Source organism: Thamnophis elegans, chromosome Z (assembly GCF_009769535.1).
Source record: "Thamnophis elegans isolate rThaEle1 chromosome Z, rThaEle1.pri, whole genome shotgun sequence".
Lineage (NCBI taxonomy): Eukaryota > Metazoa > Chordata > Lepidosauria > Squamata > Colubridae > Thamnophis > Thamnophis elegans.
The window spans coordinates 8,180,664-8,469,021 of NC_045558.1; the positions used below are offsets into that span (position 1 = coordinate 8,180,664).

Sequence of the window (288,358 nt, forward strand, 5' to 3'; positions counted from 1 at the left end):
CAAAATTGAAATTATAATGAAAATTGGGGCACTGAAAAGAAATTTAATTAAGTAAGCAACTGCAAATCAAACAGAAATGTATTCATTATTTAATCAAGTAGTGAAGTGCAAAATTTCTTCTAATCAGGAAAAGTCTCCGAGAGCAGATAAAGGACCTGGGAAATCAAGGAACAATTTCAAAGCCGAAGGAAAATACCACCTATACCCCCACACAAAGGAACATTTGTCTGAAAAACAAAAGGTTCGCAAAGGAAGCGTTTCTTGCTATTTTTTTCTTTTCAACCCAAACATCAAGACAATGTGATTAGCTGAGCTTGATCAGAGTCTGGGCAATTTTCAAAATATAGAATGCATAATGCAGGTGAATGAAGCTGACCCTTGTTACCTAGATGACTCAAAAATACAACCCTTGTGCCATAACCCCCCCCCCCCATTAGGATTGTCTTTATTTTTTTAAAGACCAGTTTTGCTTCTGTGTCTTTCATATAGCAACTGGGTAGGCCTGCTGGGGATGGCCAACGTTGGCACCTTTTAAGAACTGTGGACTTCAACTCCCAGAATTCCCCAACCAGCATGGATGGGGAATTCTGGGAGTTGGAATTGGTCTTAAAGCTGCCAAGGTTGGACACCCCTTGAGTAGACAAATTCTGCCGAAGGACCAGCATCAATGTTGCTGTCTTGACAGCAACCAGATCTCATCTGTTCGGAACTAGGAAGGTCTGCAAGTGGAGCAAAAAACAAACAAACAAACCCAACAACCCTCCCCCAAAGATTACATCTGTGACTGAAGCCCTGCCCTCTTTTTTTTTTAATAAAATTTATATGGCTACTACTTCACCCATGGTGACTCCAGGACACTTACAAGAATAAAACCCCAATACTAAGCTCAATAAATCCCAGCCATCCTCCTGATGACAACTATTAATCCAACCACTTGATGGGCTCTCCAAATCATGCTGGGGTCCTCAGGCCCACTGGCCAGACCATGTCCCTAGGGTCCTATGGAAGACTACCAAGATGGGAGCCAGTTTTATCTCTGCAAGGATGATGTTCCACAGGGAGGAAGCCAGCACAGAGAAGGTCCTTCTTCTTGGTTTCATTAGATGGACTTCCTTAAGGGAGGAGACCAGTAACATTTCCTGCCTCCCCATTCTGGTGAGTCAAGTAGATGTGACCGGGAAAAGGCGGTCCTTCAAATAACCTTCAAATAACATGGTCCTTCAATTGACAAGCCAGGTAGGGCTTTAAAGGTGATAACCAACCCCTTGAATTTGACCCAGAAGCAAATTGGCAATCAATGCAGCTCCCACAAGAGAGGTGACACAAGTGCAAATCTAGACTTGCACAAAGCTATGAGAACTGAAGCTATTTTAAGCTTCCAGATGCTTCTACATGGAACAAGCATGTTTGTGGACATTAGAAATAATCAGAATCAGAACAGAGCTGGAAGGGATACTGGAGGTCTTCTACACCTGCTCAAGCAGGAGATCCTATGCCATTTCAGACAAGTGATTATCCAGTCTCTTCTTAAAACCTGCAGTGATGAAGCATCCACATGTCTGAAGGCAAGCTGTTCCATTGGTTAATTGTCCTCCACACTGTTAGGAAATTAGAAAGGGGGCAGGTCTTTGGCCACATATTGTGACCACTATGTTGACTTTCTTCACAACCATGCTCAGATGCCTCCACTTGGATGAAACTTCAGGGAATGAAGTGAGTGAGATTCCTGGTTGACACTGGGACTTAGGCTTAGCATTCTTAACTAGATTGGTTAAAGTTTAAAGATTAGTTTTGAATTTGATTTATTTATTGGGGGGGGGGCTCTTGGTTACCAAACTCCTCTTACGAGATTAGTTTATGATTCAATGTGTAACCCCATTTAACACAGCTGTTATCTCAGAAATCCAGGCTGTCTTATTTTGGATGAAATCTGTGTTTTTGAAAAGATTTGTACCAAAGTGTGCATCTGTTACACTTTGGTACATATTATTAGCATACTATTATATGGATTTTCTCTCAAACAGGGCATTTCCCACAAAAATGTAGCTTGAGAAACTCCTTTAAGCCAAGAGTAGTATTTAAATATTGAAAAGTTGAATATTGAATATTGTTTAAATAGTTATAAGAAGTAATGTTACAAGAAGCAATGGATGGAAACTAATCAGGGAGAGAAGCCACCTAAAACTAAGGAGAAATTTCCTAAGGATTAGAGCAATCCACCAATGGAACTGCTTGAATCCAGAGGTTGTGGGTGCTTCATCACTGAAGATTTTCAAGAAGAGACTGGCCAGCCATCTATCTGAGATAGCATAGGGTCTCCTGCTTGAGAAGGGGGTTAGATTAGAAAACCTCCATGGTCCTTTCCAACCTGTGATTCTGTTAAAAAAGTAAAACCAGATTGCTGTGTCAAAGTCTCATGTCACATGGAGATCTTTGTGTATCATCAATATAGAATTGTTCAGGAAATTTTAAGAGAAACAACTTCATGATAAACCATTGTTGGAAGAAATGTCCATCTGGGTTCAGTTCCAAGTGGGGAGAAAGACAGTGAAAACATGGAGGCTGTTTGGAAAGATAGTTTAATGGTGGACAGGAATACATGGATTTTTTGGGTTTGGGGCAATCAAGTACATGGGGGAGGAGGGAGGGAGGGAGGGAGAGGGAGAGAGAGAGAGCGAGAGAGAGAGAGAGAGAGAGAGAGAGAGAGAGAGAGAGAGAGAGATCCTCTCTAGGGCCCCACCTTGGTACTTCCTGTTCCTGTGTAAAATCAGGTATCTTGATTGGTTGTCAGACTCCCATGGGACCATGGAGAAATAATTTTGTAGGTTGTCTTGAGTCCCAGGCTTGGCTGAATCTTGCTGGAAGCTAATCCTATCATGTCCTCAGGGTGAAGGTCTTAATCTCATCACCCTGGAGATGAAGGTGGGCAGCAGGAAGCTGCCGGGAGCTTTTTTTTTCCTTTTTTCATCCAGGGAAATATAATATTCTGCTTTTTTAATATTTCCTAGAATATTCCATTCTTCTGGGAGATGTGTGGGTGCCATGTAATATTAAGGCCACTACTCTGCATAGAATCTATGTTGATGCAAATTCTGAAGTAATTACTCTCACATAAATAGAAATGAAGCACATCTTGTTTTAGGGATGACAACACCTGCTAATTAAGCCGACTGCAAAATGTTAGTGTTTATCTCTTTAAAATGGGGTTTTAAATAAAGTTTAGAAAATTGTTAATACAGTAGAAGGCATCTTTAAGTTCTCTGCAATTGGTCACACCATGTGGAGACAGAAGGAACTCTCCTTTTGCCCGTTTAGATTTAGTACTTTGGTACTAGAGTACTAAAGCTGAGGAATTCTGGGAGTTGAAGTCTTAAAGTTGTCCAATTTGAAAAACACTGCCATGCATGATTTAAGATTTGCCATTGAGGTTCCTATTCTGAGAAATGGGTTTGGGGGTATTCAGGGCTCAGCCTTGAGGGGTTTTGAATATGCTACCATTGATGACCACAGGCAGAATTACAGGCCAATTCAGCTGCCCTTGGAGCAGATGGCAGATATGAGTCCCGATGAAAGGCAGCAAATTCAATTTGCTATCATTTCATTTTCATGATTGAGAATGAGAACAGCTGAAATATTTCATTTCAGCCTTCTCCGGACTGCTGAAATGACTCTGAACTTCAGTTCCTGGAATTTTCCATTCATACCAGGTAGAGATGTCCTACCATGAAGCTTTTATTGTGAGATGTTGCTCGCAGCAACATCCTTTTGACGGTCCTACAGCTCCCTACAGAGGCTGATAGTGGTTGTGTCTTATCTTGCATCTTCCTTCCTGCCTCAATTAAATGCATGTGTGAGGGCCAGCCAACACTTAGAACTAATAGAGCAGCTGCTCCAGGAAGCAAGCAGTAGCAGCTTGAAATATCTTGGTCTAATGCAAGGCCTGATGTTGATTTGAATGGTTTGGAATATTATTGGTTATTAAGAAACACTCAGGAAAATGTCTCAAGACAGACTTATTTGTTGAATCTCTTCTCTTCCCTTTCCTTGCCTTCTCCTTTTGTCTCTCCCCCCTCTCCATTACATTACCTTTTCTCTCTTCCTTCTTTTCTTTCCTTCCACACACTTTTACTCTTTTATTAATTTTCTCATTTTCTTCTCTCTTCCATCCTCCGTTGGAAGGAATTTCTGTTGAAGAATTATGAGAGTTGAAGTACACGCATCTTAAAGATGCTAAGGCTGAGGATCACTAAAGGCAGTCCTCACCTATGACCACAGTTGAGCCCAGCATTTCTGTTGCTAAGTGAGACATTTGTTAAGTGGACTTTATCCCATTTAATGACCTTTCTTGCTACAGTTGTTAAGCGAATCACAGCAGTTATTAAGTCAGTAACACAGTTGCAAATCTGCCTTCCCCATTGATTTTTCTCGTCAGAAGGTCACAAAAGGGGATCACGTGATCTGGGGATGCTGCAACCGTCATAAATATGCCAAGCATCTAAATGTTGATCATGTGCATAGGGGATGCTGCAACAGTCATAATTGTGAAAAATGGTCATAACTCACTTTCTTCAGGGCCCATTGAAACTTCAAATGGTCACTAAACAAATGGTTGTAAGCCAGTGGTCAGCAATCTGCGACTCTGGAGCCGCATGTGGCTCTTCCCTCCCTCTGCTGCGGCTCTGTCACCGGTCGGCACCACAATTTTGAGAGGAGCTTCTGGGGTGGGTGGGGAGAGAGAAGCACAGTGCGCCAGGAGAAGACTCTATGGCAAGGGGAGGGTTTTCCAGTTGTCTCCACAATTGTTAGGGCTTTCGGTTATGACAGGTAGAGGAAAAAGTACGCTGTGCTAGAAGGAGACTCTATGGTGGGGAACTGAACTTCTGGTCAGCACCAGAATTGAACAGGGGGGCTTCTGGTTAGGACCTTTGTGGCTCCCAATGTTTTCTTTTCTGTGGGAAATGGGTCCAAATGGCTCTTTGAGTGATTAAATTTGCCAACCCCTAGAAATGGGCCAAGAAATACCTGTAGCGTGAGACAAGCTGGTTTCTTCCCAACCCAGCACTCTTGTTAAAATTGCCAACAAAATCCCACCCAACAAACTGAATTGGCTTCCCCCTCTTCTGCTTCAGGGCAACTTAGTTTTCGATGGTCATTTTTAAAAATCTATTTTCTCCCACACACAGGAAAAAGGGCAAGTACAGGCTGGCCTTCACTTCAGTCAAATGTAAGGAGGGATTGTATAGAAAGAGTTCCCCACCTATCCTCCCTCCCCCACTTTAGTTGGGAAAAAGTGCAAGCAAAAGTACATACTTGAAGTACATCGCGTCAGAGTCTAAACAAGAGAACCATCAGGTTTAATTAGAAGCTTAATTTAATGTTGTGTGAACAGTGACTCAGTCTGAGTGAGCAAAGGGAGGCTGTGACTAGTCTAGGAGAAAGGAGGCTATCTGGGAGAAAGATGTGACAGTGGGAGAGAAGTGAGGGGAGGGAGAAGAAGAGATTTATGATTTGAGAACAGCTGAAATTGGACATAGGTAGAGTGACTAAGACCTGGCCGAGAAAGATATGTAGAATCAAAGCTATGGTTTTCCCACTAGTAATGTATGGCTGTGAGAAACGGACCATAAGGAAAGCTAGAGGCCCAAGAATTGATATTTTCAAACTGTGGTGCTGCAGAAGACTCTTGAGAACCTCTTGGACTTCAAGGAAACCCAATCAGTCAATGTTAAAGGAAATCAACCCTGACTGTTCTTTGGAAGGATATATACCAAAGCTGAAGCTCAAATACTTTAGTCAAGTTTCCTGACAGTTAGAAACATTAATCAGTGAAAGGACTTGCCTCCAGAAGTTGTGGGTGTTCCAATCGTGGAGGTCTTTAAGAAGAGATTGGACAACCATTTGTCTGAAGAGGTATTGGGTCTCCTGACTGAGCAGGGGATTGGACTAGAACAGGGCTTTCTAACCTTGGCAACTTTAAGACTTGTGGATTTCAACTGTGGAAGTTGCAAAAGGTTGGAGACCCCTGGACTAGAAGACTTCCAAGATCCCTTCCAACTCTTTTATTCTATTTTGTTCTGCACAAGAAGGGGATGAGCTGGTTAGATGGTGTCATTGATTGCAATGAACATGAATTTTGGCAAATTCTGAGACACATGGGAGGACAGGGGAGCCTGGTTGCAATGGTCCATGGGGTGGCAAAGAATCAGAGTCACAGAACTTAGTGACTGAACAATAACAAAGAAGAGTGAAAAATAATTGGTATAGTTTGCAGCTTGAATATACTGCAAACTTATAAACTGAGTGGGCACTAATAGAGGAGCTGATGGACATCTATAGTGACATGTGGGTTCTCTCGCAAGAGAGCAACCCATTTGCAGAACAGTTCTATGGGGAGTGGACCAGTTGCAATACTATTGCTTTATAGTGTAGTGGGACCATGCTTGGAATATTGAATCCAGTGTTGGTCACTATGATACAAAAAAGATGTTGAGACTCTACAAAGAGTTCAGAGAAGAGCAATGAAGATGATTACAGATGAAGCATAAGTTAGGCAAATGATAACAAAACATCAAAGCCCTGGTGCTAAGTTCTTACACCGATAGCAGTTATCAAGCATACTTGCAAAGATCAAACAACAATGTTAAGAACCTCCAAAGATTACTTGGGCATTGAAGGAATTTAGGACAAGTGGAGATTTGCCTAATTTTCATTTGCTTATTAATAAGTAATTGGGGACATTTTCTAATGTACGAATTAACTTTAGCCAGAGTTATTAGTTGTGCCTCTGTCAGCTAGAAGGGTCGGCCACAAAGACTCATTAGGCTGGCCACAAATGTCTATATAGTGAGAGCAATACGAAAAGCACAAAAAATTCTGTTTTTTGACCCCCACTGAATGCAAGAATAAAGAAGAGATTGATTCCTGTATATGTCAGACTGACTGATCCCTTTATTAAGACAAGACCTTTTGAAGAAGTTAGAAGCAACCTTAACCTATGAGACAGACCAAATAATAATGAAGATTGACAAGCATAAATATAGAAAGTTATAACAGCTCTACTGAAAACAAAGAGCCCAGTCCAGCCTTAGAGGAGCTAGGGAAAATAAAAAGATGCCGTGGCAGTCTTTGTGTAGGCTGTTAGACAACCAAGAAAAGGTTAAAAAAAATGTAACTTTAATGAAGATAAAATTGAAAGAAAAATATTCCATTCTATGCTTAAAGCAATATCCAGTTCCGGTAGAAGTCAGGAAAACTGAAGAAGTTTTCAAACTACATGGAAGGAAGCAGGCTACTCTAAAGTTCTGTCTTGGATCCAGAGCTCTTCAACATCTTCATAAACAATCTAGAAGTAGGGATAGAAAAGGAACTCATCAAATGTTCAAATAACACTTAGCTGAGAGGAATTACCAACCCTCTGGAAGATAAACTCAAGATTCAGAAGGGTTTTGGCAGGCTTGAGAATTGGGCCCTATCCCACGAGATGTGGTGACAAAAGTAAAGTCCTGCACTTAGAAAGGAAAAGCCAAACTTTAAAAGCATAGAATAGGTGGTACCTGGCTCAACTGTGAGTGGAATCTAGGTGTCCTAGTGGAGCACAGCTTAAGTATGAGCCAGCTATGTGCTGCAGCTGCCAAAAATGCCAATGCAGTCCTAGGCTGCGTGGACAGAGAGATACTATTCATATCCTGAGAAGTGATAATACCACTTTATACTGCACTAGTGAGGCCACACTTGGATTATTGCACCCTGTTCTGATGGCCATGGGGCAAAAAAGATGCCGAGACTCAAGAAAGTGTGCAGAGAAGAGCAACAAAGATGATCAGGGGTATGAAGGCTAAAGCGTAGGTTGAGTGATTTAGGAGCTAGACATGACTAGCCTAATGAAGAGAAGGACGAAGGGGGGGGGGAAATCATAACTGTCTTTCAGTACTCGAGGGGCTCCCACAAAGAAGAGACAGTTGACTTATTCTCCAAAGCAACAGAAGGCAGGGCAAGAAACAATGAGTGGAAGCTTGTTAAAGAAAAAATGCAATCCAGAACTAAGGAGAAATTTCCTGACAGTGAGAACAATTAACCAGTGGAACAACTTGCCTCCAGAAGTTAGGGATGCTCCATCGCTGTAAGTTTTAAAGAAGAGATTGGACAACCATTTGTCTGAAATGGTGTAGTGTCTCCTGCCATGGACAAGGATTTGGATTAAAATACCTCCAAGGTCTATTCTCTAACTATGTTACTCTATATTCTGTTCTGTTTGCTGAAGTAGTTACATTGTAGAATACTTTTGACCAGCTTCCAATCCCACTTTTAATACTGTAAAGTCCTTAATGGCTGATCTCCTCACTGTAGTTCAATGTCTGGTGTGTGTGGTGGTGAGGACACGACCAGCTTGTTGTGATGGGATGGATCAGCATGGATAGCTTTGAGAAAGCTCTTGCTTCCTCGTAAAATTGTAGAATTTACTGTGCTTGAAGGCTCCTGAGCTTACACAAAGCAACTTGGGGAAGGTGAAGAAAATTTATATTAACTCACTCTCCATGTCTCCAGGTGGCTTACAAGGATAAAAACTCAATTTTTAAAAAAACAGGTAGTCCTGGAAGTTAGACCACTTATTTAGTGACCATTTGAGATTACAACAGCACTGAAAAAAATGACCTATGACCATATTTCATACTTATAACCATTGCAGCATCCTCATGGTCACATAATCAAAATTCAGAGGCTTGGCAACTGGCATTCACTTATGATGGTTGCAGTGCCCTGGTGTCACCTTTTGCAACCACCTGATAAGCAATCTCAATGGGGAAATCAGATTAACTTAACAACTATGTTACTAATTTAACAACTGCTGTCCTTCACTTAACAACAGTGGCAAGAAAGGTCATAAAATGGGGCCAGGCTCATTTAACAACTATCTTGCTTTGCAACAGAAATTTGGGGCTCAATTGTAGGGACAAGTCCAGAACTACCTATACTTCAAAGGATAAATTCCACTGACCCAGATTAAGCCATTTTGCTTTTTTTGGGGGGGGGGGGACTTAAAGATTCTCACTCTGCCCTCCAATTCACAGCCAAATTAAAATTCAAGACAGCGGCTGAGCCTCTTCCTCTTTTCATCAACTTCTCTGCTCACTAACTTTCTAATCTCTTGGCTGCCGTATATTCAGTCAGTGGAGTCATGAATCTCACTGTCCTGTCCTGTTGGGCCCCAGCAATCTGAAACCTATCCAAGCATTTGCTAGAGTGAATGTTATGTCAAATGTATGACAGACAGCACAACAATGTTAATTTTTTTTTAAAGCAGTAGAACAGGGGTCCTCAAACTTTTTAAACAGGGGGCCAATTCACGGTCCCTAAGACTGTTGGGAGGTTGGGCCGGCTGGGCAGCCATGACTAGGTCATGTGACTAGGTAGGTGTGGCCAATTTAATAATTCATTAAACAATGCACACAAATTAAAGTTTAATTTGTTTTGCTCCTGGGGGTGCTATATTTGCTTTTGTTTGCATGTTGCTCTTTTGGTTGACTTTTCTTTTTACTAAATTGTTTTTTCAGCTAAGGAGTCTAATAGTCCATTCAGGAAACCCAGTTTTGCAGCAATTCTTCTCAGCCCCAAGAAGAAATCTCTCTCTGTCTCCCCTCTCTTCTCTCTCTCTCTCTCTTTCTCTCTCTCCCTCTGTCTATCTCTCTTTCTCTGTCTTCTGGAGGCAGGGGAAGTGAAAAACAGACCATTTTTGCCCATTTTGTAGCCTCCTGGGGCAACTGTGCACCCCATTTTCCACAACCTCCACCTCCAGCAGCATTCTGCAGGCTGAAAACAGGCAAAAACTGCCTGTTTTTTGGCCCAAAGTGGATCATTTTTACTCATTTTTTTTACAAAAAATTGGTCATTTTCACCTGTTTTGGGGGCTCCTGGGGTGTCTTTGTGCCCCGTTTTTCACCTCCCCTGCCTCCATAACGTCTCTGCAGGCCAAAATTGTTGGCCTTACCTTTCAGTTCCAGCCCACGGGGCTCACAAAGGTAAGTCCTAAGCTCGAGCCAAAGGGTGGGTGGGATGTGGGCCGGGGCAGACTCATGGTCCTGTGTGGGCCAGATTAATGGCTTTGGCAGGCTGCATGCAGCCCACAGGCACTCATGCAGTAGAGCATTAGCATTGTAAATTTACACAAATTTACAAAACCACACAAAAGTGCATCCAAAGGAAAAGAAACCAAACATAAATTGTTGCCCCTACTTGAATACAATACTGATAAATATATTTTAAATATATTATTGATAAGTTATATAAATAACTTCTTCCCCCCTTGCGAAGCAAGCATAGAATTCATACATTTCACTAAACAATACTGTTAACTATTTATCCAACTCACTGGCCTGAAATCTATCTGCTATATGGAAATAGAATAGAATAATAGAGTTGGAAGGGACTTGGAGGTCTTCTAGTCCAACCCCCTGCCTAGGCAGGAAACCCTACACCACTTCAGATACATGGTTATCCAATCTCTTCTTAAAAACTTCCAGTGTTGGAGCATTCACAACTTCTGGTGGCAAGTTGTTTCATTGATTAATTGTTCTCACTATCAGGACATTTCTCCTTAGTTCTAAGTTGCTTCTCTCCTTGATTAGTTTCCATCCATTTTTCTTGTTCTGCCTTTAGGTGTTTTGGAGGTCTCTTATTCTGACACCATTTCCCAGAATTCAGACACATTTGCAGTAGTGTCATTTTATAACCCAAAAAAGGAGGATTTACTAATCTTCCTGAAAAAGTGTATCATTTCTTTATGCCCAGACAGGCCCTGCATTGGGCAGAAGAAATGAAGTTCGTTAGCTTCTCAACCCTTGTTCCGCCCCTTTGAAATATATTATCACATCTTTTTCTTAAGGCAGCAAGTCTGAAGTGAATAGCCCTGTGGTTTGTACAACCTTCTCCCTCTGTGGGTGCTAAAATCTGTAATGCAAGCAGTAAAAGAAGCACATTGCTAACATAAAGCAATCCTAGAACTGGGAAGCTGGAGGGATTAGTCAAACTCTCCACAGTGTTCAGGAAAACCAATTAGACCATCCTCAAGACATTCAGAATCTCCAAAGAGGGAGAATCCACCATCTCCATAGGTCGATTGTTCCTCTGTGGTGCAAACTGTACTGCCAGGAAATATTGTTTTCTTATACTGAAATGAAATATAAATAGCTGCAACTTATACCCACAATTTCTTAGTTTCTATGTCCAGGGGAAAGAGTTCTTGATCATCTTTCCTGGTCCCTGTACATGTAGTCCTCAACTTACTAGCACATTAGAGACAACAATTTCTATGGCTAAGCGAGGGATTAGTAAGCCTGGTTTTATGACTCTTTTGCCAGGGCTGTTGTGAATCACAGCTATTGTGATTTCTGAAGTCATTAAGTGAGTGTGGCTTCCCCCTTGACTCCGTTTGTTGGAAGCCAGCTGGGAAGGTCACAAATGCTGCAATTGTTGTAAATACCAATAGGATACCAATAGGATACCAAATTTTCAAATATTTATCACATGACTGTGAAGATGGCATGACAGTAGACCTCTTTTCCCCTCCTGGAAATGAGAAACAAAATTCAGCTCAAATCCTGCTGTTTCCAGTTTGCATTTTTTGGGGTTTGGGTATCCCAGGCAAGCCACCATTAGCCAAGAGTTAGATTCCTGTACAAATCTAGTTCCCTGAGGCTTAATGGTTTACCATTCTTGGACAGTCATTTGTCTGGAATGGAATAGGATCCCCTGCTTGAGCAGTGGTTTGGACTAGAACAGTGATGGTGAACCTTTTCAGCACAAAGTGCCAAAAAGGGAGCACTTTGCTCCTCGTCTGGGCCGCGATCAGGAAGAGGAGCTGCCCAGGGGGCATGCACGTGCCAAAAAAAGAACTTCTGATTTCCAGCACTGCCACCAAAGGCCAGATGATCATCACATGTGCATGCATGCCAGAAACACGGAAGAAGAACAGGCGACGCTGCACATGCCAGGCGACATGGCCATCATGCCACTTTGGACACGTGTGCCATTGGTTTGCCATCATGAGACTCAAAGACCTTCAACGTCCCTTCCCACTCTTGTTATCCTGTTATCTATAATTTGGCCCTTCTGATATTTTGAATTTAGCAGTTAGGGATATAATAACACTGATTCATTTTATAGATTATTTTTGTAAGGGGACCAAATTTTAATGCATATGAATTGACTGGAAAAACACTGTATGAAAAGGCTTTCTGTCTATTTAAAGAAAATAGTTAAATAGTTTTTCAGTCTCCCTGGATTTGCTAATGATAGCAGGAAAGAGCCCATCCTCAAGCATGAACATAAGAAAACTCAACCCCCAGAGTCATGTAAAATGCATACAAAACACTTTCAATGGATGCTGGCTAGAGAATTCTGGGAGTTGAAGTTCACACATCTTTAAGTTGCCAAATTTTGGAAATTCTGCTCTAGAGAAACAGAAAAATCTCACATTATTACCATCTAGATTTTTCCAGTCCAGGTCAACTTTAGGCTCAAAAATATCATCTAAACAGCTCAACCACTCTTATTCCATTGATTGAAAGTTCTTCCTATTCTTAGGACTCTTTTTTCTGACACTGATATCTAAAATCCTTTGTAACTGGAGCTGCTGAGAATTGCACATGGAACCTGAGTGTGTTAATGCCTTAGCCTGTTGCTAAATTCCATTTTTCCTATTAATATGTTTATAACGTTCCAACTAATTAATCTCCTATATTTCCTATTCACTGCTAAAGGTCAGATGGAATACTTAGAAAGCATGCATTTTAATTCAGCTAATTAATACAAGACATTCTTAACATTGTTGAGCATTTACAAGATTTAACAGAAAAGATCAACAATTTCTCTCCTTGACTTAGGACACACAATCACACAAGCAAATAAACCTCTTTAAGCAGGGAAACCTTCCCCCATCTCCAAAAATCTTCCTATTAGTTGCATATTACACTGTACATCTGTTTAAGCTACAAAAAGATTCCATTAAATTGTTCCCTGATTGCAGATTCAGAAGTTCAAAGTCAATCTGAGATCAGTTAAACCTGGCCTCAATTCGGAATAACAGGGTTGGAAGGTAGCTTGGTGATCTTCTAGTCCAACCCCCTGCTCAAGCAGGAGACCCTATACTTTTCCAGACAAATGGTTGTCCAATCTCTTCCTAAAAGTCTCCAGTGTTGGAGCAGCCACAACTTTTGAAGGCAAGCCGGTCCACTGATTAATTCTTCAAACTGTCAGGAAATTTCTCCTTAGTTCTAGGTAAGTTCTTTCCTTGATTAGTTTCCATCCATTGTTTCTTGTCTTGCTTCCTGGTGCTTTGGAGAATAGGATCACACACACCCCTTTCTTTGTGGCAGCCTCTTGTATATCAGAACACCACTATTATGTCACAATTCTAGAAAAATGAGTTTCATTTCAGAGGTGAAGCAAGGTTGATTGTTTTTATCTTGAAATAGAGACCATCAGGAAATGCCAAGAATCCAGTATCAACTCAGAATGTACATACAGTCTTTCTCAGGGCTATGTATGATTCAAAGTTCCAACAGCTGACTTCCTTCCCTTGGTTATTTGACCACATTTTGGGCAGTTGAAAACTTAACATGATTTACAGCTGTTTGCATCATTCTATGATCATATGACCAAGTATTGTTATTTTTATTTTTTGCCAGAAACTCGAGTTTACTTCCAATTTCCAGCCAAAAACACCCATTGCAGACAATGGATTTACTAAACAGCTGCCACAAAAAAAGTCAAAAATAAGGAACCATTGTGTGGTAGTCTGCTTAACAACCAGTGCAACTTGCAATTGTAATTCCAGGTTCAATTTACAGTTGTAAGTCAAGGACTCGCTGTAAACAACAAACAAAACAACCCACCATCTTAGGCGAGTGTGCTGGCAAATTACTTCTGTTGCCAAGGAAGCTACGTGTTTACCATAATTCATTAATTCATATGCCACTTTAGCTCTGCAAGATTTTGTAACTGTAACACTATAATAAAACCGTTCAAGTCCCCTCAAAGGGCTGGCATGTCTTGAAACTTTGAATGTGCCTTTCCTCCTGCTCTTTGTTCTAAAATGAACTAGGGAAGGCCACCTCTAAGATGCTTTCTTGAATTATACTCCTGCTTTGGGCTCAGATTTCTCTTATTTAACCTTTGTCTAGGTTGCTGCTCTCCCTCCTCTTCTTCCATGTAATTCTCTCTATTACAATTAGATACTGCTAGACAGGATAGGTGATTTCTTACACTGCCTTAATAGTTAAAAGTTTTCCCCCCACTTCCCACCCTTTACAAACACCACTGAAAGACCCAATCTATTTTATGGATGTAATTCTCCTTTTAATCAGCGCCCCCTATTGGTTCCATCATATAAAATTCAAAGATGAACAAACCAACGACAGCCATTTTGTTAAGGATCCTGCAGTGACCATTTCCCAAAGCACAGTGTCAACTTTTCCGTTCTCACAATAAGCAGAAAAATACTTCTATCACACTTCAGGAAGAGGCTGTTTAAGTAGTGTTACAACCGCCACCCAACAGGCCACTAACCATATCTCTACAGATAAGATAAAACATCAAAGTGATTGATTCCTAACTGTGTATGTCATAGCTCAACATCACCAGTCAACTTCAGCTTATGAAAACTTAGTCCTTGTCAGCGTGAGACTGAAAGCGGAGAACGGGTTGTCAAATTCTCAATGCCTTTTTTTGGTCAACTTTATCTTCCTGCTGTTTGCAGCAATCCCTATGCAAGTCCAATCATCTGTCTTTCTCACTCTCTCTCTCCTTTCTTTCTCTATTTAATCCTCTATCTTTCTCTGTCTTTTCTCTCTCCTTCCTTCTCTCTCTCTTTCTCACTCTTTCTCTTTCTGTCTCTTTCTTTCTCTCTATTTGTTTATTTCTTTCTGTCTTTTTCTATCTTTCTGTCACTCTCTCTTTCTGTTTTTCTACCTCCCCCTGTTTTTTCTTTCTTTCTTACTTATTCTCTCCCTCCCTCTCTCCCTTGCCCCCTCTCTCTTTCCTTCCTTCTTTCTTTTTCTTTCTCACTCTTTTTAAAGTTTAACATGATTTATTAGTTATTTAACAGTCTTGTCTGCATTAATATTTAGGATGTGCCAGATGAGGGCAAAGTTTCATGGGATTAATCCTAGTTTGAATCACTTGCAAAACTTTAGCAAAGCAGAGCCTGTGTGTATTTTGGGGAGAAGAATATTTCCTATGGCTGCTATTTTACAATCGTACAGTATCTAGAACAAGTTTATGCAAGTCCTTTTCAAGTTTGGCTGTTCCTTTGACAAAGACAGAACAATGACAAAATGGTCACCTCAAGCTAAGAAGGCTGCATGTAATTCTGTTTAGTCCTCCAGTCTGCTGCTGCTATGAATAACATATATAAGAAAAATCTAGAGCAGAGTTTATCAATTTTGGCAATTTGAAATTGCCAAAGTTCCATAATTCCATAGCCATTGCTTAAAATTCTGGGAGTAAACGTCCATTCACCTTCAATCTGCCAACGCTGGGAAACACTGATTTACAGCTTCATGATCAAAAAAATCCTTCTTATTCACTTCCATGCTTTCTACATGTTGCTCGTGATACTGAGGGAATTTACTTTGCATTGTATTAATGAAAAATGCTACCAAATTATAAAGCTGTGTTTCTCAATGTTAGCAACTTTTAAGATATGTGCGGAAGTGGCTGGGGATACAAGCTGGCTGGGGAATTCTGAGAGTTGAAGTCCACACAGTTCAAAAATTGCTAAGGTTGAGAAACACAACTTTAAAGGAAACCTGTAGTTCTGCTTCCCAGAAGTTAACAAATTACAGGAGACCAATAGCAAGTTAATACAATTATGTGCAATGAGTACATACAGAGAGACATACACTGCGCAGACTGTGACTCATTCCTGCTATTGTGTTTCAGTAGGGACATGTTCCTGCAGGGATGTTCGCATAGGATCTGATTTTTGTGACTGCTTTTAGCAATCTTGAGCATAAATTTGGAATACATTGCCACACATTCTGTGTTTGACTCAGAATCTTGGGTAGAATTCATAGTGGACAGATTAATTAAGACAAGGCCTTTGATTAGTTATTTATATTATATTTCTGTACGGGTATACAGCAGAGAATATTTGTAGATTAGGGCTGAACTTTGGGTCTTGGTGTTCTCCGAGCTTGATGATTTTCTTGAAACATTTCATTACCAAACTAGGTAATATCATCAGTGCTAGAAAATTGTAGGGTCTGCTCTCATTTTTCTATAGAGTTGCTTGCCCTGCCAGTGTTGATGGGAATGTTCTTGGTGGTTTCTTGATTAGACTGTTGTTTTCTGTTAGCTTGTATGTCTGTGTTGTTAGTTTCTTTATTGGGGTACCTAGTCTGATAATAAAACACCTGCAAGAAAACCACCAAGCTCAGAGAGAACCAAGGACCCCACCTTTTTTAGTGCCTTAGCAACTTTGAAAGATGACTAAACCAATAGTTATAAGCCAAGGATTATCTGTACTGTAACAATGTACTGAAAATTCAGGAAGCTGAGTATTGAAGACTGGCTTCTTTAGCTCAGAACAATCCTGAGTTTTAAGAAGAAATATTGCAGGAAAGGTGGCAAAATGACTAAGCTTGTACAAAAAGTCACCATGACCATTCTGTCATTATCCCCAGGGACACCACAGAGATGGAGAGGGCAGAACACTAATGATAGTGTCAAAGAAGTACTTAGGCATAGCCAATAAGAGTGGGCAAATTTTTAGTGCTAATAGCACAATTCACAATTAGGGAAACATGGCAAGGTCTGCTGTAGATGTGACAATGATGCAAAATCAGCAAGCAATCCTGCAGGTGTACTAAAGATGTTTTTTCAAAACAACTGGACTTTCTTTGTTTTTCCTTGAAGATGTTTTGCTTCCAATCCAAGAAGCTTCCTCAGTTCTGAAGAAGCTTCTTCAGTTCAGTTCGGAACTGAAGAAGCTTCTTGGGTGAGAAGTAAAATGTCTTCAAAGAAAAATAAAAAAAGTCCAGTTGTCTTTTGAAAAAACACTTTTAGGGCAACCATGACTTGGACAATCATGACCTGGATTTGTCCATAAACAAATCCTGCAGATGCACAAGGGGAGAGATCCTGTTCTTATATGAAAGGAGTGTGTGATGGAGTGTAGTCTGGGTTCCCAGGAGAAAGGGCCTGCATTCCAGAGGGCAAAGAGACTGCAAAGATTAGATAGTTTGTCTAGAAGGAAGAGAGTTAAGAAGGCCCCTCCCTACCAATTCTCATGAGGCAAGTTATTGCTTCAGTTTGGGAAGATTTCTGTCCAAGAGTGAGGAACAATAAACAAAATTGCTCAGAAGTAATTCTATGCGTCTTTCTTGTTTCTTGGGGTCTGACAGAGAGGTTGAGAATTTGGGTGAGGGTTATACTGAGTTAATTTAGAGATCATTACAGTTCCTCCCTCAGCATTGCTGCCTCTTTCTTCTCTTTCTTTTCATCTTCCTCTTCCATTTCTTCCTCCTCCTCCCCCACCCCTCCACTTTACAGCTCACTTTTAGGCCAGGAATTCAAAATTGTATTAAATATATAGCTATAATACAGGTAGTCCTTGTCTTACAACTATTTATTTAGTGACCGTTCAAAGTTAGATCAGCACTGAAAAAAAAGGACATATGAACATTTTTCACCCTTAAGACTGTTGCAGTATCCTTATTGTTATGTGATTTACATTTGGATGCTTTACAAGTGATTCATATTTATTGCCATTGCAGTGCCTCAAGGTCCTGTTTTGATCTTCTGACAAGCAAAGTCAATAGGGAATCCAGATTCACTACACAACGACTGTGTTACTAACTTAACAATCACAGTGATTCACTTAACAACTGGGGCAAAAGAAGTAATAAAATGTGGCAAAATACATTTTAAAACTTTCTCATTTAATAACAAAAAAATTGGGGCCCATTGTGGTCGTAAGTTGAGGACTACCTGTAATGGAGGATATCAGATTTGAAGAGCACCACTTTGAACTGTAATTGTTTTGCATGATTCTGTAGTAGGAAAAATGTACTTTTATGGACTTCTGAACAAAGCAGCAAACCAATCAGAAATGTAGACCTGCTATATTACAAAGAGATCTGCTGTGAAAATGGATATAATTTGACATGAAATGTCCTGACTTTGACATAACTTGCTTGTAATCCCAGAAAGAAGACCCCTTTGCCCAAAAAAAGATCCTCTGATATTAGATCCTGTTCCAAGTTTTCTTTTCTTTCCTGAATGGAAGCCAAATTCATGAAGTCTTGTATTTGGCAGAGAAAGAATAAGCCAGTTGTCTCCTGAATTTAACATGGTAGAACTCAAATAGCAGCACCTATTGTCTAATTGAGAAACTGTGATCCTGTTATTCCAGCCCCTTCTGAATGTCCTTTCGCATCTCATTTGGGATGTGCTGTGATTACCCCCTTCACCAGGCCTGCAAGAACAGTGGGGCACCTGGGAACTAGAGCTCCAGGAAATGAGAACATCATAAATCTTAGCCTGGAAAGGGACAGGGAAGGTGGTGACTGGTGGAAGATAGGAGAAGGCATGTTGAAGAAACATAAATGAGATAAGCGTTGTGGAGATAGCCTTCACCTTCCAAAACATTTCAAAACTTTAACATCCATCAGAAGAAGAAATGTAGCACTTTCGTCAGTCCAAAGTAGGACGCAGAAGATGTCTGTCCATGCGCATGATGTACCCATGATTCTAATTCAAACTTCTCATATTTGATGCATGTCAGATATGTTGGTACTAAGATTTCCCAACATGTTCAGCCAGAGTAGGCAGATCTTCAGGTGCTTCCAGGTCATCCTTTCTGTTTTGAAATCCCTCAGTGTTTCTGTATGGAATTATCGGCATTTTGATCCAAGACACCATAAGGCCATCAAGTTGGAGAACGTTAATCAAGAGACACAATCTATATCTAAACTGGACATTTCACGACGTCATGGCGAGGTCAACATTTCCATTCTCCAAGTGCAAGAAACGAAGTTGTACTTTGCAAAGAGCCTGTCAGAAGTGCATTACCACAGTTAGTCCACCACACGGACTGGCAAGATTATCCTTTCTAAGATAGGTTGGCGGGCAAAGTGTCAAGACAGTGCTTGATAAGGCAAATTCCTGAAGTCTTGTTTTCCTCTTCTCTTCAAAACTCTGTATGAGAATGGCGATAGTGCTTGACCCTTCTTTAACAAGCTATGTTCTTTTCCAATGTTTTGGTTCTGTTTGAGGACTTCTGGCAAGAGCTCTAATTGCATCCTTACCCAGCTTCACTCTCAGACCATTTGTGACAAAAAGGCACATCTAGATTAGAGAGGAAGAGTTACTTCATTTGCACTTGAATGCAAATGGACCTGACTTTGTGTTTTTGAACCATGGTGTGAAATGAAATGTAGTATCTTTTAACCTTGCTTCAAAAATTCATTTCTTTGAATAGCTAAGCAACATCCAAATCACTGTTCATCCCGCTGAGATGTCTCCATGGTTCTTGATGGATGAGTGCTAATATGTATCCCACGTTTATGAGCAATTTAAATGCCAATCACTGCAGTATTCCCAGCTCATTTATTATGGCATTGTTTTGAAAACTGGTCCACATTTGAGCCGTGGTGGCACAGTGGTTAGAATGCATTACTGCAGGCTACTTCTGCTGACTGCCGGCTGACTGCAATTTGGCAGTTCGAATATCACTAGGTTTACTCAGCCTTCCATCCTTCTGAGGTTGGTAAAATGGGAACCCAGATTGTGTGGGGGCAATATGCTGATTCTGTAAACGGCTTAGAGATGCCTGTAAAGCACTGTGAAGCAGAAGGTAAGTCTAAGTGCTATTGCTACCAATCCAGAGCTGTTAAAATCTGTCATAAAATCATTACATCAAATGCATTTTCCATAGACTGGAAAAATGGAACTGGGTATCTCTAGACTAGCAAAGAGAATGATTAAGGGTGACATCATAGCAGTTTTTGAATATCTAAAGGCTGTCATAAAGAAGAAGGGATCAATCTATTTTCCGAAGCACCTGAAGGCAGGATAAGAAGTAACAGATGGAAACTTATGAAGAAAAGATCCGATCTGAGTCAGTCACCGGGGCCAGAAGTTTAGTCTTCTTGGCTTTCAGAATCATGCTGGAGCCCATCCTCAGGGAACTTCTCTCTAGCAGAATGGTTTGGGCTATTGTATGTGTATTTACTGTATATAGTGCCTATTGTTTGTGATTTTTTAGTTGTTGACTAATAAAAAGCTGCACACAACAGGCACTGTATAAATATGATACACACAATAGCCCAAAGCATACATTCTGTTACAGAGAGAGAGCTTCCCTGAGGATGGACTCCAACAGGAGTCTGAAAGCTCGGAAGTCTAAACCTCTCGTCCCGGTAGCCAACCTAGATTCTGCAACATTATCCTTGGACACCTATATTCACCTTCATTTGTGAGATCCAATATAGAATTAAGGGAAAATGTCCTAATAATGAGAACAATTAATCAGTGTTAATGAATTAAATAATCAATTAATCAGCCTCCAGAAGTTGTGGGTGATCCATCACTAGAGGTTTTTAAGAAGAGATTGGACAGCCATTTGTCTGAAATGGTACATGTATATCGTGAGGGTGGGGTTGGACTAGAATAACTCCAAGGTCCCTTCTAACTCTGTTAACGTTAGACTAACATTATTCTGTTAGATTTTGCTTTTTCCTATTTCATGCCATGAACAGAGGCTTGTAAAGAGCCCTCAATTACTTAACAACCCAAGCAATTAAATTGATGTAGTTCTCTCCTGTTGGAAAGAGGGAAGGGGAATGTATTGTTGATGAAGTGAAGATCACTTGACTTTTATCATTATGTTATTTATAAGGTCAGGCTGATATGTAGGTGACTTGTTAGCTTTCTGGATACCTTCTCTACCCTCTTACAATGGATAATAGTGGCTGCAGTTCAGATCTTTTGTTCAGAAGCTTTAAGTATTTTGTACCAGAAAAGCCAGTGTTTAAAAGCACCCTTTTCACAAGTTTAGTTTGTTCTATTAAGTACGCTTGAAATTATCATTAGGGCAGGAGCACCCACCCCAAGCTTAGAGAATGGGTTACATTGAGTGACGTGTGTTGATGTCCAGTAGAGAAAGTATCCAGAGATGCATGTATGGTTGTGTGCATATGTTTATGTTTTCTATAAAAGCAATATGGTAGCATTGGCCATTCAAGCAAATTCCCATCCTTATGGGTGTTGTGATTGATAGCCATGATGACACATGAAAGCTCTTTTCAAAGATGTGGAATTTCTAATCATCCCATGTTAAAGAAATTATTGTAGTCTTAGCCAAAATCTAGCAAAACACTTGATCTTGTTATATTAACACTTGAAAGGCATAGGTAGGCATTATTACAAGCACATGATAAAATATCAATAGAAGATAATATTTGCAGCTCAGGGTTGAACAGATGCTCTCTCAGTTTGGTTGTTTTATTAGGACATCTCATTACCAAACTGATAATGTTACCTACTTTGGTTATGAAATATCTTCAAGCAAACCACCAAGTCAGAGAGGACCTCACACACAATAATATATGTTAATTATCAGCTTTATCTTGCGTCGTCTTGCCCTTCCTTCCTTCCTTCCTTCCCATTCTTTTCCATTCTCTCTCTCTCTCCTACCTCCTTCTCTTCCTCCATCCCTCCCCTTTTTTTCTTTTTCTTTTTTTCCTTCTTTCTTTTTCTTTCCGTCTCAGTCAATTACTCTGGAGTGCTTACAATTTCAAAACTATGCACACAATAAATAAATAAATAAAACCAATAAAAATATATGTGTCCAGGGCACTTCTTACTCCAGCCATCTTGGTTTCTCTCATTAGCCACCATATTTAAGTCACAGTCAAAGGTTTTTCATGCCATCTGACCCCAGCACTCTGTGACCATCAAAAATATGAGTCAGTTACCAAGGATCTGAATTTTGATCATGTGTTGCAATACTTGTTTCAATGTCATTGTAACTTTGGTCACTAAACAAAATGTGGTAAGTCGAGGATTACCTATATACATTATACCAGCTATACACAAGACAAAGCATAACCACAGAAAAAAATGCAAACAAATAACATTATCCTGAGCACAATGCATCTTGGAGATATATCTTTGGGGAGAGATTTCTAAAACTCACCTACAGGTCAATCTTCTGCAGATTGGCTTCCCAAATCTTAGTTACTCCCTCAGCACAGTCTGTTGAGGTAGCAGCACCCTTAAATGTGTGCAATTTTAAATGTCTTAAGCACAAGATCTTGTTCCCCTGGGAAAAAAAAAATCCAAGAATTAATTTTAATTGACCTGAATTTCAAATTCTCCTTTGAATTCCAATTTTAGTATTGTGTCCTGTTGGATTGTGTCCCTAATCTCAGTCAGGACTTTTTTCCCTTGCCAAACATACAGCCTGAAATAATATGTAGCATTTGTGTCCCATTTTCACCTTAAAAAAGAAATCCAAGCAAATCTGTGAGTGACAGAGAAAAGCAATAATTAAACTGAATGCTTGGTGGATTTCATTGTGGGTTCATTTTTTCCCAAACATAGGTAAAATATGTCACACTTAATTGTAGCAAGTTATAATTCTTCCTTGATAGCACTTGCATCTTATGAAAAGATTTTTTTAAAAAAAATCATACTATATTCTTTTTTTCTCAGGAAATTAGCAAAAAAAACCCCACTCCCACTCTCAGTTGTTGTGGCCCAGAATATTACTTTACTCTGTTTCCATGTGGGCATCCCAAATAAGCAACACAAATCTTTAAAAAACAGTTTTACCACACTAATTTGGTTATGTATTTCTCCTCCTCCCTCTTCCTGTTTAGCTCCTTCTCATCCCTCCTCCCCTTCTTCATCATCTCCTTTTCTACCTTCTCTTCTCTTCCTTCATTTTCACCTTCTCCTTGTTTATCTCTTTCTTTTCCTTCCCCTTCTCTATCTTCTCCTTCTCCTTTACCCCTCCACCCTTGAAATGATTGTTATGAAACTTCTTCAACTTCCTGTATTAACTTTCTATATTAACTGCACAATCTCCCTCAGAGCCAGGTGAAGTGAAAATAGACCTAATGTAATATTTTTCCATCTCAAAGTTCTATGTTCCAGACAAGTCATTATTTGTATAAATGCATTTAATGTCCTGGTTTATTTTAAAATAAGTGCAACCAGGAGGCAGAATCTGAGTGAACAACTCTCCTTGCCTAAACCTTGGGCAGTTTGAGGGTTTATTTATCTGTGAATTCCAAAATAAATTAAACCAATCCATTTTACTGAACAACCTTTTCAAACATGGAGCCCAAGAGATGGTTTGGACTTCATCTCCTGCCAGGTCATGCTGACATGTTCAGGGATTATAAGACTTTTAGTTCAAAACATCCCAAGAGCACCAGATTGATTAGTCTTGGGCTGATGAATAGATCCGATTTCAGACTTCTCCAAATGTTGATGTGAATTCTCATTTTAAAAGGAAAAAGCACATAAAGTTATGTATGGAGGGATAATATATATTTAGAAATCTGTGCTTCTGAAGCAAATACATTTTGAATTGCCAATTCTGAAAGTTTTGCATGGGTATTTTTAAAATCATAAAACCTCATAAAAAAGGGACAGTGTAAAATTATTAGGGGTATGGGCCAAACACCCAGGTCTAATTCCAACCAGTTGAATCAAATCAATGTGGAAAAAGGCACAGAATAACAGAATAATGGAAGGAACTTGGAGGTCTTCTAGTCCAACTCCCTTCTCAAGCAGGAAACCCTATACCATTTCAGGCAAATAGTTGTCCAATCTTTTCTTTAAAACCTCCAGTGTTGCAGCACCCCAACTTCTGGGGCAAGCTATTCCACTAATTAATTGTTCTATCAGGAAATCTCTAGGTTGCTTCTCTACTTGATTAGTTTCCATCCATTGTTTCTTTTTTGGCCTTCAGGTGCCTTGGAGAATAGCTTGACTCCTTCTTCAATAGCTTGACTCCTGCAGCCGCGCGAGTGATAGTGGGTGCACCTCGGTACGCCCACATAAAACCCATCCTCCGCGAGCTGCGCTGGCTACCTGTTGATCTCCGGGTGCGCTTCAAGGTGCTACTTACCATTCATAAAGCCCTCCATGGTAGTGGATCTGAGTACTTGAGAGACCGCCTTCTGCCGATTACCTCCCTTCGTCCCATCAGATCGCACAGAGTGGGCCTCCTCCGAGTTCCATCTGCCAGTCAGTGCTGACTGGCGACTACGCGGAGGAGAGCCTTCTCAGTAGCAGCTCCGACCCTTTGGAACGATCTCCCCATAGAGATTCGCACCCTCACCACAGTCCAGAGCTTCCGCACAGCCCTTAAGATCTGGCTATCCCGTCAGGCCTGGGGATAAGATCTTCATACACCCCACCCGAATGTTGAATGAATGTTGTGTTTTATTGCTATTTTTATTTGTACCCACATATTATTTTACGTTCTGTCTTGCACTCCCTTCCCATGAGTTGTAAGCCGCCCTGAGTCCCCTCAGGGAAAAGGGCGGCCTATAAGTGACAATAAATACAAATACAAAATACAAATTCTTTGTGGCAGCTATTGGAAGACTGCTATCATGTCACCCCTCATCCTTATCTTCATTAAACTAGACATACCCAGTTCATGCAACCGTTCTTCATATGTTTTAGCCTCCAGTCCCCTAATAATCTTTGTTCTTGTTAGAAGCTGAGAGGGACAGATGAGGCACGGAGTGGCTGAGGTAATTAGAACAGTTTTATTGTTAACAAAACACGAACCAACTTCAAATATATACAGTTCAGCACCTTGCCCTGCTTGACAGCTATTTATACTAGAGCTGTCAAGCAGGGCAACCAATAAGATTGCAGAAACAGCATGCGCTCAGCCAGCCGCGCCTTAGCCAATCAGGCATTGCTCAGCTGTTGCCAGCTGTCAGTTTTATGTCGAGGATTTGCGGACGGTCGTAAGTCAAGGACTTAAGACTGGTCGCAAGTCAAGAGCATAACAGTTCTTCTCTACACTCTTTTTAGAGTCTCCACATCTTTTCTACATCGTGGCGACCAAAACTGAATGCCGTATTCCAAGTGTGGCCTTGCCAAGGCCTTATAAAGTGGTATTAACACTTCACGTGATCTTGATTCTATCCCTCTGTTAATGCAGCCTAGAATTGCTTTGACTTTTTTGGCAACTGCACACTTAAGCATATTGATCAACAATAAAGGAACAAGAAATCAAGAAATGTGTCACAAACTACCACACAGATATAGTATTGAAGGACGGAGAAGGTATTCAAATGCCATGAAGCACAAGATTAACATGGTGAATAGAACACTATTCCCTGTCACAGTCTCTGGGAGTTAAAGTTGGACTTTGAAGAAGCAGGATAAGAAAAGTATTGGCATCTTTAAATTTTGGTGTTGGAAAAGATTCCTGGGAATACAGTGGATAACCAAGGAAACCAATTAATGGATCATTAAAACTATCAGCCCAGAGTTCTCAACACAAATGACCAGCCTTGGAGTACCATATTTTGGATATATTATGTGAATACTATAATCATCAACAACATTATCATCATCACCATCATCATCATCATCATCATCATCTGCATCACCATCTATTAAATCTATATGCTGCCCATCTCTCAGTGAATTATTAGAAGAGAATATTTGTAGCTCAGGATTGGACTGTGGAGTCCTTGGTGCTCTCTGAACTTGGTTGTTTCATTACCTAACTAGGTAACATTATGGATGTGATAATATTAATGATGATGCTACATAGTTGGATGAAACATCTGCAAGAAAACAACCAAGCTCAGAGAGCAATAAGAACCTCCTAGTAAATTAAATTTCTTTGAAACAGCAGCATTTAAAAGGATTTTCAGTAAGAGCTGAAAGATTAATAAATGTTTTAAGGACTCCTATAATTAAGAAAAGCACTTAATCAAATCCTCAAATTCATTTTTTGCTATAGTATCATTTTTTCTAGTATATTACTTGATATACAATATTTTAGAAATCTGAATATGGATGCTTAAAATGTTAGCATTTCTCAGACTACATATTTATTATGTATTTGTTCATTAACTATATTACCATACCCTCCAAGGGATTCCTGGGAGGTGACAACTTAACATCACAAAACAATGTCCAATAAAATATTATACAGCCCTACATAATTAAAAATATCTATAGTTCTTATTAAATGTCTGTCAAACAACAACCTTTAAATGTTCTCCTAAGCAATTCTGTCTTTACTGAATTTCTAAAAAAGGGGAGGGAGAACATTATGTGAATTTCTAGGTAAAGTTGTTTCCTTTCATGCAATTCTCTTGCATGGCAGTGGGGCAGGGTACATCAGCATCTGTACAGGTAGTTCTTGATTTATGACCACAATTGAGACCAAAATTTCTGTTGCTAAGCGAGACAGTTGTTAAGTGAATTTTGACCTGTTTTACTATTTTTCTTGCCACAATTGTTAAGTGAATCATTGCAATTGTTAAGTTAGTAACACATTTGTTAAGTGAATCAGGCTTCCCCACTGACTTTTCTTGTCAGAAGCTTACAAATGGTAATTACGTGACCCTGAGACATTGCAATACTCATAAATATGAATCAGTTGACAAGTGTCTAAATTTTGATCATGTGACCATGAGGATGCTGTAGCAATAATAGTAAGTGTGAAAGATAGTCACAAGTCACTTTTTTCAGTGCTGTTGTTATTCTATTCTATTCTTAATGGTCACTAAATGATTGCCTGTCAAGCATTGGGGAAATCAGGAGATTCAGGCAGTTCAAGTGGCTATAAAGATTTATTGCAAGCTTAAGCTCTCCAGAAGAATCTGAGCTATTAACAGTCAAGGGAAATCAGTGGGAATTAAGAAGGCAATCAAGATGGGCTGGACTTATACTTCTTGCAGTTGTGCAGGGACTCATGACTTATAATGCATTTGACCCTTCCCTTGGGTTCAGCCTGGTTATCTCCATTGTTAACAGAAGACTATTTGTATATCCCCACAGAGACATTAATTTGAAGAGCAGTCCATAGTTTTGGTAGGACATAAATTTTGCTTATTCTCCTCTTCAAGATCTCTGTCTCTGTCCTCATGGCCATTAGTTTAAGACTACTCACTCAGATTGCAAAGATGACTACCAAGCATCTGAGGATCAGCCCCACAAGTTCCAAAACACAACACGATGCCATCGAATGCCACAAAATCACCTCCAAAATTCCCAAAAAGAAAGTAAGGGGGAAATCAAAGGGATTCTCAGAAATTAAGATGGTGTAGATAGAATAACAGTTTTGCAGCCTGCCTGCCTCCTGTTTTGTCTTTAAAATGGATACCAGATTTGAACTTTGAAGATGTTTAATTGCTTTGGTAAAGAACTAGAAGATCAATAAATTCTGTTATTTCAATCCTGAAAGTTTTTGTTTCTTAAGATTGTATCCTTGATGGAACAAAGAAAACAGGAAGTCTTTCAAGAATAATGAGTTCAATCTCAGGATTTTTTATTTTGTTTGTTTGTTTATTAAATTTATTCACCAATTCATAATGGTTCCAAATTCATAACTTTCTTTAGCTTTTCCAAGTAGAGAATAGAGAAACATTTATTTTTCTCTTCCTGAAACCTCAGCTGGATCAGTCCAAAGCTTTCTCCCCATTCCCAGGTGGTCAAATTAATATTTGGATCAAGTTAATTTCCCCATGACTCATGGCTAAGTGATTCAATCTCATTTTGAACAGCTTTGAAATGGAAATGACCTTTCTGTTCAGCTGCAGCAGGCCCAGGTAGAAATTTTTAAGCTGATGGAAGCTATTCACACATGCAGAGGGCAAATACAAAAAAAAAGGTTCATTAGACAGCATGTTGCACACCTAGGAAGAACTACTTGCACAGCCTTGATTGCTCATAATTCCCTTGCTGTCTTTTCAACAATACATTTAAAAGCAGTTTTAGACAAATACATGACAGGTTTCAAAAGGTTAACAATACTCCTGTGGCATGTTTTTGCACCAAACACAACACAGGATTTGCATACAATTATAAAATTGGTTCAGAAAATGCAACCTCCTCCTCCTTTCCCCTTCCCCTCCTCTTCTTCTCCTTCCCCCTCACCTTTTCCTCCTCTTCCTTCTCCTGCTTCTCCTTCTGTTTCTTCTTCACTTCCTCCTCTTTCTCTTCAAAACTTTTATTTCTGTATTGAAGCAGAAGAGGACGTCTGCAACTTTCACACTCAAGGAGCACACCAGACTGTGTTATTTTTATACCATTTACCACAGGAAACAAAAGTAGGTCTAGAGTAAGGTTTTTGTTTTCAATAAGGCTGTTTAGTTTTCCAAGTTTCATGCTAGGGAATCTTCTTTGCTATTTAGTCTCTCTGAAAGGATAAGATTGCATGTAACTTTTTCAAAAGGTCTCATCTTAATAAAGGAATCAGACAATATGGCATGTACAGGAATCAATGTCAATTTATTTTTCTCAACTTTACATTCAATGGGGAAAAAAGAATTTCTTGTGATTTTCTTATTGCTCTCACTATAGAAATATTTGTTTAGATAATGGGTAAATAAATAATGGGGAAAGTAGTTTAGTTATCACCAAACGGATTGTTCCTGAATCTACTAAAAAAGTTTCTACTCCCTCCCCAATTTGTTTTGGGGATTGAAGACTATAACATATGAAGAGTGAAAGAAGAGGGAGTCAATCTACTTTCAAAAGCACTTGAAGGCAAGACAAGAAGAAATGGATGGAAACTAATCATGGAGAGAAGCAACTAAGGAGAAATATCCTGTCACTTAGAACAATGAATCAGTGGAATGATTTGCCTCCAGAAGTTGGGTGCTCCAACTCTGAAAGTTTTAAAGAAGAAATTGGATAATCATTTGCTTGAAATGGTATATGGTTTTCTGCTTGAGCAGTGGGTTGGACTAGAAGACTTTAAATGTCTTTTCCAATTCTGTTATTCTGTTGTTGTTTTTTAGTTAGGGCTCACGGACCAAGGAAATCATGCTTCCTTCCTGCTCCAGACTCCATTAGTCTTCATACAAATTGAAATCACCCATCCTAAGTGCCACAGGACACTCACTTTTCTGATTTTTTCAGACAGCTCACCTGTCTTCCCTCAGACTTCATGATTTTTGTTGTAAACTCCTATTGTAAACACCTGCTCATCAAGAAACCCTATACATGGAGAGATGGCACTCAGAGCCCCCTCTGTGTGCATGTGCACTGTCACTGTCAGGTTTCTCTGTCACGTTTCTCGCTGTTGTTTGCCGGGAAACCAACGTTTGTGGGACTAAAAAAAAAGTTCAGTCAATCAATTCCAACTTCTCGCAAAAGAAAAAGATCTCAAAAGTTGGAATTGATTGACTGAACTTTTTTTTTAGTCCCATAAACATTGGTTTCCCTGCAAACAACAATAAGAAACATGACAGAGAAATGCGACATAGCTGGAAATCAGGTAGGCCAAGAAATTCTTGGAGCGGGTGTCAGCAACCTGCGGCTCCAAAGTTGCATGTAGCTCTTTCATCCCTCTGCTGAAGCTCCCTGTTGCCCTATCATGGCAGAGGGATGAAAGAGCTGTCACCCTGTTGTGGCAGTGGCGATGGCTGGATCCTTAGCGCAAGAGCAAAGCGTTCCTGCACTTGCTAAAACAGCTGTTGCTGTTGCTGCCACCATAGCCTGCCTGCTGTTCTTGCAGTGCCTTGTGCAGCACAGTGGAATTTAGCGTGCTTCACAGTGGGGAAGATAGGGTCCCCTCCTCCTAAATCCCATTATGATGGGGAGCGGCGGTGGCAGCTTGTTCTCACCTCCCAAATATCAGTTGTTTTTCCTACAGAGGTGGCAGTGTTGTGATACCCTGTCTCCTGGCCAGCTGGTCTTTGGCACACTGCTCCTGGGCTCATCACCCTCCAGACATCAGATTCCCCCCACCCACCACCAGTTCAGGGCTTCCTTCCCCTCTGGGGGGGGGGGAAACAGAGACAGAGAAAAAGGGGGGAAGGAGGGAAAAGAGAGAGGGAGTGAGAGATAGAAAGAAAGGGGGGAGAGAGACAGAGAAGGAGAGAGAGGGACGGAAGGAAAGAGAGGGAGGAAGGAAAAGAGAGGGAGAGAGGGAAAGAGAGAAACAGAGAAGCAGAGAGAGAGGGAGTGAAAGAGAGGAGAAGAGAGAGGGAAAGAGAGGGAAAGAGAGAAAGAGAGAGGGGAATAGAGAGAGAAAGGGATGGGGGGAGGGAAAGAAAGAGAGAGAGGGAAAGAGAGTGTGGGGGAGAGAGACAGAGAGAAAGAGAGGGAGGGGGAAAGAGAGGGGGAGGGAAAGAGAAATGCTATTATAAAAGTTTTTCCTTTTTACTGCTACTAAACATAATATTTCAGAAGCAGGAAAAAATGAAGGGGCATAAAAAGACATTTAATACATTTTTCTTAGAACAATTAGCTGAACTTGGCCTTGTTTATCATTATTTTAGGTAGTAAAACCTCAGTATTTAGGTTAAATTGCCATTTTGGCACTTTGCAAGTGGACTTTGGGTTGCAGTTTGGGCAAGGTTTCTAAAAGGTTTGCAATCACTGCCCTATACCATTCCAGATCATTTATGAAGCTATTGAAGAGCATTGGGCCCAAGACTGAATCTTTAAATACCCCACTGCATATTTTCCTCCACAGGTGTAATTCCATTAAAAAGCCATCCACTTTTTCTCAGTTATACCGGAACTGGAAATTGCTTTAAGCATTGATTGGATTTTTTTGTTACACTTTTACTTTTTCTTGGTTGTCTAACAGCCTACACAGAGATTACCATGGCATTTTTAAATTTCTTCTAGCTCCCCTAAACCTGGACCGGCTCTTTGTTATCAATAGGGCTGCGGTAACTTTCTATGCTGCGTGAATCTTCATTATTATTTGGTCTGTCTCATAGATTAAAATTGCTTGTAACTTTTTCAAAAGATCCCATCTTAATAAAGACACCAGTCACTCTGGCATATTTAGGAATTGGTGTCATGCTTTATACTTCGCAACTTTGCATTCAGTGAGAGTCAAAAAACATTTTTTTGTATGCTTTTCCTATTGCTCTTGCTATATAGATATTTGTGGCCAGCCTAATGAGTCTTTGTTGTTGACTCTTCTAGCTGACCCTTCTAGCTGATGGAGGCACAATGAATAACTCTGGCTAAAGTTAATTCTTAGATTACAAAAAGTCCCTAATTACTTATAAATAAGTTAAATAAGTGAAAATTATTAATCTCTACTCATCCTACATTCTCCCTTTCAATGTCCAAATAACCTTTTAAGTTCTTTGATCTTTACAAATGTTCTTGATAATTTCTATCATTGTTTATTTTGTAAGAATTTAGCAACATAATCTTAATGTTTGGTTGTTGCTTTGGGGCCAGATTCTTTATCAGATAGATAAAGAAATATAACAACAAACTATTTTTATAAGAAATAAGAGTGCTTTTAGACTTATGGTAAATGTAAAAAAAATCATGATGAGAGCAAGGCTAAACACAAGTTTGGAGAAGATGCTGTCAAAAGTAAGAAAATAAACATGAAAATGTCTAATGAAATAAAAACCAATTGCCTAAAACTTCACCCTGCGTGAAGTTTTTACTCTTACTCTTTTGGCTCAAGTATGATAAAGCATGTCTTAATACCATTTGCCTTCAGTGAAGTATAGCTCCCAATAAAACGGATACCCATGCAAATATGCCTGATCATGCAACCTAATATAGTACAAAAGCACAAGCAGTGAAAAGGGTAACACCTCTATACATTAAAAACAGAAATCATCAACAGACTATTACACGTGGCAGCACCATAGCACACAAACTAAAGTACTCCAAAACACCCCAGGTAAACAAAAACAAAAAAATAAAAATAAAAAACCCAGAAGCTCCAGAAGAAAAAACAAGAGTCATCAACAACATACAGTGTAAGGACTGTAACAGCCACAATGTGCAACGAACAGGCAGAAGGCTAGCAGAGCGCATCCATGAATCCTATGACATGATGAAAATTACTTAATTTTATAACACATGGACAGACTTCACTACAGACTTAACAGTGAGCATTTTAGACCAACCAAGATCCCAAAATGCTAGAGATTTCCTGCAGGCCTGGTACTCAGACAAATCAGCCATCAGTGGTCACACAGATATAAACAACATATCCATACCATTCAAAAGAGATAAACAAAAAAGGAAACCAAAAGACCAAATAGCAATAGCAGTAGACTTATATACCGCTTCATAGGGCTTTCAGCCCTCTCTAAGCGGTTTACAGAGAGTCAGCATATTGCCCCCAACAATCTGGGTCCTCATTTTACCCACCTCGGAAGGATGGAAGGCTGAGTCAACCCTGAGCCGGTGAGATTTGAACCGCTGAACTGCTGATCTAGCAGTAGCCTGCAGTGCTGCATTTAACCACTGCACCACCTTGGCTCTTCAAAACACCTCCTCATCAGCAATGAACATGAAATGAGCAGAGAGTGACATCAATATTAACACTAAACCAACAATCAGGAAGTAAGCAATAGCCCTATCAAGGAATTACCAACTCGGACAAATAAACTAACAGTAAACAAAAGTCTAATTGAGGAACCATAAGACCACTCCTGCCAACACTGATATGGCAAACCACTTGTATATAAACAGAGAGCAAATTCTACTCCCTTCCAGCACTGATGATCTTACCTAGTTTGGTGATGAAACGTCTGCAAGAAAACAACTAAACTCAGAGAGCACCAAGGACCCTTCAGGATTCTGTTTGAATTTGTTCTGTGTGCGGTGTCCTAGCCACAAATCATTTACCTACTGCAATATAGTACTTGGTACTATCACTTGGGATTTTCCCTTACATCTGTGTTATTAACATGGTATCTGGATCTTCAAACACAGGCTGAAAGGTTTTCTGGTTCTCCTCATTCAGAGGTATAAAACAGAAAGCATCTTTCAAATTTAACACAGTAACTATTCATCTTGATTGGAAAGGATGGCCAACAAAATATAGTGATTGCAACCACTGAATGGAGAGTCTCAGTTATTCTGTTTACTCCACTACTTGACTAGTGGAATTGGGTTCCTTACTAGTAATATTGGGGTGTTAAAAGGAGATTGTCTTCCTTTATCACAATTTTTTACAAATTTATTATTGGCTTTAAACTTAGACATAAACTTAGAATCCTAGGGCAGGGCTGGAAGAGATTGTGGAGGTCTTCTAGTTAAATCCATCCAAAACAGGAGTGCTTATTGCATCCTGGACAAATGTCTGTCCACTTTTTTTTTGAAGATCTCCAGAGATGGAGCACCCACAACTCTGAGGGGCCAGCTGCTCCTTGATTGCTCTCACTGTCAGGAAATTTCTCCTTAGTTCCAGGTTGGATCTCTCTCTAATGAGTTTTCACCCATTGTTTCTTGTTCTGCCTTCAGGTGCCTTGGAGAATAGATCGACACCCCCCTCCCTCTTCTCTATGAGAAGTACAGGAGGACAGCTGTCATGTCACTCCTAATTCTTCTCTTTGTTTGATGAGACATACATAGTTCCTTCAATTATTCATTATATGTTTTAACCTCCAGACCCTTGATCATCTTTGTTGCTCTTCTCTGCATACTTTTTAGGGTCTCAACATCTTTTTTGTAGCATGGTGATCAGAACTGGATGCACTATGGTCTCACTATTGGAGAATAAAGTGTACAGCATTTTTAAAATTTGCTCTAGCTCCCTTAACCCTGGGCTAGGCTCTTGGTTTTTCAATAGAGCTGCTATAACTTCCATCTTTATGCTTGTCAATCATCATTATTATTTAGTCTGTCTTATAGGTTAAGATTGCTTGTAACTTTTTCTTGTGGTTTCTTGCAAATCTTGTGGTTATAAGTCCAAATCCACTCCCCCTCATTAAAAAGCTGGTTATAGGTTGAGGACTATGTGTATTTAAAATATAGCAATGTTTTAATTTTAAATTCAACCAATCTAAATGCATTTGTTATTGTCAATAACAAATGTATTCAAGAATCATCCACTGTTCTTCTACTTATGTCTATACTACGAATATTTTTTTCCATTCTTTCAAATCCAAATGAATGCTAGAAAGAAATGATATAAAGTCACATGGGGCTTTGTACCTATCAGCATGATAACTTTCTGAAAACTGAATGGGACAGAACAAAATCTGGAGCAGGGAAGAAGCTGCCAAAGAAAATCTGAGTTTTAAAATGAGACTGATCCAGCTGGTGGCTGCAGAGGAAAAATATTCAGAAATAATTATCTAGAATAGCGTTTCTAAAACTTGGCAACTTTAAGATGTGTCACGTCAACTCTCAGAATTTCCTAGCCAGCAGACTGGCTAGGGAAATCTGGGAATTGAAGTCCATACATGTCAAAGTTTCCAAATTGAGAGGTGCTGACTTAGAGCATTACTATGATGCTTACTGCTCCATTCCAAGTAACATCTTGTCATATGACCCAAAGCAGAACATATGCAGCCCAGTTTGTGCTTCTCAGTGTGCATAAGTAAACCTTGCTGAACAATTGCCCTGTTTAGCGACCATTCAAAGTTACAAAGGTTCTGAAAAAGTAACCTTGGGACTGGCCCTTGAACTTATGACTATCACAGTGCCCTTGTATACTCTCATGTAATTGCAACCTGTGTGTGCTTATTACCAGCACAGTGTCGCAATGTCACCTGACTCCATCTGCACAGTTGACAGACAGCTTCCCACAAGCAAAATCAATGGAGAAGCTAGAAGCCAAACTACAAGTTGTGGTTATAAATTGTCTCACTTAATGTCTGTGAGTGATTTGTTTAATGGCTATGGTAGAAATGAGGTCATAGGTCTGCCACAGTCACTTAATGCCAGTCCTAGTTATGGTCATTAAGCAAGGACTACCTACACACACACACACACACACACACACACACACACACACACAAATGTGCATACACAGAACATAAAGAGAAAGTAGAAACACATAGAAACCCATGCATATGGAATATATATATTATATTATGACACAAAGTATCACCGATGCCCACTGACATTAAAGGAGGAATGAATTCAGAATGTGACGTTTGGTAAATATAAATAACAGATTTGCAAAAGGTTGTGCAGAAAACTAATTTAAAAACAGGAAATATGTAGATAATTGATACACCATTGTTTCTAAGATATGGTAAGTTAGAAAAATGGTCTAGCTTTGAATTGGGTTTTTTCGTCCTAAAATATAATGTAATATATAATAAGTGTGTCTTTGCATCTCAAGCTATATAGGTCCTTCAAGAAGTTTAGATAAAGCGAGTTTAGATAATTTCCAGGAAAATATGTCTGTGTGTGTTGCAAGAGGTACAAGAAATAGATGAAATAGATTCAAGAGGCTAGACATAAATGTGCAATTGAAAAAATCCTGATGGAAACAGATTGATTTGTGCTAGGCATTGTTGGGCACAGACTGCTTTTTGCCATTCTTAAGCTACGTTGGAATAAAATGTACCTGCCAAGGTTTTCTTTTGAAAGAGGAAAAGTCCACTTAAACCTAGAAAAAGAGCATGGGTGGGTTGCTGATTTATATATTTATTTGTTACAAAGATCTCCAACAGTTGACTCTAAGAGATGGATGGAGGGATGGAGGGAATTTTAATTAAGTCACAATGAGATGCATTACATGTTTTCTGCTGTTTCTATCAACAATCTGTATGGTTGAACTTTTTTAACACGATTGTGGGAGAAAGCAATTCCATCTTGCCAATTCCTTTTTGGCAGGGTATGAGCCATCAATGACTGCCCTGCCTGTGCAGCACAAAACAAGTGCAGAATCCCCTTGTTAGAATGCAGAATAACAGAGTTGGAAGGGGCCTTGGAGGTCTTCTAATCCAACCCTGTTTAAGCAGAAGACCCAATGCCATTCCAGACAAGTGGCTGGCTAGTCTTGCCTGAAAAGCATCCAATGATGGAGCTTCTATATCTTCCAAAAGCAAGTGGGAAACTCTGAGGAAGGAAGGAAGGAAGGAAGGAAAGAGGGAGGGAGGGAGGGAGGGAGGTGAAGGAGGGAGGGAGACAAGGGTGGTGTGCACAAATTGTCGGGATGGCATTATTTAAAAAATAATCCTGTTGCATAATGGGAATAGCATTCCGCTTCTGAATCAGCACAGCTGCTTAAAAAAAATCCAGCTGGGAGAAAAGAACATTAATGCAACATAATGAAAGGTGATGCATTTCCTTCCCTGATCCCTTCTGTTTATTGTCTTAATTGTTTAATGCACTCAAACAACCAGCAGTTCATCTTCAGTGGACTTCAATGTTTTTCACAGACTGGTCTTTCAATCCATACAATTTAGAAAAAGCTTATGGGAATAATAAATATATGTACATTGTGGGAGAAGCGTAAACTTCTGTTTAGTGGTGTCAGTAGAAATGTTTCAGGACATTGGGCAAAATGACATCTTTGCTTTTTCATGAAGTATTTTATTTTTGAATCTGCATTCAAAATGTAGAACATAGTATAGGGAAATGTAATGTTAACATTTTATGAGATGGAAATGCCCTTATATCACATGTGTCATCCACTCCAGTAAAAAAACCTGACAATTTCTGACCTATCAAGGAATTTTTAAATAATAAGACAGAAGACCCCTTAGGTCCCTCTACCTCAATTGAAATTTAGGCTGAAACATTTCCCATTAGAACATTTGCAAATACTAGCAACTCAATCTGTAACCTAAGAAAATCCCCTGTAGATACAAAAATACTTATGGGCTATGAGATCTAATCTAATAAAGAGAAGGATTGATATGACAGTAGTCTTTCAGTATTTGTGGGGCTGACACAAAGAATAGGGGATTGACTTTTTCTGCAAAGCATCTGAGGGCAGGACAAAAATAATGGATGAAAATTTATAAATGAGAGATCCAACCCAGAATTAAGGAGAAATTTCCTGACCATGAGAGCAATTACTCAATAGAATGGCTTGCATTCAGAGGTTCATCATGCCTCCAGTTCATCACTAGAGACTTTCAAGAGGAGATTTGACAGCCATTTGCCTGGAATATATAGGTTTTTCTGCCTAACCAGGGGTTGAACTGGAAAATTTCCAAGATCCCTTTCAATTCTATTATTCTGCATTCTGAAATTCTTTACCTACACAGTGTGACTCTCGATGCCAGATGCATCACCCAAAATTTAACATCTAGACACACAAAGGATCAGAGATTATCATACCACGCACAGTGAGAAAATTACATTTCCTCCTTACCAGACCCTGTCTTTTTAACTCCTGGCCATCTTCAATTGCTAAACTGTTTGTTATGTTGTCAAATAAAGCTTTCCTTTGCTTCAAACAATTGTCCTGTGTCCTCATTGGAATCTGGCTCAGAACGAACCAGAATTTTCTTCTCACAGTTTCCATGGCTTTAGTTAGAAAAATAAATGTATCTATTAGGCTACATATGTCTACCCAGAATTAAGTCTGCTATACACATTTATACAACATCAGGCTAAAATGGGATTGAGCAAATAATACCTTAGAGTCTGACCAACACAGTAAGATCTCCATTTAACTAATCAATTTGGAGAAGAGGCTGTTATTCCAGAATGTCCATTAAATCAGATATACATATCTGCATCACTTAAGTTGCATGGTGACATGGTGTCAATATATGAGTTGTTAGTATTGATTTAGGTCCTTTGTATGAAGTTATCATTACTAACTGAAGTGAACTAACACGCTGATATTTAACAGATAGTTGGGAATAATGGACATTATGCAAATGGAATTTATGCAAATGACCTAAACTAATAGCGGTGACTTAATGATAGTGGATATTTTGTGAAAGCGGCAATTTCTAACATTATAACACAATGCATTATAAATCACCACAAAAATGTATCTTACATTAAAAAAAATCCATTGTATTAAGGTCTATTAAATCAAATTAAAGAGTGCAGTGTGGTTCAGTGGTTAAAGACGCTGAGTTTGTTGGCTGGAAAGTTGACAGCTTAAGTTCAAGATCCAAATCCTATGCAATAGAAAAACTCCTCTGCTCCTGCCCACCTAGCAGTTCAAAACATGTATATGTGATTAGGTAAATAAGTATCACTTCAGTGGGAAGGTAACAATGTTCCATGCACCTCCACATATAGTCATGCTGACCACATGACCATGGAAAATATCTTTGGACAACACTGATTTCCCTGGCTAGGAAATGGAGATCAGCACCACCCCTAGAGTCAGAAACGATTGCATGGGGGAACTTTTACCTTTACCTAAAATCAAGTTTGCACACTGAAGCTGTATTTTGTAAATTCAGGTTTGGGGTGAAGGACATTGTGTGAACCTACAACAGAGGTGGGTTTCTTCCAGTTCACCCGGGATCAGGCGAATGGTAGTGGCTGCGGAGGGAGGCTCCGCCCACCCACCCAGACGCTTCTGCATATTCGCAGAAGTTTCTACGCATGCAAAGAAGCATCATGCGAGTGTGAGTGAACTGGTAATAAAATAAATTGAAACCCACCGCTGACCTACAACCTGAGAATAATCAACCAGAGGTCAAAGTAGACCTTAAATTAAATTAATAAATGAATATAGAATGATTTCTCTTAAATTTTTATCTGGCATAAAAACATAAAATGTTTGGAAGTAGCCAGATTGTCCATGAAAAGATACAAAGGGTCAAGAAAGATATGAAAGAGGAAAAAAATATGTGAAAATTGCTCTCCTCTGTGAAAAGAACAGTGAATGATCTTCTTCAGACATAAATACTTTTGATGTTAATTTCAAACTTTCCTGTTCAATGCTACCTAGCAACTGATATGCCAGTCTGAACAGAATCATTGCTATATTTTTTATTACATTTATATAAAAACTTCACCTTCTGGAAGGTTTTTGTCTTCAGTGAAGATGCTGTGAAATGGAAATAGGTTTTGGAGCCTGTCTAAAGTTCACTGTTTCATTTACACCTAGCCCAGACATTTCCATATATGCAGCTAAGACCCTGTATCTTTATTAAATTTTAAGGATGAAAAGAACCAGTTCCTATGTACCTTCTGTGAGTACACAACATGGTAAGATTTTGAGATGAGTGATATATCTCTACCACTTAGAAAAAAACCCTCTTTTCCCCTCTCTGGAGAAAGCCTAATTATTGCCATCATATTGCAAGTTCCTAAGGACAAAAAACAAAACAAAAATAGTGAAATAAAATGTAAGTAGTCCTCAACTTATTTGTATTTGTTTATTATTTATAGGCCGCCCTTTTCCCTGAGGGGACTCAGGGCGGCTTACAATTTATGGGGAGGGGAATACAAAACAAGACATGAGACAGTACATAAGTAAAAATAGAACACAACATTCATTCATCATTCGGGTGGGGACGGATTAGAATCTTTATCCCCAGGTCTGACGGGATAGCCAGGTCTTGAGGGCTGTGCGAAAGGTCTGGACGGTGGTGAGGGTGCGAATCTCCACGGGGAGATCGTTCCAAAGGGTCGGAGCTACTACTGAAAAGGCTCTCCTCCGCATAGTTGCCAGTCGACACTGACTGGCGGATGGAACTCGGAGGAGGCCTAATCTGTGTGATCTAATAGGTCGTAGGGAGGTAATTGGCAGGAGGTGGTCTCTCAAGTACTCAGATCCACTACCATGGAGGGCTTTATGGGTGGTAAGTAGCACCTTGAAGCGCACCCGGAGATCAACAGGTAGCCAGCGCAGCTCGCGGAGGATAGGTGTTATGTGGGCGAACCGCGGTGCGCCCACAATCACTCGCGCAGCTGCATTCTGGACTAGCTGAAGTCGCCGGATGCTCTTCAAGGGCAGCCCCATGTAGAGCACGTTGCAGTATTCCAGCCTAGAGGTCACAAGGGCCTGAGTGACCGTTGTGAGAGCCTCCCGGTTCAGGTAGGGTCGCCACTGGCGCACCAGGCGAACCTGGGCAAATGCCCCCCTGGTCACAGCCGACAGGTGGTGGTCAAAGGTCAGCTGTGGGTCCAGGAGGACTCCCAAGTTGCGAACCCTGTCTGAGGGGTGTAAAATTTGGCCCCCCAGCCTGAGTGATGGAACACTAGCCAAATTATTGGGAGGGAAACACAACAGCCACTCGGTCTTCTCCGGGTTGAGTACCAGTTTGTTAGCTCTCATCCAGTCCCTAACGGCTTCGAGACCCCGGTTCATCACGTCCACCGCTTCATTGAGTTGGCACGGGGCGGACAGATACAACTGGGTATCGTCCGCGTATTGATGGTATCTTATCCCGTGCCTCCGAATGATCTCGCCCAGCGGTTTCATGTAGATGTTAAATAGTAGGGGGGAACCCTGCGGCACCCCATATGTTAGGGGCCTAGGGGTCGATCTCTGCCCCCCAATTGTATGACTACAATTGAACCCAAAATTTCAGTTGCTAAGAAAAGATAATTGTTAAGTGAGCTTTGCCTCATTTTATAACCTTTCTTGCCACAGTTACTAACCGAATCACTGCAGTTGTAAAGTTAGTTAATATAATTGTTAAGTGAATCTGGCTTCCCTATTGATTTTGCTTGTCAGAAGGTCACAGAAGATTATCATGTGACCTTGGGACACTGCAATAATCAAAAACATGAGCCAATTGCCAGAGGTTTGCATTTAGCTCTCCATGGGAAAGCCACAACAATTGTGTGAAAAACATTCATAAGTGACCTTTTTTCAGTTCTGTTGTAATTTTGAGTAATTGTTTAACAAATGATTGCAAGTCGAAGACTACCTGTAAATGGAATTGTTGGGAGATGATAAACCAAATTTAGGACCATACGCAATCAAGCTATTGATTTTAAATGAGCTTGAAGTAGTCATCTTGGCCTCTAGAAGTCAGCCAGACAGCTCCAAGTTCAAATATAAATTTAACAAATAAATAAATAAATAAGCCTCCTAGAGTTGCTTTGGATAGCAAGCTGAGTGGCGTGTAAATTAAAAAAATAAATAATAAATGTCAACTATCTATCCCAAGGAATCAATATTTCAGCCTCATTGCTTAACCTCAAATCCATAATAACTCAAGACTCGCAACGATTTGGATACAGCCTGGAATCAGCAAAACCTATCAAGGAAGGAGCATCTTCATTGTTAATAATCATTGCTTCTCTTTAGATTCCTTTTCTGCTGGCATCCCCTCGGATGTAAAAGCAAAGTGGCTATTATAATCCTCCTCTTATTTACTCAGAGGACTAGTTGCTGACAAAGAATTCCAATTTAATTTAACCACAACATAAGACAAATGCTGTAGATCATGTCCATTTGGAAATATAGAACTTCACCATTCTTGGCTGAATACAGACAGCCCTTGACTTATGAGCATAACTGAGCCCAAAATTTCTACTGCTAGGCGAGACATTTGTTAAGTGAGTTTTGCCCCGTTTTACGACATTTCTTGCCACGGGTGTTAAGTGAATCACTACAATTGATAAGTTAGTAACCAGTTTGTTAAGTGAATCTGGCTTCCCCATTGACTTTGCTTTTCAGAGGTTTGCAAAACATGATCCATATGACCTCGGGATACTGCAATGGTCATAAGTATGAACCAGTTGCAGAGGATCTGAATTTTGATCTCACAAAAATGGTACTGCTGCAAAGATTATAACGGTGGAAAATGGTCATAAGTCACTTTTTTCAGTGCCGTTTAACTCTGAACCATCATTAAATGACCCACTGTTAAGTTGAGAAATACCTGTATATCAATGAAGACTCGATCATCCAGGCCAAACGTGTCTAAAGGTTGAATCATGGCAAACTGGACCAAGTCTGTGAGTCTGTCATCTGTACCTCTATAACTATCTGATTTGGTTCTGCAACCCAACAAAGAAACAGACTTCAGAGGATAATCAGAACTGCAGAAAAAGCAATTACTACCAACCTGTCTTCTATTGAGGACCTGTACACTGCACAAGTCAAAAGGGGGGCTGTGAAGATATTTACAGACCCCTCGCATCCTGGACATAAATTGTTTCAACTCCTACCCTCAAAATGACTCTATAGCACTGCACACCAAGACAATTAGAGACAAGAACAGTTTTTCCCCAAATGCCATCACTCTGCTAAACAAATAATTCCCTCACCACTGTCAAACTATTCACTAAGGCTGCATATTACTATTACTATTATTCTTCTCATTGTCCCTATCACCCATCATCTCCCACTTATGACTGTATGTTGCTTGTATCCTTACAATTTATATTGATATTGTTTCTTGATTGCTTATTTGTAGCCTTTGACCATCACCTTATGCACCTTATGATTCTTGAGGAATTTATGCTTTTTTATGTACACTGAGACCATATGTACCAAAGACAAATTCCTTGTGTGTCCAATCACACTTGGCCAATAAAGAATTCTATTCTATTCTATTCTAATCTGTGTTAATCATCCAAGCAACTTCATCAGTCAGAGCAAAATCAGTTACGCAGAGAATCAGAAAGTCGTTGGAATGTACCAACTCTTGCCACAACAACTTTAGGGGTTCCCTGGCTATTGCTCCGACTGATGAAATTGCTTGGATGATTAACAAAGATTAACAACGTTTGGTCCATTTTGCACAATTCAACCTTTAGACACCATTGGCCTGGATGATTGCGTCTTCATTGATATATTGCAAGCCATTTGGAGGAGAAACCCCTGAAATTCGTAATGGCAAGAGTTGGTACAATCCAACGGCTTTCTGACTCTCTGATTAACTGATTTTGCTCTGACTGATAAGGTTGCTTGGATGAACAAAAAAACCTCCTCAAGATTAACAAAGTTTGGTCCAGTTGCCATGATTCAACCTTTAGACATCTTGGATGAATAGTTTGCTGCTTTTATGCCATATGTCTGGTTTCTTTTTTTAAAAATGGCATAAGCAGTTTGCCATCTTCCCTTTTTAGTTGCTGGGTCCTTACTAGCCAAACCCTCGAATACACCCTGATTGAATTAGGGAAGCAGCAGAAACACAAACATACAGTTTGTTTCACTTCCTGGGCTCTTCAATAATCTGATTATGATTGAGTAATTAATGCAAGCAGGCCTCCAACCCAATATCAACAGAAAGACAGCATCAAGATCACAAGAAGTGAAAGTGCCACTTTATACTGCTCTGGTGAGTCCACACTTGGAATCATGTGTCCGGTTCTGGATACAAGCAAGATACTGACCATAGAAAAAGCACAGAGAAGAGGAAAAAAAGGTGTTAAAGGGACTGGAGGCTAGATCTCATGAAGAATGCTTGAAGGAGTTAGGTATGTTTAGCCTATTCAAATAGAAGGTTTAGGACTGACATGGTAGCTATCTTCCATAATTTGCAGAAACAGACATTGTGATCTCCAGAACTTTAAAATATATTTCTCACTTAGCTTTCGTTAGCCATTGCTAACATCATCAGAGTGTAAAAGTCATTAGAAAGAATACCTGCCTTTATACAATGTTAATTGATTTGGCCATTGTGCACCTGATAGATCCACCCACCTGCCTCCCAACTGTATTTAGCTTTGTTGTTTTTTACATCAGGCATGTTAATCGATGCCCCTATTCCTTCCTTCCTTATCAAACACTGCTTGGGCTGCTCATTCCCAGGAAACAACACTGAGCTGTCTGATGTTGCCTTAACAGTATTCTCTCTGGCTTCCTCCCACACCTCTTCCCTTTTCTTCTGTCTCGCAGGGACGTCTGATATATTAATCAGCTTCATTTGTTGTTCTGATTTTTCTTGGTGCCTCAATGCTTGGTAAGCGGGTAGTAGGTCGATGTGCCTATTGATGGAGTTGTTATTGGAAAACCAGGCTTCTTTCAGTAGGCGTCTCCCTTTTTGTTATATCATGGGCAACAACTTCTGCCTCTTGAAGACTGAATATGTGATTGTGTTCTTTCATATGTATCCAGATACGAGAGCACTGTTTTTTGCACCGGACAGCCAGTTCATGTTCATGCATTCTAGTCTATATCCACTTAGCTGTTTCTCCTATAGTTACTTGCACAGTTGCTGCAGTTAATACGGTAAACCACTAAGGATGCCCCCTCTTTGGGTAAGGCTTCTTTTGGGCACATCACTCTCATTCTCAGTGTTTGATCTGGTTTATGTGCCACCTTGACTCTGTGCATTGAAAAGATGCGTGCAGCAGTTTCAGATACCACCCCCCCCCCCCGTATATCTGGGAACACCCTCCACGTTGATGTTCCACTTTTACCCTCAAAGGGGTGTGGGCCTTGGATGTGATACAGCATCGCATAAAATCTGTGGAGTAACCATTGAGCATGCAGATCTGATAAAGATGTGCACGCTTCTTTGCTTGGGCCGTCTGTGTGCTGCAGTGGGTGTCTTATCATATTGAATAATGCTTGGATGCAGCTGACTTTATGTGTTGTGGGATGGTTACTCTAGTTGTTTCAGATGTGTTCTGTGCTTGTGATTTTTCGGTATACACCTGTGTCAAGGCTCCCATCAGAGGTGTCACTGACTAGCATATCTAGAAAGGCCAACGTGTTGTTAGCCTCCTCCTCCATCGTAAATTGAATATCTGGGTATATGGAATTGAGGATTTTCATGAATATGGTCTTGTCTTGTTTTTTAATAATGGTAAACGTGTCATCAACATAACATGCCCAAAACATGGGCTTATAGATTTTCATTGCCTCATATTCCAACCTCTGGAGGACCGCTTCCGCGATCACTCCCGAAATTGGGGATCCCTTGGGTGTACTCTTTATCTATTCATATGTTTGGCCCACAAATGTAAAATAGGCAGAAATTCAACAAGTGGAGGAGATAGTCTGTTTTAGGGGATTTGGGGTTTCATGGTTCATTTCCCAATAGTAGCTCCTTTATAGTTAGGATCGCAAACTCCTGGGGGATAGACATAAATAATGACACAACATCAAATGAAACCATCATCTTATCCTTCCCAACTTCCACTCCCTCTAAACATTGTAGAAGGTCAAAATTGACGGCCAAATCGATTAACATTGTATAAAGGCAGGTATTTCTCTAATGACTTTTACACTCTGATGATGTTAGCAGAGCCTAAGGAAAGCTAAGTGAGAAATATATTTTAAAGTTCCTGGAGATCACAATGTCTGTTTCTTTTATAACTACACCTGGAACTCACAGTTTTAGGACAATTCGCTCTATCTATCTATCTATCTATCTATCTATCTATCTATCTATCTATCTATCTATCTATCTATCTATCTACAGTATATTCTGTTTAGTTATCTCTTCCCAATATTTTCTTGCTTTACTGCACGTCCACCACATGTGGTAGTATGTGCAAAGGTGCTTTTTCAAAAGATAGCTGGGCTTATCTCTCCATGAGGAAGATGATGTGTCATTTCTCTTCCAAGAAGCTTCATCAGTTCTGGTGGACATCAGTGGAACAGCTTGTCACCAGAATTATCAGTGCTGCATTATTGGAGGTTTTAAAAAATACATTTGACCGGGATGATATAGGGTCTCCTACTTTGAGCAGAGGGTTGGTCTAGAAGACCTCTAAGGTCCCTTCTAGCCCTATGATTTTATGTTCTGTTGTCCTTCTAGTATATTGGGTTTCAATTTGTAGACCAAAAATAGGCTTCTATTTATGTTGATTGTAAGAATGTAATCTTAACTTCTCAGTCTCTGTCTGTGTTTGTGTGTGTGTGTGTGTGTGTGTATCTTCATAAGCAAATAATTGTTAATGTTCTGTTCCAAGCCTACATTACCCCCCCCACCCCTTTTCAATTTCATTATAGCAACTTGCCTTATAATCCATTGGAAATTGGAAATAATTGTGAATAAAAAAAATAGTAGCATAATTTTATAGGGTGGAAACAGAGTTGCAGATGGGATTATTAACTGAGCTTCTCCCCACCTCTATCTTGTAATATATTGCTGAAAGCTGAATTTTTCCTGATTTGCTTGTCCTGCAGTATTTTCAAAGCAAAAAGATGTTTTGTCTAAGAATTAAAGGCATGACAACCCCCCCCACACACAATTTTTAACAATTTGCATTCAAAAATTCAAAAGTGTGGGCTGTCTATGGTACTTGAAACCTTACTTACCATGTACATAATTTATGTGCCTATGTTTTCCTAATTGTATTTATTTTCTCAATTAATTAGACTTGTTTCTTGAAAATTCACTGTAAATTGAAAGGGAAACAAAAATATGTATGATTTTGTACCTGGGGAAGAAATTAAATGATTTATAATTTTTTAAAACCCACTATTTTTAACTGGAAAAGTCCAAATGTCAAAATAAGGGGCTGGGAGGGCCACAACTTTGAACCAATTGCAAATTGCTTCATTCAGTGCCATTATAACTTCGAACAGTTACTGGTACATGCAAAGTGTGGGCTACCTATATCTCTTAAATAGTTTATATATAGGGTATATCTCTATGTATCTGTTAATGGCTGATTTGTCAGATTTTCTGCTATTTAATAAATTGCATCTAGCCAGTTTTAAGAGACATATCAAGATGCAAATATAGAACACAGAACATGGAAAAATAGGGTTGGAAGGGACTTTTGAGATCTTCTAGTTTAACTCCGAGCTCAAGCAGGAGATCCTTTACTATTTCAGGCAAATTGTTGCCCAATCTCTTCTTTAAAATTCTAGCGATGAAGCACCCACAACTTCTGAAGGCAAACCATTCCACTGTTTAATTGTTCTCACTGTCGGGAAATTTATCCTTATTTCTAAGTTAGATTTCCACCTATCTTCCACCTATTATTTTTTGTCTGCCCTCCCATGCTTTGGAGAATAGCCCGACCCCCTCTTCTGCATGATAGCCACTCAAATACTGGAAGACTGCTACCATATCACTCATAGCCTTCTGTTTGTTAGATTAGACATACCTAGTTCCCTCAGTTGTTCATCGTAGGGTTTAGCCTCCAGACACCTTGTCATCTTTGTTCTCTTCTCTGCACTTCTTCAATGGTCTCGGCATCCCCTTTTTATTGAAGTTACCAAAACTGGATACAGTATTCAAAGAGTGGCCTTACCAGGATATTATAAAATGGTACTAACACTTTATGTAATCTTGATATCTTGATATATATCAGGCTGGATTTGGGGCTTAAAGTATGATCGGAGCTGCCATCTTTCTATAAATCTTGGTGGGGTGTGTGTGTGTGTGGAGTGCTGGCTTTGTTTCAGTAAGTGGAATGATTAGTTGTGCGGTTGTATCATGATTGGTAAATTGGTGCTGATTGGTGCTGGCTGTGTGCCTATTGTTGTTTCATGTTGTAATGGCCTGGGTGGTGGGTGGGGCTCATTTGTTGACTAGGGCTGGTTTCCAGATGTCTGGTAGGCAGGAGGTATCGTCACATTTATTCATGTTGTGGGTGTGTTTCTCTATTTCAATAGTTTCCATAATTATTCTCTTGTTGAAGTGTTCTGTTTTGGAGATTAACCTGGTTCCTTCAAAATTAATTTCATGTCCTGTAGCTTTAAGATGCTGGAAAAAGGAGGAAGTTTTTTTCCTTTTTTTCTTACTGCGTTCTTGTGTTCTGTAATGCGTGCATTAATTCTCCTGTTCGTTTGTCCTATGTATGTTACAGGGCAGATTTTGCATGGTATTTCGTAGACTCCTTGGTTTTCCAGCTAGATTTTGTCTTTGGGGTTTCTTAAGATGTTGGGTATTTTTTGGTCAGTTTTGAAGGCTGTCTTGATATTGTGTTTGTGGATCACCCATCACCACCCTGCACAGATCAACTCTGTAGCCAAGACCTTTATTTCCAGAACCAAACGCCTAGCTGACAAAGACCACCTGAAAACTGAATTACACACTCTCACAAACGTATTAATCTCCAACGGATTCCAAAGAAAAACAATTACCAACCTAATCCTAAGGGAGACTTCCCCCCAAAACCAAGACACAGAACAGGACAACGGCATCACCCTCCTCCCTTACATCACAGGCACTACAGATAAAATCAGCAAAATTCTCCACACACACACATACATATACATACATACATACATACATACATACATACATACATACATACATACATATATATATATATATATATATATATATATATATATATATACAAACACATACTGTGGGTGCAGTAAATTCCAGGGCAGGATGTCTTGCAATCACTTTCTGCCCAAAGCTAAATTTATCCAAGAATTAGAAACCCATTAGTAAGTGTGGCGGTTGGTGGTTATTGATATTTTTTGGTACTTTTATAAAATGGGTGTCATACAATGGATCCTTAAAGAGTAAAATTATTGCGCTTTCTTAAAAACAAATGTGCACAAATCACTGTGACCTGTACAATTTATCCCACCCCCATATATAAGAATTGCAGAGGATGTGAACATCCTTGTTCAGACATTTCTTAAGTCGGTTCTGCGAAAGGAGAATTAGCAGCTGTTTGTGTATTGATTGAAAGGCTTGGCTGGCTGAGCAGAAATCTAGTATGGGGAAAGGAAATATTGCAGCCAGTTATCTTGGCCTGGAGTGCCCTAGACTCCTGTCTCCATTTGAAGTAAAAATTTATAGGGGATCTCACCAGCAGCTGCTGGCCAGCTTCCCCCTCTTAAAAGGCTTGGCAAGTTCAATGTAGGAGTTTTAGGGCAGTGCATAGTTTAAAAATGATTTTAAAATCTTGTGCAAGTGTACCCACTCTCTATTCTTCAAAGCTGACCCTTTTTAGCTTGGGGAGTTTGAGTATTGTTCCAATATTGCTACAGGAAGAATGGGTCAACGTATTCTCCAGAGTAACTGAAGGCAGGACAAGAAGTAAAGGATGGAAGCTTATCAAAGATAGATCCAACCTAGAAATAAGGAGAAATTTCCTGTCAGTGAGAACCATTAATCAGTGAAACAGCTTGCCTTCAAAAATTGTGGGTGCTCCATCACTGGAGGTTTTGGACAGTCAGTTTTCTGAAATGATATAAGGTTGGATTAGAAGACCTCCAACTCTTATTCTGTAACTCTTTTTTTCTATAGGTTTGAAAAGGGATGGAATATAGCTGCGGAAAATGCAGAGAAGCAAAACATTTGAGGGAGTTGAAACAAGTCTATTATGAGGAAAGGTTAGCATTTTGGAACCTTTCTAACTTAGATTTTAAAAAAAACTAAGCGGGTAATGTGATCCTGATTTATAAAACTGTAAATGATATCAGGAAGAGCTTTTCTCCTCTCAGCATTAAGACCAGGGGTTCTCCAGTGAAACTGATTGGAAGGAGATTTGGAAGAGACAAATGAAATAATTTTCCCATGTAATTTGTGCATAATTAACCTATGAAATTTGTTATTGCAAGATGTGATGATAGCCATTGATTTGAGTGTCTTTAACAGAAAAGTGGATAAATTTGTGGAGGGCAGATCTATTAAGTCTTGTGATTCAATGGCACCTTACTGCTATAGGAACTAGAATGAGAGAGGGGTAGATCCCCATCTCCTATTTCGGAAAATCCTAAAATATCTGACCCACACTGTGAGAAACAAAATGCTAGATGACTGTAGAAAAGGTTGGGACCTGGCCCTGCAGGATGTTCTTATTTTCTAACTAACTAAAGTTCTGATATATCTGCCATCTCCAACCTTCTTCTAAGGAGTTCCTCTGTGTGTGTGTGTGTGTGTGTGTGTGTGTGTGTGTGTGTGTGTGTTTTATTTCTTTATATTTTATTTCTTTTATTTATGTTACGTGTATCCTGTCTTTATTATTATTTTTATAAACAACTCAAGGCAGCAAAGCAGCAAACATATCTAACTCTCCTTCCTCCTCCTGTTTTCCCCACAATAAACATCCGATGGCATGGGCTTGGCTGAGAGAGGGGTGGTCCAAAGTCACCCAGCTGGCTTTCATGCTTAAGGCAGGACTAGAATTCACTGTCTCCTGGTGATTGGCCCAATATCACCCCAACCAGCTTTCTTGGCTAAGTTGGGCTGAAACTTGTAGTCTCCCAAGTTCTAGCCTTTTAGTGTCTTAGCAATAGACTTATATAGTCTTATATAGCACTTATATAGTGCTTTTACAGCCCTCTCTAAGCAGTTTACAGAGTCAGCATATTACTCCCAACAATCTAGGTCCTCATTTTACCAACCTCGGAAGGATGGAAGACTGAGTCAACCTTGAGCCAGTGAGACTCGAACTGCTGAACCTGCTGGCTGTGGGGAGTCAGCAGAATTAGCCTGCAATGCTGCATTCTAACCACTGTGCCACCACGGCTCTTAACTATCAAACCAAACTGGCTAAATCAAACTTTAACCACTATGTAAATCTGATTAATTTTCCATAGAATGAATGTCTAGGAGCCGGAACAGTGCTACTGGTACCAGTCATTAGCAATTAAACCACCTGAGTTTACTGGTTGTTTTGTAGAATCATCAGGTGAATTTCACCATCTCAAGAGCAGGCTTTCCTCTGTTAGTACATTTCTATGTGACGTACAAATTTTAAGAAGAAAAGCAACTTAATTTCTGAACTGATACAGACTATATAGGTAATCTTTGTCTTTCAACCATCTGTTTAGCAACTATTCAGAGTTATGATGGTACTGAAAAGAAAATGACTTGCAATTGGTCCTCTCACTTAGGACAGTAGTAGCATTCCCTCAATCACAGGGTTAAAATTTGGGCACTTGGCAACCAGCATGTACAGCAGGGGTGGGTTCCTGCCAGTTCTAGCCTCTTCTATAGAAGAGGTTCCACAAATCTACAGTGCTGTTTAGAACTGGTTCCAGCTCCCTCCCCCGGCCTGTCCGCACATCATCAAGATTAAGAGCAAGAGGAGGAATTCTGGGAGTTAAAGTCCACAAGTCTTAAAGCAGTCAAGTTTGAACACCCCTGGGGTTTTTTTCTAAAGGGTTAGGGGTGCAAAAGGGTCTTGTAACTTGACAGCTTTAAGACTTGCGTGCTTCAAATGCCAGAGTTCCTGAGCCAACACTTCAATGCACACTTCAATGCCAGAGTTCCTGAGCCAACATGATTGGAGGAGGAATTCCGGGAGTTGAAGTCCACAAGTCTTAAAGCTGTCAAGTTTGAACACCCCTGGGGGTTTTGTTCTAAAGGGTTAGGGGTGCAAGGATCTTGTAACTTGACAGCTTTAAGACTTGCGTGCTTCAAATGCCAGAGTTCCTGAGCCAACATGACTGGAGAGGAATTCTGGGAGTTGAAGTCCACAAGTCTTAAATCTGTCAAGTTTGAACACCCCTGGGGGTTTTTTTTCTAAAGGGTTAGGGGTGCAAGGGTCTTATAACTTGACAGCTTTAAGGCTTGCATGCTTCAAATGCCAGAGTTTCTGAGCCAACATTTTTGTTGCGAAGCAAGAGCATTGTTAAGTGAGTTTCACCACATTTTACAAGTTGGCCACGCCCACCCAGTCACATGACTGCCAAGCCACCCCACAGTCACATGGCTGGCAAGCTACTCCCACCTGGTCACATGGCCGGCAAGCCACTCCCACAAAGCAGGCCACACCTACAGGTTCTAAAAAATTTTGAAACCCACCACTGATGTACAGTATTTACAATAGATGCAGCAAACTGGGGTGATGTGATCACCATTTGTGACATTCCCAGCTATCTTCCCACAAAAAAGTCAATGGAGAAAGCCTGATTTTGCTTGATGACTGCATTTAACAACTGCACCAATTCACCTAATAAGCCTAAAAAAAGATAATAAAATTGGGCAAAATGTATTTAACAGCCTTTCTGAGCAATGGAAATTCTGATCCCAATTGTGTCATATGTCGAGAATTACCTGTAGCAAGAACTTGATTTGATCTGGAATTTTGCTTTCCTAGGTGTGTGAACATTGGGTATTCTGATTTTCTACAAAGCTCTAACTGCACATCTAGTAAAAGATAAATTAAAAAAAATAGACTGGAACCATAAACTTTATATATCTTATCACTCCTACATTACCGATAATCTTCAACTTATGACCATAACTGAAGTTTATAATAACACAGTATGTGCTGGTTGTTAATTGACCATGACTACCATGAACAATTTTACAACCATTTTTGTGGTGGATGTTAAGTGTATCCATTGTCCTCAATGGGTATTTGTTTTGCCAGAAACTAGAACTAAATGCCACATTCTGGCAAAAAGTGTCATAAATCATGATCACATGACTGCGGGATACTGCAAATGGCCATAAATTCGAGTTGGTTGCCAAGCAGCCAAAGTGCAATCACGTAACTGTGGAGCGAGGAATCTGATGTCACAACTTGGAATCCAGAGGAAGCCCTGGGATGATCTCTTGTAAATTAGAACAATCATTAAGTGACCTGTCATAAGTCAAGGACTACCTATTCATGTTGATGAGGAACCATTTAAATAAGTGACAGAAAATTGGCTCATTCAGAAGGACTGAAGGGTAACTTAGATCAGCTAATATAAAGGCTGGCTTTCTTTATTTGTGTTTGTCCACTGTAGGACAGAAAATCATGTACAGGCAGTCCTCGATTTTATGACCACAATTGAGCCCAAAATTTCTGTTGCTAAGCAAGACAGTTGTTAAGTGAAATTTGCTCCATTTTACAACCTTTATTGCCACAGTTGTTAAGTGAATCACTGTAGTTGTTGAGTTAGCAATACAGTTGTGATGTGACACTGGCTTCCCCATTGCTTGTCAGAAAATTGCAAAAGGGGATCACATGGGACACAGCAACCATCATAAATATGAGTCAGTTGCCAAGCGTCTGAATTTTATATCACGTGACCATGGGCATGTTGCAATAGTCATAAATGTCAAAAATGATCATGTTATAATTTCAAATGGTCACTAAATGAACTGTTGTAAGTTGAGGACTACCTGTATAAGAAAAATATGTAAAGAAAAATCTGTTTGGAGGTTGTGAGTTCTGCACTGCTGCAGTTTTTAAGAAGAGGCTGAAATGGATAGCCACCTCTAATGGGCTGGTTTTCCTACATGTTGAAGAGGGTTGGACCAGATGATCTCTGCAAATCCATTGTTTTGTGCTGCAGACTCTGTTCTAATTAAGATACCTGCCTTTCTCTCTAGGCTGTAGCCCTTCACTCTGTTTTGCATTAAAATCAACAGATTGAAGGTCATTCATAAGAAGTTGTGTCTCTTCTTCCTGGAAGCCAGAGAATGCCACAGAATCCCCACACAACTCAATTAAAGTAACACAAAAGTGGTGATGTATATGTTCAATGTTTACCCAATGTCAAGCAGCTATAGCAAGACTACCACGCAGCTTGAAAATAGCTACCAGCAATAACCAAGCTATTGATTTCCATCCGGAGAATTTACACAATTCATCTGCATTAGTCATCTACTTGATGTCCTCCAGAAAAGAGAATAATAGAATAATATATTTGATAGGGACCTTGGAAGTCTTCTAGGCCAATCCTCTGCTCAGGCAGGAAGCCCTATACTATTTCAAACAAATGTTGGTCCAATCTCTTCTAAAAATCCTCCATTGATGGAGGATCACAACTTCTGGAAGCAAGTGGAACCACTGATTAATTGTTCTCTCAGGAAATTTCTCTTTAGTTGAGTTATTATTTCCATTTCCCCTCTAATGGCTAATAAGACATTCTTCTCCTCTCTGAAAGACTCCCAACAATGCTGAAGTTTTTTCTGAGGTAGCCAATTTAGCCCTTTAGAAGAGAATGCTTAGCATCTTCATGCAATTCCATCTCCCTAGTATTTTTAAGGAATTCATGATACCCTTGTGTAATAAAAAAAGAGACATACAAGTGGATTCCAACACCAGAGACCAAATTTCAGTTCCTAAACAATGCGGTCATTAGCAAATCGTCAAATGACTAGACCCAATTTTACATGTGGGAGTTAAGCAAGTCATGCAATTTTTAAGTGAACCAAACATTGTTTAAGTGAATCTGGTTTCCCCAATTGATTTTGCTTGTCAGTAGCTGGCTAGGAAGTTGCAAGTTAATGTTCACATACCCGCAAAATGCTGCAACCAATGTAATTACAAGCTGGTTGCCAAGTGCTCAAATAGCAATCACAGACTATGGGGTGGTATGATGGCCATAACTTCAAGGACAGATAGTAAGCCACTTTTTTCGCTCTGTCATACCTGAACCATCATTAAATGAATGGTTATAACTTGAGGACTAGCTGTAAATTCCTAGGTAGATTGCTATCAAAAGGCTATAAGCTGTGGCTATATTTTTTATAGCAGTGGAACTGCTTGCCTCCTGAAGTTGTGGATACTCCATCACTGGAGAAAATATTGGACAGCCATTTCTCCAGGGTGGTGATGATGACTGATTGATTGATTGGTTGATTGATTGATATCCCACCTTTCCTATTTTTTATGATTATCTCAAGGTGGTGAGGGAATATTCCTCCTCCTTTTTCACACAACAAACTGTCTGACTAGAAGTCCTCTAACCCAATCTATGATCTTAAGAATCCACTAATTGTGATCTTCAGAATTGTGGTTGTAAGTCGAGGATTCATCTACTTAATTGTAAGGTTACAGTGGCAGAGCCTTGCAAGTCAGGAAGCACCAGTATGCATTGATCCCTTCAGTTTTACAGCCAAGGAAACTAGGGAGGATCCTTAGATGTGAGATGTTTGCCATGCCCCAATTCCTTCTGTTCGCTCAGCTGCCTCTTATCTGATTGTTACCTAGTTTGTGGTTCTTCCTCCTGTCTCCCAAGGTCAATTGCTATGTTGCCATTATAGCATACATATAGATAGCTTCCACTCTAGAACTAGGTTGTAGGCAGGGAGATGGAGGGTTAAGAGAGTCAACATGGTGGCCACAACCATGCAATTGGAGTTGCAGCCCTTTTTTGCATGTAAAAAGTGGTGGACTTTACCTTTTGATGATGATGATTGCATGATTGTAATTGCTACCTTGACTTGTTTCATTCTTCAGCAATGTCATTGCTGCTGGGAAGTGTATATGAGGTCCTATGTCCTCTGCATTCTGAGCAACCTTTGCTGCAAATTACCAGCTCATACTTTAACTGCTCTGCCCATTACATGTCCCAGCTCCTGTCTGTTTTCTCTCTTTTTCTTTTCTCTTTTTCTTTCTTTCTTTCGTATGGGATATGTATGTGGTATGTATGTGATGTATATGTAATGCTTGTGCCCACTTTTATCCTTTATTGTCATTGTATTTTATAATTATTAATTGACTCGTGGGGCTTGGATGAGTGAGTGACTGTGTATGCATGAGGGGACTGGGGGAGCAACCTGGTGCCTCCTCCACTGAGTGCCATTGCAGAAGTGGTAGGGGGCCCAGGCCTATCTCCCGTCCTAGAATGTTTGAAATAAATGGCCTGCTGGAGAGAGCGGAGGCTACGGGGGGGGGGGGGGGACAGGGTCTACGAGTACGGGAGTGGGCTGGAACATTCCGGTCACGATGGGGAGGGGCAGATATGGTGGGAACTTCAGGGCTAGCCATTACCGGGGAAGGAGGGTTCGCTACGTCACAGAGATCCCTCCTTCCGGCCCTGCTAGTTCCACTCCAGGGCCAGATGGCAAGAACTGTTAGGGCCCTGGTCTCTGGCTGTTGTTGCTAAATGCCAGGTCTGTGGTTCACAAAGCTCCCCTCGTCCGGGACCTAATTTTAGACGAGGGGGCAGACCTGGCATGTATTACTGAAACCTGGCTGGGCCCGGAGGGAGGAGTCCTCCTCACTGAAATGTGCCCAGAAGGATTTCAGGTGCTTCATCAGCTGCGACCCCAGAGAAGGGGTGGGGGAGTGGCCGTCATCGTCCGAGGGTCTTTAGTTCCTCGTAGGATCCCTGCTCCAGAGCTTGTCAGGTGTGAGTCCCTGCTGATGAAGTTGGACCTTGGAGGTCAAGTGGGTTTGTTGCTAACGTACCTACTCCCAACAGCATTGCAACAGCCCTCCCTTCGCTCCTTGAGTCAGTAGCTGAGTTGGTGGTAGAGTTCCCCAGGCTTATGGTTCTGGGGGATTTCAACCTGCTTACACTTGGTGAATGCTCTGACGGGGCGCAGGAGTTCATGGCTTCCATGACAGCCATGGACTTGACCCAAGTAATTGGGGGTTCAACTCATTCAGCGGGTCACACGCTTGACCTCGTATTCCTCTCGGAGCAGTGGAGATGTGATCTAGAGTTGAAGGGCATTAAGACCTTGCCCTTGTCCTGGTCTGATCACTTCCTACTGAGACTTGACTTTCGGAAACCAATCCCCCACTGTAGGGAGGGGAAATCGATTAGGTGGTTCCGCCCCAGGCGCCTGATGGACCCTATGGGATTTCAGATGGCGCTTGGAGAAATACCTGACACTCTCGTCCACAATCCGGTGGAGTCCTTAGTCGCGGCCTGGAATACAGCGGCGGCGGGGGCTCTAAACCGGATTGCGCCTTTGCGACCTCTCCGAGGCTGAGGATCCAGCAGGGCCCCTTGGTTCACCGAGGAACTCCGGGAGATGGAGCGCCAAAAGAGACGCCTAGAGCGCCGCCAGAGGGCCAGTAAATCTGAGTCAGACCAAGCACTGATGAGAGCCTTTATCAGAGCCTATCTCGTGGCAATACGGGCGGCGAAATGTTCGCATTTTGCCGCCCTTATTGCATCCGCTGAATTGCACCCAGCCGCCTTGTTTAGAATAACCCGCTCCCTCTTGAAAGGGAGGGATGCAGATGACCCTTTACAATGTAGAGCTGAGGAATTTGTTCAGTATTTAATGGATAAAGTCGCTCAGATTCAGACAGAGCTGGACTCCAATTGCACGGTACCAGCTGAGGTACCGGGGGAAGGTCTTGAACATACTTTATGGATTGAGTTTCAACTTGTTTCTCCTGAGGAAGTGGACAAGGCCATGGGAGCGGTGAGTGCCGCCACTTGTATACTGGACCCGTGCCCCTCCTGGCTGGTCTCGACCAGCAGGGAGGTGACACGCGGCTGGATCCGGCCAATAGTTAACACCTCTCTCTGGGAGGGAATTTTTCTGCTCCTCCTAAAGGATGCGGTGGTGAGACCCCTCCTGAAGAAACCATCTCTGGACCCAGCCATTTTGAGCAACTATCGTCCAGTCTCCAACCTGCCCTTTGTTGGGAAGGTTGTTATCTGGATTCCTTTCAGTTGGATTTCAGGCCTGGTTACAGCACGGAAATTGCTTTGGTCGCGCTGATCGATGATCTCTGGCGAGCCAAGGATAGGGGTCACTCTATCCTTGTGCTCCTTGACCTCTCAGCGGCCTTCGATACCATCGACCATGGTTTCTTTCTACGGCGGTTGCAAGAGGTGGGAGTGGGAGGTTCTCCTCCTACCTCTCGGATAGGTCGCAGTCGGTGATGGTCGGAGGGCAGAGGTCGACCCCAAGGCCCCTCAATTATGGGGTGCCGCAGGGTTCGGTCCTGTCCCCCCTCCTATTTAACATCTACATGAACCCGCTGGGTGAGATCATATGCCGGCACGGGATTAAGTACCACCAATATGCGGACGATACGCAGTTGTACCTGTCCACCCCGTGCCAACTCAGCGAAGCAGTAGAAGTGATGTGCCAGTGCCTGGAGGCTGTTAGGGTCTGGATGGGAGTAAACAAGTTGGCACTCAATCCAGACAAGACCGAGTGGCTACTGATGTTCCCTCCCAAAGATTGGCCAAGTATTCCATCTCTCAGGCTGGGGGGTGCAATTATACGCCCCTCAGAGAGGGTTCGCAATTTGGGAGTCCTCCTGGATCCCCAGCTGACTTTAGAACACCATTTGTCAGCTGTGACCAGGGAGACCTTTGCCCAGGTTCGCCTGGTGCACCAATTGCGACCCTACCTGGTTCGGGAGGCCCTTCAGACAGTCACTCATGCCCTTGTGACCTCAAGACTGGATTACTGTAACACGCTCTACATGGGGCTGCCCTTGAAGAGTGTTCGAAGACTTCAGCTAGTCCAGAACGCAGCCGCGTGAGTGATTGTGGGTGCACCTAGGTACACCCAGTCACACCTATCCTCCGCAAGCTGCACTGGCTACCCATTAGTCTCAGGACCCGCTTCAAGGTGCTGGTCGTTACCTATAAAGCCCTACATGGCATCGGACATGGGTACCTGAGAGACCGCCTCCTGCCGATTACCCCCCTAGACCGATTAGATCTCACAGGTTAGGTCTTCTCTGGATTCCATCTGCCAGCCAATGTTGGCTGGCGACTCCCCGGGGGAGAGCCTTCTCTGTTGCAGCTCCAGCCCTTTGGAACGACCTCCCCGTGGAGATCCGGACCCTTACTACCCTCCCGGCCTTCCACAAAGCCGTTAAGTCCTGGCTGCTCCAGCAGGTCGGGGGGCTTTCGAAATATCCAGCCCCACGGTAACTGTGAATGTTGTGTATTTTTAAAGTGTTGTTTTGTTTATTTATCCCCTCCCTTGTTTATTGTAAGCTGCCCGGAGTCCTTCGGGAGTGGGCGACATACAAGACCAATAAACATCAACATCAACATCAACATCCACCTAGTAGTTTTAAAGCATGCAAATCAGTGGTGGATAGCAGCAGGCAGTACACCCCAATATAGGCGTACAGGATCTTGCCGGAGCACTGGATAGTGTTCCGGTATGGTGCTCCAGAGGGCCCACCTGCCCACCTGTGCTCCTTACCGGTGCTTTATGCTGTTGGCACCTGCGCACGTGCATGGTGCATATGCTGCCTGCGCAACACTCCGCAGAGCAGCTGGAGTGTTGCAGAGGCTTGCGGAAGCATCATTTGACATTCGAATGCATGGGCACACCGTGTGTGTGTGTGTGTGCACAAGGTGCATGTGTGTGCGCACATGCTGTGTGGGTGCATGTGGGTAACTCTGGGGCTGTTCCAATGGTTGGAACCGAATCCAGAACCCACCACTGATGCAAATGCAAGTAGATAAATAGGTACCCTTTCAGTGGAAAAGTAACATTGTTTTGTGTGCCTTGGCATGCAAAACCTTCTGGCTGCATACCACGGAAGCATCTTCGGACAATGCTGGTACCCTTGGCTAAGAAATGGAGATAAGCACTGCCCGCTAGAATCAGACATGAATTGACAAGGGAAACCTTTATCTTTATCTTTACCGTATACCTAAACTTGGTTTTCAGAAAATTTCTCCCCAGATTCTTTGCCATTTGGTATTTCTCTTGCCATTGAGATCAGGATTTAATCAGGTTCTTTGTTTGTTGGGTTTTAAGCCAAGTCATGCTATTGTTACACATTTAGATAGATACCACACTTGCTCAAACTTATTCCGAGACTTGGTATAACAGGTAGTCCTCAACATATAATAGTTCATTTAGTGACCATCTAAAGTTACAACAGTACTTTAAAAAGTGACAAGTTTTTCACATTACAACCATTGCAATATTTCCATGGTCACGTGATCAAAATTTGGATGCTTGGCAAATGACTCATACTGACTCATGGTTGCAGTGCGTGGGGTTCATGTGATCACCTTTTGCAATCTTCTTTCAAGCAAAGTCAATGGGGAAATCAGATTTACTTAATAATTGTGTTAGTAACTTAACAACTGCAGTGATGCACTCAACAAGTGGCAAGAAAGGTTGTAAAATGGGGCAAACTTCATATTTGATTGATTGATTGAATTTATATTGCCACCTATTTGTCTATGGTGACTCAAGGCGGCTTACAGAATATAAAACCACATTTAAAATAACAAAAACTAACAAAAAGAATCAAATAAATTAATATAGTACAATATAACAAAATCACCCCCACCTCCCACCCCCTGCCCCAGTAATAGCAGATCACAGGAGCCATTTAAATGGGCTCTATCCCACTCTGGGTTCCCCAGGCTGGCTGAGAGAACCAGGTCTTCAGCGTCTTCCAGAAGAGCGTCAGAGTGGATATTAGACTATTTAACAACAATCTCACTTGGCAACAGAAATATTGGGTTCAATTTTGTTTGAGGCCTACCTGTATTGTTCTAATTTTGCCCTCCTCAGGTGGAAAACCACAATGGAATTGTGCATCAAAAATGATTCCAGGAAGCAGAGACTAGCATGATTTTAAAAATATTTTCTTGTTTGATCTAATCCATGGAGGTGGGTTTTCCCAGTATTTTTAGGTAAAGACCTCAGGCTGTTATGGAACACATTTCCATGATTTATAGCGAAACCAGGTCTTCCCTTAATTATGGCTGTAGATAGCTATTAGGAAATAGCACCACGAAATCTGTGTGTAGGTGGGTTGATTAGGCAGACCTGCAACTAAAGAAAGCACATTTTTCCAAACCTGCTGATTGCCACCCCTTTTTGAGTAAGCAAGGGAAAGATCCTTCTGGCATTTGCAGGAGAAGCCAATTCAAAAATAACAGGGCAAAAGAGCATCTCCCAAGCAGAGTCAACCTCTTTGCTGAGCCCTTCACATTCACATCTTTCCCTATAGCCTCATTGCTAGGCAACTAAATTTGCCGGAGATTGATCAAGGCAACATGCTTAATTCCTCATTTGGCTGATGAAGGGGTCATAGTTGGCAGTCTCTAACTTTGGATTCAGCTGGCTGGACTTCAGTTCCCACAATTCCCAGCCAGCATGGGAACATATGATGAGGACACTTGTTCCAGGAAGACTACCACTCAACAATTTGCCATCACCATGAGGATCAAGTGTCATTAGGAATTTCTCATAAGCCAACAATCCATGCAAAGATTTGAGAAATAGGCTATGCCACAGAGATACATTTCCATCTGCTTCAGACCCGATACAAATGTCTCCCACTTCCCATTAATAGCAGTAGCAATATAGCAATAGCAGTAGACTTATATACCGCTTCATAGGCCTTTCAGGCCTCTCTAAGCGGTTTACAGAGAGTCAGCATATTAGCCAATTCTCTTTTTGCAAGCATGTTTCATCAGCCAAAATAAGTCCTGAAGCGTAACAGATGGCATACAGAATATCTCTCCTGACTTGACCTTCTGGATGGTGGCCCATCTCTTCAAACTTTGTTTCACCTAAGCCCTCTGCCCGTTGCATTTAGGGCTGCTGGCAAGCTATCTGCCAAAACTCCATGGAGAGAGAAGGAGCAGAAATTCTTTCTGGGCTCAAAGGGAAGCAACTGAGATGGAAGTCACAGATTGTCCATCAGCATCATATCAGAGGTGGTGGACTTCAAAATGTGTACAAAAGGAAAAAGATGAGGTGGTGCCAGCTTAACACTCTTTCTACCAGGGCGGACCTTTGCACCTTTCACAGCAACAAGGTTGTGCTTAGACTCGATCCAGCCTTCATGCCCAAGGTCAATTCTCCCTTCCATAGGGGCCAGGAGGTAATCCTCCCGGATTTCTGTCCTTCCCCCGCAACAGAGATAGAGAGGTCCTGGCACTGCCTGGACGTGAGAAGGGCTCTGCGCATCTACCTCAAGCGCACAGCCCCCTTCAGATGTTCAGAAGCTTTCTTCGTTTCTTTCCATTCCTCAGCTCAGGGTGCTAAGGACTCCTCAACCACCATCAGCAGATGGATCAGGTTAGCCATCTCCAAGGCTACGAGGCTCAAGGGCTACCAGTGCCGCAGGGCATCACAGCTCATTCCACTAGGAGCGCTGCCACCTCGGCGGCCTGTGCCACCCAGGCTCCCATTGAGGACATCTGCAGGGCTGCCGTCTGGTCCTCACCTTCACCCTTCATCAGACACTACTGGCTAGATATGTATGCCTCGGCCAAGGCAACATTCGGGAGGGGGTCCTTCAGGATGTTCTGGACACTCAGGAGACTCAGGCCCAATGATCCTTCCCATGGGCATCTAGCTTTGGTATGTCCCTATCAGTGACTCCTCCCATGCCCCACCTCAGAGACTGTCAGTTGGTCTTACCTGAACTGCATGTCTCAAGGGTGGCGTGGGAGCAGTCACTTCCCACCCCAGGCACACCCACGCCGGGCCTGAGTAGATAGCTATAGGTCAGTCAGAGACCGGGGAGGAAGTTGGGGGAGGTCTCTGTCCCTTCCTTCCCAGGTTCTTCTTCATCTGGACCATCAGTTAATCTGGGGAGTCAGAAGGAGGAGCAGAGGGAGTGTGAAATATTTTCTATCACAAAAAGAATCATCTACAAGCTCCAGGTAATTGCTACCAAAAAGTGAGTACATCTGGCAGAGAATTTGATAAGCAGAATTTTTAGGGAAAAATGTGTATGATTTTTAACAGTTTAGATAGGAATGAATTTTTTCCATCCTGTTTGCTTACCCCGTTTCCAAATTAATATTATAATATAGTTCTCCCCCAAAAGGTACTTCAGATGTGTTTCTGATGATCACACACACAAACACACACACACACACACACACACACACACTTGTGTGACTGTCTTTTGGGTGCTCAGCAACCAGCTCACCTTTATGGCAGTTTGCACCATCCTGTGGTCACATGATCATGATTTTTTTAAACCAAAAAAACATTTACTTCTGGTTGTTGGCAAAAACTGCCCAGAGCAAACAATGGGTTCTCTTAATAGTACAAAAAAGATTGTCAAATTGAGTTGGTCATGTGGGTGACAACTATCATGACTTACAGCCTAATGGGCAAACTCTATTATGGTTGTAAATCAAGGACTTTGTGTAATGTTATTTGCTTTTACATACCTTTTTAACTATCCATGCTGTCTTCCGCACTGGATCCCCGTAAAAGAGGTTTATTAATCCTTATAAGGCCTCGTGAGTAACTGAAAAAAAAGTTAAATTTGAAAAACAATCTTTCTTGATTTATATCTTAGATTCTTATCAGTGATTCTACTATCCTTGTCTCTAAACTTTTATTATTTTTATCCTTCTTTTGTTTTTGTTTTCCTTGCTAAAATGTTCCAAATCTCTGAAAAATCATTTGCTAGGAAAAGGAGGAGAAATAAGTAGAATCGTGCAGAATATAAACTTAGAAAATGTGGCAGCATGATAGCTGAAAATGGCAATAGGAGTTTCTAACATTTTGAAATAGAAACTTGCTCAGTTTCAGTCTCTAGTTTATACAGGAATCCCAGGTTGAGTAATCAACATTTAGTGACCAACCTGAAAAAAATTAGCAATGTGTTTTAGAATTAAAAAAAAGAAAAATGATTGCATTAAACTTCTTCCAACCAATAGTTTTGTAGAACAGAGAAGTAGTTCTTGCCTCCACTCTTTGAAAAACTTCTGTGATTTTATAATTAAACAAACAGGAAACCTAGTTTTGTTTCAAGTGCTCATTGCTCCTTTTGGAAACCTTAGAAATGAAATTTCCCATTTAGTCCAAAACTCTAGATCAATGACAGGAAGGGCAGGGAATGCTTTGTTCTGAAATGGCCTTCAAGCCAAGAACATTTTGCCCAATTATGCTACTTTGTTCTCCCATAAAATTTGGAGAAGCTTCTTCTGACCTGGAAAATCTACCCAATTAGATATTGGAAGAGATTGAATGAGGCTTCTGAAAAGAAAAAGTTAAGATAGGATGTAAGTCTTCAACTCATCTATGCGTTCCATCTGCTGTCTTGACTTTTCTTTCTTGTCTGATTTCTGGTCAGAACCTTAACAGTTCCAATGATCACATTGTCACCATCAGTTAAAAAAAGATTCAATCAATAGGGGATCTTCCTGAGTGTGTTCCCTTCATCTCAGGAGCAAGTGGTTAGTCCTTCAATTTGCTGCTTGAAAGAATACTGTTATATCAATGCTTGTTGTGTTCCATTGTGTTTTGTGGAGAACCAATTTCTCAAATATCACAAGCCCTGCTTGATTCAGATCCTCAATGAAATCTCATGCATCAAAGACAAGAAAACAAAAACCAAGTGCTTTAGTTATTTGAGTATAGAGAAGGGGAAGCAATTTAGAGATACTATGAAAATCCATTTCCTCGCTCATCCTTTACTAGCCACGAAGCATATTCATCTTCAATTTGCTATTATTACTGGAACGTTCACAATTTCCCTGAATTATAGTCTTGCTTGCATATTAGTTTCTAACTTGGAAACTCTGTTCTTCTACTTTATCTGTATGGTACCTGCATTCTAGCAACATGCCATATGGATTTAACAGTCCATAAATGTGAATAGGGAACAACTAGCACATGTGCGAGGGGAACCTTTATCTTTACCTTTAGATGTGAGTAACACCAGCCACACAGATTAATTAGGTTGGCAAACTCTCTTTGGTGGTGTTCCCACATTTTACAGAAATCTCCCAAATTTTTTTAGTCATGTGTTTTATTTTCTTATATTGTTTTGAACCACCAGAAGTGACTTAGAATGTGGGCAGTGCAGAAATTTAATAAATGTTGAATGAATGAATGAACTAATGAATATAACAATGAGAAAAATCAGTGGAAAGATTTACCCCTGGAGGCTGTGGGTGCTCCATCACTGTAGGTTTTCAGAAGAGACTCAATAACTATTTTGTCTGAAGTGGTAAAGAACCTCTTATTGCAGAACTTCTGAAATTTTGTAAGAGTTTGGCGAGATAAGCCAACCAATTCTTGCAGCTCTTGAGTGCCCTCTAAAGACCAAGGATTATGATTTTCAGGGAAATTCTTGGCAAGATGGAAAGCCAAATCTCAAAATTATTCTTCTGAATTTGGCACTTGATAGATTGGACTGGAATTCCAAAAACTTCCAATCATCTTGCCAACTTTGGCATTATTCACTGGGAATTTAGTGATCTGGGACCCCAAGAGTGGAGGATATTAGTGTATTGCAACTATTTAGCTCATGGAAAGCTAGCAGGCCAGGATCCATCAATTCCATAGCATGCTAATTTTCAGAAAGAGTGGAAATATTTTACATAGAAAATTTCAGGAAGTATTTTTCTGGATATGAAGCTTGGTAAACTTGAATGTGTTACACTGTAGAACAAATCAATTACTTCCAGTTATCCTTTTTGTTCCTCTGATATTTTTTTTAAGTAACAGAAGCTCTTTAGAAATTCAAGAATATACTTATATTGCTGTTTTACATTTCTGGAGTTTAATTATAAAGCATATATGCAAATGCAACGTAGTCCTAGCAACCTTTTCTATCTTAAATAAAGTGTTGAGTTTTAAATAATCAAACCAGACTCCTGAATATGTCAAAATGAGATGGATTAAAGGTTTCTTAAATTCTATGGGCACAAGAAATGTATAATCCTTTTCCTTTCTTCCTTCATGTCTGAAATGCCAGTTTACACAACCTCTTTTTAATTCTCCATTTGTTTTCTTAAAAAACCAAAATAATAAATCATGGAATCTCTTCCTAAAATCCTATATAGGAAGTCCCCGGTTTTCAACCATTCTTTCAGTGACTGTTCAAAGTTACAACAGCCCAAAAGTGCTTATGACTAGTTCTAACGTTTATGACTGTTGTAGCATCCCCATGGTCACATGATCGAAATTCGGATGCTTGGGGACTGGCATGCATTTATGACAGTTGCAGCATGCCAGGGTCATGTGATCACCATCTGTTACCTCCCCAGCTGGCTTCCAACAAGCCATGTCAATGGTGGTGGTGGTGGGGGAGACGACACACCAGATTCACTTGACAACTTCAGTGATTACTACCAATCCCCCTTTTTTTGTGATGGTTGATCAAATGCCCAATCCTGCTGCCAAATCATTAAAATTGGTTTACAACTCTTTCTGTGGCCATGAAAACCCCATTACAGTCTATACACGTTTCCTTTAGCATATTATTTGCATCTCTAACCCAAACACTATACATTAAAATTGAGGCTCTGGATGTGATGCAGAGTCACTGAAACAGATGTAAACCTTTGCTTTCCCCTAAAAAAAGTGGTCTTCCCTTCTCATTTTGCAGCTTAAAAAGCAATTCATGAGGGAAACTCTGGGGTAAAGATGGAACAATAAAAAGAAAACAACAAAATATACCTTTGTGTGGGCATACACTTGCCTCGAAAAAAGCTAAAGCAGGGTCTCATACCTGATCCTACAATTCTGATAGAAAACAGAAAACAGAATAGAAATCTCGGGAAAATCTTTATTTCAAAACACTTTACTCAAAATCACAAAATATCACTCTCAGAGCATCAACTATCTGCCAAATCAACAACCTGCATAAGGGTGGGGTGGATAAAAGCAGTGTTAAAATAGGATGCATCCGAATTGGCCAATCTAGAGATGAGGTCGCTGTGATGGTAGTAAGAATGCTTAATCTGAAGAATCAAGAAAGATTTAAATTCAGGACAGTAATACTATTAATATATTATAATAATGTATTACTACAAACAAAAAGCAATCAGTTTTCTTTTTTAAAAAAATAATAGCTGGCCATAATAAAAAAAATGAACTGGCCTACTAGAGCAGTAAAGATACTCAAATGACTGGATTCACACACAGAGATATTATATGGTTCGTTTGGTTTTACTTTAGTAAGTTGCCTGACCCAGCCATTGTAAATCCAGTCACTGATGTTTTTGTAATTACATCACAGTTTAACAAACCATGGCAGTATGTGTGAGCTCAATGCGAGATATTATTGTGAGACGTTTAAACAGAGTGTGTGTGTTCTATGCTGTATACCCAGGATTTTAAATTAGAAATGTGGATTTAGTCAAATTCCCATTAAGAAAGCAGCTGAATGGGGAACTGGGGCTGGGGTAAGGGAGGAGGAAGGAAGAAAATAATAGATATTATTCTAAAAACATCAAATTAATATCAGTGATATAATCTTAACAGGAAATAATAAAAAACCTCTAAAGCAAATATATTAAAAAAGCATTGAATAGATAGCAATGAAAAAAATCTTGCTTATATTCCCAGTAGTTTTTTTCTAGTGTTTCATGAAAGAATCCCATACATTTGAATATTTGATGGCGAACTTAGAAAAGCACCCCTATCAACCTCTAGCACAGAGAATGTTTCAATTTCATATGGCAAATTTTATATTTTTATCATAGGAGAAGAACCAAAAAGAATGGTTATGAAAGCTTTTTTAACTGCTACATCTCTGAAAATACAACACCAAACTTTTTAAGTTCAACCAACTTTTCTTTCTCTAACTTCTGCTGTGGTTTGTTCAGCTAATTCTTCTTTCTTCTTGTTATAAACCTTTAAGAGATACTCATCCGGTTCAATTCCTTTTTCACGTAATTCAGACATGATTTTCCCTAGCCTTTCTGGTGTCCTTGCATTCTGTAGTTTCCGAGTTGTGATATACAAAGTAAATTCTTCCAGGGTCATTAGCTTACAAGTATCAACCTCACAGATATTTCTAACATCTTCAGATTTATTCACTTCTGGGAAGAAAACAAGGCCGGACATTTTCTCCAGATCTTCAATGCCAACTTGGAATTCCTGGAGCTGATGGTCAAATCCAATAGGACGATTTGGTACCACAAAGGCTCCAAGTAGCAAAGGATCTTGAAGCATTTCACTTCGCCTGGCGAGAATGACTTTGTAGAGATGAGAAGGCACAGCCACCTCGTCTTTCCCAATTACCTATCAGTAGAAGGGAGAGATTACCGTATATCATTCAAATCCATTTATCTGTGCAGATTCTTAATCATCCAGGCAATGGACATCCCAAAGTTGCTTTTCCAAAAGACAAACTGGAGTTATTTGTTCTTTTTCCTTTGAAAATATTTTACTTCTCACTTAAGAAACTTCTTTGGTTCTAACTTCCTGGTGGAGAATGGAAGGATTTATATTCTTTGTAGTTATCTGGTCATTAGCACTTTCTCTGAGAGTCGTTAAGGGAACTTGAAAATTTACCTGTATCCTCAGGATCACCTGAGTCGGAGTGCAAATGTGTGTTGTTCTTTCTTGGGACTGCTGAAAGGATTGCGTTGTAAACAGGAGACAGGCGGCTTTTGGACTTTGCTGCCTTCAAAAAAAATGCCCCTTGTCTTGCAAATTCAGCAGTCCATCTGCATCCCCACCATCAATTAGAATTGAAGAAGCTTCTTGGATGAGAAGTGAAACATTTTTCAAAGACAAAAATCAAGGAAGTCCAGTTGCCTTTTGGAAAAAAACATCTTGAGGATTCAAATTCATCTTAAATTAGGGGACAATCCAGATCTCATTTGGATGAACATGGAACTGCCAACCCAACAATAAGAAGAGTTATTGAATAACCACAAGCCAATGGTTGACAATGTTTCTACCCATTTTTTAAAAAGCAGTTAAAAGGGAAAGCAATTAAATATCCCCTTAGCTTGATATATTGCAAAAAGATTGAAAAATAGTTGTTAAGTCCTGGAAAGGTAGAGGTAGTCCTCAACTTATGACTACAACTGATGCTAATTGAGTCATGGCCTATTTTACAACCTTCACTGCCATTGCTGTTAAGCAAATAACTGCAGTTTAATTTAATTAATTCATTAATGAGAGCAAATTTCGTTATGATAGGAGGCTAGAAATCAGGAAATTGTGAGTTCTAATCCTGCCTTAGCCATGAAATCTGTCTGGATGAATTTGGACCAGTCACTTTCTCTCAGCCCAATCCACTGTTGGGGGAGAGGAGGGAATGGGAGGACTAAAAAGCATTAACGACGATCACGTCCTTGAGTTACTTATACAGTAATAAAAGTGGGATTAAAAACAGCTAATAAATAAACAAATAAACATCCCTACATGCAGTGGCACGTGGTGGCTCAGTGGCTAAGATGCTGAGCTTGTCAATCAGAAAGGTTGGCAGTTAGGCGGTTCGAATCCCTAACACCACATAACAGAGGGAGTTCCCGTTACTTGTCCCAGCTTCTGCCAACCTAGCAGTTCAAAAGCATGTTAAAATTCAAGTAGAAAAATAGGGACCATTTTGGTGAGAAGATAACAGTGTTCCATGGACTTTTGGTGTTGAGTCATGCCGGCCACATGACCATGGAGACATCTTCGGACGGCGCTGGCTCTTCGGCTTTGAAACGGAGATGAGCACCGCCCCCTAGAGACAGGAACGACTAGTACATATGTGCCATTGGAACCTTTACCTTTTTACATCCCTACACATTAACACATATGTAACAAATATAGGCAAATATATGTAACAGATAGTTGCCCCAAATATGTTATCAAAAGCCACACAAAAGGGAGAGACAGAACATTCAGTATGTTTGACAATTAATTCAAACTTCATTAAATAATATCAAGTTTTAAAAGGGTGGTTCCACATTGCTGGGACTCTAAATCACAAGAACAAAGCAACATACTAGTGCATACTGGCAGATATGTGGAAAATTCTTAAATTCTTTTAACTTTTTTCCTTTGAGAGTGTACTGGAGAACATTAGTAAAGAAAGCTTGGTGGTCCCACTGAAATGATCAAAGTAACATCTGTATATTTTATCTTTTTAAAGGCTAAATCCACTGAGCGCTGTAGATAAGCTTTTCCCGCTTTGTTCTTTATTACAAGAGAGTTTGAAAAAATGAGACATTCAGAACATAGATCTGAAGTGAAAAGTAGATAGTTTCTGCATATTCAAAGCTTCAGCATCCCTGGGGAGGCTAGGAAGAGTATGTTAAAGAGAGCAGGCCCATTGGCAAACTGTGTGAGACTTAACAATCCACAATCCCCTAAAACAAAGGTTGGTGAACTATGGCCCTTTTATGACTTGTGGACTTCAATTCCCAGAATTCTGAGCCAGTTATGGTGGCTCAGGAATTCTGGGAGTTGAAGTTCACAAGTCTTACCAAAGGATCATAGTTGACCACCTCTGCCTTAGAACATCTGGACTGAAGGAATGGTGCCTATGGAATCATTGCTTTTCAATTCTGAGCTCTAATATTCCTTTGTGATTTAGAATGGGTGGTAGAAGCATCTTGCCTAGAAGTAGAATCTAACAATTAACCTCCTGACAAACATAGCAACTAAAATCTTATTTTCACCATACGAACTGCATCTAACAGACCTTTTATGATTATAGGGCGTTCTTCAGAGAAGTAATGCGCATTGTTCCACATGATTGCTCAGCTCAAAGAAACCGGGGGAAAATCAGCATGTTAATTAGCTACGTCTGTATAGATTTAAAAGGATTAGCCTCATCCTGAAATATACCATGAGGAAATCCTGAAGCTTGGTATGTGTGATGCTTTAGCGCCACCCAGTGGATATTTTAGCCAACTTTCATAACTGTAGCATTCTAACTCCTTTATTTAAGGCCAATAGTTCTCTTTAGGACACAGCTGTACCCTTCTAAGGAGAGACCAGAAAATATAATAAGCTAAAGCCAACACAGTCCTAGGTTGCATTAACAAAGAGGTAAAATCAAGATAGGATCAAGATTGGATAGCCATTTGTCTGAAACGATATAAGGTTTCCTGGCTAGGCAGGGGGTTAGAGTAGAAGACCTCCAAGATATTTTCCAATTCTGCTATTGTATTTAAGATCATGTGAAGTGCTAATACCGCTTTATAATGCCTTCGTAAGGCCACACTTGGAATATTGCATCCAGTTCTGGTCACAATTTTTTTAAAAAATGTTAAGACTCTAGAAAGAGTGCAGAGAAGAGTAAGAGTGATGATTAGGTAACTGGAGCCTAAAATATATGAAGAATGGTTGCAGGAACTGGGTATGTCTAGTTCGATGAAAAGGACTAGGGGTGACACGATAGCAGTGTCCCAATATCTTAGATAGTGCTCCAATATCTCAGGGGTTGCCACAAAGAAGAGGGGGTCAACCTCTTCTCCAAAGCACCTGAAGGCAGAACAAGAAGCAATGGGTGGAAACTAATCAAGGAGAGAAGCAACCTAGAACTACGGAGACATTTCCTGACAATGAGACCAATTAATCAGTGGAATGAGCTGCATCCAGAAGTTCTGGGTGCTCCATCACTGGAGGTTTGTAAAAAATTGGACAGCCATTTGTCTGAAATGGTATACGGTCTCCTGCTTGAACAGGGGTTGGATTAGAAGATCTCCAAAATCCCTTCCAACTCTGTTATTCTGTTTTTCTTTGATTTGTGAACATAAAGTGTCACACATAAGAAATTATAAAAGAATCTTTATTTATGGCAGCAGCAGTGAAACATATTAGCTATAGAACCTTCATTTCCTTCCCAGCTTAATAACGATTTGCTATGGTTAAAAGCCAGTACACATTAAACAAAATATAGAATTTTAGAGTGCAATTGCTTGACATCTTATGCTTCAGTACACTTATATATTCATGTTTCTCTTCTGAATGTCATTCCTGTAGTCAAGGCTCAATCTCCCTATTTAACTGAAATTAATATGTATCACCCTAGATTTATATTGTATGGGTGTGTTATTATTTTGGAATTCTAACTCATCTGAACCGACGATGCTTGTGCTCACTTCCCCCATATTTGGCATATCTAAACTTCACATTTGAACCTTATTCAAAAAAATTTTTTACTGTTACTGTTGCCTATTGGGAGATACAAGTCTGTTTTTATTCCTATCTTCTAAACAGAAATAACCAGGAATATTAGGTTATAATAAGCCCCCACAGGGCTCGCACCAGAATTATAAAATGAGTAATAACAGAAGAAAGGATATTGGTTGGGGGCAGATAAGGGGAGGGAAATGGAGTTTAGGGCTGAGATATGTAGAAAAACCTGCAGTGAAACAATCACATTCTCTCTTTAATATCACCTGGTGTGGCTCAGCTCCCATTGATATTTCGTCTTTTGTGTATGATGTGTTAAAAGGAAGGCTGCGTGAACTGTTCTGTTTAACCAGAAGACAGTGATGCCTTTAATGTCCCCTTAGAAAGTAAAACTGTATGAATCCAGCCGTCTCTGCCTGAGAAAATGCCACAATATGGAAGCCTTAGGAAACAGTCCAGGGCTGAAACTGGAAGGCAAGGAGGACATGCAGGTAGTCCTCAACTTATGGCCACGATTGAGCCCAAAATCTATGTTGCTAAGGGAGATGGTTGTTAAATGTGTTTGGCCCCATTTTATCATCTTTCTTGCTACGATTATTATTAAGTGAATCACTGTAGTTGTTAAGTGAATTGGCTTCCCCATTGACTGCCCTTGTCAGAAGGTCACAAAAGGGGAACACATGATCTGTGTCACTGCAACCATCATAACTATGAGTCAGTTGCCAAGCAGCTGAATTTTGATCACACGATCATGGGGATGCTGTAGATGTGAGAATCGGCCATAAGTCACTTTTTTTCAGTGCTGTTGTAACTCTAAATGCTACCTACACTCTCTGCAGTAGATCTCTCCTTAATGAACGAAAGAAATGGATGTAAGTCGAAGACTATCTGTGTGGTTGAGCTAGGCAGGTGTGCATCAGGAAAACTAATCATGGGCCACTAAGTCACATCCAGAGTTCTTGCAATGAAAAGTATTTTCTGCAGCTGAAAAGACTAAAACTCTGCCCCTGGGCAGCAAGTCTGGGTGATTTCCAAAGGAAAGTGGACAGCTCCACGAAGCTATAAACAGCTATTGATGGCTACTCAGTGACCTAGAATGCTGGACTAAACAGGAATTATTCAACATAAGCAATGTAGGAATATATGGTCTCACAATTAGTACGGATCACAGAGATTCTGAAAACACAAAGTATACAACTCACACAACTATTGTACACAGGTAGCTCTCAACTTACGATTACAATTGAGCCCCAAATTTATGTTGTTAAGTGAGAAATTTGTTAAGTGAGTTTTGCCCCATTTAATGACTTTTCTTGCCACAAGTGAATTGCTGCAGTTCTTAAGGTGGTGAGTTGTTATTAACTGATTCTGGCTTCCCCAATGACTTTGCTTGTCAGAAGGTCGCAAAAGGAGATCACGTGACCCTGGGACACTGCAACCGTCATAAATATAAGTCAGTTGTCTGAATGTGTCATGTAACCATGGAGATGCTGACACAGTTATGAGTCTCAAAAGTGGACATAAGTCACTTTTTTCAGTGCCATTTGAACAGTCATTAAATAAACTGTTCTGTCAAAAATTACCAGTTATAAGGTAGTTCTTGACTTAAAACCACAAGTGGGATCAGAATTTCCATTGCTGAGCAAGGTGGTAGTGAAATGATTTGTGCATGACTTTACAACCTTTTTTGGGCATAGTTGTTAAGTAAAATAACTGCAGTTGTTAAATGAATCATGCGGTCATTATGTGAATCAGGCTTCTCCCATTGACTCTGCTTATTGGAAGCTAGCTGGGAGGGTTCAAAATGACCTTGGGATGCTGCAACCATCATATATACGTGCCAGCTGCCAAGTATCCAAATTTTGATCATGTGACTCTGGGTATACTACAATGGTCATTAGTGCAAGGACAGTTGTAACTCACTTAAATTGAGGCAAGAAAAACCAATGTATAAGTACAGACTAGTGACACAGTTTAAGGCCAGTAATTGTGAGAAGGATCTTGGCATCGTCATGGACAATCACTTAAATATAAGCCCTCAGTGTGCTGCAGTAGCCAAAAGAGCCAATGAAATACTAGGCTGCATTAATAGAGGGGCAGAAACATGTTCTAGTATCACTTTACAAAGCCTTAGTAAGGCTTGGAATACTTGCATCCAGTTGTGTTCGCCACAATATAAAGAAGATGCGGAGACTCTAGAAAGAGTGCAGAGAAGAGCAACAAAGAGGATTAGGGGATTGGAGGTTACAACATATGAAAAACAGTTGCAGGAAGTGGGTATGTCTAGTTTAATAGAAAGAAGGACTAGGGGAGACATGACAACACTCTTCCAATATCTCAGGGGCTGCCCCAAAAGAGAGGGAGTAAAGCTATTCTCCAAGGCACCTGAGGGTAGAACAAGAAGCAATGGATGGAAACTAATCGAGGAGAGAAGCAACTTAGAACTGAGGAGAAATTTCCTGACAGTTAGAACAATTAACCAGTGGAAAAACTTGCCTCCAGAAGTTGTGAATGCCCCAACACTGGAAGTCTTTAAGATGTTGGATAACCATTTGTCTGAAGTTATGTAGGGTCTCCTGCCTAAGCAGGGGGTTGGATTGGAAGACCTCCAAGATCCCTTCCAACTCTGCTATTGTATTGTATTGTATAGTCCCATGATGGCTCACAGGGCTCTCTCTCTGTGGGCATGCATTCCAGTTCAGCCGCGCACACGCCTCCTGCCAGTCAGCTTTTTGGGTCTGTCATGCATGCGCAGGGGTAGGGCGCACATGCGGAGGTCACACGTGCATGGCACATGTGGGGGGGGGGTGTCACATGCGCATGCGTGGAGAGGGTGTTGCATGCACATTGCATTATGGGCATGCGCACATGCTTTCAGCACAAAGTGCTGAAAAGATTAGCCATCACTGGTCTACTCTAATGAAAAGAAAGACTAGGGGAGACACAATACAATACAATAACAGAGTTGGAAGGGACCTTGGAGGTCTTCTAGTCCAACCTCCTGCCTAGGCAGGAAACCCTATACCATTTCAGATAAATGGCTATCCAACATCTTCTTAAAGACTTCCAGTCTTGGGGCATTCACAACTTTGGAGGCAAGCTGTTCCACTGATTAATTGTTCTAACTGTCAGGAAATTTCTCCTCAGTTCTAAGTTGCTTCTCTCCTTCATTAGTTTCCACCCATTGCTTCTTGTTCTACCCTCAGGTGCCTTGGAAAATAGTTTGACTCCCTCTTCTTTGTGGCAACCCCTGAGATATTGGAATTGGAAAGTTTATTTATAGGCCGCCCTTTTCCCTGGGGGGACTCAGGGCGGCTTACAATTCATGGGGAAGGGAATACAAACAATGACACAAGAACAATACATAATTAAAATAGAGCACAACATTCATCATTCGGGTGGGGACGGATTACAATCTTAACCCCAGGCCTGACGGGATAGCCAGATTTTAAGGGCTGTGCGGAAGGTCTGGAGGGTGGTGAGGGTACGGATCTCCACGGGGAGATCGTTCCAAAGGGTCGGAGCTACCACCGAGAAGGCTCTCCTCCGTGTAGTTGCCAGTCGACACTGACTGGCAGATGGAACACTGATATCATGTCTCCCTAGTCTTTCTTTTCATTAAACTAGACATACCCAGTTCCGGCAACCGTTCTTCATATGTTTTAGTCTCCAGTCCCCTAATCATCAGTTATAATGGATGGTGTTAGAGATGGAAGGACAATTATTGACAGAGGAGGAGGGATAAGACACCACCTACTCCCAATTTACAATTCAGTCCTTTTGGCTGTTCAAAGAAGATTCTACACCTCTGATTCAGATTACCTTGAGGTCACAGATAAAACCTCAAGTAACCACAACGGCTCTCTTGTATGCATTTGATTGCATACAAAACACAAGCTTTGCATTCCACGCACCACCACCATCCTGTGAGAACTATCATCCCCACCCCACCACAACAAACATATCTCAACTGTCAATAACTGTCCTTCCATCTCCAACATCGTCCATTATCACTGATGAAGCTTTCAGGATAGGAAGTGAAACGTCTTCTTCCTCAAAAAAATCAGTCCAGTTACCTTTTCAAAAATTAAAAAAAAAAACCACTTTTGATATAACTGTGACCTGGATGGCTGAGGATATTCATAGACATAGGTGTAATTAAAAATGTAAACTTCACATACCACACAATGTGAAGAAATTCTACAGCTCTGTGAGAGCTTCTTCAATTCTATGATTCTAATCAGTACTGTACTTTGGGATAAGCTGTTAATATATTCCAAATGGAATCAGAAAAAAAAAGTTACTCGATTTCAAGCCTGCCCCATTTATTGCAATGGAATTTATATGTCCCAGTTTTCTTTGTACCATCATTACAATTTAGCTTATGGTTATGACAAATGAAATAATCTCCGGTAGATTAATCATCACCCTTTCAATATCTCTCTTCCTCTCCCTCTCTCATTTAACAATTAATGCAAATTTCTTATATAATAACAAACCTTTGCTTTTTCTAAAATGTTAAGGCAATTTTAAGATATAATAAGCAAAACATTTTTTATTGTAAGGAAGGGCATTTTAAAAAATGTTTTACATCTCGTTTTATTTTAGAACAATGCTGCAAAAGCAAAGGGTTCTGACTGAGCTGCAAGCTATGAGATTTAGTTTCACCACCTCTCCCATAATTCTAGATAGGCATCTCATTTCTAAACTAAATTATAATGGGATGAAAGAAATAAAAAGAAACTGACAGTCCCACACACTGTGTAGCCCTTGTCCTCTAATGAATGTCTGCCTTAGGCCGAAAATACGCTATTAAAAACTTTGAATGAAGCGGGCCTGAAAATAAATTCTCTTTTGACCATTACTGAAATTTTTCTTCTTTATTTGAAAATAAAAATAGGATTTGTATGAGTGATCAGATATTGGTAGTCCTCGACTTACAACCATTTGTTAGTGACCGTTCGCAGTTACAACGGCACTGAAGAAGTGAGGTTCATTTTTCACACTTATGACCACTGCAACATCTCCATGGTCAAGGGGTCAAAATCCAGACACTTGGGAGAGGAGGATATACCGCCGCGACAATACGATACGGACGTGCGGTCTCGATGCTCCGAGACCGCAGCCGATACTTTTGCCGCTGGGTGGTCCAATCGGATAATAGAGAATAATACTTATTTGTTTAGCATTTTAAAACTGTGTTACTGGCATGTCTGAAAGTATTTGATCAATAAGAAAAATCCTGAAACAAGTTATATTATTATTGTTGTTGTTGTTGTACTGTAGAAATACAAAGATAGGTAGGAGGAGGTTAATGGAACAACAGTGGCATTTTTTCTAATGTAGAAAATATTATGCACATTTTTAAAAAACCCTTTAATTTATTATAAAAGCATAAGATTTGTTTTTGAAACAGAAGGACAGCCAAATGGAAATCTGTTTTCACCTTGTCCCCAAGGATAGCAACCTGAAATGTGACAGTAGCTCTTTCAGCATTTCAGAATCCCTGTGTACAATGTCATGGAACTCTTTTTCTATAAAGGGGAACATTTGGTAGCTCAGGATTGAAATGAGGGGTCCTTGGTGCCCTATGGGCTTCCTGGTTTTCTTTCACTACCCAGAGTAGTAGAGTGTTAGAATTTTGAGTACCTATTTTGCTGCCATCTGGCGGCTGTTTGCAATTTGCAGGCCAACTAACGCAGCCTTAATTAAATAAGAAATATCCTAGTAAGGGCCAACAAAACAACCAAGCTCAGGGAGCACCAAGGACCCCTCAACACTTTTCCTGTTGCACCAAAGAATGTACTGAAGAAATTAATGGTGGTCGACACCTGAAAACAGAGGCTGCTTGTTGTATTGCAAGGAGGAAATGAGAGTGTGAAAAATGAATGCATCATGATCTTACAGGTTCACTTTTCTCTATGCAATGCGACCAGAGTTAACAAAATTAGTGGTAATCCCTGGGCTTTTGTCACCCTGCCTTGTGTCCTGGGGATGGCAATTTGCTTAAGACCTTCTGCAGGTCAATAGACATAAAATTCCATCAAGACCTGACAGAGCTCTGTAATTCTCTCTGTATGAAAGGCAATGTCAACAAAATTCAAAGAGAATTCACAAATATCCTCTTTGTAACCCAGTGATCCTTTCCTTTCCAAAACTTGCTTCTTGGTGTGAAGATCAAGAATAAACAAACAAACTCTACTTTATTCTTAAACAGTGTTACTCAACTAGAACAGAGGCCTCACTAAATCATGATACCGGTTAGCCCTAGACTTACAACACATTAGAAGTTATAACGGCACGGGGGTGGGGGGGTGGGATCAAATTATGGCCGTAAACTTATAACCACTGCAACATCCCCATGGTCATGTGATCAAAATCCAGGTGCTCAGCAACTGGGATGTATTTATGGTGGCTGCACTGTCTTTCTCCCGGGATCCTGTGATCCCCACTGGTGATTCTTCCCAGGTGGTGTCTGACAAGCAAAGTCAATGGGAGAAGCCATTATATTGCTTTATGACAATACAAATCACTTAACAATGGCAGAGATTCGCTTAAATGTGGCAAAAAAAAAGGTTGTAAAATAGGGCGCGACTCATTTCGCAACCGTCTTGCTTAGCGACTGAAATGGGCAATTGTAGTCATAAGTTGAGGACAACCTATAATGTCTGTAAAGGTGATAAATCAAGCTAGGGAGAGTTAAAAGTAAGATATGATGGCTATATCAATATTGCCTTACTTACAAATGAACTACTGTAATCAATTTTAAAGGCTGCTAATGCTAGAGGCCATTAAACTATTTAGTTATAACATAATAATACTACCAATTAATTATATATGGTACAGACATTTATTGATTTTAATTCCAGCCAAAGGCAATAGATTCTACTGTCAAACTGAACTACAAATATTTCTGATGTATCTTGTTTGAAATTAATTTAGCCACAAATTTAAAACCAGAAGTAAGGAAAGATATTGATTAATTCCAGACATCCTAGTTGCAATGGTCTTCTGATACAATTTGGAATCACAATGTCCTTATTTTACACTATCTTTAAGGCTTCTTTTAACTCCAAAGTACTACTGTACTTCATCTGAATTGATACTTGAATGACACTTACCATGAAATATTTTTTCAGATAATGTTATTCCAAGTGATCTCACCTTACAGCCTGGCACCCTTGACTATCTTAAAAGGGTCCTTTCAAGAAATTAATAACAGAGCTGCGTAAAATTCTCTCAATCACTTGTTTCCTTTGTGTTCAGCTAGAATAAGTTAAGGTTAGGATGGTTTGTTGATTTTGTTTGGTAGGAGCCTATTCTCTACCTAAAAATCCACTACTACAGCTTTTTTACAGTGTTTTGAGTCAATATTAAGTAAAATATTCTTCTTTTAATGTGTTTTGGGTCAACAGAAAGTGAAATCTTGATTCCTAGAGGCTTTGAACCCCGTTTCACACATTGTCAGAAATTACGAAAACATGGAAAACATGAAAAACTACTTAAAACACAGTTCTTCAGAAAAGGGTAATAAATATTTTTCACAGCCCCCCATAAAACAGCAACAAATTCTTCATTATTAAAAGATCATCATTCTTAAAAAAAATTATGAGAAAACATTAGCATATGTTTAGAAGGCATTAACTCTTATATTCTGCATTATTGACTTTCTGTGTCCTTTTTCAGACTTCTGTTTCAAAATACTGGTGTAACTCTTTGAAAAGAGGTGCATGATTCTACTTTTTGCCCTAAACTATAGAAGCAGCCCATTTGCAAATATCCATTTGCTTTCTGGTATCATGTGAAAAGAAATTATAACTGTAAAGTTCATTTTTTCAGTACAATTATATATTTTGATTGCCAGTCAATTATAAAGTTTTCTTTTAGCTTCACTGTTTCGTTTGTCAGATTTATAACCCAAATCGTAATTTGGGAATCGTAAGGCAGGAATGCAAAACTGTGTATGTAGCATTCCCTTCTTCAATTTCTCCACTAAGAACTGAGAAACCATTTGGCCCCAAATCCTTCAGCCACCTTTCATGGCCAAGGATGGATTTGAAACTGGATCTTTTTCATAGTGACCCATCATCTTAATTCATATATTGCTGGTGAATGTCTGTGGAGAGTCTCAGTCATAGTATAGTCTTTATTCTCATTGTACAAAATAAATACAATGAAATTGGTCATCCAGGTCTTGTCTCAAAGATACTTTTTTTCTTCAAAAGGGAACTGGACTGTTGTTTATTTTTTCCTATGAGGAAGAAGAAAACATTTTGCTTCTCATCCAAGGAGCTTCTTCAGTTCTAATAGTGGGGGGATGGAAGTTTTCTTTTCCCACCATGAGAACCAATGAAGCTTCTTGGATGAGAAGGGAAATGTTTTTCTTCTTCCTCCTCAAGGAAAAAACAGTCCAGTTGCCTTTTGAAGGGAAAAAAAACCGCTTTGAGATTGCAGCTGAATCTATCATTGACATTATCCTGACTGACTGAAAAATTCATTGTTTTTGACAAAGCAGCTGAAGAAAGGCTTCAAATATTCAGAGGGTACTGCCAGGAGGACAAGAGAAGGGCAGAGCCAAACTGATTATGCATTTTGCAGCCAACGAAACTCTAAGGAATTGTAATTTCTGCATTTATTAAATGAAAGAGATGTGCTCCTAAGAGCTCTCCTGCTGTATATAAATAATGAGCCATTCAGCAAATTATAAGTGTATCTCTGTAACAGGCCAATCAGTTCATGGGAACATGTCCAATTCTGAAGCATTTCCAATTCATTTGATCACAATATCATCTGGCCACCTATCATAGAAACATTGAATGCCAGAGTTGGGATCACCCACTCCAATTCCCTGCAGAAATTCTACAGAAAATCAGGGATGGAGAGGAAGTGTGGGAAGTGGCTGATTAAGTGTGAGTTTGTGAATGTGTATAGGAGAGGGAGGGAGAGAGAGATTCTTCCATGACACTTAAGGCTATATGGCTTACAGTCTAACATGATATCATTTACTTAAATAGAACTGCATTTAATACACTAAATATATCTTTTTTTATCCCTTAATCCGTTTTGAGATTTTTCGACAATTTGTCACAATTCAATAAAACACATGAAAATCCCTTAAACAAGATGATTTCATTGAAGTGTAAAATAAATATGAAGAAAAGCTCAAATCATAGCAAGTGATGCAATGAAGCTCTAAATTATGCATTTAATCTGGGCTTGATCTGAGTGAAGCAGAGGAAGAAAAATTATTGAGAAAAAAAAACCTTATTAAGAAGCAAAAAACTGCCAGAGGACAAAACTCACTATACAGGGGATCTCTGGAGAACAGCATCCCCAAGACTAGAAGCTGTCATTTTTATTTACTCTCTAAAAAAAATGAAACAATACATTTTCCTTGTGGTGACTGAATTTTTCCCATGGGCATTCTTTTACATTTCCACACATATTCTGCAAGTTTATCCTCAAATTCCAAGTGTGGTCATCAGCCTATATTTTCAGCAGACATTTGATTTGGGATATGTCAAATTCAGCTGAAGTGAACATGAGCCAAAAGACAGAAAACTGTTATGGCCGGTGGGCACACTTGGAACTTTGAGAATATTTATGTATTTACTTATATCCTGCTTTTATTATTTTTACAAATAAATCAAGGTGGCAAAGATATCCAATATATGCATATCTTCCTCCCGTTTTCCTCACAACAACCCTGCGAGGTAGGCTTGGATGAGAGAGGGGGAGGGGAGGGGAGGAGAGAGAGAAAATGAGTGGCTCAAAGTCACCCAGATGGTGTCCATGCCTAATGTAGGACTAGAATTCACCATCCCCTGATGATTGACCCAAAGACACATTGCAGCTTTTCATGTTTGAGGTGGGACTCAAACTCACTATCTCCTGTTGATTGGCCCAAAGTCATCCATCCGTCTTTTATGCTTATAGCAGGACTAGAACTCCCAGTTGCCCTGTTTCTGTGCCTTAAACACTAGACCGAACTGGTTCTCATATACTGTATATATTGGACAGAAACTTAGTAATTATCACATATTATCACTTACCTTTTCTTCAGTAATTCAAGCCCCTACACTATTTCTTGCATATATTCCAGGGGTGGGAATTCAGCTGAAAGCGAACCGGTTCTCTCCGATAATCCGTCCGCCTATCCCTGCGCTATACTGATCTATATTTCTTTTGTTTGAAGCCCAGCTGATAGGCGTGGCAGAGCAGATTGCCACGTCTCAACTGTTTTACTCACCGGGCTGCAGTAGAAGGTATGTTTTTGAGCTGTTTTCCTTGTGCATATGCAAAATGTGCACTCAGCAAACTGCTTATTACATCCGTTGAATCCCACCACTGATATATTCTCATATATATATTTCTACACTTATGTGTATGTATATGTGTGTGTGTGCTGTGACTGTATGTATGTATGTATGTATGTATGTATGTATGTATGTATGTATATATGTGTGTTTTTTTTATTTGTGCTGATAAATAAATAAAGGGAGACTAGTATAGATCTATTTCAAGCTATTTAGCTTTCATCAGCTAGCCATACCCTTACTGGGATTTGAATCTGGGCTATATTACATACTAGGCAGACTTCTTAGCCATTAGGCCACAGGCTCTTATCCGTTATCAGCGAAGCCAGGGTGAAAGGTATCTATTAGATTTTTACAACCTCTGGTAAGCCCCAATTATGGGAGGAAGCTAAATGCTTCCATCATCTGTCAATCGTGATGGACTCTTGTGACGAGCCGAAGACAGAGAGTGGAAGTGTGACCTTCCTCCCATATTTGGGCATACCAGGGGTTGTGACTTTAAATATATATATATATATATATATATATATATATGTGTGTGTGTGTGTGTGTGTGTGTGTGTGTGTGTGTGTGTGTGTGTTCGTATATATATATATATATATATATATATATATATATATATATATATATATATATATATATATATATATATTATATATATATAATAGAATATAATCGAATATATATATTCGTAGATTTTCACGTGTAGGTATGCTGGCCTTTGTGTATTCGGGTCTTTTCCCGTGTAAGATTGAGAGTATCTTGGTGACGTTTCGACGAGGTCCCACTCATCATCTTCAGGCTGGTGCCTTCGGCTTTGTGCTTGTGCGAGCAAAGCGTGATCGGAGCTGCCGTCTTTCCATAAATATAAGTGTGGTGTGTGGAATTTTGACTTTGTTGCTTTAAACGGATTGGTTGGCTGTGTTGTCACATCTTGATTGGTTGATGAAATTGATGTTTGGTGAGGGTGGATGGTGATGGTGTCCTGTGTTATTCTGGGTCCTGTGTCCCAGAGGCTTGGCACCTTCAGAATACCCCTAAGTCAATGAGTAGCGCTCTGCCAGGCTGGAGAGGGGAGGTTGCTGTGCGGCTGCTGAGTGTGGTCACCTCATGGCTGCTGTGTTGTGCTGCTGCGACAGCACAACACAACCGTTCACCCCTGAGGCTGTGCCAGGTTCTTTGGGAGCTCGCTTGCAAGAGAGCAGCTACCCGGCAACCCCAAAACAATTAGCCCTCCCCTGATAATAAGGCCTAAGCCATATTTTGGGGGTCGAAAGAAAATAATATCCTGTCTTATTTTCAGGGAAACACGGTAAATACACACACACGCAAACACACACATGTTATAGTTAACAACACAGCAAAGCACTCTTCAACTGTCCAGGCACTTCTATTTCTGCAACACTTTCCTCATGCATGTGAAAACTCAAGACTCCATTCAAGTCCAGACAAAGAAAGTGCAATAAAATGAATAGGCAGCCTTCTCAAAATACATCCTAACCTGATAGATAACCTTCTTCTTCCCATCTTCATCTGTCTGAGGTAACATCAGGGGTCCTGAAACAATCCAGATATCTTCAAATCTTTCAGTCAGCTCCCGGCAATACATTTCCACTCTGTAAATATATCAAACAGACCAGGTAAGCTGATAGGCTGGTTCCTTTAATAAAATATGTCACCTCACTCTCTATAGTAGTGGTGTCCAATCTTGGCAACTTTGATACCTGTGATCTTCTGAAGTCCATGGGTCTCAAAGTTGCCACAAGGTTGGTCACCACTTCTGCATTGCAAAACACCATTATTTGCCTAAGGCTTGAGTTGCACTACTAGGTTTTGCTCTACAGAGCAGACAGTGGGCTTCCAAACATAATAACCCTATTTACTTCTATTTTTCTACTTTATCTTTATTTCAAGGTGAATTGTACATTGTGAGAAGCAAATTTTTGCCATTTTAAACACTTCTACAAGTGCAACTTTAAAACTACAATTTCCCCACCAGGGAAGAGGGAAAAAAAAGTTGGGGTGTGCTTTGCTCTGAAACAAAAACTTCAGATTTCTGCTTGATGAAGCAATTCTGAAGGTTTTTCTTTCCTCAGCATCATAATTTTCCAATGCACAAGTATCTTGGGAGGGGGGAGGGACACAAGGTAATTTATTCAAACTCGTATTCACTGATTTACATTCATTCCTTTCCTTGGGGAAATTATTACTGGTGATATTTTAGTGACATTCAACTCTGCCTCTGAAGAAGTCATCACTTTAGTTGCATTGAAGAGCAGTGGTGGCAGAGTGGTTAGAATGCAATATTGTAGGCTGACTCTACTGACTGCCAGCAGTTTGAATCTCCCCAGGCTCAAGGTTGACTCAGCCTTCCATCCTTCCGAGGTTGGTAAAACAAGGACCCAGATTGTTGGGGGTAATAGGCTGATTCTGTAAACCGCTTATAGAGGGATTGTAAAGCATTGTGAAGCTAAGGGCTAAGTTATATTGCTATTGGATTTGCATGATAGGGAGGAAACAAGGGAGGGAGGGAATTGGACAGTTAAGAAATACAATGAATGAATGAATGAATGAATGAATGAATGAATGAATGAATGAATGAATGAATGAATGAATGAATGAATGAATGAATGGCTTGCACCTTACTGAGGGAATAGAGATAACAGCATCTCTTTACAGGAGGCAAACAGAGGACTGGCCCTTCACGGACTTGCCTGCATCACTGGCTACCAAATTAACAAACAATTTATCAATAAAGGAGAATATTTGTAGGTCAGGGTTGAAATGAGGGGTCCTTGGTGCTCTCTGAGCTTGTTTCCTTGCAGACGTCTTATTTCCCAAACTAGGTAACATTACCAGTGCCAGTGATGGTGATATTACCTAGTTTGGGTAATGAAACATTTGCAAGAAAACAAGCAAAATCAGAGAACACAAAGGACCCCTCAAAAATTATTATCGTGCTGCATGTCCCAAAGATGCTTTCTTTCAACTTTCTTGCTTTTGCTAGAAGACGTTTCGTTTCTCATCCAAGAAGCTTCTTCAGTTCTGGAAGCTTCTTGGAAAAGAAGTGAAACATCTTCTAGCAAAACTAGAAAGTCCAGTTGTATTTTGAAAGAAAACACCTTTGACAACTGTCACCTGGACGGTTGAGAATCCACAAAGACATTTATCATACTGTTTCCCTTGCTTGAAACAAACTAATTCTATTTCTTGGCAGCGTAGATCTAGCACAGATGGTCCTTGACTTAAAACCATTCATTTAGCGACTGCTGAATGTTGCAACGGCAATGAAAAACCGGTCCTCATAATTGTTACCTCATCCCCATGGTCAGGGATTAAAACCTAGACCTAGCCAGAATTTACACCAGTGCAGCATTTCTGGGTCAATCTTGAGAAGGTTGCCCTTTTTAACCTTCTGTTGTGGCCTGCAGTGGAGCTGGCAGCAGATTTGGACAGTGAGGAGGTTGGGGAGGAAGATGGGCCAATCCTGGAGTCTGGGGAAGGCTCTGATGAGGGCTCTGTGTCAGAGGCAGAGAGGGAGCCATGGTCGTCTGACAGTTATCAGCTGCCTTTGGAGTCCGACATCAGTGAGGCAGACGAACAACTGGAGCCTGTTCCCAGTGTGTGCATGCGCAGAGTTGCCAGATGAAGGGAACAGCTAAAGAACAGGGACGTACTTGGGAGTAAGGTGGATGATGAATGGCCCCTCCCAGAGGAAATAAAAGAGGAGCGAAAGGGGAGTGGAGTTTGCAGGGGAAATTAGTTCGCTTCATTGGCTTGTGACTTGCCGAGACTCTTTGCCAAATTTTGCAGGTATTGGCCTGGCAGCTCTCTAAGCCAAATAAGGTCTGTGATGGTAAATCCTCCCTTGAAAAACTTTGCTGGATGTGAATGAGCAGAATTCACAGTCAGTTAATAAAAAGGGATTTTGTCAGGACAAGGAGTTTGCTTCATGCTCTTGGGAATCCTAGGTCAGAACACCTTCCCGGCTAGCTTTCAACAAGCAAAGTCAACAGAAGAAGCCAGATTTGTTTAACGACAAGATTCATTTAACGATCACAGTGATTTGTTTAACTGTGGCAAACTAGTTCATAAAATCAGTTGATATTCACTTAACAACCGTCTTGCTTAGTTACAGAAATTCTGGTTGCAATTGTGGTCGTACGTCAAGGACCATGCTGTCTTTCTCTGAGAACATTTTTTGCTCTTAGATCTTTTCCACCCAACTTGAGGTGTTTCGCTTATTTTGATTATTCTTCCTTCCAATTCTGGTTGAAGTGTGATGATAACATTTAAACAAAACTCATCCTGTTTTTAGTATAGCTGTTATATACACCCACCTATTCCAGAAACCAGCATTATTCTCATAGTTCTGAGGCACAATGTTGGATAGATAAAATGTTTCTGCCATGGCTTCCTATTTAAAAAAAAATAAGAATTAAAATTGAGTTTCTGATGGATGCCTACATTAGTTAAGAACTCAAAATTAAGCATCATATTAACAGAATTAAGTCAGACATCAAAGCAGAGCTTGTGTTTGGTAGAATATGAATAGACTGATCTATAATTCTTATAACAGTCAGCATTACAGAGCAAGGCTGGGTCCTTTGAATTCAATCTGCTTTTTAATTAACTTGCTTCCCTTCCCTAAAAATCTAGGTACAAAATTGCAGAGATTCCATTAAGATTCACATCATTGTTTGGCTGTTCTCTAATGGATTTAGGAATCACAGATTCCAATGTTAAGCATTTTTATTTATTATATCCTGTCTTTATTATTTTTACAAATAACTCAAGGCAGTGAACAATTCCAACACACTTTCCTCCTTCCATTTTTTTTTTACAACCACCACCCTGTGAGGTGAATTGGGATGAGAGAGAGAGAGAGAGAGACTGGCCCAAGGTCACCCAGCTGGTTTTCCTGGCTAAGGCAGGACCAGAATTCACAGTCTCCTGGTGCTTGGCACAAAATCACCCAACTGGCTTTCATGCCTAAGGCGGGACTGAATTTGTTGTCTCCTAGTGCCTGGCCCAAACAGGCTTTCAGAGATAAGGTCGGACTAAAACTCATCATCTCCTAGTAACTGGCTCAAAAAGTCACCCAGGTGGCTTTTAGGGATAAGGCGGGACTAGAACTCATTGTCTCCTGCTTTCTTGCTTGATGCCTTAATTATTAGTCCAAACTGGGTCTCTTTGCATTTCCTTTTTGCAAGAAAAAAAACACATCATTTTTGGATTTTGTATTTTCTCATGCAAAAAAAGACTGCATATTTTTACATGCGACCTTGTTTAATTCAAAATGGCTCAGTGTGAATTGTTTTCAACCTTCCATCCCTTCCCCTTCAAAGAAACAAGGAATCAAACTCAGTCTTACTGGTGAATGCTTGTTGTCCCCTGCTGGTGCCATGTGACCTCGTGACCAGCCGCTGCCGATGTAATCTTCATTCACAGCACTGAACATGGAAGGGATGTTGGGGTCTGCTTTAAATTTACAATGCTTTCTGTCTGCACTGCCTGCGGAACAAAATATCAAACAATTCGATTACATTTCCTTTTCAAAAATCAGTTCTGTGCTGAAAGCAACTTGCACAATTGCATTTTTTTTTAAAAAAAAAAAGATATCTAGAGCAGACTTTAAATAATTGTAACTACGAGCAGAAAATGTGCCTCCAACATTCCCATACAGGTAGTCTTGAGGTAAATTGAATTGAATTTAAGCCTCTTCAAATGCTGAAAAGATTATTCCAAAAGTGTATTCATTAACAATCTAAGCAGATATTCCACGAGACAGATATTTTCTAACGTTGTGACTTCCTTAAATAATACAAGAATTTATAAGATTCCCTTCATGAATTTTTCTTTTTCTTTTAAAGATCCCATAACTCTTGCATGGGAGTAGAGTTAGGGCGACTGAATGGAGCTAAGCTTTTTCTGGCCGGATGCCCTTCCCAACGACTATGCACAGCTCACAATAGATATTTTTCTCTTTGTGCCCAGAGAGAAAAAATATCTGTTGCTACTTAGGATTGAACTCACAGTCTCCTGATTGTGAGGCTAGCGCTCTACCTCTAGGCCACCATACTGCTCAAAAGATTCCCTCCATGAATGTTAGGATAATTCTAATAATAGTAATGACGAGGAGGAGGAAGAGGAGGTGATGAAAGTGGGTAGGTGGCGTAGGATTCCCGGTTTTTTATGGCAATTCAGATAGCTTTCAGTAAGGCTGCAAGAGTTTGGAGGCTTGACCACACAAAGCAGGATAAAGTCAAAAATGCAAGCCAAATCATAAAAGCATAAATATGGAAGCCAAAGTTCACCCTGTTGGCCACTTCACTGTCCTATTACAGCACATTCCTGATCCAACATTTTGGAGCGGCATTGGAAGCCAGTTTCTATCAGCCACAGCTAACAGGATCATACTGAGAACAATGGGAGTTGTAGTCCAACCTAATTAGAAAGCAGGACACAAGGGTCACTCAAGGAGAAACTGACTTCATCAATCTTGGTGTAAAATGATTGGAATATACAATATAGTCCTCGAATTATAAGCCATTTCTTTAGCGACGGATCAAAGTTACAACAGCATTCAAAAAAGTGACTTATGACCAGTCCTCACATTTACAACAGTTGCAATGTCCCCATGTTGAAAATTCGGGTACAGGGCAACCATATTTATGACAAATGCATAAATACATGGGATTTGTGGATCACCATCTGCGATTTTCACGGCTTCTGACAACCAAAATCAATGCCAGACTTGCTTAACAACCATGAGAGTCATTTATTTACCAGGATGATTCACTTAATAACTTTTTAAAAAGTTGCAAAAGTGAGTGCGACTCACTTAACAACCATCTCACCTAGCAAGGATGCTTCATTCCTCTCTGTTTCCAACACACCACTACCACAGTATTGTAGAATGACGCCAGGCCCCTTGATGGGAATCCTGTCCCATCATCCCCAGTGGCCTGGGGATGATGGGACAGGATTCCCTGCACCTGGATGCAAGCTGATTGGCAGGAAAGGAAGAAGCAGCTTGCAGGGCATGGCAATTAGAAGCGAAATTGTGGCGCACCTCTTGCTTGCAAATGTCTCCAAAAAGAAGCAGGAGGGTGAATGAACTTAAAGAGTTCCAAAGCACCTGTAAGTGGAAACTTCGATTCAGAAAGTTAGAAAATAACCCCATGCATACTTCTGTGAAAGTAACCTTCACTATACTTAGCCTTATTTTCAGACGAATTCAGGTAGTCCTCGACTTATATTCATTTTGAAGTTACAATGGCTCTGAAAAAAGTGACTTATGACTGCTTTTAACACTTATGGATGTTGCAGCATCCCCATGGTCACATGATGAAAATTCAGACACTTGGCAACTGACTCCTATTTATGACCTCTGCAGTGTCCTGGGGAAGTCATGTGATCCCCTTTTACGACCTTCTGGAAAGCAAAGTCAATAGGGAAGCTGGTTCACTTAAGAACCAGGCTCCAACTTAACAAATGCAACGATTCACTGGCAAAAAGGTCATAAAATGGGGCAAAACTCACTTAAGTATACATGGAGTTATTTTCTAACATGAATTGAGGTTTACACTTACACATGCTTTGGATAGGTAAATTCTTAAGTCTCTCTTAGCAACAGAAATTTCAGGCTCAGTGGTGGTCATAAGTCAAAGACTACTTGTAAAGATAAGGTTGCAGCCAGGGGAACAACTTTTCTATTGCAATTCTATGATTCATACAAGACTAGTAGTCCCTCTCTTCTTAGAAGGAAATTAATTACCATATTTTTGGAGTACAAGACGCACCGGAGTATAAGATGCAGCAAGGTTTTGAAGAGGCAAATTAAAAAAAAAGGTTTTGCACTCTGCAAACTTCCCAAAAACGGCCTGTTTTTCACGAAAACGGGACCTTTTTTCCCCCTCCAAAAAAAGGGTATGGATAGCCCTTAGGAGGCTTATAGAGTGCTCCTGGGGGCTGAGGAGGGGCAAAATTGAGCAAACAACGGCCCATTTTTTTCTCATTTCTGCCCTCCCCAGCCCCCAGGAGCTCTCTGAAAGCCTCCTAAAGGCTATGCATGGCCATGTTGGTGAAGGGGGCGGGGTTTGGGGAGGCAAAAAATGCTGTACTCAATGTATAAGACGCACACAGATTTTCAGCCTCTTTCTTGAGGGAAAAAAGTGTGTCTTATACTCCGAAAAATACAGTACAATTTCCAGACAGAGGAACTGTTTAAATACCTGAAGTTTTATATTTGGAAATATGTTCAATCACCCATCTGGGTACTCGTTTTGCCTGATCATAAGAGAGAGCATGATTGGTGTAATATCTGATTTGAGTTCCAGCTGCAGGAAATCCATATTTTTCCAATATAGGTGTTGGTCCAGGTTCTAAGAGAGAAAGAAAAACAACTTTTTTTGAAAGAAAGTCATAGAGAAATCACACCATATCTTAAAAATAAGAGCCACCTTTTTACAAATCAGAAAAATAATTATACAGTATCATAATATTTCAAAGATCATATGGCACTGTATAATTGGTTTCAATTTCATATTTTTATAGCAACAGTAATACAAATATGTTTAAGTCACCTCAGTAGTCAAAATAGGCAATTACCAATAATTGTGCCCTACACTGCAGAAACATAAGGCAGAGGAAACTACTTTTCAGTAGCGCTGGGTGATTTTCATTGTATGAAGGGAAAAAAGGAATGTAAGGTGTATTTTTAAAATACATCTGGGTCCTAGGATTTTTTCATTTGCAATTCCTAGGGAGCTTCTGATAAGCAAGGAGACCAGATTCACTCAATGTCCACGTGATTCACTTAACTGTAATGACTCACTTAACAACCATGACAGAAAAAGTCATAACATGGGTCATAATTTATTTAACAACTGCCTTGCTTAGCAATGAAAATTTTGGGCTCAATTGTTGTTGCAAGTTGAGGGCTATTTGTATGACCACTTATTCCACAACTGTTCAAACTTACGATGGCGCTGAAAAACAAGATTTAGGACCGATACTCGATACACCGATACACCCAAAGTTGCAGCATCCCCGTGGTCATATGATCAAAATTCAGAAGCTTGACAACTGACTCATATTTATGACGGTTGCAATATCCTGTGGTCATGTGATCACTTTTTGTGACCTTCTGACAAGCAAAGTCAATGGGGAAACCAGATCTACTTTATAACTGTGTTAGTGCAGTGATTCACTTAAGAACTGGGCCAGAAAGGCTGTAAAATGGGGCAAAACTCCCTTAACAAGTGCCTCACTTAGCAACAGAAACTTAAGGCTCAATTGCGGCCATAAGCCAAGGACTATCTGTACCCCGTGATAAATTGAAGCTGCTATTCCTTCCCATTCGTAGATAGATCTTTGCAAATAATTCTGGGGAACCAAAAATTAAATTCTGACATGATCCTTGGCAGAGTAGGCTAAAAACAAACGCCAGGGAATCATTTGATTAATATGGATTTATATACTTTGCACTAGATTTGGAAACCCACAGATTATGTCAAGAGGCGTGATTGATGGGATGTCACATATTGATGCAAGGACTGTCCTTATACCATCAATTACAGATTACTTCATCTCTTTTCCCCCAGCCCAAATATAACCAGGTCTAACTACCTTCTTTTCTGACTGGGTGTTGCGCCAGGTCTTCAAACTTAGCAACTTTAAGACTGGCTGGAGAATTCTGGGAGTTGAAGTCCACAAGTCTTAAAGTTGCCAAGTTTGGGGACTCCTGCAAACAGACCTTTGTTCCTTCTGCATGGAATAACTGCCGCACCTGCGCACTCGCCCTCTAGCCACTCGCTCAGCCGCGCCCACTCCTCGCGTCATTTCGCCTTCCCCCTGGCGGACCGGTCGCTACGCGCTTGCGCAGTCGCCTCTTTACCTCCCAACGACGGCGGCGGCGGCCACGGTTTTTCCGGCTGGGGCGCGGCGGCGCTCGGTGACCAGTCGGGCTTTCTGAGGAGTTTTTTGGCGAGCAGCCCCGAAACTGTGGCACCCAGGGCCGCTCCGCACACGAAACCGCCCAAGAAGCGGTTTCGAACCAGACGGGCGCCTATTGCCTCTGCCATCGAGTCCGCCCCGTCGGGAGGGCCGCCAAACGGGGAGAGGCTTTCCTCCGCCCCCTGCACAGACTGCGCAGACTCCCCGCTCTGCCGGGGGGGGGAGAGAGAGAAAGAGAAGAAAAAAAGCGCGGGAAAGCTGCTCTTCCCCCAGCCAGGCCTCTTTCTCCCTCGCCCATCATCCCCATGCCCTGTTCGCTTAGTGCCCTTTCAGCGTTACAAGGGCGCTGAGAAAAAATGACTCAAGAACCATTTTTCACACTTAATGACCATTGCGACCTCCCCATGGCTCTCTGGTCAAAATTCAGCTGCTTGCTTAGTGTCACTTAATCTCCTTTTGTGACTTTTTGACCAGCAAACTCAATTGGCCTGGAATGTTGTACCTGACTCAGGGGTTTCTTTCCCAAACCCCCACAAATGTAACCTTAGACTGCCTACTGTGGACCTCACCCCATTCCTAAGAGGTCTGTAAGGGGGCATGCATAAGTGTCCAGCGCGCCTACCATCCCTGTCCTACTGCCCTCATTTGTTCCATTTCATGTAGACATAATCTTGTATATACATGTATCTATTATCCTATACATGATTGACAAAACAAAAGTCAATGGGGAAGCCAGATTCGCTTAACAACCGTTAAACAGTTAACACAGTTAAGTGAATCACTGCAGTGATTCACTTAATTGGTAAGAAAGGTAGTAAAATGGGACAAAATTCCCTTTAAAAAGTCTCGCTTGGCAATAAAAGTTTTAGGTTCAACTGTGGTCATAAACTTGAGGACTACCTCTAGGGCACAGTTCTAAGAGCAGGGGTCATAACCAATTAATGGAATAAGAGTTGGAAGGGGCCTTAGAGGTCTCCTAGTCCAACCTCAAGCAGGAGATCCTATGTCATTGCATGGCTGCAATGGCTGCTTAAAAGCCTCCAGTGATGGAGCAATCACAACTTCTGAAGGCAATCTGTTCCCAATTCATTCTTCTCATCAGAACGTTTCTCCTTAGTTCTAAGTTGGATCTCCCCTTGATAAGATAACATTTACTGTTTACGCTGCCCTCAGGAACTTTGGAGAATAAGTTGACCCCCTCCTCTTTGTGGCAGCCCCCCAAATATTGGAACATTGATACCATGTCACACTTAGTTCTTTTCATTAAACTACCCTATTCCTGAAATTGTTCTTCATGTGTTTTAATGTCCCCTAATCATAGGAACCACCTTTGGTGGGAAGATAACAGTGTGTTTACTCGGTGTTTACTCATGCCGGCCACATGACTACGGAGACGTCTTAGGACAGGGCTGGCTCTTCAGCTTTGAAACGGAGATGAGCACCGCCCCCTAGAGTCAAGAACGACTAGCAAGTATGTGTGAGGGGACTCTATACCTTTTAATCATATTTGTTGGTTTTCTCTGCACTGAGTCTCAACATCTTTTTTATATCATGGTGATTAAAACTGAGTGGATGGGCTGTTATTGTTCTCAAGGGACCATATAAGAAATGAACTGTTATAGAAGGCTGCATCACCACCCCTACTTCTGCTGCTGTGGAAAGCTGGACAAGGACAATCAAAGGATCAAATATAGCCTGCAGACCTTAAAATATCCAGTTCAGCTCAGGAGTGTGCATAATATCCTTTTAACTCCCTGAAATTTGGCCTGGAGGCATGAAAATAAAGCCACAGAGCAGACAGGGAAATCGCTTGGATATAGTCCCACTGGAAAATCCCAGTCTGTAGGCTGGACTGAATTTGTACTGCTATTTCAAACAGACCACCTATATTGTAGTGAAGAAAAAAATCAATGAAATCATCCAGATCTGAGCTGGGTTTAAATAAACCTTTAGTATCAGAAGATAGAGCATCTCATTCAGCTTAGATGTACTCTGAAGCTAAGCAGTTTGGAGTGCTTTTTTTTTGTCAGGAGGGAGACCAACCACCAGGAAATTGTGGCCATAGAAAAGAGGGGGGAAATCCAGGGAAACAAATGCTGCAAACCATTTCTGTTGTTTGCATAAAGTCACCAGGAATCAAGCTCAATTTGAGAGTGTCTTTGCTGTCTTGCATAGCAGAGATAGATTTTCTTCTCTTAATCTTGTGCTATAGTTTGTGGGCAAAGTTGGCTGGATTCCCAAATCTATAATTTGTTGTTTGTAAATCCCAACAGTTCATACCATACATCAAGATAAAATTATACCAGTCCGACATGGTTTAGCGTCATCTGTGTACTCAATACCAATTTAATTTTGCAAGGAAGCCCTTTTTAAGAAGTATGAGGTTCAATTAGTGATATTCATAGGAGGAAGGCATAAAAAAAAAGATAATAGTTGTAACACTAATTCAACACTGTTCTTTTGCATGTGCCACATTGCATGTACAGGTGGTCCTCTAATTAAAACCATTTGTTAGCAACTTTGAAGTGTCAGTGGTACTCAAAAAATGACTTAGGATCAGTCCTCACACTTCGACCATTGCAGCATTCCTCACTGCCGTATGATCAAAATTTGGGCACGTGGCAACCAGCATGTATTTATGATTATTGCAGCTTCTCAGGGTCACTTTGTAACCTTCCCAGTTGGCTTCCGACAAGCAAGATCAATGGAGAAGGCCAGATTCACTTAATCACTGAACAAATGTAGTTTAAATGTTGTTTAACAACTGTGACAAAAAAAGGTCAGGAATTTGGGCAAAAGTAACAAATGTCTTGCTTAGCAACAGAAATCTAGTCTCAACTGGGTCATAAGACAAAGACTACCTTTATGGATAATTATACTAGTTACTACTTCCATCTTGACTTTTGTAAAACTTCATCCCCCACCCGTGGATTCCTGTGGGTTCAGTGCAGAATGTGCATATAGCAAGCAGAATTCATTGTACTAAACATGGTTGGATTTGCACTTAGTTGCTTTTCATGTTTAATTACTCACATCCCCATGGTGAAAATAAATATCAAATAATTGATTGCATGGGTGAGAAGAAAAAATTGCGAACAGCCAGTAAGTGGCAATAAAATGTGAAAGATCTTCAATTAAAGTTGAAATGTAGCAATAGCAACTGCCAAGCACTACTGTCCTAAATGGATAGTCGATACCTTTATGTGTGCATTTCAGTTGTGAAATTTGATTAGTTTTTAATGTTTGAACTTCATCACTTAATTATTTACAACCTTCCTTCATATGTCCAAGTTGACTTTCCCACTTCTGTATTTATCAACTGACATTTTATTCATCTGATGATGGAAATAGAATATAATTCCGATGTTAAAATGTCACATTAAATGTATTGATCTTTGAGTGCCAATGTTGAAGTATACCTGATCAAAATTATCTTTACACTTTATAAGCTTGAGATATCTCCCCTGAAATTAGTAATTGTAGGTGTTGCCAAAAAAGCCATTCAGGCTTGCATAAACTATGTGTGAGAAGAGTGTGCGTATCACAGAGGCAACATGTTCCAGTTTTCTAGTGGCATATAGCTAATGAAAATTATATGCCAACTATTAAATCAGTGTAGAAATAACCACTGAATATAAAAAAGTTTGATTATTCTTGATCTAAACCATGACGTTTTTAAATTCTTCCATCAAACTAGAGATAAAATAAGAAGCTGGGGTACTTACCTAACTCATTATTATAATTATATTAGTAATTTATATGTACTTGAATAATAGTATTATCTAAATGCATTAGATAATTGAATATAGAATTGCAACTATTTACTGCTTAAATGATATATGCTTTTTTGTTGCATTTTCCCACTTTTTTAAAAAACCTTTTCTTTGTTTTCTTTGAGGTATTTATTTTTATCTTGTTTTCTTTTTTGTCATTTAAAAAATACCTGTTTAATTGAGCTTTTATTTCTGTTCTAACCAGACCAGGATTTATTTTGCAATCATTAAGAGAGAAATATTGACTGACCATCCCAGGCAATAATTTCATACAATTCACAGTGTCTTTGTCTAGTGATAACTTCCAATGACCATCTGAGTTTCCAATGGTGATAAAAAAGTAACTTTGCAACAGGTGCTTGCATTTTCCTCTTGCCGTGTCCCTCAGTTCCAGCATCACTATTAGAGTAGTAGTATGCATTATCCTGTGCTGACCTTTTTCTCCCCCTCCCTCGCAAAGGGGAGTGCTCTTTGGGCTTTGTTGTTTTCCTGCAGATGATTTATTATCCAAGCTAGGTAACATCAGCAGTGCTAGTAAGGAGTGTTACCTAGTTTGGGTAATGAAACATCTGCAAGAAAACAGCCATGCTCAGAGAGCACCAAGGACCCCATATGTCAACCCTGAGCTACAAATACTCTCCTTTAGTAGTGGAGAGATTGCATAAGCATGCTATATCTTCCTATTTTTCTCCATGGAGGGGGTAGGTCCTAAAAAGTGCTTACTACAAGTTAACAAGCTCAGTTCTGTGATCTTAATTAGTTGATTAGGATTTTTCACTCAGTGACCGCTTTGCTTAACAACTAGGTTAAGTCCCAACTACAGTTGTTAAATGTGAACCATCTAAAATATGATAATATATAATGTGTGTTATGTTTTAATCACCTGTACAACAGTGTCCTCAATGAAGCCCACTTTAGAAGTTGGAGCTTTCCACATTCAACACAGAATTTCTTTGCAACATTATCAATTTATTCTTACTAATTGTTCTGCCCATCACAAATTTTTCCATTTATTAAATCTCCATTCATATTGTAAAATGCTTGCATTGGAAGTGTATGGTAATATTGATCATTGGTTTTAAGAATGGCTACAGGAATTAGAATAAATGAAAGAGCTACACAAATATGATTAAGTATTGTATAGGTGATTTGCCACAGTGGCATGTTACTGAACTGCAAAATCTGTCTTTGATGAAAAACAATAGAATTAGAATTAAAAATCACAAAACAGATTGATAATTTGCCATTTAATGTTTATTTTCATATAGGAAAAAGATAGACTTTGAAATAGTTTTTTCTACATTTCCACCCCCTATTTGCTGGAGTGGAACTGTTTCACACAAGGCAAAAATACTACATTCATACTGTTTTATTTGGGCACCCTGTACTTAGCTGAAGTAGCGATACCCAAACTGGCAGATCTAATTTTCAAACATGAGACTCATTTCTAAAATACAACAGTAAAAAGAAACAAAGATCTATTGCAAATGCATGAATTAGGATACAATGCTTCAAAACATTTCCATTTAAGAATTGCAATACAGTGAATGTCTTCTTTAGGCCATCTTACATATGCATATCTATATTTATATATAATATAATATAATATATATATATATATATATATAAAAATCAGCACACTTTTTCAGTTCAAAAGGGGTTACAGTTATGAGCTCCTGTTTAATTCTTTCTTTTAAGTGGATACTTATGTTTTGTTAACTCAGTAGTACAAGCTATCTCTGATCTACATTCTTTTTTTTTCTTTTTAGCTACTAGAGTGAAATATAACCCACAACATTTACATTTCACATATCTTGGTATACAAACAGTACATTGGAATATGAGCTAAGGACCGATAATCTTTTGAATTATTTCATCATCTGATAGAGCTTTCTGCATTTAGTATTTCCTAAATTACTTCTTATTTCTGAAGTTTGTTAGGAATCCAAAACTGAAAATTTTATAGAAGCCAGCAAACTCCTGGTTAGGCCAGATAATGGAGTTTATTAATAAAATGAAACTATTTGTCATAAAATTGATTCACATTTTTACCTATGTTAAGGTAATTTTAAGACCTTTATCTGGTTACCTTGAATAAACTTCCCAATTTAGAAACCCTTGAAAAAAAGAATATCAAATATTTGGATTAAATTAGGGGTTTTTGTTTTTCCTTCCAATTTTTGTTCTTCAATTTCGTGTAAATTTCTAATGCTACAAAATAATACAGAAAGCTCTTTCCATAAGAATTGACAAATTGTACTTAGGTTGACTTTACATTAGAAAAGTCATCAAACTTAGGGACAACATATATTGATAGGTGAAAAATTGTAGGGTTCCATTTACATTTTAAAATATGGACAGCAGCAAGATTGAAGGCCCTTGCCATTTTGTAAATGTAGGGCATAGTATTGGAGACCGAGAATAGTAACCACTTTGATGTGTCCAACAATATAAATTAATATGAAAAGTAGCTTTAGTAGAGAGGGTGTTTTCCTCTCACTCATCATCAGAAAAAATATTAATAATTGATGTACTTATATGTTTAAAAAGAAAAATACATCTTTGAAAATTAATCTCTGTTGTACCACCAAACTTGAATTTTGATGGGAAGATTTTATTTCAATATATTGATGACCAGCATTGAAAGTTATGGGAATATATAAATAGATTTTTAAAAAGTGCAGTTCCCCACCAAGTCAAGATCAGTGAAATTAATGCTATGGATTTTTATTCCATAGACAATAGTAATGTTCTATTTTGCTGTAACAAAGGAATGGGGTAGACCAGTCCTTTCTAAAGGGCTCAGTAAACAATTCCTGTGCTCAATCTGTTACACACCCCTTTCCCAAAACAATTATCCTGTCACGATATCCTTTCGGACCTCTTTGCTATTAGAAGTAGAAAGCAAAGTTGTCAAGATAATCAGGAAATTTATCCTAATAGAAAACTGAAGCAGTAGAAATCGAAGTATTATAGAAAAGAAGCATTTTTCTTGCCACTACATAAATACAAGAAACTTGTGTACTTGACAAAGAATCTTTGTGGGAAATAACCACCAGCTTATTTTTACAGGTGTTTCTCCTTGAGGATCCGTTCCATTTCCCTCTCCCTCAAATTTCTTCATTTTTAGAATGATTTCTTGTTGTGAATGCTGCTAGTTTGTTAAGAAGAATCCAGAAAGAAATATTGCATTAATGTGAAATTTGAGGATGATAAATCCTCAAATAGATTGGATGAAAGATCAAACCCAGAAATAAGAAAGTTACAAAAAGCAGTTTCTAACTTCTAAGCCGCACTTTACCTTAACCCTGACTGGAAAAAAAAGTTTAGAAGAGTTTACAGCAGTTGCTTTGCATTAACATAAATGAAGGCACAAATGAAAAGCATTACAATTCATAGCTATCAGACCTGAAATGGTAACTTTCTTGAGGATGTGTCCACTAAAATAGCCAGGTGTGTTAATGACTAAGGGACACTAAACTCAAGTCTCAAGTCTTTAAAAATATTCAGAAAGAGCACATAGACCTAACAGATTTTAGAAAATCCACCTTTTACTAATTAACGGACACTGAAACAATTATTAAATAGTGGACCTATATTCTGTGCCATTGCCTGGCAATAGATTCACCACTAGAAAAAGTAGAAATGCATAAAACAGAATCTACTCAAAAGATTAAGGAGAACACATTCACACTAATACATATGTTTTAAACCATTAAATTGATTTTAAGCTTTTTGCTGAACTGCCTAAGATTTCTATTTCATATAGCTCACAATGCGTACATTATTGATAGATAAAATGGCACCACAATATTGGGTTTATATCACAGAATGCTAGAAGGTAGCAATGGCATCAGTCTTTTTCTGTCTCTTACCAAGTCAGCCAGATATAGTGTAAGAAAGACCCAAGTGATTGCTGTTATAAAACATGGATTCCTACTTAGATTATTGGATTTTACTGTTGCCAAGTTGTTAGGGGCTCTCAAAACAATTATTATCTGGAATTCTCAGTATATATTTAAAACTGTGTTTAATGTAGGAATGTATCCCTGAATCAAAAATTGAGATATCTATAAAAATAAATCACTACCTTGAGATATAAAAAAACAAAACACATCTTCGGGGAATTCTATCTCATGCATATTGCTTTAGCACATCCTGACTTCATTCAATTATCAGAACAGTTTCCAAACATTATCATGGTTAAGAATTTGGGAGAACCAAATTAAAACTTACACCTATATGATTTTCTCCACTTTACATGTTTTGTTGCTAATATATGTTGGTATATCAGTGTATCTGAAGTGGGACGGGGTAAACGTTATTAGCTTTTCCTTTACTAATAAATGTCAAAAACAAGCTTCAAACTATTTTTATCCTGTCACTATTGCTAACGTTGCAAAAAAAGAATCACTTGTACTGAAAAATGAGGAAACCCTGTATGTCATTGACAATTGGATAATCGTGAAAATGTTGCATAAGACCGAGGGCTCTAAATATAATGTGCTTTTAGTTCTTAAAAATATTTTTTCCCTGCTTCTGGATAAGAATTCAAATTTGGCAGTGTCTCTTTGCTATGATCAAAAAAGGGCATAGATAGTTTACTTGCCTGTTGATTTTAATTTAAGTTTCCTTATGCCAAAGAAGGAACAAAACAGCAATGTGGACAGGCTGATCCTAGAGATATAAATTGCAGCTATTTTTAAAAAAAATTGGGACATGGATTGGACAATTTTATGATTCGCACATCACACTAAACACATCCCTCCAATTCCATTGTGACTTAATGTGATGAGTGAATACAATATAAGATTAAGTAAACTGGAACTTTCTACCCTCTCCCTTATCAGGGAGAAAATTCCACTTAACTGTTATGTAAAGGATAGCCTTGTGTTGTTTTTTTAAAGGCCCCTATTTCAGCAAATGAAATATATTCAAATTACCACCACTTATGGTAAATGGCATAGTTATATTTAGACCAAATCTTATTTGGATTTTTTTCTCTCTCTTATGCATAGCTACACTTGTGACTGAGCTCCCTTATTGCTATATCAAGAACTTTCTTAATATTAAATGTACAAGACCAACTGAAGGCCAGGAAGATTAAAAAGATGCGCTGTTTAGGAAAAAATGTGATTACACAACAGGAAAACTGCATCATGAGTAGGTAAATGTGACTGTCAGACACTGGAGATGCTATAAGCTAACCTTTTTCCACCTGGAGTCTGCCAGATGGGTCTGGATTGCAGAGTTTTGAGCCAACAGCTGTTTTGGCCATGCAGTATGAGAATTCTAGGAGATGGGTACCACATTTGGGAAGGCTGAGAATCCAAGAAGCTAACAAAAAAAAAGATATGGACAACATATATTAGCTAAGAAATATGTATATGGTCACATTTGAATCATAGCTAACCACACAACCAAAGCAACTGGCAATGATCTGTAAGCGAGGAAATGTAACTAAGAAGCAATCAATCTGGCTTAAAATTAGGTTTATTTAACTCAACCCGGCTCTATGATCAGACACAGCTTCTCTCTTTATGCAGGAAGGACTAATAACACACTCCTAATGGACAAATCACAAAACAACCTCTATATGGCACTTTCAATAAATACTTTAAAGCTTCTCAAAACTTTTAGTGGAAAAGCAAAGCAACTGCTGTATCAAGCTTATTTTAACCATTATAGGAATAATGCTGCGAGACAGGAAAAAGAACACTTGAAACAACACAGCAATAATAACATTGTGTATCTTCCTCACTGCTAACCATGCACCTTGACTGTCAGATGTCAAGGTTTATTTCATCTTAATGGATCTATTTTCCTTCACTTTGTTTTTCCTGAAGCCTCTGTTGTTAAGGGCAACATTATCATCCATAAAGACATAAATTAGAACTTTGATGAGGCCTCCTAATTGGTAGCCTTCCAAATAAAGCCTGCTACTCCCGTATGTAAAATTATAGTCTCTGCTCAAAAAATTGCTTACACCAAGACTGTAAAAATCAAAGGAGTTGCTAATAACTTGGCAAGTCACAAGACATGGGTAGGTCCCCATGTTGTCTTAGTTTGAGTCTCCACGGTGGCTTGAGGCTTTGCAGAGCAAATGTGCCAACCACTTTCTTGTATATTCTGAATGCATTAAATCACCGACTCTTTTAAGATTGTTTTTTCTTAATAGAGCCAGTGCCAAATCAGGTTTCTGAATCAATCAGATGCTTAATCTTGATATAAATCAGAGTGAAAAACGATAAAAGTCAATTCCGGAAAAAAATGGACAGTCCATGACCAATGAAACTATTATACTATTTCAATCATATGCAAAATTAGTCTTTTAACATACTAGTCACCAACAAATGTTGAATAAATCCCCAAGAAGTTCACGGCGCCTGCAGAAGCTGCAGTGACACCAAAATGACATCTGCACAGTGATGTAATTCTGAAAATGCCACCACTATGTACAAGTTGCAGGACACCTGAGACAAAATATATACATTATGGCATCTGTATGATCACATACATGTCACCACTTGTTCCCTAACAGAAGCCCACTCCTGAAGTTCAGAAAAGGTGTCTGCATTTGCCATCTTCAACCATTTTTGAAGTAATAAATTAACTCATCTTCCTCAATTAATTTTAACTTATGCAAAAGCAAACCTAACGTATTTCAGGGTTGCTCATGGTTACCTTAAATAGTTTAGAGATTCAAGCATTGAGCAAAGAGAAGAAGCATCAGTATTTCTGCTTCCTTATTAGAGAGGCAGCTGTTTCCCAAGAAAAGGATAAAATCACAAATTTCAATTCTTCCCCCCTTGAAACAGATACAAGAATCATGCAGAGTGAAAGTTTTGTTGGGGGTTTTTTACACATTCATAAGCAATCAAAAGCAACTCTCCTCTTGTCTTACAAAGCAAAAAAGGCAGTTTGTTTTGGGCACCTCTGCTTCCACACGCCCACTTGGCAAGATTAGTTTCCTTTTGCTGTTCTTTATTTGTTAGAAAAGCTTCTCTTGATATTCTCCTACAATTAATTAAAATGCTTTGGGAAAAGGAATTGCATTGCAACCTTTGTGTTCTTACTGAATGATAAAATTTGTATTGCGTTAACCGGGTGTCAGTCAACCAATAGCTGAATAACAAATCTAAAGAAAATAATTTGATTAGCATCTCCTGGGGAAAATATTTAATAAAGGAAATGCTGTACTAATAATTCTTTGCTAAAACAACTTGTGCTCCTACTACTCCCACCAATTTATTTTTTTTAAATGGAAACAAGCCTTCACAAGTAATGGTGAATATGTCCAGGAATCTTGTATAGTCAATTCCTCTAAAATTGTTTACATATATTTACAATGGTGCTTTATAGAAAGAAAAAGAAAAGAAGTGGTAGCATTTTCTAAAAGATTGGGGAAATTTTTTCTTTTTTCTTCTTCTTTTTTTAAAACTCCCTTTTCATAAAAGCCAACTTACATTAAAATTTACATACTCCAAGATAACACAACTAACAAAATATATAATAAAACTCATACAAGTAGAAAATTTTGAGGTATTTCTGGTTTGAGGTGGTCTGTGGTCATGAAGGTTTTTTTTTTTTTTAGTTAAACCTCAAAAGCCACTTCATGTGTATGTGTATTCTAAGTTTTTTTTTATAAATCATTGCATGTCTTGCAGGTTAAAAAAATATTTAAATGTTATATTGGCAGCATTAGGAGTATTCACTGACTAGAGCAGATTTTATGGCATAGTAGAATTAAGAGTATTGAAAATATGCACCACTGTTAAGACGAAAAAGTTGGGTGACAGTCTTCAGAGAATGAAGAATCAAGAAAAATCAAAACCCATCAATTTCAACCAGACGTGAGCTGTGTTGAAAGCAAAGGAATTTATGTAAAGTGTGAAAGTATACTTAGAAACAGAACTCTATAAAAGATGTAAGTTGCCAAGGTTGAGAAACATTGGCCTAAACTATACCTATTCTTACTATAAATCAAAGAAAGATAGACAACTGTATTCAACTGTATTCAACCGCCATGACTTTTGCCAAAGGACTATGGAGACATGTCCAGAGAAGGTGTCAAAATACTTAAGATGGCCATGATCACAGCTGCCATCTTGATTTTGTTATATATATATATATATATATCTACACGCACACGTACAATTCCCATGAAGACTCAGTGATGGCATTTCTATGTGTCCTTAATGGGGAATGTTTATCTTCCTTTACAATGTCTGATAGTCATAATGCAGCTAAACAGCCTTGACATTTGCCCTGCAGATATTAAGATCTAAGAGATTGAAGATTGAATTTTATTAGTCCTGGCTACATTTACTTGGAAGTAAGTTTTACTGATTTCAATGAGTCTTCAAACAAAGGTTGTTTCACATCATGAATGACATTGAATACCAAATGCCAATACATAACTGGATACACTGGTCTTTTTAAAGCTCCAGGTTAGATGCTTGTTGTCTTTCATGGTTTTTATTTATTTATTTATTAAAATGGCAGAAAAATTGTTTAGGGCTGTAACTTTGCCCTATTAGACAACTGAGGGAAATCTGCAGTTATGGAATCCTAAGACCTCATTCTCTGAACTTATAAATGTAATAGAAAGGGTTGGTTTCATTTAACATTACCCAAGCCTGAGATATTTTTAAGAATCCATTTGTATCAGTGATTTTGTGACCCAACTTTTTCTGCATGTTGTAGCAGTTTTAATATGCCTCAAAACTTGCCCGTCCTCTCATTAACTGATTTCCTGAGAAGTAACTCTTTAGCCACTGTTTCTCCAAATGCTGCAAATGTCCAACGCCTCTCTTCCCCACCCAGCCCTAACTTCTCATTTTCAATTCTACCATCAGAGTTAATATTCTCGACTCAATCACTCCCCCCCCCCAAAGAACGCAACACCCGTTAGACCCGTAAAAGACACATCTGCTTTTTTCTTTTTAAGCTCACTGTCTAAAATAGAAAAGAAAGGAATAGTAGTAGTAGTAGTAGGGAGGGGGGATCCGTTTTTTGAGAGGTGTTATCTCGTGGAACAGTCTTGATTTTGCAGCATGTATAAGAAGATGAATAGATTGTTTTCTTGTTATCACTGATATTTGGTGTAAAAATTGCAGGTTAGTTAAGAAGAGAAAACAGGTTGAAAAAGAAACGAAGAGAGTTCGCTGAGGTTCTGAGGTACCTGCACTGTAACTGCATTCATTAGTCGGCACCTGGACGCTTTCAAACAGATGTCTTTCTCTTAATTATTATTATTTTTCTCTTTTCAATACAGTAGAGCAATATGCTGGTAAATTGATTCAATCAAAACAACAACAACAACACAACAAATAATAACAATAGCAAGAAAAGTCAAGAAAATAGCAGCTGCATTCATGTATATGTATGCGTGTGTGTGTGTGTTGAATTCTGCAAATTTTTTTTTTTTTTCGGAAAAAAAAAAAATCCACTGCGTCTGAAGAGACCAGTGGGGAAAAAAAAAAAAGGCAAACAAGGATTTAGATACTTGACTCTTTGGGTAGCAAATCTACGTTGGTGACAGAGGTCACGATGGAAACAAGGCAGTCGAGGGTACTACCATTGGCTGATTTGCGAATCTGGGCGATGCGCTCTTCCACACAACCGGCTGACAGTCTGGCCTCCGCATCATGATCCCAGCATTCTTCAATTGTAACACACAGCTGGGCTACGCCCTGCGTGCCCAAAGAGAAAGAAAGAAAGAAAGAAAGAAAGAAAGAAAGAAAGAAAGAAAGAAAGAAAGAAAGAAAGAAAGAAAGAAAGAAAGAAGGGATTAGCCAGAGAAACTGGACAAATGTAGCTTCAGGATGCCAGATGTACAGGTGGCATTTGTGGTACAACTGTAATGCAGTTTCTCCATTAAGGTTGTAAGTCGTTAACAGTCACAAAACAAGCCAGTCATGTGACTGACCAGATTTTACTAATTTCTGTATATGGTGATTGCTAAACAAATAGCATTAGCACTTATAGTTATACAGCCCTCTCTAAGCGGTTTACAAAGTCAGCCTATTGCTCCCAACACTATTAACAGTTCTAACTATCATGAAATTTCTCCTTAATTCTAGGTTGCTTCTCTCCTTGATTAGTTTCCACCCATTCCTTCTTGTCCTGCCCTCAGGTGCTTTGGAGAATAGCTTGACTCCCTCTTCCTTGTGGCATCCCCTGAGATATTGGAGCATTGCTATCATGTCACCCCTAGTCCTTCTTTCCATAAGACTAGATATACCCAATTCCAGCAACCATGCCTCATATGTTTTAGCCTCCAGCCCCCTAAGGAAATAGCAATAGCAGTTAGACTTATATACCGCTTCACAGTGCTTTACCACCCTCTCTACGGGGTTTACAGAGTCAGCCAATTGCTCCCAACTATTTGGGTCCTCGTTTTACCCACCGCAGAAGGATGGAAGGCTGATTCAACCTTGAACCTGGGGAGATATGAACTGCCAAATTGCAGACAGCAGAAGTAGCCTGCAGTACTGCACTCTAACCACTGCACCACTGTGGCTCAAATGTGGTGGAGGTGAGGGCAAATGCCACGATGGTTAAGCAAATGTCATGGTTGTTGAGTAAACCCATTGTTGGCCATGGTAGGGTTTTGCCAAAAAAAACCCCAAAGTGCCAGTAAAACATGCTGAGGCATCTCATTGATGGATCAACCAAGAGAACCAGAAATGGCTTCTAAAAACATGAAGCAGAAGATACTCTGAAACTATAGGTAGTCCTCAAATTACAACCACTCATTTAGTGACCATTCGGTTACAATGGCACTGTTTTTCACACTTAATGATCGTTGCAGCGTCCCCATGGTCACATGATCAAAATCTGACAGCTTGGCAACTGATTCATATTTATGGCGGCTGCAGGGTGACATGATTGACTTTTTGTGACTTTCTGACAAGCAAAAGTCAAGGGGGAAAGCCAGATTCGCTTAACAACCATGTTGCTAACGACTGCAGTGATTCACTTAATGGCTGCAGCAAGAAATGTTGTAAAATTGGGGGAACACTCACTGAACAACTGTCTTGCTTAACAATGGAAATCTGGGTGGTAAGTTGAGGACTGCCTGAATTGAGTTTTACTAAACCACACTGGGCCCAACCAGCCATGGACATTTGGGGGAAAAAATATAAGCATCAAGAAAGGACCTACAGGATGTTTAAACCAATGGTCCTTGAACACAGGACGCATCTTCTTATGGACCACAATCTCCTGCAGCTCCTCAAGAGATGGGTGCTGGCCAATTTCTTCTTCGAAAGGCAGTAAGTACTCATCCACGGGACCTATTTTTGCAAGAAGAGAAGGCATTGCTATCAAATACAGATCACTGGAAGCAACAGGCAGCTCCAACCAGTTGGCATCTCACCCACTGCTGAACTGAGCTGTAGGCTTCACACAAACATGCACTGATTTGTTACGTCCTCGTTTAAGTGGAATTTATTTGAGGTTAATGTTGCAAATCAGCATTGTTAAAGTCATCCACCCAACCCCACAGGGGCAATCAGAGAAGGCTCTCGGTCAGTGGTGGAATTTCTTACTACCCATTCTGTGGGCATGGCTTGGTGGGCGTGGCAGGGGAAGGTTACTGCAAAATCCCCATTCCCTCCCGACTAGCTGGGACTCAGGAGGCAGAGAATAGATGGGGGTGGGGCTAGTCAGAGGCGGTATTTACCAGTTCTCCAAACTACTCAAAATTTCCGCTACCGGTTGTCCAGAACTGGTCAGAACCTGCTGAATATCACCTCTGCTCTCTGTTTCCCTCCCTTCACTATTACAATCTGCCTGTACATCTCTTCCCTTCCTCCTCAAAGCAACAGCTGTGATGTTTGTTTATTTAGTTAAAATGTTTATATCGCTGCCCGTCTTCCAACCAACTCTGGGCAAATGCTTAAAGAACTACTTACTGTATTCTTATTAGTTCTCCAAGAATAAAGATTTACTAAAGACAGGGTGTTTTAAGAAAGGTTCTCTAAAAGACAGAGGTTGAACTGCAAGAGTTTGGTAAAAAGCAGGGGAAGAACAGAATTATTCTATTTCAGATTTGTATCATTTTTAAATATTTTTGTTCTGAGTTGTTTTTTCCCCAATTTTTTTTAAAACTAAGAAATATATTGTGTTGCTAGGCTACAAGTCAATACCCTTGTCAAGATCAAATCAAATTAGTTTAATTCAGATTTATTTTATTTTAGTGCTTTAATTGGAGTTTGCAAAAAGTGAATCCTAGGAAGATCCTTGAGAAATTTTGATAATAATCTCCATCCAAACTCTCAAAAAATTCAAATCTTACTTTTCTTCATAGCAAGATCATGCTCAGAAATACGACTCAGGAATGTCCTGTTTGGAATTTCACTTATTAGTTTATTAATTCTCGAAGACCTTACAGTACTCATTCTAGCTACCCCTTAAAGAAATTACACTTATAAAATTTATATATGCCAAAATCTAATTGTTTAGATTTATAAACATCCAAATAACAAAACTAAACTTAGGCTAAGTTCTCTAATAACTTACCTTGGTCTCAGTAGTCTCATGTTGGTAGATGAAGCAAAGTTTATAAAACCTTTAGCTTTCTCTAAATCTTCTGCTTTGAAAAAAAGTCTGTTACTTTAAAGAAGACATTTTATACCGTAATTTAAATGTCTTGAAACGCTTACAAATTTCAGGTGTTACCATTATATGGGGTTAGATAGTCTATATAGGTAGGGGAATTATCTTGAGTGACTTGGAGTATCTTTTTCCTGGGAAAAAGATCCACCCAGATGCTCTGAATTAAATCTTCATAAACTAACTTCAAATGGGTTGGACGTAGAGTATTTATAATTTTTAAGGAAGCAAAAACAGTATGTAAAAAGGACATTGGAGCTCACCATCAGTTGCTGTGCATCTGGAAAGCAACTCCCACAATACCAGGCCCATGGCATACATATCAATTCTCAGGAAAGAATCTCGTTGGAAATTAATGGCTCCTTCCAGAACCTCAGGAGCCATGTATCTTCTGGTTCCCACCTATAATAGACATAGGAATCAGTTACTGGAACTAAACCCATACTTTCAAACTCTGGTTCTTTTTAAAAAGAGAAAGAGAGACAGAAAAACAGAGACAGAGAGAGATGGACGAACAATGAAAAGGAGACAGACAAACAATGAAAAGGAGGAGAGGAAAAAGCAGAAGTAATAGCAATTGTTGTTGATATTACCTTGGCTACAGGTAGTCCTCGAGTTACCACACCTTGTTCAATGTATATTTAGAATTAAGATGTTGCTGAATGAGGGTACTTACAACTGGTCTGTGAAGTTGCAGCTGTCACAGGGTTCTCACGCTGGGTGGTCGGGTGTCCAGCTCGCAATTATGACGTTGTAGTGAGCCCATGGTCACGATTGCCCTTTGCAACCTCTCCCACTGGCTTCCCATAAGCAGTCAATGGGGAAGCCAGCAGGAAAGGTCAGAGGTTGCTTCCACTGTTTTTTCTCCCAGGGATCTCATACTCTGTGGCACAGACCTTCCTGCCCACCTGTGCTCTGCAGCACCTGCCTGCCCCCATGACCCCATTGGTTAGTAGCACTGATGAAATTACCTAGTAGGGTAATGAAACATCTGCAAGAAAACAACCAAGCTCAGAGAGTAGCAAGCACCCCAGTTCAACCTTGAGCTACAAAGATTGTCTTCTATTGGCAAACATTGAACTGTCTACTAACGCATTCTTCATCATTTTGACAAGATCAATGGACTTGCTAATGCTTTCGAAAGAATACAGGTAGTTCTCACTTCCTGATCGCTCATTCAGCGACTGTTCAGAATTACAATGGTGCTGAGAAAAGCTAAATTGTACGCTATCATGTGCATTCAAATATTTTGGCCACCTGATGAGAAGGAAGGACTCCCTGGAGAAAAGCCTATTGCTGGAAAAGACTGAGGGCAAAAGAAGAAGGGGAAGACGGAGAATGAGGTGACTGGATGGAGTCACCAAAGCAGTCGGCATGAGCTTGAATGGACTCCAGAGGATGGTAGAGGACAAGAAGGCCTGGAGGAACGTTGTCCATGGGGTCGTGATGGGTCGGACACAACTTCTCAACTAATAACAACAAATCATGTGCATACAACAATGGTGACTAGTTTTTAAAAAAATACAGGGCCAAGGCACTATGTGCCAAATAATATAGATTTGTCTTATCTTCATCCGCCTTCCAAATTACATTTGCTAAATGAAGTAGTAAGCTAACCTGCAAGTTTACCTGTCCATGAGTATCTCCTGGAGGCTTCCCGGGTTCAAAGCGTACGGCCAGTCCGAAGTCAGCAAGCACGGCAGTTAAATCATTCTTCAGCAGCACGTTCTTGCTCTTGAAATCCCTGCAAAAAAGAAGAAAAGGATACTTAACGTAGCGCATTATCAACACCCAAGATGATGTGAGATTTCATCTGTGCGGAATTTTTGCCACCAATGCAATCAACGGGTGGATTCAAGCCCAATTTATGAGAAAGACAAAGGGGTGGTGGAATCGGTGAGGATAATATCCAGGCCAACATTGACACAAGTTATGTGCAGTGGCATCCTTCCCTTATGGCTTGTACTCTTAATTCCTCTGCTAGCTTTTTCCTAGAAAGCGGACTTGGCATTTAGCATGTTGCCTGGGCTGTTGATCTCTACCTGGAGTTTCAACTCAGCTGCATAACTTCCTTATCTACCTCTTAAATTAAACCCTTGTGCTTACTAAGCGACTCCTGGAGTTTCCTTCAGTAGGGGTGGGGGAGAACAGGAGGGTAAAAATAAAGAAAGGGGTTGAATATAATTAAATTACAGACTTGAGGCAGCAGATGGTAGACCCACGTGTGCCTGGCATTATAATTCTCTTGCCATCGGTTTAATTGACTGTGGTACCCCAGCCGGTTGGATCACAGGACAAGTGTGGGGCCAAGCAATATAATTAACAAGGGCAGATTCTGTGGTAGGCTTTTTTTTATCCCCCGTGAAATGCTCTGTCAGAATACGTTACGAAGAGAGATGCCACCATGGAAAGAAAGAGCTCCAGGAAGGGTGGAGGGAAAATGCAATGAATTCCCAGGGTGTACAGTATCCCGAAGGAAAATTGTCCCGTCCCCCCCTCCGAACCGACGCACAATTTTTTTCCTCTTGTTTTGTTTTCCAAGGAGGGAAAGAAAGGAGGAGAGATAGTTCCCAGGAACTGGGTGCATGTTAAAGCTGTTAAAAGTTGGCGGAGAAAGTATCAGGGGGACCTTATGCCAGATTAGTCAAACCTCTGACAGCCAAGTACACCCAAAACCAAGATTCTCACAGAGGCTTCCCCATCCAGATTTATTAAGAGAAAGGGGATTAGGCTGCAGAATTCACAACTAAATCCTTTCATTATTCGGACCCCCGTTTGAATTCAGTAAGCCGTAGCTTTGTGTCTCCTAAGCTGCCGAGGAGGGGGCTGTTTTCGAAATAATGAAAGGAAAGGTGCAGATATTTTGGGCTTGCAATGTTTTACAAACCACCTTTCCTTATTTGCAGGGATTGGAAAGACTAACATTATTTCCGCAGACGGATGAAGGTTATCTTAACTGTTTTGTGGTCAGTTGTTTTGTGGCCCTTAAGAGTTGTGAACAGGGCCGCTAATTTTTCCTCCTTCCCTCCTCTCCTCTTTCCTTTTTTCTCCTCCCCTCCCGTCCCCGCTCATTCATTTTTGTCCAGATGAAAGAATAGGAAGAATTTCTCCACTGAAGGAAACGGCAGTTCCAATGCATGGATGATGAATGAAGTACCGTATATACTCGAGTATAGACCGACCCGAATATAAGCCGAGGCACCTAATTTTACCACAAAAAACTGGAAAAGTTATTGACTCGAGTATAAGCCTAGGGTAGGAAATGCAGCAGCTACCGGTAAATTTCAAAAATAAAAATAGATACCAATAATGTTTTTGAATATTTATTTCAAAGAAAAACAGTAAACTAGCGGTGTATTCAATGAAATACTTCACTCACCTCATGATGCTGATGTCCCGCTGTGATGATGATGTCCCGCCTCCTATGACACACGGCACAGTGATTCCTATCATTGGATCACTGTACCAGAGGAGGTGGGACATCGCTATGTGGCTGCTTGCCATAACAAGGAGGAGGTGGGACATCGTTGCAGAGCGGCAGGAGGGGGAGGAAGGGGAATCGTAAGACAGCCCTGCATTACATTAGAACGTGAGGAGGGGGGATGGTGCGGTGCGCGCTGCGCGGCAAACTGACACAGAGGGAGGGGAAACTCACAGGGGCACTGGGCCATTCACGAGTGTCACCCAGCGGCATGGCCCCGCCCCTTTTTCTCCTCCATTTCGGGCAAATTTTTCACTGACTCGAGTATAAGCCGAGGCGGCTTTTTTCAGCCCAAAAAGTGGGCTGAAAAACTAGGCTTATACTCGAGTATATACAGTATGTTTGAAATGGATTTATTGTATCTGAAATTAAGTGCCACTAGGGGGCAGCACAGTACCAAAAAGCTAGGGTTAATAGGTTTCAATTTCTAGCTTCTTAGAACTTTTCCTGCAGGTTCCTATTGGTTAAACAATGCTGGTGCAACTGGCATGGAAGCTCCCAGATGGCTCAGGATGTCCTATTGGATTGCTCTTCCCTTGTCTGTGTTCGTCCCCCTCCCTCACCCACCCCACCCTACCTGTTTAGCCTACTACTTCAAAGGAAAGCCAAGATACGGCTAGCGTTCCCATAAAAAGTCATAATTCCCTTGAGCCGTGTGAGAAATGCACACTGTTTAGCTTGGAAGAAGGAGTGATCAATGCATCTCCTTGAGCTCCATCCCAAGGAGAGCAGGCTGAATCTCAAACAAACTTTGACTTGATGCTAAGACAGACTCAAAAATGGAACCTACCTGTGGGCTATAGCAGGCTTATGTCCTTCCCCCTTGCACCAAGGGATGTCCTCATGCAGATAGGCGAGTCCGCGGGCCATGGTTTCTGCCACGTGGCAGAGCTCATTCCAGTTGATAACGTTCCCCTTCAGGTAGTCAGTCAAGGACCCCTGGGGGAACAAACCTAGGTGATGTCTGCAACTCTTTTGACACCCTCCCAAATGGGATCCGTGACTCTTTATTCCAGCATGTGTGTCTGTGTGTGTGTGTGTGTGTCTCTCTCTCTCTCTCTCTGTGTGTGTGTGTGTGTGTGTGTGTGTGTGTGTGTGTGTGTGTGTCATTTACTGTGAGCCCAGCCAGTATTTTAAAGCAGGAATCTTAAGCATGCTTCTCTGGAAGCCAGCCCAAGGGCCAGTTCTAAAAGCATGACTCTGCATAGAATACACACACAGCGAGTGCCCAGAATTAACGGAGAACTGGAAGGCACTTTGGAAGTCTTCTACTCCCTACACCATTTTAGACTAATGGCTGTCCAGTCTCTTCTTAACCCCCACCCCCCGTGTTGGAGCACCCACAACTTCTGGAGGCAAGTTGTTTCACTGATTAATTGTTCTGTCAGGAAATTCCTCCTTAAGTTGCTTCTCTGCCACTGACATTTGTCTGCAGGAGAGAATTAAAACACAAAATATCCTCCCAATGGGAATCAATGTGATTGAAAATGAATGCTGGGTTTGTTTGGCTGTTACTGAGTTTACATCAACACTTCTACAATAACTGGGCCCACTTACAGCCTCAAGTTATGGCCGGAATGGAGCCTGCCTATCATGGTCGTAACTCATTCATGCCCCATGACTGACCTCTTTGGTCATGAAGTGAATCACTGCAGTCGCTAAGGGAACCAATGGTTCATGATGAGAGGTTTTGCCAAAAACTGAAAGTAAAGGCTGGCTTTTCACAAAAAAACACCATGGAACAACACAGTCAAATGACGGCTGGATACTGCAAACGACTATTCATGTGAGCACGAAGTGTGGTTGTATAACCGCCAGGGACTGACGGAATTTTTGAACCCAGATTCTAAATACCTCCTTCCCTCATGTAAGTATTCAGGAACTTCAAACAGTCATTAAGTGACCAGCTGTAAGTCAAAGACCACCTGTACTTAGCAGTGGTGGGATTCAAACTATTTTACCTACCGGTTTTGTGGGTGTGGCTTGGTGGGCATGGCAGGGGAAGGTTACTGCAAAATCCCCATTCCCTCCCGATCAGCTGGGACTCAGGAGGCAGAGAATAGATGGGGGCGTGGCCAGCCAGAGGTGGTATTTGCCGGTTCTCTGAACTATTCAAAATTTATGCTACTGGTTCTCCAGAACTGGCCAGAACCTGCTGAATACCACCTCTGGTACTTAAATCTGCAGGAGGAGATCTTCTGAAGATGCACCTGTTGGCAGCAGCTTGGTTGTTGCCTCTGAGCTGGAAGAGGGACCTGGGGGGGGGGGATCTTTTCCTGTCTTGTGAAGAGTCTGTGAAATGCTCTCCATTAGGAGATGCATAACTCGGTCCTTCTGACATGCACAAAGCATCAAGCTAGCAGGGCCTTGTTACCTTCTCATGGAAAGCTGTGATGAGCCACAGCTCTGTCTCCAAGTTTGTTCCTCTCTTCTCGGCGGCAATAAATTGCAAAAGGTTTTCGTGCTTCATTCCCGGGGTGTTGAAGATATCCCTCTCGCTTTGCCAAGACTGCTTGTCCTAGAGAGAGAGGGCAGAAGGTTATAAAAAGTGGTGGAAACAGGCAAACCTGTTCGGAGGACAAATGATATCTCTAGACATTTGTGATGTTACAGCCATCAGGATGCTGCTTTTATCTCCATCCATCCCCCCCCCCCCCAAAAAAAAATAGTCCTGGTAATTTGACCATCTTTGCATTTCCTCCCTTTTCCAGAACTCTTGGCATCTCCGTATTTACAAATGAAGCTTGCAATAGAGATGGAATAAACAAATATTTGGAGAAGAGGGAGGGGAGAAGTGCGCCTTGCAATTTTAAACACGTTAAGCTTTGCTCAGAAACAAATATGGTGGACACCGATGATAATCCTGCAAATGATTGGTTAACCTTTCAGACTGCTACCTAGGCCAGATAACACAATCAACTTTGCAGGGAGGGCTTCTCCTCTGCGTTCCCTGAATTTATTTTAATTTTAGAAAACTGGAGAAAAGGCACAGGAACCTGATACTCTCACATCCCTTCCATCCTGCCTTCTTCTGGAACCGTGTTTCTCAACCTCAGTGACTTCAAGGCGTGAGGACCAACTCTGACAATTCCTCAGCCAGCCTATTAAAATCAACTGAGGTTAAGAAATAGTGCTCTGGAAAAAAAGAAAGAAAAAAGAAAAGAGGGCGAAAAAAGCATGAAAAAAATGGGGGGGGAGCGCCTGTCTTGCGTGCATGCGCACTGGGGGTATCGTGCATTGCATTATAGGTGCGGCACGCCCACGCACGACCCACCCCTGCCCTCCCCCCACTTATGGCACGCAAACCAAAAAAGGTTCGCCACCGCTGCTCTGAATGTTATTCAATCAGGAAATAAAAAGCTGCCGTATTTTTCAGAGTATAAGAAACACCAGAGTATAAGATGCACCAAGGTTTTGAAGAGACAAAAAAAAGTTTTTGCCCTCTGCAAATCTCCCCAAAACGGCCCATTTTTTTCATAAAAACAGCTCATTTTTTTTAAAAGGGTGTGAATAGCCCTTAGGAGGCTTGTAGTGTGTTTGGGGGGGGGGGAGCAAAAAACACCCTGTTTTTCACAAAAATGAACCCGTTTTTGGTCAAAAAAAGGGCACTAGGAAATTCATAGACTGCTCCTGGGGCAGAGGGGGGGGCAAAATTGAGCAAGAAATGGCTCATTTTTTGTTCATTTCTCCCTTCTCAGCACCCAGGAGACTCTGAAAACCCCCTAAAGGCTCTGCATGGCCATTTTGGTGAAGGGGGCAGGGTTTCAGGAGACAAAAAAATGCTGTATTCAGTGTATAATATGCACCCGGATTTTCAGCCTCTTTTTTGAGGGGGAAAAGGTGCGTCTAATATGCCAAAAAATACGGCAAGACGTGCCCTCTTCTGATCACGTCCTTTTCTCCAGCAATTCCCACAAAATTGGACACTCTCCAACCCATGTTTTTTCTTTTGGTTCACATGTGGCTCTTTTTAATGCTTCGGTGTTTCTCCTAGCTACTGCCTTGGCTCAAAATCTCCACTGTCAGTTGGGGAAAAGTAGCTAAGCTAGGAAGTTCTCCGAACCTTCAGGGGCAAAGGCTGTGTAGCCCTCTGATTGCTTGTCACATCTCCCACACTGAACTTTGCACTAATGAAGGAGCAGCTATCTGCTTCCTCCTTCGCATTCCGTTTTCTGATTTATCTGTACAGGAGATTGTGGATTTAAAAAAAACAAAACAGGAATCAGAAAATGCGAAATGATGCAAATACAGATAGTCCTCAGCTTACGACCACAAGTGAGCCCAAGACTTCCACGGCTAAGCAAAACAGTTGTTAAGTGTGTTTTGCCCCATTTTATGACCTTTCTTGGCACGGCTGTTACGTGAATCATCGCAGTTGCTTAGTGAGTAATCCAGGCGTTAAGTGAGTCTGGCTTCTCCATTGACTTGGCTTTTTCAAAAGGTCAACACAGACGATCACATGACCCTGAAACACTGAAACTGTCCTAAGTACATGCCAGTTGCCAACCTTTCCAATTTTGATCAGGTGGCCATGGGGATGCTGCAAAGAGTTGCAACTGTGAAAAATGGTCATAAATCATTTTATTCAATGATGTTAAACAGTAAATGAACTGTTGTAGATCGGGGGCTGCCTGTAATAAATAGTTCCAAAGATATTCCCCCCATTTTACATGTTTAACATAGTTTAGGTTTGCATGATGAATGTTTTACAGAAGCTTAAGCTATCAAAAATCTGTTACTTGGTACTGTAAAATTTCTTTTCTTAGATGACCCAGGAAAGAATAATAAAGTTTCTATAATGACTCCTCTCAATTTGAACATAATAGTCTCAGGTTTTTGCAAAACGCATTACTTATGTTTAATTCTAGCAAGGATGGGCAATCTTTTTGAGATTAAAGGCAACGACAAGCCATAGATTTAACGGTTTCCCTCTTCTTGCATTAAAAATTACAATCCTTTTGGCAATTTGTGGAAAGGCCTTAGGATACGGTTCCAAGACTTTGGAATCAACGTGCCTTGAAGTGTGATTTGAAATATTTTATCTCCGCTGTCACGCCTGAAGAAGCTGCCAAGATAAATAACATAAAAACAGCCATATATAAAATGCTTGCAGATTCACGCAGCTGGGAACTTATTGCCATTCACTTGCGCATAGAACACAGGCTGCCTGCACACTTACAGAATAAATAATGGCTTAGCGTGAAATCCAAAACGGACACCCCTCCCCCCCCCAAGCCATTTGGCTAGGCCTTGAATCGTGCAACCGGGGTTTCAATCTATGAAACAAGGGAGATGTAGCTGAGCAAATCAGGGACAAGAGTAGTGAACCTTTAAGGGAGGAGAAATGGTAACTCTGCCCCAGGAGGTGTGAAAATAACCCTTGATTTGTTTTGGTATAAGATTGGGGGCAGAGAGGAACCATCCATCAAGCTTTCAAGATTGAGTTTTCCCTACCTAATAAGTGTTTCTCAATCTTGGCAATACTTAAATGACGTAGACTTCAACTCCCAGAATTCCCCTGCTAATGTGGCTGCCGGGGGAGGGGATTCTGGGAGTTGAAGTCCACCAACTTCAAGGGGTCAAGGCTGGAACAAACTGCTACGGAGTTTACTTACCTTGAAGCCTTAAAACATGGAACCCTTGATAAAATTGCTAGAATTTTGGAATTCTGCAAAACAGTTTTACCTGGCTCCAGGTGTTATTGGAAAGTAAGTCCATTCCTCACCTGTACGGGGAAGATTTTCACTGCCACATGCTCATTCATCAATTGTGCTTTCCAGACACAGCCAAAACGTCCTCTGGCTTTGACCTCTAACAGCTGCAAGGGTTTCAGTCCAACCATCGGAGAAGGAGGTGGGGGGCCAGGGTCCTAGGAGGGAAAGGCAGGGGGTGATAGGAATCAGATAAAATTGAAATATTGTCAAGCTATGGAAGGATGTCTTGCAGGAGTTGTTATGGAGCTGGCAGGTGCCAATGACTGACACAAATTGAGAGGGTGTCTATAGAATATCTTATCTTTTCCTCAACAGAGCAGTTTTTAGACAATTTGATCTGGAGGAGTAGACCAAGAGTAGGAAATCCAGACATTGCAGTTCAGGAATCTTCCCCAGAAAGAATGCGCTTGCATTTTCACCCGCGTTTTGGCTTTGTTTTTACAGGCTATGCAGTGGTGATCTATATAAAAAGCCAAATGTTTCTCTGTCCAGTCCTGTCTAACTCTAGTGCCCATCTCCGTTTCTTGGCCGAAGGAGCCAGCGCTGTCTGAAGACAACTTACGTGTTCATGTAGCCAGCACAGTTATATGCCAAAGGCGCATGGAACACTGCTACCTTGCCAGCAAAGTGGTACCTATTTATCTACTCGCATTTACATTCTTTGGAACTGTTAGATGGGCAGGAGCTGGATCAAGTGACGGTAGTTCGCCCCATTGTGTGGCACTTAGGTCTCGAACCTGGGCTGTCAGAGTCTGTAACCGCTCAGCCATTGCTTCCTGCACTCAAGTTTAAATTCAATTTATTTTACACCACTGGAATGAAGGACATAACTGAATTCCTTGAACAGATACCATATTTTTGGACTATAAGATGCACTGGTGTATAAGACACACCAAGATTTCAAAGAGATTAAGTCAGGAAAAAAAAGTTTTGTCCTTCCCAGCCCCCCAGAAGCACTCTGCAGGCTTCAGCAGAGCTGGGGGAAGGCAAAAATGCCCCCGTTGTTTGCCAAAACGGGGGCATTTTTCCCTTCCCCCAACCCTGCTGAAGCCTGCAAAGTGCTTCTGGGGGATGAGAGGAGGCAAAAACAGCCCCGTTTTGGCAAAAAATGGCCCATTTCCCACAAAAATGGGATGCGGGGGCTGGGCTTCGGGAGGCCAAAAATAGCTGTATTCAGTGTATAAGGCGCACCAATATTTCCACGCTCTTTTAGGGGGTGGGGGAAAGGTGTGTCTTATACTCTGAAAAATACGGTAATTATTTTAACCAGAGAGGTCTCCCATCTTACATACCTCACTGACATCGACGTGCCCATACGGAGGTTTGCGGTGACGGTACATCCAGAAAGCGAGCAAGATGGCAATGGAGAGAGCAGTCATGGGAAACAAGGAATAAACCACAACATGGAGTAGGGAGGCATTTGGCGGCGGTGGCTCATAAACCACTGAAAGAAAGAAAATAGCAATCCTGTTTAGACCAGGTACAAATGTCCGTCTCCAACATCCTGCCATCAAGGCAAGGTAGAAGCAACACAGGTAGTCCTCAACTTACAACCACGATCGAATCCAAAATGTATGTTGCTAAACGAGACACTTACATAAGCTTTGCCCCCAGACTGAGACCTTTGTTGTTGTTAAGCGAAACACTGCGGCTGTTCAGTTAGTTGCCCGGTTGTTAAATGAACCTGGCTTTCCCCATTGACTTCGCTTGTCAGGTCACGTGATCCCTGAATTTTGATCACATGACCATGGGGATGCTGCAAAGGTAAAAAAAACCAGCCGCAAGTCGCTTTTTTTCAGTTGCCGTTGTAACTTTGAATGGTCGCTAAATGAGCTGTTGTAAGTTGAGGGCTACCTGTATCTTAACGTGACCATTTCAACCAATTTGATGTGAATGTTAGTGCTTGCCCATATTAATAATCGCTGAAGCTTTTCTTAAGCATTCATAAGTTCCACAATATCTTTATCTCTCCTTCTTTGCAGAGCCGGGGCGGGGCGGGAAATTCTTCCCCCAAAATGATAGTGCTTAAGAGCCCTACCATATGTTTTTCTCCCAGGAGGAAATCAATTTGAGAGGGAGGTGAGGGGTGTGTGTGCGAAAAACTGAGTTTGTGTAGAAGCCCCCATGCTTCATTGCATAACCAGACAGGTATATGTACCCTAATGGCTGTTATTTTTGGGATCCCAGCATTTAAGCTTTAGCTTCAATTAAATTAAAAGAACAGGAGTTTCTAAAACATTATATTGTGGCTTTTAAAATGTTATTTTAATCAAAACATTTTAGAGAGGCATGCATATATCATTGGAAAAGGCTCCAGAATGTTTTGATTTTGGCTCCTGAAAAATGGTCTATTAGGGACCAATATTTTTCATAATTAGTACATTCAGCTGACAGACTGAAGCAAAATTGCAGCATGGTGTCTTAGCTAGCAATGAACAGTCCATTGGTCCATAATGATCCAGTCATGTCCACCAACTTTCTCTTAAGTGGGTATCATTAACAAACGGCAGTTGTTTTGAAGATGGTTCAACATGTCTCCAGAACAAGAAATTCTGAACAGCAACATCTGCAAGAATCTGCAGTGAAACTGAAATGAAGAAGCATAGATCATGACTCTTATCACACCATCACATGTGACCTGATACTTGTGCTAAGGAATTTGACTCCCGAGTATTAATCCACATTGGGCATCATGGCATTGCTAGGCATCCGTCACCAAATTTCCCTGAAATTTCTTATTTCATCTTTTTTTTTACAATTCCCCTTATATCAAACCATCTTTTGCTTGTTGGTTTATTGAATCAACAGAGTGCAGCAGCTCACTGCTTAATTACTTAAACGATCCCGAGAACTTTGATTCAATTTTTTAAAATCAGCTATTTCTCATCAGGACAAAGAGCAGACGAGTAGGGCTTGGTCTGTAAAAGAAGAACATTGTGTTCTCTTTTTTTTTGGATGGACACTGCATTCCGGATTACTTTATGTCTTCTAGATCACTAATGTCTGACCTCCTGCATGTCCTTAAAAGAATTGTAGGAAGCAGTGTGACCTGACCTACTATTAAAGATGTCCCTAACCTGAGATAAAAAACCAACCGATCAAAATCACATTTTATACAGGAGGAGGAAAAGCAACAAGAGGATCAGATTCATGAAAACGTCAAGCAAACTCTTTCTCTGGTCATAAGACTTTTCAACCCGTAACCTTTTAACTCTAGCCATGGATTTTTAAAAGTCAGCTCTTCCAGCAAACATTCAGCCTGCCAGAATATACCCCGTTATTCTAAGAGGGAAAAGGAATTCTTTTATTTATTTTTTTTATCTTAGAAGATTGCATCGAAATCTATTAATTCAACCAGAATTCAGAGTTGGAAGGGACCTTAGAGGTCTTCTAGTCTGATCCTCGACTCAAGCAGGAAACCCTATATCATTTCAGACTAAAGGATGTCCACTCTCTTCTTAAAAAACCTCCAGGGTTGGATCATTCACAACTTCTGGAGGAAAGTTGTTCCACCGATTTAACTATGAGGAAATTTTCTCCTTAGTTCTATGTTGCTTCTCTCCTTGATTAGTTTCCATCCGTTGCTTCTTGTCCTGCTTTGAAGAATAGCTTTTTTCATTGGGGCAGCCCCACAAATAATGGAAGGCTGCTCTAGTGTCACCCCTAGTCCTTCTTTTCATTAAACTAGACATACCCAATTTCTGCAACCGTTCTTCGTATCTTTTCATAGCCAGCCTCCTTTTTTCAGAACCTGGAAAAAACTACATTTTGTAAAAAAAAAAAAAAAGGGAAAAAGAAAACTTACTGTACTGGGTTCAAAGATTTACACCCTTGACACTCACCTTGTGGGCCATTCGGTTCGGGTAAGTGAGTGAACTTTTCATTGCAGAAATTCCCTTCACAGCAACAGAAATATACTTGTGGATTCTCTTCTGTGGCCACACATTCTTCCCTGTGCATTAAAACAACACAAAAGAAAAGAAGCTAAGCCGGTGAATTCTTGTGTTGTTCTGTGCAATTGGTACCTGCTTCACTGTGCAAGCAAATTCTTTTTGTTTTCTATATTTGCTGATGCGCCATATTTTATAAGAAGTGCCAAAGGAACAAAATTCCTGGTGGGAAATCTTCAAACCTTGAAAGAAACTTGTAGAAGGTTAAATTAGAGGAAGTAAAATATGTATATAGTTATAATGGCCACAGATTGTCCCCAACTTACAACCATTATTGGGACTGGAGCCTCCGATGCTAAACAAGATGGCTGTTAAGTGAATTATCTGCTTTTACAACCTTTTTTTGCCATGGTTAAACAGTCCTTAAATGAAGCACGTGGTAATTAAGCACATCTGACGTTCCCCTGTTGACTTTGATTGTTGGAATCTGGCTGAGAAGGTCAGAAATTGTGATCACAGGATCCTGGGATCTTTACAATGATCATGCCAGTTGCCAAAAATCTGAATTCTGATCACCTGACTGCAGGAATGCTACAATAGTTGTAAGTGTGAGGACCAGCACTATCATAACTTCAAACAGTTGCTGAATGAGTGGTTGCAAACCAAGGACTACCTATATCATATTATTGGATCACGTATGTTATCCAGAGCCACTTTCCTTGATGTGGGAGGCCAATATAAATTTGATTAATAAATAAATAAGCTATAACTACCATAGGTTTGTGTTCTAAGAGAATGCAAACAAACACACAAATATTCTCTCCTTTGGGTTTTGAACAAAGGAGAAAGAAGAGGAAATAATATTTCCAGCAAATCACACAGCTATTCCTTGACTTACGACAATTGAGCCCAAAATTTCTGTTGTTAAGTGTGACATATGTTAAGTGGATTTTGCCCCATTTTAGAGCCTTTCACTTGTTAAGTGAATCACTGCAGTTGTTAAATTAGTAGCACAGTTGTTAAGTAAATCTGGCTTCCCCATTGACTTTGCTTGTCAGATGGTCGCAAAAGGGGATCATGTAATCCCAGGATACTGCAACCGTCGTAAATGTGAGTCAACTGCCAAGCATCTGAATTTTGAGGATGTGACTATGGGGATACTGCAATGGTCATAAGCATGAAAAATGGTCATGTCTCTTTTTCAGGGCTGCTGTAACTTTGAATGGTCACTAAACGAACTGTTGTAAGTCGAGGACTACCTGAATGGTATCACCACCTATGGAATCTTTTATGTTGCAAATCCACACAAAGGGTCCTGATGCTTTTCTCTGCATGGAGGGCAGAGAAATCAAGTGGTCAACGAATAGATGATGGAGCCTTCACAAAAAATGACAGATTGGTATATCACTCAGGATGGTTATCAGCTTGTTACTATGAACTAATTTTCACTAGATTTGTCCCCATTTTCTATTATTGTTAATAAAATCTACAAGCCAATCTCTTAAGAAATGAGTGTGTGTGTGTGTGTGTGTGTGTGTGTAAGTAAATGAAGGGAGACTAGTGTAGATCTGTTTCAAGCTATTTAGCTCTCATCAGCTAGCCATACCCTTACTGGGATTCGAACTTGGGCTGTTTTTACATGTTAGGCAGTTATATTAACCTCTAAGCCACAAGCTCTCCTCCCTTATCAGCTGAGCCAGGGGAATGATTAAGTGTTTTGTCAAATCACTTGGTATGCCCAAATATGGGAGGGAGCATACTGCTTCCCTTTTGTCCTTCTTCTATGGCAGGCTGACCTGCCCTTTGGGCTAGGCCAGAGGGCCAAAGTGATGCAACGCAAAGACACAGTTTGTGGCCAACAACCGTAGTTTCATCCTCTCGAATCTTGTGCTCCAGCTTTATCATGCCGAAAGATCCGGGCCATAGTTTGTAAGCTACACTGAGTGAGCTATTTGCACAAATATTTATGTGAATAGTTAATGCCTCAGGAAGTGCAGAAAAGGGAACTTTGGAGAATGGACGTCCAAGAAGAATTGCTTAGTCTTCAAACCTACCCAAGACTACGTGAGCCTTTATCTCTGTATCCTGCAATTCCACCCTAAATGGATAATATTTCTTTAACTTCAGTTTTGTTACCTTGCTTGTATTTGGCACATCCTTCTCTGAGATGCCACCAAGATCCATGACATGTCCTCATAGTAATATCAACCAGAGCTTCCTCCACCCAGCACATGGGAAAGCCATGTCTCATCGCATGGACCACAGGGAGTCAGAATAGTGTTCAACTGAACAGAGTACAGGTACTCCTCGACTTATGACTGGCCACTTAAGTTCTGATGGACCTACCTGGAAGATGCTTATGACCCAGAGTCAAAGTTCTGTTGGTTGGGGGCCCTCTAGGGTCACGCGAGCACTTTTTGGGCGCTCAGCAACCGATCACAATTTCAAAACTGGGTCATAAGTATCTTTTTGGAGGTCCGTTGTAGCATCGAATGGTCACTAACCAACCAATTGTTAAGCACTACCTGTAATGCAAATAGAGGCTCCATAACTCGTTCCTGATGGAGTGCCTGACCAGTTGAAAGAAATGTTCCTACCATCAGCCCACATGGAATGCAGTTCCAAATAGGGTCAGACCACCCAATGTATTTGTTTTTCTCTCTCTCAGAGCAGTGACCATCATCCCACTTCTTGTTATTAATCTAACTTTTTCTTTCCACCACTATTACTGATGTGGTTGTAAACATTTAATAAACTCCCGGAGCAAAGAGAAAACCAATTAAGTGCATTTAAAAGGAATACAGCTGAGTGATTTAGCTGACGCCATCAATACAAAAACAAAATAGAAGGCAGATGCTTGTGTGGCCATCCTGAAATGGACAATTAATGGACAACGGTAGCTGGAAAAACAGGACCACAGCTCCAGTCATTCTGCCCTTGACCCTAACGTGTTTTTTTCTCTAGATTGCCCGCTCCAAATGATTGATTTTCTCCTTTTTTTCCTCCAGAAAACAAGCAAACGGGAGGAGCACGTGGTCTGCCAGGGACAGGGTATTCTCTTGAATATCAGGCTGGGAAAGGCTTCCATTGTGCGAAAACACCTGGGAGATATTTTTTTTACTTTCCGGGATTCTACAGTTAGATGAAAAGAAGCAGGCAATGGTTGACCTAATGCAGAGACCTGAAATTGAAGTCAGCATGACCGACAGTCTTTCCACTCCTCAAAGCAGCTCTGCGAAAACAGCCCCTTTCAGCATGGAATACCTTCTCAAGGTGGGTGAAAGCAGTGGGTGGGTGGGAGGGAATAGGGGAGTGATGGTTAACTTTTCTCTAAAGGTGTGCCAAAACTGTATGCACACACACTATCACATGTGTGCATGCCTACCCCCCTGCGCATGTATGAGCAATCCCCCCCCCGTGCATGCACGAGCAACCCATGCAGGGGGGGGGGTTTCTCCCGCTCCAGACTCCAAAGTCTTTCCTGAATCCTGGGGAGAGTGAAAACAGCCCTCCCTGCCTCTCTGGAAGGCCGAAAATCAGCTGGCCAGCACGCACATGCGCATTGGAGCTGAGGGCTGCCAGCAAATATGGCTTCGCCTGCCACCTGTGGCATGCGTGCCATAATTTTGCCATCATGGGAATAAGAGAACCACTGCTCCCCAGTGGTTGTTGAACTACGATTGGTAGAAGATCCAGCTAGCTCAGCTACTCCTCAACTTACGACCGCAGCAGAGCCCAAAATTTCTGTTGCTAAGCAAGACATTTGTTAAACGAGTTTTGCCCCATTTTGCAACCTTTCTTGCCACGGTTGTTAAGTGAATCGCCGCAGTTGTTGTGATAGTGACAGGGCTGTTAAGCGAATCTGACTTCTCCATTGACTTTCCTTATCAGGAGAGGCCACAAAAGGAGGATCACATGACCCCCCCGGGGACATTGCAACCGTCATAAATGCGGGCCATTTTCTAAGCATCTCGATTTTGATCCCTTGAAGATGGGGAATGCTGCAAGGGTTGTAAGTGTGAAAAATAGTCGTAAGTCACTTTTTTCAGAGCTGTTGTAACTTCAAATGGTCACTCAATGAGCTGTTGTAATCCAAGGACTTTTTCTGGCCTTTTGTAAAGTCCTGGCTCTGCACCCAGGTCTTGGGTCCTGAGTGTGTGAAGGCACCCATTCATTTAGATATTTATTTATTAATTTTATACTTTTAAAATTATTTTTGTAAATAAGACCGTGAAGTAGCTAAGCCTCCTCCACCTTTCCTCACAATAACCCTGCAAGGTACGTTGGACTGAAAGGGAATGACTGGGCTCATATAGTCAGCCAGCTGGCTTTCATGCCTAAAGTGGGACTAGAATTCACAATCTCCTAGTGATTGGTCTTAAGTCACCCAGCTGGTTTTCCTGGATTAAAGAGCATTCTTGGTGTATGATTTAATGTTGCCTATGTATTTAAATTTTGGTTGGATCAATTTTTTTGGTTGATGGAATTCAAAAATTACTTGATGGCACATAGCCAATCAATCAATCAATCAACTTATTGCATTTGTTTTTATTTTATTTTTAATTTTGTTCACCGCCCAGTCACCCAATCGCTAACTGACTCCATAGCAGTTCTGGTTGGTATACTACATTAAAAGCAATTAACATACTCATTGTTTTAACTTCCATTAAGGCTGCTTTGTAAATCCCTACTTAAGCATCAAGAAGAATGAAAGTCAAATGGGTGGCTTCTACAGTTTGGCTACGGTTAAGACCCTCAACGCCCCACTCACTCTGACCCACTGATAGAATGACATAAATAAAACAGGGGGGGGGGGGTGGTATCAGAGGTGAGTTTCTACCAGTTTGCACTGGTTCGGGCAAACCGGTAGGGGTAATTCGGCCTGGGTCACAGAACCGGCAGGAACCCAGGCTGGCCATGCCCCCGAATCAGTTCCCTGGTCGCTGCTGCCGTTGCCGGCATGTTTTTAAGTAGTTTTTCATGTTCTTTTCGCATGCACAGAATAATTTACAGTGAACAGCGCACACATGCAAAGCGAACCGGTAGCAAGGCCAGTAAGAACCTACCCCTGGATGGTATTATTTAGTGGTTACAGGACAGCAGGCTGTGCTGGAAGGCGGAGTTAAGTGTACCATCAGTTTAGACTCATTGTGTCGCCACAAGAGATCCAGGTCCCTCCCGAATTTAGCCAATTTAATTTTGACCGTTAGTGGGCTAAATTCTTTTTTTAGGTAGCAATAATAAAACTCTTTGTGTTTTGAATTCAAAGAATGCTGGTTATTTGGGCCTGACAGTTTGTTTACATGGAGAATGTGAACTACGGAGCCAAGATTCCATTGCTGACAGCCAATCTGTGACCCTTCCTGGGATGTGAACTACTAAACAGGAATTTAGGACAATGACTCTTATTTCATTTGAAGCTATTTTATACTCTACCTCTTTGTTCTCACCTGTCATAACAATTGAAGTCATCAAGCCAACATCCTTTCTTCACTAGTTCGATGGATCCCGAGTTGTTTCTCCAGGACGCGTAGCAATGTAGGCGCTTGTCTTTTTCACCTTCACAACGCTCCACTCCACTCTGGTTGGTCTTCTCCAGCTCCCAGTTGGCATTGTAGTAAATGCATTCTCTTGTCTCTGCCTCTCCCTGGCCAGATCCTGGAGGGAGATGCAAAAGAATCAACGTTAAGGATCATATTGTGGGGAAGAAAAATAAGGAAGGCTGGTCATTGGTCATGCTGACCAGGGATGATGAGACTTGTAGTCCAGAGCATCTGAAAGACACCAGATTGAGGAAGGTTACTGTCCATGTTTCTTACATTCCCGGAAAGACATGAATAGAATACAAAATGAGACCAAACTCCACTCCCCACTAGCATTGATGACATTGCCTAGTTTGGTAATGAAATGTCTGCAAGAAAAGAACCAAGCTCAGAGCGCATCTAGGACCTCTCAAAAGGTAGACCACTCAAAACCTTCTAGATAAAGCTAAACCCAGTACTTCCAGCACCCTCACTACTGCTACTGGATGACCATGCTTGAAACCCATCTAAAAGATTAGATTGTCTATTCGCAGAGTTTGCACATACAGAAAATCCTCACTTCACGACCAATTTGAAGTTGCAACAGACGTCCCCAGAGCTACTTATAACCAATTTTTCATAGTTGTGATAGCCTTCCTCCAAGGCAAAGGACACTGGAATGTCAGAGCATCAAAAAAAATTGGCAAAATTAGTCAACAATGTGTCTGGGAAACAATAAGGACTGTTGATGTTGCTTGCACAAAACCCAACACGTCCGTCTTGGATTGGCACCAGAGGAAGAGGACAAGGTTTTTGTGGTGAGGGACCACACTCACAACTTCCTTTAGAAGAAAAGACCACAGTGGTAAAATGCATATGGGAGAAGTTTTCTCTAGAATAGAATGAAGCCTCAACATTTGCAACTTAGTGTTCCTGGCCTCAAGTGTTTTTTTTAATTATTTTTATTTTTTGGCCAACTCATTTCTCAAGGCCAGAGAAGGTTGGCATTCCCACATTTATACAACAATTTTTGCCACTAGGTTGGGAAATGAAGATTGTGTAACCCTCAACTGGCAATAATGTCCCACAAAGTCCTAAGGTTCCTCAGATGAAAAAAAAGAAGCAACAAACTCATACAAAGCTAAACAAGAGATTAATTTGCATCTCTGTGTTTGCTTTCTGTGGTTTCTATCTATTTTAAGGTCCTCTTCATCTCATCCTCCAAGGCAATTCTGCTCAATTTCCTTAGATTTCCAAAGCACAATCCAAATGACTAAGAAATAGAATATTCATCTTTCTAGGGTTTATAGACCTCCCAATCTGCTGGCATTTCTAATTATTTAACAAAAGGCTCATATTGAGTGTTCATATTTACATCCACTGATCTAATAAAGGAACTTATCTTTAAATTACAATGTTCAGATTGTTTTAGGCTTCATAATCGTGACACACGTTTATTTTCCTGCAATTAGCAAGTATATATAATTACCATAGCAATGAAATATATTTTGTACTGCTTAAGTTGGACTAGTTAAGCAGCTTTAAAATAAAGGCAATTTCATATTTTATTGATTGATTGGTAAGTATATTCCTATTGGTAGCAGGATTTACTGCATTGTTAACAATTTGCAACTGTACTGAAACAGCCAAATAATTGCAGTTTCAAAATTGGGTCAATAGTTTTGAAGATTAATTGAATTGGTTAGTGCAAATGTTGACAATATCAAACGACTTTAATATTTTTTTTTTGCCTCCTGCCATCTGTAGCAAAACAGGATCAGTTTTATTATGCAAACAGGCATTCTCTCCGCCTTATGTGGAATTTGGGCATGTATAAAGAGGTCTTTTGGAATGAAAGATAAAACATCAAGAAATGATAATTATAACAACAAGCTTCATCTTGGTATCAAAGAAAACATATATGACAAGAAGTTAATCACAGCCATTTCCAAACTTCGGTTTCTATACAGGATAATAGCAATAGCACTTAGCACTGAGCACTTAGACTTATATACCACTTCACAGTGCTTTTACAGCCCTTTCTAAGTGGTTTACAGAGTCAGCCTCTTGCCCCCAACAATCTGGGTCCTCATTTTAGCCACCTTGAAGGATGGAAGGTTGAGTCAACCTTAAATAAATGCATGGTTTAAAATACCGGAGAGGGGGAAAAAAAGTTTTAGATCAACTTAATCTGGTAGAAGATAATCATGGCTATAAGAAAAGTATATAGCATTCTGGAGGAGGAAATCCCCTTCGTCTTTTCATGGATGAAAGCTAGCAATCACTCTTTGTAAAGCAAGGGAAATATATGAACTAAACACAACTGCTGCATTCTGTAAGACTTTGTAACTTTGATGCTGGGAAAATGCTTCAGAAATCAAAGGAATTGTTTTCAAATAACTTTGTTTCTCAACACAACACTCCACTTTTGCTTTGCAGAAAGATTAAAGAAACTTCCACAGATTCCCAATGTAGTGATCAGATGGGCCATGTAAACAGAGAGTAGATTTGCAACAGAAGGCTTTTAAAAACTTGCAGAGATGGGGCAATTCCATGGGGCATGTTTTACAGAATGTGCAGCAAAATCTAAAATTTGCTCACACTAGACTGTTCTTTCTTTTCTTTTCTTTTCTTTCCTTTCTTTTTCCTTCTGCTCCCCCTCCTCCTCTTTTCCACTCTACTTTTCTTCCTTCCCCTCCCTCTTTTCTTCCTTACTTCTTTCCTCCCTTACTCACTCATTCATTCTTTCCCATCCTCTTTTCCTTATTTCCTTCCCCTGCCTCCTCTTTTCCTCCCTCCCTCCTTCAGCCAATATAACCCCGGAGATAAAGGTATAAAGGAGCACTTTATAGTAATGTATTATTTTCAGGAAGAGGTAGGCTGAATTACATTGTCCCACATATGCCTTGTAAACACTGTGTTGAAAAACTTACTGAAATAACACATTAGCTAATAATTTGTCTGCCTTAAATGAAAAGCACGGATTTGTCTGATGACTTCCTGGTGGCTCTGACAATGTATTTTTCAACGCTGACAACTAACTTAAACTACGTGGATTTCAACTCTCAGGATTCCACACAACCAGTAAGCTGCCTGAGGAATTCTGGGATTCGAAGTCCACACCTCTTAAAACTGACGAAAGTTGAAAAATACTGACTAGGGCAACACTGTCCTGCAAACACCTAACAGCCTGTTTAAGAATAACATCCATGAATTCACATATGATAAACAGATGTTTTTATAGCTACCTTGAGCACTCCTGCAGCCAAGTTCTAATCTATTTCTGTGCCTATTATACCCAGTTGAAAAAAACAATTACATTTTTGCAGGAGGAACACAGTATTTCAGTATGCACTCAATCATTACCCTGGAATCTGGCTTACTTTTTTTTTGAGAAGCTTCCCATGTTTCCCTCCTCAATAAACTTATTGTTTTTCTAATTTATGGTCCATGTGTTTAGGTGTTCCTTCCTCATTTTTCTTGGGGTTATTTTGGAATACAGTTGGAATTTGAAAGCGGCTCATCTGCTAATAGAAGGGAGGTACAAAGACCTCTTGGCCAAATCAGGACTAAAGACGCCCCCCCCCCCCCAATATTTCATTCAACAGGATTTGCCAAAATTCCTTCCTCCTTGGAAAGAGATGGCAATCACCCATCAATCCTTCCAGGTTAATCAATCACTCAGCAAACGGAGTGAGAATGAATAGAAAATAAATGTGGGAGGTTTTACCTTTGCATTCTGAATGGAATAAGTCAGAACCTGTAAGCGTGCTTTTCCAGTGGTAGGTTCCAGCCGGTACGGCTGTACTGGTAGTAGCTGGGAGCAGCTGATCGTGTACCGGTACGGTGGCTCGTTTGGCCCACCTGCCCACATTCTATACTGGTTTTTAAAGCAACCAGCCAATTACGCATGCAATGCCTGCGCAAGCTCCAACAAGCAGCTGGGTGTCGCTGGGGCGGTGGAATGGGCATGCATGTGCCGAGTGTGTGCACGACCAGGGCATGCGGCCCCATAAGCAGCATACCAGTAGCGATGGGGAGGAACCCACCACTATGCTTTTCCCACCCCCACTGATCATACCTAAACTGCTTTTTTGGCTAGGTTCAAAATGTCATGAGTGGATGGATGGATAAACAACAAAGTTGTGATACTGGAGTGATAGTTCTTCTTCAATCAACCTTGCGTCTGTTGGATTTCGTTTTACATCGCACTGTGGAGGTTTAAGGATGCCCCATGGAATGTGTCATTTTTACTACAACATCCTGGAGGCAGTTGGGGAGAAAGAGAGCAATTTGGGTTAAAGCCCTGCCATGGCCTTCTACAGTTCAAGTTCGCACTTTTCAGATGGATCCCCTTGTTCCTAATCCCATGCCTGAACCACTCACTGCCATAAATCTCACTTGGGAAAACATCTTTGTATGATCAGATATAAACATTATAAAGCAATTAAACAGGTAAGAGGGAAAAGGTTATAAGCCTCTACTTACAAGGGAGAAATTTCTTCTGAAATCATAAGCCTTCTTTCAAAGCTGAGACTATACAACTGTTTTGTTAAAAACAAGTATTTTTTATCCACAAGAGTGCGGGGGGGGGGGGAAGAGATTACAGATGTACAGCTTTTAAAACCTAAGAATCATTTCAGGTCAGAAGTCACTTACTGATGCTCTAAAGCAGCTTATCAGATGCTCTAAATCTGCTTCAAGGGGTGCTAAGCTGACCAAGATTGCTACTCTACCCTTTCAATATTCCTATTGGTCCTTCTTGACATTTTCAAGCACCATAATTCCAAATCATGTGGCTTGCTAACCAAAGGAGGAGCCGAGACCGAATGCAATACCAAATAAGCAGGCAAGAGAAGGTTAAGTTCATAAGGGCAAAACTTCAGGTAAATCAAGAGCTCCTAAGAACTAAATTAGATTTGTTTTTCACCGGTTGGAGTCTTCTTGCTGCTGAACAATCTTAAGATGTTCATCCGTCTTCTTGGCAGAGTAAGACAGAAAGTGGACCATTTATCTTGGGGCTGTCAAGACAGACTATGTCAAACGCTGTTATGAAGTTTTCTGCACATCCGAATATATTAAAGATGTGTTAAAGATGCCCTATTCTCTTAGTAAATCTTAATTATGACTACTGGCATAACAATGAGAAAGGAAAAGCAAAGTTCCATGCCCCCACCATCCCTGATTTAAACATAAAAATGAACATTTGTCTAATTTTTCAGGGTTAATCTTTTTATGTCAATCCCCTCCCACTAGCTCAAGACCTAAGTCTTTGGAAAAGTCTGCCATGCATGGGAAAATGGCAAGACAAAGGAGAAGACAACCAGAAGCAAGTTGGACAGACTCAGTTATGGTAATGACGAATGCATCTTTGAAGAGTTGAAGGACCAAATTAGAGAGAGAACATCACACAGAAAAATCTGTCTATCTGGTTGCTGAGAGTCAACTTGGCATGTAACCGGTCAATTATATTTGCGAACCTTCCCCACTCTTTTGTACCCTAATTTTTATCCCTTTTTTAATCCTAAAAAAAATTGCATTTAAACCTGAGCATCCATGAATGCTCACCGTATACACAGGGCAGCTATGGAGTGATATCCCTCCACTGAATCAAATGATAAGTCTTTGTCTTGACTTATGGAATCCCCAATGTATTTGCTCTGAGGATCATAATTGCTAACAACACACATATATTTAATGTTTCTATGTTCATGAACACGGTGATAAATGCATCTACAACAGCCCCACATGGGAGCAGAGTTCCCACTGCTCAAAAAAACCAAAACTTCAGGGAACTGTTAATCCACAGATGAAACTGAACTGCAGATACACTAAATAAAGCTGCCAACAAGAGAGGGGGAGAATTAAAGATGACAAGTGACAAATTTTTAACCTGACTAATGACAGAACAGGCCAATCATTCTTGACAAGAGTGACAAGACACTTGTCCAATCGTAATTCCCCTATCAGATAAATGTCTATTCTGTGGCAAACTAAGTTTGGCGTAGTTTAAAAGGCCAGCATTTGAGCTCACAGGACCTTCCAAACTATGCAGAATTAGTTCGTCAGAATAGTAGATTTCATTCTGTTTTAGAAGGGTTTAATTGAGTGTGTATGTGATTGCAAGTTATTTCCCAGCAGGCCTTCAAAACAGGACTGTATGAATAGACTTCTGCTTGGCTGGCTCAAGCAGGCATGCAAAGTTACAGGCCCTCTTCCAGCAAACCTTTTGCAGCTGTGGAAATGACTATTGTTCCAGTTATAACAGGAAAAGTGACCCGAGACTGCTCTTTAACAGGCAAGGCTCCACAATCTATCACATAATCCAGAATAGGGTTGGAAAGGACCTGGGAGGTCTTCTAGGCCAACCCCCTGCTCAAGCAGGACACCCTACGCCATTCCAGAGAAATGACTGTCCAGTCTCTTCTTTTATTACCTAAAGATGTCCAGCCTTTCTTCTGGAATCAACAGCCTTAATGAGAAGAACCAGACGTTCATAGTTGAAACAGAATTACCAAAAGTGGGTAAAAAAGCAGTAAGATCAAGAGTGACGTCCAACTTTCTGCTGATTTCCCCAATGAAACCCTTGGTGGGAATCTGGAAGGGAGAACTAGAAATCTCCCCTTCCCTTCTTCCCTTTCCAGCAGACTGGTAAGTGGCTGGTACTGGGCAGGGAAGGGAGCAAGGGATTGCGTGACTGCCTGGGAAACTGTCATGGAATATTGAAAATGAAGATCATGTGACTTCAACCCTATAGGGACAGCAGCAGTCTATGTAGCACTTCTACAAATTTCATTCCCATGGGGGTCATGAGTCCTGGATTTTGAACATAGTCTATAAGTTAGCTCATTTGAGGTATTTTACATCAAAAACGGTCGCATCTGATGCACCATTTCGCCCACTTAAGGGTCATGACAACTGGAGTTTTTGAGTAAAGGTCAATGAAAATATAACTCTTAAGAGTTATATTTATTTATTTCTAGCCTCTCACTTCAACTAAAACAATGGTTAATATGAACCTGTCACAGCATACAGTGAAAATTAAGTGTGCGGTGGACAGGTGAAATCCAAATAAACACCTTGCCTCTATTTCTATCAAGGCCTTAAAAAATTCAAAGAAGGCTCTACCACTGTTTAAATGCCGAGATACCTAGATGTTCCTCTTTCCTAAACCTAGCAGAAAACTCAAGGAGGGAAGATATGTCCTGTCCTCTCCCCCTCAAGTCAAAACTGGAGAGGAATGCAGATTTTTCTTTCCATGATCTCTGCCAAAAAAACAGTGGAAAACATAAGGCCAAGGGAGTTTTGGAATGCTGTTTACAAAGCATTTTCTCCTTTTCAGCCATACATATTGGTGGGAGTGAGTGACCTTAAATGGGTTCCTTTTAAAGAACAACAGGACCATAAAAACTATGCCTTCTCACTCTCTCTTTAATGTTTCCATAATCTAAACCACTCGGACTTTTTAGGAATCATCTAATAACACGCAGAGGCAAAGAGTGCGCCTTCTCTTATCGAAGCTCATTTCCTACAAAAGGAGAGCAATTCCCAAGCTTCCTCCCCACAACTTGGCTTTGAAGTGAAATTAACCTTCAGCTAACAACAACAAAACAAAGGAGACAAGTTGTTGTGTTTGTCTTTTGAAAAGAATGGGGAAATCAGGAACCACATGCTCCTCAAGGGGCCCACAAGGAAGCCAATAGATTCCTGAAATACTTCAAGAGGGGAAGAAGCCAATACCCATAAAAAGATGACTTGGGTGCCTTTGGTTTTCACATTCCAGGAAAGAATTTTAAAAGCCACCCTCCCCTACCATTATATTTTAGGGGTTAGCTTCCTGTACTCTGCTCGGCATATTCTATTTCAGGGACCACAGAAGTATCTTGAGGCCACTGGAAAATTCCGAGAACCGGGCTCTATTGCTGTAAATAAAAAAATGGAGGAAAAAGTTAGAAAACTTCTAGAAAATTTGGTGATTTTTGCCCAGGTGCCTTTGTGGTGCCCTAATTTCTTTTTTTTTTATTCCTCTGCTCCAAGTTTCCTCCTTGCATTTGGATGCCCAAATGTCTCTGACAACTTAAGTCCTTCCTGGGTATCTCTAATTTGTTTGCCTTACATACTTTTCATTAAGCAATGAATCAGTGGAACGACTTGCTTCCAGAAGTTGTGAATGCTCCAACTTTGGAAATTTTTAAGATGATGTTGGATAACCATTTGTCTGAAACAGTATAGGGTTTCCTGCCTAGGCAGGGGGTTGGACTAGAAGACCTCCAAGGTCCCTTCCAACTCCGTCATTCTATTCTATTCTAGTCTATTCTATTCTAAGCTTTCTTTCCTCTTTGTTATTTCCTATTTTTGAACTTTGTTCTAAAGCTATAAGCCTCTTTAGAACCCAAAAGATCTATGTCAATCTTACCCCACCTTGCCAGAAGGGCTGACATGATGTGTTCCACAATTTCCTCCATGCTGGCGCTAAGGATTCTGGGACCTGCAGGCGTGTGAAAATAGGAAAGCCCATGCTACCCTTTCAAAGGCATTTAGAATAAGTAAACCCAGTTGGGATGTTATAAGATCAAAAATACAGTCACCCATAACAAAGTCTGTCTACTCCAGGGGTGAAATTCAGCAGGTTCTGACAGGTTCTGGAGAACCGGTAGCGGAAATTTTGAGTAGTTCGGACAACTGGAAAATGCCACCTTTGGATGGTCCCTAGAGTGGGGAGGGAATGGAGATTTTGCAATATCCTTCAAGAAAGTCTATAGATTTTGTTTTTAATGGTTATGCATTTGCCTCTTTCCCCCACCCACTTGTCCTTCAGCTCTTATAGCATTAAAAAAAAATGGAAATTTAAGTCCAACTTATCTGGAAAGTGCTAGATTAGGAAAGGCTGTTATGCGGAAATCGTAACAGCCAAAACTCTTGGAAGATACTCATCCATGCAAGGACATCTAAGTTTCCTTCCATCTCTTGACAGGACAGAATTAAATCTTTCTTAATGAAATGCATGTAATTCTTCACGTGCTCATTCTCTTGTTAGACTAGGCAGAGGAAGGAATGAACCTAAATCCCCATTGATTGCCTGGTTTAAAGTAATAAAAGAGGCTCTTTTTATTTCCCATATTCCTCTTTCCCTTCCCCTCCAGGCCAACAGGTAAGTATCTGGGAGTGGGAGCAAGGGATTGCAAGACTGGCTGGGTAACTGTCACAGAAGGTTGAAAATAAAGATCACATGACCACAACAGCAGCTGGTAGCATAGAAGTAGCCACAACTTTCCCTATGTTTTAGATGCATTCTATAAGTTAACCTATTTGAAGTGCTTGGTTTAAAAAACTATTGCCCTATGATGCAACGTGTTGCCCAGTTAAAGGTCTTCAGTAGTATAAAGATTTTAATTCCCTATAAATTTAAAAACCAGCAGGTTGGGGAAGTCTCAAGTGCATCATCTACTTCCTATCTCCACACACTTTCAAATATATACCCTTTCAGTGAAACATCTGGTCCAGATAGGACCATTAAATGCCCCTCTAGATCAGAGGTCTTCAAACTTGGCAACTTTAAGACTTGTGGACTCCAGCTCCCAGAATTCTCCAGCCAGCTATGCTGTGGAAGTGTGTGCTGGCTGGAGAATTCTGGGAGTTGGAGTCCACAAGTCTTAAAGTTGCCAAGTTTGGGGACCTCTGCTCTAGATTTTCTCCTTGAAGATGTCATCGTAAATTCAGGCTATTCTCTCTGGCTATGAATAGTTTGCTGAAAATGAATCAAGGCAAAAAAAGGTATTTCCCCAGATAAGCCTGAGTTAAAGGCAGCCTTTAAACACACTAAACTGTGATTGCAAACTGAGGGGAAAAAAGGATTTTTCTGCCTGTGAAAGCTGGGCTCAGCAATTATTCTCCCTGGGAGGGATATTGTCACTATCACAACTCTGTAATTCATCCTTGTTGCTTTTCCTTCCCTACTAAAAATAATATGCTGCTCAGAACTAGCTGGAACGAAGTCAGGTAGAAATGTGACTCGTAGCTCAATGAATAAGAATGCAAATAGGCAGGACAAATTCAGAGGCCAGGGAATAGATTCCAGGATCAAACCGATTAAAGGTGTATTACTTACGGGAAGAGTGGTAGGTCTGGATAACGTACCCCAAATTCCTTCCCATTTGATGAACCTTTTCTGGAGAATTACTGTCTCTGGCTTCCTAGGTTGGAAAATAGTCTATGGACAGAGATGGACAACAGCTACTGGCCATTGCAGCAAGTTAATTAGCAAAAAATGTAAGAAGGTAAATTAGTCAGTTCCTAGCACTAACAAAGAGGATGAAAAAGCAGCAAAGTGGAAAGAGTCAGTTACAGTGGCAATAAGTGCACTTTTGGCCAAAGTGAAAGAACAAATTAAGGATAATATGGAGAAAATATATGCACAGGTAGTTTTTGACCTACAACCACAATGGGGACCAGAATTTTCACTGATAAACAAGGCAGCCGAGTCAGTCAGCGAAGCCTGATTTCACAACCTCTTTTGCCATAGTTATTAACACATCACTGAAGTTGTTAAGTGAATCAGGTGGTTGGTAAATGAATCCAGCTTCCCTATTGACTCTGCTTGTCAAGAAAGATTGCAATGGTGATCACTCAATCCCAGGATGCTGGAACCATGTTAAATGCCGGTTACCAAGGGCCTGAATTTTGATCATACGACCATAATCACACATATGTGCTAGTCATTCCTGACTCTTGGGGGCGGTGCTCATCTCTTTTTCAAAGCCAAAGAGCCAGCGCTGTCCGAAGGTATCTCTGTGGTCATGTGGCCGGCATGACTAAACACCGAAGGCGCACGGAACGCTGTTACCTTCCCACCAAAGGTGGTTCCTATTTTTCTATTTGCATTTTTTATATGCTTTCGAACTTCTAGGTTGGCAGAAGCTTGTACAAGTAACAGGAGCTCACTCTGTTATGTGGCGCTAGGGATTCAAACCGCCAAACTGCCAACCTTTCTGATCGACAAGCTCAGCATCTTAGCCACTGAGCCACCCTGTTCCTATCACATGACCGTAGGGATGCTGTAATGGTCATAAGTGCAAAAATCAGTAGCAAATCACCTTTTTCAGTGCCGTTGTAAGTTCAAATGGTCGCTAAATGAATGGTTGTAAGTCAAGGGCTACCTGTATAGGTAAAACAGTAAGGACTTTTAAGAGGCTTTTTTTTTTTAATCGAAGAGAAAAAAATGGATTTGGAAGCCCTGCAGGAAAAAAAAAATAACCTCATCTTAGTGATCTTATTTGTCTAGCTAATTTAGCCTATAAGGGCTAGTTTGATACAATAAATTACATCCAAATTAGGATGCAAATGAGGACATTACCAGTAAGGGAAGAAAAGCTATTATGCTACTGAGTATAATTCGTTTCAGAAGACCTAAAGGACCAGGTTAGGAGAAAATCTATCTAGATAGTTGCTAGGAGTTGACACTGATTTGATAGCACCTAATTATAATCAATCATCAGCAAATAGAAGGTACCATAAGGCTGGGTTGCATAATTTGAACCTTCATAGAAGCTGCTCTTCTTTCTTTCTTTCTTTCTTTTTTTTTTGACTCCTCGGTGTGATGGATTTCAGCAGCTATCATTCTTCAGTCAGGAGGGTGAGAATGATGGGAGCTGAAATCAAACACATCAGAAGAAGAGTCTGGAAGCTCAGCATAGTCTATCTTAGTCCAGGGAGCTCTCTAAGAGACAATGTGGGACGTCTGGAAAAGGAATAGAAGAAAGGACAGGTACAAATTGTCAAAAGACAGATGGGGAATCAGGTTGCAGCTTGTGAGAATAACAAAGTTGGACGGGACCTTGGAGGTCTTCTAGTCCAACCCACTCCTCAAACATGAAACCCTATACCATTACAGACAAATGAATGCCCAGTCTCTTCTCGAAAGCCTCCCAAGTACAACTTTTGGAGTTTAGATCCTTAGCTCAGCCTAGGTGGGCAGAAACCTGGAAGAAGCATTTCAAATTAGTCACAATCAGTAATAAACTTGCAATCAACAGAATTGGGAAATTCTTAAATGTATTTGGATTTGCAAGAAACTTATTGAGATCTATGAAAGGAAAAAAGATGTTCTTCCCTTAAGTGAGCAAGAATATCTCATATCCCCCCCCCCCCAAATGCATGCTACTTTTATTGCAGAAATGAGATATTGTCATTTTGCTTGGATTTAGCTTATTTAATTTGCATTTAACTAACTCTTTGTTGCAAGTCTCTAAAAGCAACAACACTGTTGCACTCCCTTTTCCTTTTATTTTTTAATGAGGCTTCTGCTGATGTTTAATGTTCATAACTGTAGCCTCTGGCAAGGAAAGCTTATTTTAAAAAAAAAAACTTATCAAATTGTACGGTTTTTTTTCCTCCTTTGGGAAAAAAAAGGCATCCATACAAGCATGCACACTATTTGGCTGTGAAATCTGTGTTAAGAGAGTTCCCCACCCCCCACAACCATGCCAAAAAGAAAAAAAAGAAAGGATCACACTTCCCTTTTCCCCCTGATGAAAAAAAAAGAAAACTGAAAAGATAAATATCATTATCTTGTAGAGTATGGGAATTTGGGCATTCACTGAAATCTTTTCTCTATCAACCGTGCTTCCCAGATGGCATTCCCACCAAACTTCTGATAAAGAGGAATGCTGGTATGAAACACACACAGAGTAAGCTAGTTTGCAGAGGAAAATGCCACCTGCATTTTCTTAAATCTGTTCCACTGGATTGAGAAGCATTGGTTTTAATGTTGTGTGTCTCCCCCCCCCCCTCTTTTTTTGTTTGGTTTTGGAAGTTGAACGGGTTTCCAGGAGTTAGCAGATGGTCCTCAAGTGAAGAGACATGCCCTCTCTTTCACAGAAGGAACAGCTGTCCAGCCATCTGAAGTTTTTTCCTCTTAAATCCCAGGGGAAGTCCTCAAGAGGAATCCAGTCAACCTCACAGAAATGTCATTTTCTAGTACTTACTTACTAGCTTTCCCGTCCTTTCGTTCAGGGCCGTCGTGATTTCGAATTGTCGCTGAATGGTCGTAATATGAGGGCCACCTGTATTATATTCGCTACTTCTAGAAATAAAAGGCTAAGAGAACCACATTTTATGTAAGGCAAAGGAATATCTGAGACAGTCAAAGGGAAAAAGAAAGGTTGTAGCAGGGGTGAAATTCAGCAGGTTGTGACCGGTTCTGGAGAACCGGTAGCGGAATTTTGAGTAGTTCGGAGAACCGGCAAATGCCACCTGGAATAGAGATTTTGCAGTTTCGTTCCTCCGCCACACCTACCAAGCCTTATTTCTCTTTTTCCTCTTTTTTCCCTTCCTCTCATTTCCTTCCTTTCCCTTGTTGAGTTCCTTCCTTCCTTTCTCTCATTTCCTTCTTTCCTTCCTTCATTTCCTTCCCCACAACTCATTTCCTTCCCTCCTTCCTCTCCTTTCCTTGCTTCCTTCCCTTCTATTTCTTTCTTTCCTTCCTTTCTGCTCCCTCACTTTCTTCCTTTCTCCCTCCCTCCTTTTCCTTTTCTTCCTTCTTTCCTTTCTCTTCCCATTTCCTCCCTTCCCCTCCATTTTCTTCCTTTCCCCCTTGCTTATTTCCTTCCCCCCTTCTTCTTAACTTCCTCCCCTTCTTTCTTCCCTCTCCTTCATTTGTTATTGCTTCCCGGTCCCTTCTCCATCACTCCTTCCTTCCTTTCCTTCTTTCCTTTCTTTCTCCCACTCCACCCTACATTCCCTTCCCTCCTTCCTTGCCTCTCCTTTATTTCATTCCTTCCTCCCTCCCTCTGTCCTCCATTCCTTCTTCCTCTCTCCCTCCAAATTGTCATTTCTCCATTCCAATTGTTTCTCTCTATTAACCTTCCACCATCATCTCTTGCTCACATTTGAACTCCTGTGCTTCAGTTCATTTATCCTTGCCCCCATCTCCCTCTTTGACTTTGCTCTGGGAAGGGCAGGCCACGAGGCCCCTCCTCCAGTTTCCACACCCTCCTTCTGGCAGCCCTGCTCCCCTCTCTAAACTATAGCTAGGGAGCCACAACCTCCACCTCGAAATGAAGGGTCCAGCGCCCTTTCACCCCCCCCCCCGCAGATTGTTGGAGATGGAAGTTTCCATTCCTGAAGCACCTGACCTCAGCCCACTTCCATGCAAGGTCACCTTGGTAGACCCACCACCACAATTCCCTCGAGAAAACAGGGCCCATCTCAGCCTGTTTTCATTGTCTCCAAGGGAAGAGCAGAGTTCCACATGCCCCAAAACACCACTTTTTTTTTACCAGCACAACTGCAAGCATTCTCCCCCTCCCCAATCAAAATATGGATGGATGGACCTGCCCCAGAAATGAAGCAAGAAAATAGAAAGGTGTGGGGTAAAGTGGCTTTCACACCCTGCCTGTTTTATTTTTTTTTAAATTGATGTATTTATTCTTGGCTTGGAGGAAAATACTTGACTGCCCACCAGCAATATCCAAACAGGAAAGCTGAGGGGGGGGGGGGTTCCGCCCTCATTTCCCCCTCCCCAGCATTTCTATTATTGGCAAGATCAAAGGAACTGGCTGAAAAGAACCCTCAAAAGGTTCGAGTTTCACCCATTTTGTACCTAAACTGTCAGAAACCCGTTAATTTCTTTTAAGGGGGGAAAAAAATTAAAATAAGATCCAATGATCAAAGGAAGATTTTGGCAAGGTCTTTATGGACATTAAAAGGTGTTGCAACACTCTACGCATTATTCCTCTATTGCAGGGAACCCAATCTTAATAACTAATTATCCATTGATTACCATATATATTGCCCTGTGTGCTGCCTGCATGAGTAGATCCTCTCAAACTCTGCAACCTGCAAGAAAATTTGAATTAGAGGAGGAGCGGGTCAGGTTTCTCACGCCTCTTAGGAGCCCCCCAAATATGGAAAGGAGAGAGAGAAGCTGTTTTATTGGCTCAGAACTTCACAGAAAGTGGGAATATTTTGGCCAGAGAAAAAAATCCTCCAGTATTGACAGACAGAAGGGCTGTGTTTTTTCTAGATAAATGAGACACACCTTAGAACATAGATTCCCTACCAACAGAAGATAATATTTGTTGGTTTTAACATTATTGGCGTGTTGGGGGAGGGAGGGAAGTGTTAATTGGGGTTTTATTTATTTACTTTTAAAAAAATCTAAATGTAAATAAAATACAGGTTTTATTTCTGCACAAGCTGCCCAGAATCAGCATGAGAGTGTTGGGTAGCCATAAATATTTTTATGAATTAAAATAAAATAAACAACCATACAGCTGCCTTGCTTTCTAAAGTTTCCAGCTACATATGCTGCAAAAAATCTAATCAACACTAGAGGGAAGCAAAGTGATGCAGAAAAGGCACATGTCTTTACTGCCATCTAGTGTCAGCCTGTGTTTTTTGCAGCCCTGAGATAAGCAGCCTTGAAATTTCCTCCCTTCTTCATTTTCCTGGCCACCCGGGTATGCCTAACAAATTGTAGTTCTTATGTTCAAACCTTCATTATAAAAAGAAGGGGAGCAACCAAAACCCCGGGAACCTTTGAAGTTATCTAAGGAACCAAAGGAAGACAGTCTTCCTCCCTCCTTCCCACGCTACCTCCATGCATTCATTTGCAGAGGCAGCTGTCTGTTTGGCAAGCAGCCAGCTGGAAAGTAGAAGGATTTTCCTTTTCTCCCACTTACCCTCGCTCAAAAAACTTCTTTCTCCGTACACAATTCTATTTATAGCAGCTGGCAAGAAACCAGCTTCGGTTCAACCACAAAACCACAGATTTAACTCACGCAGAAACACACTTGTTATTATCGGCCGGCAGTGCAGAGCATAAAGGATGCTTACTTGGGAATCCGGCAGCCCATCGTCCACCGAGGATGCTGCCCATTAAAGAGGGGGGGAGGGAGGGGGGGAAGGGCAGCAGAGATTTGGGCAAGGGAGTTGAAGTCCACCTTCCTTAATGTCGCCAAAGTTGAGAAACACTGTTTCCTGGTTTGGCATTCCTGGCCCAAGAAGACTCCACCAGACATTTGATGGAATGACTATGCATATGGACCAGAGAAAAGTGTCACTTTATGACACTACTAGCCCAAAAAGTCCAGGAAGAAGTCGTGCAGGACAAGGCTTTCTCAGTAGTGGCCCCCTTGTATGACAGGATTATATCCACCCTTAAACCTTGGCAGATCCTGTTTCATAGCCCTGGTTTTTATTTTTGATCAGGCATTAATACTTTATTCTAATTTTGTAAACGTCCAAGTTATTTTTGTAAGATGAACAGCATATGCATGCATTAAATAATCATGAGCAATAAAGATCTTCTACCCCAGTCCCAGAGTGGAAAGGCGATACAAAGATTGAACATATAAATCCATCCAACGGGCCTCTCTGCTTCTTAAGCTGTCAGCTTTATTCAGAATTGCTGATAAAACTGAGGGCTCCCCCTAACATCCGTGAATAAATAAATCTCCCTGAATATCAAAAGTAAAAAGCAAGCGGAAAAAGACTTTCAGGCTTATATCTGAACACGCAGAGTTTAAAATATGTATTTTTTCCCTTTTTTTTCAATCTCCATTGAGACAGGATTACATAATTTCCCAACGTGTAACTTGCTTGTCATAGTACTCTCCAAAAATATTTAACTAAGCTGAAATTGGTTTGTTTCATTTTAGCTTACGTTGTGTGGGGGAATGTATACGGGTAAATCCGCGACTTACAATGGCTCACTTAGTGACCAGGTGAAGCTATGCTCTACCTGAAAGAGGGGACTTACAACTTCAAAGTTCCGACGGTCACTCCCCACTCCCATGGTCGAACGACTGCACCTCATGTGCTCGGCAATATGGCTGAATGTACAGCCGGTGCATCCTATGGTCAGGTGGCCAGGCTTTATGACGGTTTCCCCCCCCCCCAAAAAAACCCACCACTTACTCCCAGTTTTTGGCAAAACCGTGCCATAGTGAACAATGAATACACCTAACAACTGCTGCAAAAAAAAATAGTAGTCACACTGGGCTGCAACCAACTTGTTTTATCACCATTATGGCTTGCGGCCATCACGGGCAGTCTCCAAGACGGCCGTAACTCGAGGACTATCTGCCCCATGAGTTATTATTCAGTTTGCACTTTCAACTAGCCACTGTTTAAATCGTGGTGCAGAAAGCCAGGCTCTCTAATGAATCTTAAACGTGCTGCTTTGTAATTCATGTTAAATTGTTTCTCCTCTATTCCCTAGAAAAAATCATGCAGAATAAGCAGAATTTACTTCCCGTGATTTATAGAGGCCGCAAAGATGCTGCTTTATTTAGCTTAAAAGGTTGGTCTTCCCTGCGTTATCCAGAAACTCTGGCCGTAACTTGTAACGTTGCTTATTCAACGCAGAAAAGTGTCTGCCTGGCAATTCAGCCTCCCTCTCTAAACATTTTCTACAAGGAGTTAGTCCTTCCAAAGGTGATGGTGCATACGAGCTTGTTTCCTATTGTGCGCTGTAATTATTTGTTATAATGGGGAATAAAGGCTTAATTAGCTTCCAAGCTGCAGATATGATTTAATTAGCTCTTGTGCTGTTATGTACAGGCACCTGTCTTAGGTAAAAACCAGCGCTTACTTATTCCGTTTCTGAAAAGGAGAACGGCTGGATGGGCACCTTGCAATTTATCGATTGATTCTTATTCCACCTTTATTATTCTTATAAATAACTCAAGATCACATTTAAGGAGGGATTCGAATTCGCAGTCTCCAGCCTGGGGGCTTTTACACCAAACAGGCCGTGTAATTAAAAGAAAGAACTAAACAAAAAAGGAAATAGGAAGAAACAAACAAACAAACAAACAAAAACCCTGTGCTTATTAGAGCATAGCACACTGTGCTTGGAAGCGTCAAAGGAGCCTGAACTCTTTTAAGCAAGAGGAACACAGATTTATAGTCCTCCTCAAAGTCTTTTTAGATTTATGCACCCACTAAGAAAGTGTTAAGTGATAAGAAGGAGCACTAATTCCTTTTTAAAATGAGATCTGACTTCCTTCCCAGATAAAGGTGAAGGAGTGATTCATGGCTGGTAGTTGTGGGAGGAAAGGAAGGAGAGCTGCAGTATTTAAGTACACATCTCTCAGATGACCTCTCCATCTCTCCTTCTTGTTGGGTGGCCCTATTTAAATTAAAAGTCTTATTTTTAGAACTGTGTTAATTTAGGGTAGGCATGGAAAAGTCACCAGCAAGGTGTAGTAGCCAGAATGAACAAAACCTGTTAAAAGCACCATGCAGGCTTCCCAGCTTTGCTACCAATTGTCAGAGACTTTGCCATGCCTATCCTAAATTAACGCACTTCCAATGCATGTAAAACAACTCATCACAGCGGCCCATGACGGACGGATCTTGTGAACAAGCAGGCACAATGTGGCACACAAATCTACTTGGGATCTAACTGGGATCTGAAGTCTCCCTTTGAGTCCTTTCCAATGCAGCATCTCTACAAGAGAGTGGTTCTCAGCCTTTGAGATCCTCCTTTGAAGTCCTAGAATAATGGGAGAATTTCTGTTCTGCTTAGAAAGGCTTGGGGAGTCCCCACTGAAGGCCCTGCTCAGTCTCCTGTGCCTTCATTTCAAAAGTGGGACTTCCTGTGTTTTTTTTTCCTGGGGAACGTCAAGTAGGAACAGCAAGCCTTGTTGAAGCCCACGTGTCTTGTGCTGGCCTGTCTTGAGACGGCACACAGGGTCAGCATCGAGATCCAGCAGGATCATTATCTGAAAAAGCTACCCTTGGAAGAGAGAGAAGCAAGACAGGAACAGGACACCAGAAGGATCTGGCCAGGTTGCATTAAGTGGGTCTCAGAAGCAGGAGCTCCAAGGCTACCAACCTCTGGCGCCAATTTACACTTCAAACATGACTTGCAGGCTAGGGGGTGGATCCTTGCAGGAGATCTAGATCTTCTCTAAACTGGGCTGCATTGGACGGAATTAAAGGGGAGGGTAGATCACTCTGTCCATCCCAAATAGATCTAATGGGCACATCTAGATGCTTGACTTGGCTTTACTTGTTCAGCTTATGAACAGTACCTATCGATAATGAGCTGCTGCACATCTGCCATATTTGGGGATCAACTGCAGTGAAGGTAGGAAAGACCGTCATTAAGTGAATCTAGTTCCCTCCTTTGACTTGGCTTGGTGGAAGCTGGCTGGGAAGTTTGCAAATGGAGATCACCTGACCAAGGAAACTACAGCTGTCAAAAATACCAGTGGCCAAGCCCTTGACTTTTGGCCAGGTGACCGCAAGGATGCTGCCCATCTGGTCATCAAGTGCAAGAAGTGGTTGTAAGTCACTTTTTTTTCCAGTCTGTTTGAAACTTTGAATGGTCGCTAAAGTAATGTTTGTAAGTCGAGGACTACCTGTATCCTTTCTGCCATTGTTTAAAGGGTGCATCACTTGGTCAGAAGAGGTATTATCTGGAGAGAGAAAAAAACACATCTTTCTAGGTAAGCTTATTAATTTTTATCACAGAAATTCTACCCAACGGTGACAGGTTTAATTCTTCCCATCTTAACAAGCCCTTCCTGATTTCATTCCACATCTTAATATACTTAGTTTGTGGCCTCTTGTGGTTTTTAATCTAGCACTAAAAACCACAAGAGGAGTTCTTTATCAGTTATTGCGTATTTTTCTCCAGATTATCTCCCTGCTCCTCGTTCAAACCTGGCAACTTTAAGAGGGGGGGGGGGGGGAGACTTCTGAACTCTGCAGCCAACTTGACTAGCTGGGGAATTCTGGGAGTTGAAGTCCACCTATCTTCAAGTTGCCAAGTTTGAGAACTAATGCTCTACACCCACATACAAGGCTCTTATATCTTGTTCATTTGAATATAACAATATCCCATCCAAGGTACAGGTCTTCAAAATTAAGAGCGTCAATTTTACCTACTCTAAGATTATAGAAAGGGTTACTTTTGGGAAGCGGAAAAAAACAGAATCTAAAGGTTTTCTGGATTTTACCATACTTCCTCCAAATATTTTCAGGGCCCACCTCTGTTTTCTCCTCCCCCCCCTCCTCGGTCCGGCATATAATAACCAAATGTTTGCAGACCAAATTCCCACATTCAAACCAAAGAGCCAGCTAAACCATTAACCCCATTAAAAAAAAAGGTTAACAACTACATAACATTTTATTCCATTTAAAAAAAATTTAAGCACGGAAGGCAGTTTTCATTAAATGATAACTTTTGGAGAATGCGCCAAATTCTTTCCCCTGGAGGAAAGGAGCAAATTCTAAGAAACGGCGTTGTTAGAAGAGTTTGCTAACTTTCCCTCGACTGACAAGCCGGGTTGTTTTCATTTCGGCAAGCCGCGCAGCCACCAGCAGGCGAGGACACACAAAAGAGGATTCTTATAAGCCCCCTTTCATGGGACGTTTCTATTGACACGGCAGCCCTGAAAACTCCCAAGCCAATTTGAAATTTAAATAGCATTCTTCTGTTCCTCTGTTACTATAGTCCATTGCATGCAAACACGCGCGCTCACACACACACACACACACACACACAGACTCAGCTATTTTCGCTGCACAACTTTCTCCCCTTCCCCACCCCATCAATTCCTCTCCATGCACAAAACTTGCCTTCCTCAAAAGAAGGCAGCAGGGCTGAATGGGTCACAGGGCAATGGATAGCGAGGAGCAAAGAACTGGCATTTAATAGAAAGGCATATTGCCCTGCATTGGAGTGCCAGGTGCTTAGCTACGTTTCCCACACACCCTCACCCTGAACCATGCACCCTTTTTTGTTCTCCTTTTACAAAGGGAGCTAGACAGTCGGTTTGCAAGCTGCAAGCTCCCTCCCCTCCCATCCTCCACCCAGTGTGCACCCTCTTTATAAATCTGGAGGCACCTTAAAAAAAAAAATGAAATAAAAGCAATCCCAAATCTCACTTTTCTAAGTGACAGGGGTGATAAATCCAACCAAAGAATGTCGGTATGATTTCTCACCGTTGTGTAAATGCAACTTTGCAAACATGGGAAGCTGCAGGGCAAAAACTCCCATGTTTGCGGTTGGCCATAAACAAAAATGCAAAGGAAATCTTGCTAGTGAATCCATGCGAAAAGGGACCAGACTTTAGTTTACTTTCTCTTGCACCCCATTCCTCGACTTGTCTACTACTTCCTACAGCTCCCTCCCTCTCTCTCTCTCTATTTCGTACAATCTTTTACAGCTTTACTTCAAAATCGGTCCAAAATCAACAAGAACTCTGTTGGAACAGTCCAAAGGTCATTGGTCTTTAACGCTGTTGAAGGTGTGCTTGCAGACACTTACCAGCAGGGGGACCACGAAGCACTCCCTGAAAACATCAGCCTTCCATGTAATCAATGGGGCTATTAAACAAAGGAAATTAACAATACATCTGTGGATGGAAAGCAATACATTATTCATTAGTGTGTAGCAGCAGTGCCCCCAGGCCGTATTTGGGGCCAGTTTCCACATGACTTTCCCATTCAAAACAGGCATTTACGTACAGCTGGTAGGGTAGCTTCTTTGGCGTTGAGAAGAGAGAACAGGAATATTTGGTAAGACAATCATTTTTCTATGCTGAGAAAGAAAGAAAAAAGCAGTAGGCTAGTGACTTGAGGTCTTCAGGACATGGAAGGAGCCATGGGTTAAAGGTAAAGCATGTACTTCCCATGTCAAAGGTCTCAGGTCTCCCCATAAAGGTGGACATTCTTGGCTGATGCCTGCATGAACTGGGCAGGTAGGAAATCCTAGGAGAAGAGGGCCCTTAAAGTGAGATGATCTCAGGTATCCTCTCCAAACCTTTCTCTGGATGGGGGTGGGGAGAGTGAAGAGCTAAATGCGCTATCCGCTTTGGGAAGGTCGGTTGGGTGGGTGGGTGGGAAATATTTTAAAGCATTACAGAATTCCTAGTTTGCTCCGATTGTGCAACATGACAGCTGGCCAAACACACTGTTCTTGCAACACGAAGGCCTTTATCTAAATACAGATTTTTTTTTTCACTACGGCTTTTGCATTCCCCCCTTTGCATTTCAACTTAAACAAATAGTTGAAAATATGTTCCCACACATAAATTAACACATGAAACTACTTGCCTAAAGTATTATCTTGACCTGCCTCAACAAATGAGGTGCACCGCATTATTGTATTCTGGAAAACGACTAAGACCAGTGTTTTCAATCTCAGCAACTTTAAGATGGGTGGACTTCAACTCCCAGAATTCCATGCCAGCTGGAAAATTCTGGAAGGGAGGAAGGAAGTGAAGAGGGAGGAAGGGGAGACAGAGAGGAAAGAAAGGAGGCTGGAGGAAAGGAGGGAGGAAGAAAGAGGAAGGGAGGGAGGGCAGGAAGGAAGAAGGGGGAGGCGGAAGGACAGTGACAGAGTGAGGGAGGAGAGGAGGAGGAAGAAAGAAGAAAGGAAGAGGAGGGAGCGAGACAGAGTGGAAGGAAGGAAGGGAAGAAGGGGAGAAAGGGAAGAGGAAGGGAAAGGGGGAGGGAAGGACAATGATAGGAAAAAAGGTAGGAAAAAGGAATGGAGGGTGGAAGAGGAAGGAAGAAGAGGGTGAGGGAGAAAGACAGGGAGTGAGAAATGATGAAAGGAAGGGAGTGAAGGGAGAGAGTGAGGAAGAAAGAATGAAAGAGGAAGGAAGAGGGTAATTGGGAAAGAGATGGAGAAAGGAAGGGAAAGGACAGAGAGAAAGTGAAAGAAGAGAGAGGAAGAAAGAAGGAAGGAGAGAGGAAGGAAAGTGGGAAATGAAGGAAGGAAGTGGAGGAGGGAGGGAGACAGAGGAAGAAAAAGAGTTGGGGAAAGGGAGGGAGGGAGGGAGAGAAAAAAGGACAGGAAGGAAAAAGGAAGGAAGGAAGATGAGGTAGAATGAGAGGGGGAGGAAGAATAAGAATGAAGAAAGAAAGGGGGGATGGGGAAGGAAGAGGTAGGTAGGGAGAGAGAATGCAAAAAGTAAGTAGTAAGGAATGGGGAGAGAGGGAGGGTGGAAGAAAGGAGGAAATGAAGTGGACAGGGAAGGAGAAAGGGAGGAGGAAGAAAGGAAGTGGAGGTGTGGTGAGGGAAGTTGGAAGGAAGGGAAGAGGCAATGGGGAGGGAATATGGTAGGAAGGAAGCGAGGCAGTGGAAGGGGTGGGAGGGAGAAGGAAAGAAGAGGAGGAGGATATAGGGAGAGGAAATAGTAAGGAAGTAGAGGGGAAGGATGGGGAGAAGGAAGAGAGAAAGAAGGGGTAGGAGGGAGGGTGGAAGGGAGGGAGGGAGATGAGAGGAGGGCAAGGGAGGGGGGAAGAGGGAAGGGAGGGAAGAAAAGGAAGTTATGAAGGAAGTGAGGGGTAGGTAGGGAGTGAGGAAAGAGGAAGTGAGGAAGTGGAGAGAAAGGCAGGGAACAAGGGAGGAGAGAGGGAGAGGAAGGGAGGAATGTAGGTTGGGAATGAAGAAGGGGGAGGGAGGGAGGGAGGAAAGAGGAAGGAAGTGACAGGGTGGGAAGGGAGGAAGAGAAGGGGATGGCTGGTAGAAACAAGGAAGTGATGGGGTAGGGAGGGAGGATGGATAGAAGAAGAAAGGAAGGAAAAGAAGGGGAGGGTTGGTAGGAACAATGGAAGGTAGGAGAGGAAAAGGGAAGAAGGGAGGAAGTTGGTAATGAATTAAGGAAGGGTGGGAGGAAGAGAGGAAGGGGAGTGGTTGGAAGGGATAGGGGAGGTGGGGAGAGAGAGGAAGAGTGGGAGGGTGGAATGAAGGGAGGAAGATGGGCAGGGAAGGAGGAAGGAAGAAGGGAAGGAGGGAGAGAGGGGGATGAAGGTAGAGGTAATGGGGGTGGAAGAGGAAGCAAGGAAGGAATCTGAAATCATCAGAAGCCGAATGTACCCATTTTATTTAAGGCTGCAAAGATGGACTATACACTTCAAAAAATATGGAAAATTGGAGGAATCCAACCATCTCTACAGGAAATATTCTTTTGTATTACAGAGTTTGCAAGAAGCTGCTGTATCTCCAAAGTTAACATTTGACTCTGATCAGATACTGTAACTTCCCAGAGTAAGGATCAATCATTGCTACCAAAAAGTTTACTCATTAACTGAAGTGAAGGAAGGTTTTTTTTTTTAAAAAAAAGAAAAGCTGACAGTATTACATGTTTCAGATGATTTTGAGGATTCAGGTGACCTTCCCCCCCCCCCCATATTCCAAATAAAAATTTAAAAAATCCCCCTGGTGCCACAAACACCTCTCATATCATTTTATTTAAAGTTTTCAAAGCCCTAAAAATCCAGTGCTTAAATTCTTCATATTAACTTGTTGGTGGGCTCGTTCAACAAGTTAGCGCATGCGGAGACAGCAAGTGGTGCTTTAAATCTAGTACAACTTTAATTGTAATTTAATTTAAAATTAATTAAAGTCGCCCACTTAAATAAGCAAATATATCATTTAGCCTGCCATCTTGACTTTTTTGACCCTAATCTGCAACGCCCCTAAGCAGAAGCAAACCACAATTTCAAACTTGGTGCCTTCCTTGAACTTGCCTGGCTCAGGTGTGGCTGCACCTGGGGGGGGGGGGGGAGAGGGAGACTGTTCGTAGAAGCCTGCATTTCATCACTCGGCTACAACTTTTCCAATTTATTAATCTAACACTTCAACGGTGCTTTCAAATCAGTTGTCTGAGGCTTATTTTGCCCAGAGGGGAAACAGAGGTTGTAAAAGTCGCTTTATCCTACATTACTGCGCAGCAATTCCGTGACTAAGAAGGGATTTAAATCTTAGTTCTGAAAATTCATCTGTAACGCAGGCGACACCATTTATTTCAGCTTCTAACCCAGAAGATATCTTAATGATATCCTGATTTTTAAGATATCAATTAGTATGTTTTAGGTACCCAAAGTTTGCACCAGTTTGGTTTAGTGCAGGGGTCAGGAACCTGCAGCTCTGGAGCCGCATGTGGCTCTTTCATCCCTCTGCTGCGGCTCCCTGTCGCTGGTTTGGCTCCACAATTGATAGGACTTTCGGTTAGAACAGGTAGAAGAAAAAGGATGCCACGCTAGGAGGAGACTCTATGGTGGGGAACCGGACTTCCAGTCGGCAGTGGGGAAAGGTTGCCGGGCTAGGAGGAGACTCTATGGTGAGGGGGACCAGACTTCTAGTCAGCTCCAGAATTGAACGGGGGGCTTCCGGTTAGGACCTTTGTGGCTTTTTGAGTGTTTAAGGTTGCCGACTCCTGGTTTAGTGGTTATAAGGCACCCAGTTAGAAACCAGAAGACTTGTGAGTTCTAGTCTTGCTTTAGGCATTAAAGCCAGCTAGGTGACTTTGGTCCAATCACCTGGAGACAGTGAGTTCTAATCCCGCCTTAAGCATTAAATTTAGTTGAGTGACTTTGGCCAGTTTCTCTCTCCCTCCCTCCCTCCCTCCGTCTTTCTGTCTCTGTGTCTCTCTTTCTCTCTCTTAGGCCAACCTACTTTACAGGGTTATTGTGAAAAATAGGAGGAGGAAATGATTAAATATATCCACCCCCTTGAGTTATCTATAAAAACAATAAGGATGGGATTAAAAGAAAAGTCTAAATATCTAAACAAGCAATAAACGCATTCGACAAATTGGCGTACTGTACCACCCAGTTTTCAGGAAGAAACAGTGAATTAGCCGCAGGCTCAGAGAAGGCACCGCAGCAAACCCCAGTTAAATTTCCAGAAAGCCACAAAGTTGATTGCCAAATATGCATTTCCACATTGCAGAATTCAGTGTGGGGGGGGGGGAGTCATTTCCCAGGGTGAGCTGAGGACAGGAAGAAAACAATTTGTCCTACTTTCCCAGGATAGGTGAGCGAAGGTAACAGGACAGGAACCAACCACACAGCACTCTGTGGCACTTTGTGTGCAATCGGAACTTGTAAAAGATGCAACAATACTCTTGTCTCAAAAGGGATTGATTTATTGAGGGCAGAGAGGTTGGCTTCCTTGTTTTGATCCTGCCAATCAGATTCTAGTCACGGCTGGGCGGGGGGGGGGGGGAAGCAGAGCTGATCTGATGCATTAACTCACCTCAAGCTCCCAAGGCCTCCGCGAGAGAATCTCCCCTTCTCCCCGCTCTACACTGCAGAGTAGATGCGCTACAAAACGCCAGGTTTCTGATCCAGGGAAAAAAAAGTCCTCGTTAAATCCCCCCCCCCCCCCCCCCCCCCCCCGCAGTTTGAGGCCGAAGCCGTTGGGTGTTCGATTACAAAGTGAAATAAGTTGTTCAACCTGATAGGCAGATTTTTTTTTAAAAAAACAACAACGTGTAGCTAGAGATAGGAACTTGCATTCCCACACACAATAAACTTCAGCTGGAAATACTAGAATACTGGGCTTCCTGCATGCACGAGATCGGAAGTGTGGCAGAGACCAAAAGGGTGAGACTAGGATTACACAACACACAACTGTTTCCACACTTGTGGACTGTCGAGGTTATGATGTTGGGCCAGCATCGGGGAGAACCAGAGGTGGTATTTAGCAGGTTCTGACCAATTCTGGAGAACCGGTAGCGGAAATTTTGAGTAGTTCGGAGAAATGGCAAATACCACCTCTGGCTGGCCCCGCCCCCATCTATTCTCTGCCTCCCGAGTCCCAGCTGATTGGGAGGGAATGGGGATTTTGCAGTATCCTTTCCATGCCACGCCCACTACGCCATGTGCACAGAACTGGGAGTAAATAATTTTGAATCTCACCACTGGGGAGAATCTCACCACTGTTCAAGTCCTACCATCAGTCCCAGAAGCTGCCCAGGTGTCTTTGGGACAGCTCCTTGGTCTTCCTTTATCTCCCTCAGCCAGCCTACCTCACAGGGTTGTTGTGCTAGAAGAAACAACCTGCCAGCCAGAGCTGCGGCCCAAAGAGCAGGAAATCCATTTAATAAATCAATGAATAATAAAAGAATGGAAAGGGAAACCTGAAGATATGTCAGTGTTCCTGTCCAATAGGTCTTCTCGGAAGCAAAACAAAAGGCCAGGCAGGTAGTCCTTGGCTTACGACCCACAACTGAGCCCAAAATCTACATTGCTAAGTGAGATAATTTGTTTTGCCCCATTTTATGACTTTAATTGCCGCATTGGTTAACTGAATCCCTGCAACTGAGTTAGTTAACAAGGTTGTTAAGTGGATCTGACTTCCCGCATTGACTTTGCTTGTCCGAAAGTCTCAAAAGGGGGATCACATGACCCCGGGACACAGTGACCGTCATAAATATGAACCAGTAGCTGCCAAGCACCCGGATGTTCTTCGCAAGACCATGGGGATGTTGCAACAGTCACAAGTGTGAAAAATGACCCCAAGTCTCCCTTTGCTGTGGCGTAATTTCAAACAGTCACTAAACAAAGTGTTGTAAGTCGAGGACTACCTGTACTTTTATCTGAACGGGCCTTTTCGGAAGGCAGGACAATTATTTCTAGAGCAATACAGAAATAGTCTGCCAGCCCCCCCCCCCTCCGTGGGTGCACTTCCCATGAAGGATGGGGATAGTGTGGGGTCTTATTTAGATTAAGGGGGGGGGGGTTAGGGAAACTTTAAAGCCCCCCCCCTCATCCCTTGCCCATACTATCTCTTTCCCATCTTCTATGTTAAGCACAGGATAAATCTTGTTTGCTGCCAAATTCCCAGAGACAAAAAGGCATGAGATTTTTTTCTCTCTCTCTTTTGAAATGTGTATTAACCACCTCCCTTTCTTTAACTTAAATAGCCTTTTGCAAAGAGATTCCCAAGAACTACCAGGAGTATCTTCCTCCCCTCACCCCACCCCCACCCGGAAATTCCCAATCAGGCATGCCATACTAACCCTTTGCTTGGTTAGTTAGTTCGTTAGTTAGTTAATTATTATGTTTTTATCAAGCCTTTGTTACTTTATAAGTAACTCAAGGTGATGGACATACATAATGCTTCTTCCCGCTTCTATTTTCCCCAAAACTACTTCAAACATATTATGCCTCACTTGCCTGCCCTGAATTTTGAGGATGAGGTGGAAGTTCACGAAGAAGAGTCAGCTTCTTCTTAAAAAAAGCCAGGCAAATAGTTCTCGACATACAACCACGAATTAAGCACCACATTTCTGTTGCTAAATAGAACATTTGTTAAGTGAGTTTTGCCCCATTTTTTCCCCATGGCTATTAAGTGAATCATAGCAATTGCTATGTTACTAACACAGTTGTTAAGTGAATCTGGCTTCCCCCATTGAGTTTGCTTGTCGGAAGGGGGAATCACGTGCCCACCCACTCCGGGACTCTGCAACTGTCATAACTACATGCCAGTTTCTCAGTGCTTGAATTTTGATCACGTGACTTTATGGGGGGGAAGTGCTGCAATGGTCGTCACACGTTTTTCCAATGCTGTGGTAACTATGAATGGTCGCTAAACAAAGCATTCTAAGTCGAAGGCTGCCTGTATTTGGACCAGGGCTTGAAGGTGGCTTTCACCAACCAAATCTTTCCACAAACCATGTTTAAAACATCCAGAAGACAAGAAGATGGTTGAATCAACAACAGAAGGCATTTGGGGTCTTCGTTTTGAGTATTTTTTTTTAATCATACCCTGCAGACATCCCCGTTTTTGTGCACAGTCCTCCAACATGGGATTCCCAAAGCACTTCCAGGCAATGCTGGTTTGTCACCCATGAAGCTGTTCATGGCACAGGACCTGGTTACTTGAGGGACGATCTCCCTCCGTATGTTTTGGGGATAGGGTTTTTTGTGTTTTTTTTTTACTTTTTAATCCTATCTTCCAGTCAGTTTTATTTTATTTTGGGGTGTACATTGTTTTCTCTTAAATTTTTAATTGTAAGCTGACCAGAGCTTGCTGTGAACTTGGGACAACTTCGAAATAAATAAATAAGTAATGAACTTAATACTGGAGCTTATGGAGCTTACTTGAGTTTTTTCAGCCCAGTGTTTCTTGTTGATTCTAACCCATGCTGGTGTATTGATGATGTTTGGAAAAAGCCTTCCAGTTTAATCATTGGGGACAAAGCAGCTTCCATGCTGGATCAGAAATTGCATCCTTATGACACGGAAACTTGGAAATGTTTCCTTCCTCTTATTTATTTACTTCCTCCCTCCCTCTCTCCTTCCTTCCTTCTTTCTTTCCTTCCTTCCTTCATGTGTCTTGATATCCTGAAATAAACGCTACTGAGGTTCTTTGCCAAATCATAAGGAAGAGAGTTGACGACTTTGCTTCAGATTAACAGAGTTGGAAGGGACCTTGCAGGTCATCTAGTCCAACCCCCTGCCCAAGTAGGAAACCCTATGTCAGACCAATCTCTTCTTAAAAAACCTCCAGAGTTGGCTTATCCCCACAACTTCTGGAGGCAAATTAAAAAGTTCTCCATGTCCATAAAAAACAGGGAGAGAATTTCAGAACTCTATTCTTTTCTCGAGTTGATATATAAATAACTTTTCTCTTGTTGAATTCCTACAACCTCATTCCCTATTTTATTCTGGGTTCATCTGATAACCAGGGCACAACAGGGTGCCTTGAAAATAAATACTGAGTCAATTATAAATACGCTGGAATGCTAGGAAGGACCCCCCATGGAATGCGGTGAAGTGCTAAATGATAAACAGAAAAGGACTTGCTGTATTTAAGACTCGAATCTTCAACTCTAATTTCCCCCCCACCAGGAATATTACAAAACAAGGAAACGATAAGTGAGTTTTCTTTCTTACTCTATCCATTCTTGTTGCTTTCTTTTCCTCACTTTAATTAGGACTCAAGAAACTGCATTTATTTTTTAACCGTTTTTGGTCCTTCCACAAACCTTCATTTAGTGACGGTTTAAAGTTACAACAGCCCTGAAAAAAAGCTATTGATGACCATTTTTTTTCACGCATAAGACCATTGCATAGCATCCCCATGGTCACATGATCAACAGAACAGAAATGTTGCACCCAGTTGTGGTTTAGTCAAGGACTATCTGCATGCAAAATAATTTTTGGGATTTCAATTACTGAAATGAAACATTCATTCATGATAGCCTGATGTACTACTCCATTGAGTTATTAAGTTCTTCCTCTGCAAATTGACTGCACCTTTTCCAAAATAAGCGTAAAATAAATAGGGGGTCCTTTATAGCTCACAGAGTTAACACCGTCAGCTGTCAGCCGTGGGCTCATCCTTTACATGTCGTAAAAGGAAAATGCAATCACCCCAGGACACACACACTAAGCTGGTGCTTTCCTTATTGTGCAAAGGGGCCTGAAGCACAAAAGAATTACACAAACAACAATGAGAAAAACCCCACTCTGTATAATAGAAAGTAGGCTGGGTCTTCCCAAAGCAAGATTATGCTCCTGCTCATGTGCAAACATATAAGTAAACACGAACCAAGAAGAAAAGATGCTATAATCCTATAGATCGAGGCGTGTGTGTGTGTGTGTGTGTGTGTTAAGTTAAACAGAATGGTTGGCTGCAAATGAGCATTCATGAGAACAGATTGTGATTCTCTTCAGCTCCTTGATTGCAAAAAGGGCCCTACTGTTTTCATTCTGCCTCCTTTAAAATAGTAGCTTGAGCATTGAGGAGCCAACGGAAATTTAACAAAATAAATAAATGAAAATAAAAAAAGAGAGATTATTTCTCCGTGACCTTCCAAGGAAAACACTGATGAAAAGCCGGCCTAAAAACTCCCATTCCCCAACCTCACTTGGATGTCAAGTAATGTGCTTGTAAACAAAAGTAATCAAAATAGCCTACAGGCAAGACTCTTAATGACTATATTAAAGACATATAATTAAGCAGCAACATTTGGTAGCAGCAAACATGCTCTCCACCTAAAATGCAGCTGCTGAGTGCTGTCAACTCCTGCCACTAACAGGCAGCCAAGGCATTTGGGAGCAGCGTAGGAGAACCGCTCTTTACAATTTGATGGTATGATCAAAAGCACGCTTGGGCTGGGTGTAAACAGAAGATTTGGTTCCTGTCCCAGCTATTTTGGACTCCACACCAGTGTTTCTCAACCTTGGCAACTTGGAAGAGGAGTGGACTTCAACTCCCAGAATTCCCCAGGCTGCCAATCATGCCTCAAACTGCAACAACACCCTTGCAATGCATTAACAACACCAGTATGGTTTTTGACTAGGAGGGAAATTAAAGCAATGATTAAAAATGCAACCTCTATGCACAACATTCATTCACTTACTTGCTTATTTAGCCGGCTTACAGGACGCTCCATTCAACGACTGACTTTTATAAAAAATAATAAAAGCAAACACATTAGTTAGAAAGCTTTCGTGCCACTGAGGATGGGGTGGGGGGGTGGGGGTTTCCTGGTACTGAGAAGATGAAAAAGGTTACCTTTTTTAAAAAATGGTTTAGATTACAATTTCAATGTGTGTAAGGAAAGTAGACCAAAAGAAAGTTCCCTGTGGATTAAGAAATGACCTGTAAACAGATTGCAACAAGTATTCTTCTACTGCACAGATCTCAGTGCCTGTTAGATTTACCCCACAATTTCAGCTTCCTTAATACCTAGTCAAACTTGGCTCTTCAGGTCAGTGTCAAAGTCACAGAAACCTTCCTAGCTCATCTTATCTACAGCTTTGCAATTTCTATTTGGACCCAAGAGAGCGAATCTACAGAAACCCATAAAACAATGTTGCACCCTGCACAAAAAGGCAAGGTCCAACTCATGAAACCTTGCATTAGCAAGGAATTTAATTTTTTTTTTTCAGCTGGCTGCAATGCTGTGGGATATAATATCAAAGGTCATCTTTGTTCGCAAATGCCAATCTTTGCCTGCAACTTTGAAATCTGTATCTGGATCGTCTCTGGATGGAGGTTTTTTTTTTTTTTTTTGCCTGCAAAAAGTTTTAGCAGGGCTATGATTTCAATACTGTTACACTTTCAAAATAAAATAAAATAAAATAAATGATCCTATGCACCGAAGTGTATAAAAAAACCTATATACTTTGGAAATATTGGGAGGTTTTCATAAGATTATAACGTTAATGGATAGTTTTTCCCTCCGTGGTGGGCAATAAACTGGCTGGTTTGTTTGCAGCTAACTTTCCAACAACGTGTAAACAAGTTTAAGACACCTAACGGAATCTGCTGTCTAATCTGAATCCTTATTGTGGATTCAGATAGAAATAGAAACCTTTAGCATCTCCCGTTCAAAAATGAACGCAGCAAAGTGAGATCAGGTGTGGAAGGCCTGCCCTGCAGTGATGCCATAGCATATGTCCCTCTTTTTTCCTGTCTGTGCTGGCAATGGGCTTTCTGGCAGTAAGAAATCAGTGAAGCATTCTTATTTTGCCACTCTCTGCTTGGACTTTTAAATAAAGATTCTGGGAATCACCTTAGGTCAATTTCCCTGCTTTCTGTCCATCTTTGGCATCCTAGCCCCCATGGTATAGATACTGCTACGATATGTTAATAAAGGTAAAGGTTCCCCTCCCACATTTGTGCTAGTCGCTCCCAACACTAGGGGGCGGTGTTCATCTCCATTTCAAAGCCGAAGAGCCAGCACTGTCCGAAGACGTCTCCGTGGTCATGTGGCCGGCATGACTCAATGCCGAAGGCGCACGGAACGCTGTTACCTTCCCACCAAAGGTGGTGCCTATTTTTCTACTTGCATTTTTACATGCTTTCGAACTACTAGGTTGACAGAAGCTGGGACAAATAACATGAGCTCACTCCGTTACGTGGCGCTAGGGGTTCGAACCGCTGAACTGCCAACCTTTCTGATCAACAAGCTCAGCGTCTTAGCCACTGAGCCACCGTGTCCCTAAGAAATGAATGTTTAGAAAAATATCCAGTCAGGTGGCTAAAAACAGACATGTACTTCCTTTCACTACATAGCTATCAGGTAGCAACAGACATGTTTTGGGGAAAGAGGCTTGAGAACCCAATTCATATAGTCCTAGACTTACGACTACTTTAAGGACAAGAAAATTTGTCATAAAATAAGGCATCATTGACCATACCAGATTTTATAACCCTTTTTGCCATTTAAGCAAATCACTGAGGTCGTTAAGCAAAACATCACATGATTGCAACCGGCAATCTTCCCAGGCGAGACTAGAACTCAAGTCTCCTGGTGATTGGCTCAAAGTCACCTAGATTGTCTTCGTGGGGCTAGAAATTACTTTTGCCTGGTTATTTGCCCAAAGCCAGTTAGTCATTTCTGTGCCTAAGGCAGGACTAGATTTGAGTCTCCTGCTGATTGGCTGGAAGTAACCCAGCAGGTTTTCATAACTAAGTTGGGCTAAAACGCCTGGTTTCTAGGCCAGTACATTAACAACTACATCAAACTTATTTGACTTTTGGCCCAACTTTTGAAGTATTAATGTATACTTAGAACTTCATAATGTTGACTCTTAATTTTGGTTCTATGGTAAGTTTGCCTAATTATTATTAAGGGTAACTGCTTTCATTGCCTTTTAAAATTTGTTTTATGCTGCTGTTTTCACCTGAATTTTATCTTTTGCAAGCTATCTTTGCAGAATACATATCTTGCAACAAGCAAATAAATGAATGAACAGGTTGCATTACTTGTGCTGATATCAGGAATGGGTTTAAGCAAGACCTCCATTTTTTTTTTTTTGCAATCAATTTCACACACCTCAAACTTGCAGGCAGGGAAAAAGAGACAGCAGAGAGCTAAATTTATAGCTACCAAACTTTACACAAGAAACACCAGCTGCATTCAGCAAAAGGAAGTATGGTGAGGAAAAGAGAGAGAGAGAGATAGAGGAAAACAAAATAGGAGTGATAATGCTTTCAAAACAAAGAATATTTTCTTCCTATCCAAGTATCTGTTCTCCGGACAAGCCAGCAGAGTTTTAATTATTCGGACATGTTTTGACATTAGTTTGCAGGAATAGGCGGAGGCAGGGGTTATGTGTGTTTGGGAAAATAAATGTGTCTTCTATTTCTTTTAATTCCTACAACTGGGTTGGGAGCCTGAGAAGCATAGTAAGAATGTGCCCGAGATAAGCATTGGGAAGCGAATAAATTCACCCTTCTACCCTTGAAAGATACGGAAAAATAAGGGAGTTTGTTTACTCAAGACCAGCTATGATGCAGAGAGAGGCAAAAGAACATCTTGCAAGAGAACATCAAGCTTTGAACGGGTATGGCAAGAAATTAAACACCAAGATGGACAACGACCAGGGGCCTGTGCTGGGAAGCAGGGAATTAGGAGTATCAAGGAGTGAAATAAGGCCTTACAGGTTGTCCCCGACTTACGGGCACAGCTTGAGCCCAAGGTTTCCATAGCTAAGGCAAAGCCATGGCGAACTGAATTTTGCTCCAATTTATAACCTTTCTTGCCCCAGTTGTTAAGTGAATCACTGCAGTTATTAAGTTGGCAACATGCTTATTAAGTGAATCTGGTTTCCCCATTGACTATGCATGTCAGAAGATTGCAAAAAGGACTTTGCAACCACCATAAATATGTGCGTCGGTTTCCAAGCATCCTAGCTTTGTTCACATGACCATGGAGGCTTTAAATGTGGAAAAACCCAGTCATAAGTCATTTTTACATTTTGACACCCATAACAAAACTTTCACGGCTAACTACCTCATCATGCCTCCAAGACATTTTTTCTGGAGGATACTGAACTACAGATCCCAGCATTCATCATTACTGTAATGTTTGTGGCTGCTGGGAATTGTGGCTCATCCATACGTGGAGGGCCACGTGTTAAGAGCATCCTTCGGCATTTCAGACCTCTTCATAAAACTTTTTTTTTTATCCTTCCTCTATTACTTTTATAAATAGAGTGGCAAATATACTCTGTTGCTTCCCCCTATTTTCCTTAAACAACAACCCTGCGAGGTGAGTTGGGGTAAGAGAGATTGACTGGCTCAAAGTCACTCAGCCAGCTTTCATGTCTAAGGCGAGACTAGAACTCCCAGTCTCTAGTGATTGGCCTACTGTCTCCTAGCTGGTTTCATGTATAAGGCGGAACTAGAACTCACAACCTCCTGCTGATTGGCCCCAAATCACCCAACTGGTTTTCATGGCTAAGACCATGAAATTCACCACTTCCTGTTTCCTGGCCAGGTGTCCTATGCTGATAAAATCTCATACGAGGTTTTTACAAATTTAGGGGTGCATTAATTTAGTGTCATGCTCTGCATAGCATCAATTCTGCATTGGTTACTGTTGTGATTCTTCCTCCAATTAAAAAGTTCTAGGTTTCTGTTTCTATACCATTATGCAATGTTTCACTTTGACACATAGTCCTCAATTTATGACCAATGGACTATGGTGTTTGCTTAACTGCTGCACTAGCATAACGATCACAGTGGTCACTTAATGCCTAGCACAAAAAAAATTGAAACTCGGGTCCAGTCAGATAATGCCTCGACTTACAACTATGGTTCCAGCTTCAATTATGGTTGTAAGTAGAGGACTACCTGGAATTGGCCACCATTGCCCATGATGTGCCTTTAAGATAAACGCTAAAATAATTCCCCTTCAATTAGCCCAGAAGGTAGTAAAACGTGATCATTTGTGATCCTTATCTTTTCAAGTTCTCCCAAACAGGATCTTCAGCTGCAGTGTTTTTTCCCCGCAAAACTTTGAAAACAGCTGCCTGTTTCAAATAGGATTTATTTGAATGCCATTAACTCTGCCCATGTTATGCTTCTTGTCCTGCTGGTGGCATATGTTTGAGTTTGCTTTTACTACCCTTAAATTGGAACATGATGTAGATTTTTCAAACATTTATCCCAAATATTTTCACCCTACTTTTCTCTTTAAAAAGAAGTTAGGCCCTGTAGCCTCTGCTCGAAAATACAATCTCCTGCCAAGATTCACATTATCTCGGGAAACCACAAAGTGGTTTGCTTAGCTTGGCTTATCACAATGTTTGAATAAAGGTGCCAAGGGCAGCGTGATTTACTTTTCAATTAAGTTTACTTAGGGCTGCAATTTAAACAGTAATCATAAGAAATCTGGAAACCCTACAGGAAAGTTGGGGAGGGAGGGAGAGGGAAGGTAAAAAATAGAATTAAATCAGACAAATCCAAGCAGTTTGGGTTTCCAAAGGACCTACCCTTACTCTTAAATGAAGTTAACGAAGAGTGCTGTCTTGTGTATCTGTTTAGCTGAAAGTAAAACCGCTTAAAATTCAGCAGGATTTAATCCTGGGTGAAGTGTGAACCAAGTTACAGCCCTAAATTAATTGTCTTGCCTTTCAAAAACATGATTTTCAAAGCTTCTAGCATCTAGATTTTTTTTTAAAAACGGACTGCAATCTTCCACACAAGTTGCTGTAAAACAACACTTCTGTTTAATTATTAAGAGCCGGGAAGGCAAGCTGTAGATCTCAACAGGCAAGAGTGCAGCTGTTAGCTCAACAGAAAGTCATTCACATCCCAAAGTTGGAACTCTGAAATTCTATCAACAATAACTGTAAAGTGACTCTACGAATCCTCCCGAGTTTTGAACCAGCTTTCATATTTAGGAGAGCTATTTTCAGCTATCTTGTTTGTCAAACACTACGTTTGAAGAGTTTTACATTCTGGGAACAATCTGCAAGCAAATAAACCAGAAAGGGTAGTAAGATGGTCAAATATGCAATGGGTAAGTTTAGGTGCAGGAGAAAATTAATCACTGATGACCTGGCCTTGAGCATAACCAATTATGAGCGGATTGACACAAGGGCTGTAGACCCTTTCATGTTTCCCCTATGAGTTATGTTCCATCAGACCCCCCCCCCCCAAAAGGTATTTATCACTAAATAAATATTATTCGGTTTGCTTTTGACTTCGTTAAAAGTTAAGACTGGCAAATTGTCTGGCCTCATTGTCAATGGAGGTTTGTCACTCAACCGGATTATTTTTTCCTCCATACTGTATTTTAAGTCATGCACATACATCTGAAGGTGGATAAAACTGTTGAGCATCTGGCATTTGACACTGAAAGTAAATTTAAAAATGCAACCTAATGTTCAAGAGAAATGCTAAATTTGCACTTCATGGCTCTCAAATGCTGGGGTTGATTTTAGACTCTGGTCATAAATGCAGTGCTATGCCTTGATGGTTTGCCATAAATGTCATTGTGATGACCCAACTATCAATGCAAGTAGTCTTCACTTAATGGCTGCCCTGTTTAGTGGCCATTCGAGGTTACAACAGCCCTGGGGGAAAAAAGTTAACTTAATGAGTGGTCCATGAAACGAATGGCCATCACAGCATTAACAGTGATGGATTTGGGGGCATTGGGTAATCAGCATGCATTTATAACGACAACAGTATTCCATGCTCACATGTTCACCAATTGAGTGCTTCGCGGGCAGCTTCAGACCAGCAGAGCCAATGGAGAAAGTGGCACGTGATGTTTTGCTTAATTACTGCACAACCTAGTGAGAGTCCCTGGCTCCAATTGTGTCTGTTAAGTGAGCACTACCTGTAGGAATGTAGAAGACAATCTATGGAAATGCAGAAAGCCAGTATGTTAATGTACTTACCCAACAGGAAGACAATCCTTAATTTAGGAAGACTAGAAAGGAGAAAAGCTTTAAGCACAGGACACACCCCTGAGCAACACCCAATTAGATTTGCCATCTCCAGCTTCAATACACTGACTCTGGACCAACCACCAGGAGATAGTGAGTTCTAGTCTAGCCTTAGGCATGAAAGCCAGCGGGTCAACCTTGGGCCAATCCCTCTCTCAGCTCAATCTCTTTCCCCACAACAGGATTGGTTGTTGTGGAAAAAAAGGGCAGAATTGTGTCCAGTGGTGGGATCCAGGTGGTTTGCACTGGTTTGGGCGAACCGGTAGTTGGAAGAACCTGCTTGCCCCTCCCACTTCGCCCCCCCCACTCCCAGGAGTCTCCACACGGCCCATTTTGGATGCCAAGTAAGTGCAGGGGCCATACGGAGAGCCTGGGAGGGCAAATATTCAACCTTCTGAAAATGGGCCTGTTTCTGGAGGGCCTCTGGAGCCCGTGGGAGGCCATTTACACCCTCCTGGAGGCTCGGGGAAAGCCTCCAGAGCCTGGACAGGGTGTAAACACATGCTCCCTCCCCCCGCGATGGTGCAGGAGGCCAAGTAGACCACGCCCACCCAGCAACCTGGCAGAGAACCAGGTTGCTAACAATTTAGAATCCCATCCTTGGTTGCGACTGAATTTTGGTCATGTGACGCTGGGGATGTGTAAAAAATGATGATGTCACTTTTTCCAGTGCAGTTGTTAACTTCAAACAACCACTGAATGTGTGACTGTTAAGTCAAGGAGTACCTGTACGGAATTGCCACTGTTATTAACTAGAATATTCCGGTTTTCCTTCGTAATCTGTAACCCCCTGGATTTCTTAGTGGCCTCCCATCCAAGTGTCCTTAATAACTGACCCTACTTAGCTTTCAAGGGCTAACCACACTCTCTTCCTAAATTTCTAAAAACACGTTTTCCCACCCAACAATGGTCTGCGGAAGACTCAGATGGCATGAAACCCGGGGTAGCGGGAGCGTGGCGCCCATTTACCCAGCCCCAATCAATGCCAATTCCTCACATGCACAAGGGGGCCCACCGTGGACATTAACGAAGGCAATCTGGCCGGTTCTCAGCTCCTTTGTGCATGGCAGAAATGACTTTCATTCATTAGAGGTGACCGTGAGAGACGAGGATTATACTGAAATAAATAAAAGTATTTGAAATATGGCCCGTCTCGTGACGCCTGTTTGCTTATTGAGATCACTTTCCACAGAATGGCTTTGGACTCTTTGGTGGTGTGGGATATATATTAACCCCTTTAGTGCCGGCTTAAATGGGACCACAAATGATGTCACGCTAATAGCCTCCCTGGTTGCTTCTGAATTTCCTGGTGGTTGTTTTTTCATATTGGCAGACACTCAATTAATGGCTGTTTTGGAAACTTCTGGAATTTGAAAACATCTTAAGGTTGCCAAGGTTGAGAAACATTGTGCTAGGACGATGGCGCCTCCCCTTTACAGATAAATCCCCGACTTGCAACAATCTGTTTAGTGACCATTCAAAGTTACAACAGCATTGGATAAAAGCGACTTAGAACTAGTCTTTGTACTTACGACTATTGTGGGATTCTGGTCACGTGATCGAAATCCGGACGTTTGGCAACTGGATCGCATTTGCAGTGCCACTGCAGTGTCTCAGGATCACGTGTTCGCCTACCCCACCCCTTCTGCAAACTTCTGACAAGCAAAATCAATGGGGAAGCCAGATTCACTTAACAACCGCAGTAAATCTCTAACAAGTACGTGTCAAGAAAGGCTGTAAAATGGAGCAAAATTTGCTTTGCTTTGTTTAGCAACAAATTTTGGACTCAATTGTGGTCGTTAAGTCAAAAAAAAAACCCCTTGCATTTATCTGCTCAGAGAGGGCAAAGGATGCAGAACCTGCACTTCTAAGGTTGCGTAAGGCACTTAAATCCTACTTTTGCTGCTGTCTTCTCTCTCCTCACTATGGTTACTAAAAAGGATTGTTTCTTGCCATGGTGATTTAGAAAATAGATGCCCCCCCCCCTGAAGGGACATGCTTCTGCTTAAAAACCCAAAAATTTACCCCAAACGAAACTGTACCCACATACACACGGAGTCATTCTGCAAATGTAACATCGGCTTCTCCCACAAAGTGGGCCACTCTGGGAGCATAGGGGCTAGTAACTTGCTTAAACTAAGCAGTCAGGAACAGAGTTAGAATTAAGGAAGGGACGGAATTCCACGAGGAGAAGAAGAAAAAGAGATATAGGAAAAAAGGGAGGAAGCTAAGCAGAATCATAGCCATCAATCAAGCAGGCATCACCTTAACTCATCTGACTTTGATTTCGGTTATGACTCCATTTTAACCGTAGAAGAAAATGTCCCCCCCCCTTCAAAAAAATATATGAACTTTTGTGGGAGACTGTAGACATTACCACCACATGCTGTAATTTGTGGGTAAGTTTCAGTTGCTGAAATGTGCCAAACAGATGTGCAAATGATCAAAAAAAACTGGCACACTGATTGGAAAACATGTGTTGTCTTGGCCGCAAAAACTGATGTTTAGGAGAAAGACACCACAAATTATCCCAAAAGCCAGGAAAGGGGAGGGGTCCTCTTCCCCCCCACCACACATACACATCTGCTGAATGAAAGATAACACAACTCTGTGTTGAAATTTTGCTAAAGGGAAACATTTTCTGGTGTCAACAGTTAACTGCAACTTGATAAAACCTGGTTTTTTTAAAAAATCCCTAGAAGAGTTGATTTTTCAATCTCTACATATATGAAAACGGCAAACATTTGCAGGTACAGCCCCAAAAGAGCTATTTAAAAACAAAACATTTGGCAAGAAACCAAATTGTTTCCCTCAACCATCTTTGCAACTAATCTTTAAAGTGTTTTTTTCCCCCCCTTTCAAAAAAACGGAGGAACAGAAACAAGGAAAAAAAAGGGGGGGGATAAAACCAGCAGACTGAGCAAATGCTTTGAGAATGTAATTTGAAGAAATTCAGAAAGGGCAGCATCCTCGAAGCGGCTTTGCAATTTTAATAAAACAGTATTTGATTTCTTTATTTAAGAAGGGTCTTGACATTATGAATTCTCTGCTGTCCGAGGATTCGTCATAAAAATATCATTAACAGAACTGAGGGGGAAGAAAGAGAGAAGCTGGAAACCCAATCAGAGCCTTGTTTCATAACCTTGCCTGAAAGAATCTTATTAAATCTTAGGAGATTTAATACTTCTTCACCACACAATTTAACTAGGTCAGAATTAACAGAATCTGCATCACCAGCTCAATGTAGTTACTAGTTCTGGTGGGTTTTCTTATTTGGCTGTTTTGAGGCCTTACCAATTAGCTTCACATTCAGAGCATGGTGCAAACCAGAAAGTGAATATTCCCATTAAGCTTATGATGTGATCTGAACGCTGCCAGGTTTTAGATTAAGGATTAATTGATCATAATTACCATGTGTGATATCAAGTGGTCACTACAGTAGCATTCAAAGTGGATTCACATATTTCTTTAAATGGAATGAATATATATATAAATATGTATTGCCTAGCACAATGAATAAGCAGCTAATTATATATATATATATAAATAATTAGCTGCTTATTTATTGTGCTAGGCAATACATTCAACCCAACCCATTTGTGCTTGTTCTACAAACCACGATTGAAAATCCTCCCTTACCATTAGGTATGGATATATCTCATCCTTTAACTCCATATCTATCACTCAGAGTGCTGATGAACAATTTAAAACCTAGACAAATTAAATTAGATTTCTATTTAAAAATGACAGAAAGAACACCTAATAATAACCTGAATTCAATACAGCCAATATATTAAAAAAAATGTTTCAGAATTCAGTGTAATACAGAGAACTTTTAAGCCTAGAGAAAATCTTTGAATTCTCCTAGTTAAAAGAATTTGGGAGAACAAGAATTTGGGAGAACAAAGCTAGAAAAAGCTTTGGACATTTATTTATTTAGGGCCCATAATATCAGCATGGAAGTATCCAAATGTAGGCGCTTCATATGTTATTCCTGGCCACCAAATCAATTTTCGCCCTCAGTGGGAGGGTGTGCAATTGCTGTCAAGGCAGGCACTGAATAAACATTACTTTGCAGAAAAATACCAAAAAAGAAAAAAGAAAGAAAGAAACCATCATTCTTTCCTTCTTTCATCATTATCTTGGAACTATATATTTAAAAATGGCATTAATAATGTTTGTGCCTGCTTGAAGTCCTTAACTTATGAACATTCACTTAGCAACTGTCTGTTACGACAGACCCAAAAAGGGATTAACAACCCAGTTTGAAGTTCTGATGGACAGGGCCCCCCTGTGGTCACAGGACTGCTTGTTCAGTATTTGGCAACTGGCTCACATTTACAGCCATTTGCAACATCCCACACCCAAGTGACCACAATTCATGGTTTGCCAAAAACCAGTGTTTATATCATGTTTCTAGCAAAAAAAAAAAAACCCCACCCCAATATCCCAACGATTCTTTGAGTTCACTCTGCAACCTTGGCATTTACTTAATGACTTCTTCTGCCAAAAAGGTTGCAAAATGAAACATGCTACACAGTGACTTGAATAATGATTATTATAGCTTATGACTGTAATTGTGGGCTTGATTATAGTCATAAGTCAAGGACTACATAAACATGCATGGAAACCAGCCACAACATTTCCAGTTCAAAATATCTACTAGTTAATTTTCACCCCAGGACTTAGCATCTTTCCAGATGAGTTAGGATCGTGCTTTCCAGATTGCCACATCCCTGGGAAGATTAAAAATGATGACCGCATGATCCCTGTCATAAACACATGCCAGTTGCCAAGGCCCTGAATCTTCCTGACTATGGGGATGCTGCAACAATTGTTAAGTGTGAAAAACATCCGTAAGTCACTTTTCTGAGTGCCTTTGTAACTTTAAATGGTCACAGAATGAAAGGTTGTAAGTCGAGGACCATATGTGCAAGTTCTACAAATATTTTTTTTTTAAAAAAAACACACACATACACAACCCCACATGAATACAATCAAAATACATCTGTTTTGGTTTGACTTATAAGGTGCTTCCACTAATTGATATAGATTGGAATTCATTCATAAATTGTATGCTAAATGGACCACGATTTCAACCACACTGAGAATTTAGCTCTTGTAGCAGCAGTTATTACAGTTCATAACAAATCTGGATGTTATTATGGGGTCTGCTAGTAGCATTTCCTTTTAGAAACGCACTACATGTGTTCGCAATCCTCCCCCCTCCATAAAAAAGGAGGAGCCTCTGGAATTGATACTTGGGAATAGTTTGAAATATGCCAATTATACATATATGTTAGGGTTGTCTGAAATGGCATACTGGTAATCCTCGACCTTCAACCATTCGCTTAGTGACCATTTGAAGTTAAAGTGGCACTGTAAAAAAGTAGCTTACGGCTGTTTTCCATGCTTAGGCTCATCACTGCAGCATCTCTGTGGTCACGTGATCGAAATTCAGATGCTTGGCAACTGGCGTGTACTTACGACGGTTGCAGTGTCCAGGCATCACGTGATCCCTTTTGCAAACTTCTACCAAGGAAAGTCAATGGAGAAGTCAGATTTACTTAACAGCCTGGTTACTGACTTAACCACTGTAATGATTCACTTAACGACTGTGGCAAGAAAGGTTGCAAAATGGGGCAAAACTCAGTTAACAACTGTCTTGCTTAGTAATGGAAATTTTGGGCTCAGTTATGGTCATAAGTCGGGGATTACCTCTGTGTGTTTTATTGTTCTGGCTTCAAGCCACGAAGAATTATAATGTGGGTGGCCCTATCAATGCTTTGAATAAATAACCCCCTTATACTTTATTTGCAACGTTGGGGAAGGAACAGGAAAAGGGAGTTACTAAAAACCTGAATGCATCAGTACAGAAGAGCAGTGCGTAGGTGCCTAAGGATAAACACAGGTAAATTTTACTTTCATGATAACAATAGGATAACAACAGATCCAATTTTGAAGGAGAATAAGTGATTCATATTGCAATGTGGGCTGGAGCATCTCATAACTGTTCGGTGCCTCTTAAAGCAGCCGTGTCCTCTCTTAAGTTCAATTGCCTCTGGGGGTTGGGGAAGAGAAATTTCATTAAGGTGAAACGCATGCTCCATATTTGCTTCTTCAATTCCAGTTCCTTGCCCAGCCCTAATGGGATGAAACTGGTAGGGTAGTTTGCAAGCTGCTAAGTCAGCTTGCAATTTTCTAAGTTCAGGTTGAGATTCCACATTATATTTTGACTGTCAATAAATCAGATTTCTCCAGAACTAATTTGTTTATTGACAGTCATCACTTCCTTGTCATTAAATACAGATTTTATCTTTTTCCAACAAGTTGCAGCTGTCGTAACTTGTTGCACTTGAGTATTTATTCTGTAATTATGAAGACGTTAATGTAGAAGCATTCCTTGCCCAATCAACAGATAAACACAATGGGCATTTTTAAATGCAATACTAAGATCATGTTGCCATTTTTCTAATGGTTTTTAAGACCATGCCAGTTCATGAAACAAGACGTGGCTTGTTTTGAAATAAACTATAATGAAATCACTGGATTATGAAAGTTACTTTTCTCAGTAACACTTGTGATTAGCTCCAAACAACAGATTCTTGGGTCATATGATCATAGCCTCCCTTGTGTTTGTATATGTTTGAGAACTTTAAAAAACACTGAAGGATCAAGCTGTATTCCTGGTATATGTAAAAAAAAAATGCAGGTAGTCCTCGTCTTATAACTGTAATAATTGGGGCTGGAAATCCAGCCTTAACTCATTATAAGTTATAAGTCCAGGCATCCATACGACTGGAAGTAAATTTTGCAGCCTCTTTTGTAGCAGTTGTTAAGGGGTTGTTGAGGAAAGGCAGCAACTGTTAAGCGAGCATTCACGTTGTTAAGCAAAACCAATTGTTTAAATGAGTTGTTGTTGTTTTACAGAAACATTGAGAAACCACAACTGGTCACAAAACTGACTCACCCAAAATCCGGTCATGGGACAGCCAGGGGTGTTCTATAGGTGAGTGGAGGATCATAAAACGACAAGTCGTAAATCAAAGACTACCTGTAGGAGGACTTTAAGGGAAAATTCGAAAGGGACATGCAATACCATACAATTTCCCACACCTTCCCGCCAATAAAGAGCATAAGGAAGGCAGAGTGAGGATTTGCAATAGATTTAATGATGAACATTCTCCTAAAAGCTGTGCCTTGCACTAGCTGAAGGCAAAACCCGTTTTAATTCCATTGATTCCCACTTCGTTTGGTGATCCACACTTGTGGGTCTACAATCAGCTACTCCCCAATTAATTTCCCCCGTTGTACAAACCATGATTGACCATGGCTAGATATTAAAAGATAACTTGAAATACAAAAACCTCTTAAGATCAGATAGAGAGAGCCTTCTATTTGTTTGCAAGAGGGTCAAACCAGCAACCTACGTAAAATAATGAATGTTATCTTTCCATGGAGGTTCTGTTTATCAGTGCAATCTGAAACCTGTCCTTCAGTTTAATTTTTCCAGTTCTTTTAGAACTGTTCATTTTGTTCAGGGACACCCAAACAGCTGTGACAGCTGATGGAAGGAGGAGGAGCCTCTGTAGTTCAACACCATGCCCGTCATTCCAGCTGCTTCAGAATTACAGGTAGTCCTTGATTTCATAAATAATTGGGACCTGGATTTCCGCTGGCCGTTAAATAAGCTGTGTCTGATTTTTTGACCTTCTGTGTCATGACTGTTATGTGAATCACTGCGGTTCTTAAGTGAATCACAGAGTTATTAACTGAATAACTTCCCCCACTGACCTTGCTTGTCAGAAGCTGGCTGCGAAGGTCGTAAACGGGGACTTGCATGAATCCAGGATCTGCAACCAATAACAGCTTGGTTGCCAAGCACCTGGATTTCGATCACGTCATCATGGCAATACTGTGATGATCGTAAGTGCGAGGACTGGTCATAAATCATCTTTTTTTTTCAGTGCCCTTTTAACTTTAAGCCGTTGTTAAGAGAATGGCTGTAACTTATACAGAGCGATAAACCTCTAAATCAAAAACTGAGAGAGAGACAGTTCTAAGCAAGGAACGTCAAACTTTAACAACTTTGAAACTTGTGGACTTCCAACTCCCAGATTTGTTTGCTGGGGAATTCTGGGAGTTGTAGTCCACAAGTCTTAAAAGTTGCCAAGATCTCTGTCCTAAACTTCAGCCATCGCACTGGTTTGTGTTTTCCTGGCTTATAATTCAGTGATGGATTACTCTTTAGGTTTAGGAGGACTATTCATTGGGCATAAATTTCCTTTAAAGTAAGTACTACAAGTCCTGATATTTAAGGTGGCATAATCTATATCTAACCATAGATTTTTGTTAATAGGGTCTTGCACAATAGTTCAAGAGTTTTGTGTTTTTAAAGCCCTGGCACCATTAACTTTGGCACAGCAGTTTGTTGAGTGTAATTAGCAAGCTAATGAAACTGGTCTCCGGCACAAGAGGATAAATGAAGAAAGGCTCTGGAAAAGTGTTTGGGATACACAATTGATCGCTTTTTAAGAAAGCAAGATGAACTTTTGTTGTTTTCTACCAGGAACTGCTGTTCCTACAAGGCAGATTTCTGTTCACAGCAACCGTTTCTGAAGAGTTGAGTTACGGGATTAATTGGCAAACAAAACCATGGTGGCCATCACCAAAAGTGTGTGTATACTCAAATAGATAAGCAAAGTACCCAACCATATTTTGCTCTCTTTACAGGATGCCATCGGGCTGCTCCTCTCTTTTGGGAAGGGGCTTGATGGTTCACCTTGGCATTTAGAAGAGAAAAACAACTCTGACAGCCTGCTAGTTACTTATTCAGGTTATTAGTATCACCGGCTATCCACATGCGATACACAGGCATGCACATAGACATCATGCATACACAAACACAAGGCTTCAACGCTTCACTTACAGCTTCCCATTTCTAGGCAGCTATAGGAATTTAAGCTTTGTTAAAACTACCTTTTAAAAGGCAGCTGGGGGTTAACTGTTTACCTGTCCCTAGGGACAGCCTCCCTATTCCCATCCTTATTTAAATTTTCAGAATTACATTTTTAGAAAGCCAGCGAAAGCCTCACAAGCAAGGTGCCGGCGAGTTATTTCTAAAGGCAACTTTTAATTGCATTCCAGTATGGGTGTAAATATAAGCACGGTTCCAGCATAAAAACACCAGTTTTGTTTTAGAGAGCGGTAGGAAGGACAAATAAGCAGGGTTTTTTTTCTGCTCAAGTAAGCAAGCAAGCGCAGCGGATAAACAAAAAATCTTTTTAAAACAAAAATCACACAGGAGAGAGATGACCTAAAAATAGCCCCATCATATAAATCATGTTTCCAAAACGGGGAGCAGTTGGTGACTGCAGGCATGCAGAATTTTGATACCGCAAGCACACAGGCACACATCTAATATTGTTGCTCCAACCTATCCTGGGTCTTTCCAGAAATCTCTAGATAGAACCAATGGGCTTTCCACGCCAGCAGAATTTCTCGGAAAGACCCCAGCAGCTCAATTCAAGCAACGCCTGGGTATTTGGACCAGTAGCACACACTGCAAAACGCTGTCCCCCCCCCTTTTTTTTGCACATTGGAGCTGCATTAAAACGGGGGGTGGGGGTACAGAGAGAAAAGGAAAATGGAGCGAGCTTTGTTTACAGCACCGACCGGCGAGGAGGCAGTGACAGTGAATGTATAATGGGCATCCTGAACAAAGAAAACCCAGCGAAGCAGCCACTTCGCCGGCTTTAACCCCTGCCAGGATTTCGAGGCCGCTTGAAAACGAATCTGCAAGAGCCGCGGACATAAAGCGAGGGAGGAAACGGTTAAAGGGAGATTTGGAGGGGGGGCACCAACATCTATCTAGCGTGGCACAGAAGAGCTATGGAGGACGGGGGTTCCCTCCTCCCGGAATGCTTTGTGGGGGGGGGGACTCTGAGAAAGGCAATGGAAGGATCACCCCGAGGCCCTTTCCTAAAAGAGAGGAATAGCGGATGGTACCCCGTAATTGGGGGGGGGGGGGCGTAGGAGAGAAACCCAGCAGACCAACTGAACAGCATCTTGCAGCTTGCGGAAAGATGCTCGCGCAGCAAACGGGCTGGGCAAAGGGTAGCGTGGGACAACTTATGCCCAGAACCGAAGCAACCACCGGGCGAGCTCAGGGCGCCCTCGCCAAGTAGAAGGCACCCTTTCCTATCCCTGGTAAGCCTTGGGGAGGCTCCCTACGGGATAAGGGGGCAGCCTCGCAAACGCTCGGCCGATGCTTTCCAGGGTCCAAAGCCCCACGGCCCCCTCCCCTCCCGCGCCGTCCAGTGACGTCAGCGCTCCCTGTTGTTGTTATCCCGCGGCCACGAGATCGGCGTGTTGCGCGCGCCGCGTTTTTCGGCCAAGCCGGCGGCGGCCACCACACTATCGCCACCGCGCTGGACGTTACTCCACCCCCCCCCCCCCCCGAAGGGTGATATTTCTCCCCCTTTCACGGACCCCTCCTAAAGTCATCCAAACAAGGATGGAGGGAGGAAGAACGCGTAACAAAAGCTGAGGCAGTGAGACCCTCCGCCTGCTCTCTCCCCCCCCCCCATTACGCGCCAATGCTCGCCTCCCGGCGCTGGTGGAAGGTTTGCCGTGCAAAAGAAAGGAAGGCGCAACACGCCGCCTCCCGCCCCACCGTCATCATCACCTCCTCCTCCTGAAGGCTGGGGCGGGAAGAGAAAAGCAGATTTGCAGCGGGATCAGTGCGGTGGGACAATAAGGCAACATTTCCATAACAAGAGAAAAGGGTCTGGCAGCAAAAGTTGCAGCCCGGGGCTGAAAAACATCCCTTTGCTCCGCGCTCCCCACGCACGCGCACCTCCCCTCCCCACACTCCTTTCTTTAGCCATCGGGATCGTCTCCTCCTAATGGGGTGGGGGGATACCAAAATAGTGAAAAGCCAGACACGGTCCAGGCGTGCAGGCGTGAATGTAAGCCAATCTGCACCGCCGGACCCACCACCACTAACCCTTCCCGATCCCCCCACAGTCGAGCTTTGTTTTGGGAGGGAAAGGGGGGGGAGAGCTGCCTGCAAAGCAGCACGGAATAAAATTCCTTCGGGAGAAGTTGCTTCGGAAGCAGGGCCTTGCCAAAACCCGGGCGGGCGACACCCTCATCCGCTTGTTTACATTTGCAACTTCTCCGCTAACGTGCTTTTTTTCTCCACCCTCCGAGAAACCCGGCCCGACTCGGGCGAAAGTTGAAAGATTCCCCCAGGGAGGAGAAAAGAGTCGGCCGCCCTCCTTCTCCAGCGCCGGCCAGCAGCGTTTGCAAACTGGTTTGAAAAGAGCGCTCTGGTCTGTTCAGCCACCGGGTAGTTGCCGCCAATAAACGCGGAGGAGATCGCCCAGATCTGGCTGGAAAGAACGCTTTTCAAATCACGCAAAATCGTCCTACGGCGCTGGGTAGGAGCCGGCGGTGCTCCTCAACGCCCGCAGGATTTCGGATAGCCGTTCCAACACCAGACGTTATCTTGAAAAGAGGGTGCAAGGGGAGGTGGGGGACAGATGGAGGAACCGCGCGCATAAAGGAATCCCCAGGGAATTTGTAAGAGGAGGAAAACGAGAGGAGAGGGCTCTTGTTTGCAAGGTCCTGCATTCTCCCACCCCCCACCCCTTTCCAAGCGAAGCATCGCCTGGCGAGAGCCGGGAGCAAAGCCCCGAGGCCTCGCGCGCCCTGCGCCTGTGCTGGAGGGAAAATGAGATTATCTTTCGCCAGGGCGAAAAGCCGGAGCACGCGAGGCGAAGGGGAAAGCAGAGCTGCGCTATCCCCTCTTCTCCGGCTCAGCTTTGTTTCTCTCCCCCCCACCCCCCCCCAGCACATGCCCTCGCGGGAAGCAGCCTTGCGCTCCTAGAAGCGCACCGGCCTTTCGGGTCTTTTCCAACGGGACACCGCTGGAAACACCCTCCCGTGTTTCAATTCGCGATCAAAACACGCGGCCACGAGAGGGGAAGCAGAAGGGAGAAGCCGCGGTTGCCCCCAGTGGCTCCCGCAGCGCCAAAGTGCGCTTGTTTTTGTTCTTTTCCCACTCTCCAGTTAACCAAATCTCACCCCGTTTAACACGGGCTATTTCCCCGATTTGGGTGTTTGCACATCGGGTTTGATGTTGCTGCTGGGAATCACTATTATTATTACTACTACTATTATTATTGTGAATAATAGGATTATTATAAGGCCCAGCTCACGCACACCCTTTTTCTTTTTTAACAAAGGAGGAGGGGTGCCCTTCGCAAACTTTTCCCGATACTTACGTGTGCAAATGCTTCCCCAAAGGAAGGCGAAAGTTAGCCACGAAATCTTCATTGTCTCTTTTCTCTCTCTCCGTCTCTTCCTTCTGTTTCTTGCCTGCTGGTGCGAGGAAGGGTCGGCGGGGGAAACGAACGGGCGACTGGAGGGAGGGAGGGCAGACTTCAAAAAGCTGGCCCCGTCCTTCTCAGCAACAATGAAAGGGGAGGATTGAAATCCTTCCCGGCTCTCGGATAAAGCAATCAAAGTCCCGCAACAGGAGAGCCAAGAAGATACGTCGGGGCGGCTCTAAATCCTCAAGACAGGTGGATCGCAGGCTGCCCGGTCGGCTCCCGGCGCAAGGCTGCCGCTCCAATTCACAGAGGTGCGTCGATCAGAAGAGGATCTGCTTCTCCGGATCTGATGGGTCCTGGTGGCAGAGAGGCCAGGCAAGCTCTCCGCCAACCGCCCCGTCCCCAAAGCGTTCCTCTTCTTCTGGGTCTTCTTATTCAGCAGCCGCGGCGATAGGAGGAGGAGGGTGGGCAGAGGAAAAGCCGAGGAGGCGGAGGAGAAGGCGCGGCGTAACCCCCACACCAGAATTGCCCGTCCCCTCCCCCAATTAAATTAAATCTCCCTCGCTCGCGCGCGTTTAAGTCCAGAGCAAAGGGGCGGCGACAGCCAGAACAAACTTTGCCTCGGGGAGTCCAGAGGCTCTCCAGAGCAGGCAGCACTCAGGCAACGGCGGCTGCCAACATCGTTATCAAAACGGAGCGTGAGTCGCTCCTGCGGCTTCGGTCACGTCCTCCTCCTCTTCCTTCAACACCGCCGCCGCCGCCGCCTATGCCGTTCGGGCCGAGAGAAGAGGTGGCGAAGGCGCTGCTGCTGCTGCTGCTGCAGGGGACAGACGGAGCGCGATAGGCAGCCTCGCTTTCGGGCATCGCTCGCCGGCTCGGCCGCTCGGGAAACGGGCGAGCAGCGTGCCTACCGCTACGAGCGGGAGGCGAGACTGTGGCTGCAGTTGCCATGAACAGGCAGGCAAAAGCAGGCAGGCGCGCTCACGAGCCCGCCCCGCGCGCCTTCGAGCCCGCCCCTTACCCCCCCCCCCGTTCGAGGGGAGGGGGGGTGGATGGAACGGAGGATGAGGGGGGGTGTTTGGAGGAGAGGCAGGAGCCCGGATGTTCGGTGCAAAAGTGGGGGCCAGAGCAAGGGAGGCGGGACCAGGGGGACGATGCTCGGCAAATGACTGGGGCGGGTAGCTGCCCGTCAGGGTGCCCGCGAGGCTAGGACTAGCCCCGGAGGAGAGGCGAACGGTAGGTAGCGCGCCCGTGCCCGCGCCTTGGCGTCCGAGAGTTTGGCGGGTGGCAGCCCGCCTTCGCCCCTGGAAGGGTGAGTCGCGATGAAGAGCTGTACGATCGCTGGCCTCTCTGTGGAGCCTACACGTGTGGTTGCGCGCACACGTGTCCCTAATCAGAGGCCAGGCGCTGTCCAAATCAAGTAACGCAGGGCGGTCCTGCCCGGAAGGAAGTCCTGCGAAGTGGAGGGGGATTTGCTCCCCCATAAAGCACTGGAGTGGGGCTCGAGGACTTCCGATTCGGAAAACCTTTGGCCCGTGAGCGTCTCCACACAGGCGTGTATCCTGGTCTCCAGAATATCACCTTCGTAGCGCCAAAGGAAGCGATCCCATATTAGAAGGGGAATGCGTTCTAGGGGTTTCTTGGGCCGCTAACATCTCCAGGAGAACTTGGGTTACTGATTCCCGCCAGCTGCAGGCTTGCGAGGGGTCCTGAATTCTAGTTAGTGGAAAGCCCTTCAACTGTCTCCTCGGAGTTCTGATGAGCTCCAAAATGTGCCAGCTTTTTTATTTCACCTACTAAAGGCAATAGAATAATGGTAAAGTGGGGCAAACTAAGTGCAGGCAGACTTGTTTAATTCTTGGATAGGCGACCACAAGGAAATCCCAGATGCCAAAGATGCAAGAAATAAAGATCCATGAAGCCAACCCTGCCATAATGTTGCAGAGAGCCACCTGGATGGACTGGTTTAATTGCCAAGCTCACCTTACCGAAGATTTGACCTTCACATAGTGTCATTATCTCTGTTCCCCATTGCAATAATTAATAGCAGGATAATTCAAGGAGAATGGCCCCAGAGAGATCCACATTGGATCAGTGCTATAGAACCTTTGTCTCTTTTCCTCCTTTCCTTCCTGCTATTTTCATACTGAAATCAGAGTTTGGTTGAAAATGCATTGCTGTGGTTCTGCTATTTTCATTTTATTTATAAAACTTACATGCCACCCATCTCACTATCCAAAGGATTCTGCTTTGTTCAAAGCCTCATCTTCTTAAACGTAAAGGTTCCCCTCGTACATACGTGCTAGTCGTTCCTAACTCTAGGGGGCAGTATTCATCTCCGTTTGAAAGCTGAAGAGCCAGTGCTGTCATGTGGCCGGCATGACTAAATGCCAAGGGCATATGGAATGCTGTTACCTTCCCACCAAAGACGTTTCTTATTTTTCTACTTGCATTTTTACATGCTTTCGAGCTGCTGGGTTGGCAGAAGCTGGGACAAGTAACAGGAGCTCACTCCATTACCCAGCGCTAGAGATTCGAACCGTCAACCTTTCTGATCAACAAGCTCAGTGTCCTAGCCACTGAGCCACCGCATCCTTCATTACTGACTGCTAAAGGGGCACCAAAGAATAAGCGGTCCTTTGAATTAATATTAGGAAAAACAGCAGAACAAGCCAGGAAGCCCAAGAGGCGAATCAACCTCCTCCTGCAGCAGACAAATTGGGCATATTTGGCTTTTCAAAGCTGGAGGAAAAGTGATTCCGTTTTATTCTTTACCCCCTGGATGTTCTTGGGGTGGCCTCATACCAGCATTCAATCCTGAACCAGATGTTGCAGACCTCATGGGTGAAACCTCTGGTCTAAATTCGGATTTTCAGCTGTCTTCCTGACTTTCTGTAATCCCCTGCAGGATAGATTTCTGCAACACTGTACACCATACAGAGTTTTCTAAAGAGTTATTTTGTGTCACCATGGCTGTTTTTTATTTGGTTTTTTTACAGGTTGTTCCCTCCCAGATGGATATATTATCCCATTCTGAAGTCTGGTCTTCTCTAGATAGGTCAATACAGCATCTAACTCTCATGTAGAGGTAGCAGTTTGTGGGGAAATATTCCAGCCAACAGGGCTAAACCGTGAAGGATGCTAGCGAGATGAAGTTAAGCAACATCTGAAGGTTACACATGGCTCACCCTTGTGTTAGGGGAAGGTTGGGAGAAATACTTGAGCTATCTCTTATCTATAGCATATGCATGTTCTTATCTGGTAGAATGAGTCCAAAATTATCAAGGTCTTTTGAAGACACCTGAAAAAAAATTCATATGGAGAGTCTTTTATTTTTTATTTCTTTTCCTACTTTCTTTCTCATCTTTATTTTAATAAGCAATTCAAGATGCTGATCGTACCTCATATTCCTCCTCCTATTTTCCCTACAACAAGAACCTGTGACAAAGGATGGGCTGAGAAAGAGTGATTGGCCCAAAGTCACCCAACCACTTTTCACAGCTAAGGTGGGACTTGAACTCACAGTTTCCAAGTTTTTTGCCTGGTGCCTTAACCACTAGACCAGTGTTTCTCAACCGTGGCAACTTGAAGATGTCCGGACTTCAACTCCCAGAATTCCCCAGCCAGCGAATGCATTCGCTGGCTGGGGAATTCTGGGAGTTGAAGTCCGGACATCTTCAAGTTGCCAAGGTTGAGAAACGCCGCACTAGACTAAACTGGTGGAATATATAAGTGGAATTGTAAATGAGGAGGAGCTATACAGACCCTTATTCCATGTGTAACCAAGTCTCATCTACTACATCTATGATCTCCGAGAAATTTTTAGAAGTGTCTCACACCTACCTGATAAATACTTTTGATTGTAGGTAGGCTGTTCCCTCAACAAGTTCTGGTGAAGAGACTGTTTTGCTTCCACTTCTTGCAACATATCTGTGGCCTGATTGAAATAAAAAGTGTGTGTGTAAGAGAGGGCGAGAGAGAAAGAGAGAGATTTTGTCTGAGTGCAGCATTTCAGGCTCTTCCCACCATGAAAAAAAACCAACCCTGCTGTCTTGAGTTCCAGTTTTACAAGCACATTCCTAGTCAAGAGGGGGAAATGGTCCTTCTACAGATGGTAGGAATTTCAAGACCAATCCAGTTCCCTGGAGTAATGTCACTATTATGGGCCCAACTCACCTCGCAGGATTGTTGTTATGGGGAAAACTATCAGCTATCTTTGCTACCTAGAGTCATGAAGAACAAATGTTCACTTAGGGAAAGAAAGAAAGCACTCATCAAGGATTATAAAGACATTGATCCATTTCCTATAGGGTGGGGTTTTTTTAAGGGAGGCAGAAAGACCCCTATACCTATATCTGTGTCAAAGTCAGAAAGCAAGATGGATTTAAGAAGGGGGTGACACATCCTCTGAAGGAGATGGGAAAAGGTAGAATTTTTTTAAAAATGCAAATAAACCTTTAATAGATTTTTATCCCACCTATTTATATAAAATTCTAGGCAGCAATTATTTTCTCCAAACAACCACCACCATGTGTGGATTGGACTGAGAGAGTGATTGGCTCAAAATCACCCAATTGGCTTTCATGCCAAAGGTAGGACTAGAACTCACTGTCTCCTGGTGATTGACCCAAAGTCACCTAGCCAGCTTTCATGCCAAAGATGGAACTAAAACTCAGTCTCCTGGTGATTGGCCCGAAGTTGCCCAGTTAGTTTCCACACCTAAGGCAGGACTAGAACTCCCAGACTCCTGGTTTCTAGGCCAGCACCTTCAGTGTTACATGAAGCTGCCTCTCAATGTCCTTTGTTAAATATCTTCCAGGCTAGTAAAAAGTATAACCAATCCTTGCTGAGTAATTGAAATGTTCATGCTATGCCCATTTATCAGTAGACATTTTCTTGGAAAAACAAAGTTGAACTTTCTTTGCCTTGCTTGGCTTGTTCTCAGGAACCTTAAACAAAGCCACAAAACATTTGCGAGAGCGTGGTTGTTGGGAAGATTTGACTTGAATCTGAAGAGATACACAAGTTGCATCTTGGAACTTGAAACAGGCAAGGATTAAAGGCAAGAGGGGGAGAGAAATTCACAAGATATAAACACAGTGATTGAATTGTGTAAGGCTGTGATAGGAAACATCAGATATACTAGGGGTGTAGCTAAAGGAGAAAGTTAAGAAATCAACATCCTGAAAGAAAGCAAGGGTGTGCCACTTCTGAATATTTGCCAAGAAAACAGTGTGCAACCATTCCTAGAATCACCAAGAATCCAGAAGGACTGGAAGAAGATTTTTTTCCTCTAGGAGTAAAGGAGGTGTACTTTCATTGATCATCTATCCCACTTTGCTGTTGTGAATGCATTATGAATTTTGAGAACATGTTGTGGATGCTCTCACAAAATGACTGCTAAGGTAGGCTTGATCAGCGTGGTAGGGGAAGGATACTGCAAAATCCATTCCCACCCCCCTCTAGAGCCAGCCAGAGGTGGTATTTGCTGGTTCTCCGAACTACTCAAAATTTCCGCTACCGGTTCTCCAGAACCTGTCAGAACCGGCTGGATTTCCCGCCTGGTTTTATTTTTTATTTTTTGTAAAAAGTTTTATTTTTTCCTTTCCATATACAGTCACAAATATATATTCTCGTAAATACTATTAATGTTCATCTGTTGGCTTCTAACATTTATCACAACCTGTTTAAAAACATAAAAAACCACAATTGGTATCGCTTTCTTACCATCCCGCATCTCCATCTTATTTTGCAACAACCCTACTTCCCTCTAGTTTTATTATTGCTTCCCACTCTAGTACACATTCTGTCTCTCAGACTCTAAAGCAGTGGTTTGTCAAACTTGTTAAGCTATATGGACTTCAATTCCCAGAATTCCCCAGCCAGGATGGGGAATTCTGGGAGCTGAAGTCCACTCATGTCAACCAAGGGATTCTGAGACTTGAAGTCCATATATCTTAAAGTTGCCAGGTTTAAGAAGCATTGCTGTAAAGGGACAATTGAAAACAAAATGTTAGATACTGTAGCTTAAGTAGTATGTGGTACAGTAGGAACAACAACAAAAAAACTAGACCCCAAATTTCCAAATAATTAGAAAAATACTTTTTTTCTATGGTGGCACTCACATTAACTGAACATCTGAATTGGCTGCGCAATGAAAACTGGATTGAGGCCAACACTAGTCAGAATAATCCGGTTGAAACCCATCAGGTTTAAATAAGGAGGATATTGAGTTCAACACTGTTGCTAAATTACCCAATTGCATTGTTTATAGAAAAATGACAACGGCTATTTTATAGTTAGGCAAGGGAATGTAGAATTGGGTGGTCCGAGAATGTTTCCAAGGAGCTCTAATAAACTTTAATTGTTGTGTTCCATTTGGTCATGTAGACAGGCATTTGGAGCGAAGTAGAGCTGGAGCAAGAGATATTCTCCGTGACTAAATGAAGCATAACTATTAAAAGTTTTATTAGGAAAGGGGGGAAGGATCCATGAAGGCAAGAAAAATTGGGTATTCTGCTCAGCTGATTGCTGGAATGCAAGGAAGGGAATCTTTTAGAGAAGTGTTCCTCAACCTTAGCAGTTTGAAGATGTGCAAACTTCAATTCCCAGAATTCCTCAGTCAGCCAGCATGTCTGACTGGGGAATTCTGGGGATTGAAGTCTGTGCATCTTCAAACTACTAATGTTGAGAAACACTGTTTTAGAGGATTGTAGAATGGAGCAAATGCAAGAGAGAAAAAGCAAGAGAAACGTTTCTGAGTATTTTGCATAAAAAAAGAATGAGGGCTAAGAATAGGAAAGTCTTACCTGGAGAACTGGATATTTTATTTTTGAGATGCTTCGGCTTAAGATGCAGCTGGTGAAGGAAGAAGGATCTGTGATAACAAAAATGTAGTATACATTTTAAAACCAAAACCATTCAGTGGCGAAAGGTGAATAAGTAGGATGTTGTAGATATGCAGGGTGCATTCTATAGTATATCTTTATTTCTCTCTCTAGCGAGGCGTACATTTTTTGCAGCTACTACCCTAGTAAAAATATTAAACCATATTTAGTAGCAAACCACTGCCTGCCTCTTTCCTAAAACCCATTTCAGCTTTCAGATTATCTTTTGCTATTCCTGCTTTCCATTCCTAACAAGATTTATGCGCTCAGATGAGAAATTATGCCAAGCAAACATTATTGAGCCTTGTAATTAAATATTTTTATATCGGCTCCTTGGCAGATCTGGTTCTTCTGACAGTTCTGTTTGTCTTTCCAAATATTTTAAAGTTCTAGTTTTATACGTTTAAAAAACTGAATTCAGGGAAGGGGAGGAGAGGGGTGTGTGCACCCCTCTCTTCTTAAGAGTCAGAAACTAAGTTTCATAACAAGAAAATCACAAGTCTAAATCAGAAGGCCTAAAGATTATATATCATAACTCTAACTGCCAACCAGTCTGAGGAAAACCAGTCTGACAAGTTTTTTGCTTTCTAGCCAGTTGCCCAAAAGGCTGTTTTGTTTTGTTTTGTTGCCTGCCTTCAACCTTTCCCCACCCTGCACCAATGCAGAGAATTATCTGTATTTAACACAGTTGTGCATCAGGCTTCACCCCCCCCCCCAGATCTTAATCTTGTCCCTTACTTAAAGCAGGCTATCCTGGGCCTCATTTTAGATCTTAGGACTTGGATCCTGAGAATTTCAACTCTATACCATCTCCCTAAGTCTACCCCAGGACGCAGGTAGTCGCTTTGATCTCGTGAATGCATTATGAATTTTGGGAACATGTTGTGGGTGCTCTCACAAAATGACTGCTGGGGTGGGCATGGTTGGTTGTAAAATACCTTTGCTTTCTGAACAAGGGAAGCCACTGAGGACAATATATGGGGGTCACAAATGTGAGGATTGTTTCATTGCACCATGTGTGGATTTATTGGTTCCCAGCCTAGTACACATTCTGTCTCTCAGACTCTTAAATCAGAGTTTTGTCAAACTTGTTAACATATGTGGACTTCAACTCCCAGAATTACCCAGCCAGGATGGAAAATTCAGGGAGTTGAAGTCCACACATCTTAAAAGTTGTCAAGTTTGAGAAACGTTGCTGGAAAAGGACAGTGGAAAATAAAATGTTAGATACTGCAGCTTAAACAGTGTGTGGGGACACAAAAACCTAAAACAAAAATATTCTAAATAATCAGAGAAATGCTCTTTTCCACAGCAGCACCCACATTAGCATCATTTCGATGCCAGTCAAATGCATTTTATTTCCCCAGACTTCTTAATAATATTTTAATTGTATTTTGTTGCATTGTTTTAGATGTTGTTTAGAACACCTTGCTCTTGCCTAGTTTTTATTTTTACTTTTTTAAAACTGTAAAGTATCTATTTTAACAGTATTTTATTGTTATCACACAGAAATCTTGATAGTTGGGCAGTTTAACCTTTTTATTTTATTAAAGAATGAATTAAAGTTAACATAGACTAAAACAAAGTAGGGAGCAAATTTCCCTAAACCCAGACTAAGAAATATTTTCAAAACTATTATCCCCAATATATACACACACAGATAGGTAGGCATTCATACGTATAAGCTCAGAACTTGATGATGATTGCCTTGGGACGCTGTGGATGTTCGCTTTCTAATACAGCAAATAAGGTGACTAACTTTTACATCAGCATGCATTCCTTAAAGCTATTTCATTGTCTGGAAGCATCCTGTCTAATTGTTTCCTAAAACAATCATTCACAGTAAATAGCAAATTATGCAGTAATGCACTTACATATGTGTGCGCACAGACAGGCACACACACACACACAATAGTTTTGCATTTAACTGCCTTGAATGGATTGGATTTATCTTCATCCAGGCGGGTTTTAAACTCTTGGGGGGGGGGGGATTTGCATTTGCCCAGCCCTTAACAGTATCTGTATGCCCTTTTTATTTTATCAATCCCTGCTTATGAGAAGTTCCAAGCACTTGTGTTTCACCAAAAGGGATTTTTTTTTCCTGAATGAAACTTCAAAATAAAGCCTCTACCAGAATTGAGGAACTGAAATTGAGTAATTTCAGGATGTTCTTGTTTAGATTTCATCTGGGACACAATGAAATGAGGTGATCTTGAAAAGAAAATACTGTTTTAGATAAAAAGAGTCAATGACTTTAGTTCTGAAACAGTTTTGGAAATCAATTCCTGCTCGAATAAGGAAGCCTTTTCAATATTTCCTTCCGTAAAGTCGTTGCAAGAAGTACTTAGCCCAGTAATTAGATTATCCGACCTGGTTGGTGCCTCATGATCAGAATTTTATAACTGATAAGCTGGCCTCCTATCTGCTCTCCCCCAGGGTTTACCCCTCACCTGATACCTGTGCAGGTGGGAAAGAAGTAAAAAAAAGTGGGACTGCCAGGAGTGGGTCCCACTGCATAGCATAATGACAGTGTTTACAAACACAGAGAGAATGAACATTTCTGGATTCCACCAATATCTCTGCATAACAGAAGGGACCTTGTGTTTTCGGAGATTCTCAGCCACCCAGATCATGGTTGTCCCAAAGGTGCTTTTTCAAGAGGCAACTGGACTTTCTGGTTTTCTTTGAAGACATTTCACTTCTTGGATGAGAAGCAAAAGTCTCCAAAGAAAAACCAGGAAGTCCAGTTGCCTCTTGAAAAAGCATCTTTGGGACAATCTTGGAGGTCTTCTAGTCCAGTGTTTTTCAACCACTGTGCCGCGGCACACTAGTGTGCCGTGACATAGTGTAAGGTGTGCCGTGGGAAAAACACTTTATATATAGTCAATATAGGCACAGAGTTAAATTTTTTTAACATTGTCTAATGGTGGTGTGCCTCGTGATTTTTTTCATGAAAAAAGTGTGCCTTTGCACAAAAAAGGTTGAAAAACACTGTTCTAGTCCTACCCCCTTCTCAAGCAGAAGACCCTATACCAGTGTTTCTCAACCTTGGCAACTTGAAGATGTCCGGACTTCAACTCCCAGAATTCCCCAGCCAGCGAATGCTGGGAGTTGAAGTCCGGACATCTTCAAGTTGCCAAGGTTGAGAAACACTGCCCTATACCATTCCAGATCAATAGTTGTCCAATCTCTTCTTTAGCTGTTGGAGCACCCACAACTTTTGGAGGCAAGCTGTTCCACTATTGTTCTGACTGTTACCAAATTTCTCCTTCGTTCTAGGTTGCTTCTCTCCTTGATTAGTTTCCATCCATAATCTTCCTTTATTGCTTCCTTCTGCAAAACCTGAGGTTTGCAGGTTATGGGGTTTTTTTTCTCCTCCTTTGGAGGAAGAATGACCACTGCCTAACCCAATGTTTTTCAACTTCAGCAACTTTGAAGACATGTGGACTTCAGTTCCCAGATTTCCCCAGGTAGCATGTGGTAAAATTGCCAAGTGGTTACTCTGTGGGGTTCACGATGCTCTCTGAGCTTGGTGGTTTTCTCACAGACTTTTTTTTATTACCCAAATGAAACTAGTTTAGGTCTGGCACTGATGATGCTACCTGGTTTGCGCAATGAAACATCTACAAGGAAACCACCAAGCTCAGAGATCCTCTAGGACCCCATCATTTCATCCCTGTGCTATTTAAGTACTCTTCTTTTTCGGCCTCATTTTTCGCCTTTGTTAAGAGGGGACACTCTTTGAGGCCGATGTGAGAAAAGGCCTTTTAAAAAATATACTAGTTTGGCACTTTGCTTTCCAGCACACCTCTGGGGAAACCTGAGGAAGTGGTAACACACACACATACACTAGACGGCAGCACTGAATTTATAGCCAAACAGCCCTGGAATTTCTTTAATCCTGAGATCAGCGACAGGTTGATGCTGCCACCTGTGGAGAAATGTTTTTATTCATGGTTTGCATGATACCACAAGAATAAACAAGGAAGGCTTTGGCAGTAGTTTCTTCCAAGCTGTTCCCCTAATTTCAGAAAAAAAAAAACTAAACATCCATAAACTATTTCTGAAAACAGAAGAGTGGCTGTGATCCTTTCAGTACTTCGGTTGACTTTACAGATCCGAATAAGCAAGAATACTTGTTTGGTGGTGGCTCTTGCAGGACTTGCAAAATCACAAACAACTGGGGTTTAGTGGCTTAGCAAGCTCAAAGCAGTGATGGTTTATTCAATAAATCATGGTTATGCAAGGGATGCTGAACAGGGTATTTGAATCCAAGCTGTCCAAGCAAAATGTTCAGTATTGTACATCAGGGGTATCAAACTCGATTTCTTTGAGGGCCACATGAGGGTTGTATTTGACTTTGGGGCCAGGGTGGCGTGGCCAGGGTGGGCATGGCCAGCTCGACATCACTCGTATCGGGGCGTCTGTGGTGGCCCGAATGCTCTGCCAGTGAAAACAGGCTTCCAAGCTCCGTTTTCAGCTGCGACAGCCTCCTGCAACCCTCCTGAGCTCTGTTTTTGCTGACAGAGGCACCACAGGCTGGTCCTTTGCTGTTTCCAGAGTGATTCCATGGGTCAGATCACCTCATGGGCTGGATGTAGCCCTTGGCCCTTGAGTTCGACACCCTCTGTTGTACAGAACTAACATCCTGAAAACTTGCAGGTTTGAAAAAGCAAAGGGAAGTTAAGTATACTTTTGATTGCTCAGTTTTTAATACAGGTAGTCCTCAACTTTTAACAATTCCTTTAGTGACCGTTCGAAATTACAACAGCACTGAAAAAAGTGACTTATGAGAGTGTTTCCATGTTTACAACTGTTAAAGCATCCTTTGTGGCCCTGTAATTATAATTTGGACATTTGGCACATGGCTCATATTTATGACGGTTGCAGTGTCCTGGGGTCATGTGATCAGTTTTTGCAATCTTCTGACAAGCAAAATCAATGGGGAAGACAGATTCATTTAACGACTGTGTTACTAACTTGACAAAGGCAATGATTCACTTAACAATTCTGGCAAGAAAACTTATAAAATGGGGCAAATGTTTACTTTACAAATGTTTCACTTAATAACATAAATTTTAGGCTTAATTGTGATCGTAACTTGAGAAATACCTCTACTGTTCTTGCCTTTTTTTACACTATTACTCAGAACAGTCCTACAATATTTAATTATGTTTGCTCCAATTTGGATTTATATTTTTCCTTCCTTCCTTCTTTCCTTTCCTCCTTCCTTCCCTCTCTTTCGTTCTTTCTTTTTTCTGCTCGATAAAAAGTAAAAAGCTCACCAATCATGGTTCTTAAGGTTTGATAGGAGGTTTAGGAGAGATACTTTTTGTCTGACTTCTCTGATGACACCTATCCAGTGTGGTTAAACCTCTGGCAGAGCTCTCATCTTGAATGCACACAAACACCACAACCACATCAAGGGGACAATAACACCATCAAACAAGAACATCTGCCTATCCCAGGTCCTTGGGGGGGGGAACTCAATAGGCAGATAAAAATGCCAAATTCAGTGTGAACATCTGGCTGACTGTGTGATGAAACCATAATAATAATAACACTCCAGGTCCCGAAATTGTTAATAAGAAGACAAGGCAAGCATGATATTGGAAGTGGCAATACTTGGAAATAGCAGAAGAGAAGGGAAAGAACTGCAAAATCGCAAAATGCAAAGGTCTGCAAATAGAAGTCGAACAACTATGGCAAAAGAAAGCAAAACTAGTAGAAGCAGCAATAGTAGTAGAAGTGCAATCCCAAAACATGTGGAGCACTTCTTGAACATTATCAGCATTGACAAAATCCCCATCAGTCAATTGCAAAAGGCAGCTTTACTTGGAACAGCTTACATCCTGTGACAAAACCTTTAACACCATCAAACATCCACATTTGCCTATCTTAGATGCTTGGAAAGGACTCAATGGGTAGACAAAAATGCCAAATCTGGTCTGAACATCTGGCTGACTGTGCAACGAACCATTTTTTGATCATCGCCAGGAGAAGGTTCCTAGCTTCCCTCCAAAATTAAGCGGAAAGAATCGGGATTAAATGCAAATTATGTTTTTGAATGAGTCTTAATATACAAGCGTATACACACATGCAGATGCACAGAAGTACATACACACACACACACATATATATGCTTTATGAATAAGATCTCAAATTAGTTTCCCAAATATGAGTCATTTTACATCTTTGCCATATGTCACTTCAACTCAATAAAGTCTTGTTGCTTGGCTAGCAATCATCTCCAAGCATTGCTATTAATGAATACATATTTTGCAACAATAATTAGGCAACAACTAATTTACACAGATTACAAACCAGGGAGAGTCACTTTGGGAGAAAATAAAATGGAAAGATAAACACACCATAAATATAGCAGAATGCTTTGACACTGCTTGGCAGTACAAAATCGCATGAGGATAGAGAACAGAAATGCGGTTTTCAATTCTGCTCTTTGCTTGCATTATCAGCTTATGATATGTTCTAGATGTCATAAGACACCCAGGATTTTTAGCCAAAGTGTGCTATGGCTGTTGTGCTCTTTGGAAGTTCTGTGAATTATTGTTCCATCACAAAACTAATCCAGACTGAAACAATTGGTTGTCACAACTTATGTTAGACCAGTTTCAAGTGTTATCTTACCCTGGCTCAGTATTTTAGGAAGCCCAGAGAAACATTACAATGGATTCCACTTCTTCACTTCCTCTCTGTTTGATATTAGTTCCCAACTCTGTAATCAATGATGGTCCTCAAGCCTCAATATCTATGGAGATTCTCAATCATCCATGTCATGGTTTCCCCAGAAGTGCTTTTTCCAAAAGGCAACTGGACTTTCTTGCATTTTTGGAAAGCATTTTAGTTCTTCTAGGACTGAAGAAGCTTCTTGGATGAAAAGCAAAGCATTTTCAAAGGAGGAAAAAGCCAAGCAAGTCCAGTTGCCTTTTAGAAAAAGCATCTTTGGGATAACGTCATCTCATAGAATAACTTAAACCATAAATAAACAAGAAACATTACAAGCCAATAAAACAACATCCTACCTGCCAATGACTACTTCAGCTTCAACCACAATAATGCACGAGCAAACAATAGATACAAATTTAAGTTAAACCACTCCAAACTCAATTGCAGAAAATGCGATTTCAGCAACAGAGTGGTCAGTTTCTGGAATGCACTACCTGACTCTGTTGTTACATTCCCCAACCAGAGGTAGGTTCCTCCTGGTTGGCCCAGATTGGGCAAACAGGTAGTAGCACAAGTGGAAAGCTCCGCCCACCCACCCAGATGCTTCTGTGCATGCGCAGAAGTGTCATGCACATGTGTGAGCGTGCCCAAACCACTAGTAAAAAAATTGGCAACCCACCACTGACCCAAACCCCCATAATTTTAACCTAAGATTGTCTACTGTTGACCTCACCCCACTTCTAAGAGGTCTGTAAGGGGTGTGCATAAGTGCACCAGTGTGCCTAATGTTTCTGTCCTACTGTCTCCATTTATTTGTGCCCATTTACTATGTTCATACTTACGTTTATACTTATACCTGCTATCTTTTACATGTTTGTAAAAGACAAATGAAATAAAATGAATAAAATAAAAAATAAAAAAATGGTGGCTAGGCCTAGTTGCTTGGTACAGCTCAGTATTCTGGGGGTGGGGTGGGGGGGAATAACATTGGAAAATAGTTTCAGTGGTGGCCCCTGAAGTGGTAGGAGTTAATGATAGAATAGAATAACAGAGTTGGAAGGGACTTTGGTGGTCTTCTCCCTAGGCAGGAAAGCAGGGTTGGGTTCCTGCCAGTTCTAACCTCTTCTATAGAAGAGATTCCACAAATCTACAGTGCCATTTAGAACCGGTTCCAACTCCCTCCCCCTGCCCATCTGCACATCGTCAAGATGACGAGCAAGAAGAGGAATTCTGGGAGTTGAAGTCCACAAGTCTTAAAGCTGTCAAGTTTGAACACTTTTTTTTCTAAAGGATTAGGGGTGCAAGGGTCTTATAACTTGACAGCTTTAAGGCTTGCACACTTCAATGCCAGAGTTTCTGAGCCAACATTTTGGTTGCTAAGCAAGAGCGTTGTTAAGTGAGTTTCACCACATTTTTCAAGTTTGCCAGGCCCACCCAATCACATGGCTGGCAAGCCACTCCCACCCGGTCACATGGCGGCAAGCCATACCCACCCGGTCACATGGCCAGCAAGCCACTCCCACCCAGTCACATGGCTGGCAAGCCCCTCCCACAAAGCAGGCCACACCCACAGAAGAAGTTCTAAAAAAAATTGAAACCCACCACTGCAGGAAAACCTACCACTCTTCAGACAAATGGTTATCCAACATCTTAAAAACTTCAGTGTTGGGACATTCACAACTTCTGGAGGCAAGTTGTTCCATGGTTAATTAGTCTAAACATCAGGAAATTTCTCCTCAGTTCTAAGTTGCTTCTCTCCTTGATTAGTTTCCATCCTTTGCTTCTTGTCCTGCCTTCAGGTGTTTTGGAGAATAGCTTTGCTCCCTCTTCTGTGGGGCAGCCCCTGAAATATTGGAACACTGCTATCACGTCTCCCCTAGTCCTTTCCATTAAACTAGACATACCCAGTTCCTGCAACCGTTCTTAGCCTCAGCATGAGACAAAAACAAATATAAATCTATAACAGAGTCAAAAAGCTCAAAAGTCTGAGGAAAAAATAAAATCATGTACGGTCAAGACTTTAATGATGGGAGGAAAACATTACGAGTGTGGAAAGACAGTGTGGAAGAAAGAGTGTGGGAAGAAAGAAAGATGGTATATACTTAAACCAACAATAATGGCACTTCAGATGAGAAGAGAAATAAAAAGAATTATATGTCCTGAGAAAGGACAAAAACCACTTCCAAACTGACTTCTAATGCATTTCTCCATCAATGTTCATTTCCAAAAGAGAAGCCAAGAAGAAGACTTCAAACAACTTCCTCTAGTTTTTTTCCCCACAGTTATACCTGTTCTATGATTCTTCCCCCAGTTTATTTATTTATAGATTATCATCTGTACCTAATCAGGTTTGCGGGATTTGATTGGCTTTCATCATATTTGATTCATCACTGGGTCAACTTATACTTTTATACCAGGATTCCATTTGCTCGGATTTACAGGAAAAACAACGGCAAGCAAAATAGAAGTCATAATTGGTCAAATAGAAGGACTGACGCAAAAGAATAGATGGACTGAAGCAAAAGCAGTGGAGAAATTAGAGCCGTTTAATAGATATGCAATTAAAAGGCATTTTGGGGAAGCTTCATTGGAGTAGTAGATGTCATATTAATTTACAAGGTCAGTCAACAGTAGTTGGCTTCCTCTTTTGACTTTGATTGTTGGAAACTGGCTGTGGGAAGGTCGCAAATGGTGACCATGTGACCCAAGTCACTGCAACCTTTGTAAAAACATGCCAGTTGCTAAGTACCCAACTTTTGATCAAATAACCATGAGGATGCTATAATAGTTATAAGTATGAGGACCAGTTGTAAATCTCTTTTTCTAGTGCTGTGGTAATTTTCAATAATTATTAAGTAAATGGTTATAAGTTGAGGATTACCTTTATTTCATTGGGTTTTGTTAGATATCTTTCTACCTCTGTGGTTTCAATGGTTATTCTTACTCCTCCATCTGAAAACTTAAAAAAAAAAAAGAATTTTCTATGTCTTCACTTGGGAGGCTTAAAATCCATAGAAAGGTAGCAATAGCACTCAGACTTATATACCGCTTCACAGTGCTTTACAGCCCTCTCTAAGCAGTTTACAAGAGTTAGCATATTGTCCCCAACAACTGGGTCCTCATTTTACCCATCTCGGAAGGATGGAAGGCTGAGTCAGCCTCGAGCTTCTCAGAGTTGAACTCCAGGCTATGGGCAGATTTTGCTTGCAATACTGCATTCTAACCACTGCACTACCACAGCTCAGATGACAGTAAAATCAGATATTTATATACTCACATGGACCAATTGTCATTAAACAAATGGGATGGCACTGTACCGCCCCTTGTGAATTCTGATGACATTTTCCCTTCTTCTTTGGAATAAAAATTAAAAGTCAATTCCTTTCTTCATTTTGAATCTTTAAAAAGCCAGGTACGAAGAAAATTGACTCATTTGAGCTATGGTGCTGGAGAAGGCTCCTGTGTATTCCGCGGGCAGCAAAGGTGACTACAAGCAAATCCTGGAGTGCATGACACCATATATGTCACTGGAAGGCAAAAGTCACAAAACTCTCTCACACTTACATTGGCCTTGTCATGTGTGGAAATTCACTGGATAAAATAGTTACATTTGTAGAGTTAATGGTAAAAGAAAACCAGGGTGTCAAAAAGCACGGTGGCTGGAAGCCATCAAAACTGACACCATCCAGAGCATAGAAAAGCTCAAAGAAGGAATGCAAGATTGGAAGATGTGGAGAGGCATGGCCATAGAGTTGCCAAGACTCAGATACGACTGAATTGATATCATCATCATCATCATATGAGCTGCGGTAGCACAGTGGTTAGAGTCCTCCGGGATTGGGCGGCCTATAAATCTAATGAATTGAATTGAGTGCAGTACTGCAGGCTACTTCTGCTGCCTACTGACTGCCTGCAATTTGGCAGTTCAAATCTCACCAGGCTCAAGGTTGACTCAGCATTCCATCCTTCTGGGGTGGGCAAAATGGGGAGCCAAATTTTCGGGGGCAATCTGCGGACTCTATAAATCACTTAGAGAGGGCTATATAGCATTATAAAGCAGTATATAAGTTTAAGTGCTGTCGTCGTCATCAGCATCATCATCAGCAGCATCAGCATCAGCATCATCTTGAATGGAATCTGGTAGAAAAAAAATCCAAGAGGATGTTTCTATATGGTACCTATTTAAATCTTCCATGGAGGTTGATATTATAAATGTCCCTCATCAGAAAAACACACATTTTTATTCCTTGCAAAGGCATTCCAAAGTATGGTCCTCCATGACATAACTTCACTCCCAGGAGGTTTATTTAGTAATATTCCCTGGCCAGTTCATATTTAGGGTAATAAAATTCCTCCACCAGCACTCAATACTTTTTCAAATTTTGGTTGCACTGAATTAATTGACTATATGCCATCAACTCATTAGCAACCACATAGGTAGACCTTCTCTAGGAGGACCTGGCCTTCAGCTCTTCTAAGGACATCCATGCCGCCATTGGAACCGAATCCATCCACCTTGCTGCCGGTCGTCCTTTTCTTCTCCTTCCTTTTCACAAAATTATACTGGCTGGTGCGTTTTTATTTGCTTTTTTTTCTTCCTCACTGAGATCTGCTGGAAGATTGCTTACAACTGTCCACAAATCCTCCCTCCGCTGAAACATCTCCATCTTTAAGGCTCTGTGAGAGATAATGTGCCTCATTAAGATGAGCCAAAGGAAATCCTCCTTCCATTTCTGTGACAGATAGCATCGTGCTGTCTTTACAGGCCAATCATCCTCAACGTCCCTCAGGCTCGCAAAGAAATTTTACCTCAGAAAAATGTACTACTGTCACTTCAGGGCCCTTCTGGGCCCATAATCTGTCAGAGAATTGTGCAACTGGCATCCAAAAGGAGTCAGAGATACTGCAATGAACTTGTTTTATATAAATAGATATATTTTACATCTATATATGTAGTGAACAAGATAATCAGGCAAATAGGAGCATAGGATGAGGTAAATCGCAGAGCCCATAGAAGAAAAAGGCGGGGGGGGGGAAGGGAAACTCCCTCTCCACACCCACAGCAATACAATACAATGCAATGCAATGCAATACAATACAATAGCAGAGTTGGAAGGGACCTTGGAGGTCTTCTAGTCCAACCCCCTGCCTAGGCAGGAAACCCTATAGCGTTTCAGACAAATGGCTATCCAACATCTTCTTAAAGACTTCCAGTGTTGGGGCATTCACAACTTCTGGAGGCAACTTCTGTTCCACTGATTAATTGTTCTCACTGTCAGGAAATTTCTCCTCAGTTCTAGGTTGCTTCTCTCCTTGATTAGTTTCCACCCATTGCTGCTTCTTCTACCCTCAGGTGTGTTGGAGAATAGCTTGACTCCCTCTTCTTTGTGGCAACCCCTGAGATATTGGAACACTGCTATCATGTCTCCCCTAGTCCTTCTTTTCATTAAACTAGACATCCCCAGTTCCTGCAACTGTTCTTCATGTGTTTTAGTCTCAAGTCCCCTAATCATCTTTGTTGCTCTTCTCTGCACTTTTTCTAGAGTCTCCACATCTTTTCTACATTGTGGTGACCAAAACTGAATGCAGTATTCCAAGTGTGGCCTTACCAAGGCATTATAAAGTGGTATTAACACTTCACGTGATCTTGATTCTATAACTCTGTTTATGCAGATTTTTTGGCAGCTGCTGCACACTGCTGGCTCATATTTAAATGGTTGTCCACTAAGACTCCAAGATCCCTCTCACAGTTACTACTATTGAGCAAGGTACCACCTATACTGTACCTGTGCATTTCATTTTTGTTGCCTAAATGTAAAACCTTATTCTCTTCACCATTGAATTTCATTTTGTTAGATAGCGCCCAATGTTCAAGCTTGTCAAGATCCTTCTGTATCTTAAGCCTGTCTTCTGGAGTGTTGGCTATCCCTGCCAGCTTGGTGTCATCTGCAAATTTGATGAGTTCCCCATTTATTCCCTCATCCAAATCATTGATGAAGATGTTGAAGAGTACTGGGCCTAAAACAGAGCCTTGGGGTACTCCACTACATACTTCCCTCCATGTAGATGCAGTTCCATTGAGGACTACATGTTGAGTGTGGTTGATCAGCCAGTTTCAAATGCATCTGGTGGTGATGCTGTCTAACCCACATTCTTCTACTTTATCTAGTAGTAGGTTATGGTCTACCTTATCAACTAATCACAGCAACCAATCACAGAGTAGATTGCCTCATGCAGGAGCCAGCCTTCTCCCTTCAATCAACTGTAACTGTGTGTTCTGGCTCATTGTACAACCCGATTGCTAAAGCTGCTAAATTTAAATCTCTGAACATTGATCTTCTCCAGGAGATCCTTCAGCTCTTCCAATAATGTCCATGTCGCCACTGGAACTGAATCCACCCACCTTGCTTGCTGGTGGCCCTCTTCTTCTCTTTCCTTCCATCTTTCCCAGTATTACAGCCTTTTACAGAGAGCTAGTTCTTTGCACCATGTGTCCAAAATAGGATAATTTGAACTCAATCATTTCCACACTATGAGAAATGGAAATAGCAGGCCCACCTTTTGTTAACGCCATTAGTTTAAATTGTATGAATTTCAGGACTACAGTGGCTAAATTTCTCCCCGATATAGCTCTCATACACAAAACCTACTCTTCAGCCACTTGTGAAAAGACTCTTTATTTGAAGAGTCATAGCTGTAAAACCACTGCGTGACAATTTAATGAAAAATTGAATGCTGCATTTAATTTTCCTTTTTTAAGATCTGGATGGGAAAGATCAAGGAGGCTCTAATGTTTGCAAATGATCTATGCAATCAGAGAAAGAGGCATGCACTTTGTATTTAAGTGAATGCATGCACCTAAATACCGATGCTTAAACCTGGATAATGGATATAAAGCATCTACATCATATAGTATGATGCTAATCCATAATCCATTGGAATCTATTATAGCTTTTGCAATGCAATCTATTATCAATGTAATCCCACTGGAGGATTTAAGAAAAAAATACCCCACACCAATCCTTTATCTGGATATTGTGCAGGGCATACCTTGATTGGAAAGTGTTGCTCTTAAGCAAAATAAAATACGATCACAGTTGAGCTTAATTATTTCAGAAGTTCCATTGAACAAACTATGAAAATGGATCTAGGGCAATTGATCCCAGCTGCCTGGCCATACCCACTTCACCACAGGCCCCAGATGCAGCTGGCCATACCCACTTCACCACAGGCCCCAGATGCAGCTGACCCATCGTGGGCATTTATCTGCAACTGGGTCTCTCTGAGAGGAAGTCCTACCATTTTTTGCACATCTCCCCCCCCCCCCAACTTCCCCTTCCCAGCCTTTCAGGAGGTGGCACTGCAGCTGTCCATTGTATCCTGCCTGGCTCAGCTCTGCATGTAACTCTTCCTCGCAACATGTCCCACATGAACTGGGTGCAGGACACAATGAGCAGTGATGATGCCAGAAGCTGCAGGGTGGAGCCCAACACCCTCCTTTTGGGGGTGGAAGGGCACTGTGCTACTCCTAGGAAGGCATGCCTGGTGGAGAGGACCAATTTGATTGCCCCGCATGGTTATTTGTCCCACACAGTCAATTGGCCAGGGACAGGGGACGGATACTGCAAAATCCCCATTTCCTCCGGATCAGCTGGGACTTGGGAGGCAAAGAATAGATGGGGACTGGGCCAGCCAGAGGTGATACTTACCGGTTCTCCAAACTACTCAAAATTTTCACTACCGGTTCTCCAGATCTGGCCAGAAAATGCTAAACCTCTGGTTAGCACATTATTCCTGGGGTTAAGCTGTTGCAATCTTTCATTAATATCTGAATATCTGTGGTATCAAAAACAGAACATCCAGATTCAGTCACAGTTTTGTTGCATGTAGCAGCAACCTTGTGAACTCTAAACTTTCCTCTTTCCGCTATGTATTCAAAATGAACAGTGATGTATGTATGTATGTATGTATCAGTGATGGGTTTTAAAATTTTTTAGAACCTGTAGGTGTGGCCTGCTTTGTGGGAGTGGCTTGCTGGCTTGCCAGCCATGTGACTGGGTGGGAGTGGCTTAGCAGTCATGTGACTGGGTGGGCATGGCCAACTTGTAAAATGTGATGAAACTCACTTAACAACACTCTTGCTTAGCAACCAAAATGTTGGCTCAGAAACTCTCGCATTTGAAGTATGCAAGTCTTAAAGCTGTCAAGTTACAAGACCCTTGCACCCCTAACCCTTTAGAAAAAAAACCCAGGAGTGTTCAAACGTGACAGCTTTAAGACTTGTGGACTTCAACACCCAGAATTCCTCCTCTCGCTCTTCATCTTGATGATGTGCTGACAGGCGGGGGGAGGGAGCTGGAACCAGTTCTAAACAGCACTGTAGATTTGTGGAACCTCTTCTATAGAAGAGGCTAGAACTGGCAGGAACCCACCTCTGGTATGTATGTATGTATGTATGTATGTATGTATGTATGTATGTATGTATGTATGTATATAGATGTGTTATGTATGTGTATACTTTCTTTTGAGAACAGGCAACATGATTTCATTTTTAAAGTGGGCTAGTGTGCTCACAGTGAAAAATGAAAATAAAGGTTATCTTATCTTAATTGGACTCATGGCTAGTATTTAGGAGTTCCACTTTTGTTCTAAGCCTTTCCATGATTTTTGCATGGAAGAATGGCAAGTATGGAAAGAAGCACTAAATTTAATTAAACTAACTGATAACTTCTGGGAGAAAGACTAACTGAAGGAATGAGCAAATACGGTGTAAATTTACCTAATCAGCAGAGGTGGGATTCAGCCAGTTCAGACTAGTTCACCTGAACCGGTAGTGAAAATCGCCGGTGGGCCTGCCCACCCACCCCAGCCCTATGCCGTCTTATTTAGGCACATTTTTAGGCCATGCATATGTGTGCAAGCTGCATCTGCAATCAAATCACATGCAATACTGAGCACATGTGTGGACTGGGCATGCTCTCACATTTGCAAACCAGTAGGGAAAGTAAGTGAATACTACTCCTGCTTATCAGTCTAATAGTAGGAAGCTAAACTGGACAGTTCGGGCTGAAAAACAAGAAAACGAATGACTACTCACTATGCATCACATCCCCATAGTGATATTGATAGATTATACCTGCCCTGCAGATCTGGAGGAAGAGGTTTACTTCAGGACAAACAACCTGTCAAAGAAGAAATGCATGCATTGACTAACGATGTAAAGATAGCCAAGAACAAACACTGATGCAAGTTAAAAACCGGATCTTAATAAATGTACAGAAAACAAAAAGCGAGTATCAAAACAATACAATAAAAGCCGGAGCAGAATGCTGGCAAAAAAAAAAAAAAAAAAAAGACAGCATCACATGGTCAATTTCTACAAAGGATTGAGGGGAAATTGGATAAAGATAAAACGTGGCAATGACTTACACTGGAACCCTAATGAAAGAGACCAAAGGTTTGATTTTTTTGACTCTCTAAGAGCAAACTATTCTAACTAATATAATCAAGGCCAGAATTGGGGGGGGGGGAAATCATCAAATTATTCAAAAGGCAGGTTGTGCAAAGAAGCAGAAGAAACAGTAGATCAAGAGTTCTCAACCCCTGGGCCCCTGACTGCCTCCGGTCCACAGCACATCAGAAACCAGTCCACAGAGATGAGCAAAGTCCCATCTGCACACATGTGGGATGCAGGCAGCACATGAAACCATCACACACACACCTCAGTCCATGGGAAAACTTCTTTGCATGGAACCAGTCCCTAGCGAACAAAATGTTGGGGGCCGCTACAGTAGAACTCATTCTCAGCTCTTGCAAGATGATTATACAAACTGACTATAGATACTGATACGGTTCAATATGATTCACTGGAACATCTGTAAAAATTATTATGAAAACGGCAGGATAAAATATTGTGGGGTTTCTGAATACGGACTGATAAAGTTTGGCTCATAACATGCCAGATATAATTGTGCTTGAGAAAGAAGAAGAAGATAATTGATTTGGCAATTCCAGAGGACAGTAGAATAGAAGACAAAAGGAATGGAGATCTCAAAACATCAAGATCTGAAAATGGAAATTGGAAGATGATGGTGTAAATCAGCCATGTGGTCCTAGTGGTTATTGGCACGCTAAAAATACCAAAAAGTCTTGGATGGCAGTTAGAAAATCTGTGCATTGACAACATTTCCATCTGTCAGTTGTTAAAGGCCACTCTGCTTGAATCTGCAAATACACTACACTTCCCAACAACCTACAATGTCCTAGGTTGTTGGGAAGACCTCAGTGTGTATGAAAGCCAACACCAGCTAAAGAACTGAAAGCTGTGGCTTCACATTGTTATGAGCTGATAATAATAATTGACATACTCTATTTACCAAAGAATTTAGCAAGTACATCTCGCAGTTGGGGGTTGGGGAAGGATATTGGAAGAATAGTTGAAAGACAGCGAAGGAATGCACTACACCATGAAGGTTTACTAAATACCAAAGTTACTACACCACGAAAGTTTACTAAATACCAAAGTTACTACACCATGAAGGTTTACTAAATACCAAAGTTACTACACCACGAAGGCTTACTAAATACCAAAGTTACTACACCATGAAGGTTTACTAAATACCAAAGTTACTACACCATGAAGGTTTACTACATACCAAAGAGACCAAATGGGTTATAAGAAAGACCAAATATAGAGAGAAATGAGAAGGCAAAGTATTACATGGCCAGTATAAGTAACCCTTGACAAAGTGCGCACCGAACTGGCAGTAATGCCGGCAGCAACCCACCACTGAATGGCACTGAAAAAAGTGACTTATGGGCACTTTTCCCACTTATGACTGTTGTAGCAATCATGTGGGAAAAAATCAGGAACATGGTAATGGACTCGTATTTATGACAATTGCAGTGTTCCAGTGTTCATCTTTTCTGACCTTCTGGCATGCAAAGTTGATGGGGAAGGTAGGCTCACTTAGCAGACATATTACTAAAGTAATGATTCACTTAACCACTCTGGTTAGAATGGTCGTAAAACGGGGCAAAATTAGCTTAACATATGTCTCAACATAAATTGTGGTCGTAAATGAGGGCGAAATGGAAATGTTTACTGAATATCAAAAAGAGGCCCATGAGGCAGGCCAAATGAAAGAGATGATGTCCGCCCATCGTGTTCGAAGAGGACCTTGGCATCTAACAGGTTGTGGGCTGTCCACGATGTGGACCGCAGGTGGCTGGTAAGGCCTGTACGGGCACAAAGTGTGCTGCCACTGGTCGGGCAGGCATGTGTGGGCACCCTTCTTGCAGCATTTGCAGCTCTGGCTTTGCAGAGTTCTCGCTTCTCTTGTGCTGTGGTTGTTCTTCTGTCCTCAGATGTCTGGCAGCCTTGGTGGATCAGTGTGCGCCATGTTGATCGATCTTGCGCCAGGGTTTCCCAGGAGGTGTTGTTGATGTCCAGGGACTTGAGGAGGCTTTCAACATGTCTTTGCATTGCCTCCTTTGTCCCCCGTGCGATGAAAAAGAGAGATGGCAAGACAAAGTACTTCATGACCAATACAGGAAGTCCTCAGCTTACAATCATTTGTTTAGTGACTGCTCAAGGTTACAACAGCACTGAAAAAAATGACTTATGACTATTTTTCACACTTACAACCATTGCAGCAACCCCAAGGTCATGTGATCACTATTTGGATGCTTGGCAACCAACGTGTATATATGATGGCTATGTGTCCCAGGTCATGCAATCCCCTTTGTGATCTTCTGACATGTAAAATCAACAGGGAACCCAGACTCACTTAACAACCAACTTAACGTCAGTGATTCGCTTAACAACTGTGGCAAGGAGGATCGTAAATTGGGGCAAAACTCACTTTAAACGTGTCTCGGTTAGGAACATAAACTTTGGTCTCAATTGTGGTCGTAAATCAAGGACTACCTGTACATTAAAAAAAATAGCAGTTACAATAGAGGAGCTAATTCTGGCTGAACAAGATCAAGCCTTATGATAGACCCAGGAGTGGGATTCAGCCAGTTTAGACTGGTTCCCCAAACCAGTAGTTGAAAGGACTGGCTGGCGCCTCCCACTCCGCCCCTCCCAGGAGTCTCCACGTGGCATGTTCATCATGCCAGGTAAGTGCAGGGACCATGCGGAGGCTCTGGGAGGGCGAAAAATGGGCCTCCTGGAAATTTCAGAAGTCCAGAAATGGGCCTGTTTCCGGCATCCAGAGGGCCTCTGGAGCAAAGGGGAGGCTGTTTTCGCCCTTCTGGGGGCTCGAGGAAAGCCTCTGAAGCTTGGAGAGGGCAACCCCACCCCCTCTGCTGTGGTGCAAGAGGCCGGGCAGAGAACCGGTTGCTAATATTTTTCAATGTCACCTCTGGACAGACCTGAGCATTGTATGCACTGTGGGCCACACCTGGCCTCTTGGCTGTCTTTGTCCAGCCCTTGTGAGGTCAATCGGGAATTAGAAATGAAATGCAAATAAGCATGTTGCAGGGGGAAGGTGGATAAATTGAGCGCACCCCTTCAGTTAGCTGGCAGCTGTGGGAGGGTAAGGATACAAAACTCTTTCCTGCACCTGAGCAGCACCTGCCCTTCCCCTGGAGCAGTCTGAGGAAATGAGGTGATGGAGGTTGAGGAGATCAAATCATGTTACTTTGGTTCCTCATGTAGCCCCTTGGGAAATTTAATTGCTAATCCATGTCTTAAGAACAAATACATACCAAGGAAGAAATGAGACGACAGCCACAGATAGAAAGTGCTGCCTCTGCAAAGGAGCTGAAGAAACGATGGACCGTTTGCTTAGCTGCTGCAAGATCGCACAGACTGACTACAAGCAACCACATGGCAAAGTAGCAACAATGGTGCGGTTTGGTTTGGTTGGTTTAGTGGTTTATTCGACTTGTATGCCGCCCTATTCCCAAAGGGACTCAGGGCGGCTGACAAACCAGGAGGGAAGGGGAACAAATACAAAGAGTAAAACAGAAACAAAACAACAATACAAAACAATTTAAAAAGTCACAACAAGCACAACCAATTCGAGTAGGGGTGGAACCCAACATTGCAAGTGCATTGAAATACCTTACTTTTCTGCAAGCAAGAATTGGTAGGATTCACAAAGTATTAGAAAATGAAGAAGCTGAAATGCCCTGGGTCCTTCGAATTCAAACAGGCAAGTATCTGCAACATAACACCTCAGATTTAAGAATTATTTATAATTATTTATAAGAAAGACAAAAAGAGGCTGTTCAGTGGTGGTTATAATACTTGGAATCAGCAGAAGAGAAAGAATTGGAGAACTTCACAAAATAGAAGCTGTGCAAATAAAAGTAGAATGCTTGTGGCAAAAGAATGCAAAGATAGTATCAACAAAAATAGGTACCTTGGGCGCAATCCCAAAATGTCTGGAACACTGTTTGAACACCATCGGCATTGACAAAATCACCATAAGTCAACTGCAAAATGCAGTTTCACTTGGAACAACTTACATCCTGTGGCAATACCTTTGATAACAGCAAGGAACAGCATCCGTCCGTCCTAGGTCCTTGGGAAAGACCCAATAGGCGGACAAAAATGTCAAATCTAGTCTAAACATCTGGCAGAATTGTGTGACTAACCATAATTTATTAAACTTGTATGAAGCTCAACTCTTAATGACTCTGGGTGGCTCACCACAATCAAAGAAATCACAATAACATCACTGCATTTATTATACACACTGGACTGCAACAGTATACATAATGGCAATTTTATTTTCATTCTAATAGCAAACTAATTCACATTTTGTGAAGATTTCCTTCATTGTTGAAATGGAAGCTGGATAGTCATGGCCAGTAATATTTTAATTTAGATTTCTGTCCTAAGCAAGGGGTTAGTTGGATGGTCTCCGTGGCCATCTTCCAAGTTGAAATGCCAAAAAAGTGGACGGAAATGTATTTTGCAGTGAGAGAGGGGGTTGTGCAGTGGTGGCATTTGCCATCGCCTGTCACCACTGCTGATGCCATTTCCTGCCACCAGGGAATGCTGGAGTCTCCGCTGCTGAACAGCTGATCGGCGGTTGGATTGGCTTTCTGGAATACCGCTGATCAGCTGTTCTACGTGGCGTGGATTGCCACCACTGTTTACTGCTGATTGCCCCTGCCGTTCGCCGCCACTGACGCCACCACTGACACCACTGATTGCTGCTGCGATAGGTGGTGGCAGCAATCGGTGGCAATGGGGAACGGCAGTGGCGATCAGCGATCGGTGGTGGGAATAGGCGGCGGTGGCCACAAGTTTGACACCCCTGCTTTAGCAAAATGTAAAATGTTTCTCAGCTTTGGCAATCTGAAGATGTGTGGACTTAAAACTCTCAAATACTGACTAAGGAATTGTGGGAATTGGAGTCCACATATCTGCAAGCTGGCAAAATTAAGAAACTCTGCATTAGTATGTTTTGTGAACTCAGGCAATTGTGGCTTACTGGATAAATTACGGTTAAAGAAGCTGAGAGATGAAGGACTGGTAAACTCAGCTACCATTGCCTTAACTTACCTTTTTAGAAAAATGCCTGAAGTCTGCATCTAAGCAGTGTGGATAGAGATTATGTTTGCAAGCCAAAACATGAAAGGATCTAATTTTTCATTCATAGGATGCATGCTAAGCTTGCAAAGCCCCCAATTGGTCTCTGACATTTCCATTTAGAACAGAAAGTATTTAATGTGAGAAGTGAGTTCAAATCATATGGCAAGACAATTCCTGAGCGACATAAGGCAGCAATTCATAGCAATTGCTATGATCAGCTGCAGGCCAGAGAATTTTCTCTGCTGTGTGAATAGGATGTTTCTTTTATACTCCCCAATTCTATACATGCTTCACAACAATGCTTTGTTGTGTTGATTCACAGGATTGTAGGCAGCAACAAAAGGGCAGGGCTGGCAAACAAGGCAACATCACACAGACAATTGAATTGAAACAGAATATGACATTTATTTGTATTAAAAACAATATTGCCAATATGCAGTCTAAATAATAAATCTGGATATAAGCATAATATTTGCATTGTTGCTTTTAATGTAAAGTCCAAACAGTAGTCACTATGAAAATAACTGATAACTCTTTTTCACTTGTTCTTGCGTTTTTAAAAACTTTCTTCCTACTTTAATGGAACTTACAGGTATTCCTTGTTTACTGCTTGCCTAATTCAGCAATTGTTTTAAGTTAGTACAGTATAGCAATAGCACTTAGACTTATATATTGCTTCACAGTGCTTTATAGCCCTCTCTAAGCAGTTTACAGAGTCAACCAATGGGGAACATACATTGAAATGCACTTGGGCCATCAGCTGTGAGCACTTTTACGCAAACAGCCCAGACAATGTTCCATTGTGCGCCTCCTTCCTCTCCAGATGGACCTCCTTCCTCTTCCACCTCCACTTTTATCATTTTGGATGTCAAGGGAGTTACAAAATTCTGGTTCTTAACATCTAAATACTAGTAAGATAAAGGAGATGGTGCTAGATTTCTGGAAGCACAGAGAGGAACCTGCTCCTCAGTATATCGAGGGGAGGGCTGAGTGCAGAGGGTCTCCTCTTTTAAATTATTGGGAGTCTTATTAGTCAAGATCTTACCTGGAAAAATAACACGCCCCTGATAATTGACAAGGCCCAACAGAGATTTCATTTCCTTAGAGTCCTGCGAAAAAATCAGGTGGAACAACGGCCGATGACCTTTTTCTATCAGTCCACCATAGAAAGTGTCCTCACATACTGCATTACAGTATGGTATGCTGGTTTAACTGCTGTGGACAGGAAGGCACTACAGAGAGTGGTCAATTCGGCACAAGAAATCATTGGTTGCCCTCTCACACCACTGAATGACATCCCCAGGTCTCGCTGCTTTAGCAGAGTAAGGAAGATACTCAGAGATGATTCACACCCTGGTCCGTGTCTCTTCACACTTTTACAATCGGACAGAAGACATCGAAGCATAGCCAGCCGAACTGGCTATATTTAAAAATAGTTTTTATCCTTTGGCTGTCAGACTTTTAAACACAATCCACAATCATTTTACGCACAAGTGGAAATGTATGACTTTCTTTTTCTTTTTTTCTTAGTTGCTTGCATAGAGATTATTCCGTATACTATTTATGTTGTTCATATTTTTTGTCATGGATTGCACCAATCAGGCTAAAACCAATTTCGTTGTATACATGATGTACAATGACAATAAAGGCTATGCTATGCTGCATGCAAATCTTAATTTTCCTCTTGCCAATTATCCCATTGCCAGGTGGGCATTCCATAGGGTGAGTGGAAATGGGGTGGGGGGAAGAAGGCGAGTTGCATTCAAGTGATTTCCTTCTTAGGGACTGCTTTACTTAACCATGGAGTTGCTGGTCCCAATCATTAAACTAGCCATTAAACAAGTTGCATAGCCAAAGCACTTCTATTGTTTTCATAAAAATTACCCACAGGTAGTAAAATCAGGTGCAACTCACTTAACAATCACCTTGCTGAGGAATAGAAATTCTAATTCCAATTGTGGTTATAAGTTACCTGTAATGCTAGCAAAGGATACTTACATATCTCCATGGTTTTTATCCCCCAGTCTTGAGAAACCATATTAAAACTGGACTCTAATTGTCTTATCATCTGCTGATTTAAGAATTGAGAAGGAACAACTATAAGTGCTTCATTGATGCTAAAGTTGCCTTCATTCACGGAGAGAGAAGGGGAAGGAAGGGAGGAAGGGAGGGGAGGGAGGGAGGGAGGGAGAGGGAGAGAGAGAGAGAGAGAGGAGAAGAAGAAGAAGAAGAAGAAGAAGAAGAAGAAGAAGAAGAGTAGTAGTAGTAGTAGTAGTAGTAGTAGTAAAATATTACCCTGTCCCCCCCTGTCCCCCAAAACAAGACCTTCCCGGATATTAATTGGACTTTTGAGCATATGCACTTAAATAAGCCCTCCCCTGAAAATAAGCCCTCCCCTAACTGCCATTTTCTGAGGGGAAGGGAGGGACCTGCCCCATGGGCCCCACATCTACCCGCCGTCCACGTGGAACAGCCTCATGGGGGGCGTTCCCGCAAACCCTAGCTGCCGCGCCCCTTCTCTTAGTGGCAGCCACAAAAAGAGCAGCAGGCCCAGTGACGCTAAGGCTGGCAAGGGTGTGTCAGAAACAGAGACAGAACTTCCGTCCCTCTCTGGATCAGTTGATCCACAGGCTGCAGGTCGAGGTTAAGGGGCCTCCAGCGCCTCAAAAACAATAAGACCTCCTCAAAAACAAGACCAAGTGTTTATTTTGGGGGGGGGGCAAAATAAAATAAGACCCTGTCTTATTTTCGGGGGGAAACGTGTAGTCCTCTATTTTAAAGGCATGGGGAAACTGATGGGATCTTGTCCGTTTCATGTTTATAAAGATTCTAGGTCAGCATTCTTCTTGGAGCAAGTTTGTTTCTCAATCTTGTTTCTCAATTTTAAGAAGTGTGTAATCAACTCCCAGAACTCCCCAGCCAGTCTGCTGACTAGGGAATCCTGGGAGTTGATGTCCGCCCCTCTTAAAGTTGCCACCGTTGAGAAACTGTGCTTTATGTGATGGCTAAGGTGGCTTATACTGGCTGGGGAATTCTGGGAATTGATGAAGTCTTAAAGTTGTCAAGTTTTGAGAGCCTGGCTTAAACCAAGGGACTGGACCAAGGCCTGATGCAAAGGTCCTCTCCAAAGTGGAAGCCTGTCTGCTTCTTCCAAGCTCTGCAAAACTGCAGCTCTTTTTGCACTGAATCAGAAATAAATCAATTTAGTTGCCCCAAAGAGACAAGCGCACGGGATCACAGGGGCATGGAGCTAATAGGGGAGGTGCACAAAACCCTTTGGATGGAAGTGCCCAACGGCAGATGAAATATTGCACCATTTTGCCTCCCCTTCAGATCCTTTTCATGACTTATGTGCTAGAAAGGACGGTGTTGATGCTCAGCTGCTCTCTTCTGTCAGTTCCAATCAATTGAACTCTGCTTAGTCCTTCTGCAAAACCCGCCAGCTTATATAGTTTGCAAAGTTGTAGAGGCAGCGTGGGGTTTTTATGGCCCATGGGCCACATCTGGCGCTTTGGCTGTCTCTGCCCAGCCCACATGTGGTCAATTGGAAATTAAATGTAAATAAATGTGCCAATATGTCACTGTGCATATTTTAAGGCACATGAAGCTGTTCGTATGTTTGATAGGACACATCAAAGAATATGGACCAGAAAGATGGTTCAGTAGCTATGAACAAGGCTGCTCCTATTTGTGAGATGGGATAATTGGGCTCTTGTGAATAATAGTATTGGAATCTCTGCATTTGCTCTAATTAATGTTATTATCCTGGCCTTCTTAGGTGCAGTAAACTTATCCGTTGAAAGATTACAAGCATGCTCTATGCCATGACATTCTTGCTAAAAAGTGCAGCCAGTTTATTGGGCGAGAGTGAAAAACCAATCAATGAATTTCGTTATAACTATGGATGTTTGAACGGTTCTGTAATTAAGATTTGATTAATCTCCAAAACTCAGTTTAACTTAGATTAAACCTGCATCGATTGTATTTCTTCACAATTACAGACTAGGTGCAGGCAACTTCCCAGGTCATTACAGAGCTGATAATCAGTTCAGAAGGAGGAGGAGGAGGAGGAAATAGATTAAAAGGGAATGCAACTTCGCTTTTTGGAATATGCAACTGCAAATGCAGACCAACTCAGAACAAAGAGAAAAAGCATAAAAACAGATTGCAGCGCTGTTTCTGTGAACCCTGCTTTTGCGATTGAACAAGTAGGACATGCGTGGAGTCCTCAACTTACAACATCTTGGTTTAATGACCTTTGGAAGCTATAAGGGACCCTGAAAAGGGGACTCATGATCCAGTTTCAAAGTTAGGAGTCTGCCCCCCACCCCTTATTGTCACATGACCGTATTGTGGGTGTTTGGCAACTGACACACATTTACACTGTTTGCGGTGCCCTGTGGAATATGACTGCAATTTATCATGTTTTTGCTGGAAACTGGCATTTACTTCTGGTTTCTGGCAAAAACTGCCTCATATTGAACAATGGGTTCACTTAATAACCGCCATAAAAAGGGTTGTATATTGAGTCTGCTCACATGATGTCTAGCTTTACAACTGTCTTGACCTACTACTGTAATTGTGGAGCTTAATTATTCAAGGACTACCTCTAGTTGGCAAACGATGCCATTCAGTTGGCCTCTAGATGGCAGGTAAGAGATTCAGAAACACCAGCTCTTTGCTACCATCTTAAGGCCATCTGCAGATTTGCAGCCCAGATATAGTTTGCCTAGATCAGGGGTGTCAAACTGTCAGCCTGCAGACCAGGTATGTCATGTGCAGGCCACGCCCAGCCCAGCTCGACGAATGGGAAAAATGTCACAAAATGTCATGTGACCCCACGGGTTTGACACCCATGGCTTAAATAAATGGGAAACTGTACTGTACTTCCATAGGGATGCAGTGGCTCAGTGGCTAAGACACTCGGCTTGTCGATCAAAAAGTTTTGGGGGTTCGAATCCCTAGCACTCCATAACGGAGGGAACTCCCATTACTTGTCCCAGCTTCTGCCAACCCAGCAGTTCGAAAGCATGTAAAAATGCAAGTAGAAAATAGGGGCCACCTTTGGTGGGAAGGTAACAGCATTTCGTGGGCTTTCAGCATTGAGTCATGCCAGCCACATGACCACGCAGATGTCTTCAGCCTTCGTGTGCCTTCAGCATTGAGTCATGCCAGCCACATGACCACGGAGACATCTTCAGACAGTGCTGGCTCTTTGGCTTTGAAACAGAGATGAACATCACCCCGTAGAGTCGAGAAAGACTAGCACATATGTGAGAGGGGAACCTTTACCTTTACCTTACTCTACTTCCAAACCTACAAAGTCTGGCAGGCAGAGGTAGATCAACGACCAGCACTTTTATGGTTAATAATACTTAGAAGCCATGAGCTGAACATATATGAATAGAACCACATGATCCTAAGAACTGGTTAGTACTTTGGAACAACAATGTGGCATATGCCTAAGGCTTAACAGTTTCCTAAGGATTCTGGGAGTTGTGGTTTACTAGCACCTGATAGGTCACAGACCCTCTCCCCAAATCTTAAAAAAATTTTCTCCCAATCTGGGAATCTTTTGATGCTCTTTCCCCAAATTTTCTTTTCATTATTCTGTTCAAGTCCTTTCTTTAAAAGGCTGGGACAGCCAGGAAGTGGAAGTGAGGGATGAAGTCACAGTACACAAAATGTAGGTTCTCCAACACTGGAGGTTTTTAAGAAGAGATTGGGTAGACACTTGTCTGAAATGATATAGGATTTCCTGCTTAACAGGAGGTTGGACTAGAAGACCTTCAAGGTCCCTTCCAACTCTGTTATTCTGTTTTCTGTACTACTAGCTTAGGGTACGAGCCAATGATTCGAATTCAGCTGGACAAAGGCCCATTTGTATACAAGTCACAGGATATAACAGAGATATTAAGTTTGGGGTTAGCTGTGTCGGTGTGGGTGGACAAAAACTGTATTTGGATGTGGATTATAGAGTGGCCAAAACTGAAGAAGCTTCTTGGATGGGAAGTGAAACATCCTCAAGGAAAAACCAGGAAAGTCAAGTCCAGAGGTGATATTCAGCCAGTTCTGACAGGTTCTGGAGAGCTGGTAATGGAAATTTTGAGTAATTCAGAGAACCAGCAAATAGGCTGGCCCTGCCCCCACTGCCTCCCAGCTGATCTTCTTTTGCTGCCCTGAATGTGGGAGCTGGAAAGCAGGCTAGTGGGGTGAAGAAGGAATTGGGATTTTGCAGTATTCTTCCCCTGCCACGCCCACAAAGCCAAGCCACGCCGACAAACAAAGTCAAGCCATGCCCACAAAGCCACACCCACCGAAACGGTAGTAAAAACATTTGAATCCCACCACTGGTCCAGTGGCCTCTTGAAAAAGGACCTTTGGGACAAGCCGTGACCTGGATGACTGAGAATCTCCATAGACAGAATGGCTAAAAATTTGATGAACTTTAAGCTTGTTCTTCGACACTTTCACGCCACAATCAAACTGAAACTACCCTTATATTTTAAAATTATTTCTAAAGCTGTGCACCAATGGAGAATCTCGGTCCCCTCTGTCTGTAGACCAGGAAATGCGATGGTTTCTCTGAATTTCCCAAATATTAGTAACTGTGAGAGGAATCTTGGAGTCCTAGTGGGCAACCTTCTGTGCAAAAAATCGACCCGTGCCTTCTATAATTTTATAAACAACAAACTTAAAAACTCGAGATCCATACCATCCCTAAAAGGACCAAATGATAAAGGCTATAATAATGAAACTGTTAAAGCCAATCTCTTTAATACCTTCTTCGGCTCAGTCTTTGTAAACAGCAACAACACATACCCAATATTTCCCAGTCATACTACAAACAATTACAACAATTACGACGCTCTAATACATATCAATTTTACCGAAGACAACGTTGAAAAGGCACTACGCAGTCTAAAACCATCTCTATCTATTGGACCTGATGGATTATGTGCCTACTTCTTAATAAATCTTTCCACTGCAATAGCAGAACCTCTAATCATAATTTTTGAAAAATCTTTCAGTACCAGCTACCTGCCCAAACTATGCTCACAAGCCACGGTCATCCCTATCTTCAAAAAGCCTCGTTGAAAATTACAGACCAATCTCTTTATGTTACATCACCTGCAAAGCCATGGAATCAATCATTAACCAGTCTATAACCCTCCACCTAGAGATAAGCAACTTACTTTCCAACAAACAATTTGGTTTCAGAAAAAAAATTATCCTGTAATCTGCAACTACTACACTGCAAAAACATATGGACTACATACCTCGATCAGGGCGATCAAGCAATAGATGCAATTTACATAGACTTCTGTAAAGCCTTTGATTCAGTGGTACACAACAAACTACTTCTAAAACTAAAATCTTATGGAATTTTTGGATAGAAATGGATAGCTGCCTTCCTGTCAAACAGGCAACAACTGGTCAAAATAGGAAGCACTCTATCAAATCCTGTACATGTTAACAGTGGTGTTCCCCAAGGCAGCGTTTTAGGACTGACACTCTTTATACTTTACATAAATGACGTTTGTATATTAAAAGCAACTGTGTTCTCTTCGCTGATGATATAAAGCTATTCAACAACACCGACAATGCTACCACCCTTCAAAAAGACCTTGATTACATGTCAGATTGGTCAAACAAGTGGCAACTTCAAATCTCAACCAACAAATGTTCTGCCTTACACATTGGCAAAAAAAAAATCAAAACATAAAATATAAGTTAGATGGACATGAACTTGTAGACCACCTGCACTCTGTCAAGGACCTTGGAGTACTCATTTCTAAAGATACACGGCCCAGAGCACACTGTAACAACATTGCCAAAAAGGCACTAACAGTTGTAAACCTAATCTTGCATAGCTTCTTCTCTGGTAATATTGTACTACTAACTAGAGTATACAAAACATTGGCTAGACCAATTCTCGAATACAGCTCATCTGTCTGGAACCCACACTGCATATCCGACATTAATACAATTGAGAGAGTACAAAGATATTTCACGAGAAGAGTCCTCCATTCTCTACCGGCAATAAAATACCCTATGCCACCAGGCTTGAAATTTTGGACTTAGAAATATGCCGCCTTCGGTCTGACCTAAGAATAGTACATAAAATTATCTGCTACAATGTCCTTCCTGTCAACGACTACTTCAGCTTCAACCACAACAATACACGAGCACACAATAGATAGAAACTCAAGGTAAACTGCTCCAAACTCGATTGCAGAAAATACGACTTCAGCAACAGAGTGGTCAACGCCTGGAATGCAACACCTGACTCTGTGGTTTCTTCCCCAACCCCCCAAAACTTTAACCTTAGACTGTCTACTGTTGACCTCCTAAAAGGTCTGTATATATATATGCTTGACAAAATAAATAAATAAAAAGAAAGAAAGAAAGAAACAATGAGTGGAAACTGATCAAGGAGAGAAGCAACCTAGATCTAAGGAGAAATTTCATGACAGAACAATTAATTAGTGGAACAACTTTCCTCCAGAAGTTGTGAATGCTCCAATACTGGAAGTTTTAAAGAAGAGATTAGATAACCATTTGTCTGAAGTGCTGTAGGGCTTCCTGCTTAAGCAGGAGGCTGGACTAGAAGACCTCCAAGGCCCCTTCCAACTCTGTTATTTTATTCTATTTCTCAAGAGTGGAACATTCCTGTAGTGAGGACAGTAGCTCTTAAGCTGATCTTCCTCCCAATTAATTTATTTAAAGATGCATCTACTAAAAGATTTATAGGCCACTTAACATGCCAAGACGTGACTCCAGGCAGCATATAACCATAAAAACAAATCATAATATCTCAACAACAACAACAACAACAACAATAATCTGAAAGAACAAAATACTCAGTTGAAGAACATTAAGATGCTTCATGCTCAGGGTCCAGCCACATTGAGTTTTCTTTGGATTTAATTTAATATATGAAAGAGCAGGAAGGCAAAGAAGCAAAAGAGAAAATGAAGGTATGACAGGAAGGGCCTTCGCCCATTCCTTGGTCTTCTTGTAACTAAGGGCCTTCATTTGCTCAACACAGGAAGGCTAATTACTGTTTGTGTGTCTCTGTGTTATAATTGTTTTGTGCAAATTCATCCTGTGCAGCTAATTTAGAGTTCAGAGTATGTGTGAACCAAGTAAATAGTTTAATTTAGAACCCAGGTTAATTGTAGTGGATGAATGCAGAACAAGAATGAATGACTCCTTCTGAAATAACTCTTTGAAGACATTGTGAAAGAAAGTTTTTTCTTTTTATCAGAACAAATGGGACCTGGCAAGGGGAGAAAATGCAGGATAAATTTCCTCCCCAGCACTAATAATTTTCTTCCAATTGAAACAGAGAGAGGAGAAATTCTTAAATAATCTGCACCCTTCACCTAATCCTACATCGTAGCAATTTACACATACCAATTATACTGGCACTAAAACTACCCTGCCTGTAATTAATATTTTCTGTCTCACAGGATTTAGGTCAAATTATGTAAAAGGTCTGACCTTTTTGACGACCTTTTCATTATCTTAAAAGTGCCTCCTAAACATTACAGTCTTTATCCCTCTTTTGTTTAAGGAATCTTGGTTTTTTTCAAAGAGCACAAATATTCCAAAGGTGATTTTACACGAATTAGCTGGATCAGTGCAAGCCAGCTCCTCTATATTTTCATGCTTCCCACTCACCTCCAATTCATTCCTGAAGAACTCAGCTATTGTAAATGTAGCAAAGATGCTTCCATTCTACCTTTGCTGCCCTGAACTGTTTTACCTATGTCTTTACAAAAATTTCTCACCTATTCAGACATCGTAAAACAATTCGGGGTGCAAATTAGCGAGAGGCCCTTTCAGAAATAAGAGAGGTGGTGCTGCTTGGGCCAGACAGGGGGGCATTGATCCAGTGTCAGACGCTTCGTAGATGTGTGTGTCAGTCTAGACAATCAACTGTGAAGCGCAGGAGCCCCAAAGCTTTGATTTATCACATTTTTGCGCGCACATGCGCGCGCACACACACACACATACAAACCCAAGTCTGAGCCAAATGGTGAGCAAAGCACAGTTGCTATTCCAGAGAACTAATTGCTAAGAATTTGCAAGAGCCCTGGTCCCTCGACTCTTGAAATGGCCATCCTTTTGAGGATCATATTGCAAACAGTGGTGTTTTGCGCTGTTTATAGTCCATGGCTGAGGAAGAGGAAAGTCTTTCAAAAGGCCAAAAATACAATGATTATTTTTTTCCCCTCCAAAACACCTGAGGGCAGGACAAAAAGCAATGGGTGGAACCTCATGGGAGGAAGATCCAAGCTGGAACTAAGGAGAAATTTTCTGACACTGAGAACAATTAATGGAATTAATTGTCTATTTTATTTTTTTTATTTTTTTATTTTTTATTTTTTTTATTTTTTTATTTTTTTATTTTTTTATTATTTTATTATTTATTTTATTTATTTTATTTATTTATTATTTTATTTATTTTATTTATTTTATTTATTTTATTTATTTTATTTATTTTATTTATTTTATTTATTTTATTTATTTTGTTTATTTATTATTTTGTTTATTTTGTTTATTTTCCTTTTTATTTATTTCATTTCATTTATTTTATTATTTCTCTTATTTTATGTTATTACTTTATTTTATTTTTATGTTATTTTAAATTATTGTATTTTATCACATTATTATTTTATTTTTTATTTATATCCTATATTATGTTTACAAATAATTCAGGGTTGCAGACATATTTATTTATTTTATATTGCTGCCTGTTCGCCCATGGCAATTCAAGGCGGCTTACAGAATATAAAAACACATTTAAAACAATAAAAACTTAGAAAAAGAATCAGATAAATTAATATACTACAATATAATAAAATCCCACACACCTCTCACCCCTTCCCCACCTCCGCCCCGGCAATAGTAGATCACAGGAGCCATTTAATGGGCTCCATCCCACTCTGGGTTCCCCAGTCCCGCTGGCAGAACCAGGTCTTCAGTGCCTTCTGGAAGAGTGTCAGAATGGGGGCTGTTCTAATCTCTGGGGGGACGATGTTACAGAGGCAGGGAACCACCACAGAGAAGGCCCTTCTTCTGGGTCCCACCAGGTGTATCTCCCTCGGGGATGGTAGCAACATTCCCTGCCTCCCCACTCTGATGGGTCGAGTAGATGTGACCGGCAAGAGACAGTCCCTCAGATAACCTGGCCCCAAACCATGAAGGGCTTTAAAGGGGACAACCAGCACCTTGAATTGCACCCGGAAGCAAATAGGCAGCCAACGCAGCTCCCGCAGGAGAGGTGATACATGTGCATGCTGAGGCCTGCAGAAAACCGTGCGGGCCGCTGCATTTTGCACCAATTGGAGGTTCCGGATGCTCCTCATCGGCAGCCTCATATAGACCGTGTTGCAATGGTCAAGAGGGGAATTGACTAGGGAATGAGTGACCATGAGTAGGGACTGTTGGACCAGGAAAGGGCATAACTGGCACACAACCCGCAGTTGCACAAAGACCCTCCTTGCCACGACCTCCACCTGATCTTCAAGCAGAAGTCGTGAGTCCAGAAAAAAAACCAGATTACCCACAGGGTGTGTTCGGGGTAGTGCCACCCCATCCAAGACCAAAGGTGGCAATTCTCCCTGGGCCAAAGAACCCCAAACCCAGAGCCACTCGGTCTTGCCAGGGTTTCATTTCAATCCGTTGCTCCCCATCCAGCCCCTAACAGCCTGCAGGCATTGCAAGAGGGAGGACATGCCTCGCTTAACTCACCACGGGCTGAGACATACAGCTGAGTATCAGCAAATTAGTGATGCCCAGAGGCGGGTTCCGGCTTGTGTAACTTCCAGTTCGCTCAGGGACATGCTCCATGTGTGTGCATTTAATGCACGCTACGCACACATGCACAGTAGTAAAAAAAAAATGCTTCTGCAAATATGCAGAAGCAAATCAAGATGGCGGCAGCTATGGCGCCACCGATAGAACCAGTTTGGGGGCGTGGCCGATAGAACCATTTCAAGTTATTACCTACTCGGCTGAACTGGGCCGAAACGGTAGGAACCCACCTCTGGTGATACCTCAATCCATGGTGACGGATGATCTCACCCAGTGGCTTCATATAAATGTTGAAAGAGTACTAAGCCCTATCCAAAATATCTTCCTCCTCCTATTTTCCTCATAACAACAACTCTGTGAAGTGGGTTGGGCTGAGAGAGAGTGACTAACCAAGGTCACCCAGCCGGATTTCATGCCTAAGGTGGGACTAGAACTCAAAGTCTCCTGGTGATTGGCCCAAAATCACCCAACTGGCTTTCATGCCTAGGATGGGACTAGAATTCCCAGTTCTAGCCTGCTGCTTTAACCACTAGACCAAAGTGGTCCTTCAAAGAATGATTGGACAACCATTTATGTGGGAGAGAATAAGGTCTCCTGTCCTGGGTGGGGGGTGGGACTAGAAGGCCTCCAAGTTCGGAGAAACGATAAATACGACCTCTGGCTGGCCACACCCCATCTATTCTCTGCCTCCCAACTCCCAGCTGATCAGGAGGAAATGGGGATTTTGCAGTAACCTTCCTATGCCATGCCCACCAAACCACACCACCAAGCCATGCTACGCCCACCAAGCCACTCCCACCAAGCCACACCATGCCGACCAAGCCATGCCCACAGAACTGGTAGTAAAAAAAATTGAATCCCACCACTGGACATCAGTGTCTTCAACTATCTCAATACATTTGCAGACCAGCTTGGTGGATAAAGAGATGGCTTTAATTTACTAGACCTATTTATCGATTAGCTACATTTCTTTAAAATGCATTAATCTTCATCCTATTATCTCCTGGATCAATTACTTTCATCAATTAAAGTTTAATAAATGTATCTGTTTCCAAAAGGTCTCTTGGAGAGCTTTTATTTTTTATTTTTTTTAAAGAGCAGCTCCATACTTGTCTAATGGTATTGACAGGACTCATCAAACTACTGTAGCATTAAAAAAGAAAAATTCCACCACTGGTTGATCCTAATAAAGGCATTGCCCAGAAATTAAATCTGGGTCCCCTCCATAAATCAGCATAGTTGTATTTGCTTCTTATTTGCTTATTAAGTTACACACTTCAGTAAAGAACACAAGAACCTTTTTAGTATAATTTTGGTATCATCGTTCATATTGGTTTATGCAGGATTACTCAGATTTTTAGAATACTTTTTAAATGAATTTTATATTTTTAAAATTAAATACCTATGCAAGGTATATTTTGAAGCTAACATATATCTAGAATTCTGGTCCTGCATTCTGGAGTGTAAGCTTGGAGCTAGATGTATTTCCGCACACAAACTTTAAATGAATTTTATTTATGATTTATTAAATATGTTTGCCACCCATCTTGCAAAACATGGTCTGAAATAGTACAGGGTTTGCTCCTTGAGAAGCGGGGTTGGACTAGAGGACCACTAAGGCCCCATCCAACTTTGTTGTTCTGTTATATTTTTCATTTTTTAAAAAATAATAATAATAGGATAATCTGCTCCTGCAACCTGGTCTTTGGGATTAAATGCATTCTATGAAACACACACAGAGACACACAGACACTTTTAAAATGAATTTTATATTTTAAATTTATTTATTTTTTAAATATATCTAGTTTAGGGCTAGATCAGGGGTGGGTTCCTGCCAGTTCTCACCTCTTCTATAGAAGAGATTCCACAAATCTACAGTGCCGTTTAGAACCGGTTCCAGCTTCCCTCCCCCCGCCTGTCTGCACATCATCAAGATGAAGAGCGAGAGGAGGAATTCTGGGACTTGAAGTCCACAAATCCTAGTGGACAACCATTTAAATAGGAGCCAGCCGTGTGCAGCAGCTGCCAAAAAGGCAACAGAGTTCTAGGCTGCATAAACAGAGGGATAGAATCAAGATCACGTGAAGGGTTAATACCACTTTATAAAGCCTTGGTAAGGCCACACTTGGAATCCTGCATTCAGTTTTGGTTGCCACGATGTAGAAAAAGATGTGGAGACTCTAGAAAGAGTGCAGAGAAGAGCAACAAAGAGGATTAGGGGACCGGAGGCTAAAACATATGAAGAACGGTTGCAGGAACTGGGGATGTCTAGTTTAATGAAAAGAAGGACTAGAGGAGACATGATAACAGTATTCCAATATCTCAGGGGTTGCCACAAAGAAGAGGGAGTGAAACTATTCTTCAAGGCACCTGAGTGTAGAACAAGAAGCAATGGGTGGAAACTAATCAAGGAGAGAAGCAACTTAGAACTGAGGAGAAATTTCCTGACAGAACAATTAATCAGTGGAACAGCTTGCCTCCAAAGTTGTGAATGCCCCAACACTGAAGTCTTTAAGAAGATGTTGGATAGCCATTTGTCTGAAACGGTGTAGGGATTTCTCCCTAGGCAGGGGGTTGGACTAGAAGACCTCCAAGGTCCCTTCCGCTATTGTATTGTAAGTCTTAAAGCTGTCAAGTTTCAACACCCCTGGTTTTTTTTTCTAAAGGGTTAGGAGTGCAAGGGTCTTGTAATTTGACAGCTTTAAGACTTGCACACTTCAATGCCAGGGTTCCTCAGCCAACATGACTGGAAGAGGAATTCTGGGAATTGAAGTCCACAAGTCTTAAAGCTGTCACGTTTGAACACTCCTGGGATTTTTTTTTCTAAAGGGTTAGGGATGCAAGGGTCTTGTAACTTGACAGCTTTAAGACTTGAGTGCTTCAAATGCCAGAGTTCCTGAGCCAACATTTTGGTTACTAAGCAAGAGCGTTGTTAAGTGAGTTTCACCATATTTTAGAAGTTGGCCATGCCCACCCGGTCACATGACTGCCAAGCCACTCCCACCCGGTCACATGGCTGGCAAACCACTCCCACAAAGCAGGCCACACCTACAGAAGAGGTTCTAAAAATTTTCGAAACCCACCACTGGGCTAGATGTATTTCTTTACAATAGACACACACACAGACACACACAGACACACACACAGACACACACTCCCATTCTTGGCTGGAGAAGGGAGAATTTCCTTCATTGATACAAGAAGAGGTAATCCTTGACGTACAACTACAATGGAGCCCAAAATATCTAAAATATACTAAGTGAACCATTTGTTAACTGAGTTTTGCTCCAGTTACAACCCCTTTTTTGCTACAGTTGTCAAGTGAATCATTGCAGTTGTTAAACTACCATAATAACCTGGCTTCCTCATTGACTTTGCTGATCAGAAGGTCGCAAAAGGTGATCCCATGACTTCCCCAGGACACTTTAATCGTTATAAATAAGAACCAGTTGTCAAGCATCTGAATTAGGGAGCCCAGGGGGGCTGCAGTGGTCATTAATGTGAAAAATGGTCATAAGTCACTTTTTTTCAGTGCTGTGGTAACTTTGAAAGGTCACTAAATGAACTGTTGTACATCGAGGACTACATGTGTTCTTCTTACACATACCCACCTTATGTAGCACCACTATATCCCAAAGGCCAGGAAAATATCATCCCATCCCTTGGTCACTTCAGGGAAATGAAGTGGCATGACTCCACTGTTGGCAGTAGATGCAACCTCTGGGCTGCTTTTGGCTCTGTGGACATAGATTAAAGCTTTTATCTACCCCAAAATTAATCCTGGATGAGCAATTGGACATCTCCAGCCAGCAACACAACAATCGCCATCTCTGTTTTGCTGTGATTCACAAGGGAAGCAGATAAGATTATGATGCTATCAGCAACATTGGCTTTCCTGAATGTGATGTTCTCCAGATGTTTGAAGGGCACCATCCCAGAATGTGCAGTTGGATGTGCAATCCCCAACACCTTAAAGGCCATGTAGTCCTTGACTTACAATCATTCATTTAATGACCGTTAGAAGTTACAACTGCACTGAAAAAAGTGACATAATTTTTCACACTTACGACCATTGACGCATCCCCATGGTCATGTGATCAAAATTTGGAATTGTTGGCCATTGGCTCATATTTATGAGAGTTGCAGAGTCCCTGGGTCACGTGATCACCTTTGACACACAAAGTCAAAGGGGAAGCCAGATTCGCTTAACGACCGTGTTACTTACCTAACAACTGCTGCAATTCACTTAACAACTATGCCAAGAAATGTCATAAAACAGGGGAAACTCACTTAATAACTGTTTTGTTTAGGAACATAATTTTTGGGCTCAATTGTGGTCGTAAGTCTAGAGCTACTTGGGTATGCTTCATTCTCTGTAGTGTTTTTGTATAAATTTGCTTTTGCTCAGGATAGATAAGTCATAGACTACAGTTCCCAGCATCCCAACCAAGAATGGTCTTTAGTGAAGGATGCTGGGAACTGTAGTTCACCAACATTCCATATTTCACTTTCCTATGATTTGTCTATGGAATTTCCCAGTCATCTAGGTTGTCCCAAAGATGCTTTTTCAAAAGCCAACTGGACTTCATTTGTTTTTCCTTGAAGACATTTCACTTCTTATTCAATAAGCTTCTTCAGTTCTGACTTCAGTCAGAAGAAACCTTTTCAAGGGAAAACAAAGTCCAGTTGCCTTTTGAAAAAGCAATCGTTGGGGCATCCAATGCTCTCATGCATTGTGGTGTAGGAAATTAGCACCCACCCCTCTCCTAGGAAAAATGGAATATCCTGGGAAATATTGAAAAGGAAGAATATTAAATTTCCCTGGATCAGAAATGGATAAACATTTATTTAGGCAGGAAGCAGGCTCACTCTTAATAGTCCCCACCTTTCTCAATGGGCCATTAGTGGCCCTGAGATAGCTTACTCTACATAACAAAGCTAGGATTCGCCTTCTGCAAAAACTCACCACATGGCATCTGGGAACTCAACCAAACTTGGACTTGAAACACAGCCTAGAAAGTTGACTCTGCATGGCCCCAGGGGAATCTGACAACCAATCAGAAAACATTTCTTACACAGGAAACAGAGAGGTGGGGCCAAATAGAGAGTATAAAACCAGGGACTTTCAGCATCTTTCTCTCTGTCTCTGTCTCTCTCCTTTCTTCTTCACCCAACACCTTGAAGCACGTGATCCCCCTTTTCTGTTCAGGAGCTCAAGCCATGTGATCCTGTCCACCATTAAATCATCTTTCCAAGCAGCCTCCATGTTTCCAGTCTCTTTTCCTCCACTTGAAACTGAATCCAGAAGGACATTTCTTCCAACAGCGGGAAATAAAAATGGTGTGTTTTCTCTTGCTTGCTGACTTAAGGCCTTGATGCCTCTGTTGGCAACCTTCCTCTACCGAATTTCCTCTACCAAATTTGTAGACTGTCCTGGATGGGAGGCATTTCTGTTTGGAGTAATTGGACTTCTTCATCTTGGAATAAATACGCATTTTATTTAGGGTGGGAGCTTGCATTACTAAACAGCCAGCTTTCATGTGCATAGCTCCAGATTTGGGAGGCAGAAGATGGCTCTTCTCTACCCTCTCTTTGCAGCCGTTTTTCCGCTTTTTAACCAAATCCCTTCATATTTAGTATCATGCGTGCATGACGTCTGATTTTTATGGTAGCACATGCCGGGTTCCTCAGTTGATTAAACTTGTTTTAATGAAAGCCACTTAGTAATATTGGAAATCATAAAAACAGATCAACCTATTTACTAACGCTGTTTAAAAAAGAAGAAGAAGAAATGTTTTATGCCTCAGGGTTTTTCTTATTCATATATATATATATTATAAAAGAAAAACCCCGAAGAAATTTGAAAATCAGCTCAGATGCCTGGGTTTATTTTATATTCCTCTCTAGTGGCAGATTTATCACAGTCCATAAAACAAGCTGCTGCATCTGGTGGTAAAAAGAACTTAAAAGTCAGAGAAAAGGAGGTGGCCACAAGGAATTCCATAATTAACTCTCAGCTAACTATGTTCTGCTCATTCCTCTCCTTGTACCCTGAATTTTGATATGATTAAAGCAAAAGTTGTACATTGAGCTGTGGGAAGTTAGCACCCACCCCTCTCCTGGAAGAATGAAATATCCTAGGAAATATTGAAAAGGCAGAATATTATACGTATTTCCCTGGATGAGAAATGGAGAAACATGTTTTTGGGTAGGAAACAGACCCGCTCTTATTAGCCCCCACTTTTGTCAATGGGCCATTAACAGGCCTGATCCATTCTATTCTATATAACAAAGATCCCCCCCTTAGCTACAGGGTGATGGGATTAAGGCATGATAGTACTAGCCCTTTACCCATCTCACTAGAGCACACCTGGGAAGAAGCAACACTCAACCAAACTTGGACTCAAAACACAGCCTACAGAATTGCCCCTGCATGGCCCCATGGGAGTCTGACAACCAATCAGAATACAATTCTTACAGAGGAACAGGAAACAGAGAGGTGGGGCGGAACAGAGAGTATAAAAAACTCAGGAATTCTCAGCAAGCCCCTTCTTTTTTCTTCTTCATTCAACACTTTGAAGCATGTGATTCCCCCTTTTCTGTTCAGGAGCTCAAGCCACGTGTCCACCATTAAACCATCTTTCCAAGCAGCCTCCATGTTTCCAGTCTCTTTTCCCCCACTTGGAACTGAATCCAGATGGACATTTCTTCCAACAGAGCCTAACAGCATTGAGGAAATGCGCATGCATTCAAAGTTGTTGGAACTTTTATGGGAAGGACCTTTTGATTTTTTCCCCCCCTCTGTATCATCTTCTCACATCCTTTTCTATTTGTGTAGAGGAAGTGCTCAATTTACAACAGTTAGTTTAGTGACCAAAGTTACAATGGCACTGAAAAAAGCGACGTGACTATTTTCACACTTACACTTACCATTGTAGCATCCCCAGGGTCACATGATCAAAATTAAGACGCTTGGCAGCTGACTCATAGTTATGACGGTTGCAGTATTCCAGGATCATATGATCCAGAGATGGTATTCAGCAGGTTCTGACCAGTTCTGGAGAACCGGTAGTGGAAATTTTGAGTAATTCAGAGAACTGGTAAATACCACTTCTGGATGGTCACTCCCCCATCTATTCTCTGTCTCTCAAGTCCCAGCTGATCGGGAGGAAATGGGGACTTACAGTAACCTTCCCCTGTCACACCCACCAAGCCACCACTGATGCGATCCCCTTTTGTGTGTGTCCCTTCTGACAAACAAAATCAACGGAGAAGCCAGATTAACTTATGAACTTCAGTGATTCACTAAACAATTGTGGCAAGAAAGGTCGTAAAATGGGGCAAAATTCAGTTAACAACTATCTCACTTAGCAACATAAATTTTGAGCTAATTGCGATAAGTTGAGGACTACCTGTACTTGTGACCTTTTCATTTAATGACAGTTCAGAGTTATTATAGATTCGGGAAAAGTGCTTTGCGGCCTGTATTTGTAACCCATGCAACACCCAAAATATTCACCAATATTCTCTAACATTTCTGTCTGGGTAGGAAGTTCTCGCCCCATGTGAAAATTTCAAAGGATACAAGCATAAGGTTGAGCGTTTCTTTTCTGCTCTCACTCCACTAGATTTGTTTTTGTTGGCCGGGATTCGTAAGAAGGAATAAGACATTACCTCGTTAGATATTGCTTATCACATTAGGGCCAAGTAAGAAGTCAAATAAATGTATATCTGGAAACGCAGTCCAAATGCATGCATCAGGAAAACGACTTTATTATCCATTTATGACGCTTGGCATCCATTCAAATATGCATGTTCAGATAGAAAATCAAAGACCTCCTGGACCATCCAACTGCTATATTTAAATTAGCCTGAGGGCTTCAAAATGCATGGGCATAACAGCAACAATATATCTGTACTTTTTAAGAAAAATGATTTCCATCAGCAAATAATAGCTATACATTGGATAGAGTCGGGCCTAAGCTCCAAAATGAAACAGTAAAATCCAAATCAAATCCAGTTCCTTATTTGCGTATAACTTGTAGACAGAATCTTGCCATATTAAAGTTATAATCTTTTAACCTAATAGAGTAAGCCCAGAACATTCTAGGTGTGGATACCTGAAATTTTTCTTTTCTCCTGGATCCAGTTCAGGACAATGCCGCCTCTTGTTTAAGACCCTTCTGGAATATACTGCCTCCTTTATTTATTTATTAGATTTTTAATCTTTTATAAAGTACAGGTAGTTCTTGACTTACAACAGTTCATTTAGTGACCATTCAAAGTTACAACGGCACTGAAAAGAGTGACTTATGACCATTTTTCACACTTACAACCTTTGTAAGCAGCCCCACGATCACGTGATCAAAATTCAGATGCTTGGCAATTGGTTCTTACTTGTGACCATTGCTGTGTCCCAAGGTCATGTGATTACCTTTTGCAACCTTTTGACAAGCAAAATCAACGGAGAAACCAGATTCACCCGTGTTACTAACTTTATCAGTCGCAGTGATTCACTTAGCAACTGCGGCAAGGAAGGTAGTAAAATTGGGCAAAACTCCCTTAACAAATACCACGCTTAACAACAGAAAGTTTGGACTCAGTTGTGGTCCTAAGTTGAGGACTATCTCGTTTGCCAGCTTGAGGTACTGTAATAAAGTACCTCAAGCTGGCAAACATATCTAATATTCCTTCCTCCTATTTTCCCCACAATAACAGCCATATGAGATGGGTTGGGCCCACCAGCGGCCAACGGAACTGGCAGCAGACTCAGACAGTGAAGAGGTTGGAGAGGAACATGGGCCAGTCCTGGAGTCTGGGGAAGGCTCTGATGAGGACTCTGCGTCACAGACAGAGATGGGGCCAGGGCCCTCTGACAGTTATCAGCTGCCTTCGGAGTCAGACATCAGTGAGGCAGACAAACAGCTGGAGCATGTTCCCAGTGTGCGCATGCACAGAGTTGCAGGACCGGTGGTGGATTCTTACCGGTTCACACCAGTTCGGACAAACCGATAGTAGTTTGGCGGCCTGGGTCACTGAAACCGGCAGTGACCCAGGCCTTCCATGCCACTGAACCAGTTCTCCGGGTGGTGCCATAGGTGCTGCCATCTTGATTTTTGCTTCTGCGCATGCGCAGGGCAATTTTTATTGCACTGCATGCGCACGCAGCATACCCACGAATGAACCGGTCTTGTGCCAAAGGGAACAGGTAAGGAACAAGGGTCGACTTGGGAATAAGCGACAGGTGGACCGTGAATGGCCCTTCCCATAGGGAATAAAAGGGGAGCGAAAGGGGAGGGGAGTTTGCAGGAGACAATTAGTTCACTCCTGCATTCTTGCCAAGTATTGTGGTGTCTGAAAGATATCAGCCTGGCCACTCTACAAGCCTGATTAAGGTCAGTATTTGTGAACTATCTTGAAAGACTGTGGGCTGGGACTTTGCTGGAGAGGAATTCACTTTTAATTAAATAAAAGGAGATTATCAGGATGAGGACTCAGCTTCGTACTGTTAGGGAAGCCTAAGTCAGAATAGGCGGAAAGACAATGATTGATCTAAAGTCAACCAGCTAATTTTCATGCTTAAGGCAGGAAAACTAGAAATCACTATTTCCTGGTGTTTGTTCCAAAATCACCCAAATGACTTTCTTTCTTTCTTTCTTTTTTATTATTAATTTTTTTATTTTTTTATTAACAAACATTTAAAACACACACACCACATTTACACAATACAATAGCAATTATCAATCGATACCGCTCACCTTATATTATTTCCCCTTCTATTGTATTTCATTTGGATTTCACCTTTCTTAACCCTCTTATTTTACTCATAACTATTATTTTTTGAGTTTTGTTATATTCCTTCATTGATTTTTGTTTCTTTCCTCCATCCACCTATACCATTTATCCCATACCTGGGATAGAATTCTGATTCTTCTTTTCCCTTGATTTCTTTAGTTAGTTTGTCCATTTCAGCACAATCCATAACCTTTCTTATTATTTCATCTTCGCTTGGAATTAATTTGTTTTCCCATTTCTGGGCAAAGGCAATCCTTGTCGCCGTAATTATATGTAGTATTAAATACTGGATTTCTTTTTTGTATTTCGCAGACATTATTCCTAATAAAAAAAACTTCAGGTTTCCATTCTATTTTAACCCCTGTTATTGCCTCCAGCCAATTTTTGATCCTTTTCCAAAATGACTTTCATCCCTAAGGTGGGATCAGAACTCAGCAATTTCTGGTGATTGGGCCAAAGTCACATACCTAATTTCCATAAGATGGAACTAGAATTCATAGCCTCCTGGTGCTTGTCCCAAAGTCATACAGCTAACTTTTATGCCTAAAGTGGGACTAAAACTCACAGTCTCTGATTCCTAGACCAGCACTTAAACTTGCAATCTCATATGTCAAATTCTAAGAGGAGACAAGAAAACAAACTTCGTGCTCTTTAGATATTTTGGAAGGTTCCATCTATCATCTCTTTTTCTTGGCTAAACTTTTTGGATCAGATGCAAAAGCACCAGAAAGCCTCGTGTTGCTTAATCTTGCTTGTCAGTAGAAATTTTCAGCAAAACAGATCTGTGCTCCGGGGACGTCTTTTTTGTCTCAAGACAAAACGTCATGAGGAAAATAGCTTGAAGATAGAAGCAAGGGGAGGAAAAAAGAACTAAAAAGACTAGGCGGTGACTCTAACCCTAAACTCTTTTCCAATTGATGAGCAAAGTAAACTATTTTGCACACTTGTGCAAATGAATAATGCCAGCTTGTCAGTTTGTCGTCACTCTTGTGTTCTCATCTTTGCCAGGACTCTTACTTGCTTGCCCTAATACCCAGAATAGAGCCTTCTAAGCATTTTATCTGTTATCCCAGCCAGGTGCTAAATGCGTATCCTCATGGCCTCAACCTTTCCACCAGCTTCTACAATGTCTCACTTGTGTTGTGTGGGAAAGTTCCTTTTGGAAATTCTGGAATAGGGTTGAGGTTTCAAAAGGGGTTTTCTCAGGAGAAAATTAGTTGGATTGTGAAGAAAACAAGCTGCAAGATGGAGAATTATAAATAGAGGATTATCTTGAGTATGGAAAGAGGTGGTATTCAGCTGTTTCGGACTGGTTTACCCAAATCAGTAGTGTAAATCGTGGGTAGGCCCGCCTAAACCGATAGTGGAAATCACAGGTGGGGCAGGACCTGCCCACCGGTCCCAGCTCTATGCTATCCTACTTAGCCATGTTTTCAAGCTGCGTGCATGCGTGTAAGTCACACGTGCGATCAAAGTGCATGTGTGGAAGGCCAAGTGCATCAGTGGTGGATTTCAAAACTTTTTAGAACCTCTTCTGTAGGGGTGGCCTGCTTTGTGGGAGTGGCTTGCTGGCCATGTGACTGGATGGGAGTGGCTTGCTGGCCATGTGACTGGGTGGGAGTGGATTGCCAGCCAAGTGACTGGGTGGGCGTGGCCAACTTGTAAAATGTGGTAAAGCTCACTTAACAATGCTCTTGCTTAGCAACCAAAATATTGGCTCAGAAACTCTGGCATTTGAAGCACGCAAGTCTTAAAGCTGTCAAGTTACAAGACCCTTGCACCCCTAACCCTTTAGAAAAAAAAAACCAGGGGTGTTCAAACCTGACAGCCTTAAGACTTGTGGACTTCAACTCCCAGAATTCCTCCTCTCGCTCTTCATCTTGATGATGTGCGGACGGGCGGGGGGAGGGAGCTGGAACCGATTCTAAATGGCATGGTAGATTTGTGGAACCTCTTCTATAGAAGAGGTTAGAACTGGCAGGAACCCACCCCTGAAGTGCATGCATGGACATTAGCGAACCGGGAGGGAAAGTAAGTGAATACCACCCTGATTATGGGACATCTACTGTGGAAGAACCTCTGCAGAACGTCTACCACATAGCCACCTTAATATCTTTTCAGCGCTAGCTAAAGCTCTTTCCTCTATTCCTAAGTATTTCTGTTCTTCTCTACTGGATTGAAGGGTATGCTTTTCAGTGTAAGAATGGACTGCATATATTCCATAGCCAGCTTGGTGTAGTAGTGGTGAAGGTGCTGGCCTAGGAACCAGGAGAAAATGAGTTCTAGTCCTACCTTAAAAATGAAAGCCAGCTGGGTAACTTGGGGCCAATCAGAAAGCTGGCCAGGTGACTTTGGGTCAGTCATTCTCTCTTCGCCCAACCCACCTCACAAGGTTGTCATGGCAAAAAAGGGGGGAGGAAGCAGTTCTATGAATGTTACCTTTATAAAATAATAAAGGTGGGATAAAAATCAACCAACCAACCAACCAATCAAACAAACAAACAAACAAACAAACAAACAAACAAACAAACAAGTACCATATCTTTATTATGCAGTTACTTAACTTTAAATGATTCAGAAAAAATTAAAAGAGACAGGACATGTTAGTTATTGATTGGGACAGTACGAGGGGTGAAATCCAGCATGTTTTGACAGATTCTGGAGAACCGGTAGTGGAAATCTTGATTAGTTTGGAGAACTGGCAAATGCCACCTCTGGCTGGCCCCAGAGTGTGGTGGGAACGGGGATTTTGCAGTATCCTTCCCCTGCCATGCCCACCAAAACCTGTAGTATAAAATAATTTGAATTTCACCATTGGACAGTACTCCCAAATCCCATTTCTGCAAGGTTTGATTAGCACTTAGCAATAGCACTTAGACTTATATACCGCTTCATGGTGCTTTACAGCCCTCTCTAAGGTCTAAGCAGTTTACAGAGTCAGCCTCTTGCCCCCAACCAATCTGGGTCTTCGTTTTACCCACCTCGGAAGGATGGGAAGCTGAGTCAACCTTGAGCCTGGTGAGATTTGAACTGCCAAATTGCAGTCAGAAAAAGTAGCCTGCAATGCTGCATTCTGATCACCACCACAGCTCTCTCTCTCTCTTTCTCTCTCTCTCTCTCTTTTGATTGTTTTGTGCGTCTCAGAGTCTGGAATTCTCACTTTTCGAATTCTTTCTCCAGCCCTGCACAGCCACTGCAAGCATTTAAGCAGGGCTTGAAAACTCTTTATTCCATCGAGGGTACTGAGTCTGCCTGGTGAAAGTGACTAAAGCAGTTGTTGAGACTAGGGTAGGCCTGCTTTGCTGTAAATCATATTATTACAGTACAGGTAAGTTTAGGCTTTTATTGTGGTATTATTTTCATTGTGGTTGTAAATATCATACCGTACACATTGATTTTATACCTGCTGTTTATTTCTTCTTTGCTGATTTTTATTGCGGGTTGGACTCTGACCTGGTAGGGAGCACATTATAAATAAAACATTGGTTTCTTTATAGCGCCAACTATTTAGCTGAGAAGCCATGTGTTTATATCCTTGAAGGCACCAGGTATAAGGTGCCCTATTTATCTCTTGCCCTATTTATTAATTGTACAGATTTGTTTGTTTGTTTATATGAAAATATACTGGAATGTGCCATTGATTTAACCACCACTGCAGTTGGCCGTGTAAGAATAGAAGTAAAATCTTTATCTTCCTTTCCCTCATTTACGTTGACAGGTTCCAGGGATTTCCAATTTATTTCCCATAATTCAGCTTAAGAAAGAAGATACAAGAATAACAGAGTTGGAAGGGACCTTGGAGGTGTTCTAGTCCAACCCCCTGCCTAGGCAGGAAACCCTATACTGTTTCATACAAATGGCTATCCAACATCTTCTTAAAGACTTCCAGTGTTGGGGCATTCACAACTTCTGGAGGCAACTTCTGTTCCACTGATTAATTGTTCTCACTGTCAGGAAATTTCTCCTCAGTTCTAAGTTGCTTCTCTCCTTGATTAGTTTCCACCCATTGCTTCTTCTTTTACCCTCAGGTGCCTTGGAGAATAGTTTGACTCCCTCTTCTTTGTGGCAACCCCTGAGATATTGGAAGACTGCTATCATGTCTCCCCTAGTCCTTCTTTTCATTAAACTAGACACACCCAGTTCCTGCAAACGTCCTCATATGTTTTAGTCTCCAGTCCCCTGATCATCTTTGTTGCTCTTCTCTGCACACTTTTTAGATTTGTGATGGAGAACATATGGCACGCATGCCACAGGTGGAATGCAGAGCCATATTTGCAGGCATGGCAGTTCTTGGCAGCTCTCAGCTCCGGCATGCATGCGTGCACCAGCTATCTGAGTTTTGGCCTTCCGGAAGGCAGGGGGAGGCCTTTTTTGCCCTCCCCAGGCTTCAGGAAAGTTGCTCACTCATGCACAGTGTGGGGGAGTCAATTGTGCACGTGCAGTGGGCGGGCACACACACACACACAGTGATAGCACATCTTTAGAAAAAGGTTAGCCATCACTGTTCTAGAGTCTTCACATCTTTTCTACGTCGTGGTGACCAAAACCGAATGCAGTATTCCAAATGTGGCCTTATCAAGGCATTATAAAGTGGTATTAACACTTCTCATGATCTTGATTTTATCCCTCTGTTGATGCACCCTGGAACTGTGTTAGCTTTTTTGGCAGCTGCTGCACACTGCTGGCTCCTATTTAAATGGTTGTCCACTAGGACTCCAAGATCCCTTTCACAGTTACTACTGTTGAGCAAGGTACCACCTATACTGTACCTGTGCATTTCGTTTTTCTTGCCTAAATGTAGAATCTTACTCTTTTCACCATTGAATTTCATTCTATTAGATAGTGCCCAATGTTCAAGTTTGTCAAGATCCTTCTGTGTCTTAAGCCTGTCTTCTGGAGTGTTGGCTATTCCTGCCAGCTTGGTGTCATCTGCAAATTTGATGAGATAATGCTAGTGTTGTGAAAAGGTTTATTTATATACCATGCTGGCTGGGGAACTCTGGTAATTGAAGTCTACCAGTGGTGGGATTCAATTTTTTTTTACTACCGGTTCTGTGGGTGTGGCATGGTGGTTGTGACTTGGTGGGCATGGCAGGGGAAGGATACTGCAAAATCCCCATTCTCCCCTGATCAGCTGAGACTCGGGAGGCAGAGCCTAGATGGGGGCAGGGCCAGTCAGAGGTGGAATTTACCAGATCTCCACACTATTCAAAATTTCCGCTACCGGTTCTCCAGAACTGGTCAGAACTGCTGAATACACCTCCGAAATCTACCTATTTTAAAGTTGGCAAGGCTGAGAAAGACAACTTAACACATTTCCATTTAGTTTCAGTTTCTGTTGGTTGGATAATCCTTGTTCAACATAAGGGCTTTTTAAAATTAGATGTAACATAGTCAATACATACATGTATTGTTCATAGAATCCTTAGATTTGGAGGAAAACACCAGAGCTTCTTCCCAGCTCCCTTCCAACTCTGTTATTCTATTCTATTCTATCTCCTTCCTCCCAAAGTTATCTACAACTTCGAGTTTAGGTCTTGCTCTCAATACTATGAATCTCTGACTGTCATTTGCTGTCAGAACAAGGTGGGGGTCTTCTTTGCAGTATCCTCTGGCACTTCCTTTTTACAGGTAATTACAAACTGCTTCAGGATTTTGGCATCGGGAAGTGGTGCAATTATATTTGCAGTCCAAAGATTTTTTACAAACAGCTTGAAAGGCCACTCAGAGGTAACCAATCAGGATTCCAACTAGAACAACATGCTCCTTTTTTCAGTTAGGAAGATAGATATTTAAACAAGAAAATCCACATATTAAAAAGCTGCATATAGTGCCCTTTTAATCCAATGTGTTGCAGCTCTCTATACTAATCAATTCAGAATTTTCTAAGACGCTTCCAAACAGAATATCTGGTCTCCAAATTTCATTCTATTCAAGGGTTTCTCAACTGAACAACTGACAGATTGGTGAACCTCAACTTCTACAATGCCACAGCCAACATGATCACTACAGATCAAATCCCTGGGAATTCTGGGATTTGAAGTCCATTCATTTGGAAGTTGGCACTTTTCTGATAGATAGACATTTTTAAGATGTAGTTTACATCCTTGTTTGAAAGGTTGTGTCATGTTGGGTCAGAATACTGATCCATAAATCTAAACCAGGACATAGAGCAGGATGATGGTTTCAAAACCATACACTATAACCATATGTACATTTATCCGATCTGCTAAGATTTTCAGACCTCTTCTGCCAGACCTCTTGGAAATGTCTAGTAATGCACCGATGAAGCAATGATCTGTTTAATTTATTCAGGTATCTAATTTATTAAATGAGAACCCTTAGGCATAGAATTCAGCTGAGTCACTTTGGACCAGTTCTCTCTTTCAATTTTTGGGGGAAGGCAATAGGAAACAAGAAAACTGCAGTTGCCAGAAGTCAGAATTAACTTGAAGGCATCAGATCTATCTATCTATCTATCTATCTATCTATCTATCTATCTATTAGGCCTCCTCCGCATTCCATCGGCCAGCCAGTGTCGGCTGGCAACTACAAGGAGGAGGGCCTTCTCAGCAGTAGCCCCGACCCTTTGGAACGAGCTCCCCGTGGAGATTCGTACCCTCTCCACCGTCCAAGCCTTCCGCACAGCCTTGAAGAACTGGCTCGCCCGTCGGGCCTGGGGATAAGAATTATTACCCCGCCCGAATGATGAATGTATGGTGCTTATTATTTTATTATATGTTGTTATCTCAATGTTGTATCCCCCCCCTCCCTGGTTTTTGTGTGAGCCGCCCTGAGTCCCCTCAGGGAAAAGGGCGGCCTACAAATACTAATAAAACCTAAACCTAAACCTATCTATCTATCTATCTATCTATCTATCTATCTATCTATCTATCTATCTATCCATCCATCCATCCATCCATCCATCCATCCACCCATCCACCCACCCAACTATCATCCATCCATCTGCCCACCTACCTCATCTATCTATCCATTCAGCATCCATCTATCATCTATCTATCCATTCATCAACCCATCCATCTATCCATCTACCCACATACCTCATGTATCTATCCAATCATCATCCATCCATCCATCCATCCATCCATCCATCCACCCTTCCTTCCTTCCTTCCTTCCTTCCTTCCTTCCTTCCTTCCTTCCGTCCATCTGTCTGTCTGTCTATAGCTCTATCTATCTATATATTATCTGTCTGTCTGTCTATCTGTCTGTCTGTCTGTCTATCATCTATCTATCTATCTATCTATCTATCTATCTATCTATCTATCTATCTATCATCTATCTATCTATCTATCTATCATCTTTCTCTTTCCATCTATCTTTCTCTTTCCATCTATCTTTCTGTCTCTGTCTATATCTCTATCTAACTATATATCATCTGTCTGTCTGTCTATGTCTCTATCTATCTATATCTCATCTATCTATCCTCTCTCTCTCCCCCTCCCCCCTTCCCCCTCACCATCAACCCAAAAAGTTTTGAAAGGTTGTAACAAAAACTCTTATTGAAAAGGAGGGATCTTGATACTAACTTACATAAATAGCATCCAAATATATATTTAGATATGCAGTCATACAGGTAATCTTCAACTTGCAACTATTCATTCGGTGACTATTCAAAGTTACAACGGCAGTGAAGAAGTGACTTATGGCTGGTCCTCCCACTTATGATTGTCGCAGCACCCCTCCAGTCATGTGATCAAAATTCAGGTGCTTGGCATCTACTGGTGGGATATCCTGGGGTCAGATAATTGCCATTACATGACCTTCCCTGCTGGCTTCCACCAAGCAAAATCAACAGGAAACCAGATTCAACTAATGACCAATGATTCACTTAACAACTATGGTGATTGTTTAACAAGCGTGGCAAAAAAAATTGCAAAATCAGACATGACTCACTTAACAACTATTACTTGCTTAGTAATGGAAAGTTTGATCCCAGTTATGGTCATAAGTCAAGGACTTATGTATATTGCTTTATTTGTCAAACATGTACAAGATAACAAGTAAACATGAACAAAGGAAGTAAAATATACATAGACCAGCCTTTCACTACCCAAAACACTCTGGAGATTAATTCCAAACCTGAACAACTCAACCAGCTGGACAGAAAAATAACAAACTCGTTCACATCTCCTCCTCAATGCTCTTCCTCCTTCTGATTTTCATTTGTTTCCATCAGGGAGGTAGAGAATTGAATTAAAACCTAAATGAAGGCAACCAATCAAGAGAGGTGGATGGAGAGGTAAGAAATGAGGTATGCATAAGCATGAAACCCAAACTTGGGAACTGCAAAGGGAGTGATTAAAGCAGCGTGAGGAAGAGACACTGCTGTAATCAGCAGAAGAGGCTCCTCTAGTGAATAACAGAGATGAGAGATGTTATTAAAAAGCCTTTTCAACTGTCTCTTTGCACATGTGTGCAACACACACATACACACAGATGTCTCTTCCATGCTGAGTTTGAAGCTGAGTTATGTCCTGAAAATCAGAATAGAACAACAGTTAAAGTCCACTCCTCTTCAAGCTGCCAAGCTGAGAAACACTGGCTTCCAATAGAGTTTATGTGGACTTCAACCCCCAGAATTCCCCAGTCAGCATTCTGGGAGTTGAAGTCCAGACATGCCAGCTAGAGAATTCTGGACCTTGAAGTCCACCCATCTTCAAGTTACCAAGGATAAACCTGTGCAAAGACCCATCTAGTGATGGCTTCCAGGAGATCTAACAAGAGGGACATGTATGATGCTCTCAATACCTCTACATTCTCTGCAGCGGTGAAACCTGCTACTGGTTCGGTGATCTGCTACTGGGTGTGCACTTTGTGCGTGCATGTACGGCTGAGACGCGCCCACACAGCGCTAAAAAAGGAACAAAGGTAAGTAGAACAGTGGGGGGGGGTTCCGCTGTGCCACGCAATTTAGATTAGCTAGAAAGCAGGAAATTCGACGATTCTAGATAATATAAATTGCGCGTCACAGCTGATCAGTGGAAAAACCGGTTCACCCGAACCGGTAGCATTTTTGTTACTACCGGTAGCATTTTCTCTTAGTGCCAATCAGTTTCCTGACTCACCTGATTTTTTTTTAAAAAAAATGCATTTTAAAATAAAATAAGGAAGAGAGGAAGTCGGCTTGCTGCAAAGCAAATTCTAAACCAGGGGTGTCAAACTCAAGGCCTGTGGGTCGGATCCAGCCATGAGGTGCTTAGATATGATCTGCGGGGCTGCCTTGGGTACAGCGAAGTACCGGACTGTGTGCCTCTGCCAACAAAAATGAAGCTTGGGGGGGGGGCATTCGGTTCCCCCTCCCCCTGAGTCCCATTTTCACTGGCAGAGGGCTGCAGAAGGCCATCATCACAAGTGACGTTGAGCTGGCCATGTTCATCCTGGCCACACCCCCACTGATGCAGCCCTCAGTGAAATCGAGTTTGACACCCTTGTTCTAAACTCTAGGATCACTTTTATTTGTGTCCCTCCCTGCAGGTGGCCCTGCAGGGAGATGAACAAGAAAAAAAATCAAGATGGCAGGCAGCAATAAAATTTCCACTCTCTTTTAAGGTAAGGTAAAGGTAAAGGTTCCCTTCACACATATGTGCTGGACATTCCCAACTCTAGGAGGCGATGCTCATCTCCGTTTCAAAGCCGAAGAGCCAGCACTGTCCGAAGACGTCACCGTGGTCATGTGGCCGGCATGACTAAACGCTGAAGGTGCACGGAATGCTGTTACCTTCCCACCAAAGGTGGTTCCTATTTTTCTACTTGCATTTTTACATGCTTTCAAAATGGTGGGTTGGCAGAAGCTGGGACAAGTAACGGGAGCTCACTTTGTTAGGCAGCGTTAGGGATTCGAACCAGTAATAAAATTCTTTTTTTTTTACTATTAGTTCTGTGGGCGTAGCTTGGTAGGCGTGGTAGGGGAAGGATACTGCAAAATCTCCATTCCCTCCCCAGCCAGAGGTAGTATTTGCCGGGTTCTCTGAACTACTAAAAATTTCCGCTACTGGTTCTCCAGAACCTGCTGAATTTACTCCTGATTCGAACCGCTGAACTACCAACCTTTCTGGTTGACAAGCTTGGCATCTTAGCCATTGAACCATCACTTTTAGGGTAATGCTGATCTAAAAGGGGTGTGGTTTAATGCCTCGTTGGATACCAGCGTGATAATAATGATGTGAACATGGTACACGAGAAGGGGGGAAAAGTTATACCTTGAGAAGCAGAATAAGAAATGGTTAGATTTATAGAAAATGTTTACAGATATAGAAAATATTGTAGGGAAAAAAAACCTCAACAAAATTTGGCTAAAAGTCAACACTTGCCATAGAGAGATAATTCACTTTTCATGATTTTCACTGAGTGTTGGTGGGTCTTTTTTGTCTGGTGTTCGTGTGCTGGTCTCAAAAGAAGGGTGTGTGAGGAAAATTGCAATTTTAATAATGTGAGCAAAGCTAAACATGCATCACAGTCCTGAACACACACTTCCTTTGTGAGATGGAAGAAAGGAAGAATCAGATAATAAATGTAAAAGAGTAACTGAAGTAGGTTAAACCCTTTATTTTATTTCTGGATTCCTGCCAATCTGTGTCACCGTTTGTCACCTTAAATGAGAGCTTCAAATATTAATTATAAAACCTTTCTATTTCTGTTACTGCTAACAAAAAGAACAACGGCTCAAGGTTATTGGCATATAAGCCTGACTTTTCACATTTCGGTTACATGTTTTCAACAAGTTACGGAACTAATCTGACAATTTCTTTTAGCTGCTAAAATCCCGATGGGATCTGACAGGTTAGTTTGGTGGAAGCCACACATTGTAGAAACAGCAACAGCACTTAAGACTTAAACAGCACCACCACAGTATTCAACTGCTTTGAAACGCATCAAATTTGGGAATCAAGGCATTTTGACGAGAGATTTTGTTCCCGGTACTTGTTGCTTGTTTGTTACTCAACACACAAAGTAGAAGTTGTCATTGTCCGTTGCCTTGTGACTTGCTACCCTTTCCTGACAAAACAAAAGTTGATGCGCTAGTCAAGTGATGGCTCTTGCCCTCTGCACATAGCAATAACACTTAGACTTATGTACCACTTCATTGTGTTTTTACAGCCCTCTCTAAACAGTATTTAGAACCAGCCTCTTGCCCCCAACAATCTGGGTCCTCATTTTACCCACCTTGGAAGGATGGAAGGCTGAGTCAACCTTGAGCCAGTGAGATTTGAACTGCTGAACTGCAGCTAGCAGTCAGCTGAAGTAGCCTGCAGTGCTGCACTCTAACCACTGTGCCACTTCGGCTCTTTATCTTATCATCCCCTTATCTGATATTCTGTGGTCATTTTGTGTGTTTGTTTTTGTGATTCCCCCCCACATTAATAAAGGTAAAATGAAGTGTTTATTTTATTTAATCTCAGTGTTTATTATTTTTTGGGTTTATTTCTCACCTAGAGTAGCATAATAGCGACTGGCTGCACCACCTGACAACCCTAGCCCAGGACCGAAAACAGTGGCGTCAAATTTCCATGGAAGTCGCCTATGCCCACGATGGGTGAAGAGGCGTCAAGTACAAGTACAAGTACTAGAGTAGCGATAGACAATCCTATCTTTTTATATATTGCTTAGAACTGTGCATTGTCTTTGGTTTGGGAATGCATTAAATTTATTTACAGTATTCCTTATGGGGGAAAAAATCATTGCACCTCCTAGAACCAATTACCGAGGTTCCACGGTTTACCCCTTCGTGGCGCAATCCTTTTGTATGCATGTTGTTATGTCAAATATATCTGAAAGGGGTGGAGCTTGAGGTGAGGTGATGCAATGCTCTTGTCATCATTTTGACAAGAGGAAGAGGAGCCTCTGAACACTCAGGCAACACTGTACGCCTCCGATTCATTCCTACAAGTAGTTATCGACTTATGACTGTAATGGAGCCTGCCCATTTCCAATAAACGAAACATAAGTTGTGACAATCATAAAATGTGTCATCACGATCTGATTTTATAATACTTTCTGTGGCAGTTAAGTAAACACAGTGGTCAATAAGGGAACAGCGCAGCGCAGTCATTAAGCAAATGCCACAGTCATTAAACAAACCCATTGTTTGCTATGGGACTTTTTTTTTCCCTGAAACTGGAAGTCAGCACTAGTTTTTGACAAAAATGTAGATCATAGTCACATGGCCAGAGAATGCTGCAAATAACTCTAAATGCAGAGTGATTGCCAAGCACCCAAAATGTTGCCATGGGACCAAATGTGAGATCCGACCATTGGAACTTTAGAACTTGGTCGTAAGTATATTTTTGGGGTATCTGTTTAAAAGTCTTGTTAAGTGACTTATAAATCAACGACTACCTGTATCATGTTCAAGAGAGATGCAGTTATTTAAACATTTTAAGTGCCAGAGAAATACATGAAGACAAACAAACAGATTTCCTCAATTTCCTCATTACTTGGCATTTTATAAAACATGTTATTTCAATATGGGAGAAACATTAAAGAAGAGACAGAGAACTGGAATAATTATTGTTTCATGTTAAGGTAAAGGTTCCCCTCGCACATATGTGCTAGTGGTTCCTGACTCTAGGGGGCGGTGCTCATCTCTGTTTCAAAGCTGAAGAGCCAGTGCTGTCCGAAGACGTCTTGGTGGTCATGTGGCCGGCATGACTACATGCCAAAGGCTCATGGAACGCTTTTACCTTGCCACCAAAGGTGGTTCCTATTTTTCTACTTGCATTTTTTACGTGCTTTCAAACTGCTAGGTTGGCAGAAGCTGGGACAAGTCACGGGAGCTCACTCCGTTACGCAGCACTAGGGGTTCGAACCGCCAAACTACTGATCTTTCTGATCGACAAGCTCAGCATCTTAGCCACTGAGCTATGTTTCATGTTAAGATTTGGGGAGCGGGGAATGGAGGTGCTTCAGGAATAAATCTTCTGGATTGCAATTTATGTACTCTCCTTTATCAGTATTTAGGTGTCAGTTTTTGCTCCTGACAGTTAATGCTCAAGATGCTCAAGAACCTATTGTCACTTCTGAAGTACTTTGAAGAAAATGAAAATGAGCTTCCACGTGTCATTCCACGTGAAGAAGGGGATTTCCTGCTACAGATTTTGGATACTTCAGCCAGGTGTAAATGTAATATAGAAAGTCAATTCCACCAAGTAGACCAGACAAAGAAATCAACAATCCACAACAATGTATTTGCTGTTTCAACCCAAGCAGTCTCTGGCCAGTGCACAGATATTAAAATTAGAACAACTGCAAATAATAATAGTAATAATAGTAATAGTAATAATAGTAATAATAATAGTAATAATAGTAATAAGTAATAATAATAGTAATAACAATAATAATAATAGAAGAAGCTCTCGGGGAGGAAATAACATCACCACCACTAGAACCAGTTATCATTGAACCAACTGATGAACTAACTCAAAAACAAAAAGAATTGAAGGATAAGATCATGGAGCATTTTCTACTTAATGAGGAAAGGCAACGTTTACCATCACTAAAAACTGTGCCTAAGAAAATTTTGGCTCCTATCATGAAAATGGTTAATGCAGTGTTTTCAACAATTGAACCGGGATCCATCTTGGAAACAAACCAGTTAATGTACAGCGCAGCTGTAATAGTCACTAATGAACTAGGCATTAAAATTAAAGTACCTAGTCACACAACAGAAAAAGCATCAAAGCCAAAGTGGAAAATCCGTTTAGAACAAAAAATCAAAAAATTAAGGGCAGATGCTAGTAACTTAAAGAACATGCATGAGCAACGGCTTAAAAACAACAAAATCATAGATCGGCTAATCAGAAGATATAGATTGGATACAAGAAACATCAATGAAGCTGTAGAGATTGTAAAACAGCAGATAACAGCAACAGCTAGAAAAATTGAAAGATATGAGGCACGAATCATCCAATATAAACAAAATCAGAAATTTCGATCAGACCAACGGTGTTTTGATCAAAGTCTTAATGTGAATGGTGACACCAAAAGTGAAAAACCAGAAAAGCAGGCCACAGTTGAATTCTGGAAAGAATTGTGGGAAAATGCAAAGGACTACAACAAGGAAGCAAAGTGGATACATGACTTTGAGAAAAGCATTGGCAACAAACAAATGCAAGTATTAGAAATAACAACTGAGATGATCAAAAATCGAGTTAAAAAGGTAAAGAATTGGACATCACCTGGAAAGGACCAATTACATGGTTTCTGGCTCAAATATCTGACCAGTTTACATGCAATATTGGCCAGGCAACTGAATGAAATTTTACAAAAGGGCCAAATTGATGAATGGTTGACAACTGGAAAAACATACTTGATTCAGAAAGATCCAACTAAAGGAACAACACCTGAAAACTATAGACCAATAACATGCTTGCCAACAACCTTCAAATTACTCACAGGCATTATTGCAGATAACATGATGGATTATTTGGAAACAAACAACATCTTGCCAGTAGAGCAAAAAGGCAACAAAAGAAGGAGCAGGGGCACAAAAGATCAGCTTCTAATTGATAAAATGATATTAGAAAATTGTAAGAACAGAAAAACGAACTTGAATATGGTCTGGATTGATTACAAAAAGGCATTTGACTCACTGCCACATAGTTGGATCATAAAATGCTTAGAAACAACTGGCATTAGCAAAAATATTACATCCTTTACTGAAAAGGCAATGAAACAATGGAGAACTGAGTTGGCAGTAGGGAATGAGAGCTACGGAATGGTTAATATCAAGCGAGGAATTTTCCAGGGTGATTCACTTTCACCTCTTCTCTTCATCATCGCAATGATCCCACTATCAGTAATCTTAAAAAAAATGAAATTAGGCTACCAAACAGCCAAAAAAGCTGAAAAAATTTCGCATTTACTATATATGGATGATTTGAAACTCTATGGAAAGTCAGAAATAGAAATCCAATCATTGACAAATACAGTCCGAGTATTCAGCACCGATATTTCAATGCAGTTTGGCATGGAAAAATGCGCCACTGTATCCATAAAAAGGGGCAAAATCACTGCATCTGAGGGAATTGAAATGCCCAATGGCCAACTAATTAAATGCAAAGAAAATGAAGCCTACAAATACTTAGGCATTCTGCAGTTGGATAACATCAAGCATGGAGAAGTAAAAACTATTGTCAGGCGAGAGTACACCAACAGAGTTAGGAAAATTTTGAAATCTAAATTGAATGGTGGAAATACAATCAAGGCCATAAATACCTGGGCAATACCAGTTATAAGATACACAGCTGGCATAGTTAACTGGACACAAGCTGATTTGGACCTTTTGGACCGAAAAACCAGGAAACTAATGACAATGCACTACAGTTTACATCCACGTGGTGATACTGATAGACTATATCTGCCCCGAAAATCAGGTGGCAGAGGATTATTACAAGTGAAGCAAACAGTTGAAGAGGAAAAACATGCACTGGCTGATTATTTAAAAGAAAGTCAAGAACATCTATTAATCGAAGTAAAGAACAAAAATCTACTGAAGGCCCAACAGACAAAACAAGAATACAGAAAAGATGTGATAAAATCAAGAATGGAGAGTTGGCAGAACAAAGCACTGCATGGTCAATTTCTGGAAAAAATAAAAGATAAAGTGGACAGTGAACAAACTTGGTTATGGTTAAAAACAGGTACATTAAAGAAAGAAACAGAGTCACTAATCCTGGCTGCGCAAGAACAAGCTATCCGCACAAATGCCATTAAGGCCAAAATCGAAAAATCCTCTGATGATGCCAAATGCAGACTTTGCAAAGAAGCTGATGAAACTGTTGATCACATACTCAGCTGCTGTAAAAAAATTGCGCAGACTGATTATAAATTGCGGCACAATTCAGTAGCACAAATGATCCATTGGAATTTGTGCAAAAATTATAATATTAAAACAGCAACAAACTGGTGGGAACATCAGCCTGAAAAAGTCACCGAAAATCAGATGGTCAAGATCTTGTGGGATTTCCGTATACAAACCGACAAAATACTGGCGCATAATACACCAGACATCACACTGGTTGAGAAAAATAAGGTCACAATCATAGACATCGCAATACCAGGTGATAGCAGGGTCGCCGAGAAGGAACATGAAAAAATCGCAAGATACCAGGACTTAAAAATCGAAATTCAATGACTATGGCACAAACCAGCAGTGGTAATTCCAGTGGTAATTGGCACACTGGGTGCTATTCCAAAAGCACTGGAATTACATTTAAAACAGTTAAAAATTGACAAAATCACCATCAGTCAAATGCAAAAAGCCGCACTGCTTGGATCTGCACGCATATTACGAAAATACGTTACGACGTCCTAGGCCCCTGGGTGGGGCCCGACTAGTAACCAATGCCAAATCCGGCGAAACAACTGGCCGCTGTGATACAATTGTATAATAATAATAATAATAATAGTAATAATAGTAATAATGAGATAATAACAAGACCTATCAACTGCTGACAGCTAGAAAGTTGAAGGCAGAGAGAGGGGCAGATTCTGGGCGTACAATATCAAGTCTGAAGAACAAATGTGGCCCTCTCGAGCTCCATTTTCACAGGCAGAGGCACCGTGGGACAGTCCTTCTCTGTTTCCAGGGAACCCCCTGGGTCAGATCTAACACACCGTGGGTTGGATCTGTGCCCTGGGTCTTGGGTTTGAGAGCCCTGTCCTAGATCTTATCCAAACAGATCCTTTCTGCAAATGTCCAATCATCAGCTGAGTCCCAGTTGAAATAGGGTTGTTGAGATGGAAAATAGAGAAGAAATTCACAAAAGGTATACAGGTAATCCTCGACTTAGAACAGTTCATCTAGTGACCATTCAAAAATACAAGAGCAATGACAAAATTTGACCTATGGCCATTTTTCATACTTATGATTGTTGTAGCATCCCTATGGCCACGTGATCAAAATTAAGAACGCTTGGTGACTGACTCATATTTATGACGGCTGCAGTGTCCCGGGGTCGTGTGATCCCCTTCTGACTTTTGACTTTTGACAAGCAAAACCAATGGGGAATTCAGATTCACTTAATAACCATGCTACTAGCTTAACTGCAGTTTATTAACTTAAGAAAGGTTGCAAAATTTCTATCACCCCAGCAGAAAATCACGAGCAAAGCCATCCTTCTCTATAATGCAAACATTCATGCAAGATTCATAAAATGCAAAATTCATTTAAAAATGATACAATAAGCCCTATTCAGACATTTTTGTTTCAGTTTTTTTTTAAAATCATGTTTCCCAAATTGCTTGCAAACATCTACCAAAATGTTAAACTTTTAACGCAGGGAGACACAAGGCCTAAATATCCCTCTTCAAGCCAATATCAAAGGTTACAAGTTAGAGGAGAGAGAGAGAAAAAAAACATTGGAAGCAAATGGGATGCAATTTTAATGGGATGAGAAGTGAAGCTATTTTTATGGAGGAAGCTGTCTGAGAAAAGTTCAGACATCAATTCAGTACCTGTAAGGATTTTTGTAAAGGAAACATCATGTAGCATGAGCAAAACATACCAAAGGACTGTGTAAAACACATTCCAGTGATGGTAGAATATACTTTAGAAAAATCTATATTTCATGGTTTAAAACATTCAGTTTTTCTCTTCCATTAAAAATAAAGTTCTTTGATCTCTTGATAATGTCTTTGGAAAGAGAAAGTTTGAGGGTGATACTCCTTACAGGTTTTTGACTTATGGCACTGAAAAAAGTTACTTATGACTGGTCCTTGAACTTATGACCATTGCAGCATCTTTCAATCAATCAATCAATCAATCAATCAATCAATCAATCAGAACAGAACTCTATTTTTGAGAATAGAACTGGAAGAGATCTTAGTGTTCTTCTAGTCTAAGCCCCTGTTCAAACAGGAAACCCTATAGCATTTCAAATAAATGTTTGTCCAATCTCTTCTTAAAAAACACCCAGTGATGGAGCACCCACAACGTCTCGTGGCAAGCCATTCCACTAGTTAATTGTTTAAACTATTAGGAAGTTTCCCCTTAATTCCAGTTTTCTTCTCCCCTTGATGACTTTCCATCCATTGTTTCTTGTCTTGCCTTCTGATCAGAGGTGGGTTCCTACCAGTTCGCACCTATTCGGTAGAACCGGTTCATCAAATCTACTGAACCGGTTAGAAGAGGTCCCACCAGTGGACCCGGAAAGCAGGCCACACCTACAGAAGAGGTTCCAAACTTTTTTGAAACCCACCACTGGTCCTTGGATGTGATTATTCTACACTATCATGCTCATATTTATAAAACTCGGTGCCTCTGTGAAAGGGAAGGATGACTACTGCGTTTGTGGTGCAATCAGAACATTGCGTGTGTTGAAGTTGTTTTAACGCAAACCAAAGATGCCTTTTAAAAAACAAGTTTACATCCTATTCTTATGCATTCCAGTGCTGTGTGTGAGGTAAGTTAAGGTGGTTCTGACAAGTGTCGTCGGCATCTTCATATCCGGTCACATGGGCAGCAAGCCACTCCCATCAGGTCACATGGGCGGCAAGCCACTCCCACAAAGGAGGCCTCCAAAGGAGGTTCGAACAATTTTTGAAACCCTCCATTGCTTCTGATGCTTTGGAAAATAAATTGGCTACCCTCTTTTGTGTAGCAGCCCCTCAAATACTGGAATGCTGCTATCGTGTCACCCCTAGTCCTTCTTTATTCTAGATTAGCCATACCCAATTCCTGCAATTCATGTTTTTTTGTCTCCAGGCCTTTAATCATCTAAGTTGCTCTTCCTTGAACTCTTTCCAAAGTCTCAATATCTTTTTTGTAATGTGGCGATGAAAACTGGATGCAGTACTCTTGGTGTGGTCTTATAATTAGTAAGTACTAATTACTAAGGATTTAAGGATCTGTATGGTTACATGATCAAAAATTTGGCACATGGCAAGTAGCATATATTTATGAAGGTTGCGGTGTTCCAGGATAATCTGATTGCCATTTGCAACATTTCCAGCTGGCTTCGGGAAAGTGAAGTCAGTGATGGTAAAAAGTTTGCAAAATTGGAATCCACTCACTTAATACTGTGTTGCTTAGCAATGGGAATTCTGGCCCCAGTTGTGGTTTTAAGACTGTTCTATATCAACACTGTGGCTCTGATTGTTCCATTTCTGAGACTGATACAGGGGTTAATTCCTGGGCCACTTGTAATAAACTCCTATTAATCTGGATGAAAGGGATTGCAGTGGAGACCCCAATGAAATGAATTCTGTCTGTGGTATTGTAGGAACTTAGCAGCCACCCCTCTCCTAGGAAAATGACATATTCTAGGAAATATTAAGAAGGCAGAATATTATACTTCCCTGGATGAGAAATGGAGAAACATGGTTTTTTTTAAGCAGACTCACTCTTAATAGCCCCCACCCTCCTCAATAGCCCACAGCAGATGTCGCCACTTAAGAGATAAAGAGATAGCTATGTCTATTCATAAGCAAATGCCCTCAACCGAGATCCAACAAAAGTAGGATTAGCCCTCTACCCAATCTCACCACATGGCACCTGGGAAGATTACATCACCCAGCAAGGCTCAACCAAGCCTGGGACTTGGGACAGCCTACAGAGTTGCCCCTGCATGGCCCCATGGGAGTCTGACAACCAATCAGCATACAAGCTGAAATTCATAGCCCAACAGAGGGTATAAATCTCTCTCTCACACACACCCATGTACCTTTTTGCCCAGGACCCCAAACCATGTGATCCTGTCCACCATTAAAAACATCTTTCCAAACAGCCACCATGTTTCCAGTGTCTCTTTCCCCACTTGGAACTGAACCCAGAAGGACATTTCTTCCAACAATATGTTACTACACCTTCAATGGGATTTTCAGAAAGCACCCCAGGCCTTGGTGTGCAGAACGGTTAAGTCAAAGAAGAACCATTTCATGATTTTTAAAGAAATACATTTATCCCTATTCACTACCAAAAGAAAGGCAGCATTTGGTTTAGGCTAGGAGTCCACAATCCCTGGGCTGTGGCCCACTTTTGGGCCTGGAGCCATTTGGAAGAGGGCTGTGAAAGTGGTGGGCAAGTGCATGCGGACACCCACATTTGTGTGAGCAGCGGGCGAGCGCACACGTGCCATTTGCATGAGCTACGGGTACTGCCTGCCAATCACACAAAAGGTGCTGTGGGTATAATAGTTGCACACCACTCGCGCAGAACCATCTCCCCTCCCACAAACAGAACAGGTAGTATTCTACCGGTTCAGACTAGTTCTCCCTAACCGTTAGCGAAAATTGTGGGTGGACCCGCCCACCCACCCCAGCTCTATGGCATCTCATTTAGGCCCTTTTTTCTATCAAAGGCACATGCATGGAGGTGGCACATGTGAGCGAAGCTTGCATGCGAGTGCGCACGCTCACATTTGTGAACGGTAGGGAAGGTAAGTGCATATGACTCCTGTCCTAACCCACGTGGCCGCATAGCCAGAAGAGTTGGGCAACTCTGGTTTAGTATTCTTTGTTTGTACTCTTATATCTGGAGCAGGGGTGAAATTTAGCAGGTTCTGACCAGTTCTGGAGAACTGGTAGCGGAAATTTTGAGTAGTTGGGAGAACTGTCAAATATCATCTCTGGCTGGCCCCGCCCCATCTATTCTCTGCCTCCCGAGTGCCAGCTGATCAGGAGGGAATGGGGATTTTACAGTATCCTTCCCCTGCCACGCCCAGCAAGCCACACTCACAGAACCAGTAGTAAAAAAAAAATGAATTTCACCACTAGTCTGGAGGCATCTTTGATTTTATTTCCATTGTTTTCTGTTTTTTAACGGTGAGCCAGAAAAAGTGATTTTTTTAAAAGCTTTGAATGTAGTCTCTATATCTAAATAATAATTACAGTAGACATTTCATTTTTATATATTAGGCCCAACCAAAGGAGAATAAACTCTATAGGGAGTTTTGCTCGCTAGCTGTGCTTTCTTGATGTCCCTTCAGGGGAGGTTCAGCTCTGTAAGTGTGCTTAATTATACTCAATCCAAGTTTAAAAAGATAAACAGAAATCTCCACAAGGGAAGTCCTTCTGAGCAAATTATTTGCAGGAGCCCAAATGTTGCTCAACATTGATGTTCAGGTGAGTGATTCTTAGCAAGAGAATTTGCCAGAGAAAGGAATAGCTTGCTGACCTTAGACCAGTCTGCCACTCAAATTTGAACAATTTAAAGAAGAATCAGCTTTTGACTTTGGATTTTGAAGATCAGATGGGACTCAACCAAAACAATACTGTAGTTTTTTTTTTAATGTAAAATTACAGGTAATCCTCGACTTATGACCACAACTGAACTGAAAATTTATGTTTCTAAGTGAGACATTTGTTAAGTGAGATTTGCCCCTTTTCACAACCTTTGTTGTCCCAAACAACAAGCAAACCATTAAGCAAACCATTGCAGTTGTTAAATTAGCGATACAATTGTTAAATGAATCTGGGTCCCCCATTGACTTTGCTTGCCGTAAAGCTACAAAATGACCTCAAGACAGGGCAACCATCAAAAATATGAACCAGTTGCCAAGCATCTGAATTTTGATCAAGTGACCCCTGAGGATGATGCAACAGTTGTTATTATATTTGATATCTTACAATATTTTAGATGAAATGAAAAAGAAAAACATTTAATGAATACTGGGTTTTAGTATGTAGAGTAGAGGTGTCAAACTAGCAGGTCATGGGGCGGATGCTTCATGCACTGGCTACGCCCACACCAGGGGCAGGTTCCAGCAGTCACTACTATCGGTTCGCTTGTGGTTGTGCCAAACGCTTGATGTGCAATGCACGCGTATGCGCAGAGCAGTAAAAAATGTTCTGTGCATGCGCAGAAGCAAAAAAACAAGATGGCGGTGCCTATGGCGCCACCGGGAGAACCAGTTCGGGGACACTGCAAGTTTCAGCAACTCAGGCTGCTAAGCTACTACCAGTTCGGCCAAACCAGTAGTAACCCACCACTGGTCCACACCAGCTCCACGAAGGGGCAAAAGGTCATGAAACTTCACAAGACAACAACATGATGCCGCGACTTTGACACCTATGATGTAGACTATGGGTATTTTAGGATATTTTATAAATCAGTGTTTTTCTTTAAACTTAGAGAGAGGTGGTTGTCTTGGTAATATCTCTGTATTAAAAGTAAGATAGAGGTCACTTTTATTCTATTTGTTTGTGGGTTTTTTGTCATTTTAATTTGTTTTGTCATTCTCTTTGCCTTTTAGATTAGTTTGTATTTTAGTTATGATGTCAAAACCTAAAGATTTAAAAAAAAAACAGTTGAATAGGTGAGAATTTCTCTCTAAAAATTTATTTGCAAGAAATTAAGTGGGGTGTGGGGATGGAGTCAGCAGAGAAAGCTCTCTTTGCAGTGGGTGAACTGTAGAGATTCCCTTTAATTGTTTTTCAAAGTTTATTTTTTGGTTTGCGGATGCAGAACAATATGCAGAAAGTACAGACTAAATCCAAATCTAGTTGGATAAAATTTATTTAATTTCTCACAAAAGTTAGAGGAAATCCAGAATTCTTCCTAATTCAGTTTGGTTTCACCAAATTTACATTCTTCCTAATTCAGTTTGGCTTCACCTACTTTACCTCTTATCCATCCATCCATCCATCCATCCAACCACCCACCCACTCACCTACCTATTACCTATCCATTCAGTATCTATCTATCTATCTATCTATCTATCTATCTATCTATCTATCTATCTATCTATCTATCTATCTATCTATCTATCTATCTATCATTGTCTCTCTCCTTCTCTCGATCTACCTACCTATCCATCTATCCATCCATCCACCTACCTATCATCTATCTATCCATCCAGCATCTATCTATCTATCTATCTATCTATCTATCTATCTATCTATCTATCTATCTATCTATCTATCTATCTATATATCTAGCTATCTAGCTATCTAGCTATCTAGCTATCTAGCTATCTAGCTATCTAGCTATCTAGCTATGTATTATTTTATTTTATTATATGCTTTAATTATATTTTACAAATATGGTGTCAAACATCTTTGCCCCATTTACTGGGGATGTCACTGTTACTGCAATCACCAAGTAAGGTTTTCCACTTCCCAAAACTCATCCTTGCTCTTCTTATTAATCCTGGATTTATTAATTTTTCACATGAGACCCAGCCTACAGATTTGTAAACCCTGCGGCCATTTGGTATGAGCAAAGAACAATGCAACACACATTAAAAAAAATTAAAACAATGCTTTTCCTTCCTATCCTAACATACGTTCCCTAAAAGAGGCTTTATTACTATTGATATACTCATCCTCTGTCCTTGCCTGCTGAATTTGGGCATTTAACTTGGAAAAGGCTAAAAATGGATAATGAGTTTTTTTTCCAGTCAATTGTTTCTGAATGTCGATACAAAGCCAGCATCTCCAACTCACAATATCATTATGCAATCAATAGCAATTAGAATCTCATCAAGCCCTGGATTTTAATCATTCACACCAAAATACCCATTGTTGCATTGTTGTATGTAAATATCTGAAAGAGCTTGGCTGGTTGACAAAATTAAGGGCTGTTTTGTTCAGAGAAGTGAGAAGGCCACCTTTACTTACAAAGAACCTGCGAAAAGTTATGAAGAACCTGCGAAAAGATTTGTCGACTTACAGCCATTCATTTAGTGACCGTTTGAAGTTAATTTATTTTATTTTATTTTATTTTATTATTTGTATGCCGCCCTTCTCCGGGAGGACTCAGGGCGGCAAACAATTCAAAGAGGGAAAAAAAGGGGGAACATAAAGACAAAATACAAATAATAAAAGTAGACAACAGTCGCACAACCATACATGTCGAGAGGGGAGGGAACTCATCACCCCCAGGCCTGCCGGCAAAGGCAGGTTTTGACGGCTTTTCGGAAGGCCTGGAGAGAGGTGAGGGTCCGAATCCCTGTGGGGAGTTCATTCCAGAGGGCCGGAGCTGCCACAGAGAAGGCCCTCCCCCGGGTAATAGCCAGGTGGCATTGGCTGGTAGATGGCACCCGGAGGAGGCCAACCCTGTGAGATCTAATGGGTCTGTGGGAGGTAATTGGCAGCAGGCGGTCTCTCAAGGCGGTCTCTCAAGTACCCAGATCCAAGTTAAAATGGCACTGAAAAAAAAGTGATTTATTATGACCCCATTTTACAATCTTTCTTGCCACAATTGTTAAATGAATCACTGCCATTGTTAAGTTAGTAGCACGGTTGTTAAGTGAAACTGGATTCTCCAATGACCTTGCTGATCAGAAGGTTGCAAAAGGGGATTGTGTGACCCCAGGACATTGCAACCGTCATAAGTACATGCCAGCTGCCAGGCGCCTGGATTTTGATCATGTGACCATGGGCAAAAGTCATAAGTGTGAAAAATGAAGAACCTGCAAAAAGAGTTGTGGACTTACAACAATTCATTTACTGGCTGTTTGAAGTTATAGCGCCACTGAAAAAAAGTGATTTACTATGACCACTTTTCACACTTACAACTACTGCAGCGTTCTCATGGCCACGGGATCAGAATTCAGGTACTTGGCAATTCAGACATATTTATGATGGTTGCAGTGTCCCAGAGTCACCTGATCATCTTTAGTGATCTTCTGGCAAGCAAAGTCAATGGGGAAGCCAGATCCATTTAATAATCCTGTTACCAACTAATTGTGGCAAGAAAGGTCGTAAAAATGAGACAAAACTCACTTAACACCTGCCTCATTTTTCTGGGCATAAGTTGGGGATTATCTGAATCTGAACTCGCACTTTAAAATTTTTAATCAACTGCGCAACTATTTTACTTTCTTTCTTTTCTTTCACCTTTCTCTTCTCTCTTTGTATGGGATATGTATGAGATACGTATGAGATGAATGAATGTCCCACTTTTTATTATTATATTGTTGTAAATTTTTGTGTTTTTTAACTCTTACGTGGGGACTGTTTGGGGGAGTGTATGAGTATGTGTGATTCGGAGGACCTGCCGGGAGATGCGGGGGCCATGGGGGTGGTTGAGGGGACTAGAGACACGGGAGAGGGTCGGGGTATTACGGTCGTAACAGGGAGGGGCAGATACGGCGGGGACTTTAGGGCAGGCCATTACCGGGGAAGGAGGGTTCGCTACATTACAGAGATCCCTCCTTCCGGCCCTATGAGTCCCACTCCGAGACCAGATGGCGCAAGTGATCAGGACCCTGGACTCAGGCTGTTGTCGCTAAATGCCAGGTCTGTGGTACATAAAGCTCCTCTTGTCCGGGACTTAATTTTAGACGAGAGGGCAGACCTGGCATGTATTACTGAAACCTGGCTGGGCCCAGAGGGAGGAGTCCCCCTTGTAGAGCTGTGCCCAGAAGGATTCCAGGTGCTGCACCAGCCGAGAGCCCAGGGAAGGGGTGGGGGTGTGGCCGTCGTTATCCGGGAGTCGTTAGTTCCTCGTAGGGTCCCTGCTCCGGAGCTTGTCGGGTGTGAGTCTCTGCTGATAAAGTTGGACCTCAAGGGTCAAGCGGGTTTGCTGTTAACGTACCTGCCTCCCAACAGCGTTGCAGCAGCCCTCCCCTCGCTCCTCGAGTCGGTAGCCGAGCTGGCAATTGAGTTCCCTAGGTTGATGATCCTGGGGGACTTTAATTTGCCGTCGCTCGGTGAAAACTCTGATGGGGCGCAGGAGTTCATGGCTTCCATGACAGCCATGGGCTTGACCCAAGTAATTCGGGGCCCAACCCATTCGGCGGGTCACATGCTCGACCTCGTATTCCTCTCGGAGCAGTGGATCTGTGACCTTGGTCTGAGGGGTAACGATATCATACCCCTGTCGTGGTCAGACCACTGCCTACTGAGGCTCGACTTCCGGAGGCCAAACCCCCACTGTAGGGAGGAGGAACCGACCAGGTGGTTCCGCCCCAGGCGACTTATGGAACCATTAAGGTTCCAGACGGAGCTTGGGGTTATTCCTGATACTTTCGCCCACAGTCCGGTAGAGACTCTGGTTGCTGCTTGGCACTCGGCAGCATCGGAGGCCCTCGACCGGATTGCGCCACTACGGCCCCTCCGAGGCGGCGGATCCCGGAGACCTCCTTGGTTCACCGAGGAACTCCGGGAGATGAAGCGCCGGAGGAGATGCCTAGAGCACCGATGGAGGTCCGATAAGTCCGAATCGAACCGAGCAATGGTAACCACCTGCACCAAGGAATACACCAGGGCTCTTAGGGCAGCGAAAAGATCTCACATAGCCACCTTGGTTGCGTCCGCTGAGTCCCGCCCAGCCGCCCTGTTTAGGATAACCCGCTCCCTATTAAATAAAAGGGAAGCGGGGGAACCCTTGCAGGGCAGAGCTGAGGATTATGCCCAATTCCTAGCGGACAAAATTGCTCGGTTTCGGTCGGACTTGGACTCCACCCCCGCAGTTCCAGCCGAGGCACAAGAGGATCAAGTAGAACATCTCTGGGTTGAGTTTCAGGATGTTACCCCCGGGGATGTGGACAAGGCCATGAGGGCTGTAAGTGCCTCCACCTGCGTACTGGACCCGTGTCCCTCATGGCTGGTTGCTAACAGCAGTGAGGTGACACGAGGCTGGATCCAGGCGGTTGTTACCGCCTCTCTTCGGGAGGGGAACTTCCCCGCCGCACTGAAAGCGGCGGTGGTGAGACCCCTCCTAAAGAAGCCATCTCTGGATCCAGCTGTTCTTAATAACTATCGCCCAGTCTCCAACCTTCCCTTCCTTGGGAAGGTTGTTGAGAAGGTGGTGGCCTTCCAGCTCCAACGGTCCTTGGAGGAAGCAAACTATCTCGACCCCTTCCAGTCAGGCTTCAGACCCGGTTACAGCACAGAAACCGCTTTGGTCGCATTGACCGATGATCTCTGGAGAGCCAGAGATGGAGGACATTCCTCCATCCTGGTCCTCCTTGACCTCTCAGCGGCTTTCGATACCATCGACCATGGTATCCTTCTGCGACGACTGCGGGAGGTGGGAGTGGGAGGCACCGTGTTGCGGTGGTTCTCCTCCTACCTCTCGGACAGGTCGCAGTCGGTGTTAGTGGGGGGGCAGAGATCGTCCCCTAGGCCCCTAACTTATGGGGTGCCTCAGGGCTCGGTCTTATCCCCCCTACTATTCAACATCTACATGAAACCGCTGGGAGAGATCATCCGTAGGCACGGGATCAGATACCATCAATATGCGGACGATACCCAGTTGTATCTGTCTGCCCCGTGCCAACTCAATGAAGCGGCAGACGTGATGAACCGAGGCCTTGAAGCCGTTATGGACTGGATGAGGGTTAACAAGCTTGTGCTCAACCCAGAAAAGACCGAGTGGCTGTTGTGTTTTCCTCCCAAAGATTCGACAAACATTCCATCACTCAGGCTGGGGGGTCAAATTTTACACCCCTCAGAGAGGGTTCGCAACTTGGGAGTCCTCCTGGATCCACAGCTATCGTTTGACCACCACCTGACGGCTGTGACCAGGGGGGCATTCGCCCAGGTTCGCCTGGTGCGCCAGTTGCGACCCTACCTGAATCGGGAGGCACTCACAACAGTCACTCGGGCCCTTGTGACCTCTAGGCTGGAATACTGCAATGTGCTCTACATGGGGCTGCCCTTGAGGAGCATCCGGCGACTTCAGCTAGTACAGAACGCGGCCGCGCGAGTGATTGTGGGTGCACCTCGGTTCACCCACATAACACCTATCCTCCGCGAGCTGCGTTGGCTACCTGTGGATCTCCGGATGCGCTTCAAGGTGCTATTAGTCACCCATAAAGCCCTACATGGTAGTGGATCCGGATACTTGAGAGACCGCCTTCTGCCAATTACCTCCCTGCGACCAATTAGATCTCACAGGTTGGGCCTCCTCCGTATTCCATCGGCCAGCCAGTGCCGGCTGGCAACCACAAGGAGGAGGGCCTTCTCAGTAGTTGCCCCGACCCTTTGGAACGAGCTCCCCGTGGAGATTCGTACCCTCGCCACCGTCCAGGCCTTCCGCACAGCCCTTAAGAACTGGCTAGCCCGTCAGGCCTGGGGACAAGGATAGCCGCCCCTCCCGAATGATGAATGTATGTTGCTTATTACTTTTATTATATGTGTCTTTGTCATTGTTTTGTTATTCCCCCTCCCTGATTTTATGTGAGCCGCCCTGAGTCCCCTCAGGGAAAAGGGCGGCCTACAAATATTAATAAAATCAAAAATCAAATCAATCAAAAAAATCAAATCAAATCAAATCTGTATATGTAGCTCGGGATTGAACTATGGTGGTCTCTAAGCTTGTTTGCTTGCTGATATTACTGAACCAGGAGGTGAAATGTTTGCATGCAAGTAACCAGAGGTGGGTATTCAGCAGGTTCTGACCAATTCTGGAGAACCGGTAGCGGAAATTTTGAGTAGTTTGGAGAACTAGCAAATACCACCTCTGATTGGCCCTGCCCCCATCTATTCTCTGCCTCCAGAGTCCCAGCTGATCGGGAGGAAATGGGGATTTTTCAGTAACCTTCCCCTGCCACGCCCATGAAGCCACCCCTACCAAGTCATGCCCACAAAACCAGTAGTAAATTTTGTTTGAATCCCACCACTGTTGTTATCCCAAAGGTTCGTCATTATCTGAGGGAGAGGAGGCTGATTTACTTTATGGAGGATTGCTTACTTTCTAGGTAGGCCAACATTAAGCCAGGATCCAACAAAGGTGAGCATTTGCAAGCTAGGATCCCCTCAGAGGGTTGCATGCTTCTTGCAATTACTAAGCCACACCCACCAAGCCATGCCCACAGAATCAGTAGTAAAATTTGAATCCCACTACTGCAAATAACCAAGCTCAGAGAGCACCAAGGACTCCAATGAAACTTCTCACTCAAAGCATTAATGACCAGGTGTCTAATATTGTGGTTTGGACACTTCCTATGGAGACTCAATTCCCACGAGACTCCATAATACTTGGAAAAGGTGAAAGAGAAAGAATTCAGCTTTAATGGTTTTGATTACAACAGTAATTAAGGCACCATGCAGAACTCTTAAAAGACGAAACTGAAGGCAAATCTTTCTGGAGAGAATTTATCCAAGTGTCATGAAGAGTTCCCACTGACCTGATGACAATCAATCAATCAATCAATCAGAGATTCAAATTATTATTAATTCAACACAAATGATTATTTTACATCAATTAGATACCTATTCAGCTTTTGAGAGAGAAGTTATTCCTGTATTAATTTTGACCTCGAAGACTTATTGATTTTTGTAGATACACATATTATTTTGAACAGTCCGCTAATGGTTGGGACATTAATAGGAGGACAATGGAAATGAACACTGTGTACTTCAGGAAAAGACTGTTATTATGCATTTGGAAGGATAGCCATTTGCCATCAATTATACAATAGCCTAAGTTATTCGTCTCCAAGCTGGGATACAGTGGAGTATAGGGAGCTTATTACAAAATATTAGTATCTGTATACATACATTTTTATGATAAAAAGAAATAAATTAAGTCATACCAATACTTTGTGTGTGTGTGTGTGTGTGTGTGTGTGTGTGTGTGTGTGTGTGTACATTTCAAGCAGTGGTTCTCAACCTATGGGTCGGGACCCCTTTAGGGGTCGAACAACCCTTTCACAGGGGTCGCCTAAAACCATCGGAAAACATATATTTCCGATGATCTTAGGAACCGAGGCACCAATTTTATGGTTGGGGGTCACCACAACATGAGGAATTGTATTAAAGGGTCGCGGCATTGGGAAGGTTGAGAACCACTGATTTAAAGGAACGTGGTGGCTCTGTGGCTAAGACACTGAGCTTGTCGATCAGAAGTCAATTTATGACCAGTTGCTTAGCAATTGTTCAAAGTTATGACAGACACCAAAAAGGTACTTTCTTAATACTTATGGCCCCAATTCAAAATTCCTTTTTTCATTATTAATAATCTTTATTATTTTATATATTATTATTATATATGGTTAATCTTTGGTGAGATTCACAGCCTTTGGGGCTGGTTGGTAGCTCAACAGCTCCAGTCCTAACCAAGGACCTAGGAACTGTTAAGGTAACGTCGGAAGATATAAGCTGTTCCACGTAAGGTGGTTTTTTGTAGAATCAGATTGTTAAAGTCTGATAAATTTAAAATTTCCAAATAGCGAGGTAGCCCTTTAAGTATTGCTCCAAGGGCTCCAATTACAATCGGGACAATACACAATTTCTTTTTCCACAGTCGCTCAACTTCAATTTGCAAGTCCCTGTGATTTTTTCTTGCTGTTTATCTTCATTTCGTGCATCTCCAGGTATTGCAATGTCAATGAACCATACTTTTTTCTTTTCAACTATTGTTATGTCAGGTTTGTTGTGGGCCAAGTGCCTGTCAGTCTGGATTCTAAAGTCCCACAAGATCTTGACTTTCTCATTCTCTAAAACCTTCTCAATCTGATGTTCCCAGTGGTTTTTGCTATACTCAAATCCAAACTTTTGGCACAATTTCCAGTGAATGATCTTAGCAGTCATGGTGTTGTAGGTAGTCAGTTTGTGACATTTTGCTGCAATCTTTGGTGAGATTCACAGCTTTTGGGACTGGTTGGTAGCTCAACAGCTCGCGTCCTAACCAAGGACTTAGGAACGGTTAAGGTAACTATTATTGTTGTTGTTGTTTTTCCTGTTAACTATTTTGTTATTGACATAATATATAGATGTCAGGCTAACAATTTGTAAACACATTTGGTAATCGAGCAGTTTAAAATTCTTTTGGTCTTTTTTGTAAGAGGTGGGAGATTAATTTTGCTGTATTATATTAATCAGCATTCAACTAGGAAAGATGTTATGTATTTATGTGTTAATCTTTTTTTGCAAGATACTTTTTTAATGTCTTGTTTGTTGTGTTTTTCTTTTTTTCTCATTTCTTATTTTAAAAATATTTTGGTGGTTTGTAGTTTAATTTTTCTTGAATAAACTAAATATTAATTGAAGTCTTGATGGCTGTGCCCCCTATTCCTCATGGTCAAATGACAGCAACTTGGAAGCTCAGAAATAGGCCCATATTTATCCCTGCTTGCATTGTCCCACAGTCAGTTTACAACATTTTTCTCCAAAAGCCAGCCGGTGACTTTCGGTAAAAAAAAAATGCCCATTGCATACAATGACTCTGCTTAAAGACTATGGCATTTGCTCAATGACCATGCATTCACTTAGCAACCAAAGTGATTCACTTAATGGTCATCTAAAAATATTATAAATCAGATCAGTCACATGATAACTCACTTAATGACCATCACGGCCTATGACTGCAATTCCGTATCCAACTTCAGTCATAAGTTGCAGCCACCTCTAGGTATGCGCACAGATACTGTATACACAGAGTGGATATATATTTCCTGGAGTTTATATTTTATAATGCACATATTATCTTACAACTGAATCAAAAATTTATGATGCTCAGCGAGACTGTTCTTAAGTGAATTTTGCCCCATTTTACAGTCTTTCTTGCCACAATTGTTACATGAACCACTGCCATTGTTAAGTTAGCAGCACAGTCGTTAAGTGAATCTGGCTTTTCCAATGACCTTGCTGATCGGAAGGTCGCAAAAGGGAATTGTGTAACCCCGGGACATTGGGGACTGTGCAACAGTCATAAGTATGAAAAATGGTCGTAAGTCACTTTTGGAGATCATGAGTCTAAAGAACTGACTTTGCTTTTTATATTCAGTCAAGGATTTTCTGGGAGGATGTCCTGACTTTAAGAAACGGATGGAAATTTGAAATGCAAATATTAGTTTACCTGTTTGCTGTTTGCATTTTCCTTTATTATTAAAGAAACTGACTGGAATATTAAAAATTAATTGTGGAACACTCTACATGTTATACATTATGCATGTAAAAATCGAAGTTGTACATTTTGGCAGAAAAGCTCTTCTTTTTATTTTTGCAAAGAAAATAAAAGATATATCTGTCTGTCTGTCTATATCTCTATCTCTATCTCTATCTCTATCTCTATCTCTATATCTATATCTATATCTATATCTATATCTATATCTATATATCTCTATCTCTATCTCTATCTCTATCTCTATCTCTATATCTATATATCTATATCTATATCTATATCTATATCTATATCTATATCTATATCTATATCTATATCTATATCTATATCTATATCTATATCTATATCTATATCTATATCTATATCTATCTATCTATCTATCTATCTATCTATCTATCTATCTATCTATACCTATACCTATACCTATACCTATACCTATACCTATACCTATACCTATACCTATACCTATACCTATACCTATACCTATACCTATACCTATACCTATACCTATACCTATACCTATACCTATACCTATACCTATACCTATACCTATACCTATACCTATATCTATCTATCTATCTATCTATCTATCTATCTATCTATCTATCTATATCTATATCTATATCTATATCTATATCTATATCTATATCTATATCTATATCTATATCTATATCTATATCTATATCTATATCTATATCTATATCTATATCTATATATATATATATATATATATATATATATATATATATATATATATATATTTGTAGATTTTCACGGGTGTAGGTATGCTGGTCTTGTTGTATTTGGGTCTTTTCCCGTGTAAGATTGAGATTGTCTTGGCAATGTTTCAGTGAGGTCTCACTCGCCATCTTCAGGCTGGGTTTTGGGCTTAAAGTGTGATTGGAGCTAGAGGGACGGCATCTCCGATCACACTTTAAGCCCAAAACACCAGCCTGAGATGGCGAGTGAGACCTCACTGAAACATTGCCAAGACAATCTCAATCTTACACGGGAAAAGACCCAAATACAACAAGACCAGCATGTATGTATATATGTATGTATGTATGTATGTATGTATGTATGAATGTATGTATATATGTATATATGTATATATGTATATAGGTATATATGTATATATGTATATATGTATATATGTATACATGTATACATGTATACATGCATACATGTATACATGTATACATGTATACATGTATATATGTATATATGTATATATTTAGAGTCACAACCCCTGGTAAGCCCCAATTATGGGAGGAAGCTAGCCGATTGACAGATGATGGAAGCAGTTAGCTTCCTCCCATAATTGGGGCTTACCAGGGGTTGTGACTCTAAACATATACCTTCTTCCCTGGCTTCAGATGATAAGGAGGAGACCTGTGGCTCAATGGCTAAGACTTTTGCCTAAGATGCAATACAGCACAGGTTTGAATCCCAGTAAGTGTATGGCTAGCTGATGAGAGCTAAATAGCTTGAAATAGATCTATACTAGTCTCCCTTTATTTATTTATCAGCACAAATAAAAAAACATATATATATATATGTATGTATGTATATATTTAGTGTCACAACCCCTGGTATGCCCCAATTATGGGAGGAAGCTAACTGCTTCCATATCTGTCAATCGGCTCGTCACAAGAGTCCATCACGACAGAAACCCAATTTTTTTTTATCAGCAAAAATACAATATATATGTATGTATACATATAAACAATTACCAAACTAATCCAAAGGGAGACTCCCTCCAAAAACCAAGACACAGAACAGGATAACGGCATCACCCTCCTCCCTTACATCAAAGGTACCACAGATAAAATCAGCAAAGTTCTCCACAAACACAATATCAAGACAGCCTTCAACACTGCCCAAAAAATAGCCAACATCTTAAGAAACCCCAAAGACAAAATCCAGCTGGAAAACCAAGGAGTCTACGAAATACCATGCAAAATCTGCCCTGCAACATACATAGGACAAACGAACAGGAGAATAAATGCACGGATCACAGAACACAAAAACGCAGTAAGAAAAAAAGAAAAAAAACTTCCTCCCTTTTCCAGCACCTTAAAGCTACAGGACATGAAATTGATTTTGAAGGAACCAGGTTAATCTCCAAAACAGAACACTTCAACAAGAGAATAATTATGGAAGCCATCGAAATAGAGAAATACCCCCACAACATGAATAAAAAATTCCTCCTGCTTACCAGACATCTGGAAACCAGCCCTGGTAAACAAACGAGCCCCACCCACCACCCTGGCCGTTACAACACGAAACAACAACGGATCCAAAGCCAGCACCAATCAGCACCAATTTACCAATCATGATACAGCCACACATCCAATCAATCCACTTCTGAAATAGGGCCAGCACTCCACACACACACCCCACCAAGATTTGTAGATGGACGGCATCTCCGATCACGCTTTAAGCCCAAAACACCAGCCTGAAGATGGTGAGTGGGACCTCGCTGAAACATTGCCAAGACAATCTCAATCTTACATGGGAAAAGATCCGAATACAACAAGACCAGCATACCTACACCCATGAAAATCTACGAAACATTTTGGTTTTTTTCTTGTGGACACTCCAGAATTGAGAGATAAGTGGGGGGGGGGGAACAGGTAAGGGGTTTGAAACTAAGTACAAGACTGGGCAAAATCTGTTGGAATTTAATTTTAAAAAAAAATCCCTTTCTGACATTTTTCAAAAGCAAAGTCTCAGCTTCTGTCACCATCAAACGTGTGCTGAGCCTGATTTAATATCTAATAAGGTCCCTCCATTTTTTTCCCCCTGCCCACTTTTTCTGGAACTGATCGATTGAAATGAAAGAGAAAATGGAACTTCAGAAGTGAAATGTGTGCTGAGACATTTGTGCTACAACTGTTAAAAAGAACTGATTGCTAAATGATACGGAGAACTCTTGCTCCGTTCCCCCTCCCCCACTATTCTCTTTCAATTGGATGAGTGTGAGGGTGCTTTAAATTTGCCTTTTTTTTTTGCAAAGGACAGAATAGTGGAGAAATTGTCACACTTAATCAAAGCCTCTTCCTTACACATCCGTGGTCGTTCCACCAATTAAGGAGATTTCAGAGTTCAAAGATCAAGAAAAGAACCCAAAATCACCTTTTCCATGGATCTCCAATGAGACAGTAAGCTCAAAAAACATCACCAAGAAAATTTCAAAGGAATTCTTAAACATGGCGAGAATAAGGTAGAAAAACAAAAGTTTCTTCCATTGGAGAACTGTTTACGATAGTTTTTTTCAGGTTGGGGAATGTGGGAGGAACCACCAAAAAAACACTGTTCTCCATCCTTTCCAACCAAAACATCAGTTCAAAAATGCCCCCAAGAGAATTTGAAAAGGATTGTCAAAACCCTGAGAACAAGAGACAGACCTATTTTGCAGGGAACACTGTAATGGTGCAAGTGGTCCCCGGCTTACAGTGATAATTGAGCCCAAAATTAATGTTGAAAAGCAAGGCAGTTATTAAGTGAGTTTTGCCTAATGTTACGACATTTCCTGCCACAGTTGTTAAGCGAATCGCTGCAGGTGTTAAGTGAATCTGGCTTCCCTTTGGAATGAACTCCCCGCGGAGATTCGGACCCTCACCTCTCTCCAGGCCTTCCGGAAAGCCGTCAAAACCTGGCTGTGCCGGCAGGCCTGGGGTTGATGAGTTCCCCTCCCCTCTCGACTTGTATGGCTGTATGACTCTTGTGTATTTTAATTACGTGTATTGTGTTTGTATCCCCTTTTCCCCTTTTGAGTTGTTCGCCGCCCTGAGTCCCTCCCGGAGAAGGGTGGCATACAAATAAACTAAATCTTAATCTTAATCTTAATCTTCCCCATTGACTTTGCTTGTCAGGTAGTCATAAAAGTGGATCACATGACCCTGGGATTCTGCAGCCGTCACGAGTCAGTTGCCAAGAGTCTGAATTGTTATCATGTGACCATGGCATGTTGCAACAGTTAAAATATAATAGAAGGGAAGGGAAGGGAAGGGAAGAGAACAGAAGAGAATTCTTTATTGGCCAAGTGTGATTGGACACACAAATAATTTGCCTTTGGTGCATAAGCTCGCAGTGTACATAAAGAAAAATAAAATAAAATACATTCATCAAGAATCATAATATACAACACTTAGTCATAGGTTACTAATAAGCAATCAAATCATACTAGGAAACAAATAAAACAATATAAAATATAAAGATACAAGCAACATGGTTATAGTCATAAGTGGGAAGACATAGGTACTAGGAAGGAAGAGAAGAATAATAGTAATGAAGTCTTTTCGTAACTGTGAAAACTGATCATAATTCACTTCTTTCAGCGCAGTTGTAACTTCGAAAGATGACTAAGCGAACAGTTATAAGTCAGGGACTACTTGTACAAGGTAGATTTCCGCCATCTGAATCCGAACATTGAAAAAATGGAAAGAAATAGGAATCACTCTTGAAAACAACAATGATCTCCCAACTACTTTTTAATTCACTCTGGAGTCTTTGCTCCCAGGGTTTCAACATATGGCCTAGTTCTTTTAATGAATTGAACAGCAGCACTAAATCTAAGGCCTAAATCTATCCTGCAGAACATTTGCTGAATTATGGGACTGACACCTGTGTAGCTTAATGCTACCCTCACTTCCACCAGGCAGAAAATGGAAGGCATTTCTGGCGAAGAGAGAAACTCAAAGAGAACCTTTGTGTAACAGGTTAAGAGTGTGACATTGTGCAAGGGAATGCGTTTTAGGTTGAAGACTTTGGCTGCTGTGGCCAGAGCTTTGCGCAAGAGATAAGGATTTATTGGCTTTTAATGTTTGTATAAGCCACCTGGAGTCCCTTCGAAGTGAGGTGGATGACAAGCAAATCTAATAAACTTAAAAATGAATTAAACAAATAAATATATGAGGTTACAGCGGTGTTTTTTGTGATTTATGCAGCTTTTAAAAAGACAATCTCAACCGTGTCTGAATTCATATAGTAAGTAGGAACAAGTGGTTTTAATATCTGTTTGGGCAGCCACCAGCATCTATGCCTGCCCTTTGCGTGCAGCCTGCATTAACAGCTATAGGTAGTCCTTGACTTACAACAGTTCATTTACTGACCATTTGAAGTTACAAAGGCACTGAAAAAAGTGACAGGAGCTTTTCACCCTTAACGACCATTTCAGCATTTCCTTGGTCACATGATTAAACTTCAGATGCTTGGCAACTGACTCATATGTCGGGATTCCTAAAAATGCCCAAATTGATTCATGAGTATCGAGCCAAGTTTCAATACAAAACAAGTCATTTATTAGGAGCACCTTTAGGCAAAGCCTTTTCGCAGTCAGATCTGAGCTTTGTTTGAGTTATAGCTGAACTTTACCCCTGTTCCTTCCCTCCCCTCCAGTCTGTGTCATAAATCACATTCCCCAATGAGGTGCACCCCTCCCAAGCCTGCTGCAGTAATATGAGATCCGACTCTAGCTGAAAGTATGCGTTGAACGCGCTCCCCCCTTCCCTCACTATGGCAACGTTAGGAGTTGACGTCATATTTATGACGTCATATTCATAAGTCCCTTGGGGTCGTGTGATCCGCTTCTGCGACCTTCTGACAGTCAAAGACAAGGAGGGAAGCCAGATTCACTTCACAAACATGTCACGGACTTAACAACTGTAGTGATTCCCTTCACAACTGTGGCAAGAAAGGTTGTAAAACAGGGTAAAACTCACTTAACAAATGTTTCACTTAGCAACAGAAATGTTGTGCCCATTTGTGGTCGTAAGTCAAGGGATATTTGTGGGGTCTTGTAGTCACATGACTGGGATTTAGAACATTTTTGCCTAAAAGCCATAATTTACTGCCATAATTTTGGCAAAGACACCCCCTAGCAAACAATAGGTTCACTTAATGACCATGGTGTTTGCTTAACAATTGTGCATTCACTTGAAGACCCTGGTGACTCATTCAATAGCTGTGATTTTAAAAAAAGGTAAAATCAGTCATGTGATGACCTGCTTTATGACTGTCATGACTTAAAAACATAATGGGCAGGCTCCCCAACTATTTGCTATGTAATTGTTCCAAGTTAACCCAAAGGTAACATTTTTCCTTCACCTGAACTTTCAGATTTTTCTTTGAAGATGTTTCACTTCTCATCCAAGAAGGGAATGGGGGAATCAGAGATACTTTGGTATTCAACTGCTTTGAAAACTCATCAAATTTGGTACTCAATGGATTTTTATTAGAAAATTTTGTCCCAATATTTGTCTTTTGTTTAGTACTCAACGTGCAGGCTAAAGTTGCTGGTTGATACCTTTCCAGGTGACTTGATACCTTTCCAGGTGAAACAAAATATTGACTCATGAGTCACGCACATCTCCTTGTAGTCTTATCTTAGCTTCTGTAGTGATGTTGTGCATTTTTGTACAAGTGAAGATTTCATTTTATTTAATGTAAGTGTTTATTAATTTTTAGGTTTATTTCTCATGCAAAGTAACAATACACACCCCTATCTTTGTTATGTATTGTCCTAAAATTGTGCATTGTCTTTGTTTTGGGAATGCATTAAATTTATTGACATTATTCCTTATGTGAAAAAATTGTCTGGTATCATCCAGCCAGTTTACATGACTCCTGGTGATTGGCTCAAAGTCACCAGCTAGTTTTCATGTCTAAGGTGGGACTTCAGCTTACAGTCTCATACTTTCTAGCCTTTCTACTTTAACCACTAGACAGTTGACAGAACAATTAATCAGTGTTAACTTCATTTATCTGATTACAAGGTGCACTGTCAGTCAACAATGGTCTCCTACAGAGTCCGAATATGCCAATGTCTGCATTTAATCTCCCAAATGCATCTTTAAAAAGTGTACAATGCACATTATAATCCCTTCTGTGGAATTTTGCACAGTTCACCATGCAAAAATAGATATGCACATAAATGCACACAGTAAGGAAAAATGCATCTCAGATGTAATAAATTTTTCTACAAAGCATCACAAACATTCCATTTATCTATTTATTTATTCAACATTTATATAACTGCTTATCTTATATCAAATTCTGGGTGGCTCCAAATCTATTGTTAGCATCACTCTGTCTTTTTATCCTTATTATTATTTATTTATTTAGCACATGGTATAGAGAACATGGATAAAAGTGACACACACGCACACACGCACGCATGCGCGCGCACACACACATATAGTGTCACAACCCCTGGTATGCCCAAATATGGGAGGGAGCATACTGCCATCCAGGCAGAAAGCCATTTCTTTTAATGTTGCCTTTGTTACATTTGTGTTGCATTTGTGCTGATAAATAAATAAAGGGAGGCTAGTATAGATCTACTTCAAGCTATTTAGCTCTCATCAGCTAGCCATACCCTTACTGGGATTCGAACTTGGGCTGTATTACATATCAGGCAGTTGTGTTAGCCTGGCTTAGCTGATAAAAGAGGAGAGCCTGTGGCTTAGTGGCTAACACAACTGCTTGATATGTAATACAGCTCAGATTCAAACCCCAGTAAGGGGGTTTGATATATATATATATTCTGAGGTTTTCGCGGGTGTTAGTATGTAGGTCTCTAGTTGTTCGGGTTTTCTCCCGCGTAGAATTGGAGATGTCTTGGCGACATTTCGACGAAGTCACATTCGTCATCTTCAGGCTGCTGCTGACTACTTCAGGTTTGGTGTTTCCAGGAGTAGTGTGGGATCTTGGCTGTTTTGTTCCTTATAACTGCTGGTAGGGGATTAAATTTTAACTGCCAGTAGGGGATTAAGTTTTAACTGCCAGTAGGGGATTAAAACTGATTGAATGGGGGCTTGGGTGTGTCTTGATTAGGTGGAAGTGTGTCCTTATTTGGTGGAGGGGTGTTCTGTTCTGATTGTTTGGGGGGTTGTGTTTCCTGTGAGGGTAGGAGGGGTTTTGAAGAGGCTGATTGTGCTTTAGCAGTCTGGCTTCTGGTTCTGGGTCATGCACGCCAAACCCCCCAAACAATCAGAACAGAACACCCCTCCACCAAATAAGGACACACTTCCACCTAATCAAGACACACCCAAGCCCCCATTCAATCAGTTTTAATCCCCTACTGGCAGTTAAAACTTAATCCCCTACTGGCAGTTAAAATTTAATCCCCTACCAGCAGTTATAAGGAACAAAACAGCCAAGATCCCACACTACTCCTGGAAACACCAAACCTGAAGTAGTCAGCAGCAGCCTGAAGATGACGAATGTGACTTCGTCAAAACGTCGCCAAGACATCTCCAATTCTACGCGGGAGAAAACCCGAACAACTAGAGACCTACATATATATATATATATATATATATATATATATATATATATATGTGTGTGTGTGTGTGTGTGTGTGTGTGTGTGTGTGTGTGTGTGTGTGTTGCATTTGTGCTGATAAATAAATAAAGGGAGATGTATTTGTTACATTTGTTACATTTTGTGTTGTAACGACCTGGGTGGTGGGTGGGGCTCGAAACAACAACGGACACACAGCCAGCACCAATCAGCACCAATCTACCAATCATGATACAACGACACAACCAATCATTCCACTTATTGAAACAAAACCAGCACTCCACCCCCACCCCCCCGCAAAATTTATAGAAAGATGGCAGCTCCAACCACACTTTAAGCCCAAAACCCAGCCTGAAGATGGCGAGTGGGACCCTGTTGAAACATCACCAAGATACTCTCAATCTTACATGGGAAAAGACCCGAATACATACATACATACATACATACATACATACATACATACATACATACGTATGTGTCTGTCTGTCTGTCTGTCTGTCTGTACACATACATACATACACACACACACACACACACAAAATACTGCGGTACATGCATGATAGAAATATGTAATCAATTTTATCGTTACATTACAGGAGGCAGGAAAAAAGAATAATGTTTGCCTTATAAACACCCACTGTCTAACTTGGGAAAAAGACTTACAAAAAAAAATTGTATTTGAAAAGTGTGGATAAAAATGGGCGACATTAAGATAAAATTGTTCATTTCTAAGAAACCATCGTTTGGCTGCTCACAGAGCCTCCTGGAACCAATTCATCGGGGTGAAATTCAGCCAGTTCTGACTGGTTCTGGAGATCTGGTAGCGGAAATTTTGAGTAGTTCGGAGAACCGGTAAATGCCACCTCTGACTCGCCCCACCCCCATCTATTCTCTGCCTCCCGAGTCTCAGCTGATCAGGAGGGAATGGGGATTTTGCAGTAGCCACACCCACCAAGCCACACCCACAGAATCAGTAGTAAAAAAAAATTGAATTTCACCACTGCAATTCATGATGAGATCTGAGGTTGCACTGCAAATGGTTGTGAGTGTTAAAACAGTTAAGATGCTCAACTAGAGAAATGTGTGTGTGTGTGTGTGTGTGTGTGTGTGTGGATATTGCAGTCGTGTGAATTGGATTGATTATTGTGATTTATTTTGCTGACTGATCAATTCCGTTTTTAAATTATTGGGAATTGCTATTAAATTATAGCTCTAAGAATATCGTATTTGCAATTTTGTAATAATATCAATAAAGAAATATGGACGACTTGCTTTGCATTATCAGAAGGTAGTTTAGAGCTGGCTTTTAAAACATTTCTTTACTTGATTTTCAGCACGTCTGAAAATTCCTTCCAAATTTCTTTTGGTCAACTGAAAGGAGCAGTTGGTTCAGAACAAAGAAGTTTTAATTTCTTTTAGGGCTAGTGCCCTGTTTTAAAAGAAAAATATCAGAAACAAACTGCTGACATTCTGCTCAGGTAGTCCTCAACTTAGAACAATTCATTTAGTGACTGTTTGAACAGAACAGCATGGGAAAAAATGACATTAGTAGGGTTAACTTGCTCACTGCCAGGAGTGCAATTATGCAATGTCATTTATTTATTTATAACAGTAGCAGTTAGCAGTTAGACTTATATACCGCTTCATAGGACTTTCAGCCCTCTCTAAGCTGTTTACAGAGTCAGCATATTGCCCCCAACAACAATCCGGGTCCTCATTTTACCCACCTTGGATGGATAGCAATAGCAATAGCAATAGCAGTAGACTTATATACCGCTTCATAGGCCTTTCAGGCCTCTCTAAGCGGTTTACAGAGAGTCAGCATATTGCCCCCAACAATCTGGGTCCTCATTTTACCCACCTCGGAAGGATGGAAGGCTGAGTCAACCCTGAGCCGGTGAGATTTGAACCGCTGACCTGCTGATCTAGCAGTAGCCTGCAGTGCTGCATTTAACCACTGCGCCACCTTGGCTCATAGATGGAAGGCTGTGTCAACCCTGAGCCGGTGAGATTTGAACAGCCGAACTGCAGAACTGCAGTCAGCTGAAGTAGCCTGCAGTGCTGCATTTAACCACTGCGCCACCTCGGCTCCTTATTTAGTCAAACATATACGAGATAACAGGTATAAGTATGAACATGGATTTGAACAAAGGAAATGAGTACAAATAAATGGGGACAGTAGGACAGGGACTGAAGGGACACTGGTGCGCTTATGCACGCCCCCCTTTACGGATCTCTTAGGAATGGGGTGAGGTCCACGGTAGACAGTTCAAGGTTGAAGCTGTGGGGGGTTTGAGGATGTAACTCAGGTAGAGCATTCCAGGCATTGACCACTCTGTGGCTGAAGTCGTATTTTCTGCAATCGAGTTTGGAGTGGTTTACCTTGAGCTTCTATCTATTGTTTGCCTGTGTATTATTGTGGTTGAAGCTGAAGTAGCCCTTGACAGGTAATACGCTGTAGCAGACAATTTTGTGTACTATACTACACCGCAGGTGACACAATTCCAGATTGTCCAAGCCCAAAACTTTGAGCCTGGTGGCGTAAGGGATTCTGTTGTGAGCAGAGGAGTGGAGGACTCTTCTCGTGAAATACCTCTGGACCCCCTCAATTGCATTAATGTTTGCTATTCAGTGTGGATTCCAGGCAGATGAGCTGTCAACCATGACAACTGTGGCAGGCTTGTGAGTCAGCCTTCCATCCTTCCAAAGTTGCTAAAATGAGTACCCTGATTCTTTGGGGGAAATAGGCTGATTCTGTAAAGCCCTTCATGGTATTGGACCTGGATACTTGAGAGACCGCCTACTGCCAATTACCTCCACTAGACCAATTAGATCCCACAGACTAGGCCTCCTCCGAATTCCATCAGCCGGCCAGTGTCGACTGGCGACTACCCGGAGGAGAGCCTTCTCTGTGGCTGCTCCGACCCTCTGGAACGAACTCCCCATGGAGATTCGCACCCTCACCACCCTCCAGGCCTTCCGCATAGCCCTTAAAACCTGGCTGTTCCGACAGGCCTGGGGCTAAAGACTCGCTGCCCCACTTCGAATGGTATGATTGTTGTGCTTTTAACTATGTATGGTTTTTATGTTTTTGTAACTCTATTTGTATTTCCCTTCCCTTTTTGAGTTGTGAGCCGCCCTGAGTCCCTTCTGGGAAAAGGGCGGCATACAAATAAATTAAACCTAAATCTAACCTAACCTAAACTGTTTAGAAAAGGCTGTAAAGCACTGTGAAGCGGTATATAAGTCAAAGTGCTATTGCTACTGCTATTATTTTGCACACTTACGACCACTGTACTATCCCCATGGTCACATGAATAAAATTCTGACATTTGGCAACTGGCATATATTTATGACTCTTGTGACGTCCTCGGATCAGGTGACCCCCTTTTGCGTCCTCCCGAGAAGCAAACTCAACGGGGAAGCCACTTAACAACCACTGTGTCACTAACTTAACAACTGCAGGGATTTCACTTATGGCGAGAAAGGTCATGAAATGGGGCAAAGCAGACATAACAACTATCTTGCTTAGCAACAGATGGACTCAACTGTGGTCATCAGACAAGGACTAGAAGTCTTCCACTGTATCTGAGTTATTTTGAGAGAACAGACTTTGTGCCAATCAACTGTTGGAAGAAATATCCTGAAATGGGTTCGGCTCCAAGTGGGGAGAAAGACACTGGAAACATGGAGGCTGCTTGGAAAGATGGTTTAATGGTGGACAAGACCACGTGGTTTGAGGTCCTGGGGAAAAAAGTGATCACATGCTTCGAAGATGTTGAATGGAGAAAAAGAAGCGAAGGGGCTTGCTGAGAGTCCTGAGTTTTTTTAATACTCTCTGTTCAGCCCCACCTCTCTGTTTCCTGTTCCTGTGTAAGAAATGTATTCTGATTGGTTGTCAGACTCCCAGAGGTCTTAGCTAACTTTTGGGTTGTGTGTCTTTTGAGCTTGGTTGGGTTGCTTGGTGCATGAGATAGATAAAGGGCTAATATTATCATGCCTTAATCTCATCACCCTGGAACTGAAGGGGAGAGATCTTTGTTATATAGAATAGACTGGCTCAGGCCTTTTAATGGCCCATTGACAAAGTGGGGGGGGGCATTAAGAGTGAGTCTGTTTCCTGCCTAAAAACATGTTTCCCTATTTCTGATCCAGGGAAATATAATATTCTGCCACATTAATATTTCCCAGGATATTTCATTTTTCTTTCAGAGGGGTGGGTTTTAACTTCCTATACAATGTTTCTGCCATATCTGGCCCACCTCTTTACCATCGCAAGTAGCTCTTGGGAATTCTCCATCCAGGACGACAGGAAGGTATCCATGATGATATCATCACGCATACATTCCAGTGCCAGATGTCATTACGCCAGTATGGAATTTGCAGTGGTTCAGTGCTAATTTTGCCAGGTGGGTGTCATTGTCTTAATGCCATTAGTTGTAATGATATGGGGGAGGGGGGGGAGAGGGAAAATTTTTGGGAGTCAGGGAGAAGAGATGCTGCCTAGATGTCGATGGAGATTCTCAGTCATCCAGGTCATGGTTATCCCAAAGGTGCTTTTTCAAGAAGAAACTGGACTTTCTGTTTTTTTTTTCTTTTGAAGACCTTTTATTTCTCAGAGAATGCAAATGTACAGCTGTCTGCAAGGAGTATAAATCCTTCCGTTCCCCACCATGCAGTCAGAGCTAAAGAAGCTTCTTGGATGAGAAGCGAAACATCTTAAGAGAAAAATCAGGAAGTCCCGTTGCCTCTTGAAAAAAGCACCTTTGGAATGAGATGCTGCCTAGGGGACAGTCAGAGAAGAATCACAATGGTCCACCATAAGAAATGATATCAAATTATATTTGGGTTTGCGGAAATACCATCCCAATAAAACATAAACTTTGGTTTGAAAGAGACACCTATAATAATAGAAAAAGAAAGAGAGAGAGGAGGAGAGAACGAGAGGAAGAGGAGGGAAGGAAGGAAGAGAGGTAAGGAGAGGAGGATGGAAGGGAGAGAAAGAGAAAAGGTAGGAAGGGGGAAAGGAAGAGTAGGAGTAGGGGAGAGGTAAGGGAAGAAGGAAGGGGAAGGAGAGGAGGAAGGAAGAAATTAGGGAAGGGGGGGTAGGGAGAAAAGAAAGGGAAAATAAGCTGGTGTTACAACAGGCGGAAGGGATGGTAAATAAAGCAACTCAAACTGTATATTATAACCTATTAAATGGAATAACAAATGTATAAGAATGACAAATGTAAAGGAGAATAACAATTACGTGACACTATACTTACAGTGGTATGTAAGAGAATTTTAAAAATTGGACAAAAAAAATGAATAGCCCACAACTATATCATGGATGGGGAAATAGGGCACCCTAGTTTCTTGGGCTGCAGCTGGAGAACGGTGCTTTGAGACTTTCAAGATTCAAGCAATGCTGTCGCTGCGCTCTCACAGGTGGAGGCTGTCTGGCTTGGATGGAGGACAGAAGGCTTGGCCTGAAAACTGGCAAGACTGAATGGCTCTGGGTACAAGGAACTTCAAGATCCAGAAATCTTTAGTTCCATAGGGATAGTTCTGCTGTCCCAGACAGACCAGGTTTGCAATTTAGGGTTCTCCTAGATTTGCAATTCTTGTTCAAAGAGCAGGTGGCACTTCATATGTGAGGATGTATTTGCAGGAACTCCCATCAGGTGAGAACTTCAGGATAAATGTGGAGACAGCAGAAAATGACCAACAAATTCAATAGCATTCAGTGGATTCTTCTAATAAAGGGAGGGTGAGATTATCTTTGTATATGTCTCTGTGTTTATGTATCTGTATCTCCCCCCTCCCACACCGTGTGTGTGAGAGAGACAGGAGAAAGGAGAGGGGTAGAGAGAGGAGAGAGTGGAGAGAGAGGAGAAAGGAAGAGAGAAAGAGAGGAGAAAGGGAGGGAGGGAGGAGAAAGGAAGAGGGGAGAGAAGAGAAAGGAAGAGAGAAAGAGGAGAAAGGGAGGGCGGGAGAGAGGGTGGAGAGAGAGGAGAGAGGAGAAAGGAAGAGAGAAAGAGGAGGGAGGGAGGGAGGGAGAGGGTAGAGAGAGATAGAGGAGAGGGAGGAGAAAGTGAGAGAAAGAGAGGAGAAAGGGGGAGGGAGGGAGAGGGGAGAGAGAGAGGAAAAAGTGAGAGAGAAAGAGAAAGGGAAAGAGGGAGGGAGGGAGAGGGGAGAGAGAGAGGAGAGAGGAGAAAGAAAGAGGAGAAAGGGAGGGAGGGACGGAGAGGGGAGGGAGTGGGGGGAGAGAGAGGAGAAAGGAAGAGAGAAAGAGGAGAAAGGGAGGGATAGAGGAACAGAGAGAGGGGGGACAGAGAGAGGAGAGGGAGGAGAAACAAAGAGAGAAAGAGAGGATAAAGGGAGGGAGGGAGAAGGGAGAGAGAGAGGAGAGAGGAGAAAGGAAGAGAGAAAGAGAGGAGAAAGGGAGGGAGAGAGAGAGGGAAAGAAAGAGAAAGAGACGTATCAACTTTTGCAACACTGTGCAGAGTAACTTTGTGGTTTCTAAATATGATGCATAAATAAAATAAATAAATTTCCAAAGTAGCAGAATCTGTGCCCAGTCTTGTCTTCCTATCTTTAACTCGTTGGAGTCCTAGAGCAATAAATACATACAGAAGAAGAGGTTTTAAAGAAAATCTTTGGATAGCCAAGAGACAAGCTGTCCCTCTAAGCAGAGCAAGCCAGAAATGGGATCATTGTTCTGCAGATGCAGAAGTATGGACCAAGTTGGTGTTTGTTTTTTTACATCTGATTGAAATGGATGCTTGCGGAAAGGAGGAAAAACGCAACACGCAGACAGGAATTTAGCTGTCCCGTGCAGGGGTTCATTCAGAATTCCTGAATTGCTGGAAATGGATAGAAAGACTATTATACCAACTGTGCAGGGCAGAAACAGACAGACAGACAGACAGAGTCAATGGGGGGAGGTGAGGTGGAAACAGCAACATTTGAATAAGATGAACCACTTTCAGACGAAGGCGGTCATGCTAATACAATGACACAAATGTGGGAGGGAGAATTGTTAAAGTATCCATGGTCAATTGGGCAGCGAGACACTTAAAGGACTGGTTATTTTCTCGTTAGTTGCCTTCTGATTGTTGCTTTAAAAAAACAGCAGATAGAGAGGAAGACAAGAAAGGTTCACTTAAGTGCATCCTTTGAAACAACACCTGTTACAAACACCACTCATGATACCTGGAGATTCTCCCTCTGAGAGAGAGGGGCTACTATTTTGCATCCAGGTGGAATACCTTAGAAAGCACCCTTTTTAATTACGGATAATCCTAGGTTTATGATCACATGTGGATCAGAATTCCTTTTGCTAAGCAAGAGGCTCCCTTGTTCAGTGTGTCACACCCAATTTTATGTCCTCTTTTTGACACTGTCATTAAGCGAATCACGCAGCCGTTAAATAAATCAGCTAAAGTTATTCGTAAAAATAATAAAGGTGGGATAGAAATAAATAAGGGATGCAGTGGCCCAGTGGCTAAGACACTGAGTTTGTCAATCAGAAAGGTTGGCATTCGGCGGTTTGAATCCCTAGCGTTGCATCACAGAGTGAGCTCTCGTCACTTGTCTCAGCTTCTGCCAACCTAGCAGTTTGAAAGCACGTAAAAAATGAAAGACCTTTGGTGGGAAGATAACAGTGTTCCATGAGCCTTCGGTGTTGAATCATGCCGGCCACATGACCATGGAGACGTCTTTGGACAGCGCTGGCTCTTCGGCTTTGAAACAGAGATGAGCACCGGCCCCCAGAGTCAGGAACAACTAGCACATGTGTGCGAGGGGAATCTTTACCTTTAGTTTGGAAATAAATAAAAATAAAAGGGTGGGGCAGAGAAGTGGGTAGCATAGGATCATGACGAAAAATAGATGCCATTGAATTGAAATATTGTTTTACAGGAAGCAAAACCAGCATATGTTTATCCTGAAATACTCTTATAAAAATTGCAATTTTGTCCTTCTATTAAACCAGAAAAAAAGGGAGATGTCCAGTCACTCTGGGGGAGTGACTGGAAGACCACACTCAATAATTTGCAGGGGCTACAGGCTAAGACGCCTGTCCTAGTGAGCTTTGATCCAGAAATGGAGCTACAATGTAGAGTTTATATTTCGATAAGAGTTGCTAATCCTAGTTTCTTGACAAGATTCCTTCACGAAAATGATGATGACAATGATGATATTTCTGAGTGTTCAGAGGCCTCCTTAATATTCCGTAAATCTTGCAATAACCATTTGGAAGATGATGTGTTATTATTCTCATTACACTGCAAAGGAGAGTTTAAGACTGAGAGATAATGGCCAGCCTAAGGCCATATAATGCATTTGCTGATAATAATAAGGTATTCCGTCTAGGTGCCCAGCTAGGTGAGTTTATGTAGCACCCTGTTGCCAGAAGAGGCCACTTATATTCCTCCAGGGCTCTAAGATGTTGGGCATAAAAGGCATAATTTTACTCTGTGGTTCCTTCACAACACCTGGTATTTAAAACTATATTTCCCCTATTTCTGAAAATTCCATGATTTTTTCCCCTCCTCCAAGTCATACTTTGCTCTGGCCCTCACATATAATGCCTATAGTCCTAGACAGCTGATTGAATTCCAGAATTCTGATGATGCCCATCGCTGGATATCTCTGCTTGATCTATCTTTTTTAAAAAAAAGAAGATTGGGAAGTTGGCCCTAGCTGTCATATTAATTTCCCCAATGCAGCGCAGCTTTAGGACAGAATAACAGGGTTGGAAGGGACTTTGGAGGTCTTCCAGTCCAACCTTTTGCCCAGACAGGAAACTCCATAGCATTTCAAAAAAAGTGGTTGTCCAATCTCTTCTTTAAAACTTCCAATGTTGGAGCAACCACAACCTCTGGAGGGAAGCCATTCTGCGGATTAATTGTTCTCCCTGTCAGGAAATTTCTCCTTGGTTCTAGGTTGTTTCTCTCCATGTTTAGTTTCCACCCATTGCTTCTTGTCCTACCTGCATGTCCTTTGGAGAATACCTTGAGTCCCTCTTCTTTGAGGCAACCCCTGAGATATTGGAAGACTGCTATCATGTCTCCCCTAGTCCTTCTTTTCATAAGATTAGATATATTCAGTTCCTGCAACCATTCTTCATATGTTTTAGCCTCCAGTCCCCTAATCATCTTTGTTGCTCTTCTCTGCACTCTTTCTAGAGTCTCCACATCTTTTTTATATTCCAGTGATCAAAACTGGGGTGCATGATTCCAAGTGTGGCCTTACCAAATCATTGTAAAGTGATAACTAACACATTGTGAACAGTGTGGAAAATTTACTTATAAGCTCCTATCTGTTGCATCCCAGAAGTATCTACAGTGCAAGAAGCACAGAATAAGGAAACTTCCTATTCCTATTTACTTAAAATCCAGCTGGAGGCCAATTGTAATATTATTGATTTAATTAATTAGTTAGTTATTTGCTTTCATAGTTTGCCTCCCTTGACCTCCCCACTTGCCCGACCCCCTCCGCACCATTATGCCCTTTCTAGGAGCCTGGGGAGGGCGAAAAAGGCCTCCCACACCCGAGGCCCACCGAAGGCCAAAAACAGCCTGTTTCCCAACTTCTGGTGGGCCCAGAATAGTGGTGGTATACGACTGGTACGCCCAGGCATACCAGTGCCTGGTGGGAGTACCAGATACCGTTCTGGTCCAGTGCTCTGGAAGGCCTCACCCGCCCACCCACTCTCCTTACCGCCATTTGAGTCGATTGGGGCTTTCGTGCAAACGCACGGAGCGTACGGTGCCTGCGCGATGCTCTGCCGAGCAGCTGGAGCGTTGTGGGCAATAAGTAGACATGTGCACACTGTGTGCATGCTGTGCGCATTCACGTGGTGGACGCCGGGCCCCATTGCAGCATATTGGTTGCAACGGGATCCAGAACGCACCACTGGCCTGAAAATCAGCCGACCAGTGTGCGCATTCGCGCCGCAGCTGAGTTTGCGTATCCACCGATATGGCTCCGTCTGCCACCTGTGCCATAGGTTCACTATCATGGGTCTATAGAGATCCTCAATCAGGTCTTGGTTGTCCCAAAGGTGTTTTTTATTTCCAAAAAGCAACTGGACTTTCTTTGTTTTTCTTTGAAGATGTTTCGTTTCTCCTCTAAGAAGCTTCTTCAGTTCTTCAGTGAAGCATGCACTCAGCAAACAGGTTGTTAAACTGGTAGGATCCCACCCCTGGTTGAAGTCCACAAGTCTTAAAGATGCCACATTTGGAGATCCTGCTCTAGAGCAAGGGTCACCAACCTTTTGGACCTCAGGGACCACTAAATTCATAATTTTAAATCCTGTGGACCACTAATATGAATTTTTAAAGAAAGATAAATAGTATTTAGTGCAATATAAAAAAAGGAAATAATTTTGCTGCGGACCACCAAAATTTTCCACTGGTTTATGACCACTGCTCGAGAGAACTCTATAATGACTGAAGTTGGGGTGGTGGTGGAGGATATAGTGGTCCTTATTTTATGCCTAACTCTGTCCTTACAGAATTGCAATTTCAGTCTTTTGCTGTAAAAACTGCCAGAAAACTCAAAACATAAATATAACAACATACTACTAAGTATAAGCAATATAGTACCAAAAACGCAGCAGGTAACAACTACAGTACTTTACAAAGATTTCCCTTCCTAGCGATGGCTAACATGGCTTTTCCAGGTTTATTTATTTATTAATTAAATTTATTATATGCCACCCATCTTACTATGCAAAGCAACTATGGGTTGCTTTTGCTATCACATGGTCTGTGGTGCATCCTCTTCTTGGACATCATGCACGAATTCTTCTGTATTAAGGACTAGAAGCTTCAATTTTCCACTAAGATCTTCAAGCTACTAAGTTTTATAAGCCAGGAAATGCATTTCTGTGTGTGTTCTCTCCTATATAAATATGCATGACTCTCCCCTCTCTCCCCCTCTCCCTTTCTCCTCTCTCTCTCCTCTCTCTGTCTCTTTCTCTTCTCTCTCCCCCTCCCTCCTTCCCTCCCCCTCCCTCTCCCCTCTCCCTCTCCTTCCCTCCCTCTCTCCCCCCTCTCTCTCCAATTTTGCTGCATTATTGTCATGAAGATAAAATTTACAATTCCAGCAGCAGAATTCACCATGATAATGTTGATTGATGGGTCTTCTTGGGTTAAAAAGGGAATTGTTGGATACACAGCAAAACCCACATCCTCAACACAAGGCAGGCAAACGGCATTTGCTTCAACCGGCCCATTAACGCAGAGAAACTCCTTCTGCCTTTTGGTGATGGGTGAGAGCAAAGCTTTTACTTATTGGCTCCCTTGTGTGATATAAACCATCATTACAAGATACATTTTCTTTCCATTATACCGTAAGAAAAACCTTCCACCTTCTGACCTAAATATACATTTCCTCCAGGGCATCCTATTTGGTAAAGAACATGGTAGAAATCTAATCTCCTTTTAATCAATAAAACACCAAATGATGTTTCTATTTAATGCAAACTTTGCTCCTTGCCATGTAATGAACCTGTTTCTATTAAGGATACAACCATTAATGGAATAAGTAATGAGCTCCTGCTTAACTTCCTAACGCCACATGCTTCTAATTTCGCTGTGCAGTTTGGTTGTAAAGCTAAGGGAAAGCACTCTAGCTGAGGAAATGCAGTGGGAGCTGCCTTTTGGATCATAAAACATCCATTTCCTGCCTCTGAGGAAGATAAAGATAGTGATGATGACGATGATGACTTTCAGATCTCTGATAGCAATTCATTCTTGATAAGTGGCTCTTATGATGACATATTACTGGAACGCCGAGTCAGCCTGCATACAGAAATGTTGCTTATACTTAATATTGTTAATGTATTCCATTGCATTTCACGCAGTTCCAGAAGGACTTTTGGAAAGGAGTTTGAGCTTTCTGCTTTCTTCCTCCAGCCCCAGTCCTTGTTCCTTGTGTGCTGTGACTTCTAGATGGTAAATCTGAGAAGAAACAGGACTTTGTTCCCCACTGTTGAAATCTGCAAGCTGTTTCGATATTTGGGGGTGGGGGTTGTTGAACTCAAGGTTTAGCCTGGTGCCTTTACCTACTACAAGTTAAAGGCAAGATGGCAAGAGAAACCAAATGCACAGGTACACTATAGGTAGTGCCTTGCTCAATAGTAGTAACTGTGAGAGGGATCTTGAAGTCCTAGTGGACAACCATTTAAATATGAGCTAGCAGTGTGCAGCAGCTGCCAAAAAAGCCAACACAGTTCTAGGGGATAGAATCAAGATCACGTGAAGTGTTAATACCACTTTATAAGGCCTTGGTAAGGCCACACTGGGAATACTGCATTCAGTTTTGGTTGCTGCAGTGTAAAGAAGACGTGGAGACTTTAGAAAGAGTGCAGAGAAGAGCAACAAAGATGATTAGAGGACTGGAGACTAAAACATATGAAGAATGGTTGCAGGAACTGGGGATGTCTAGTTTAATGAAAAGAAGGACTAGGGGAGACATGATAGCAGTCTTCCAATGTCTCAGGGGCTGCCACAAAGAAGAGGGAGTCAAGCTATTCTCCAAAGCACCTGAGGGCAGAACAAGAAGCAATGGGTGGAAACTAATCAAGGAGAGAACCAAGCTAGAACTAATGAGAAATTTCCTGACAGTTAGAACAATTAACCAGTGGAACAACTTGCCTCCGGAAGTTGTGAATGCTCCAACACTGGAAGTTTTTAAGAAGATAGCAATAGCACTTAGTCTTCAATGGTGGGTTCCTACAGGTTCGGCCCAGTTCGGCAGAACCGGTAGTAGCTTGGTGGCCATCTTGTTTTATGCACGCATGCACAGAGCAACTTTAGTTGTATGGAGTGCGCATGCGTGCATCGCGCTTCCCTGAGCAAACCAGCAGTAGTCTTTGCTGGAACCCACCCCTGTTAGACTTATATACCACTTCACAGTGCTTTATAACCCTCTCTAAGTGGTTTACAGAGTCAGCATATCGCCCTCAACAATATGGGTCTTCGTGTTGGATATCCAGTTGTCTGAAGTGGTGTAGGGTTTCCTGCCTAGGTTGGAGGTCTTCTAGTTGGACTAGAAGACCTCCAAGGTCCCCAACCAACTCTGTTATTCTTCTCCAAGTCAAAATTGACTTGTCTATGAAGATTCTCAGTCATCAAGGTCATGGTTGCTTTTTCAAGAGGCAACTGGATTTTGTGGTTTTTCTTTGATTTCAAAAATCCAGTTTCCTCTTGAAAAAGAACCCTTGGTTTAAAATTGACTTATGACCACAACTTTATATTGCTAAGTGAGACAATTGTTAAGTGAGTTTTATCCCATTTTACAACCATCCTTGCCACAGTTGTTGAGTGAACACCTGGCTATTGTTAATAACACAATTGTTCAATGAATCTGGCTGCCCCATTGGCTTTGCTCGCAGAAGGTAAATTACATGATCCCCAGACATTGTGACCGTCATAAATAAGAACCAGTTGCCAGGCATCTGAATTTCAGTCACGTGACCGCAGGGATGTCTGCCATGGACACGAGAGTGAAAAATTGTCATAAGCAGGGATGGGATTCAGCCGGTTCGCATTGGATCCGGCGAAGCAGATGTTAATTTTGCATCTGGTCCACCGAACTGGCTGTTGCAAGGACCAGCTGGCCCTGCCCCCCTCTCCTCCCAGAAGTCTCCATGCAGTCCCTTCATCATGCCAGGTAAGTGCAGGGCCCGCGTGGAGGCTCTGGGTGGGTGAAAAACGGGAAGTCCAGAAACTGGCCCATTTCCAGCTTCCGGAGGTTATTTGGAGCCTGGAGAGGCCATTTTCACCCTCCCGGAGGCTCGATAAAAGCCTCCAGAGCCCTGGGAGGGTGAAAACACTCCGCCTGCCATGGTGCAGGAGGGCGAGTAGGCCATGCCCACCATGGCCATGCCCATGGAAGCAACTGGGCAGAAAACTGGTTGTTAACATTTTTCAATCCCACCCCTGGTCTTAAGTCACTTTTTCCTGTGCCATTTTAATGGTCACTAAATGAATGTTTGTGAGTCAAGGACTACCTGTACATCCAAGTGAGACTTCAAGAGTCATGACAGGCATCTCCATATGTGGTCTGGGTGCCATAAAAACTTCTGCAAAATCTTTTGAAACTTTTAGAATTCCTGTCCCATAAAGGGGGAAGTGAGGTGGACGATCAGGGTGAAAGACTAGAGAACAGAGGATTTAAAGAGAGAAGGAGGGAGAGAGGGAGGGGGGAGAGGGAGAGAGGGAGAGAGGGAGAGGAGGGAGAGAGGGAGGAGGGAGAGAGAGAGGGAGAGAGGGAGGTGGGGGGAGAGAGAGAGAGAGAGAGGGAGGGAGGGAGGGAGGGAATGCCATGGAATATATTTGAATTTTGCTACGAATGTTGATTCTGCCTGTCCCATCCTACCCAAAGAGAAGAGAAGCAGAAGGGAAGTTTGAATATTGCCAAGAACAAGTGCGCGCGGGGGGGGGGGGGAGTAAAAGATGAAAAATGCCCCTGTGATTTGCAATCTGACAATCTTGTTCCATTTTGAGTCCCTTTTTAAAATGTATAGGTGCTGTTTCAGTGTTAACAAATGGCCCTTTGGGGCGATAAAGCATGCAAATTGGCCTGCCGAGTATTTTAGAGGCAAGAGATTTCCCTGTTCAAATATCATAAATATCTCCATGTAGGAGCTGTGCTAACATTGAACTGGCCTCTTTCTGAGCGTTAACTAATTCTCACAGAAGTGCCTCTTGCAGCAGGAAGATTTTTTCATATGTCATCTATCAATTCTTTGTTTTTAAAGATGGAGGTAGTTTGAGACACGGCCTCACCTGACATAAATCAAAAATGGCATTTTCTGCTATAGCAAGATTTTTAAGATCTTGTTGCGGCTGTTAAAGGTGTGCATTTTATGTTGGTGCAAATGCATATAAGAAACTGGACTGGGCCATCTGCTAGGAACAGGAGAAAAACTGTGAACAGTAAGGAAAGGTGGGGTTTGGATTCGGGGAGCGTGTCCCGCACAAATGATTGAGAGGAAGAGGGGGACTTATGTTCATTTGGAGAGGAAGGGATCACAGGAGAGTAAACAGGCACACAATGGAGAACAGTCTGGGCTGATTGTTTAAATGTGTTCGCAACTGATGACTCTAGTACATTTCAATATGTATTCCCCATTCTGTGCCTGTTTACTCTCTTGTAATCCCTTCTTCTTCAATCTCTCCACTCTGCAAGAAGGGGGGAGGGATGATATATTGACTGTAATGGTAATGATAATCACATGGCAGGGACACTGCAATGGTTAGGGTTAGGGTTAAGGTTAGGGTTAGCAGCCCAATCCATTGCAAGAGGCATGCATCCCTCTTAGGGGATCTTAGCTTGCAAATGATCACTTTGGTTGGATCCTGGCTTAATGTTGGCCTACCTAGAAAGCAAGCAACCCTCCATAAAGTAAATCAGCCTCTCCTCCCTTAGATAGCAATTAACCTTTGGGATATCAACAGTGGTGGGATTCAAAAAAAAATTATTACCGGTTTTATGGGTGTGGCTTGGTGGGTGTGGCAGGGGAAGGATACTGCAAAATCCCCATTCCCTCCCGATCAGCTGGGACTCGGGTGGCAGAGAATAGATGAGGGCGGGGCCAGCCAGTGGTGGTTTTTGCTGGTTCTCTGAACTACTCAAAATTTCCACTAATGGTTCTCCAGAATTGGTCAGAACCTTCTGAATGCCATTGCTGGATATCAAGATCTCTGCTACGGTTCCTCCTTGTTCAACAGCTGAAAGTCAGGGTGACACCAGCCACCTATAAAGATTATGTGGTCGCAGTTTGGCTTCTTACTCTTCTGTTGTTTGTTTTTTAAGTTCTATTTTCTGAGCCATTACTGCATCAGAAATGAAGATCAATTGAATTTGATCCCGGCACAATTGCATTATGCAGCCAAGAGCTCTTTTATTCCAAATTGGATGGGGCAGCTTGCTTCGCACGTAAGTCCTTTTAACACCACCCTCCTCCTCCTCCTCCTCCTCCTCCTCCACATCCATACCCACGCATTTCCAAAATGCAATACAGATAGTCCTTGACTTATGACCACAATCGAACCCAAAATGTCTGTTGCTAAGTGAGATAGTGGCCAAGTGAATTTTGCCTCATTTTAACAACCTTTCGTGCCCCAGTTGTTAAGCGAATGGCTGCAGTTGTGAAGTCAGTAACACGGTTGTTAAGTGAAGTTGTCTTCCCCATTGACTTTGCTTGTCTGAAGGTCACAAAAGAAGATCACGTGACCCCAGGACATGCAACGGTCATAAATGTGAGTCCGTTGCCAAGCGTCTGAATTTTGCTCATGCAACCATGGAAAGATTGCAGTGGTTGTAAGTGGGAAAAATGGTCATAAGTCACTTTTTTCAGTGCCGTTGTAACTTTGAACACTGACTGAATGAACTGTTGTAAGTCAAGGACTCCCCCCACCCATGCATGGGATGGAAAGCGAGGGTAGCAACAATGTTACAGGACTGTCTCTTCCCAATGGGGTCTACCCATCCTGTTAATAGGATAGGATAGGATAGGATAGGATAGGATAGGATAGGATAGGATAGGATAGGATAGGATAGGATAGGTTAGGATAGGATAGGATAGGATAGGATAGGTTAGGATAGGATAGGATAGGATAGGATAGGATAGGATAGGATAGGATAGGATAGGATAGGATAGGGTAAGATAAGAAGTAGAGTAGAGTAGAGTAGAGTAGAGAAGGGTAGGGAAGGGTAGGGAATGGAATGGAATGGAATGGAATGGAATAACAGAGTTGGAATGGACCTTGGAGGTCTTCTACTCCAACCCTCTGCTAAGGCAGGAAAACCTATATCATTCCAGACAAATAGTTGTCCAATCGTTACTTAAAAATTTCTAGCAATATGAGGACAAAGAGCTGAGGTGTCATTTTCCTCTCACTGTCCCTTGTGATGCCAAGTTGTGTGAACAGATCAGACCAAAAATTCTGGGGGGGGGGGGGGAAGAGGGGGAGTCAGACATGTAATTTTCAACTTGCAACTATTCACTTAGCGACTATTCAAAGTTACAATGGCACTGAAGAAGTGACTTATGGCTGGCCGCAGCATCCCTACAGTCGTGTGATCAAAATTCAGGGACTTGGCATGTATTTACAACAGTGGGGTATCCTGGGGTCAGGTAATTATGGTCATTATGTGATCTTCCCAGCTGGCTTCCACCAAGCAAAATCAATGATTAAATGGTTAAAAATAGCTGGAATTGAGTATGTCTAATTTAATGAAAAGAAGGACTAGGGGAGACATGATAGCAGTCTTCCAATATCTCAGGGGTTGCCACAAAGAAGAGGGAGTCAAGCTATTCTCCAAGGCACCTGAGGGTAGAACAAGAAGCAATGGTTGGAAACTAACCAAGGAGAGAAGCAACTTAGAACTGAGGAGGAATTTCCTGACAGTTAGAACAATTAATTGGTGGAACAACTTTTTCCAGAAGTTGTGAATGCCCCAACACTGGAAATTTTAAAGATGAGATTGGACAATCATTTGTCTGCAATGGTCCTCCACAGTCCCTTCCAACTATTCTATTCTATTCTATTCTATTCTATTCTATTCTATTCTATGCTATGCTATGCTATGCTATGCTATGCTATGCTATGCTATGCTATGCTATGCTATGCTATGCTATGCTACGCTACGCTACGCTATGCTACTACTCTACGCTAGTCTACTCTACTCTATTCTATTCTAGTGGAGAACCATTTCTTTAAATCCATCATCCTCCACTTTCTCTGGCCTGAGCTGGGATGTAAAGTGAGGACTCGGGAGATTTCCTTTAAAGGCAAGATAAATGATGTGTGTCAGTATTTTCTGAGAAGTAGTGACCAACCTCATTTTTCCCTCTGTAACCTCAGCAAGAGTGATATCCACATCTCGTAAAGTGAAGTGAAATGGTTATTTGTGTGAAACCTTGACCCCAGCTGACATTGCTCGCCTGGCTCAATGAAGCTGTCACAGCTCAAGTTCAGCTGAATTCAGGAAAGCTAATAACCCCTTTTCTGTTCAGCTCCTTTTGTAAAGGGGCAGCAAATAATAATTTGCAGTGTGTTTCTTTGGTAATTATCCACCTGCATACTTTTGTGAGAGGGAAGGAAGGGAGAAGGAAGGAAGGAGAGAAGGAGGGAGAAGGAAGGGAGGAAGAGAGGGGGAAGGGGAAGGAAGGAGGAAGGAAGGGAGAAGGAAAGAAGGAGAGAAGAAGGGAGAAGGAAGGAAGAGAGGGAGGAAAGGGAAGGAAGGAGGAAGGAAGAGAGAAGGAAGGAGAGAAGAAGGAGGGAGAAGGAAGGGAAGGAAGGAGGGGGAAAGGGAAGGAAGGACGTAGGAAGGGAGAAGGAAGGAGAGAAGAAGGAGGGAGAAGGAAGGAAGGAAGGAAGGAAGGAAGGGAGGGGGGAAAGGGAAGGAAGGATGGAGGAAGGGAGAAGGAAGGAAGGAGAGAAGGAGGGAGAAGGAAGGAAGGGAGGGGAGAAAGGGAAGGAAGGACATAGGAAGGGAGAAGGAAGGAGAGAAGAAGGAGGGAGAAGAAAGGAAGGAAGGAAGGGAGAGAAGGAAGGAAGGAGAGAAGAAGGAGGGAGAAGGAAGGGAGGGAGGGGAGAAAGAGAAGGAAGGAGGTAGGAAGGGGGAAGGAAGGAGAGAAGAAGGGGGAGAAGGAAGGAAGGAGAAGGAAGGAAGAGAGAAGTGAGGGGGGAAAGGGAAGGAAGGAGGGAGAAAGGGAGAAGGAAGAAAATGCAGAAAGGAATACTGCAAAGTTTAATCAAATCCCAGGGGATATCTGTGTTCCAGCTCTCAAAGCAAAAATTTGATATTTCTGATCCAGGAGCTACTACAGAGGGCTATGAAAATTCAAGCTAGCATCTGCAAGTGTGTGATCAAAGCCCTGTCCTGATTGTATGTCCGTTGGCACAAGGAAAAAAAGGGCAGGAATACAACCAGAGGTGGGATTCAGCAGGTTCTGAGCAGTTCTGGAGAACCAGTAGCAGAAATTTTGAGTTATTCAGAGAACCGGCAAATACTGCCTCTGGCTGGCCCCACCCCCATCTATTCTCTGTCTCCCGAGTCCCAGTTGACCAGGAGGAAAAGAGGATTTTGCAGTAACGGTCCCCTGCCACGCCCACCAAGCCATGCCCACCAAGCCACGCCCACAGAACCGGTAGTAAAAATTCTTGAATCCCATCACTGAATACAACTATCATTGAAGACTAAAGGTCCCATCGTTGGAAACTGCCCCAATACAATGAGATATATGGTACAGTCCTTAGTTCTAAATTTCCACATATAAACTATCCGCCCTTTGAGGTAGCTACTGTAAGAAAGAGGCATGACGGGGTCCCAAAGTGGACTTCCATTGTACATCATAATTTTGAAAGCCTGTCCAAATTTGTTTCTGCCCCGTCTTACACTAAACAACTTTTCTTTCTCAAACTTTTTTCAGATCTGGATTACCTTTCATAATTTGCTCATTCACATCCTTATTTTTCAAAGTTAGAGATATATTCCTTCACAATGAATAAGAATTCGGGCAGTCCTTGAGTCACAGCCGTAATGGAGCCTGACCATCATGGCTATAAAGCTGTGGCAATTATAAAATAGGTCAGTTATGTGATTTTACAGACAAGATCAATTTTACAAACTTTTTTTGCGGCAGTCATTAAACGAAGACTGCTCTCCTTAACTAATGGCTAGCTATGGATCCAGTTTTGCTGAAACTATAGTAAATACTATCTTTTGGCAAAACTATCATAAAATAAAATCATGTGGCTACAGGACAGGGCATTCTGTATTTAAAGATTGTAAAAATTAGCTCTGTTTTTTTTTAAACATGTCCTGATATTTTGGATGATGTCTAAGGGCCATCATAATTACTATCCACATTCAGAGCACCTGGGCTCCAAAAATTGGATGCATTCTCAATAATGACCTTCAGTTACACAATAAAGTATGAATCCAGTTGTGATGCTAGGCAGCATATTCCCACGTATATCTCTGTGATATCCTGCGGTTTGTCAGTTAATTGATGAAAGTGAATATTAATACTTCTGTGAAGAGAGGAGACTTTGTTTATGCATCTATATATGAAATGCTATTTGAGGTAATAACATAAAACAAGCAACAGTAAAATATCAATAAAACATCATAAAAACGTCAATAAAAACCATCCAAGCTAATAGCAGAGGCAGGGGGGAAAGAACGCATCTTCAATTCAAGAGAGTGTATGTAGATCCAGGTTCAACTATAGAGTCTTTGTGGTTCTCTGAGATTGGTTGTTTGTCTGGTGTTATTCCCCGTTTATCTGGGTGATGGCTGCTGCAGAGGATATGTTCTGCTCCAGAGGTGGGTTTCACAGAAGTTTACCACTAATTTGCCGCACGCATGCCCACTCTTCAGAAGCGCACATGCTTTCCATGCATGTGCTTTGCTTGTGCACGTGACTTACATGCATGTATGCAGCTTAAAAATGTGGCTAAATAGGATGGCATAGAACCGGGATGGGTGAGCAGACCCACCCGCAGATCGCCACTACGGGTTCACTTGAGCCAGTCCGAACCGGCTGAGTACTACAACTGTTCTGCTCTTTTTGTTTCCTTCTTAGTTTTTTTATTGCCTCTTTTGATTCAAGAGGAAAGCAACCTCTTAATTAAGTAACATCCAAAGAGAACATCTCCCATCCACGTGGCACCACAACTGGCAGGGCAAGCTTCTACTCAGGCAATCCTTGACTTACAGCTATTCATTTAGTGACCAGTTACAACGACACTGAAAAAAATAACATAACCATTTTTCACATGACCATTGCAGCATCCCTAGGATCACATGATCAAAATTCAGACACTTGATAACTGGCATATATTTATGTCACATGTGTCCTGATCATCTTTTGTGACCTTCTGACAAGCAAAGTCAATGGATTCACTTAACAACCATGTTGCTAGCTTAACTACTGCAGTGATTCTCTTAATAACTGTGACAAGAAAGGTCATAAAATGGGGCAAAATCAATGGTGGTATTCAGCCGTTTCAGACTGGTTTGGGCGAACTGTTAGTGGGCGATCTGAAGGTGGCCTCCCCCCTCCCCGACCCCAGCTCTATGCTATCCTATTTAACCATGATTTCTAAGCCATGTGCATGCATACAAGCTGCGTGCGAGAGCAAAGCACACGCACAGAAGGTGTGCATGCTCAGAAAACGAGTGTGAGTGCGCTTTCACAGTTTTGGTGTGTGACGAACCGGAGGTAAAATTATGTGAAACCCACCTCTGGGCAAAATCCATTTAACAACAGTCTGGTTTTGCAAAGGAAATGTTGGGCTCACTTGTGGTGATACGTCAAGGAGTGTCTGTATATAAATGGGGAGCAAACTCCCCCACACTGATTATGTTACCTAGTTGGGTAATCAAACGCCTGCAAGTTAACAGCCCAAGCTGAGAGAGAACCAGGAACTTCATCTGACTGTATTTTCTGTAGTGCCTAGCGATACAGAGAGGTCTCCATTGGATATCAAACTTTTAATAAACTCGGTGTCTGCCAAACCTTCCAGAAAGGGCATCCAATAGAGAAATCTGACCTCCTATCATCTAAAACGCATCCAGGGGTTTTCACCTCCCTTGTTAGCTAAGGCCATGGCTAGGCAGGTAGAGAGTGTTCTTCCCCTTTCACATCGTTTAAAACAGGACCATGTCCTACACCCGGAGGGCCAAATTATTTTGGGTTTTTCTTGATCTTAGAGCTATTTTGAAAGCAATACAGGTGGCCCTCAACTTATGACCAAAACCGAGCTCCAAATTTCTGTTGTTAAATTAGATATGTATTAAGTGAGTTTTGCCTCATTTTACGACCATTTTTGCCCAAAGTTGTTAAATGAATAACTGCCGTTGTCAAGTTAGTGACACGGTTGTTAAGTGAATCTGGCTTCCCCATTGATTTTGCTTGCCTGAAGGCCGCAAAAGGGGACCACATGACCCCAGGACACTGCAACTGCCATAAATATGAATCAGTGGCCAAACATCTGGATTTTGGTCACATGATCATGAGAATGCTGCAAGGGTCATAAATATGAAAAAAGATCATAAGTGAATTTTTTCAGCGTCGTTACTTTGAATGAGTGGTTGTAAATTGAGGACTACCTGTAATCCAATTCAATCCCTAGGGACCCTATCCATATCATTTTTATGATGAGTATTATAGACATTGTTTGCCGTGATTTTCTCAAGAACTGTTTTTTTCAGCCTCGGTGATTTTAGATATGGTTTATTGTCATTGCACCTCATACAACAAAATTAAAAGCCATCTTCGGTGTACATTATACATATAAAAACACACATCCACATTCAATACAAT

The 288,358-nt window shown here is 41.6% G+C and overlaps 2 protein-coding genes across 6 annotated transcripts; both read right to left on the minus strand.

Annotated features, from left to right (window-relative positions):
• Positions 1-65,812: 65,812 nt before the first annotated feature.
• Positions 65,813-91,558, minus strand: EXOG (exo/endonuclease G). Its single transcript, XM_032238012.1, has 6 exons — positions 91,353-91,558; positions 89,689-89,838; positions 86,826-86,965; positions 85,792-85,868; positions 82,953-83,067; positions 65,813-67,292 (listed from the first exon to the last, which is right to left on the minus strand). The coding sequence occupies exons 1-6, from the start codon at positions 91,537-91,539 to the stop codon at positions 66,831-66,833; spliced, it is 1,131 nt and encodes a 376-aa protein (XP_032093903.1). The 5' UTR covers positions 91,540-91,558; the 3' UTR covers positions 65,813-66,830.
• A 4,862-nt stretch (positions 91,559-96,420) lies between these two features.
• Positions 96,421-177,158, minus strand: ACVR2B (activin A receptor type 2B). Of its 5 annotated transcripts, none has more exons than XM_032235127.1 (15): positions 176,158-177,158; positions 126,341-126,548; positions 120,843-120,952; positions 120,695-120,751; positions 119,477-119,587; positions 118,293-118,444; positions 117,012-117,155; positions 113,661-113,804; positions 112,077-112,225; positions 109,435-109,549; positions 108,069-108,207; positions 106,354-106,484; positions 104,765-104,879; positions 100,393-100,521; positions 96,421-98,335 (listed from the first exon to the last, which is right to left on the minus strand). In XM_032235127.1, the coding sequence occupies exons 1-15, from the start codon at positions 176,207-176,209 to the stop codon at positions 98,295-98,297; spliced, it is 1,797 nt and encodes a 598-aa protein (XP_032091018.1). In that variant the 5' UTR covers positions 176,210-177,158; the 3' UTR covers positions 96,421-98,294. The 5 variants fall into 5 exon arrangements, with proteins under 5 accessions (XP_032091018.1, XP_032091017.1, XP_032091019.1 ...); XM_032235126.1 differs by having other exon boundaries at positions 109,423-109,549; XM_032235128.1 differs by lacking the exon at positions 176,158-177,158 and adding an exon at positions 145,783-145,836 and having other exon boundaries at positions 109,423-109,549.
• Positions 177,159-288,358: the final 111,200 nt, after the last annotated feature.

Bases quoted from the DNA above. Each gene is read 5' to 3' on its own strand.
- EXOG (XM_032238012.1), bottom strand. From the start codon at position 91,539: ATGGCAGAGGCAATAGGCGCCCGTCTGGTTCGAAACCGCTTCTTGGGC. The intron at 89,839-91,352 runs GTAAAGAGGCGA...TTTCTCTCTTAG, and splicing joins GCCGCCGCCGTCGTTGGGAG to AACCTGGACCAACACCTATA. The intron at 83,068-85,791 runs GTGGGTGTATAT...ATATATTTACAG, and splicing joins AATGCTGGTTTCTGGAATAG to AGTGGAAATGTATTGCCGGG.
- ACVR2B (XM_032235126.1), bottom strand. From the start codon at position 176,209: ATGAAGATTTCGTGGCTAACTTTCGCCTTCCTTTGGGGAAGCATTTGC. The intron at 113,805-117,011 runs GTGAGGAATGGA...CTCTCTCTCTAG, and splicing joins TGAAAATCTTCCCCGTACAG to GACAAGCAGTCTTGGCAAAG. The intron at 108,208-109,422 runs GTTAGCTTACTA...TGTCTATTATAG, and splicing joins ATGGACAGGTAAACTTGCAG to GTGGGAACCAGAAGATACAT.